This window comes from Heterocephalus glaber, unplaced genomic scaffold (genome assembly GCF_053883595.1).
Source record: "Heterocephalus glaber isolate CG9 unplaced genomic scaffold, H.glaber_assembly_v1.0 deba00001504, whole genome shotgun sequence".
Classification (NCBI taxonomy): Eukaryota; Metazoa; Chordata; class Mammalia; order Rodentia; family Bathyergidae; genus Heterocephalus; species Heterocephalus glaber.
In genome coordinates this window covers 48,263,631-48,551,988 of record NW_028258324.1, presented here as the reverse complement: position 1 = coordinate 48,551,988, position 288,358 = coordinate 48,263,631, and the positions used below count along the sequence as shown (strand labels likewise).

At 37.7% G+C, this 288,358-nt stretch overlaps 2 protein-coding genes, 2 long non-coding RNA genes, 1 other non-coding gene and 1 pseudogene across 13 annotated transcripts; 4 read left to right on the top strand and 2 right to left on the bottom strand.

Annotated features, from left to right (window-relative positions):
• Positions 1–7,719: 7,719 nt before the first annotated feature.
• Tmem212 (transmembrane protein 212) lies at positions 7,720–19,728 on the bottom strand. 5 transcript variants are annotated; one of them, XM_021241055.2, is made up of 3 exons: positions 19,508–19,691; positions 9,676–9,731; positions 7,720–8,683 (listed from the first exon to the last, which is right to left on the bottom strand). In XM_021241055.2, exons 1-3 carry the CDS (start codon positions 19,664–19,666, stop codon positions 8,200–8,202), a joined length of 699 nt encoding a protein of 232 aa, XP_021096714.2. In that variant the 5' UTR covers positions 19,667–19,691; the 3' UTR covers positions 7,720–8,199. The 5 variants fall into 5 exon arrangements, 1 of the variants encoding a protein (XP_021096714.2); XR_015440950.1 differs by lacking the exon at positions 7,720–8,683 and adding an exon at positions 13,416–13,616 and having other exon boundaries at positions 8,874–9,731; positions 19,661–19,728; XR_015440952.1 differs by lacking the exon at positions 7,720–8,683 and adding an exon at positions 13,416–13,573 and having other exon boundaries at positions 8,874–9,731; positions 19,508–19,658.
• Positions 19,729–52,107: 32,379 nt separating this feature from the next.
• Pld1 (phospholipase D1) lies at positions 52,108–272,199 on the top strand. Of its 5 annotated transcripts, none has more exons than XM_004834598.4 (27): positions 52,108–52,240; positions 142,935–143,125; positions 143,356–143,483; positions 145,362–145,507; positions 145,825–145,933; positions 147,277–147,342; positions 154,222–154,280; positions 154,993–155,085; positions 163,775–163,927; positions 166,425–166,574; positions 167,332–167,415; positions 175,146–175,227; positions 188,162–188,272; positions 191,840–192,040; positions 193,059–193,272; positions 193,836–193,949; positions 201,175–201,303; positions 202,034–202,152; positions 203,853–203,966; positions 214,176–214,286; positions 219,545–219,633; positions 232,152–232,265; positions 234,551–234,600; positions 247,699–247,833; positions 255,725–255,878; positions 267,033–267,150; positions 269,027–272,199. In XM_004834598.4, the coding sequence occupies exons 2-27, from the start codon at positions 142,951–142,953 to the stop codon at positions 269,249–269,251; spliced, it is 3,243 nt and encodes a 1,080-aa protein (XP_004834655.1). In that variant the 5' UTR covers positions 52,108–52,240; positions 142,935–142,950; the 3' UTR covers positions 269,252–272,199. The 5 variants fall into 5 exon arrangements, with proteins under 5 accessions (XP_004834655.1, XP_012927051.1, XP_021109844.1 ...); XM_013071586.3 differs by lacking the exon at positions 52,108–52,240 and adding an exon at positions 103,076–103,303; XM_013071597.3 differs by lacking the exon at positions 193,836–193,949.
• On the bottom strand, positions 201,937–207,110 carry LOC110348142 (uncharacterized). Its single transcript, XR_015440947.1, has 2 exons — positions 204,642–207,110; positions 201,937–202,203 (listed from the first exon to the last, which is right to left on the bottom strand). It is a non-coding gene; the product is annotated as an uncharacterized LOC110348142 (long non-coding RNA).
• LOC147825333 (uncharacterized) lies at positions 219,640–227,042 on the top strand. The gene is made up of 2 exons (XR_015440948.1): positions 219,640–221,884; positions 221,995–227,042. It is a non-coding gene; the product is annotated as an uncharacterized LOC147825333 (long non-coding RNA).
• On the top strand, positions 228,168–228,302 carry LOC147825332 (small nucleolar RNA SNORA21). The gene has a single exon (XR_015441188.1). It is a non-coding gene; the product is annotated as a small nucleolar RNA SNORA21 (small nucleolar RNA).
• A 5,111-nt stretch (positions 272,200–277,310) lies between the features above and the next one.
• LOC101698016 (protein O-linked-mannose beta-1,2-N-acetylglucosaminyltransferase 1 pseudogene) lies at positions 277,311–280,618 on the top strand (annotated as a pseudogene).
• Positions 280,619–288,358: the final 7,740 nt, after the last annotated feature.

Here is a 288,358-nt window from a genome sequence, read left to right as displayed (position 1 = left end):
ACTTTTTTTCTAAAAGAATTGTGTGTTCATGATAGTTTGATAAATAATACATTTATTAATACACTTACACACTCGAAACACTGTGGGAGATTGTGCTCAATATAGCTGAGGTTTCTGTGTGGTAGCAAAGGTTAGGCTTCCTGTGTACCTCCTGGGCTCAGGAAAGATTGTATTTATTAATATAGAACATCATGTCCCATTATGTCAACTATTCATCCTGGCTAATGAAACATGATCTGCCACCACTGTGGATTAATCCATGTCAAGTCACCCCAAAATGCCTAACAAAGAAGTACCACTTATTAAATTTATCTAGAACTTTTACATAAATCACTGCTTAATTTTATGCAGATGGAGAACTGAGTCTGTTCAGAAGTGTCACTAAGATACTTAGGCTAGGAAGAGAATTTTTTAAGGAAATAAAGTAAAATTCTGATTCTTAATTTTCATGGCAATGAGAATTTCTTGGAGTGTGTGTCAGGAAATGCACATTCTGTGCCTCCAAGCCTGGGTGTTCTGTCATAGTAGGGCTCAGGTGAGATTCTTATCTGATTTAAGAAGAATCCTAGATGGTTCTGATGTCATTGCCCCACTTTAAAAAATGCATTACAATTGTGCTGGGGCCTATACCTCCCAGAGAAGTCACACATTAAGAATTTGTGTCCTAAGCAACATGAGCAAAGGCAAGACTTTAAAGTTAGTGAACTTTGCCTCTGACCTCAGGTCATCTCTGTTTTCAATTCATTTTCTTCTTATATTTCCCCCCTGCTCCCATTCTATGTTAAACTTAGATGTCATGAGTGTCATGCATAAGAGGACAAACAGATGTCTAATGAACTAGCTCATACTGGGGAGCTGACTGCTAGTGCTTCAATGAGTGAACAGCTAGGCATGCATTCCTTTTAAAAAGTGATGCAGAGAATGTGGGATGTTCATCACAATGAAGAAACCTCAATACTAAACTTCCAGATGCCCTGGCAGTATAGCAGGATAGGTAATTGTGGTTTGCTTGGCTCAACTCTTCACAAACCTCCTTTAAAAATCAACTCTATTGTTAAGAATGTACAGGATTTCCATTGCAGACTTATGTAGTTGAAGAAGAAAGAATTGACCACAAAAGGCATCAAGAGTACCAAGTTCTTTTATTTCAGCTTTGTTGATTGGAGTGGACAGAATCAACCTAAAAAAAAAAAACCTGGCTAGCATCAAAATTTACCTGACCTTAATATGATACTAATCTGAATCAAAAGGCCAGCATGAGAGTTTTCAGTGGGAGGTATCTCTTTCTAAAGAAGGTGGACCATCCCCACAAAGGGTAGGCATTAGCAACAGAATTAAGAATTTAGAATTAGAGGTACCACCACTCCCAGTGCAGAAGAGGCTTCTGGGCTGCCAAACCACTGCTCCCAGTGCAGAGGAGGGTTCTGGGCTACAGTACCAAAGTTCCCAGCGCAGAAGAGATAAGCTGCACAGGTGCCAGCAGTGAACATCCCCCCCACTGGTCGACATGAGAAGACACAAAAACAAGCCTCAAAACCAGACTTCTAGATCACCTACAGCAACCTCAAAGGGAAATGAGTTGGAACACTCTCATAATCACCTGGACTCCCCGAACTAGCAACAAAAGAGGATCTGGAAAAAATGAAATCAGAACTAATTTCTCAAATAACAGCAGAGATTGTGCCCATAGCATAAGACATGATTAATAAATCTAGAGAGGAGTTGAGCAACATGATGGAATCCCAACATAGGAAACAAATGGAATCCATAAAACAGATGCAAACAGATTTCCAGGAGATTAAAACTCCATTGGAAGTCTGCACAGCAGAATGAGCCAATGTGAGGACAGAATTTCAGATACAGAAGATAAGATTGCAATTAGTAACCAGGAAAAGAAAAATTGCTTCAAAATTGTAAGGGACCATGAGAAATCAATCCAGCAGCTGCTAAACAATGAAAGAAGAATAACATAAGACTGATTGGAGTCAATGAAGAAACAGGAGAGAGTGCAGATGACATAAAAATACTGTTCATAGAAGTAATGGCAGAAAATTTCCCAAGCAGGGGAAAAGAACTTGACATACACATAAATGAGAAATATAGGACTCCAACTAGCCTTGATAAAAAAAATCTATGCATAGGCATATAATTGTTAAGATTCCAGAAACCCAACAGAAGAAAAAGTTCTACAAGCAGTTAGAGAAAAGAAACAAATCACATACAAAGGTAAGTCCATCAGAATCACAGCAGACTTCTAAACACAAACCATCAAGGCAAGAAGAGCTTGGAGTGAAGTATTTCAAGCCCTAAAAGAAAACAATCTGCAATTCAGATTGATGTACTCTGGAAAACAATCTTTCAAAATTGGTGGAGAAATAAGTTACTTTCATGGCAAAGAGCACCTTAGGAACTTCATGAATACCAAACCAGCACTCCAAAAAATTTTAGACAATATCCTAGGAAAAGACAATGAGGATCACGACCCCAGGAAACAGCAGAATGAATCTGTCAGGCATGAAGAGGAATTAAATGCAAAGGGAAAGGAACCAAAAAAAGAAAAAGTCATGACAATGATAAGTCAATACGTATCAGTAATAACCATCAATGTTAGTGGTCTCAATTCACCAATCAAAAGAAACAGACAGGCAGAATGAGACAAGAAGAAAGATCCAACAATATGCTGTATACAAGAAACACACTTAATTGAAACAGAAACTCATAGACTGAAAGTTAAAGGGTGGAAAACAATACTTCATGTGACAGGAACCCCCCAAAAAGCAGGAGTAGCTGTCCTCTTTGCAGATCAAGTGGATTTCAAACCAATACTAAGAGAGACAAAGAAGGACACTACATCCTTGTAAAGGGAACAATTCAAGAGGAAGAGATGACAATCATAAATATATATGCACCAAACACTAGTGTGCATAACTATATAAAACAAATACTAATGGGCATGAAAAGTCATATATGCACTAGTATAATAATAGTGGAGGACCTCAATACCCCACTGTCACAAATAGATAGATCAACTAGACTAAAAATAAGTAATGAAATAGTAGAAGTCAATCAAACTCTTGAACAAATGAACTTAACAGGTGTTTACAGAGTGTCCCACCCCACAAAATCAGAGTACACATTCTTTTCAGCTGCACACAGGGTGTTTTCCAAAATAGACCACATACTCACTCATAGAACATGTTTAAGTAAGTGCAAAGGAATTGAAGTTATCCCCTGTATGTTATCAGACCATAGTGCAATGAAATTGGAGATCCATAGCAAAAGAAACTGGAAAAATTTCATAAACACATGGAAATTGAACAACACACTTCTGAATAACCAATGGGTCACAGAGGAAATTAAAGAAGAAATCAGACAGGTCCTACAATTAAATGACAATGACAATACAACATTTCAGAATCTATGGGACACAATGAGAACAAGCTTACAAGGGAAATTCATAGCAGTGAATACTTATATTATGAAAACAGAGCAAGCTCAATTAAGCAACCTGATGCTGAACCTCAAGCTTCTAGAAAAAGAAGAGCAAGACAAACCCAAAGCTCACTCAAGGGAGGAGATTAGAAAGATCAGAGGAGAAATCAATGCAGTGGAGGTGAAGAGAACAATACAAAAAATCAATGAAGTCAAGAGTTGGTTCTTTGAAAGAATAAACAAAATCAACAAACCCTTAGCCAACCTTATAAGAAAAAGGAAAGAAAAGGCCCAAATCCATGCAATTATGAAAGAAAAGGGTGAAATTACAACAGACCCAGCAGAAATCCAGAGGATCATCAATACCTACTTCCAGAACCTACACACCAATAAGATGGAAAACACAGAAGAAATGGACAGATTCCTAGATATGTAGGAATTACCAAAGTTGAACGAAGAAGACCTAAAAATTCTAAACAACCCAATATCAATCAATGAAATTGAAAACATAATTAAAAACTTACCAACTAAGAAAAGCCCAGGTCCTGATGGCTACACTGCAGAATTCTACAAGACATTTAGAGAGGAACTACTGCCATTACTGTTTAAACTCTTCAATGAAATTGAAAGGGAAGCAATACTCCCAAATTCATTCTTGGAAGCAAGCATCACCTTGATCCCCAAAGCAGAGAAAGACCCAACTGAAAAAGAGAACTATGGGCCATTTTCACTAATGAACATAGATGCAAAAATCCTTAGTAAGATACTGGCAAATAGAATGCAGAAGATCATCAGGAAGATCATACATCCTGACCAAATAGTATTCATCCCAGGGATGTAGGGACAGTTCAACATACGCAAATCAATCAATGTAATACACTATATCAATAGAGCCAAGCACAAAAATCATACGATCAATAGATGCAGAAAAAGCATTTGACAAAAGCCAACATGCATTTATGATAAAAACCCTACAAAATACTGGAATAGATGGTCTCTACCTCAATCTAACAAAAGGCATCTATGAAAAAACAACAGCCAATGTCATACTAAATAGTCAATAAATGAAATCCTTTACTCTAAAATTAGAAACAAAACAAGGATATCCACTATCACCACTCCTGTTCAATATAGTTTTGAAAACATTAGCCATGGCAATTAGACAAGAGAAAGATACAAAATGAATACAGGTAGGAAATGAAGATGTCAAATTGGCATTATTTAAAAATGACATGGTACTCTATATAGAAGACCCCAAGAATGCCACCAAAACTCTTCTAGACTTCATAACCAAATTCAGTAGAGTAGCTGGATACAAGGTCAACAAACAAAAATCAATAGCTTTCCTCTACACAAACAACAGACTCACTAAGAGAGAAATAGGGCAAACAATTCCTTTCACAATAGCATCCAAAAAACTGAAATACCTAGGAATCAACCTAATGAAAGAAATCAAAGACCTCTTCTCTGAAAACTAGAGCACTCTGAAAAGAGAGATTGAAGATAATATCAGAAAATGGAAAGACATCCCTTGCTCCTGGGTAGGAAGGATCAACATAGTGAAAATGGCCATACTTCCAAAACTGCTATATAGATTCAATGCAATCCCAATTGAAATTCTAGCAGCATACTTCATGGACCTTGAGAAAACAATCCAACAATTCATTTGGAACAAGAAGAGACCCAGAATAGCAAAAGCAATTCTAGGTAACAGAGACATGGCAGGGAGTATCACAATCCCCAACTTGAAACTGTACTACAAAGCTACTATGATTAAAAACAGCATGGTACTGGCAAAGAAACAGACTGGAGGTCCAGTAGAACAGATTACAAGATGCAGAAACAATTCCAGACACACTCAGCCATCTCATCTTGGATAAAGGAGCCAAACACCCTCACTGGAGGAAAGATAGCCTCTTTAATAAATGGTGCTGGAAAAATTGGGTTTCAACTTACCAAAGATTACAATTAGACCTATATCTCTCACCAGGCACTAAACTAAAATAGAAATGGATTAAAGATCTAAATATTAAAATAGAAACACTGAATCAGCTGGAACAGAGGTTAGATAGAACTCTTGTCTTTGGTTCAGGAAAAGATTTTACAAACAAAACCTCAGTTACCCATGAACTAGCACAAACAATCAACAAGTGGGATCTCTTCTTATTAAAAAGCTTCTGCACAGCGAGAGAAACCACCAGCAGTGTGAAGAAACAGCCCAAAATGTGGGAAAAATTCTTCACCTGCTCTTCCTCAGAGAAAGGTCTACTATCTAGAATCTATGAAGAACTTAAAAAAATCAGACCTCCCAAATTTAAAGGCCCAGTGCAGAAATGGGCATCTGAAATGAACAGACATTTCTCAGTCAAAGAAGTAGAAATAGCAAATAAAGATATGAAAATATGTTCAACATCACTGGTCATTCATGTGATGCAAATGAAAACAACACTGAGATTTCACCTCACTCCAGAAAGAATGACTGTTATCATGAAATCAACCAATAACAAATGCTTCTGGGGCTGTGGGGAAAGAGGAACCCTGCTCCACTGCTGGTGGGAGTGTGGACGGGTGCAAGAACTGTGGAAATCAGTATGGAGATACCTCAAAGAACTAGGACTGGAAGTCCCATTTGACCCAGCTATTCCCCTGCTGCATATCTTCCCAAAAGAATTAAAAGAAGTGATATATGTGCACCCATGTTCATAGCAGCACAGTTTGTGATAGCTAAAACTTGGAAGCAGCCCAATTGCCCATCTACTGGAGACTGGATAAAGAAAATGTGGTTTTTAAAAAATAAAATGGAGTACTACTCAGCCACAAAAAATCAGAAATTAGAGACATTTATAGCTAAATGAATGTACTTTGAGGTGATACTCTTTTTTAGTATATGTCCTGCCAAAGTGAGCACTGAGGCCATACTCTAAAGTGAAATAAATAGGACACATGTGTAAATAGTGAATAGTTTCTCTGGTGTGAGAAACTGGAAGTGTAAATAAGGACTAAAAGTTATAATAGATAATGTGAAATAGGAAGAAAAGGGGCAAAGGGGAAAGGGAAGTGGGAGCGTTAGGGGAAAGGAATGCAAGGAATGGAATCAATATGAGAAACAGGAAAAATGGAAAGAAAGTCTTTGTAAATAGGGAGGGATGGAGGGGTTGAAGGGAGGCCAGAGGAAGGGGGAAAAATAAGAACTAAGTGAGATTATGTAAAGGTGCAAATTTCTAATGATGAATGTCATTATATTGTATACCTAAAATGCACCAATAAAATAAAATTTAAAAAAATTTTAAAAATTAAAAAAAAAAAGAATTTGGAATTAAAGGTCCTTGTGGCCTTCCACCAGAAATCCTGATCCAGTATTCCTGGGGCCAGAGCCTGCAGAAGGGGAAAGCTTGTAAGGTAGGTGACAAGGAGGGCCAAAATGAACCTGGCCTAATCAAGGGAAGCAATTCTAAGTTCTCAATATGGCCTTACTATTCATTAGCTCTGTGACTGTGGGTGGGTTAAATGAAATTTTTAGCCCCAGTAAATTGTGGAAGTACACTGACACATAGTAAGTGTTCTGTTCTTGATGTTGTTGTTGTTATTATTTTATGGTACTGGGAATTGAGCCCAGGGCCTTGCTCATGCTACACAAGTACTCTAGGTACTCTACCACTGCCTTACATCCCCATCTCTTTTTTATTTTGAGGCTCCTGGGCAATCTAAGTTGCCAGGTTAGCCTTGAATTTGTAATTCTTTCTACAACCTCTTTGACTGGGATTACAGATCTGCCCATCACACATAGCTCAGCACTTCTCATCGCCTCAGTATTATCATCTCTGTGTTATTGTTAGCCTTTCTGGAAAAAGTTAGAAAGTTCATCTTGATATTGGGATATATGAGTCTCTCTGTTTGTGTACAGGTAGAAATAGTAGGAGAATTTCCTCTATGTATTCCCTAGTCACAGCACAAGTATACATTCTGGAATTCATGGGATAAACACTAAATTAAGGTGTTTTCATCTAATTAATATTAAAAACATTAAGGATGCTGCCATATCAATTTCCACAAAATACTCTTAATATTTGTCTCAAATTTTACACTGTACAATTTAAACAGATAAAATGAAACAAACCATCAACTTTAATTCAATATTATAAACTTTAAATAACATGGCAAAGTATTATGTAAAAGTTTAGTTTTAAGATTCAAGGTTATTTTATCTTAACATATGTCTTATCAGTGAAAAATATTCTATATGCTTATGACCTCTCAAATTTAGAACAAGATAGAGGGATGCAAAATCAGTACTTATGGAAAGTTTAATATTTCCTACTTTATTTTTACTTCATTATTTTCAGCTTTATTGAGGAATGAAAAATTGACCGATAATATTGTATAAATTTAAGTTGTACAACATGGTGATTGAAATGTTTACCACAATCAGCCTAACTTATGTGTTTGTTACCTCACATGGTTATGTGTGTATGTTTGGTGAGAATCATTAAGATTTACTCTCTTAGCAGATTTTATGTACATAATATAGTCTCATTACCTATAGTCATGATGCTATACTTCAGATCCCCAGAACTTATTCATAATGTAATGGAAAGTTTACTCTTTTATCAAAGTTTCTCTATTCCCCGACACTCACTCCTAGCTTCTGGTGACAACATACTACTCTTTGATTCTATGAGTTTGACTTTTTTAAGATTCCACATGTAAATCACATCAATGAATTTGTATTTATTCATTCAAAAACAATTATTGAGCACCCATAATGTGTCAGTCATATAGTGACAAATATGAAAGGGAGAGAGGGAGAGAGAGAGAGAGACAGAGAGAGAGAGAGAGAGAGAGAGAGAGAGATTTCTGCATGAGACCTTCCATTCTGCTCTTTGCGATTGGTAAAGCTCCAGCTTCCCTTTGGTTGAAACTTACATTGATGTGTCCATTCAGGATTAGTCTTGCAGAAAACTTGATGAACACTGTCAGAGATGCACAGAACACAGCAAAGCTCAGGCACAAGTCAGTGGCTTGAAGCATCAGGTGGTATTCTTCATAGTGGAGTGGGTCCACACAAACCAATGGGAATTTTGCATATAGAAAAGGAAAGGCAACTGCATAACCAAGGTAATTGGTCCCTGCAACCCCTGAAAATGAGTAGAAGCAATAGTGGCCAAGAAGAACAGATTCCAACGCTACTGTGAAATGAAGCGGACATCCCATAATGCTCAGAATCACAAAGGTGAAACAAGCTTCCCACTGAAAATAAAGCAGAAACAAATTATTAATTTGGAGATGAGATGCTTCAAAGGTTTTTTAGCAATATGAAAAGAGATGCTGAGTATTAATCTCCTCTACTGGGAAAGGAAGGAGAAATGGATCTCTCTAAGCCCTGGTATTCTAGCTACCAGTCTGCAGTAGGTGAGAAAAACATGTCAGCCAATTGGAGTAAAAATGAAATCAATTCAATTTCTATCACATGTAGAGAACCAGTCTGGGTTAGGGAAAACAAAGATGAATAAACAAAATCTCTCCTCTCAGACTTTGCCATTCAGGGTGGATTCATGGTCCAATAGCACTAACAGATGTAGAGAGCCTGTCAGAAATGTAGACTCAGACCTTACCCAGACCTGGTGAATCAGAATCTGCATTTTACCAAGATTTTCTGTTGATTATGTACATATGTTGACATTTGATGGGAGTAAATTCTGGTCAGATAAGGTAGTTTTTCTTTTTCATGGGATTACTGGCTCTGTTTTGTTGAAATGAAAGATATTGTAGGTATTTCATCTTTTAGAGAAAGAGAGGTAACAGAGAGATGAGGAGAGCTCAGATTGAGAATTTGAGACTTAAAACTATATTATATTAAAGGGTGAGGATGTAGCTGAGTGGTACAGCAGGCATGACCACCTGGGTTCAATTCCCAACAGCATAAAACTAAATGAATAAACAAACAAAGGAAAGCAGAGAAACAGAGGAGATGCATTCTTTCACAATGAGATTCAGGAGCATTAACCTTAGCTCTGACTTCCTTAAGGGGAATAGTAAGCACAGGAACTTGTAGAAATTGTTTGGAGTAGACATCAGAAAAAAAAATCATTCATTTGAAACATAGTTTATTACTGAAATCCATCTTAGTAAGGCTCCCATTAGATCAAATTCCATTATAACTGGAAATCACATTCTCTATGTTTCATCCTAATTTAGTAGTGATTTGACCTTCAAACCCACGTTAGCAGTCTACTCCACGTCTTTTATCTTTGTGTCCACTGTTTGGAAGCCGATAGTAGAAGTACACCAGCTGTGATGGCCTGTGAAAAGAAAATGGGAAAATAATATCCACAATAGAAGGTATCTCTGGAGAGAGGTCAGTCTGTCTTACATTTTGACAACTTTATCATGAGCTAGAAGGAATAGTAAATGGCTAAGTGGATTTATGGCTCTGATCTCCTCTTCATCTGTGGAAGAAACTGTGATGACAATGAGGAAAATAAGCTATTAGTGTCATAAAGACAAAAGAAGAAGCAACATATATCACGTACAGGTACAAATTCCTTATAATGAATGTGATCATTATGTATATTTAAAATGTACCAATACATGTTTTGAAAAAAAGAAGACATGATTCATACAAGCTCGACGTTTGATTCTTTATGTTGCCTTTGCCATCACAATTATAACATCCACTGTTGGAAGGTGTCACCATAATAAAAGTTTGGCTTTATAGCCCTTGCCATATGTTCTAATTTGACTAATTATCTTTTTTCATCTTTCTCACAAATTTCTAAAATTGAAAATAGGAGGAACTGGAATAGAGACTATTACAGAACCCTGAAATCCCTCCCAGCAGTGGCATTTTCTTTTGCTAGATGCTTTCTTTTGAGATTCCACTGCCTTAGGTTGACAAAAGGATACAAATGCATGATCTCTGCTTCTCACATAGCAAAAATAATCATTAGAATGAATGAATGAATGATGTGGCATTTATTGTTCTGGGTGCAGAGGTGTGCAGCTTTTCAAAAGAGAGTTTTTCTTTTTAGTGACAATTGAAGGAAAAAGGCTCAAAGTGGAGAATGAAAATAGTTCACAAAGAGAGAATAGTGTCACAAGAATTGAGTAATAGATAATAAGCCCTTCCCCTCAAAAAAACGCCCCAGACATCTGAGCTCATCTTTGATTCAGCACCAGGTTTGACAAAGGAGATCTTGTAGCCATTGAATCTAGAAATTGCTTATTCTCAATCCATATGAATCATTTGGTCTTCATCAAGGAATGTTTTGAGGTTAAGAGAAAACACCAGGAAGAGATATTCCTAACATCAGATATTGAATATAAACAAGTCTAAAAACAGAATTTTTGGTTTCTGACAGAGAAATAAATAGGACTGTATGGACAGAATAGCCAAACTGAAGGAGGAAGAATCTGTGCTTTTACCAATATGGTTTTGTGGTGTGCTACTTTTGCAGCTCCAGGTTTGGCATATTTGTTGTTTAGAGACTTAACTTTTCTTTTTCGTGGCATATTTTATTTTGAATATTGGACTTAAAGAATTTGAGAGAAGGAAACACACACACACGCATATATGTGGACTCACACATGCATTCACACACTCTCACACAAAACTTCTCACGTAGCTGAGCCTGAAATTCCAGACTTGGCATGACTGTACCATAAAACTCCCATGGATTAAAACAGAACCATCTGTAATCAAAAGAGGTTCCTGGCTTGATTCTGCAAGAGGAAAGTTTCCAAGAGACCCTATGGTGGTTGAGCCAGCATAAATACTACAACAAACGAGGGATTAATAAGTGCAACTGTAACTGATGCTGCGAGGGAAGCCTGGGGCTGGTCTAGGCTCCCAGAGGCTTGGGCCTCAATTGACACATCACTCCTCTGTCATTAATCAGAGAGAAACATGGAAGCAAGATAAAAGCAACGGAGTCAGATTCACGCCCCTCTACTGGACAATATGGCTGACACTATCAGATGCTTGGATTCCAGGTTGCCTTAATTACTTTGGCATGAGCTGTTTCTTTCCTTTCAAAAGTTGAAAAATGCTGCAGAATTGTTGTTGCCTGTTATTTCTGTTGTAACTGTCAGCTTGAATTTTGCTTTGTTTACACAAAACTTTGAAAAAGATCTTTCACGGAGTAGGCTGAGTATGAACGCAGTTCAGTAATTTGTTATTCAGTCTGGGGATGGGATGGGGATGGGAGGGCAGCTCAGTAGCTTAGCACACACATCTTTACCAATGCCCCCCAGCACACATGGGAAAAAAGCGGAGTATTGGCCATCCTCTTCTCTTTCTTCCATTTCTTTTTGTAAATTTTATTTTTAGATAGGAAGCAGAAAATAATTAAAAAGAAAGAGATTTGATTGTTGGTGAAGAATAGAAAATTAGTGTTGAAAGGCATGTCACATCATAGTGAAGGCCTCAAAAATCAGGCTACCATGTCTGGATTTTGTTTGGGAACAATAAAGCAACACCAGAGGCTTTTGAAGAAGGAGCTAACCTGACTGCAAAAAAAGTATAAAAAGATGAGATGGATGTCCCAGGCATGCTGGACTGAAATGGACTGAGATCCCAAGATCTGGAGGCCCCTGGTCTTCATACTTTATTTTAAAACTTTACTTGTTGTAAAGAATATATCTTGTATTATGGCCTAGTTATAAATCTTTTTATATTTAGCAAAAATATACTTAACTTTGGTGTATGTGATGCCTTCAAATACTCTCTAGCCCATTCAATTCTATTCCTTGTAAATTCTGCTAGTTATCTAATAGGTTGGTTTTATAGTCCACTAACACAGTGGTCCCTAACATTTTATATACCAGGAAGAAGTTTCATGGAAGACAATTTATCCACCGACTGTGTGTGTGTGTGTGTGTGTGTGTGTGTGTGTATGAGATTATTCAAGTGCATTTCATTTAGTGTGCACTCTATTTTTGTTATTATGTTGTATTATATAATGAAATAATTACATAATGCAGAATCAATGGGAGCACTGAGCTTATTATCCTGCAGTTATACAGTCTCATCAGGGGGTAATGGGAGTCAGGGCACCTGAAATATATTGCTTGTATTCAGTTTACTCTAATCTCATTTGGTTGCTGTCACTGTAGAGAACCCTGATTCACAAAGATAGGATGTAGGATGTTGGGAAAGGAAGCAGACTTTCAGTGCTTCTGTGGCAATCTGAAAATTCTGCCTTGATGTGAATCCAGATTGTATGGAGATTTGAAGTTGTCTTAAATATACTTTTAAGGTCACTGTTATTTGAAATCTCAAGCAGTTGTTCCTCTTCTAGCACAGAAAAAAATGATTCACCTTGCTTATTCACAAATAGGTTGTGGATCCATTCCTTTCCAGTTTAGGGGTCTCTTGTGGCTGGGAAGCCATGCTCAAACTTTGAAAGCTGACATAGGTGATTATGCACCAGGTGTGAGAAAAAAAAGGTCCTGGCTCAGTCTTTTTCAGAATCCCTGCTAATGTTTGAAAAATGTCAAAAATCCCGATATTCACTCATTGCTCCCATTATTCCAGTTTGGCTTTGAACACAGCCACTTTATCTGCCAAATTGAACACAGTTGTAATTCTCCTCTGAGTGACAGACTGAATTTATTGAGCAAATTGAATGTGTTATATAAGCAAGTTTTGCAACCCATTCTGTGTAACTGAAAGTGCTCCCAGTGATGATGTTTTGTTCTAAAAACAAACAAACAAACAAAAAACAAACAAACCTCTGGAGCAGTGCTTATAACTCAAAAACTCTAGCCAGTGATCCAGCCTTAGAAAGCCATCTCATATCTGTGTATGAGGAGACATGTGCTTTGTGTTCATCTCCTCACAGTGCTTTGTGAACAAACATTAGTTAAGGGCATGCCCTTTAATGTGGTTGATAGTTTTAATCACATCATGCGAAACCTTGTTAAGTACAGGTGATACTTTTCAGTTGATAGCATTTCTCAACAAATGACACAGTGTGTAGACTTACATTCAGAAGTGCCCTCTTTGACCTGAGCAGGGAAACCAGATGGCTGTACAGTCATGGCAGCCACTCTGTCCACACATATATTGGCACAAAATAACCAATGCAGTTTTCTTAACACATAATCATTCCAGACTTGAATAGTTCTCTGGCTGTGGTGTTGGCTGGCAACAAAAGTGCACATAATATATCGTTAGGCACACCCTCCTGAAAATAGATCAGAGAAGCATTATTGCCTTGTTTTCAACATGATAGACTTGTCAACCTGGATTGTACAACACAGTGACTCATTGGTCTTCTCTAACATTTGAGCCTCAATAGCCTCTGCTATTTCATCAATTTGTCTAGTTTTGATGCTCATCAAAAGAGGAACATGTGTCATCTTTTTAACTGCAGCCTATCCTAAAAGTTCATGACAAAGCTTCTTAGCAGCAGGAAAGACCAACTCTTCACCAAATAGTAAAATATCTTTCAGCTTTAGCAATGCATTAGCCATGAAAAATAATGGTTTCAAATATGCAGACGTATTTGATGAATCGGTGGCCTTTTAATAATTGCTTCTGTTCTTCGTGTTCATGTTTTTTCTTTTTAAAAAAATTCCAAAGGCTTGTCCTTTCATGCAGGGTGCTTGGTCTCCACATGACAAAGCAGTTATGAAGGTTTCATTATTTTGTTGGATAGCCAGTTGCCACATATAGTAAAAAGTGGGCTTGGAGAATGTGAATCACCTATTGCCATAAACCTGCAATTTAAGTAGAACTCTTGGCCCCATAATTTAGGTAAGACTCTTGGTATTTATTTTAAATGTAGCTTTCTTTTTGTTGGCAGTCTGAAAGTCTTCTGCTGCCTCATCATTGGGGTCTTGTTCCCTTTATAAAGATGTTCTCCAATTATGTTTGTATTTTACTCATTTTGGCTAGGGTTAGCTTGTGGGCTTACTAAAAATTGTGACTGAGACAAGCATGCAGTATGGGAAGAGACACGATAGGCTTGGTAAACAAAATAATGGGCAGGCCATGCTCAGATTAAAATAAATGTTGAATTCTAACTTAAAGCTTGCCAGCAGAAGCAGCTTTACAAGAAAAATATATCAACTCATTTGGCACTCTGAAGCCTGCCACCAGTTGCAGCTTGTCAATTTCCATTCACTGATAGGATTTTGAGTTATTATGGTCAAACCTAGGTAGTCAAACCTCTCTGCTAATGTTCACCTGTATTTGTAGCTATTCTCCAGGACTAGCATCACCACCTCAGCTCCATCTCAAATCATCAGCCATTAGATTCTCATAAGAAGTGAGACCTAAATTCCTTGAATGTGCAGTTCACTGTAGGGCTCAAGCTCCTAGGAGAATCTAATGCTGTCACAATGCTGCCACTAATCTGATAGGTTGAGCTCAAGCAGAAATGTAAGTGATGAGGATCAGGTGTAACTATAGATGAAACTTGACTTGCTGCTTATCTGCTGCTCACCTTCTGCTGTGTGACCCACTTCCTAACAGGTCACAAACATGTACAAGTCCATGGCCCAGGCATTGGGGACCTCTGCACTCATGAATTGATTCCATTCGTTAGTTTGGCCATTAAAGTTATCTAGATATAAAATCTGAGCATAGGTAGGAAGTGACAAGAATGGGAAGGTTGTACAGTGAAAAGGAAGAAGAAATGCATAGTGATATATCTCACGGGAAAAAATAAAGCTCCAGGGGAGCTAATGGGAGTGGTCTGGTCTGGGGGTGGTCTAGTTAGGTCTTTGCTGCCCAAAGTGCAGTCCTGAAAATCGCAGCACAGGATTCAACTGTAACTCCTGAGACATGCAGACACTCAGGCTCACCCAAACCTATGGAATTAGGACCTGCATTTCGATAATATCCCTCAGTGATGTGCATGTATGGTACAGTTTGAGAAAGGTTAGTTTAAAGGAGAAGAATGAGTCAAAAGTCACCCCAGACTTTGAGTGAATGTGAAGTTAGAGCACAAAGAATGAATTTTGGTGACAGGTTATTTGTTTTTAGACAAGCTGACGATAAAGCAGCTTAGGCTAAGTGGAAAATTGGCCACTGAGGAAGATTCTTGGCTTGGCCAAACTGTAGTCAGGTTCCCGAACTTTCTATTTGGTCATCTGTGTACTTCCTTATAAAATCCTATTTTAGCAAGCACCCTGCTAAGTAAATTTAACAAGAATCCCCACCCTTGATATCTATGATTATTTTTGACTATATATTCTCAATATCTGTTTGCTTCTATCCACCATCTTCTAAGCAATGTTTGATCACCCTGGCCTGTCTTCAGCAAAAATTCTGGTAGAATGATTTAGCTAGAATATCCCCTTTATCCCTGAAGTTTCTTCTTAGTAATTTTCCATTCACTGACCCCACCCTGCCCCTTGGCCATAAATTCCTGCTTGCCTATCCCATATTTGGAATCCAACCAGTTCTATACTGAGGGTCCCCCGCCCTTTGCAATAGTACTGAATAAAATATGTTTTTTTCTGCTTTACCCACTATCCAGCTCTGGTTTTTCTTTGACACCACCTGGTAGTTGAGAGTAACTTGACTATTGAAGTTGTAAGAGACTTGAACAATCATGTCCTCAAACCCTTTCTCTAACAGCTAAGGAAACTGGGGCCTGCATGACTCAGTGGAGCCCTGACCTTTCCCCAAGTTCTTGTTTCCTTGCAGAGTTCTGAGTGCAGGTCACCACTGGCCAGGTCTCTGAGCTCTCTCGGCCTGGGTCCTGTGATCTAACTCACTGAGCTTCAGTGTCTTTCTTCATCAGAAGATGATCTTCAAGCCACATATTCTAGGATTAATAGGGTTCAGTCCTTAAAGTACCACAATCTCCTCACTGCATACTTTCTAGCAGCTGATGACTTTAAATAACCCAGCTCAGAAATTCTAGGAAAACTGCATGTCAAGTGGCTGTCAGAATGGAGTTAAGGGGAGTCTGTGGACCAATATTTGTGAAGTACTTAGAAAGCCTTGAGTAAAAGGCACTAAACAAATATAGGGTGCTCTGTCACATGTAAAAAATCTATCTCTTACCAGTCTCAAAAAATTTGGACGCATTTGCAAAAGGAAAGGTCAATATGATTGAAATGTACAAATTATCTTTTCACTAAATGAAGACATACTTGGCAAGCAGGTTAAGAAGTGATTGGCAAGGGAGGTTGTAGAATGAGGCAGAGAGTTCTGAAGCTGACCTGATCAGACAGAACTGTGGCTCAATAGGAAACTCATTAGGAAAAAAACAAAATCACATTGTTCAAAACTTAAACATCATCGAAAGAGTGAGCATTCTTACTGCTTTCTTTCTCATGAGCATTTTTTTCTGTTTTGATATAAATACCAACTTGACCTTCAATCCTTGCAATCTAATCAAGGTTTAACTGTATATGACATTCTGTAGCATCTGAAAAAACAGCATAGGCATAATTCACTCAACAATATTTATCAAATAATATTTATTTAAAATCTAGTATGTGGGCTGGGGATTTAGCTCAGTGGTTCTGCCGCCTGCCTCAAAAGTGGAAGATCCTGAGTTCGATCCCCGGTACCAAAAAACAAAAACAAAAAAAGTAAAATCTAGTATGTGACTCTCTGTTCCAGGTTCTGGAGACATAGCAGTAAGTTAAAAAAAAATCCCTTCCCTTGTATAATATATATTTAGAAGGGGAATGGAACCAAGAAATAATAAATAAGCTATGTAGAATCTTAGATGGGGATGGGACTATGGGAAAAATAGGGCAGAGTATGACAGATTGGGAATGCCAAGTGAGGGCAACAGGTTACAATAGTAAATAGGACAGTGTGAAAAGACCTCAGTGAAAGAGCGACATTTGATCAAGAATTGAAGCAGATTAGGGAGTGAGCCAAGTTCAGGAAGAGAATTCAGGCACATAGTGTGAAGGAAAAAGGTTCTGAGGCAGAAACACACCTTAGCAGGTTTGAAAACAACAGGCAGACAATATGAAGAGAGAGAAGTGAGCTAAGGGAAAAGTGGGGGGAGATGAGGTCCAGGAGGTGACAGGGTGGGGACTCAGGGAGTAGGACAGGAGAGTGAGGTGGGTGGCAAGGAATCAAGAACAGAGTTTGGACAGAGAACAGGGCCCAAATGAAAGGCATGGGATTAACTAGCATTTGAATACATCTTTAAAACTAGCAAGGCTCTTCATTGTGCTCTTCGTTCAAATTGGTTTCGTCCTCACTGAGCACCTTAGAGTTAGATAGTTTCTCATGTGACTTTTCTTCACCCGTATGATTCCCCATATTGCAGGTAAAGGCAATGAGCAACTGGTTGACTGGAGTTCTTGCTTTTGACTCCATATCAAGAACATTAAAGTTAGAACTTGAACACAGATTCACTTATCTAACTCCACCTTCCTGTGTTGCCACCTGTGAGCTTACAGTAGCCACCAAATAGCGGTGTGCTGGAGACACAGCCATCATTGCCCGGGCCAATTGGTAAAGTGGATGTTTGGCACAGAACAGACTTGCATTCAATCTATAATGTGAATCAAAGTCATCAATCTTTACTGAATGTTTTACAACAGACTTCAGGGATTACCAGAAAAGATGGAGAGTTGGACTATAATCAAGGTTTATTTAAAATTTGGGTCAGATTGAAAATTTTAAATCAATTAAATTAGAATAGGAAATGTTAGAATAGGTTTCACATAGACAACTAAGTATTGTTTGTGAAAATTTGTTTCACATATAGATATGAATGTATAGATATTATTTATCTAGAGAGAACTATGTAGATGTGTTCCTGTACATTCCAAGCTCTGATGGAAAATATTTTTCTTACCAACAAAAAATTTGGAAGTTGCTTGAATAAATGTAATCATACTTACTGTATTCTAGTAGAAGTTTAATATTTCTTTGAATGATTGTGTAGCTTTTGGTAGGTGTTGGGGAAAAGAGAGGAAGATTAAGATGGGATGACAGATATAAAATAGTAATTAAAAAAGAAAATATGAAAGAAATCTACCACCCAGAGATTCCAGTCTCCCTCCTACATCCTGTTTCCCAATCTGCACATCATCATTAAACCCCACTAGGCAGAATCCTGTAAGATCAGGATCTCATTGTATCCTCCACAGGAGCCCAAAACCATAAGAGCTATCAATGCATATGTATTTCATAAATAGACTAAAATTATACTCCTTTGGGTATTGCTTTTAGGTTCACAAAGTTTTAATTATTGAAACATTTAAGATGTTACCCCACCTAATAGTGGTCACATTTTAATAGAAATTTCCTTAAGATAAAAAAAAACCTGCAAAATCAAATCTTCCAGTTTCCAGTGGTGAATGTCAGATCATGGGAAATAATGAGAGGTGGATTTTTTAGGGGGATGAGCCTCCTCTGCAAATTCTCAGAAGTTGGGCTACCATACAAGCCACTTATTCCTAAGGCTGGATGTGCTCATTTCTTTGGTCAGAGGAGATGAAGTATCAGGCCAATGGTTTATCTGTGCAATCACCCAGTGAACACACACTGAGCATGTACTTAGCGCAGACACTATACTCGGCACACCTACACTTTCCTGGTAAACTGCAAAGTCAGTGAAATCAGTGCCTCACTTCCTGAATTATTTTCAGTTCAAACAGTTGCTGACAAAGATAAAGGTGGGAGAATAAAGATTTGGGCCTTGGGGTCATGAAGGTAGTTATACCTTATTGTTTCTAATGAAAGCAGAAATTTGAAATTTATTTTACTTTGTTTTCCATTTTTAAATTGTTTTCATTGCTTATGTCTTTTTCTTAATTCAAAAATCAAATTTGGAAAGACAGTTTTTAATTTGAGAATATCAAGATGATAGGATCAAAATAAAAAACTTTCTAAGAATTTCTTGAACAAAGTTTCATATATAATATACACAATATACATGTATACACAAAAGAACAATATTAAGAAAAGCTCTCTACTTAAGTACGACCAATAGAAATCCATGTTCTAAGGTAAATTCTGATATTCTACAGAATTTTGTCTTCTTCATACTGTTGGAATATTTTTAGAGGACGTATTATTCTGTTTCCCCTTTTGCCTCCCATCTTCCTTTATTCTCTCAATATATTTAATAAAATACATTCCTACCAAAGTTCCATTCCAGATGGGACAAGCAATCCACACACTCCATCCTGTGAACCAAAGCTTGTAAGAAAAGACAGGGAAGAAAGCAATAACTCCAGAAAATATACTGAGACTACCCAGAGTAGTGAGAATTTGGCCAGAAGTTTGATATAGGACCTTCATTTTTCGCTGTGACTTGTGTCCTTGGTCTCATAGATGTTTTGTTACCAAAACACAAGGCTATGATAGGCCTCAATAAACAGAAGTTTCTTGGAGACAGTAGCCATGACACATGTGGACTGTTGATCTACTTGGAAACAAGATTCTATTTGTTTCAACAAAGGCAAAATGTAATAACATAATCCTTGACATAAATTAGACACAATAAATTCTATTACTGGTTTATGATTTCTTGTTTTGGAGTTGATGCCTTGATTCCCTTCTTTCTGCCCTATCTTGGGGAGGGGAGTTGACCACTTCCTGGCTTAATCAGACTTAAAGGCCCGTTGACTGAGCTAATTGTTTCTCAGCTCAACCTGCCTAGTGGTTCCAGCATAAAGCTAACATCCTTTGTGCACAATAGATCCACATTCCCAGCACAATTTCCCACAAAGCAAAGTAAAAATAAGCACTTGGATCACTTTTCATTTCATTTAAATGATTTAAGGCAAAAATGAAGCATTCACCTCTTTTCAAAATTTAATTCCACTGTAATTATTTTTGATGAAGATTTCTGATATGGCTTCCTCCCCACATAGGCATAGGTTTTATTATGCAGTTCCACATTGTTTTCACAGACTGACTGCACCCTAGCTATTTTATTATTAATTCAATTTTCAAGAATAGTACAAAGATGGATGTATATAGTTGTAAAATACAATAAACTTTAAGAAGTAATTTATCAATTGAACAAAATACTCATCTCTATTCTTGAATCATCATTCTGCTTTGAGATGTTGGACTTATGTACAGTTAAGCAATTGTAAGTTATCTTAATTTTTAATGCATTTGAGAACAGAACACATTCTGAAGCTACCTGAATAATTTTTCTATTCAATAATAATAATACCCTCTTTCTTAAGTAAAATGATGAGATAAAATCTTGTGCATGGATATTTAATGGTTTATAATATGAATTTTGGGTCACATAAAGCTGGGATCTGATTCTAGTTCCACTTTCTGCCAGGATTGAGTTCTTAAAGAATGGCAAGTAACTTAACTTTTCTGGGTCTGTTTCTTCATATAGGAAAAGGGAATAAAATTAGTGTCTATCTCATAAGGTGGTCGGTTTGAGAGATTAAATGAACCAATATATATGTAAATGCTTAAACTGAGCTCAGCTCAACAAGTTCGGCAAGACACCCATTATTACATTGGGTCATTTTATCTTTATTTTGGCAAGGAACTAATCCACAGTCAGTACCATTGCTTCTTTCCATTATCTTATAAACTTTAAATCTGATTTTTCTTGATCAATTTGGTAAAATCTCTCCAAGGACCCTTCATGAGCAGTGGAAAGAAGATTCGTTCTGAGTCTTTGGTTTTTTCTTTCTGACTTTCTGTCTTTAATTAACCATTGAACAGGCTGACACAGATTTTGACACAGCTGCATTCCTGGATATGCGGAACCTAGGAAATTAGCTCAGGCTTTCTGGTATAGCTGCTGTTTCCCATCTCCTCTCCATACTGCAGGCTGTAGTCTCTCATTTTTTTTCTAACAACATTCTAGATACGTGGTATTCTGCCAGGGCACAGTCTTAGTGAGTCTTATGCATCCCCTAAATATATGACACCTTCAAATCCTAGAACTGGCACAGAGTAGACCCACATGGCAAGAAATATTGGTTGAACAAATTAATTAATAAGTTAGACTTCTCAGCAATACATTTAGGGACTCATGGAGCAGCACAAGTACAGATCTGATTGTGTTCACCACTGTCAATGCTAATGCTAGTTTGTTTCCTTGCTGCCAGGTGAAGGGGTCTGCAGTGAAGACAGTCTTGTTTGTGTTAGTATTTGGTTTGAGCTGTTTTGACTTTTCCCTTTACTTCTTATCTCAAGGTTATAGCTACATGGTATGTCAACATAGTGTGGGTCAGATCACTCTCTCCTGTTTGCACATTTGGAAAATAAAGACTGTTGAAATATTCATGTTACAGAGTACAAAGATGGCAAAGAAAGAGGATTTTTTTGTTTTAATTTTTGGGGACTTTTCAAGTGCCTGTAACTCTGATACTGTCAATGTACTTGTAACCCTGAATTTATTAGTGATTAGGTGTTGCCATTTAATACAACAGAGAGAAGGAACAGAGGAAGAACTAGAGATGGCTCTGTTTTCTCACAGGAAAATCCCATTCACTCTAATTTCATTACAGCATGAATACTTTCAGTGGGAGCAGCTACTGGGAAAGTAGAGACTGTGTAACTCCTGCTCCTTTCCATCAGCTACGTTTCTGTGTACTTAGTGGACCAGCAGCCAGCACAGCTGGAGGCCCCCTGGTTGGAGGGCCCTTGTCTCCTTTCACTCCTCTGTTTGGCACTAACTTACTGGAAGATGAATCTGTAAGTTCTCTTTGGAGGTAGGTGATGAGGTCAAAGTCTTTGCAGAGTTCACTGTTTTACCAACCCAGGGTACCCCAAGATCTTGGCCCTGGAAAGAGTAGTGTAAGGTCTGCAAAATTCTTCCACCCAGCTTTGCCATTAAAAACAAACAAACAAATCCAGGTCCTCCTGCCAGTAGTGATCAATCAACTGATCAAGGAAGGGGGCAACCTGAACTCCCAAAGCCGTGGGAGAATGTCAGGGATGCTGAGGGAGGGAAACTGATCTGGACATCCCTCTATTTCTTTAATATACATTTCTTCACACATGAGCCTTAAAAATAACAGATCTGAGGATGCTATAGTCTTGGGGTTTAAAAAGTTTTCAACTCCATGAAAAGGATTTATTTTAATCAAAAATAGATAAAGGAAGTAAGAAAAAATGGAGCTCTCGTAGGTAGGTAAAATAAATTTTTATGTTTGTAACTGCTTCAGATGACTGGGTTTGTTTGTTTTCATATTAGAAAGCACATGTAGTGGAAAGAACAAGAACTTTAGGGTCACAAAGACCTGGGTGTGATACTGAAGATCCCATCTGATATATTAAAGAAGTATAAAAAAAATTAGAAAAATTAATATTCAGCTAACGCCAGTACAGTAATCGATGCAGGCAGGGATCATCAATGAATGCTAAAAACACTGGCTGAACAGTCACCACCTTAGCCAGGTGATAAAACTTAACAGGATCCAATAATAGGACAAACTAATACCACTGCCTCTTGATATGATAAAATGCAAGTACATATATCACCTAGGTAGGAGTTTTTCCAAAGACGTTTAGCCTGAACCTAACCAAAAAGAAACAATTGGACAAATTTAGATGATAGACATTTTGCAAAGCAAGTCTGGACTTTTAAACATCCAAGTCATGAAAGATAATCAAATGGTTAGTGGGACAATTAGTAATTTTAAGTATGGAGTTTATATTAGATAATACTAGTGTGTCAATATTATATATTTGGGAGCTCAAATGGCATCATATTTATATAAGAAAATGTCCTATTGGTGAAATAGGTGATGTTAGTGTTCTTTATGATTCTTTCTGGTTTTCCTTAGTTTTAAAAATTTCAAGTTAAAAATTGAGAGAAAGGCCCTCAGGGGTAGAGTTCTTACCTTGCATGTGTGAGCCCCTGAGTTTGATTCCTAGCATAGTTAAAAACAAAAACAAAGAGGAAAACAAATTTAGATATATAACTGCATAAAATTAAAGACTTAAGTTTTACCCAGGCATATGGCCATGCTGGCTCAATAACCCTTAATGATATTGCTGAATGTGCATCTTGTTGTGGAACATGCAAAAGCTCCTCTGCCCCCTTCAGCCCAAGATGGGATCAGTGTGCCTAGGATGAGAGTGATGCAACAGGTGTACTAGGCTATAGGGGAAGGAGCGTCACACATAAAGACACAGTGGAATAGGGGCTGGAGATTTAGCTTAGTGGTTCCGCTGCCTGCCTCGCAAACAGAAGGACCCGAGTTTGATGCCCGGTACCCCCCCCCAAAAAAAAAGAAGACACAGTGGAATGTATATGTATATGTTGTCTATGTATACATTTATGTATATATTGTGTGCATATACTGCATATATTGTCTATGCATATATTCCAGTGTCCTTCCAAAGAGTTCAGTTTCTTAACTACATTAAAAACTTTTCCAATGCTTATTCATAACTCACATTTCTCTGCTTTTTACTAGCTATTCAACTTCAACTTTGAGTGAACCCTCTCTTCTCATTATGGCTTGGGGCTTAAGGAGAGCAAAGTTCAATTTTGATCATCCCTAAGTGGGAATTGTCAAATTTAAAGCCTTCCAATCTGAAAAATGTTTGGACCAAAATAAAGATTTGTGCATCCATTTGTACTTACCTAATTCAGATTGTACCTGCCTTTTGAATATCTGTCCCTCAAGTGCGTTTTGAAATCATCTGGAATTTATCAGAAGTTTTCCATGTTTTCACAGAACAGAAAAACTTAATTATGTCACTGGCAAACTTGCACAGCTTGCTGTGGCTCGCTTTCCCAGGCCATGCAGCTGCAAGAAAATTCTCGTATTGGCAGACTTATAGGCAGCCTCCTACAGGCTACTGTGGGTATTGTCTGTCTTTTGGAAAGGCCACTCCTATCTTGTTTCATCCTGGAGATAGAGGAGCCAGAGATAGAGCAGTGATTGTGACAGCTACTGTGATTGATTGGTTCTTTGGCCACCGAGGAGAAGGGATGAAACTAAGCAAACAGGAAGAGAGAAACAGTAGGGGTGTCTGGGGAAGAGTTGGAGAAAAGATGGAGAGGGAAGAAGGACAACAGGAGAGGACTCAGAACCGAGAGGAAAACAGTCCCAGAGCCAAAAACAGCTTCCTGCATCACTCACAGATCCAAAGCCTGAGAACAACTGTGCAGAGTCAATTCAGGGACAGAGGAGCGATGGAAGCTGTGGGCCATTCATGTACAGCTCACAGAAGATTTTTGTAGGAGGAGGAAAGGGAAATAAATAGAAGGAAAGGGAGAGAAACAGAATGAGAGAGAAGGTCTAAGTATCTGGAAACGTTCTCAGATTATCCTTATTCTCAAAATTGCTTTTAGGGAAAAACCTGTTAAGTCCTCTTAAACAGGAAATGTATGTTCATTTAATTCTTTCTCTTGACATTTTTGAAAAAGTAAAAAGCCACATTTTTCTGTGTGAAACTCATCACACTTTTTCGTCCAGCTGTACCAAGATAAAAGGCAAAAGAAAGGGAGGAGGGATGGGGAAGACATATTGCTAAAACCCTCAACAGCTGTCATCATCATTCCCATTTTTACAGATGATAAAACTGAGGTTCTTGAATGTTAAATAATGAAGGTGACACAATTAACAATGTCAAATCCTGGTTTTGGACTTAGGAATGCTTGACTACACAAATTGTAATTCATATTTTTCTCTACTGGATCAGTTTGTGGGTGTACTATATCTTTAAAATATATATATATATATATATATATATATATATATATGAAAAAGTTTCCTTGAAGCATACCAAAGTACAATGTGGAGGCTCCACTATGTAATTTCTCAGACTTCTTTTATCTCTAAGCTTCTATGACTTAAATCCCAAAAGAGAAAAATACCTGTGTGGCCAGATTGCCTACTCATAAGAAGCCTTTATATGTTAGATATGGTCTCTTTGAGGCTGAGATCATGTCATCAAATGTCTTCCTCTATCAGGAACAAGTAAAGGGCATATTGTAAGCACTGTGCGCACTGTGACTTGGCCACTTGAATCCGTGTGTGTGTGTATGTGTGTGTGGGGGTGGTGTGTGTGTGGTATTAGAGATTGAACCCAGGGCCTTTGCACCTTGCTACATCCTCAGCCCCTGAGAAACTAAAAATAAAAAGTTTGTTTTGAGACAATTTTCCCTAAATTGCTAAATTGCCCAGGCTAGGCTTGAACTTGTTACCCTTCTGCCTCAGTTTTCTAGAGTGCTGGGAATACAGTGTGTGTTACAATGCTTGGCTAGCCAATTGAATTCTTGCTTGAGAGATTTCACCCAGATTTTCACTAATGAGGCCTCACTTTTGATCCCTATGGAACATGAAGAAAAGATGGAAACTAGAGCCAGCAGCTACCAGTTAAATAAGTAACAGCCTGTAACAAATTGGTGATCTCATCCCTGCTCCTGTTGTCTGTGCCATAAACTAATCAACACTTGTTAACAAACATACCAGGCACCCAGATGGTCAATGGGTGAAATATCATACAATGGAATCCCTCTTCTTTCTCAGCTTCTTGAAAAGGGCCGGAAAGCTGAGAAAGACCCAGTGACATTGGTAGATCTGAAGTTCATGGTATAGACGGATGCAGAGATGAGAATTCAACAGACTCCAAGGGCAGATGGCTCAAAGGCAAATCCCTGTCCATTGGCCAAGACTTGGTAGAATGGATTCTAGAAACCAGTTCTGATTGATCAGTAAACAAAGTCCTTATTTTTAAAATAATAGGAGCTTCAATTTTCTATATATTTAACACAAACAGGGAAGCAACGTGAACACAGGGTGGTGCAAAGAGTCGGTTCATGCCCTCGTGCCATTCGCATCCCTGCTCCTAGATTCATCCTCACAGACCTTCTCTTATCGTGCTCTCTCCACCCTCTGCCTAGCTGAATTCTTCATGGCCTTATGGTTTTATCCTCAGGGCTCTTGACTTAATTTGTTTACTTTGTGTTTTCCCAAATGGAATGAAATTACCAAGAAGGTAAAGACTTTGTTTTATTTGTTTTATTCACCACTGCCTCCCATAGCCAAAAATAATGTCTGTAGTACATGCTTAGGAAGCATTACTGAATGAATGAACTAATGAATGAATGAAAACATGAATCGAGGCTACTATTTACTCCAATCACTAGAGTGCACAGACCCTTTGCTGTGAAAGCTGGCTCCTTGGGCCTCTCTTGAAAAATAGGGTCCCCTTTCAGCCCTCTTCTCCCCGAAATTCCACACCAAAACACAAGGGATTTCTTCCTGGTTAGTTCAGAGGGCTGTTAAACTGCACTCAAATATATGTGCATCATATGCAGATACAGGGGAGAGGTGCCCTAAAGTGACCCATGCCTGGGATTATCTTGGCTTGCTGTATTGGCACATGACACACTGCCACATGACTCTGTGTTAAATAGAGGAAGACACAAGGTCACAAACTAACCTCCTGGGAGTCCAGCAAGAACTTCCGTCTCTGGCAGAAATCTCTGACATGCAACTTTTTAATCCACTGGTAATGCTACTTTTTAAATCAGTTTAGTTCAGGATTATCTAACTTCATGGTTTTTCACTTGGCCTATGGTGTTCTGTATCTCTACACTTTCAAAGGGCTTATCTGCTTCATCTCAGTGCTTTCCATAGCTGATAAGTATTTTCCCCTAATCTGTAGAAAAGGGAAATAACAAAGATATTAACAATTTTAACTTCAGGGAATTTGGCTATGGAAACTCACGATCCTATTGTATTTCCATAGACAGACATATTGTGATCTTTTCTGAAATAGGAAAATTGATAAACTTAGTGCATTGTAATGATGTAAGGAACTGAGTAACATACTTTAAGCATCATGTTAAAATGATAGCGTATCAATGGTATCATTTTTGTATACAAAGGCTCACACTTTTTTTCTTTTCAGCAACCCAGAAATCTTGCCCTTTTCTCTTTTTGTTCTTTTTTTTTAGAGAGAGGCATGATAGGAGAAAAGGACCTTTGTGCAACTTAACATATCACACTGTTCCAGTACAAAAGCCTTTCCATTTCTTCCTTAAAATCCACAAAAAGCTAATTGACATAAAAGATAAATGCTGGGCCCAAGCAAGGCCATTCTATCTAATGTACAGATTTACTAAAAGCGAATGTGGGGCAATAGCAATGAAAAGCATATACTAATAACTCAATTGAAGAATCATAGACAGACATAGCCAGAAAAGACATTAGAGATCGGCCAATCCAAGCCTGTCCTTTCACATAGTAATTCCATAGTTAAAATACCTGGAGGAAAAACCATCCAATTGCCACATTAACTGAACCTTTAACAAGCCCGTTGTAACTGATTATCCCTCTGCTATATCTGTGTTTAGCACTAGGTGTTGCTATACTGCTATTTATAGACCAGCTTTTCTTTGATATGCTGTGGGAGCTTAACCTCCTAATTTGAGTTCCGTTTTGCAAACGCTGAGTTTCTACATTCTCAGCTAGGATATTGTATGGCACCTTGAACCAGTTTCCTTTAAATGATACAGGTATGACATACTTAATCCACTGCAGCAGAAACCCCAGAAAGAAATAATCAATACATGCTAGGAAAGGCTACTCCAAAGTTAAAATTTTCAAATCGTTCTAATTCAAATATTTACTTAAACCTTGTTTTTATATTATGTGCAATTCAAGGGGAATGACATTGTTGGTTGTGTGTTTCCTGGAACTGACTGCCTTCTACAAGGCCACAGATAAAGTTTGTTTACAGAAAAACAAAATATGAAAAAAAAAAAAAAAAGCTAAACACTGTTCTATTTGGGGTTTAATACTCCCACACATACCAAGTGGGAGAAAAGGACTACCTTCTAGAACTTTCCCCCTGGTCACAGAGGACAGAAATGCTTTTACCCCATCTAGTGACAGATGACTCACGACTTAGATTAGCTCAGTTGCTCCAAGTCTGAGTGCTAACATGTGTCAAGAAATGCAGAGTTTAGAAAGAAGGCAAATTTTCAATTTACCTTTAAGTTTTAAAGGATCAAAACTTTAGTGGCTAAGTATGAGTCCTTAACCTCATTACTTGGTTCCTTAAACTTGGATATACTTAGATAAATTTGGTATAAGCTCAGCATAGATGTTGAAGTTCCACAAGTTGCAAGTGCTATAAACACGTAAGGCTAAGTTTAAAATCATTCTGGATATATTTCACAAAACAGTGCCAAGAGTATTGTTGCTATACAAGTTTTTTCCCATTTCAGTTACCTATCAGCAATTATTTATAATATCAATGATTAGGCAATGAAACTAACCACAGTCCTAGGTTTTGTTGCTGTTGTTTTGTTTTTAGTGGTGCTGGGGATTGAACCAAGGGCCTCACACATGCTTAAGCACACAGTAGACTCAGGTCCCCTAGATTTTTGCAGAAAGAAAAGTGGAGGGGAAGCATCTTAATTAAAAAGAGCTAGAGTAAAAGCAAAAGCAACAGTTGGTGCAGAGTTAGCTGCTAGGTTCCACAATGAAAACACAAGAGGCTACTGAATTATATTTCTTCTAGTTTTTATAATTTTGGCCTCTGGGTGATAGATCTACATACTTGGCTGAAGTTTGACTTTAAAAAATGTTATTGTCCAGCTCTTTTCCTAGGAAATACACAACCCTTCTTTTCTGAAGATTCTATTCTTTATATCTTTTGAGGATAAAACTATGCTTTGTGGTTTTTATACCTATTCACTTAGGATATGTAAAAACTGAGTGAACTTTACACTTATTCCCAACTCTCTTTTTGAAGATGTTCACCTTTCTCCACTCCTCAAGGTTCAATGATAATGTAAAGTAGTGTTTTAAAAAAACACTTCTTTGGTTACTCTTCATATGAAAGATAGGCAACTTTTAAAAGGTGATGATAGTTTATAATCCTGATCTCTGTTTTCCTAAACTTGAGGTATGAGATGTTTAAGTGTGCAGTCAACTGTCTATTTTCTATAAGAACAGGATGGGAAGATTTTGAAAGAATCTATTTTGGAAATAAATGTTAATGAATAGCAAGGAGAGAAATGGAGCCAGAGGCACTGAGGAAGTTTGTACCATCTGTGACAAAGCATCTTCCACAAAGGAAAGGGATAAGGCATAGCAAGAACTATGAAAATGGACTCACCATTTACACACACGCAACCACACACAACCACACACAACCACACACATTCCTATACAAATTACCAAATCCTACTTTTGTTTTCTCCATGCTAAATTGATCAAAGTCATAAAAAATAATGCTGCATAGGTGTTTCTACTGTCATCTATTTTTTGGGGGGCGGGTACCGGGGATCGAACTTGGGACCTTGTGCTTGCAAGGCAGGCAGCAGAACCACTGAGCTAAATCCCCAGCCCCCAAAAATGTCTTTTTAAAATTTTTATTTATTTATTTTTATTTTTTGGTACCGGGGATTGAATTTAGGACCTTGCATTCATGAGGCAGGTGGTGGAACCACTGAGCTAAATTCCCGGCCCTCTACTGTCATCTAAATCTCTTTCATCCCTTTCTATCTCCCAAGCACATTTCATTTACATAATTCCAAAGAGATGAATATAAGTCCTGCTCTTGCTTAAAAACTACTTCAAATCTAGTTTAACATTTCCTATTTTTCAAGTTTGTTCCAAGACTGAGATGAAATATCTCTAACAACAGCAAAGTAAAAGCCAAATTCCCACACATTTCCCTCATTTCATGTTTTATCAGTGTTTCCTAACAATACATTTTGTAATTATTAAAATGGAAATGTGTTCTGCCTTACAAGGGCAAGGCTATGCACATTTTAACAGAAGTTGCAAGCTGCAGAAGACATCCATTTCAGGCCACATATTATTTACATATTTACATATTTTTCCCTACTTCTTTGATATAGGACAAAAAACTAGAAAACATAAAACCCAACTATGTGCATTTGGGGATCAATGCTAATCCCTGGCTTTATTTATTTGTTTGTTTATTGTGGTCCTGGCGATTGAACCCAGGGCTTCGTGCATGCTAGTGTTCTACCACTGACCTACATAACTATGCAAACCATGGAACTTTTGATGCCTACAGAAGGGTCAGAGTTGGCCTGACCTGAGGGCTGGGGATTGTGCATAGACATTCAGGTGTGATATTCACAACCAGACAACCCAGTGATGACAACAAATCATATGACCCCAAGGTTCTGGTAAAAAGCTTATTAAAGTACTAAGAATGTTTAATGACAAGCTCAGTCCACTGTAAAGAATTCATTTTGTGTGCTTATCTATAATAATAACAGTGACAATAAAAATTCTCAAAAAATTCTGCTTGTTTTCTTTGACCATCTTTGTTTTTTCTTTGTTTGTTTCTTACAGAGCTGGGATCTGAACCAAGGATTTATTGCATGCCTGCTAGGCAAATGTTCTACCACTGGGCTACATCGCCAGCCTGTTTTGTTCCTAAAGACAGATAAGTTCGTTAAGTGAAAGAAGTATTTACAGCATAGATTTAATAACATCTATGGAAAATGCAACTATTTTAAGTAGGCAAACCTCGCACTCTATTTCCTTAGAAGAGAGATTTCCAATTGTTTTTGTGCACTTGAGTGCACAAAGCCTTCTTTTAAATACTCACACTAAAGGCATTTTGGAGTAAGCAATCAGTAATTTCTCTGTAATCAAAGGTGGTGTTTGTAGTCAATGGTACTCCCAAGACACAGGAAAAGTTGCTACCATTTGTCATGTTTCCTCATGAGGAATGACACTGGAATACTCTCTTTGGAAATATGCTAGTGCTCTCTTAAGTTTCTGTTTGCTTTTTATTTTTTTCAAAATAGTTCAAAACACATGAGAGCACTGGTTCTGTGGGCTGCACCATTTTTCTCTGATTTCACCCTGCCTGTGGAACTGTGGGACTTTGTCCCAACTTTAACTTTCAGGGAAATGTCTCGTCTGCCTCAGGGAGTCTGCTTTTCCACAGCACAAGCTCCCACTCATTTCCCCAGCTGTCTCTGAACATCTTGTGCCCTCTGCCTTCCTCCAGCTGCTGGGGGTGTCTCCCCTAATGCTGCTGGGCCTTGGCAGATGGTCACAGTATGGTCTGGCCCATTATCTTTGGACCAAGGCCCTGGCCTTGACTCTCCTTCCTTGGGAGGTGCCTGCCCAGTCCCCCCTTGGGAGGCCCTGCAACCTCCTTAGCCTGTCTGAATGTGCAACAGTTTAGACTGGCCTGGGTCCCCCCAGTTGTATAAAGATTGGACCTATTACAGTCAGTCAGCCATCAACTACTTGCACTACTTGACAATACTACAGAAAAATAGGAGAGAGAGAGAGAGAGAGAGAGAGAGAGAGGAAGAAGAAGAAGAAGGAAGGAGAGGCAGAGGATGGGAAAGGAAAGGACTGGGAATAAAAATCCTAAAAGATACATGTTTCCCACCTGTAAGAAGTTTATTATTTACTTCATTATAACTGCAAATTTCATAATGTGTTGACTGAGCCAGAGACCATATCTGGAGGCCACCTTCAAGATTTTTGGCAAGCAGTCAGCCAACAGACATTAATTTGGCCAGCAAATTGGTTTTTTTTTTTAATAGGAGATGTCATTACAAGAAACACTTTCTCTTCCCAGGACCAAATACAAGTTCATGGTTTCAGCAAATGAAAGTAGGAAATCTCTTTTATTCATCAATCTCAAATTCAGTTGTGTCTTAGACTTCAGAAGAAAAGCACAGCTCTTTTAAAGTCCTTATGTAATTTTTTCCCCTACAAATACTCTCACTGAAGAGGATGTCACAAGTTAGGGAAACTGTACAAGGTCTCTAAAGCAGATCTGTGTACATAAACATATGAATGATAAGGGTACCCTGAGCCGTAGCATTGCTCCATTAGCACCAGGGAATGTTTCCGAAGTCCTCTGGGATGAGGCAGGCCTCCCCCATCCTCCCTCTCTCCACACAGTGCCGTGGCTCCAATAAGGGGACAAATATATAAGTAATACAGCTTATCATCTCATCAGAGAACATGGAAGTATGAGTGGCTTTGTCCCACATGCTGTTGTCTTATTATCAATGCTAACATCTCAGTAGATGTTGCAGGCTGGTCAAGCTCTTAGATGTCATTGAGTTTCCACTGAACTAAAGCTCTCAGGTCTTTCTTTGTATTAGTCTTGTTAAACAGTCATTTCCCATCTCACTTATACTGGTATATGTGGAATTGACTTGCCAAACTTTGTATACTTCCTATCGCTTAGCTTCTTGGTAAATTTAACCTACTTTGCAGTTCTATTAGAATCATTATGAATTTCATTTCTGGTATTGCCCACCAGTTTCTATCTGTAAACATAATCAGCCAAATTTTTTATTTCTGTCTAAGTTTTTAGATGGAGCTCTGTGGAAATTCACTAAAGGCATTGCTCCAAGTCCATATTCTTACTTTATTATGAACACTTTTTAGATATGCTTACACAGTTGATTTTGTTTCCACTCAATAAGGTAATGAGAAATACCATGTATATGTATTCTTCTTTACCAGCCCAGTAGCTTAATACATTTGGCATATGTATGGTAACTAATTCTGGGGAACTTTTGCTGGCTCATTGTGATTCTCCTTCTTATTAGAAACATTGTGACATTCATAAGTAGTTTTCTCTGTAAAAGTCATAAGCAATTCTTCATATATACTTTTTTTGGGTGAATAGGGTCTTTCTATGTTGCCCAGGTGGCCTTGAACTCCTGAGCTCAAGTGATCCTCCTGCCTCAGCCTTCTAAGTAGCTAGGACTACAAGTGTGTACCAACATCATGGCTTTGTAAATAAAATTTAAAAATAAAAATATAAACAAAATAAAAGCTACACAGAATCTCATCACCTACCACTGTACAATTGGTTTATTTCCCTTCATTTGCTTCCTCCTGGTGTTCTGGTTCCTCCTCATCCCCCCCCCCGCCCCCGCATAGAAATTCCCTCAACTCTTCACTCACTGCTTTCCCTTCTCCAAGCTCAAACATTGAGGGAATATAAGCCCAACAAAACTAGGAAAAGTAGGTGAGAAAAATTGGGGATTTAAGGTCAAAAGCTGCAGAATTAATTGTAAAATGCAAATGTGTTACATAGATGCTTGCAGAGTAACTTCATGAGAGCAGGTCAGAGGAAGTCATGGAAGGCTGAGGTGTAGACAGGGTTATCAGAGCCAGGGGCAGCTGATCCAGAGAACATGGCCTCAGCCAGTGCCTTCACCACCCATCGCCTGCACCCAGGGAGCTGTGTGACACCAAGTCCATGTTCAGGTGTTCTTGTTGGTGTGCCATTGGTGCCACCAGCCAGCAGAGCCAGCCAATCATCTAAGGCTAAGGCTTTGCACCACTCGACACAGGCCTCCTCTTCAGTGGTCCCACATAATATTTTAAGATAGAATGTTAGCTTCAAGTCCTCTCTGCATTGAATGAATCTGAAACTCAAGTAAAGTCATTGCCATCTCTCCTTTATGTATGTACACTGGGAGGTTCTTATGAGACTCTGCCAACACAGCTGCCTGGTTTCTACTGAAGTAGCTGCTGCCACCAATCCCACAGGCTGGAAATTCATGGAAGCCTTATTTAGCTGCCCTGTCAAGACTTCTCCCAAAAGCTCAATCTCTTCCACTGCTCTGGGTTTTGATGTCTTCACCTCTCCTGGTGTCTGGTGTCTGGCAGCTCAATGTCTGAGGATATACTAGAGGTAAGAGTGTAAATCATGAATTAAAAATTAAGATTTAAAATATAAAGCTTAAAAGCAGTTTGGACTGTGTTCTCAAACCACTTATCACCACCTCTAACTTTTGCTGTCCTCAGTTGTGGGAAGTATTTGGGATAAAAATATTGAGATCCTTTTCCTGTTATACCTGGAACTATCACTACATTCAGCAAAATTTGTCAGTCTCCTATTTATTCTATACCATAGTTTTACCCCTGAGCCCTTCCCTGAAAGCCTCTTCTTGTCTCATCCATCTTGTACCCTATGAGTCCATTGAACATGACTGTTGTATATGAACCCCAAATATGGATGTGCTGCAAATATTTTTCCTCAGGTTATTTTTTGTCCATTTAACTTAATGAGCCATCATATTGACAAGAAGAGTTTTTCTTAGTTTGACCCAGAAATTCTTGTGTGTTGCATGGAAATAAATTTATGCCAGAGGGCTATGAACACTTCAAGCCAATTAACCACCATCTTGCTACTAATTCCTGTTATCCTCAGCCAGGTCCTCACATGTATGTCATTCATTCTCTCAGGTGTTTGTATTTTGTCCCGACTTTCATCCATTCGAAATGTTAAGAAAAAAATGGACACTTTCTGTCAGGATTCTCTTAATTCCCATTTTACCCATCAGTTCTTCCTTGTGAGTTAGAATTAAATCCCCAAAATGGATTTCATCATTTCAGGAAGTTATGAGCAAGGAGAGTCAAGAATTTTACCAGAATATGACATCTAGGGGATATCGTCTGTCTTGCGTGTGGGCTACATTTTGCACACTATCTAGGTTCTTTAACTAGTCAGGTAATTTATAATTTAATACTGAAACAATTATTATTTCTTTGTCTTTCTCTTCTTTACCTCCATCCATTCTCTTTGGTGCACATACTCTGTACCAGTAAATGATTTCTCACTTTAGAGAGTTCAAGATTAACTTTTCTATTTTTTTTCTCCAAGAAGATTCAATTAATTCATTCAATTAATCCATTAATTCATTAATTAATTCATTGTTGTCTTCAATAGTTTTTATGGTTTAGATCTAAAATGCCCCTCAAAATTCTCGTGTTTGGAGGTGGGAGCCTTGTTGGAGGCAGTGGGTCACGGTAAGGGTGACCTGGAAAGATATATTCTTGTCCTAGACTCCTGGCCACCACGCAGTGAACATTTTTCCTCTGCCATGCCATCTCTGACTTGGATCCAGCTGGGCATAGGCTGAACCTACTGAAACCATGAGCCAAAACAAACCTCTCCTCCTTTAAGCTGCAGGTATCAGATATTTTGTTCCAGTCAGTGGAAAGTGACTAATATAATACTTAGATTATTGAAATCACTCACAAGCTTGCTAGAAGTGGCCTACCCCAGAACTTTGAAATTAGAATCTTTCTTTTTCCTTTGCAGTGCTACAAATAGAACCCAGAGCCTCATGCATATTAGGAAACTGCTCTGTCACTGAGCTACATCTCCAGCTCAGAATCCATATTTTAACAGGACCCACAGTTGACTTGCATGCATATCAAAATTTGAGAACCAACACTGCAGACAATAATTAGATGAAAATTGTTATATCTCTCAAATAAAAACATTCATTATAAGTAGTACAAACATCTGGCTCCTTTATTACATATAATGTGGTTTGTTGAGAATTTTGCATATTAAGAGATAATCTATTTTATTACAATTTATTTTATTTCTCCTTTATTTGTAGTTAGTATGTGGTGAATTTTTGAAATTATGAATTAATTCAGTTGTAAGATAATAAGGGAGATATTACAACAATAAAAATGGCATATTGCTCTGATAGGATTGAGGACTAGTATACACTATATAGAAAAGATGCACTGAAGGAGAAAAATATATAGATTTCCATAATAAAAACAATGTTTTATGTCAAAACTGTGTCAATGTAATCACTGATAGAACAGCTGCTTTAGTGGAAATAAAACTTGTGCTCTGGAGTAAGAATACAGAGATAGCTCCAAAAAATTTTTTTAACTGCTTTTATTTAAAGCAAGAAGCTGTTGCAACAAAGAAGTTGAAGCTAGAAGTGTACAAAATTAGGACAAGATTTCACTGATATAGGGTGATGGTTAAATTTAGGAGTTAACTTGCCTAGGGAAAAGGGATACAAATGTAGCTGGGAAAATAGTATTTTTGAGTATGCTTGCAAAGAAGTTTTTGAAGAGATTTGCTTTTGAATCTCCAGACTGAGTAAAGACTTGCTTTTACCAATTTGGCTGGACACCGTATAGTTCACTGAGGGCCTGTAAGGAAAAAAAAAAGGCAGAAAAAGCATGAATTCATTCTTTTTTGCTGGGAAATTCATCTTCTCCTGACCCTGGGCATGGCAATTCTTATTCCAAACCAACTGAAACTGGTATTGGTACTTATACCATTGCTCCCCTGGACCATCAACGTTCAGGCTTGGGCTGGAATGATTTCACCAGTTTTCTTAGGTCTCCCGTTGCAGACATAAGATCATGGGACTTCTCAGTCTCATACCTCACAATAAATCCCATATATATGAATCCTGTGTCAGTTCTGTATCTGTGTGCTTAGGGTGTGTAACTTAAGGAGGTCAAAATGTAAATCAAACAAATCAAACAGATTGTCCCATGAGAGAAATATATACATCTACACACACACACACACACACACACACTTTCCCCTTCTACTTTGCCCTTAGAAGGAATTTCTGGCACCTGAGATTGCCCTGAACTCATCTGAAGTTAAGTGTCTGGCAGATGCTGTTGTTTCATCCGGGATGTGAAGGGTGTTTTGACTGCCTTACAAACCAGCCAAAGGCATGAGTTTGAAAATGCAAGTTTAATGCAACAGATTGAACAAGTGTGAAAAACAATACCATCAAGAGCTTAGTGTGTGTCCGTCCATAGGATGACCTTTCTACTTAAAAATGAAAAATGATGCAGGGAGATGAAAATGTTTTGCAATCTCTTTGGCTATTAGCAAATGTTTGCCAAGAAAACACTTCCATGATTCTCTGGAGTCTTAAATGATTACAGACCATATGGGCAGGGATCCAAATGGTTCTTACCCTGGGAAGTTTCACTATTCTTACTATCATTACAGAAATCTTTGTAACAAGTATTTCTATTCATTTTAATTAAAAACATTTGCTGATATGACAAACATCACTTTCTTAATCGAAACTACTTAGGGAGTACAAAACTAAACAAATGTTTGTGGAAGCATTTTACATGGAAAATGCAAAGCATGCTAACATGTGCCAGAGTCTGAGGCAAGATGATTTTGAGACTAGAGGTATAATAACTGCTTTCAACCAGCCCTGCAGTCATGAACTAAATAGTCCTATTGGTTGTGTATTTAGGTAAAGGGTGAGGCACAGCTGGGTAGGAAAGGTAGTGTCTTAAATTTTGACATGGGAATATGTGTGGTATGTGACCTGGTCTAATAGTAGTAGGACTGAGTTCTGTGGGGTGAAATTGCAAGACCTCAAATTTATATTTTCATGAACTAGTAGAATATTATTTAGCTGAAATTTAAAAATGTAATAGTGATGTAACAAATTCGGCCCTACAGATGCCTTCACTAATCCTTCTCATGAACCTCATATTGTCAGGGTCTAACTAATGTCTTTTTTTTTTTTGGTACCTGGGATTGAACTCTGGTCCTTGCGCTCTAATGTCTTTATGAATAAGATTGTCTTTCATGAACATCCTCACACCAAAACATGCAGAATCTGATCACTCTTAACACCTCCATGACTATCACTTGAGCCCATCCTTGTTTGGACCATTACTTTGTTTTCATACTTTCACTATTGCCCTTATACATGCAATTCTCCACAAAGCAGTCAGCATAGTCCTTCTAAACAAAAGTTTAATTTTGGCATTCTTTTGCTTAAAGCTTGCCATGCTAATTAATATTGTATTTAAACCCCTTAACCTTTGGCACCTGTTCCTATCACATCCTGATTATTTCCTATCACTGCTTTTACTCTTCTCTATTGAACTTTTTCTCCATACTCTCCCTTTAGAATACCATACATAGCCCTTACACTTCGTAATGCTACTGTATTGATATTCTTTTGGAGGCTTCCTTTTCTTCTGCTTCATTGTTGCTTTATCAGAGAAGCTTTCTCTGCAATCTCCTCATCTTCACATGGAAGTCTTATCTTTTACTTTACCTTGCCTTGCATTTGTTTTTCTTAAATTCTTTTATTGAAACATTTTAGGTACACAACACAATTACATTTCTCATTGGGAACTTGTACCTTTACATGATGCATCTTGGTTCTTATTTTTTCCCCATACCTAGCCCTCCCTTAAACCCTCCACCCTTCCCTATTTACAAAGACTTTACTTCCATTTTTTCAATTTCTCATCATTTTTCCTTTCCCTTCTTTCCTTTCTCCTATCCCTCCCACTACCCCTACCCCTTTAGACCTTTTCTTCCTATTTTGCATTATCAATTATTCATTCTAATCATTGGTGCATTTTAGGGATACAATATAATGACATTCATCATTGGAAATTTGTACCTTTGCATAATATCTCTTGCTTCTTATTTATCACCCTTGCCCAGCCTTCCCTTCAACCACTCCATTCTTCCCTATTTACAAAGATTTTGTTCCTATTTTTCCATTTTCTCATATTAATTCCATTCCCTTCTTTCCTTTCCCCTACCCCACCAACTTCCCATTCCCATTTGCCCCTTTTCTTCCTATTTGACATTACTTATTATACATTTTAGTCCTTATTTACACTTTCAGTTTCTCACACCAGAGAAACTATTTGGTATTTATACATGTGTGTCCTATTTATTTCACTTAAGAGTATCACCTCAATGTGCATCCACTTAGCTATAAGTGTCTCTAGTTTCTCATTTTTTATGGCTGAGTAGTACTCCATTTTATAAAAAAACACATTTTCTTTATCCAGTCTCCAGTTGATGGGCATTTGGGCTGTTTCCAAGTTTTAGCTATCACAAACTGTGCGGCTATGAACATGGGTGCACACATATCACTGTGGTATGATTGTTGTTTTAATTCTTTGGGGAAGATCCCCAGTAGGGGAATAGTGGGGTCAAATGGGACATCCAGTCCTAGCTCTTTGAGGTATCTCCATACTGATTTCCACAGTGGTTGCACAAGTCTACACTCCTACCAGCAGAGCAACAGGGTTCCTCTTTCCCCACAGCCCTGCCAGCATTTGTTATTGGTTGATTTCATGATAGCAGCCATTCTTTCTGGAGTGAGGTGGAATCTCAGCTTGTTTTCATTTGCATCTCTCAAAGGACCAGTGATGTTGAACATTTTTTCATGTATTTATTTGCTATTTCTACTTCTTTGTCTGAGAAATGTCTGTTCATTTCAGATGCCCATTTTCGGATTGGGTCTTTAAATTTGGGAGGTTTGATCTTTTTAAGTTCTTTATAGGTTTGAGATAGTAGACCTTTGTCTGAGGAAAAGCAGGTGAAGATTTTTTCCCACATTGTGGGTTGTCTCTTCACACTGCTGGTGATTTCTCTTGCTGTACAGAAGCCTTTTAATAAGAAGAGATCCCACTTGTTGATTGTTTGTGCTAGTTCATGGGTAACTGAGGTTTTGTTCATAAAATCTTTTCCTACATCGATGTCTTCAAGAGTTCTACCTAACCTCTGTTCCAACTGGTTCAGAGTTTCTATTTTAATATTTAGATCTTTAATCCATTTTGATTTTAGTTTAGTGCATGGCGAGAGATATAGGTCTAGTTTTAATCTTTGGCAAGGTGAAGTCCAATTTTTCCAGCACCATTTATTAAAGAGGCTATCTTTCCTCCAGTGAGGGTGTTTGGCTCCTTTGTCAAAGATGAGATGGCTGAGTGTGTCTGGCGTTGTTTCTGCATCTTCTAATCTGTTCCAATGGTCCTCAGGTCTGTTTCTTTACCAGTATCATGCTGTTTTTATCACAGTAGCTTTGTAGTATAGTTGCAGGTTGGGGATTGTGATAGCCCCTGCCATGTCTCTGTTACCTAGAATTGCTTTTGCTATTCTGGGTCTCTTCTTGTTCCAAATGAAGTTTTGGACTGTTTTCTCGAGGCCTATGAAGTATGCTGGTGGGATCTCAATTGGAATCGCATTAAATCTATATAGCAGTTTTGGAAGTATGGCCATTTTCACTATATTAATCCTTCCTACCCAGGAGCAAGGGATGTCTGTCCATTTTCTGATACCATCTTCAATCTCTCTTTTCAGAGTGCCATAGTTTTCAGAGAAGAGGTCTTTGATTTCTTTTGTTAGGATGATTCCTAGGTATTTCAGTTTTTTGGATGCTATTGTGAATGGAATTGTTTGCCCTATTTCTCTCTCAGTGAGTCTGTCATTGGTGTAGAGGAAAGCTATTGATTTTTGTGTGTTGACCTTGTAACCAGCTACTTGACTGAATTTGGTTATTAAGTCTAGAAGACTTTTGGTGGAGTTCTCGGGGTCTTCTATATAGAGTATCATGTCATCTGCAAATAATGACAATTTGACTTCTTCATTACCTATCTTTATTCCTTTTATTTCTTTCTCTTGTCTAATTGCTGTGGCTAATATTTCCAGAACTATATTGAACAAGAGTGGTGATAGTGAACATCCTTCTCTTGTTCCTGATTTGAGTGTGAAGGATTTCAGTTTTTGACCATTTAGTATGATATTGGCTGTTGGTTTTTCATAGATGGCTTCTAACAGTTTGAGGTAGAGACCATCTATTCCAATTTTTTGTAGGGTTTTTATAATAAATGCATGTTGGATTTTGTCAAATGCTTTTTCTGCGTCTATGGAGATAATCATATGGTTTTGTCCTTGGCTCTATTGATATAGTGTATTACATTAATTGATTTTCATATATTGAACCATCCCTGCATCCCTGGGATGAATCCCACATGATCAGGGTGTATGATCTGCTTGATGATCTTCTGCATTCTCTTTGCCAGTATCTTATTAAGGATTTTTGCATCTGTGTTCATTAGTGAGATTGGCCTATAGTTCTCCTTTTCAGTTGGGTCTTTCTCTGCTTTGGGCATCAAAGTGATGCTTGCTTCCAGGAATGAATTTGGGAGTATCGCTTCCCTTTCAATTTCATTGAAGAGTTTAAACAGTAGTGGCAGCAGTTCCTCTCTAAATGTCTTGTAGAATTCAGCAGTGAAGCCATCAGGGCCCGGGCTTTTCTTAGTTGATAAGTTTTTAACTACATTTTCAATTTCATTGGTTGATATTGGGTTGTTTAGAACTTTTAGGTCTTCTTCATTCAACTTTGGTAATTCATACATATCTAGGAATCTGTCCATTTCTTCTGTGTTGTCCATCTTATTGGCGTATAGGTTCTGGAAGTAGGTATTGATGATCCTGTGGATTTCTGCTGGGTCTGTTGTAATGTCACCCTTTTCATTCCTAATTGCATGATTTGGGCCTTTTTTTTCCTTTTTCTGATAAGGTTGGCTAAGGGTTTGTCAATTTTGTTGATTCCTTTGAAGAATCAACTCTGACTTCATTAATTTTTTATATCATTCTCTTAGTCTCCATTGCATTGATTTCTCCTCTGATCTTTATAATTTTCTTCCTTGCATGAGCTTTGGGTTTGCCCTGCTCTTCTTTTTCTAGAAGCTTGAGGTTCAGCATCAGGTTGTTTAATTGGGCTCATTCTGTTTTCCTAATATGCATATTCACTGCTATGAATTTCCCTCGTAAGACTGCTTTCATTGTGTCCCATAGATTCCAATATGTGGTATTGTCATTGTCATTTAATTGAAGGAACTTTCTGATTTCTTCTTTAATTTCCTCTGTGACCCATTGGTTATTCAGAAGTGTGTTGTTCAATTTCCATGTGTTTATGAAATTTTTCCAGTTTCTTTTGCTATGGATCTCCAATTTCATTGCACTATGGTCTGATAACATACAGGAGATAACTTCAATTCCTTTGCACTTACTTAAACATGTTCTATGTGTGAGTATGTGGTCTATTTTTGAGAATGACCCATGTGTGGCTGAGAAGAATGTGTATTCTGATTTTGTGGGGTGGAAGACTCTGTAAACATCTATTAAGTTCATTTGTTCAAGAGTTCGATTGAGTTCTAGTATTTCATTACTTATTTTTAGTCTAGTTGATCTATCTATTTGCGACAGTAGGGTGTTGGGGTCCCCCACTACAATTGTATTAGTGCATATATGACTTTTCATGTCCGTTAGTATTTGTTTTATATAGTTGGGGGCACTAGTGTTTGGTGCATAGATATTTATGATTGTCATCTCTTCCTCTTGGATTCTTCCCTTTACAAGGATGTAGTGTCCTTCTTCATCTCTCTTAATCAGTGTTGGTTTGAAATCCACTTGATCTGCCAAGAGGATAGCTACTCCTGCTTTTTTTCGGGTTCCTGTCACATGGAGTATTGTTTTCCACCCTTTAACTTTCAGTCTATGAGTTTCCTTTTGATTTAAGTGTGTTTCTTGTATGCAGCATATTGTTGGATTTTGCTTCTTGACCCATTCTGCCAGTCTGTTTCTTTTGATTGGTGAATTGAGACCATTAACATTGATGGTTATAACTGAAACGTATTGACTTGTCATTGCCATGACTTTTTCTTTTTGTTGGGTTCTCCCCCTTTACATTTAATTTCTTGTCATGCCAGATGGGTTCATTCTGTTTTGCTTCCTGGAGTTGTGATCCTCAATGTCTGTTCCTAGGATATTGTGTAAAATTCTTTGGAGTGCTGGTTTGGTATTCATGAAGTTCCTAAGGTGCTCTTTGTCATGAAAGTATCTTATTTCTCTGTCAATTCTGAAAGATAGTTTTGCAGGGCACATCAATCTGGGTTGGAGGCTGTTTTCTTTTAGGGCTTGGAATATGTCACTCCAAGCTCTTCTTGCCTTGATGATTTGCATTGAGAAGTCTGGTGTGATTCTGATGGGCTTTCCTTTGTATGTGATTCATTTCTTTTCTCTAACTGCTTGTCGAACTTCATTCTTCTGTTGAGTTTCTGGAATCTTAACAATTATATGTCCATGTGTAGATTTTTTTTGATCAAGGCTATTTATTGCCCTGTATGCCTCACTTTTCTGTATGTCAAGTCCTTTTTCCCTGCTTGGGAAGTTTTCTGCCATTACTTCTGTGAAGAGTTTTTTTTAATGTCATCTGTACTCTGTCCTGTTTCTTCATTGACTTCAGTCAGTCTTATGTTACTCTTCTTTGCATTGTCTAGCAGCTGCTGGATTGATTTCTCATGTTCCCTTACAATTTTGAAGCAATTTTTCTTTTCCTGGTCACTAATTGCAATCTTATCTTCTATATCTGAAATTCTGTCCTCACATTGGCTCATTCTGCTGCGTAGACTTTCGATGAAGTTTTTAATCTCCTGGAAATCTATTGCATCTGTTTTATGGATTCCATTTGTTTCCTATGTTGGGATTCCATCATGTTCCTCAGCTCCTCTCTAGATTTATTAATCATGTCTAGTACTAGGAGCACAATTTCTCCTGTTATCGGAGAAATTATTTCGGATTTCATTTTTCCCAGATCCCCTTTTGTTGCCTGTTCAGTGGGTCCAGGTGGTTGAGTATCAGAGTGTTCTATCTCATTTCCCTTTGGGGTTGCTGTAGGTGATCTGGAAGTCTGGTTTTGAGACTTAGTTATGTGTTTTCTCATTTCGATTTGGGGGGGGCAGGGGGGGCTGCTTTTGGTGCCTGTGCAGCTTATGTCCTCTGAGCTGGGAGAGGTGGGACAGGGGCCAGGAGCGGTGGTAGGGAAGGTGGCCCAGTAGCCCCTTTCCCTGGGCCAGGTGTGGCGGGAGGGTTGGTGGCCGGGTAGCCCCTTCCTCTGGACCAGGAGCAGTGGGATGGTGGCTCAGAAGCCCCTTCTTCTGGGCCAGGAGAGGTGGGAGAGAAGGTGGCCCAAAAGCCCTTTCCTCTGGGCTGGGGATGGCAGGACCGATGGTGGCCCAAAGCCCTTTCCTCTGGGCTGGGAGCAGCAGGAGGGATGGTGGCCAGGAAGCCCCTTCCTCTGGGCTGTGCCTTCTATTTATTCATAGGAACATTGGCTGCGGACATATGTTATGTCTGTCTCACTTTAGAAAAGTAGGACTGTCATCTGTTTTGTTGGTCCAATATCCTCAGCTACTTAGACAGTATATGTAACATACTGGGGTTTCGTGAATGAATAAGTGAATACTTACATTTTATGTTAATTATAAGAGTTAATAATAGATCAACTTTGAAAAATTATTTAGTTTTTCATTATTTTGTATTCAGAGGCAGTACTCTCTTGAGCTCATTTTAACCACATAATTTATTGCTGGGGGGTATTATAGTTGATTTTATAGTTACTTTAATACAATTGTAGCAACCAACTGGCATATGACTGCATTGTTCTAAAAAATTATTCATCTTTACATGCCCTTTTTTCATGTTTTCTTTTTTAATAATCACATTAGTTTATACTAAATGTACAAATCCATAAAAGTACAATTCAAAAAGTATGTCCACATAGAAATGTAAGAAGATAAGTGAACAAAATGTCTTCATAAACTCCCAAATTCCCCAAAGTTGATTCAAGGGGCATGGAAATCAAAAGTCATACAGCTGAAGTATTCAAAAGAATAACAGAGGAGATTAAAAAAGCAGATTGGTAAGGTGCTTTGTAAGCTCAAAGAAGATACAACTAAACAGATAATGGACTTAATAAACAAAATGATTAGTGAGTTTACAGAAGACACTAATAAAAAGCTAGATGAACTCAATAAAATGATAAAAAAAATGCATGACAAGTTAGCAGTGAATTAGAGTCCATGAAAAGTTACTGAACAGAAATTTGGGAGATTAAAAATTCTATTGAAAGTATGGATAGCAGAAGTGACAAATGAGAGGTTACAGGGTCAGAATTAGAAGAGTGTTTCTGTCTAAGATCAATTAGTCAGAAATACCTTAAAAATAATAAGAGAACATAAAAATAGATGCAACAGTTGCTAGATGATGAAAAGTAGACTAATCTAAGATTAATTGGAATTAGTGAAAAATCAGAAGACTGTACAGTGTATAAAAATATCTTTACAGCTGCCCCCAGCCCAGAGGAGCAGAGGCCCCCAGCAGCAAGTAGCTGAGCCTTTTGGGCTGCTGTACCACTGCTCACAGCACAGAGGAGCAGAGCCACCTCCAATGCCAAAGAGGTGAGCCACGAGGGGCCCTAGCAGCACCCCCCACTGCATTGAAATGAGAAGACACATAAACAAATCTCAAAACCAGACTTCCAGATCACCTAAAGCAACCCAAAAGGGAAATGAGATGGAACAATCTGCTACTCAACCACCTGGACTCCCTGAACTGGCAACAAAAGAGGATGTGGTAAAAATGAAATCAGAAGTAATTTCTCAGATAACAGCAGAGATTGTGCCCATAGTGCAAAACATGATTAATAAATCTAGAGAGGATACAGATAAAAAAATAGAGGAGCTGAGGAACATGGTGGAATCCCAACATAGGAAACAAATGGAATCCATAAAACAGATGCAAACAGATTTCCAGGGGATTAAAAACTCCATTGAAAGCTTATGTAGCAGAATGAGCCAATATGAGGACAGAATTTTAGATATGGAAGATAAGATTGCAATTAGTGACCAGGAAAAGAAAAATTTCTTTAAAATAGTAAGGGACCATGAGAATTAAAAGAAACATACCACAGTGATATATGTGCACCCATGTTCATAGCAGCACAATTTTTAATAGTCAAAACTTGGAAGCAGCCCAAGTGCCAATCACCTGGGAACTGGATAAAGAAAATGTGTTTTTTTATAATATGGAGTACTACTCAGACATAAAAAATGAGAAATTAGAGATATTTATTGCTAAGTGGATGCACATTGAGGTGATACTCTTAAGTGAAATAAATAGGACACACGTGTAAATACCAAATAGTTTCTCTGGTGTGAGAAACTGAAAGTGTAAATAAGGACGAAAAGTACAATAGTTTATGTGAAATAGGAAGAAAAGGGGCAAAGGGGAATGGGAAGTGGGAGGGGTCAGAGAAAGGAAAGGAAGGAATGGAATCAATAAGAGAAACAGAAAAAATGGAAACAAAGTCTTTGTAAATAGGGAGGGATGGAGGGGTTGAAGGGAGGGTAGGGGAATGGGGAAAAAATAAGAACCAAGAGAGATTATGTAAAGGTGCAAATTTCCAATGATGAATGTCATTATATTGTATACCTAAAATGTACCAATAAAGTTAACAAAAGAAAATCTGTTTATAGAAATAATAGCAGAAAACTTTCTAAATATGGGAAAGAAATTTAACATGCAGACAAAAAAAGTGAGGCATATAGAACCTCAAATGGCCATTGTCAGAAAATATCCTCTCCACAGCACATCTCAGTCAAAATTCCAGAAGTCCAACACATGAATGGAATATTAAAAGCTGTTAGAAAAAAAGCAATAAATCATTTATAAAGGTAAAACCATTAGAATTACAGGAGGTTTCTCAACACAAACCTTAAAGCCCAGGAGAGCTTGGAGTGAAGTGTTTCAAGCTCTAAAAGAAAACAACTTTAAACCCAGACTGATATGTCCTGCAAAACTATCTTCCAAAATTTATGGAAAAAATAAGGCATTTATATAACAGGGTGCACCTTAGGAAACTCATGACCACCAAGCCAGTGCTCCAAAATATTTTCAAGAATATCCTAGAAAGAAGGCTGGGGATGTAGCTCAGTGGCACCACTCCTGTCTTGCAAATGCAAGGACCTGAGTTTGATTTCTGTTACCAAAAACAAAAAAAAAAGAGAATATCCTAGAAAGAGACAATGAAGCTAACAATGCCAAAAGGTCTAATAGAATAAAACATCAAGCAGGGTGAGCATTTAAGTAGAAGGGAAAAAACAAGGAGGAATCAGCAACAGGATAATAATATAATGACAGAAATAAGTGAAAACCTTTAAGCAGTAAGTCTCAAAGTGAATGGTCTCAGTTCTTCAATCAAAAGACACAGACTGATACAATGGATCAAGAAACAAAATCCAATGGTATGCTGCATGCAAGAAACACATTTAACTAAAAAAAATTCAGGCACTAAAAAAAAATCAAGGCATAGAAAACAATATTCAATGCAACAGGAACTTCAAAACAAGCAGGAGTAACTATCCTATTTTCAGACAAAGTGGACTTCAAGCCAAAATTGATCAGAAGAGGCAAAGAAGGTCATGACGTATTAGTTAAGGTAACAATTATACAGAAAGAGAGAACAGTTATGAACATATATGCACCTAACATTGTTGCTCCCATCTTCATAGAACAAGCACTACTGGACATAAAAGATCAGGTAAACATTAATACAATTAAAATGGAGGACCTCAGTACTCCACTGTCACAAATAGATCAACTAGATAAGAAATTAACAACAAAATGTCAGAGTTGAACTAAACTTTCCAACAAATGGCTTTAGTAGCTATCTATAGAGTGTTCCATCACTAACAAGAGGATATACATTCTTCTCAGCAGCACATGGAGTTTTATCCCCAAAAGGCCATATACTAGCCAATACAGCATGCTTAAGTAAATGCAAAAGAATTGAAACTATCCCATGCATATTATCTGATCATAGTGCAATGAAACTAGAAATGAGTGGCAAAAGAAACTACAGAAATTATGAAAACATATGGAGATTAGACAATACACTTTCGAATAATCAATGGATCACAGAAGAATTTGAGGGGGAAATTAGTTTTTAGAATCAAACAATAAGTTCTGCACAACATATCAGAACTTATGGGACACAGTGAAAACATTGTGGGAAGAGGGAAATTTATACCTGTGAATGCCTACATCAGAAAAGCAGAATGAGCTCAAATAACCTAATGATGTATCACAGGGTCCTAGAAAACAAGAGCAATCCAAATCCAAAGCTAGTACAGGGAGAGAAAAACTAGAGCAGAAATTAATGAAATTGAGACTAAAAACAATACAATCAATCAATGAATAGAAGAGCTGGTTCTTTGAAAGAATATACAAAATAGGCAAATTCTTAGCCAATCTTACAAATGGGAAAATTAAAGACACAAATCAATGCAATTACAAATGAAAAAGGTGAAACCACAATGGACACTTCCAAAATCCAGAAGATTATTAGCAATTACTTAAAAAACTTATACTCCAGTAAATTTGAGAATTCAGAGGAAATGGATAGATTCCTACATATGTATGAATCACCAAAACTGAACTAAGAATATTTAAAAACCCTAAATAATACAGTAACAGGCAATAAAATCAAAGCAATAATAAAAAACAAGAAAAGCCTAGGTTCCAAAGGATTCACTGGTGAATTCTACAAGAACTTTAGGGAAGTTCTAATGCCAATACTCTTCAAACTCTTCAATCAAATTGAAAGGGAAGGAGTACCCCCAAAGTCATTCCTGGAAGCTACAATTACTTTGATTCCAAAACCAGACAAGGATCCAGTCAAAAAAGAAACCTACAGGCCAACTCTTAATAAATATACACAGAAAAATCCTCAATAAGATACAAACAGAATGCAACAAGTCATCAAAAAGATCATATATCATGACCAAGCGGCTTCATTGCAAAGATGTAAGGATGGCTTAACATAAACACATCAATAAATGTAATTTATCCCATAAGTAGAAACAAGAACAAAAATCACATGATCATTCCAATAGATGCAGAAAAAGCCTTTGATAAAAGTCTACCAACAATTTGTGATAAAAACCCTGAAGAAAATAGAAATAGAAGAAGCTTATCCCATCCTGATAAAACTCATTTATGACAAATCTACTGCCAACATCATATTAAATGGTCATCAAAATCATCATCAAAAAATCAGATGATAACAAATGCTGGAGAGGCTGCCAGGCAAGGGGGGCGGGGAGGAAACTTTCTATAGTTTTGGTGGGAATATAAACCAGTACAACCAGTACAACCAGTATGAAGACTCCTCAAAAACTAAAGCTAGAAGTTCCATTTGACTCAGGTAGTCCCCTTCTGGGTATATTTCTAAAAGAGGTAAATATATCATATTACAGTGATGCACACATACCCATATTTATAGCAATACAACTCATAATAGCTAAAACTTGGAAGCAGTGTTATGTGTCCATCAGCAGATGAATGGATCATTATAAATGAAAATATGGTATTTATATACAATGGAATACTACTCTGTCATAAAGAAGGTTAAATTGGAGTAATCTGTAAGAAAATGAATGGACCTTGAGACCATGATATTAAGTGAAATAAATCAGACACACAACCTTAAATATTGTTTTTTTTCTTACATGAGAAACCCAAAATATAAATAAAGATCAAAATAAAAGATAATAGGAACTAGGGAGATACATCTTTTGCAAAAGAAAAGGAGACCAAGAAATAGAGAGAGGGGAGAGGGAAGAGAATGAAAAAAAGATGAGTTATGTATGTGTACCAACTCCCCATAAGGAATATGATCATTATGTACTGAAAACATGTACTAATAAAAACTAAAAACTAAAAAAAGTATGCATGCATTGAAAACACAGACATTTAAAGTCTAAGTCATTCGATATAAGGAATTGGATTCCTTTGGGCCTGTTGGATATGAAAAAGGTTTCACAGGGACTGGTTATGGGTGGCTGAGAAGGCTTCTTGGTATTGAAATTGGGGCAATAGGCATCATGTGTCACATGGTAGACAGCCCACAAACTGACTGTTAGTGGAACAAATTATGAAATACATGAATAGCTCCCAAGAAGAAAAAAGGATGTGGAGACATGATATCCCTATACCCACTGGCAATATTTGCTCTGTTCCTCATTCTGTCTTGAGATTTTTTCCTCTTGTCCACTGAAAATGTTCCTTCTTTTCTTTCTTTCTTCCTTTCTTTTCTTTCTTTCTTTCTTTCTTTCTTTCTTTCTTTCTTTCTTTCTTTCTTTCTTTCATTCTTACTTTCTTTCTTTTTTAATTGAACCTAACTACACTGTACTCAACTTTCATTCTGTCACTGTTATGGTGGCTAAAGTGATTTATATCACAGGATGATTGAGGATAAAATATCTTGTGTCTTTCCACTAACGTGTGCACTGATCAATTAACTTCATATCAGCCATTAAATGTTTGTAAATGAATGAATAAAATTAATGACTGTTAATCTGGTAGGCAGATTCAAGAGTGACAAAGACTATGTTAGTGAAAGTTTCTGGACACAAGCAATGAATGCAGATTCTCAGTACCTGAAGGAAAAAGGGCTACCATAGGTACGTAGAATTGACACAAAGTGGGGGAACAGCAGGACCCAAGAGGTGCCAAGAAGTTGAAATCAAACCAGGAAGTAGGAAATAGCCTCTGACTGGTCACCCGGGTGAGGGTGAGGCTGCTGCTGGCACTGCTACTGCCTCTACTCAGTGAGCCCAACCTCCAGCATCCTTAGCTCCCTCATTCTTCGAGGTGGGTCCACTATTTCTAGGGGGTTGCTGCTGGAAACTGCCCTCTTGCCAGGACAATGCCCATTAAGGAAGAGGTAATTCTCTATAAGAAAAGGGAACTTCCACAAAAGATGGTAGGTGGAAGCATCCCCAAATGAGCTGGATGATCTGAATGTCAGATGTAAAAGTTACCTGGAGAGACAATCTTGGGGAGTAACGTGGTATGTATATCTTATAGACAATTGCGTAGAAGTTCTGCAGTGCCATTCCTACTGAAAACATTGTTAGAAATGAATGAGAATAGTAATGGGCAAAAACAAGCAATGGATATGTATAGATCATTCTCTGTAAATGATGCAAATAATCAGTAGCATGAAAAATAGTGATTAGTAGTATTAATTATTTAAGAAAGGTTGATTAAAACATGAGTTAGATGGATCACATTTTCAAGTTGTAAGAGTGCAGTTACTTGAGTGCATAATACTTATCAAATCATCTGTGACTAATAATACTTGAGAAAGAAGGGAAGAGGGTATTTAGGCTTTCAGTAACATCCTTGTGGTAATCTTGGCAAACTCCTCTTAGGCAATACTCTGTTTGCGCAGAGGGCCACGTGTTTAATTGTAAAAACCCGCTAGTATCATAGGATTCAGAAGACATAAATTATTTCTGTCAACAGGGAAAGAGTGATGGCTGTGTGACTCTTCCATCATTAAGAAAAGATGTACTCAAGAGAGAAAAATGCAGTCTAGGGAGGGCCAAGAACTATAGGTTACAGGAAAACGGAGTTCCAGACTATAATTTCACCCCCTTTCCCGTTTTGGGGCTGAAATGTTATATTTTTCATTTCATGCAGTGTCTTGTGTGCAGTAAGACGTTATGTAACTCCTTGGCCAATCTGGGCTGTGTAACAGGCACTCAAGGCTTTAAAGTGCCCTGCATTATTGGAAGCTGGGTGTATGGCGGGGCCGGGGGGTGGTGGCATCGTTCCCCCCTGCTTTGGTGGGACGCGACATTGCGTAATGAGGTTAGAAATGGCCTATATTCAAAACCCCATTCCAAAAGGGTGGCTGTTCAAGCCACATGACAACTGGTTCTCTTTTTCTTATGACTGTACGAAGTAGGCTAAAAATGGCCAAATTGTTTGGAAAGTGCTAGGGGTGGAATGGGTACTTTTCCATTTGGAGAAATAGAATTGGGAATTACTCTTAATTTATTATTTCATTCTAAGATTTTTAGAGACATCAGGCACAAATTCCCATCTCCTGCTATCTCAGCTGGGTGACTTTGGGCTGGTTACTTCAGTATTCCGAGCCTCAGTTTGCTCACGCATAGATTGGCGATAACGCCTACCCTAGGGAATAGGGCTCAAAGATAACATCATCGAGGCTCCTAGTTCAGTATGCTACCTGGGGCCAGGTATTTCACCCTCTGATTCACTGTGTCCTTGCTTATAAGATACGTCAAGTCGTGACAACCAGCCCCGACAGATGGTTATGGGCAGAGCCCTCAGCACTGAGCTTGGGCACTTCATAAGGGCAGTAACACCAGGGAGCATTCCCCGCGTTGCTGTGGCTGAGTTAGGAAACTGAGAGAAGCGAGACCGGGCACCCCGGAACGGCACAGACGCAGAGGCCGAGCTGCGCGGAGTCCTCTGCCCGCCGCCGCCACCAGCCGGACCCGGCGCCGCCTCGCCCCACCCCTGCGCAGCCGGGCGAGTTCCGGGCGGCGGCCCCGCAGGCCTCCCTCAACCTCCTGAGCCTCTGGCCCGGCCCGCGGCGGGCGCGCAGTCCCGGGAGTCCGCTGCCACGACCGTGCAGGTGACTGCGCCCCTCGGCCGCAGGTAGGAACCGCGCGGGGCTGTGCGCTCCCGTGGGAGCGCGATTCCGCGGCCTGGGCCTCCGTCCCTCCTCCGTCCGGCCCCGAGCAGCTGGCCGCTCCCAGCCCGACTCTGACCGGATCTGAGCAGCTGCATCGGCGGCGAACTCCGGGCGGCCCGCGGGGGCTCCATTCCCGTGGAGCCCGCGCTGGCCGCTTCGGCGCGCGCTTTTGCCGAAGGGGCGGGCGGCTGCCTGGGGCGCAGGACTGCGCTGCTCCAGGCGGATGTGGGGGCTCCACTGAGGAATGCATCCCGGCCTCCCCAGTGAGCGAGTCTGTGTCTGAGGTCCTCTGGAGCGCCGTCAGTTCGGGGGTGCTGTGGTGTGACAGGGATGGCGGTCGCGATGGCACCAGCATCCCCGGCCAACCAGGAAGTGCTGCATTCCAAGGTTTACAGCCCAGCCAGCCCGAAGCTCGGTCCCGGGCGTGTGGCCACACAGCTGCTCGCTGCAGGGTCCAAGATGTGATGTGATGACTCCGAAGTGGGCCGAGGAGAACGGTGGTCTGGAGCAAGGCCAAGGGCCAAGGGCCAGGAGCAGGGCCTGTGTTAAGGGCCTTGTTCTTTTGGCTGGACTTAGGATAATCAGGAGTGCTGTCTTCCAACCCTTCCATAGGTTTGGGGATGCCCTTCAAACCTTGGTCAGGTGGACTCATACCTAGGCCACGCCTATGTTTGCTCCGTCTAATCTCAGATTATGGCCATCTTTACTTTCTTCAGGAAGCACTAAATGGAAGTGAATGCTTAAGGATCACAGGGGCTTGGGCGTTTGACCTTTAGTCTTCCTCTAGAGTAGGGACCTCTGTTCACTTATCTGCCAGGCCTGCCAATTCTAAGTTAGCTAACCCTTTGTTGGCCGCCAAGGGCCCTGGAGACTAGCTACCCAGAGACCTCTGAGGTATGCTAAATGTGTTAGTTTAATGGCAGTGCAGTGAAACCTTAGAGAAGGTAGACAATCTACACTTTGAATATTAACAGACACCACATTTACATTTTGCCTATTTGAGTAGGAATCTCAGTATTAAATGTTTTGAGACACACCCACAGGTGCCTCTGAACACAGCCTCTCAGTGTTGCTTGGGGACCTTTTAACTGACTGTATGCACTCCCAGACTGGCTTTTTAAGATCCAGCACAATTAACTTTCCATATAAAAATTGTAAGTGAGTAGCTGAAGGCTTTGAGGAAAATGTGTGCTTCCCATATTTGTACCTGATGTCAGAATATTTATACTCTGTAGTGCAGAATATTTACACTCTCCTTTACGTTTAGTGATTCATCTGTAACTAGGTAGTAGGGAATTCTGCTTCTTGGAAGTTGCCTAATTATATAGTGGGCTTCCTAATTTAAAATTATAGTTAAAAATTCATTTACTTTAATTTCTGCAAGGTTTTAAAAAATGTTTATTTTACTTTTTCTGTGGTGAAATACATATAGCATAAAATTTACCATCCTAAACCATTTTTAATTGTATTCTTAGTAGCATTAAAACTATTCATATTATGCTATCATCTCCACCATCTATCCACAAAAGTCTTTTTATCTTTCTTACAGGGTTTTAATATTTTAATAATAATTATATTGGGGGCTTTAATTTTTGTCACTAAGTAAGGGTTAAGCCTGTTCTAGCTTTAGAGAAATGCACTTTTAAGGAAGAGAGTAGAAAAGCCACAGCCACATGATGTTTAGTAAACTTTATCTCCTCTAATACGTTACTATTTGATGGCCAGTTTGGGAACTATTTAAATTTATATTTGAGGCTAGCTATTTATATGTGAGGTTTAGCTATCAAAAGATAGGAACAGGGAATAATTGTTAATAGTTCCTCCACTGAATAGCTAACAGCAACAATAGCAACACATCAGTTTTGTCTCCTTTAGCAGTGCAGTGGGGCCTATTTAAGTTATGATTGAACGCAGGTTGTGGTACCTCTTTAGCTAAGTAAAAGCAATTTTGATCAAGCCAGCTGCTGGACCTAGCAATTTCCTGTCCACCCTAGGTGTTTACTAAAGATCTATGCTGGAGGACCCAGCACATAAGATATGGCTCTTTAAACATGCAGTTAGGATGAGTCATTGTGTTCAGGAGAAAAGCTGTAGTGTGCAAGGCCTGGTTTTGTATTTACAATCCCTTAAGTGTCAGCACCACAAAATAAAATATACTTACAAGGGTGTGGCTCCAATTTGAGGCAGGGTTAAAATGAGAAATGTGTAACTTTAGCTTTCTATAAGCCTGTGACATTTGTGATTAGAAAAGGAATCATACAGATCATGTCTGACACTTCAGTGGGAATGAATTCCAGTGCATCAGTTCCCTACATTCTCAGTGCAGTGTAAAATCTGGACCCCAGATGTTTTAGTGCTGTGTTATTAAACAGCAGTGTGTGTTATGTAATTGCCTCATACTATCACAGGTTTTTTATTTTTCTGTTGTGAAACTTTCTTAATTTTTAAAACTCATTGAATAAACATTACAGTGATGAACTAAAATGAATTATTTATTTAATAAACAGTTGTATGGTGCTTACTTTGTGCCAGGCACTATTTAAGCATTTTACAAATATGAACGTTTAATGTTCAAAGCAACCCTGTGAAGTAGGTAATCTTATAAGCCCTGTTTTATAGGTGAGGCAGTTTGAGATCACACAACTAGCTCATGCCAGAGTGGGGATTCCACTGCAGGCAGCCTCATCCAGGACTTCTGTCTGACATTTCTCCCCTCTCTAGAAAAAGGCAGCCTGCAGCTGTGTTTCCCAGGACTATTGGAGGCTGAGACAGAAGGATCAAAAGTTTGAGCCCAGCCTTGGCAACTTAACAAAACCTTCTCAAAATTAAAACTAATAATAATAATAATTATAATAACAACAATAATAATAAAGGCTGGGGATGTGGGTCAGTGTGGCAGCCCTGGGTTCAATCTCCAGTACAAAGAGAGGGAGGGAGGAGAGAGAGAGAGAGAGAGAGAGAGAGGCACAATTTCATCTCTCTTTTTTCAGTTTGTGTTCTCATTTTGTCCTTGTCCTTAGGGATAAATAATTTGATATAGCTTCAATCGTAGTGCAGAGCAGCCAAGGGAGTCAAATTAGGGCATGGGTATGGATTTATGTTCGGAGGTGGGAAGCTATGTCTAGCCCTGGGACAGGGACTGGAAGACCCTTCTGCTAGACCTGGTTTTACAGTTGATGGTAAGATTGGGCAGGGATCCTGGGAAGGTTTGGGGAGACCCGGACACTATTTGCCAATAAGAGAGAAACACTTCAATATTTTAAAATTCGCTCTGACCACACTGGAGTTAATATGTTAAATAAGTTCCAGGTTATGTCAGAGGTGGGCTGAGCGGAAGCTGGAAGCTGACTCTGGGCCAGTGAGGGCTCCAGGATCCCAGCTTTCTTTCCCAGCTGCTGTTGCTTGACCTTGGGCTCCTCGCCATATGAGTGGAATATCTTCCTTTGTACTCAACCATGTTTTGAGCATTTTGGATCTAGAGTTTGACCTCTTTTGAAAGCCTGTTGATGCATAAAAGAAAACCAGCTTAAAGCAATGTAGAAATAAAAATAGTTTAGTTGGCTCTTTTTGTGTGCGGGGTACTTCTAAGGTCACAAACTTACGAACTCTATACTAAAACAGAAAGGTTAGCATTTGTTTTCAAAAATGCTTTCTTTCAAGGTAGACTTTTACCCACAATGTATTTGGAAGGAGGAGAACTGGAACTGTGGAGAAAAGGAAAGTGGTCGGAAGACAGGGGAGAAACAGCTGCAGAGGGCTGAAGGAGATCTCTAGACTTGGGGCTCAGTGTTGCTACCAAAGGGCGATGCCTCTGAAATATCAACAGCAATGGAAAATGATCTTTCTTCTGATTGATCTTGAAGTGATCTTAATGTTGTTTAAATGGTTGCTAATCAACACAGTTTGAGGGTGTTAAGATATAAGCAAGCTCTTAGTGGTGCTTGAGATCTTCTTAACCATCTAGTCTGGTTTATATCGCTTTTATTTGGGTGGATTTATGTGTAGTGTGGAATTACAATCATTGGACTTGCAATGGTTTTGTTTATTGGCCTGTCTTTGTGAGAGAAGGTAAAGTCCTTGAGGTCACAGACTCTGTTTTTGTCATTTTTGTAACTCCAGTATATAGTGGTATATAAGGGGAGCTGAATGAAAGGGTGCAATTAATGGGTGAAGGAAGATGGTGTGGTTAATTTTATTCAAGGTTTAGAAGACTTTTGTGGTTAGTGATTTACTTGTTTTATTTGTACTATTTAACTACTCATTCTTAAAAATAAGTGTATAGAGGGCCAGGGATTTATTTAGCTCAGTGGTTCCACTGCCTGCCTCACAAGCGCAAGGTCCCGAGTTCAATCCCCGGTACCAGAAAAAAAAAATTACAGATATAGAATTGACAGCTTGGCATTTTCTATTAGCAGCTCTACTCATTTTGTTGGCTGTTTTCTGCAGTGCTTTTTACTCATGTTCTGACACAGGTGTCCTGCCAATAAGGAAACTGAGTAGACAGGTTGAGATTGGGCAGAAAAACAATTCCAGATGTATGGGGCTGTGGTGGTATGCAGAAGCAGGGCCAAAAGTGGGAAATTTGATCAAAGGATCTAATTGTAGAAAACAATACATTGAAAAGACATTGTCTTTCAAATTTCACTTTTATTCCCGCTTTGAAACAAGAACGTATAAGGTAATGTTAGGTGTGGGTACAGGATTTAGGGATGAAGTATATTTTTGATCCTAACATCACAGTGATTATCAAAAATAGTTTTTAAAAAAGGTGAGGGGAGTGTGTTGGAAATCAGGTCAGAGTCCTATTATTCTGAGGGGGAAAAACTACCTGTTAGAAGATTGGAGATGGTAAATATCTTAAAGCTAGGCACATGGACTGAGCAAAGGCCCCAACTCTCACCTCAATCCCAGTCTCAACCCCAGATTTGCCACTGTCTTGGCTGAAAATGCAGCTAGCTGGGTGGACCTGTGACAAAGCAAACCATACCTTTGTGTCTTGTAAGGCACAGCTGTGTCCCCAGAAGTTCTCACTGGAAGGAATAATGGCCATGGGCCTCCACTAACGACCAGAGACCTTGGATTCAGATACTGAGGGCTCTGGCACCATATGACAGGTCACCTGATTCTGTGCCTCAATTTCCCCACCTGAATGGAGATGAAATAGTCTATCTCCTGTCTGTCTCACAGGATTCTTGTTGACAGCTGAAGGAAATAATGCCTGTGAAGCATTCAGCCAGGGTCATAGAAACGACACAATAAATGTTAGGTTTCCATCTTTCACACTCGGCCCCAAACTCAGCGGCAGCAACATTCATAAAGAAACAAATAAGCTGGAAATTAGTGCTAGGGTGGACAGGGAAGTGGGGCTCTACTTGTTAGAAATTGGTTTCTCACAGGAGAAATTGTTGAGTAAGAACGGGTTTCCCTAAGACCCCAGTGATTTGGGAGCAGTGAGAAGACTTCTGGCAACATACCTGGGTACTACCAGAGACAGAACTGTGTGCTTTTGATAATGATGACTTTAGGGTATGTATGTTGACATTAGCTGGAAAATATGATTTTTCTTGATTTATAAGCATAGCATAGCATTTAATTAGAGACACATGATTCATTACTCTTTACCAGTGGGTATACATAGAGAGATATGTTTTAAAAATATATTTAGAATTAAGAAGCAATGAGGTATACTTTTTTTTTGAATGGTGTGAATATTTAATTAATTTATTTATTTAATTTTAAATTTTTTTGCTTAAATTCTTTTATTGGTGCATTTTAGGTATACAATATGTTTACATTTATCATTGGGTGTTTGTACCTGTACATGATGTATCTTGTTTCTTATTTTTTCCCCATTACCTGTGCGCCCTTCCCCACCTCCACCCTTCCCTATTTACATAGATTTTGTTTCCATTTTTTCCTTTTCTCATAATTTTTCCTTTCCTTTCTTTCCTTTCCCCTTCCCCAGCAACTTCCCCTACCCCTTTGGACCTTTTCTTCCTATTTCACATTATCTATTATACCTTTTAGTCCTTATTTACACTTTGAGTTTCTCACACTACAGAAACTATTCGGTATTTACACATGTGTGTCCTGTTTATTTCACTTAAGTGTATGGCCTCAATATGCATCCATTTAGCTATAAATGTCTCTAGTTTCTCATTTTTTATGGCTGAGTAGTACTCCATTTTATAAAAAAACCCACATTTTCTTTATCCAGTCTCCAGTTGATGGGTACTTGGGCTGTTTCCAAGTTTTAGCTATTACGAACTGTGCCACTATAAACATGGGTGTACATATATCGCTGTGGTATAATTCTTTTAATTCTTTGGGGAAGATCCCCAGCAGTGGAATAGCTGGGTCAAATGGGACTTCCAGTCCTAATTCTTTGAGGTATCTCCATACTGATTTCCACAGTGGTTGCACCAGTCTACATTCCCACCAACAATGGAGAAGGGTTCCTTTCTCCCCACACCCCCGCCAGCATTTGTTGTTGGTTGATTTCTTGATAGCAGCCATTCTTTCTGGGGTGAGGTAGAATCTCAGTGTTGTTTTCATCTGCATCTCTTGAATGACCAGTGATGTTGAACCTTTTTTCATATATTTATTTGCTGCTTTTACAAGCTCAGTTTTTACTAGGTTGGAAAAATACCTTACTATTACTTTAGGTTCCACTACATAGGAGAAGGATATCACTGGCACTATCAGCTTTGTAGGATATATATGTACACATATGTGCCCAAATCACTGGAGGAAGTGTAGACTTTCAAGGACCTGCTCTAGTAATTTTCATCCTCCTGTTTTATGAAAATTGTGCTTACTATTCTCTATCCATACTTTTATGGAATCTTTCCCTACCCTCCCATTCCCTTCCTTTCTTCTTCCTTTCTCTCCCCTCCCTTCCCCTACTTTCCCCTTCCCTCCCTGCCCCTCTCTTCCTTCTCCCCTCCCATCTCCTCTCCTTTCATTTTTCCAATACTGGGGGCTGAACCCAAGGAGTGCTGAGGTATATCTCTGGTTCTTTTTATTTTATTTCAAGACATGGTCTTGCTATATTGCCCAAGCTGGCCTTGAACTCAAAATCCTCTTGTCTCAGCCTCCTAAGTACCTAGGATTATGGTCCCATGCCATCATGCCTGGTAAGAAACCTTTTTCTGAATGAGCTCTTCTGTGAAACCTAGGATGTAAAATACCAAAAATCAGGCTACTGTTGATATCTAAATGGGTCCAGAGGTCCCGCTGCTCCTGTCCACCTCCCTCCCTGCCCTGCATCCTGGCAGCTGGTGTTGAACCTTTGAAATGAATCTTCCAGCTCTTAGGAGCAGGTGCAGGGCTCCTGCTGATCCTTGTTGCAGTGAAGAGGAGAATAAGACCTGGATGGGGGAAAGGCAGCCAACTGTTTTTTAAAGAACAAAGTATTATTTATTCATCTTTGAAGTCAACAGATCTGAATGAAAACAAGAACAATTCTAATATTTTGTCACAGAATAGATTCGATATGATAATTTTGGAAGGAAACTTGGCAATATATTTAATATAGACAAACATTTTAATTAAGGGACTTTGTCTTCTGGAAATAATCCAAAAGAAATAAAACTGTGTAAAATGACATGTACATTGCAGCATTTAATAATGATTTTTAACAATATTTTTAAAGCTTTTACAACTGATGTGCTAGAACTGTCTCATATTGAGAGTTGATTTTTAAGTTTTCAGGAATTGTACGAGGTACTTATTAAAAATTAAAATTTCTGAAGTTTAGATTTTAAACTTACTTTAGAATATATTGGAAATAAAAGTAATAAATTTCAAACCCCATAGTTTACTAATTGCTATATTGCATTACTGTCATCTATGCTCTTAAAGTTACTTATATTTGTGGTTTTTGTGTAATGAAAATACTATAATTATGGCAGATGTCTTTCCAAACTGCATGTTCAAGTGATGTCATGTTGGTAGCTTGAAATTTGCCATGGTGGAAATGTCTACACCATGGAAATCAGCAAACACTACAGTTAGGGCTTCTCCTCCAGCTCCAGCTGGGTGTTAGGTGTTGTTTATTTAGTTTTTTAAAATTAATCTTATTGGTACAATTTTTAAAATTTTATTTTTTAACTTAATTTTATTGGTACATTTTAGGTATACAATATAATGACATTCATCATTGGAAATTTCCACCTTTACCTAATCTCTTTTGGTTCTTATTTTTTCCCCATTCCCCTACCTTCCCTTCAACCCCTCCATCCCTCCCTATTTACAAAGATTTTGTTTCCATTTTTTCTGTTTCTCATATTGATTCCATTCCCTTCTTTCCTTTCCCCTACCCCTCCAACTTCCCCTTCCCCTTTGCCCCTTTTCTTCCTATTTCACATTATCTATTATACCTTTTAGTCCTTATTTACACTTTCAGTTTCTCACACCAGAGAAACTATTCAGTATTTACACATGTGTGTCCTATTTATTTCACTTAAGATTATCACCTCAATGTGCATCCATTTAGCTATAAATGTCTCTAATTTCTCATTTTTTATGTCTGAGTAGTACTCCATAGTATAAAAAACCACATTTTCTTTATCCAGTCTCCAGTTGATGGGCATTTGGGCTGTTTCCAAGTTTTAGCTATTACAAACTGTGCTGCTATGAACAAGGGCACACATATATCACTGTGGTATGATTCTTTTAATTCTTTGGGGGAAGATACCCAGCAGGGGAATAGTGGGGTCAAATGGGACTTCCAGTCCTAGTTCTTTGAGGTATCTCCATACTGATTTCCACAGTGGTTGCACCAGTCTGCACTCCCACCAGCAGTGGAGCAGTGCTCCTCTTTCCACACATCCCTGACAGCGTTTGTTATTGGTTGATTTCATGATAGCAGCCATTCTTTCTAGGGTGAAGTGGAATTTCAGCATTGTTCTCATTTGCATCTCTCGAATGACCAGTAATGTTGAACATTTTTTTGTATGTTTATTTGCTATTTCTACTTCTTTGACCGAGAAATGTCTGTTCATTTCAGATGCCCATTTCTGGACTGGGCCTTTAAATTTGGGAGGTCCTCATAGATTCTAGATAGTAGACCTTTGTCTGAGAAACAGCAGGTGAAAATTTTTTCCCACATTGTAGGTTGTCCCTTCACACTGTTGGTGGTGTCTCTTGCTGTCCAGAAGCTTTTTAATAAGAAGAGATCCCACTTGTTGATTGTTTGTGCTAGTTCATAGGTAACTGAGGTTTTGTTCATAAAATCTTTTCCTAAACCAATGTCAAGAGTTCTACTTAAACTCTGTTCCAGCCAATTCAGTGTTTCTATTTTAATATTTGGATCTTTAATCCATTTCAATTTTAGTTTAGTGTCTGGTGAGAGATATAGGTCTAGTTGAAATCTTTGGCCAGTTGAAACCCAATTTTTCCAGCACCATTTATTAAAGAGGCTATCTTTCCTCTAGTGAGGGTGTTTGGCTCCTTTATTCAAGATGAGATGGCTGAGTATGTCTAGAGTTGTTTCTTCATCTTGTACTCTGTTCCACTGGTCCTCTGGTCTGTTTCTTTGCCAGTACCATGCTGTTTTTATCATAGTAGCTTTGTAGTATAGTTTCAAGTTGGGGATCGTGATACCCCCTGCCATTCTCTGTTACCTAGAATTGCTTTTGCTATTCTGGGTCTCTTCTTGTTCCAAATGAATTTTTGGATTGTTTTCTCAAGGTCCATGAAGTATGCTGCTGGGATCTCAATTGGAATTGCATTAAATCTATATAGCAGTTTTGGAAGTGTGGCCATTTTCACTATATTAATTCTTCCTACTCAGGAGCAGGGGATGTCTGTCCATTTTCTGATATCATCTTCAATCTCTCTTTTCAGAGTGCCATAGCTTTCAGAGAAGAGGTCTTTGATTTCTTTCATTAGGTTGATTCCTAGGTATTTCAGTTTTTTGGATGCTATTGTGAAAGGAATTATTTGCCCTATTTCTCTCTCAGTGAGTCTGTCATTGGTGTAGAGGAAAGCTATTGATTTTTGTGTGTTGACCTTGTAACCAGCTACTTGACTGAATTTGGTTAAGTCTAGAAGACTTTTGGTGGAATTCTTGGGGTCTTCTATATAGAGTATCATGTCATCTGCAAATAATGACAATTTGACTTCTTCATTTCCTATCTTTATTCCTTTTCTTTCTCTTGTCTAATTTCCGTGGCTAATGTTTCCAAAACTATATTGAACAAGAGTGGTGATAGTGGACATCCTTCTCTTGTTCCTGATTTTAGTGTGAAATATTTCAGTTTTTGACCATTTAGTATGATATTGGCTGTTGGTTTTTCATAGATGGCTTTTATCAGTTTGAGGTAGAGACCATCTATTCCAATTTTTTGTAGAGTTTTTATCGTAAATGCATGTTGGATTTTGTCAAATGCTTTTTCTGCGTCTATGGAGATAATCATATGGTTTTTGTCCTTGGCTCTATTGATAAAGTATATTCCATTGATTGATTTGCATATGTTGAACCATCTCTATATCCCTGGGATGAATCCCACTTGATCAGGGTGTATGATCTTCTGGATGATCTTCTGCATTGTATTTGCCAGTATCTTATTAAGGATTTTTGCATCTGTGTTCATTAGTGAGATTGGCCTATAGTTCTCCTTTTCAGTTGGGTCTTTCTCTGCTTTGGGCATCAAAGTGATGCTTGCTTCCAGGAATGAATTTGGGAGTATTGCTTCCTTTTCAATTTCATTGAAGAGTTGAAACAGTGGTGGCCATAGTTCCTCTCAAATTTCTCGTAGAATTCAACAGTGAAGTCATCAGACCCAGGTTTTTCTTAGTTGGTAAGGTTTTAATTACATTTTCAATTTCATTGGTTGATATTGGGTTGTTTAGAATTTTTAGGTCTTCTTTGTTCAACTTTGGTAATTCATACATATCTAGGAATCTGTCCAGTTCTTCTGTGTTTTCCACCTTATTGGCATATAGGTTCTTGAAGTAGGTATTGATGATCCTCTGGATTTCTGCTGGGTCTAATGAAATGACATCCTTTTCATTCCTAATTGCATGGATTTGGCCCTTTTCTTTCCTTTATCTGATAAAGTTGGCTAAAAGTTTGTCAATTTTGTTTATTCTTTCAAAGAACGAACTCTGCTTCATTGATTTTTTGGAAATGACACACTTTTTTTTGTTTTTGTTCCTGGGATGGAACTCAGGCCTTTGCACTTGGGAGGCAGGTGGTGGAACCACTGAGGTAAATCCACATTCATTGATTTTTTTGTTTTATCCTGTTAGTCTCCATTTCATTGATTTCTGCTCTGATCTTTATAAATTCCTCCCTTGTATGAGCTTCAGGTTTGTCCTGCTCTTCTTTTTCTAGAAGCTTGAGTTTCAGCATCAGGTTGTTTAATTGGGCTGGCTCTGTTTTCCTATTATGAGTATTCATTGCTATGTATTTCCCTTGTAAGACTGCTTTCATTGTGTCCCATAGATTCTGATAAGTTGTATTGTCATTGTCATTTAATTGAAGGAACTGTCTGATTTCTTCTTTAATTTTGTCGGTGACCCATTAGTTATTCAGAATTGTGTTGTTCAATTTCCTTGTGTTTATGAAATTTTTGTGGTTCCTTTTGCTATGGATCTCCAATTTCATCGCACTATGGTCTGATAATATAATATTGTATAATAATACAACTTTAATTCCTTTGCACTTACTTAAACATGTTCTATGAACTAGTATGTGGTCTGTTTTGGAGAACGACCCGTGTGCAGCTGAAAAGAATGTGTATTTTGATTTTGTGGAGTGGAAGACTCTGTAAACATTTGTTAAGTTCATTTTCTCAAGAGTTTGATTGAGTTCTAGTATTTTGTTGCTTATTTTTTGTCAAGCTGATGTATCTATTTGTGACAGTGGGGTGTTGAGGTCCCCCACTACTATTGTATTGGTGCTTATATGATTTTTCATGTCCGTTATTATTTGTTTTATATAGTTGGGCACACCAGTGTTTGGTGCATATATGTTTATGATTGTCATCTCTTCCTCTTGATTGTTCCCTTTACAAGGATATAGTGTCCTTCTTTGTCTCTCTTAATCAGTGTTGGTTTGAAATCCACTTGTTCTGCAAAGAGGATAGCTTCTCCTGCTTGTTTTGGGTTCCTGTTGCTGGAGTATTGTTTTCCACCTTTTAACTTTCAGTCTATGAGTTTCCTTTTGAGTTAAGTGTGTTTCTTGTATGCAGCATATTGTTGGATTTTGCTTCTTGACCCATTCTGCCAGTCTATTTCTTTTGATTGGTGAATTGAGACCATTTACATTGATGATTATAACTGATACATATTGACTTATCCTTGTCACAATTTTTTTCCTATTGTTGGATTCTCCCCCTTTGCATTTAACTTCTTGTCTTGCCTGATGGATTCATTCTACTGTGCTTCCTGGGGTTGTGATCCTTGTTTTCTTGTGCTAGGATATTGTGTAAAATTTTTGGAGTGCTGGTTTGGTATGCACGAAGTTCCTAAGGTGCTCTTCGTCATGAAATTATCTTATTTCTCCATCAATTTTGAAAGATAGTTTTGCAGGGTACGTCAATCTGGGTTGCAGGTGGTTTTCTTTTAGGGCTTGAAATATGTCACTCCAAACTCTTCTTGCCTTGATGGTTTGGATTGAGAAGTCTGGTGTGATTCTGATGGGCTTTCCTTTGTATGTGATTCATTTCTTTTCTCTAACTGCTTGTGGAATTTTGTTCTTCTGTTGGCTTTCTGGAATCTTAACTATTACATGCCTATATGTAGATTTTTTTTTGATCAAGGCTAGTTGGAGTCCTATATGCCTTACTTATCTGTATGTCAAGTTGTTTTCCCCTGCTTGAGAAGTTTTCTGCCATCACTTCTGTGAACAGTTTTTTCATGTTGTCTGCACTCGCTCGTGTTTCTTCATTGACTCCAATTAGTCTTATGTTATTCTTCCTTTCATTGTCTAGCAGCTGCTTGATTGATTTCTTGTGGCCCCTTAGTATTTTAAAGATATTTTCTTTTCCTGATTACTAATTGCACTCTTATCATCTACATCAAAATTCTGTCCTCACATTGGCTCATTCTGCTCCCTAAACTTTCAGTGGAGTTTTTAATCTTCTGGAAATCTGTTTGCATCTGTTTTATGGATTCCATTTGTTTCCTATGTTGGAATCCCATCATGTTCCTTAGCTCCTCTATTTTTTTTATCTGTATCCTCTCTAGATTTATTAATCATGTCTTGTACTATGGGCACAATCTCTGCTTTTATGTGAGAAATTATTTCTGATTTCACTTTTTCCAGATCTTCTTTTGTTGCCAGTTCAGGGAGTCCAGGTGGTTGAGTATCAGATTATCCTATCTTGTTTCCCTTTTGGGTTGCTTTAGGTGATCTGGAAGTCTGGTTTTGAGATTTGTTTATGTGTCTCCTCATTTCAGCTGGGGGTAGGGGTGGGTGGGAATGCTGCTGGCACCTATGTGACTCATCTCCTCAGTGCTGGGGGCAGTGGTAGGGCAGCCTGGAAGGTTAACCTTCTCTGAGCTGGGGGTAGCTCTGCTCCTTGGCGCTGGGGGTGGTTGTCCCGTGGCCTGGAAGTTTCCTTATTGGTACATTTTAGGTATAAATATGATATTTATCATTGGAAATTTGTACCTTTACATAATATATCTTGGTTCTTATTTTTTTCCTCACTCCCCTGCCCTCACTTCAATCCCTCCTCCCCTCCCTATTTACAAAGACTTTGTTTCCATTTTTTCTGTTTCTCATATTAATTCCATTCCTTTCTTTCCTTTCTTTTCCCCTACCCCTCCCACTTCCTCTTCCCCTTTGTCTCTTTTCTTCCTATTTCACATCATCTGTTATACCTTTTAGCCCTTATTGACACTTTCAGTTTCTCATACCAGAGAAACTTCTGTATTTACACGTGTGAGTCCTATTTATTTCACTTAAGAGTATCACCTCAATGTGTCTCTAATTTCTCATTATTTATGGCTGAGCAGTACTCCATTTTATTAAAAAAAATCCATTTTCTTTATCCAGTCTCCAGTTGATGGGCACTTGGGATGTTTCTAAGTATTAGCTATTGCAAACTATGCTGCAATGAACATGGGTGCGCATATATCGCTGTGGTATGATTCTTTTAGTTCTTTAGGGAAGATACACAGCAGGGGAATAGCTGGGTCAAAAATTGGACTTCCAATCCTAGTTCTTTGAGGTAACTCCATAATGATTTCCAGAGTGGTTGCTCCGGTCTACACTCCCAACCAACAGTAGAGCAGTATTCCTTTTTCCCCACATCCCTGCCAGTACTTGTTATTGGTTGATATCATGATAGCAGCCACTCTTTCTGGGGTAAGGTGGAATCTCAGCATTGTTTTCATTTCCATCTCCTGAGTGACCAGTGATATTGAACATTTTTCATATTTTTATTTGCTATTTCTTCTTCTTTGTGTGAGAAATGTTCATTTCAGATGCCCATTTTTGGATTGGGTCTTTAAATTTGGAAGGTCTGATTTTTTAAAGTTCCTTATATATTCTGGGTAGTAGACCTTTGTCTGATCAACTGCTGGTGAAAATTTTTCCCCACATTTTGAGTTGTCTCTTCACATTGTTGGTTGTTTCTCTTGCTTTGCAGAAGATTTTTAATAAGAAGAGATCCCCTTGTTTGTGCTAGTTCATGTGCAACTGGGTGTTAGACATTTGTTAGCACACCCCTTTGCTCATGTGGAACATTGGAGCTTTTCTACTTCCTCCTTCTCTCTCATCATGAGCAATGAGATTTGCCCAGTTCTTTTCTTTCAACTGTCATAGTAGTTTTGAATTTGGGGATGTGGTTGGGAGAAAGGGAATATACTTAGTTATGCAATGTTCTTGTCTCTCTTTTCTTGTTCTTGTACAGTTATGGCTAGTAGTATTATTTTAGATTTCAACTGCATTCATGTTAGCCCTTGATTCTGTTCTTTGGCGGAGATAGGTTTCTTCTGACCCTTGCCTTCCTCAGAAGAGCTTGCCCTCCTTCTGTCCCCAACAAAGTAGTTCTAGGATGTGGCTAAACAAGATAATCTGGGAATTTTGTAGAATATAGAGTCCCAGGACCCATGACATGCCTACTAAATTGAGATTATTGGGGGATGAGGCTCAAAATAGTGTTTTATAAGTTCCCTTGGGATTTTGGTGAGCACCCCATGTGGCTGCTCTGCCTCTCCTGTGGACTCTTTCTGCCTAGCCCTGACACCTGTGCATCTTGCTCACCATCAGGTCAGTTGGGCTGTTGGTTCCTGGCCACATTGCACAGTATCCTTGATGTTTGTTTGGAAGCAGATTCTGATGTTGTGAAACTTGGTACTCAGAGGCTGTTCTTTGCCCCATTATACATCATGCACCTGGGCTGATTCCCTGTGCTCAGGTCTATATTCCTCCCTAAGGAACCAGCTCCATGTAGCACAGGGAGACTAATGAGGTTGTCAGGTGTGCTGAGTTTTTTGTCTCATTCAACTTCTGTGTGACCTCATTAGAACTTGGTCTTCCTCTTGCTGAACACACCTACCTTGGTTCCATCTTTGGCCTTTGTGTTATACCTTTCTCTCTACCTGGAGAGCTGTTCTCTCAAGTTTTTACATAGCTTGCTTTTAATCATTTGAAAATGGTCACATGTGATCTCCTTGGAGATGTTTTCCCTGCCTTTTGAAAGCTTCCTCTTCTCTGTCTACATTGCTCTAACACCACAGGCTGTTCTAGCCTTTTTCAGGCTCTTTCCTTGCTAGCACTTACCAGCATATGAAATTCTGCATCGTGTCATGTTTTCTTGTTTACTGGGTTTTCTAGACAAGCACGTGAACTCCAAGAACATAGTGATGTGTCTGATTCATAGTAGGTATTCGTTAACTACTTGCTGCATCTTCGCTTCTCCAAACTATTCTACATATTTGATATTGGTATGAACCGTAGGTTCCTAAGCAATTCATCTGTTTTCCTAATTGTTCTTCTCTGGTTTCACAGATGTGACATGCCAGTGACTCATTACTGTGATACTACTGCAGTTTGAAACAAGTGCTACTCTCAACTGATGAGAAAGAAAATCTGTAGGTTCCAATGTGAATATCACCTTTCATTTTCAGGGAGCTTATGAGGACCTGATTCAGTTGCACCTATTTGTTCTGTGAGTGAGTAATCAGTGATGGAATGGATCAACCCCCACGTGAAAGTAATGTAAACTAAGTGTGATTAATTTGAGGAAACTATTTCTAACTTTCTTTTTTGAATTCCACCAGGAGTAGTATTTAGTGAGGTGGTAGGGGACAGGATAGCCTGTATCACTCTGTGAGACACGAGGAGGCCAGAAATACATGTTAGAGATATTTTTCCTGTCTCATCTCACCAGAAGATGTGGGGTGGTTTTGACTAGTGCTGAAGTAATTTCTGCAGAGCCATTGCCAGCAAGGTCACTAAATTGGCAGTGAAAGGCTTCCTTCTATATTTGCAGTAGTCTGAGTTTTTGGTGGCAGCAGAATGTTCAGCATTGGCTAGTGAGTCTAAGATGCAGTTCTGCATGTACTTAGCTTAATACCTAATGCAGTTATCTGAAGCAGCACTCAATTGTTCTGCAGAATCCTGCCAGGCCACCTGAAGTGAGTTGGTATTTTATAATCATAGTTTTTCTTGATTTTCAAATTGCTCTTCTTTTTTCAGCCACATACTATGGTCTCAATATTTATGTGAATTCATGTGTGAAATCCTCATCCTCAAGTACATAGTATTAGGAGGTAGGGGCTTTGAGTGGTGGATAGGTTATGGTGGCTTTGTTCTCATGAATGTAAATTGTGTCCTTGTAAAGGGGGACAGACTGAGCAGGACAATTGCAAATTCAAGCCCACCTTGGGCAATTTAGTGACTTGTCTCAAAATAGCCCGGCAAGCATGAGGTCCTGAGTTCCATCCCTGGTAGCAAAATAAAATAAAATAAAATATATAAATAAAAAGAAAAAAGAAAGGGTTGGATATGTAGCTCAGTGGGAGGTTTCAGGGTTCAATCCCCAGTACTGGAAAAAAAAAAGAAGGAAAAATAAAAGGGCCAGAGAGAAACCCTTCAGTACTTCTGCCATGTGAAGTTACAGCGAAAAAATGGTCCTCCACAGACACTAAATCTACTGAGACCTTAATCTTGGACTTCCTAGCCTCTAGAATTGTGAGAAATAAACTTCTGTTATTTATAAGCTACTCAGTCTAAGGTATTTTGTCATACCAGCCTATACTGGCAGGAGGTCTGGGACCACAAGGAATACAGAGAGTAGAATTCTGGAGCTTCCTTGAATTTCAACTAGGGCATCTAATTTAAAAAAATATACTTCTACATATTTTCTTTGTAAAAATCACTTATTTGCTTTAAGTTTGTAGAAAAGTTGCAAAGATCATGCAGAAAGTTCCCATGGGGTACCTAGTTTCCTCTATTACTAACATCTTACCTTGGTGTATGGTACATTTTGCTACAGTTAATAAACCGCTATTGATGCATTATCAAATAAAATCTATCCTTTATTCAGGTTTCCTTTGTTTTTCCCTAACATGCTTCCCTTGTTCAAGTACCCCATCCAATATACCACATTGCATTTAACAGTCATGTTCTTTTGGATCCTGTTGGATGTCATGGCTTTACAGATTGCTTTTGTTTTTGATGACCTTGACAGTTTTGAGGAGCACTGGTTAGATCTTTTGCAGAATGCTCCTGAATTGGGGATTTTATGTTTTTCTCATAATTAGGCTGGGATTATGAGGTTGGGGAAGAAAACCACAGAGGTAAAATACCTTCTCTATTTCATCATATCAAGAATAAATACAGGGCCGGGGATTTAGCTCAGTGGTTCCACCGCCTGCCTCATAAGTGCAAGGTCCTGAGTTTGATCCCTGGTACCAAAAATAAAAAAAGAGAAGAATAAATACAATCTGTATGACTTATCCGTGTTGGCATTGGCCTTGATCACTGGCTAGGGTAGTGTTTGTAAAGTTTCTTTATTGTAAAGTTACTTCCCCCTGCATCTACACTGTATTTTTTTGGGAGGAAGTCATATTTTTGAGATGGGGAGTTATATACTCCACCTTCTAGTGAGGAGAGTAGTTACAGAAATTGTTTGAAATTCTGCATGACAGATAAGTCTCTTCATCCTAATTTATTTATTTCATATCAATATGAACTCATAGACATTTATCTTATACTTTGGGTTATAATCTAGTGCTAACTTACTTATTTATATTTAAATTTTCAATGATTTTAAAATTTTGTGTTTAAATATATTAGAAAACTATTGTTCTATGTATTTATATTCCCTCCCCTCTTCTCTTTAAGTATCCTCTTTATTTATTTATTGGGAATAATGAAAAGCAAATTACCATTTAAGCTTTAACTAAGTTTTTCTTTATTTTCTGTAGGAGTTATTAAAAATATAAGTATTTATGCTGTTTTTTGGTGTGGCACTCAGTACTTTAAATTATTGCTGAGATAGCCATTTGAGAGATTTATAGCCATCTGTCTTCCCCAAATCCCTAGAAAGTTTAATAACATATAAAGAGTTAAGAATAATTTCTGACTTTTTTTCCTTCAAATTTTCTTTACGTAGGAAACTTCGGGGATTGGGAGCATAGCTCAGTGGTAGAGGACTAACCTAGCATGTGGGAAGCCTTGGGTTTGATCCTTAGCATTGAACAAAAAAGGTAGAAACTTTGAAAATATTGTTATAGGGACCCCTAAGTCAGCCTGCTGTGCTTTGTACAAAGGAATTTGACTTGTAATTTTTTTATCTAATAAAGAAAACAAATGAATTCTGTGTAAGCTTATATTTCACCTCTTTTTAAAGCATCTAAAAGTAAAACAGTAATCTGTTTATTGACTTAGCTTAACAGAGGGAAAATATTCTAAAAGTATATCATTCCTTTTGGTGCTCTTATAGATTTTCTTTTATATTTTCCTCTAAATTCCAGTGCTCATAAGAGTTCTTGTTTCTGTGCCAGTTTACAGACACAGAAACACTTCAAGGAATGGCTTTGGTTGCAGGAAAATCTCTCTTTTTTTACGAGTCATGGGCAGTTATCCTCTGAGATCAGATTACTGTGTCAGAGGGGTCAGAAAGATGCTCGTGAATTAGCTGTGGGTTGGCTTAGGTGTGGGTGTTTGGTGGCTTCCTCATGCAGCCTTCATGCTCTGGTGCCCAGAGCGGGCTCAGTCCTTCTCTAAAGAATGCAGCATGGCTGACCCCATAAATGGTCTATTTGGGTCTATGTATGGTTTAGTTCCCAGTAGGATCAAATAATATGTCCAGATTGGGCTTTAGGACCTGGTTGGACATGCCTGCAGAGTTTATTTATTTATTTATTTTATTTATTTTTAGTTTTTTGGTACCGGGGTTCAAACTTGGGTCCTTGAGCTTGCGCACAGGCGGTGAAACCACTGAGCTAAATCCCTGGCCTATGGAGAGTTTATTTTTGCATTCAGGTAATAAGGACTGTAATGTAGCTCAGTAATAGAGTTTGTGCTTTGCATGCTTGTGGCCCAGGTTTCAATCTCCGGCACCAAAACAACAACAACAACAACAACAACAACAACAACAAAACACAGAGCTAATCTGAAATATGTGGAAATGTCATTATTATGTTGAGTTATAATTAAGCATGAGTTAGCATGGAGGATAAACACTTCACACAATTAGCATTATTTTAACATACCAAAACGAAGCAAAGCATTCGAATCTTCTTTCTTTGCCTCTCTCTCTCTCTGTCTCTCTCTTTCTCCTATCAAACCTGTGTTCATGTTGACACTTTCCCCTGATTCCATTCAGAATTTATCTCTACTTATTACTTGTCAACTAAATCATAAGACCTTTACATGATGATTTCAAACAGCAGAATTTTCCTTATAGCATGATTTCTAGGGGCAAGAACTCAGGGAATCTGTGAAAATCATCCATACTTTTAAAATGACCATATGTTTAATTAGTAGGAATGATTACAATTTCACTTCTTTGTCATGACTCATAAACCAAGTGGTCTGGGACAAGGAGAGATAAGGGATGATCTCATTTGGCCTTGTGGGCCCTGTGCCCACGGACTCAGAGCTGATTGTGGAAGGAAGACATCACAGCTCCAGGTGAATGACCTCTATCCTGCTGGGATCTTTCGGGGTCTGGGCCCTATTTGCCTTAGAAGACAGGACTGGAAGAAATAGTTTTCTATAAAAAGCTTGATTTTCTTAAAAATGCAGACCTGTTGCTTAATGTTGTAAAACTGGATTTAGAGTCACTTGAGTAGAGGATATTTAAGTGGTTGCCATTCCTTGGGCACTCCCTTGTTATTTGGCTTTGTGTTGTATCTCTGCATCCTCAAGCATTTTAACCTGTCTGCTTTGATCTTGTCCACTGCACTGTCCTGCCATTGCTAATTTGCAATAGGGCAATCTGAAGTATTCCTGAGTGTGACCTGAATTCCCTGGCCTGGAAACGTTTTTTCAGCCCTTTAAAGTTTCTTTAGGTTTCACATTTCAAGGATTAATGATACTATCATTTTACACATGAGATCAGGAAAAATGGAAAATAGATTTGAAACTTGCCCACAGAGGACAGCCATCATTGAAACTCTAAGGAGAATGGCAATTAGGGAGTTATAAGCCTCCAAAAGATTCTAAAGATCACAGGAAAAAGAATAAATGCTCAAAAAATTTAGCCAACTTCAGTCAGTTTTAAATAGGAGACTCAGAAAAATGAGAAATTTAAAAATCTTATTTACATCAGTACATGCCAGATTTTGCCCCATTATTGTACACTGTAAAAATGTAAACTCAAAAGTTTTCGTAAAATCATATGTTTAAAAAGACAGTCTTCTAGGGTTGCCTCTGAAACCATTCTAGGAACATAATTTCCTTTTTTTTTTGGTACTAAGAATCAATCATAGGGCCTTACATATGCTAGACAAGCTCTCTACCACTCCAGTACACCCTCAGCCCTAGTTTACTTTTTAATAATGAATTCTGTGAGAAGTTTGAAGATCACAAACTCAGTGGCTGATTATTCTTGTTTTGGCAGGGTCTCTCCTTTTAGACAAGGCCATCTCTAAGTATGTCTTCTTGGTCAACTAAATCCGTCCTTTTGAAGTTGCTGATTGAAAATTATCTGATTTGTTAATTTTACAATTTGTCATTATCTAGTAATTGAAATGCATTGTTTTGCTCCATATTAGTGTTTATGCATATATTCTGCCCCAAATTCACTATTAGAAACTGTGGGCATACTGGAAAGAACCCTAGTTTGGTAGTGAAGATAACTAGAGCTCTGATTTTGGGTCTGCCACTTAATGTGACCCTGGGGAATCTGTGTTGGGAAATTCAGCCCTCATCTATTTCATGCCCTGCCCCTAGAGCTAGAGAAGAATTAACCTTAGTCTGGGCCACTGCCCTCTGGGGATTTACAGTCTGGTGCAGTGGTTTTCTCAGTCCTCAGTGCACCTGAATCCCCTACAGGACTCATCTGGACACAGACTGCTGGGCCTCACCCCCGCCTGTCTGATCCAACAAGTCTGGGCTGGGCAGGAAATTTGCATTTTTAACAACTTCCCAGATGATGCTGATGCTGCTAGTTTGGAGACTACAGTTTGAGAAGCACTGACCTAATGGCTTAGCTGACACATCAGTAACCACAATTCAAAGATTAAATGCTATGAAAAAAGTACAAGTAATATGCAGTGGGAAGCTGGGAGGGGAGAAGTGGGGTAAAAGATTTATGAACAGTTGGAGAGCTGAGAAGCCTGAATGGAAGAGAAGCTAATAAGCAGGATCAGAAGAGTGAAGAATAGAGTCTTGGCAGGTAGGATGTTTGGGGGATAGCAACCTCCTGCTGGGATGCAGAGTGCAGAATGTGTATGAGAGAGGAGATATTCTCTAGCTTAGGTAGAGTGTAGAGTTGATGTGGGGGAAGGAACAACTAGGAACAGATGGAATAAAGAATGAGAGCTAGAAATTTAAAGAAGTTCTTGGGTTTTGGGCTTTGCCAGCCAAGGAATAACATGAGCAGAAAACAGGCAGCTCTCGAATTGTGATAGATGGCTTGGGAAGAGAAAGTGCTTTCAGGAGACTAGTTAGGAATTATTGGGGCAATCTAATCCAGATGTGGGGATGGGCTGAAGAAGAGCAGGAAGGTGGTAAGGATGCAATTGTGTGAAACATCTGCAGCAGAGGCCACAGATTTTGTAGTTATTTGTTCCTTGGGATAAGGGTGAAGGAAGAGTCAAAGGAGATGAAAGATTCCATCTGAATTTTGGGGGAAAGAATGATGGTGGTATCTGGATCCTCTAGGGCAAATAAGTTGGATAAAGAAATGAGCTTCCTGGGCCCTTGGCTTCTTCAGGAGGGGACTGGACTAGATACACTTAAGGTGTCTTTTGAATGATTATCATCAGTGGTTTAAAGGTTGTTGATTGTCTGAAATGTTATGGAATAGAGTTGAACACAAAACAAATGGGCTATATCTAACATGTGCTTATATATCTGATTGGTTGATCCATGTTAATCATTAGCTCTAAAATATTTACATCTGCAAATAACCATCTTTTGGAGCTACTCTTTATTTTGTTTATAATTTTCTTAATATGTCGACTTGCTCTTCCTCCCATTGTGTGTACTATGAATGTTAACATTTTTGGGAAAAGTGTTCTACATATTTTTTTTAATGTAAGTATAGCAGACATTAAGCATCTCTTTGGATGTTTCTCACTCTTAATCATACCGTGCATTGGTATATTTTATACAACTGTTTCTTTTCTACTGGATCAAAAATACCTGTTTTTGCTTGTTTCATTTTGGTTTTGGTCCAGGTGTGGAGTCCAGGGCCTTGCACATGTTAAGCATGTGCTCTACCACTGGGCCACACCTTCAGTCCCTGTAAACTCCTTTTGAGAAAGAAACATGTCTTAACTCATAACGGCATTTGTCTTCCTTGTGAATACTTACAAAAAGTGGCCAGCAAATGTTTGAGCAGTTAGACTGAATCACTGAATGAAAGTAAGTTACTGTCTGATTCTTAGAAAGAGACAAAGTGTCTCAGGCAATAAAGAGTGGTAAGGAAAATGGAATTCTGTGCATCTTGGGAGGTAGAAAAAGGTTGCCTGTTTAATTCAGTAGACTCTCAGGACTAGATTAGAGATGGACAGTCCTGGGGCCAGAAGCAGAAGCTCATAAAAAGTGGTATAGTATTCAGTTCAGACCTAAGGTAGCCACTGTAACCCTTGGGCCAACTCTTTCTTCTCTGGGTCCTCCTTTGTAATATTGAGGTTGGAGAAAAATCACAAAATTTTATAATTTTCCAAACTCTATTTTGAGAAGAATTCCAAGCAGAGGGAATAGCATGAGCAAATCATGAGACATGGATGGGTAAGAGCGTGTGTGTTCTCTGTGACCATGTCATCAGGTTGACATACTGTGAAGCAGAGACAGAGCGCTGTTCCTCCAAGAGCAGGAACTTGTCTCTATGGATCACTGGCTGCTTGATTCCAAGGGATCTTCTGAGAGGCTTTGTGAAGTGCATCTCAGCACAGTTCACCTGGAGAGGAAAAGGGAGAGGCTTTTACCGTATTTCTAGTCTCCCAGAGATTAAAAGTGGCCTTGCTTCTGGGTTGTACATGTGTGACTGCCAGGGGGGATTGTGAAGCAGCCGCAGAGGAATCTAGGGGAGGGGGACCCTGCCAGGCTGAACTTGTGTGAAGCTAGTGGAACTGGCTGCCATCGCAATGCCAGGAACGAGAGGTAAAGTTGAGAGAATTTAAAGTCATGCATAAAGGAGGCCACAGCAGGGGACCATTGAGAAATTTTAAACATAGGAACATCTAATCAGAGTGACACAAAAGTAAACAATCAGCTTTCTAAAAAAATGTATGTGTGTGGACATCTCTACATATACATATTATAAATTTTACTGATATGAAGGATATATTACATTAATTTACAAGTCATAATAAAATATATAATATTCTTGTAAAAATCTATAATCGATTCTACAAGTTGATTTTTTTTTTTGGTACGGGGGATCGAACTCGGGACCTTGCGCTTGCAAGGCAGGCGCTGGAACCACTGAGCTAAATCCCCGGCTCTGATTCTACAAGTTTTTGTTGGTTTTTTTGAACTCATGTATCCATAGCCGGTCTATGGTTAATGAATGTTGAAAGAGAGTAGCTGTTTTCCTTTTCAGTGTGGTACAGGATGAAAGTGAATTAACAAAGGTATATCCCAGGACTTCACTTACTCGTGAAGCATCTTTTTTTATGATTCAGGTTGTACTAGATAGTCTTCTAGACTATCTTCTCAATCATTTTGTTTATTCACAATACGACTACTATAAGAGCTCCACATTTTATCCATCATTTTCTCATGCCTAAACAACCAACAAAACAAAAACCGATCTGTGGCTTACCATGTTTGTTAATTTGTGTGTGAAAAATCCTCTTTCATGGCCAATCAAGTTATGGGAAGTTGGGAAATGATGTGCAGTAGTACAACATTATACAGTATTTTCATGCAGATAAAATAGACATATGTGACCTTGACAGGATAGATATTTGTAGAATGTAGCAAACTAAAATTGAAGTAATAAATTTTGAGAATTTATTACCTTTGGGTTTAATATAAGTTATTTCATTTAGTTGTTAATCATTGCTAACAATCAATAGCTCTGAGCTAGCCCAGGACACTGCTAGTGTTATGTTTTTACAAGAACACTTCGGTAGCAATCTGTAGAAATGCTCTGAAGGGAAGTAGTCTGGAGGTAGGGAAAAGTAATTAAACTAGAGCTACAATAGGAGTAGAAAGTAGGATACTTAAGAAATGTTCTCAGACATTCTTTGCCAGCATAAGGACTCAAATGAAGTCAGGTTAATAGAGAGCATGCAGATTTCACTGGTTCACGTCCCCATGTCATTAGGTAGGACTTAATAAAGCCTTCCCCATATATTCTTCGTGATATCAGATGTGTTGAGATAGCTTACCTGTGTGTTCAGAGCCCTACCCCATTTACTTCCTGGTTTTTGACCATGGGCCAAAGGGCTTTGTGGGTGAGGCCTCCCCACCCACAGCTGGTTATTCCCCTGGAGGATGGGATTCATGCCCAGGAAGTCAGGTGTCAGAACTTGTCTTCACCAGTTTGTGAATCTGGGGGGAGGGGATCTAGAAAAAATGCTGGACCCTGAGGCGTACTCTGCAGATATGTCTCTGGCCCCCCTTGTCTCCAGGAGCCTGAAGTTTCTGGGTTTGTTTTCTGTGACTCACACGGCGAAGGGGAAAGACAGCCCTTCTCACTTCTTCCTGCAGCTACTTGCTGCTGTGGCCTCTGCAGGCTGGGGCTGGGGAGGTGGGGCACCAGCCTCTTCCCTCTCCTGTGAGCTCAGAGACTCCTGGGCAGAAGCTCCATCTCCCTTTGCTGATACGCTCAGGGAGATGGATGGGGAAGGGCCAGGATTCCCCACCCCAACAGCCCATCCATATTCCCAGGGTGTAAACATGTTGTTCTGGCTTGTAACAGGAATGGACTGTGGGAGGGTGGCCCATTGCAGCTAGTCAGGAAGGAGGATGGCATTGAGGTACAAAGCAGAGAGATTTAATCATATTCAGGGTTTTTTGGGTTGTTTTTGTTTTTTTGTTGGCTTTTTGAGACAGGGTATCGCTATGTAGTTCAAGCTGTCCTTGAACTCACTATATAGCTCAGGCTGGCCTTGAACTCACGGCAGTCCTCCTGCCTTGGGCTCCAGAGTGCTGGGATTACAGATGTGCACCACCACGCCCAACTCTCATGTTCAGTTTTGCACTTGATGAAATAATGTGGGTTGGACAGACAGTTCAGTGAGTCCTGGCAGCTAGGAGAAAGAGAACAGAGAAATGGTAGTGTTGGGAAAAGGAAAGCTGTGGGCCAATCTTTGAGTCCCTATTAGACTCCCTTCCCCAGGTTTACAGGACACACAGACTTAGAACCCTAAGGACACCGTACATAAGGGTAGGCATTGGGACAAGGAGCTCAGAACCCACCAGAGAAGAGTGTTGGGGGAGCTGTGAAAGGAAGGAAGCAGTGGGAACAAAGAAGCCCAAACACAACAATTGTGGCTCCTCCGGGGAAGAGGCGGCAGGGGGACCCACTGTGTTTATGTGTATGGCTTCCCAAGTTTATCTCTTCAGAGATATTCACCTCCCTTCCTCCCTCCGAAGAGGAATCAGATTCTCTGCAGTGGCGCCAATGGCTCAGGGTCAGGAAAACATCTGACACATCTGTACCATGGCAGAACTTTGATCCAGCCTTTTATAGTCAGTGTGAAGAGAAAAAAAGTTTCCTTGAAGCTGACGGTGTGGGAAGTGTCGACTTTTTCCTGTTTGATGTTTCTTGCTGCGTTTTCCATATTAATCACTTCATTTTCCTGTTGGTCATGGCCCTGAGATTTTTCCTCCCACCGTTGTCAGCTGCCTGGTGTGTCAGGCAGTTTTGTTCTGTGATTTAGCAGCACAATAGAGCTCAAGTTGGCAAGGTTGCTGCCCAAAGTGTATGTCGCGCTTGGTGGTTACGTTCATAAGCGTCCAGCAAGCCCAGGAAGACGAACTGCATAATAGGGTTTGAAGTGACCACGCAGTTTGCATTTAGCAAAAAATATACCGCAAGATGTTAAGGGTTGTTGGTCTGGCAGGAATTAGATGCTTCCAATATGAAAAGACAGAACCCATTTAAAGGGATAGTAGGGTTAATTTTCTACAGCACAAATCTGTTGAATAAGTAGATTTGGATGTAACCCACAGGCTTGCCACATGAAATTCTATTCCATGGGAATTAAAGTTTGTGGCTTTTGTGAAGGCATTTATTGTAGACTGTGAAAACTTTTCTCATCTTCTCTTGCCAAAGCATAGGTGCACGGAGGAGTAAGGATGGGCTTTTACTGTGGCTGTTTGTCTGCTCTAATCCTCTTAAACACTTAATGTATCCCTGTGTGCATAGCAGTGAAATGAAATATAGCTATTCCTCATAATGTAGCAACCAAGATGGAGAAGTCTGTTGCTAAAGGAATAGGAAAGCTAGAGAAAACTGGTTTTCTGTCCTGTAAGGTAGGAATTTTTTTTTTTTGCTGCAGGTATCTGACACCTACAGGTAGCGCAGGTAGTGTTTCACTTCTCATGGAAAGGCAGTCAGGAAGGGAGCAGAGAGCCGAGAGCAGGCAGGAGGGCTTCAGGCATCACCTGCCCTTCTGCAGCTCTCCAGTCTCATGTCTCCAGGCTGTGGCTCTTGTCCCAGGTGTGTGCAGCCTCATATTTAGGCTACGACAGTGGATGGAGGAAGAAAGCCATGCCACTTCCCTTTGAAGGACCATCTCCTCTTTCCAGCACTCCCACTTCCATGTCACTGGGCAGACCTTAGTTGCAGAAGTTGCCCCACCAGCTGGAGGTGTTGTATATTATTCACTCTACGTCGCTAAATTATTGTGCATCTCATTTGTTTGAAAAATTAATGAACTCACAGTCTTGTCCTTTCCTGACCATTACTGCAAGAAGTTGAAAGGGAGCCCTTGTAAGAATGAGAGTGTTTAGTGTCTCTGTGGACAACTCCAAGGCAGGAGGTCTTTCTCTGTCCCCTCAGGAGGAATACATAACTGTACTATCAGGAGTCAGCTAGGGTTTAACAGAGAGGCAGAATTAGTCACACATATGTATATAGGGTTTATTATCAGGAACTGGCTTACTCATCCATGGATCTGGCTAAGCAAATTTGCAAGCAGTCAGGGAGGAAGACCGGGTATCTCTGAGTTCAGGGAGGACTTATACCCTCATTTTGAAGGAATTTCAACTGATCACTTCAGTCCTGCCCACTATAATCTCATTTCTGATGAACATTAGCTGAGTAGAAACCTTATACCAGTATCTGCAAAAATCCCTATATAGCAGTACCAGATTAATATTTGACTGAAGAACCAGGTAAAGGTGTGTAAAGCATAGAATGGCTGCTGCCTGTTGTTTCTTTGCTCTGCCTTTGGGGGAGAAAGAATCCCTTGTAGCTGATCTGGACCGGATGTATAAGAAAAGGTGTCCTCAAAGATGTGAGTGGCCCATCACTTACTATTATCTAGTGGTGTCACATAGAGAGAGATACAGGGTTAAAAACAAATCACTGTTTCTTCATTTCTGGTATTTGCAGCAAGTAGGTGGATAATTATTGGCTAAGAGGAGAATCTTGTACTCATTGTACATTTTACTGTTCTTTTTCTACTTTGTTCTCCCTTTCTATTTATCAGAGATGATTAAGACTTTATTTTAGATTCTTTCATTAGGTGAGTAAATTAGAGTTTGGGGCTCATCAGCCATTGTGAGCTCATCAAAGTTAATAGAACTTAAATTTGCTTTAAAAACGAATGGAAAGACATCTACATTTTTAACAGCATGAATATTTTTTCTCATTTGTACCTTTTTTGTTTTCTGTATACAGAGATATTAATGGTATTTATTAAAGAAATCAAAGCAATGATAGCTTCTCGATTTAAACAAAAATTAGCATTGCAAATCTCTTTTTTACTGATAAGACCTGCACGCTCAATAATCTTTTATTAAAAAATTTCCTCCCCCCCCTTCTGTAATAATGGCTCTATTTAGGTAGAATTCACATGCCACAAAGTATATGAATTATACACTTGTTAGAGTGCATAGCTCAATGATGTTTAGTATACTCACAATATTGTGCATTGATCTAATTACAAGACCTCCATATCCTTTTATACTAAATGCAGGTTGAGTGTCCCTTATCTGAAATGCTTGGGACCAGAAGTATTTGGAAATTTTGGAATATGTGTATATACACAGTGAGATATCTTGGAGAGGGGACCCAAGTCTAAACACAAAATTCATTTATATTTATATTTCTTAGGCACCTCAAACACATAGGCTGAAGGTATATTTATACAATATTTGTAGTGTGCCTGTGTTTGATGCAATGAGTTTGGCTGTGGAGTTTTCTACTTGTGGCATCATGTCAGTGCTTAAAAAGTTTTGGACATTGGAGCATTTCAGATTTTGTTTGTTAAAATTAGGAATGTTTATCCTGTTATAGATGTGGATGTTTAAAAAAAATGAGTTTATAAAACTCAATCTTGTTCTCTCAGATTTAAATTCACTTGAAAACATAAATCCATAATTTTTTATAAGACAGAGTTGCAAATGTTTGTCTCAATTTTATGAGAATACACATAGGGCCTTTATTATGGAATTTCTATCACATTTGAGTAAACTCTTCCTTCAGATACAGTTCACAAGCAGAGCTTTCATTTGTTTGTTCAGCAATTACTTTTTGAGCTTTTTATTTGATCCAAGCTCAGGGTTAAGCACTGGCAGTCCGAGTCAAGTGAGATTTCTCAGAAACCTTGTGGTGGGTGGGAAGATTGGTAAAGCCATTCTGGTGTTCATGGTGCAGTCTTGACTGTACGGTTAGGAGGCATGAGGGTACAAGGAGCTAGCATGCTCTGGGTGTGGGATTCCATATTTATAGGTTTTCAAGATGGAAGTGACCACATTTATGAAAAAGATTCCAAGATTGCATTTCAATATTCCTTGAGAGAGCCAAGTCTTCTTGGGGGTTGGTAGCACAGCAGATAAGGGAGAAATTGCTAAGCTTTTCCGTGAAGTGGATGCAGATTCTGAGAAGGGCTGTGAATTTTTCTTCTAGCCAGCGATGACCTGAAGGGTTCCCACTGCAGTGGGGTTTGCATCCTCACTCCCTTCATATGTTTACTTCAGTATCCCCATCAGAGGTGCCCTACCTTACCACATATTTCAAGTAGAATTCTGTCTGGCTCTGTCATTTGGCTTTGCTTTCTGTGTTTTCTGGCTCTAATATGTAACACATATGTGTTTTGTTATTGTCTCTTTCCTCTTCCCCACCTGAACTGTGTTAAAATGCAAGCCCCATGAAAGCAGATGTTTTGTTTTGTTTACTATGCTCTTTGTAATACAGTATCTGACAGGCAGTAAGTTTAATACAGATTGGTTGCATGTATGAATGAAGCATTGGAAAAAAAAAAGTGCCAACTATAGAATTTTGTCTGTGTGACTCACTTTTGCAAGCAGGATTTTTTTCTTAATAAATACTCCAGAGCTTAGGTCTATATTTATTTGTGGAGGATATTGGGTGAGGCTGGTCTGTCAATGAAAAACGACAGACTGAATTTGTATCTTTTTTACCTTTTCTGTTCCTGAACTTCACTATGAAGCTGGACATACTGGGGATGCTGCTAATTGGCTTGATTTAAAATGGTGATTAGAAGCCAGGTTTCCTGGGAGCAGGGTTTGTCTGTCCAGTTTTGTATTCTCAGAACCAGAACAATGCATGGGACACCATAGGCAGCAAATAAACTTCCACTCCTCTTTCTCCATAACTGGTCTTGTTTCTCTTTTTGGAAAAATAAAACACAAACACACACACACACCCCAAAACCAAAAACAAACAAAACAAAAAACCCAAAACAAAACAACACAAAAAACAGGCCACAGAAATGAACTCCTTCAGCTCCCAAACACTCCCATCTACCCTAGTCTCTTATCTGTCCCAGACTTCTCAGAAGGTTTTTGGTGTGTATTTTTCTTTTATGGGCCTTTCTATGGGATCCTCCCACTTTCGGATATAAAACCATTTAATTGTTGCTAAATCTTTCCATGCAGGGTACAGAATGCCCTAATGTCTAGGCCTCCTCTTGGCCCAGCCTCCCTCTCAGTTTTCTTCCCTGCTTTGTTCAGAGTATTTGAAAGAGGCTCTATGGGCTTAGCTGAGTTTTACCCCCTTCTCTAGTCTCCTGCAGCTTCCCTGGAAGATCACTGATGGCCCAACATGGGTCTTTTTTCAGGGTTGAGCTGCTCCGCTCTTTGTCCCTGTTGAGCCCCAACCGTGTCATCCCCTTAACGTGAGCTGTGTGTCACACCATTTAGCTCTCACACACCTGGCCAACACCTGCTTGCTTGAGAAACGAGGCCCTTCCTACCTCTCTGTCCTCCTACTCCTCAGCTGGTTACTGAATCCTTCCTCAGTGTCTCTTTCCCATTCCCATTGTGGACACTGCCTAGGTGAGCTTTTATCTCATGGAGTCCTGCTCATTCTCTGCCTCCAGCTTCCTATGCTGAGCTTTCTGAACACACATTTGATGATTTTCTCCTACAGTTTAGATTCTTCTGTGCTGGGAGCACTGATGCCTGAGCAACTTAGAGAGACCCTGTTTCAAAGTTAAAAAAAAAGAATTAAAAGCCTGGGGATATAGCCTGGTTCAAAGGCCCTAGATTCACCTACTCCCAAGAAAGATCCTTCTCAGTAGGCTGCCATATACTTCTTCAGCCTAATTTCCAGCCGCCTCAATATGCATATCTGTATCCTGCCCTCCTCCTTCTCTCTCTCCCTCTCCTTCTAAAGACAGAACATGCCATGTGGTCTCCTGCTTTGGTGTCTTTGAATAGAATGCCTTTGGTCCCCTCTTGCCAATAGATAGAAGTGACCTATACCTGGCAGAGTCGGTCCTGCCCACCCATTTTCCCTGCATGCTGAAGCATTTCTGCTCCCCTCCATGTTTGCACAGCTTGTGTACACAGGATATTTCTGTTGGCCAGACCATGTAGACTGTCATTCCATGAGTTTGCCAGCTAAGAACAATGTGTTATTCATTTTTGAATCCTCAGTGCCAGTCAAATGCATAATAGATGTTCAGTAGATATTCAATAGGTGTTCAGTAGATATTGAAGTAAAGGAAAAGCACTCAAATATACTATCTAACTAAGAGATGCAAACCAACACCTCTAATGATGGCAGGGAACTTAAGCTCAAATAGACGATGAGAGCTGGTAACAGAACCATATAGACAAAGTGGTAGTAAATGGTCTTCTTTGTCTTAACCCGTCTTTGACAGTGATGCCTTTTTATAAATGTGGGGAACCGTAGGCAAACATGTCAAAGCTCCTTTGTCTAGGAATAAACTGGGTTTCATCATCATCTTAATAGTGCTTTTTGGAATTTTTGTTAAGGAGACATGAAGGTTATTTTTTTCAGGTTCATTGTTTTTTATCAGTACATGTTTGCAGTATGTGCATTTTGCAATCACCTTGGGAATGTGTACATGCATGTACATAAAATAGCTTGCTTCCTTTTTCTTTAATCCCTTCTTCATCCCTCCCTCTTCCTCTAATTTTCCTTTTTCCATTTACATTCTTATTGAAGTTATTAATTGTAGCTCATATTTATGATATTTAATGTTTACATTTATGGGAAGGGTCTAAGACATGAAGTTTTTAGAACAATTCAAAGAATATATAATGAAACATTGTTACATTGTTTTACATGTTGCCATATTGCCTATTGGATTTGTTTTTATTTAGGAAGCTGATAGCTGGGCTGTTAGAAAACCAGTAGCAAACTGTTGGGTTTATTGAAATCCTAACTGAATGAGTTGAGTTGTATGAAGAACCCAGGAATCTTATACACTAAGGAAAAATTCATCCCTACTGGGCCTGGCCTGGTTTGTTTAGCAGTTGGTAACCTGATAATCCTGTTTCTCTATCACTGGTCTCATCCGTTAATAATGTCCACAAACTGTTCAGCCTTCACAAAAAGAAACACAGATGTATTCAAAACACAAAAGTTCCCTTTGTTCTTGAAGCTGACAGTCACGATAGCTTTTAAAAATCATTTTCTTTCTGTTTTTAAAATGTCAAATTAATTCTCATATTATCTAAGTTTTATTAAATTATCAGAAAAAAATATTTCTTTTCCCAAATGATAATCCAGGGATAATGAACTTGCTGTTATGAAGGAGATGTTGGTTAACTTGGTTAGCATGGACCTTCCTTGTTTATACTTTTCCCTCCCCTACCCAATATCTGCCTTACCATGAATATTAACACTGGAAAGGTGGCCTTAATTTTCCTTTCTGAAAATAGTGATATCTAAATGAGTGGTAGCATATGCAAATGTATTTTAGAGTCCTTTTCTCTGGTGCACAAATCCATACCATTGTCTCTTAGTTTAAGCTCATGGTCAAGAGTTCTTTGCGTGTTGTACTTTGTACAGGCTCTTGCAGTGTGAGAGAAGCACTGACCACTTGGGGGGCGTATGTTAATGAAAAAAGTGGAAGTATTGTCAAGAGAAAATCATTTGCTCTCAAGGAGGAAGAGGGTTAAAAACTCAGTGCAGATAGTCCATTCTAATATTCTAATATAACAAAACCAGGAAGGAAGTTTGTGTTGAAGATTGTTATGGTTTATATATCTAAAATGTCCTCCAAAAAAAATGGAAATAAAGTCTTTGTAAATAGGGAAAGGTGGAGGGGGTGAAGGGAGGGCTAGGAATGGGGAAAAAATAAGAACCAAGATGCATTATGTAAAAGTACAATTCCCAATGAGAAATGTAATTGTGTTGTATACCTACAATGTACCAATAAAAGAATTTAATAAAAATAAAATAAAATAAAATAAAATAAAATAAAATGAAATGAAATGTCCTCCAAAGCCTTTTTCACTCATCAGTGGTGCTTTTGAAAGGTGTTTGGATTATGGGGGCTTATAGCTAACTTGCTGTTAGAAGGTAAAGCCTGGTTAGTAGAGGTGGGTCACTGGGGGTGTGGCCTGGAATATCTCCCTCCCTGTATCCACTCTTGATTGCTCTCTGCTTCCTGCTGCCAGGCCATGAGCTGTTTCTTCTCTGCTATGCCCCTCTGTCATGCTGCCCTGGTTTGGAGCTAGTGAACTATAGACAAAAACCTGTAGTTTATAAACTATTAGCCAAAATAAACCTCTTTTCTTTAATTTGCAGGTGTTGGGTATTGTGTTTCAGTGACAAAAAAATAACTAAGACAGATTCTGGTACCAGGAGTGGGCCATTGCTCTGATACTACCTGACCATGTGGTTCAGAAGCCTGTGGAACTGGCTTGTGGGAGGAGTTTGAAAAGCTTTGGAGATGCCATTTGGAGAAGCAGCCCTAGAATGCTGTAATATGAGCTGGATGGGAGTTATTGTTGAAGCTCAGAAGACCAGAATGCTGATGAAAGTGCAGCTGGTAAAGAACATGCTCAGGAACTTTCATTTAGGAACAAGGACTGCATTGGCAGCTGGACTCCAGGCCATGTGTGTTATGCTTTGACAAAAAATTTGTCTACATTTACTCCTGTCCTGAGGCTTTGAGGAAGGCTGAAGTTAAGAGCAGCAGACTCATTCATTTGGTAGAGGAAATTTCAAGGCAATCTGATATTAAAGCTGTGACATGGGCACTGTTGGGGGGCTTTTAGCCAGCTGTACCTTGAGACTCAAGATCAAAAGTACAGCTAAATGATTTTAAAAGTTTTCAGTTTGGCAAAAAAAAAAAAAAAAAGCTTCAATAACTTGGGTCCTGCAAAGATAAAGCAGATTAAAACTTGCTTGCTAAAAAGATTAACATTAAAAAAAGCGAAATACTTTATAACAGTCATCATATTATAGGGATGCCCATGTTTATAGAAGCATAATTCATAATAGCCAAATCTTGGAAGCAGGCTATATACCCATCAACAGATGAATGGATAAAGAAAATGTGATATATATCAGATATCTGAGGATAAACTTTAAGCATTCATAGGCGTACACCTTGAGACCATAATGTCAAGTGAAATTAAATCAGACACATAAGTTTAAATATCACATGGTTTCTTTTATATGAGAAACCCAAATTATGAATAAAGAGCAAAATAAAAGATAGAAAATAGGAAGTAGGGAGATCTTTTTCAAATGGGAAGAAGAATAAGAGATGAAGGAATGGGGAAGGGAAAGAAGAGAAAGGGGTACCAAAAAAAGCAATTGAAGAAAAAAATGAAATAGAGTTTTTGCAAATGGGAAGGGAACCAAGAATTGAAAGTGGCAGGGAGGGATGGAAGAGTAAAAGGATGAAAAAAGAATTAAGATGTGTTATATCCATTTATCAACTCCTCATAATAAATATAATCATTATGTACTGCAAACATATACTAATAAAAAATTTGTTTTAAAGCTTTAAAAAAAAGAAGGTAAACCCTGGTCGGAGGAGGTTAGTCACCAGAAGTGTGACCTGCAAGAATATAGCTCCCTCCTCCATCCTTGATTACTCTCTGCTTCCTGCTGCCATGCCATGAGCTGTTTCTCCTCTGTCATGCTGCATGCCTTGGAGCCAGTTAACCATAGACTAAAACTTCTATAAACTATGAGCCAAAATAAACCTCTCCTCTTTTAGTTTGCAGGTATTGGGTATTATGGCTTAGTGACAAAAAATAAACTAAGACACAGATAGATGACCATATCTCAGTGAAACCTGATTTCCTGCACAAAGCCAGTGAAACCTGGCCCAGGTGACTGTTAGTGGGTATTTCTACACAGGCAGGCTGCCTTGGGGACCTCAGAGGAGCCCAAGCAGAATGTGCAGTGATTGGGCAGCTTTCCCAGAATAGGTCCCACGTTTGTCTCATTCTGTGTTGGGTGCCTAGTGCTCTGCTGGAGATTTGTGACATATATATGGTATTTTTTCCTTCCTTCCTTCCTTCCTTCCTTCCTTCCTTCCTTCCTTCCTCCCTCCCTCCCTTCCTCCCTCCCTCCCTCCCTCCCTCCCTCCCTTCTTTTCTTTCTTTCCAGTACTGGGGATTAAACCCAGGGTCTTTTGACATCTAGGCAAGCACTATATCACCAAGGTACATTCCACATCCTCAGCCCTCCCTATCATGTTTTTTGTTTTGTTGTTTTTGTTTGGGTTCTGTCTTTTTTGAGACAGGGTCTTGCCAAGTTGGCCAGTCTGGTCTTGAATTTGTGATCTTTCTGCCTCAGCCTCAGTAAGCTGGGATTATAGATGTGTACTGTCATATCCTGCATAATATTTGTTTAATGAATGGTTGAATGGGTAAAGTAAATGGTATATAAAGAATCTAACAAGGAATAGGTGGACAGAGGCTGGAAGGTTTGAAGTGATGATGACCTATCAGTGAAGAGAGTTTGTTGGCATGAGATATCTGCCAGGCCTTGAATATATTGAAAAATATTTGGATCCTCCTCAATTTATAATGAGGTTATGTCCTGATGAAACCATTGTTAAGTGGACTATTGTTAAGTTGAAAATGCATTGAATACACCCAATGTACTGAACATCATAACTTAGCAACACGGAACATTGTAGAGTATTGGTGGTTGACTCTCATGTAGCTGAGAAGAGCAGTGACTTGTTGCTGCTACACTTATCATTAACCCAGGAAAAGATCAAAATTCAAAATGCATATTGCTTTCATATCACTGTAAAGTTGAAAAATTGTAATGTAATGTGAATCATGTGAATCAGAGACTATCTTTATTTGATTGACTAAAATGTTTGCATGAGAGATGAGCATTGGTCGGGATATTCCCGTGTTACCTTTTCTAGTTGAAATTTTGTTGTCTATACATACTGTATATAAAGGTTTGTTGATTTGTATTTTGAATAAGCAGTCAACACAGAATCCTCAAATACTACTCGGTTATAAATTGTGTAGGATGGTACCATGAAAGTTGTACTTTGAACTTCCCTGTTGTTTGTGCTTCTGTAGAATTCAAGTACTTGCTGGCTCTGGGCAGGCAGATTCTATGCCATAGCATTGATCTGCTCCCATTTTCCAGTGGACTCAGGTGTGACTACTCCTTGGTTCAGAAAGACAAGCTAGTACACCCTGGGTCTTCTTTGTCACAGACAGGGAAGAATTAACCCTATGCACTGCTTTAAATCAAGTTCACCAGGGATTAATGAAAACCAGAATAATAGTTTATTTGTTCTGAGAAATTGTCTTTTCTAAACAGTCTGGGATAACTTATTGGTGAGTAAGCAGTTATTCTATGAGGAAAATCTTCCATGAAACTACATTAAGGTCACAAGGCTGCCTGGAGAGTACAGAGCAGAATAAAGGAAACCCGATGGTCTTTATCCTAAATCACCGTTTATTTCCACCCTGGAAATTCAATTCCAGAAGCATTTACTGAGCGTCTTTTGCATGCAAAGGAAAGAAAGCTGGTAGTTACTGAACTCATTCTTTTATAGTAAGCACTGGGCGTAGTGCTTTTATACACTTGTGTTTACATGCTCCTTGCATTTAATCTCATTCAATGCATAAATCACTGGGGAGAGTAAAGGGCTGAAAAGAGAAGCTTCTGCATTTCAGTACCTCTTAGACTCCTGTTTCCAATATGGTGTCCACTTACCATGGGTGACTTTTGAACAACTGAAATGTACTCTAAGTGTAAAATACACTCAGAGTTTTAAGATTTTGTATAAAAGAAAGTAGTACATTTTACTGATAATTTTTATATGGGTTACAATATGAAATTCCATACTATTTCAGATTGAGTAGGTTAAATACAAATATCATTAAGGTTATTTTCACTTCTGTCTTCACTTCTGACTTTTAATATGACTGGTAGAAAACTTAAAATTACATATGTAGTTCATATTTGTGAGTGACAATGTGTTCTATTAGATAGCAATTTAATGGAGATAAGTTGTAAACATAAATTACTGAGATCTGGGCTCTCTTCCAACCTTATGATGGCACTTAAATTAGGATTAATTTTTGAAAAATAATTTGGCAACAGCTCACATAATAAAGTTTTCATCTCTATGCAATTTACCTCAATGTTAGAAGGAGAAATTTAACATAGTTATAACTAAGTTTGTTTTTAGCTTTTCCCTATGATTCCCTTATTTGCTTGGGTCATGGTATGGGTGCAGAAGAATGGTAAGGAGCTTGCTTTTAATAGTAGAAGGCTAGGTGAGGGAATCTGGACTTGTTTCTGAGTACTTACCGTGCCATTGAAAACATGGTGCCTGAAAATGGTTTCTTTACTTAGTACAGTGCCCAAACTGCACCCCCAAACCCACTTATTTATAGAAAAGTAGCACCACTTCAGTTAAACCTGAATACTGAGGTTTTAGTTTAGAAAAGACAACTCGTACATTAATATTCTTTGTCTTAAAAGAAAAATAAATACTATGTGTGCCATAGGTTTGCTACCACTGACCTAGTGTTATAGTTTATATCTAGATGTCCCCACAAAACCTAATGGGGTTATAGCTGAGCTTTTGGGAGGTGATTGGATCATGGGGGAGTGATACTTACCCTTGGATTAGTCCACTGATGAGTTTATAGCTAAATGTGGTGTTGGGAGTTGAAGCCTAGTTGGAGGAGGTGGGTCACTGGGGGCATGACATGGAAGGGTGTATCTCCCTCCTTCCTCCCTTGATCTCTTTCGCTGCTTCCTGCCTGCCATGCCATGAGCTGTTTCTTCTCTGCCATACCCCTCTGCATGCTGCCCTGCTTTGGAGCCAGCCAACTATGGACTGAAACCTCTGCAAACTGTGAGCTTTCCTCTTTTAAACTGTGAGTATGGGTCTTGGGTCTCAGCAAAGACCCCTAGTTATCAGTCCTTCTAAAAATCTGAATGTCTAAAAGAGAGCTGGTGTCTTTTTTTTCCCCTCCCAAGAGTGAGGTGACTTAGTGCGTAATTAAAAGAAAAAAATCTCGAAATAATTGCTTTGAGTCTAGTTTTTTTAGATCTTCCAAATCTAAATTAGTATTTATTTTGTTCCAAGTAGCAACATGTTCTACATAGTAGGAAGTATAAGGCACAGAGATGAGCTGAGTGAGACAAGAGGGCAAATTTTTCTCATGTAGCCAGTTTGATGAAATGTTTTAAAAGTTGCACCTTTTCTTTGTGTTTCATATTTCCCATACCATGAAAAAAATGCTTCTATGGATATTTCTTTTTAAGGTCAGTAATGCCCTTGGGTACACAAATTAGTACACAAATATTTCAGAGGCCTACACAGGATCATAGAGACTAGCAGTCCTAAAAGTGCTGGGGAGTGGTACAGCTAAGAGGTGGACTCAAGAGACAACTACCAAGAGACAATCCTAGCTCCTCCGTGTACCAACTTTCCTTCTTATTCTAATATCTCAAGAGCAACAGTTTCACCTCTAACCCTTTGACTCTGACACCTTTTTGCTTTCCATCTATGCTTGTGTAGTCTAAATTTTCCCTGTACTCACCATATATTCAGGCTCCATTGTTGTGATCATTCTACTTGCCTTTCTCCCCACTTCTATTTTAATCTTCCTGCAAAATCCAACCTTTTTAAAATTAGGGTTCTGCAGGTATAACTACAGTTTCCCCCAGTAAATGAGCACCCCTGGAAACCACTCACACACAGCTCTGATGACATTAAATTGCTCATCCTGCCCTCCATCCCCTCTTGTCCACTGACATTCTTGGGCCTCTCTGCTGAATTCCCTAGTAAATTCATTCTCTCATTCTCCCAAGTGATTATTTCCCACCTTTATCCCTTTCCTCAGACCTACAACAGACCCTCCTGTCTGTCAGCTAATGATCTTACTGGTTATATATATATTTGGGAAACTAAAAGTGGTTGGACAAGAGCTACTGAATCCTCCTACATCCACCTATCATTGTTTCCCCATCTCCTGTTCTGTGGACTCTGAGTTCTCTTGGATGAACTCTCTTTCACCTCTGTGCACCTGACCTGCTGCTCCTGCCTATTCAGAACTCTGTTTTCAGGCTCCTCCCACTAGCATCACCAATGTTCCTTTTTTCACTGGATCATTCTTGTTATTCAAACATTCTATAGTATCTCCCTTTGTTAAAGATACTTCTTTACACTATGTGCAGGGAAATAAGTCAGGCACAGAAAGATAAATGTAAGCATGTTCTTACTTACATATGGAAGCTAAAATGTTGAGCTGTTTGAAGCAGAATAGAATAGTGGTTTTCTGAGCCTGGGAAGGGTATGGGGGAGGAAGGATGGAGTGAAGGTTGTTAATAGGTACAGGGGGCAGTTGTATAGGACCTCTAATGTTATATAGCACAGAAGGATAACTATGGTTGACAGTGATTAATAGTGTAGTATTTCAAAAGAGCTAGGAGAGTGGATTTTGAGTGTTCCCAATACAAATTAATGACAAACTTTTGAAATGATGGCTATTTCAATTATCCTGATCTGATCATTATACATTGTACACGTGTGTTGAAATGCCACACTGTAACACATATTTATAATTCCTATATATCAACTAAAGATAAAACATATTTTAAAATACCTTCTTTATACCTTTGTTTCCTTCTACTTTACCTCATATCTCTGTTCCTTTTTAAAGCAAGTCTCTTTGAACAAGTTACTTGTTCTCACTTCTCAACTTCCTTATCTCACACCCTCTCCCACAAGATCATGAACATGATGAGAAATGAGAAAGTTGACCGATTTTAAAGTGAGTACTCACAAACCACTACCTTGACTCTACAATTAATGTTTTGCTTGATTGCTTTGGCACTCATTTTTGTCATCCATTCTCCATCCTTCTATCCTTTCATCAACACCTCTTATGTTTTGGATATGTTTTAAAGTAAGCTTCAGCCATCATTATCCTCACTTCTAACACTTCAGCGGTCATATTATTAATTTATGTTCAGTATTTGTTTATAGTTCTCTCTTTTGAAGTAAAATTTGTATACACAGAAATGGACAACTCTTAAGTGTATCATTTGGAGTTTTGATGAGTGCATGCACCACCTCTGCAACCCAAGCTTTCGTCAAGAACAGAACATGACCATTGTTGTGGAAAGTTCCCTCTGGGGTCTTCTCAATCACTCCTCATGCCACCATCCTATGTCCTTCCAGAGGCAACCACTGTTTTGAAAATTCCATGCCATCTATTGTTTTTTGCCTTTCTAAAAGATTATAAAAATTACAGGCTCACACCTATAATCTCAGCATTCTGGGAGGTCACACCAGGAGGACTGCAAATTCAAGCCCAGCTTGGGAAATTTAGCAATTTAGTGAGACCCTATTACAAATGAATGAATGAAGGAAGGAAGGAATAAATGAATGAACGAACAAGCACAAGAGATAATATGAAGGCCCTGAGTTCAATCCTTAGTACAGGGAGAAAAAGAATCATACAGTATGTCCCCTTTTGTGTCAGGCTTCCTTCACTCAGCATGATGTTTTGGGAATTCATGTCATATGTATCAGTTCCTGTCATGTATAATTCCTTTCTGTTGCTGGTTATCATTCCATTGTTTAACTACGCAATAATTTGTTTACTCATTTTTCTACTGATGGATACCTGAATTTTTTCCGATTTTTGGCTATCGTGCATAAATTTGCCATGAATAGATATAACTCTTTTTGTGGATATTTGTTTTCTTTTCTTTTGGTAAATACCTAGAAATGAAATTACTGAATTTGTAAGTTAAGTGTATGTTTAGTTTGTGAGAATCTGTGAGAACTTTTCTAACGTAGTTGTGGTTTTACACTTTGACCAACAGTGTCTGAGAGTTGTACTTGTTTGAAACATTCACATCTGATGGTCTTTTAATGCTTCTCCATTCTGATGGAGATAGAACAGTATTGCATTGCATTTCTTTTTAATTTTCCTGATGAATGTTAATATTGAGTACCTTTTTCATGTACTTATTATTAGTTTATCTTCCTTTGTGAACTGTCTGGTCAAACATATTCCTTTTTAAAATTGAATTATGGGCATTCATGACTATACATATCAGTCCTTTGTCACATCTACAATTTGCATATGTTTTTCCCAGGTTATGGCTTACCTTTCCATTTTCTTTTTTCTTTTTGGCAATGCTGAGGGTCAAACCCAGGACCTTATGCATGCATGCTCTACCACTGAACTACATCCTCAGCCTTTTCCATTTTCTTTTTTTTTTTGGTACTGGGCATCAAACTCGGGACCCTGTGCTTGCGAGGCAAGAGCCGGAACCACTGAGCTAAATCCCTGCCGCCTTTTTCATTTTCTTAATAATGTCTTTTGATAAGTAGAAATGGTTGATTTTGATAAAGTTTAATTTTTCTCCCTTATGTATATTGCTTTTTTGTGTTATATTTAAAATCTGTAGTTTTAGCTTTCATATTTAGGTCTATGATCCATCTAAAATTAATGTTTTTTTGTGTATGGTATGATGTCAGGGTTGAGATTTATTTAGTTTTGTCATATAGATATTGTTAGTTTGGCATCATTTGTTGAAGGCCTTTTCCTCTCATATTCTCTGTAACCTTCATGAAAATCACATGATTTTGCAAGTATGAATCTATTTTTAAGCTCTTTATCTTGTCTCATTAATCTATTTGTCAATCCTTTTCCACTATTTTGATGGCTTTAGACTTATTATGAGGTCTTGAACAAGTATACTTTTTTATGATTGGGTTGGCTATTTTAAGTCCTATGTTATACATTCATATACTTACATATCGGTGAGATTATACAGTGGTACCTTGGCTCATAAATGCTTACAGAAGTGTTTGGCAAAAGTTTGTTTTTGTACTCTTCATAGGGTGACGGACATAACTGCAGCCATCTTTCCTGCATGGACATGAACATGACATCTTTTCCAGAATTGTAGAGTGAATTAAGTTTGTGAACTGAGGTACCAGTGTAATTGGGGTCAGCTTGTGGAGAACAGACAAATAAACAATATTTAGTCTTTTAATCCATGAACATAGTATACTTTAATTTCTCTCTATGGTATCTTGCAGTCACAATCTCATTTGAACTCACTTTTGAGTTCAAATGAATTTGTGCCTAAAATTTTCCTAGAGCCATTGTTATTTAGGCTATCAGTGAGCTCCATATTTCTGTACCCAGTGTTCAGCTCTCTATCTTCCTCTTTCTCCATTTCCTCAGCTAGAATTGAATAATTGATGACTGAACCACTGAAGACATTTGTTCACCTGTGTCTTGTATCAGTGCTCTTCTAGTTTTCCTTCTATCTCAATAGAAGCTCATGTCTGGTGTCCTTTACTAGATCCTTCCCTTCTTGCTGATATTTAAATATTGGAGATTTCTCAGCTTCAGTCCTCAGCTCTCTTTCATCCACCCTTAGTCAGTTTCATGGTGAAAATATGTTATTTAAAACCAACCACCCCGTTTAAAGCCATCTGACTCTCAAATTTATATCTCAGTCTTGAATCCCAGAATTACATGCCATCTTCCTACTGATATTTATTTGGGTATCTAAAAGAGCTCTCAAACTTAACCTATTCAAAATGGCACTCTTGATTTGCCCCTAAAAATGACTGTTCCTCCTTACTCCTCAGGACCCACTGTGTTCTTTACCTTGATAACTGTACTTTGTTTAGGTACTGGGGATCGAACTCAGGAGCTTGTGCTTACAAGGTAGAGATGGTGCCACTGAGCTAAATCCCCCGCCCAATAACCACTTTTATCCCTATTGCTCATACGCCCATCTTAGAGTCTCCTGGACATCTCTCTTTTATTCTCTGCGTCACAACCCACATAAGAAAAATTTGTTTGCCCTTTCTTCCTAAAGTATCTCACACTTCACTGCTTACCATCATCCTCTCCCAGCTGGAATACTACAGTATTTCCCTAAGGCATCAGGTTTTTCTGTCTATTCTTTACCTTCACAATCTGAGTAATTTTTAAAAAATGTCATAGTGTTTTATTCCCCCGATTAAAACCTTTCAGAGTCTTTCTATTATATTTAGAAACAAACAAACAAAACAAAACCGCAGTGACGTTCAAGGCCTAATGTGATCAGACCTTCCTGCTCCTTCTCTGACTCCATCCTCTTCTCTTGCCTTTTCTCTCACAACACTCTTGTCGACACTGCTTTTTGTTGCTCTTGAACACATAGTGTTTGTTTAGGCCTCGGGGCCTTTTCTGTCTGCTTCTTCTGCCTGGAACCTTTCCCCTGATACATGTAATTACATGGCTCCTTGCCACACATCATTCAGTTCTCTGCTGAAAGTTGTCATCCCCCAAAAGCCTCTTCTGACCACCCTATCTGATGAATGTGCCACCTTCTCCCCTATTACTCTCTTCTGCTTCACTCTCCTCAGGCCCTTTCTCTGCTTTGGTTTTTTTCATGGCATTTAGCATTATTAGCTTATTTATTTATTTATTTATTTATTTAAAATATTTATAGTCTGTTTTCCCTAATGCTGTATCAGCTCCCTGGAGATAGAGGCTTTCTGCTTTTTGTCATGAATTCTAATAATGCATGCCCCATAATAAGTACTCAATAAATATATGTTGAATGAATGACTTTGGATAAGAAAACCTTTCTGGCACAAATTTCTTCAACTGAGAAATGGAGAAAATAATGGTATCTATGTCATAGGGCAGATGTGAATGTCAAGTATGATATTAGGTGTAAGATATTGCTGCAATAGTATTGGCTGTTTTGTGATTATCATTAAATAATGGAAATAAATTTCTTATAGTAAATCAAGACAAATGCCATATAACAGAATTTCTGTGTAATTTGCTTTATGCAGTGGTCAATTTCAGAGGTATAACTTGTGATCCACAGTTATTGACAACTTAGAGGAAATAAATATAAGCACAGATGGTCTCTGACTTAGGAGTATTTGACTTACAATTTTTTGACTTTATGATGGTGTGAAAGCTTACCCACTTTACTTTTTCATTGGCAGGACAGTATTAAATGAATTGCATGAGATATCAAGTACACTATTATAAATAGGCCTTTTGTTTGATGATTTCACCCAACTCTGGGCTAATGTTACATGATCTGAGCACCTTCAAGGTAGGCAAGGTTAAGTTATGATGTTCAGTATATAGGATGTGTTAAGTGCATTTTTGACTTTCAATATTTTCAATTTAACCACTGTATATCAGGATGTAACCCCATGGTAGGTCCAGGGGTATCTGTTATATGAAAAGTTAAATGTCATGGCATGTTTAAGTAGCCAATCCAGACAGCAACAGAGAAAACATTATAATTAGTTGTCTAGTGATTTGCTGCTGCTTATTGTGGATGTTGAGCAATTTTTAAAAACCTGGTCTGACAGACTTTGGAAGCACATGGGTCTGAGCTGCCCCTTGATATGGTAATGAGGAAGAGACACGAGTGGGGGGCGCAGTGGCACAAACCTAAAGGGGAAGAAGAACCAGGTGGTCTGAAAAATAGAATAAACTGGTTGTTGGGGAAGAATGGTCTTGTGAGGAAGTGGCGAGAGGAGTGCTAAGGAAACAGGATAGGGACTAGAGCAAGCTGTTTCAGCAAAGGGACCTGCTGGGGCAACGGGAAACCCCTCCTGACTTACACTGGGTAAGGAATGGAGGAAGGGCTTCTGGGTGATTAGGAAATAAGGTAAATCCCCCTGAGCTTACTGCTCCTAGTTCATACTGAGCCTCCTGACAGTGTGAGCCCTGGGTGACAAGCTTGCTTTGCACAGTGGCCGTGTGCGGTGCAGAGGCAGCAGCGGCTGCAGGGCCCAGCCTGTCTGTTCCTGAGACCAATTTGGAACTTTCTTTGTGCAAGAATTATTATTCTAGCTTTTAGGTGACTTTGACTAAAAGGTAAGTGACAGTTTTCACAGTGGCTCCCTATAAAAGAAAGAGAAAAGTGTAGAGAAACTTAGAAATTAAAGGTCAGTCAATAAATATAACTTACATTTTAGCAGTCATAATGACAAATGGTCTGGTTTTCATGAGAGTGTATTGCTTCAGACAAGGTATAGAAAACCAAGTTCTCATTATTGTGTAAAAGGAAATCATGCAATATATGGAAAGGGGCCAAAATAGTCTGTGATCTGGCCAAATTATTAAAAAATATTATCTAGTCAATATTGTGAAAAAATTTGTGTGAAATACCATTGTTTTAAGTTACAGTTATCTAAAAGGTGGCAGAACATGCACCATAAGCGTTTTGTAATTGCTAAGTTTAAAGATGTCATGTTTTGGAGGATTAGATTTCATAGCAATTTGTAATAAGGAAATATCCCTGTGAAAGGAAAAGAAGCAAAATAAAATATATAGGTACAAGCCGTGGCAGATGTTGCTGAATAGGGAATGAATAGGAAGACAATAGATGCCATTGTTGTTAAGACAGCTCTAGCAACACGTGTCACATATTAAATGAGTGACGGTTGCTGGACACAGAGAGAACAGAGAGCCATTGTGTCCACTCCTCTATTTAATGTCAAACTAATTGCTTAAGTGAAAGCTTCTGTTTTAGTTATAGACGGTGGAAAATTGAACAGTTGATATACTGTAAATCTTCTAATTTACCCTGGATCACCAATCGGAACTAAATAAAAGAGCTTTGAATGAAGAATCCAATTCAATTGTGAGCCTTGCCTGTGAAGAGAAGCCTGAAGGCAAGTGTGGTTCAGTCGTTTGGCTCTGGTCCTACTGTGCCTTACCCTACGGGTGAGGTCCTTCCTGGTGTGGTCTCAGGGCCCGGCTCTTCCTTGCTGTCCTCCTGTGCTCATGTCAAGAGTGGGTGACAGATGTCATGATGTGCCCGAGGCTGGCACAGTGCTGTCTTCGTAGAGGGTGTGTCTGCTGAGGACCAAGAGATGGAGAGGGTGCCTGGCTTCTCCCACTCTGGGTCACTGTGATGAGCTAATGAGCAAATACAGGTGAAGCATTTGTTTATGCAAATGAAACACTATTTTTATTATTTTAGAGGGTAGGGAAGAACACAGGTCAGAAGTCCTGGGTTTGAATCCTGAATTTGAATGCTAGTTTCATCTCATGCCGGGGTTCCCCTTTTCCGAATGCCATTTTTAACAGTCTCCCTGTTGCCTTTACACTCCTATCCTTGAATCAGATATTTTGCATATTTTGTGCATGGGGATCTCATTGACATTGTAATGATGCTAATGAATTCCTTAACAGAAGAACAATGTTGAGTACAAAAAATTGAATAGATTAAAATGCATATAATCACAAAGAGCACCTATTATACTGACATACAGTCATAAATATGCTAAGAAGCAAACATGTAATACTGGAATACACCTCTTGTTAAAAGGCATTACAAACCAAGATCTAGTGGCAATTCTTATAACTACTATAATTTTTGAAGTAAAGAGTGAAAATGATATTGAGGTATTTGAATAACTGTAATGTGATATGATAGTATCTTTGACTTCTGTTAGTGACAAGCCACAGAAATAACCAATTTTGTTGCCTGTGGTGGCCTTCATTTGTAATAGAAGAAAATGCTAAATTTCAGTTAGAGTTTAGTAAAAATAACAATAGACATTTCCCCACCTACATCTTGAATTCTAAGATTCTCCAAAGCTGTTGCCTTAAAACCTTAACCTTTCTTTCTGCACTGTGTATTCTCCAGGGCAAAGTCTGTGCCCCTTTTCTCCCAGCAGTGCCCCGCCCCACCAGCCTGTGCTTCCTAATGTGCATCTCCCACATTTGGGTGCGGGACTAGAGCTCAAGAGGCCTCTTGGGGCCTGCCAGGCCCGCCCTTGTTCACTGGGCCTCCAACACAGCCTGCCAAAGCCAAATGCCTCCCCCAGCCCAGCTCTTCTCCCTGAGATCCTTGCCCTGTGAGTGACACTAAAAAGCACTGTGCAGGGCTGCAGGCCCAAACCTGGCTCACAGAGAAGCTAGAGCAAGCTGCTCCAGGGTTACTGCACTGGCGTCCTTCGTGCAGTTGTGAGAGTGTACATTTGGGCATTGTAGAGCATCACGTGTGTCTGTTTTTCCCTTTATCTGGAACGTCTTCTGAATTTCTACTTCACCTGACAAGACCTAGTTTCTTCTCCTTATCTTTTCAACATGCTCCTCTGGTCACTCTCAGCCTTAGAATCTCTTGGTGATTTCTCTTTGCCCCCTTGATGTGACATTCCAGTGTTCTTGGCTTCCTCAGGGCATGTTCTTCTGAGGGCCCCCTGGCCTCACCACCTCTCTGAAGGTGATCACTTTTGCCTTTGTATACTTAGCACATACTCTCTGCATGGGGACATGTCACCTCCAGGTCTTGGTTTGATGGCCACTTTTCTGGAGAGCCTTCATGGGGACTGTTCACAGGACAGTCCTTGTCTACATATCTCCTCCCTCCCTGGCAGGGCTTTCCAAATCATCGAACTTGGGAGGACAAAGTCAGTAAAATACAGCTGCCCCTGGGTGTTCCAGAGACATTCATTCCAGATGTTGCTCTGATACCAAGAATCATGGGTACCAAGATCTACGGATGCTCAAGTCCTTATATAAAACATGTAGTGAAGCAAGCCAGGTGTGGTGGCACATGCCTATAATCCTAGCACTTGGGAGACTGAGGGAGGAGGATCATCACAAGTTCGAAGCCAGCCTAGACTACACAGTGAGTTCAAGGCCAGCCTGAGCTGGTCCTTGAGAAAGACCCTGTCTCAAAAAGAGACCCTAGTGAGGCCTTGTCTCAAAAAAATATATAGTGTTTGTCCATGACCTACACATATACACATCCTCCCAAATACTTTAAATTGTCTCTAGATTACTTATAATGCCTAATACAATGTAAATATTTATTACATAGCATTTACATTTGCTTTAAAACAACTATTATTCAGTATAATAACAATTATACTGTTGAACAATAATTGTTTGGAAGTAATGACAAAAAAGTTCTGTACATATTAAGAAAAGGCACTTTTTTCCTCTAATATTTTCCATTGGAGGTTGTTTGATTCCACAGATACTGTGCTGTGGACCAGATGTACATGATTGAAGTAGTGACTTGGGCTCTAATCCTGGCTCTGTGGTTAGCTGTATGACCTCGGTAGGGCACTCACCCTCAGACAACTTAGTTTTCTCATATGTAAACCTGGTATAATAATAGAGTGGTGATGTTTAGATGAGTCAGCACTTGTAAAGCACCATAGAACCATTCCTGCCTCATAGTAAAATCTTAAATAATACTTGTCCTTATTCTTTCTAGTTTTGTTCTAGTAAAGTGGCTTGGGCTTATTTGAAAGTAAGACACTATTACACTTTTATTTTTTGCTGGAGTTTTATTAAAGAGTATAGTATGATTTGGGGTCCAGTGTTTAACTGTGGTTCATCTTCATTGAAGTTGATATCAGATCTTGATTTTAGTAAATTTAATTTATGTGAGAAAAAGGAAATAATTTTGACAGAAAGATAAGAATTCCAGGGAATAAAGACTTTTAACACAATGATATAGACAATCCCACTAGTCTCTAGTAGAGTCAGAGATTTATTCATATATCTTCACCTTGGGGCTGGGGATTTAGCTCAGTGTTTCTGCTGCCTGCTTTGTAAGCACAAGGTCCCGAGTTCGATCTCGGTACCAAAAATAAATAAATACATATGTCTTCAACTTCAAAGATTGTGTTTACCTCACAGGAATATTTCCTGTAGTGATTTTGACAAAAGAGAAGTAATATTATCAAAGGATTTTCTTGGGAATGCAAATCCTCATATATGTTTGCAAACCAGATTCACATAAAAGAGATGGTTTTGAATTTAATTACTTTTCACTTTTCATGTCCTCTAGAAATATTCTACTTTTGTAGGAGAGACGTTTTTAATGAGTTTTAAGCACACATTGCATGTGACCTTAGTGTGTTCTTATAACTTATTCGTCTTTTTCTTCCAACATCAAAGTAGTAATATTTCTCTTGAGGTTTGTTCCGGTATTCTAGCCTTCTCTTAGTTTTACCAGCAGGTGGGGTCCTGGCTCCTTTTTAAGTCATCAGCCCATGAGGCTACTTTCCTTTCCTCTCTGCTTTGATAGTCACCTCCCACCTCCACTCAAAGCTATCCCCCTACACCTCATTTTAAAGTGACCCCACGAGACATTGTTGAGCCCTGACCTGGAGTCGGTAGAGAGGTGGGCAGGGTGGGTGTTACATGGATATATTCTCTGGGATTTTCATGACTAACATTGAGCTACTGTGCTAAAGGCTTATGTTTCATAGGTTTTGAGTAACTTGAATTTTACCAGAAATGTATATAAATCTATTTGGCAACAAATAAGTGAATAAGTTTTTTCTTGACATATTTGGTTCGATCTTATGGTTTAGAAAAAATTATAAAGTAAGGAAACCTGGACTATTATAATAAAATAGATCTATTTAAATAAAATAGAAAACATGGAAACAAGTCATTGGAATTTAAACTGTTCTTATGGCAAAAAATTAGCGTAAAATTGTATCTAATGTGAGTGTATTATATTAAAAAGCCAAGCATGGATTCTTATTCAAGCATGAATTCTTATTCTTTCCTAAGCAATGTTCTGGAACATTATTGACTATGCATAATATTTAACTGCCTTAAGGAAATTGTCAACTTCACTTTTTTAGAAGGAAAGCTACATTTAAATTGAAGGAAAACTACATTTACATTCCTTACTCTGAAACCATAGTGTATGATAATATTTTAGAATGATACTATTTCAAAAGGCAACTAAAAGATCCATTTAAAAAGATCATTTTTAATCTTAAATGTAAGTGATGAAACAGAATTGTGACTTTTTAAGATTTAAAGACACCAAATCAGGATTAGAAGTTAGAAGGTTCTTTCATAAAATTTCCTCTTGAATTTATATTAACTTTTCAATTTTGGTGGTTAATGACGTTTTAAGGTTATTTAATGTTATATAAAAGTCTGAAAGTAGTGGTAGTACATGAGTTTGATTCTCAGGAACAATAACTGCATATGTCTGTCTTGGGCAGTGTGACCGCAGTATGTTCCGCGACCCCCACCTCACTTGGGCGGCAATGTAAAAGTCATTTCATGGTCCTAACAAAGGGCTGACTGTATTCTCCTTGTTTAAAATGAATTAGTAACCTTAATACAGTGTCTGAGGGGAGAGAAGGGAGTGAGAGCTCTCTTTGTTTAGGTTTGTGTTATGGTTTTCTTGGGCAGCAAGTTCAAAAATGAAGTCTGAACCCTTAGCTCATTCTGTGTGTGGGTTGTATTTCTCACTGCAGTCTGTCTATTTAACATATAGGGAGTGGTTTCAAGTTCATTACTGAAGCTTATAGGCTGGAGTGCTTTGTGGGGTTGGCTCACTGAAGTTGCCTGTAGGGAGGAGGCCAAAACTGAGCTGGGAACAGGACGCCTTCCTCTGTTTATGTGGATTCTCAGGGTAATCAATCCCCTCCCCTCCCACCTCGACATCAGCTACTCTGGAGAAGAGTCTCATAGTTAAGGATTCTTTCTTTACCTTAATATGAAGCGACCGCTCTCACAGGGGCACCAGGTTAGTAAATAATATTTTGAACTTTCTGTTGCATTTGTCAGATTTTCTTTCTGTGCTCATGACAGGCAGGAGAGTGGTCATGTTGTTGGCATGTTCTTTCAGAAAATAACGTGAGTTCATTGATCCGATGGAGGTGGGGGTTGTAGTTCACCTTATAACATATACATTGTTTGACAGCCACACAAGTGGAAGCCAGAAGGAAAACACAGACTTGTATGTGTTGAATTTACAGTTCCAGAAGTTTGTATTTGCTTGTAAGCATTTTCAGTTCCTTTTTTGGAATTCCTTTCTTTGTATCCTCTCATTAAATCTTCTAGGTGAAACTATGATTTTATACCCAATTGGCTTAATTTTTTGAACATTAAGCAGCAGCATGCTGCACCCCAGTATGCCCTGTTCTGTCCAATCAACTTTGCTTACTTGTCTGATGTACAGGTGTCCCTTGGGCCTACTCCTTGTCGTTACAATGAATCAGAGTATCAATTTAATCTTCTGGAAAACTCGGTACTTTTCTTCAATGTCCCATAAAATACCTATGTAACAATCCATTCAGACAGAGTATACAGGTGGGTTGAGCAGAAAAAAAAATTCATTCTTCAGTATCACTATTTTTTTTCACAATAGACTCCTCAGAATAGATTACCTCATAAGAAAAAAACAACTGTAAAAATGGAGTGTGACTTGTAAAACATGAAAGTAATGTTAATAGTAATAAAGAAATTATGGCAGTAAAATTAAGTATCAAGAGAATATCTTTCTCAATCACATTAAACATCTAGAGAGCAATTTTGTCTTTGTTAATTTACCTCCAAAATAATCACATAAAGTTGTTCTGCAAGAGTGGTTCATTTTGGGGAAGTCTTAAAGTTTGCCACAGTTTATGAAATGTAACTTTTCTTGCTTTTATGTTGCTATAAGCATGCTTTGGTTCAAGTGAATGTACTAGTGTTTTAAAATATGCTAATATGCTTGTACTTTTGCTATTTTATTCTTTTTTTGTTTTTTCCCATTGGGAAATACAGTGCATCAGAAAGGGTCTGTTCTTTCATGTTCTCCTCAGTTTAAAAAAAAAAAAGCTTTGATATCATATGCCAAACTTTAAGGATCTCATTTTTTATCTGTGCTGATGCTCAAGTTGTAAAGTCATGACTGAATGCCATTTTAGGATTATAGAATTGTACTGTATACCTCTAAGAGAGCCATATAGTTATATTATCACCCCTGCCTCTGCAGAAATAGTAAATCCCTTAGGATATTTTAGTTTTTCAAAAAGTGCAAATATTTCTATATCTTTGCTATGCTTTGAATATATACCACCTGTATGCTATTACTGCATATATGTGTGCTATTATGTGTTATTATTATGTTATTAATTTAAATATTAAAGGAAGACACTTGTCAACCTGATTGTAGCTGCCTGATGATTTTAAAGAAAAATATTAAAATAGTTTACCCACTGATTATTAATGCTCAGTGAGTATGGGCAAAATCTTAAATAGCTCACACAAAGCTCATTTGTTTCCAGTAGCTCTCAGTTTCTGTGTTCCTATGTACTTCATAGCTTTCTCATCTAGAGATGGTAATGAAGCAGAATACTACTGATAAAATCAATGTGGCAAAAAATAGAATCAGAGGGAAACTCCCTATAAAACAGATTTTAAGGGTTTTCCCCAGAGAATATTAAAGTAAACTTTCTCTGAACACGTGGAGAAAAAAAAAGGCTAAACAGAAGCATGTTCAAGATCCATAAACTTAAGATAAAATGTCCAAGGGAAGCTAGGTTCTTCCCAGTTTAAGTTTGGAGCACACTGAGTGGCTTTTGGTATCATCTTGCTGGACTGGTTTAGCATCATTACATCTCTGTGTTTTGGCTCAAATGAAGCAGAAATGGACATTTTCCCATGCTATATGTCATTGAATTTCAAGCTGAGCTTTTAGCTGATAAACTTTTATTCTACATGCTTTCTTGTTGGCATTCAAATTGCTCTGGATGCTGCACGTATCTCAGACTATTTATGAACCTAGCCCATAACCCAGAGGTAGATGATGCCAGTTTTCTTTTAAAATGAATCTGAGTTTCAAACTTGCAGACAGATCCTTAGGCAAACTATTTCAACCTGAATTGGCCCACACCGGAACCCCTGGGAAAAGTGAATGGCAGTGGAAGTTAAGGACTCTGAGAAAAGAAATGAGTAACTGGGTGCAGCTGTGATATTAGAGGCGGGTTTTCTGACTGCTGAAACTTGAAAGATTTTTATCTGATCAGCTGGTTTTAGACACACCTCAGATCACTCCCATTTCCATTGTCTTGATCTTTATAGTACGCAGTTCCAGTTCAGGAGGTGTGGGCTCTTGGTGGCCTTGCCAGCTTCATTCTATGATTACAGTAACCCTGACTTCTCTGTGCCTGACCTCATGATTCTTTTCTATAATCCCACTCACTCAAGGTCTTGTGCTTATGCATCAGAAAGTGGAGGACAGTATGATGTTATCCACCCTGAAAGTGCACTGTTTTAGAATTGATGTAAATATTAACTTCCCAGAAGAATTGCAGAGGCTGAAGTCCCATTACATTCATGGAGCTCAATTGACTACGCCCTCCTGAGTTAATTGTTTCTTTCTAAAGAACCCAATGGAGTGGAAATAGTGGTCAGACCAGGAGTAGTAACATAGTGGTCATAACATGAGTAATAGCAAGCACTCGAGAAATTTCCTAGTGCAACCACTGTTTTAACCTATTACTTAACCTGTACACTAACCCTAAGGAATTGATTGCCTTTATTTCCTCTCTTTGCAGTTGAGGAGCTGTCCAAGCAAGGTTAAGTGGATTCATGTTAGGGCAGCTAGTACGTTGCAGTAACAGATTGTACCTTAGATGGGTGCAGTGGTAGGGGAAAAACTGATAGTTCTGCTTTTTATGAAAATATAATCTGATGTTTATTATTAATGAGAAGCAGCCCTGTAAATACTGACATCTGTGGTCTTCTTAGCAAAGGTCCTTCTGTTAACCCTCAGTCACCCAGTAAGGCATGTGCTCTGTGTCCTTTCTGGACTGGCCTGAGGGGTGAGCTTGTGCTCCGCTTTTCCACCTGTTCTGTTGATGAATAACCTGGTGACCAGTCCTGTGATACAGAGGTTGGTTATGGCCAGTAGATAAAACTAATGGTGACCAGTTCACCTGGAGAATAAGCCCCCTGCATGAAATACTGACTTCTGCTTACTAAAGCTAGTCTTGGAACTTTTGAGAGTTTTAAAGGTTAAAATAATAAAATCAGTAAAGCTAGGAGCTTGGACCTTCCTATTGTTTAGTTTTCATGTTCCCTTCATTCCAGCCTAGTATGACTGCCTGTGATAATCAAAACTCTGTTTTGTCAGTCCTAAGCACTTTTGGAAGTTTAGCAGAATATGAGAAATATATTTCCTTTAAAAACATTAATGTGCGTTTGAAAACTGATGGGCAAATAACTTCTGCTAGATTTGCTAACATTTGAAACACTTACGTGACAAATAAGTTTAGACAATAAATAATATAGCTCAGGTACAGTAAGGAGCTAAGTTAAATAAATAATAATAAAGGAAAGAAAAATAAATAAAAGAATAAAAACTATGATGAATCAGAAAGCACTTTATCTTGCCCAGATCAATAGAGGAAATCATAAAAGGGAAAGGTCAATAGATTTGAATTTTCTAGGTAAGATGTAAAAGTTTTAAATACAAAATGTTCATTGGAACATTATATTACCATTAAAAAGTTGGAAATCCCATGAAAAAGTTGGAAATTTTCTAGGTACAATGTGAAAGCTTTAAATACAGAAATGTTCATTAGAACGTTGTATTACCATTAAAAAGTTGGAAATACAAAATCCACTTGGGTGGATTTTCAGTGTGTCCAGATGTCTTCCTGACACTTGTTGGATCTAAAAGCAGTTGATGTATAAAAAGAACAAGTGAGCAACTAAGATTATCCATAGAAGAGATGATTTGACTACAATATTGGAGATGGAAGAAGCTTTAGAATAGTTGACCTCATTCTGTCCCTTTCTAATTTTATAGATGAAGTCACTGATGCCCAGAGAGATTGAATCCCCATGACTGCAGGTTCTAGTAGATTTTTTTAAAGCCTTTTGAGGGTCTCGGATTCCGCCCCCCCCCCCCGCTTCTCTTTATAATATTCCATTCTACCTACTTAACACATTTTAGTAAGAATCAATGAAATTAGATTTTCTTTTTATCCCAGGTTGGTGAAAATCATAAGAAGATACCATTCACCACTTACCTAATGGTATTTGAGAAGGGGGCAGATGGCTGATTACTTCTTCCAAACCTCTTCATTTCACAGCCATAGTTCTCATCCTCATTATTGTTTCAAGATTTCGTCCTTGAGTACTGGCTCATCTAATGTATATCTGGCTTCCTTGTTTATTCTGGAAGATAGCAGCACACAGAGTGACTAGAGAACACTTGATACTGAACCTTGGAAGCTATCTTTTGACATCTTTATTGATGTACAATTTACAATTTATAAAGTTATCCCCTTTAAAGTTTGTGATTCAGTAGTTCAGTATATTTACAGAATTGTTTGATCATTACCATAGTCCATGTTTTAAATGTTCTCATTACTCTAGGAAGAAACCCCCTTTTCTCTTCTTTTTTCTCCTAGCCCTAGGCAGCCATTATTCTACTTTCTGCCTGTCTAGATTTTCCCATTCTGAACATTTCATATGAGTAGAATCTATAAGTGAGAATCCTGGAAATCTAAATTTGATGGCCTGGTTATGAGTGGGCCACTTTTTCTCGATAGTGTCCTGATGGATGAGATTAGACTAAATAAACTAGTATTGACATCTGTTTTGTTGGTTGTCTTACTTTTGTCTTCTAGAGTTTACTTATTCAAAAAGTTTTAAAAACTTAATGTGAGATGACTATAGGCTATGATGCAAATTTTTGAGGTAGACTCCTACTTATTAATTGTGACCTTGAGCAAATTACTTGACTTCTCTAAGTCCCAATTTCCTTATCTATAAGATGGGAATGATAATGCTAGTACTTATTTTAGAGAGTTCTTATAAGAGTTAAATAAAATAATATATATATAAGGGCCACTTCAGTGTCTGATGCATTGTAAATGTTAAATGAATGTCAGTTATTATTTACTTATTGAAAAATAAACTGTTAAATTTTATTTCATTTTTTATGAGTTTATGTTCTACTAAGCATTAGAGGTGGCTTGCAAGAATATTTGTGTGTTATTAAACATACACACACACATACACACATATGCACACATAAAGGAATAAAACATTAAAACATCCCAGGGGCCAGGAATGATAGTATTAATAGAAAGATAGTATCAGAGAAAATATTAAATAATACTAATGATTGCTAACACTTATATAGCAGGTTTTCAGTGAACATTATTTCAGTGTCTTTCCTTGTGAGTTGAGGTAATGCAGCCAAATCAGAAAGGGGCAGATACAAGCAGATAAGAGCTGCAGGCCAGAAGGGACTTTTGCCAGATTCTAATCTACTCTTGTATCGTGGGAGATGGCAACTTGGCTGGAACTTGAAGCATTTCTTAATATGTACGGCTACTATTTATTTATATTGTGAATTTCTTTCCCTCAGTATTGGGGATCGAACTCAGGACCTTGCCCTTGGGAGGCAGGTGTAGCACCACTGAGCTAAACCCCTGGCCCCTATATTGTGAGCTCTTACCATAAGCTAACTAGAATAAGAATGCAAAATATGTTCAAAACTATGCAGTTAAGATGGAGCATGGCCACACAAGGCAACCAGTTTCTTTGTTAATAGTTCATTTTTACAAATGTTCTCACACATACTAAACTGAAACATATACTTTTCTAAGTGTCCCCACTCCTTGATCCTCACAATACTTTCTACATAGAGAAAAAATGTCTGACCGGATAGTCCCAGGTACTACAATTGTCATGGCCCGTACCCTACCTCGTTTTCTTTCCTAAACATGTTTATTGTTCTTTAGATTATATATTCCAACTCACCATTCTTGTTTCTTTTTTATTGGAATGGGCTTCCCATTCAGATATGCCCTGTGAACTCCTGAGCGGTCTTCAAGCTTCCTTTCCAACATGCCTGACGGGGGCAACCTTTTCCAGTTGCCAGATTGCGTACTTCTTCTTCTGGGTTCCTACCACACCTCTGTTCCTACTCAGAGCTCACTGTCACCCTCCCTAGGCTCTTTGTGCTCAAAACCCATCTTAGCACCTGACATGTGGAAACTGCTAAATGTAGTGGAGGAGAGAATATCGATTTCTTATTTGGATACCAAACTATATCTGGTTTTAGAGAGGCATCAGGTATGAGACATGCTTTTGGATACAAAATATCTAGGCAAAGCTTGATTAAGTGAAGGTGGAAGCTGATAACCAAAAAACCTTATGAATTTCCTTTCCCCCAAAGCAGCATCCTCTGGGAAAGAAGACTATAAGGTCTTCCATTTGGTTATTGTACCATTCATCTTCACTTGGTGAAAGTGTACATTAATATCCTGAAATAAGCAAGGTGCTTGTCTGTTGGGTAGGGTTAATACCTACTACCTTTGCTCAGAGAGGTTTAGGTAATGTAATTTTAACATTTTGACAGTGTGGCTGAGTAACAAGTTCACAGTAGACACTTTACCAGTGTTTGAATAAATGCTGATAAAGAGTCCAAAGTTATGCATGTGTTTTAATTTGAGACTAAAGCAGTTTTTCATGGAATATGGAGGGAGCCTTTTCTTTAAAGCTTGGATAAAGGATTAATTTAAGAAGAAGTATGTTACTGGAAAAACAAAGGAGTTTGTCTACGTCTAAAGGAAAGAACATGGCACTCACTAGCATTCTCTGTGCTTCATGAAAAGTAGTCCACACCTTAAATGGATCAATTAAGAACTCCACTAGAATGCTGTAGATGGAACGAGCCCAAGTCCTGGTGGTTTTATCTGGGAGTCTCAGAATTCAGGGTGTGCCTGCTCTGATTTTTTTTTTTGAGACACTGGGTACCCCAGGCTGGCCTTAAACTCATGGCAGTCCTCCTGCTTGGATGTGTCTACTCTGAGAGCTAGGTTTGACACATGTCCACTCTGTGGATCCTAGGAAATATTACCTCCTGACTCCTTGCCATTTGAGTTTGAATTTGCCAGTCTTCCCCTACTTACTTGAGTCTTTGGTGTCTGTATGAGTTGTTACAACACCAGACACCTCAGTAAATCCGTCATCTCCTTTCTTTTTGCTGATTTTGTGCTGGTGTGGACTCCCCAGATGTCTGTTCTGGAAGGTAAAAGAGTCAGGTGTGGAATTCTAAAGCTGAAGTAGATGCAAAGGTGCATATTCTGAGTCCAGGAAGGAGGCTCCTCTGGAGAACACACACACAAAGCAACGTGGATACTGCTGAGACCTCCTCTTTTAGAGAATGCTGCCTTTTCATTGCTGCATGGCTGAGTATGTTAGAAAGTTCTCCTTTTTGCTGAAATGACATGGGCCTCTGAAACGTATTGCTGTGTTCTGGTTTTATCCCCTGGAGCCACCGAGGAAATGTTTCTTACACCCCTAGGTCTTAGGGTGTTTAAGGCCTCTCACTTTTGTTCAGCCTAAAAACCCCCTAATTATTTCAACCATTTCTCATGCTAACATGATTTTCAGACTCTTCACTAACCTGATCCCTATTCTCTCACAATCTGGGGTTTGCCAAGATAGTTGCTATTCTGAGGTCCTCTGATTGGATACGGGGTTACAACTGCAGCCTGACTAGCAGGCTGGGACTGTCAGCAGGTTTCCTCAGAGGCTGCTTTTCATATAGCAAGTTTGGTATTACTATTGTGTTCCTTTGATTTGAAGACATCATTAATGGCAAGATACACTGTCAGCTAAAGTTCAACATTTTAAGCCAAGGAAAACCCCCATCATATCAAATGTAGACATAAAATGCAATATCAGAAAATATGCCAATGTCAGAAAACTTAAAACTTGTGTGTCCTGAAGGAAAGGAACAGAATTACCTCTTACAATAAAAAAAAATGGTATCTCAATTTTCCAGGTGAGGAAACCAAGATTTAAAGCATTCAAGTAACTTGCCACAGTCTGTACAAGGCAGAGCTGCATTCAGACCCCACCTGTCTGTGCCATGTGCTTCTGTCATTCCCGGAGCCCTCCCAAGTAGCCCTACAGTGCACAGGTCCCTGGGATTTCTCTCAAGGGCAACAGTCAGCAGGCAAATACCTCCCTTTACTTGAAATGCAGATGTCCACATTTGGTTCAGTTTTGTTTCTTTTGTTTGGCAGCGAACAAACAACTTTGTGTGTGCTCTTTTCTCAATATTTTATAAAGTGTGAGGTCAAAAAGTATTAATGTTTTTTGAGAATGGTATATCCATTAACAACGCCATCAGCAAGGCTTAGCACAACTGTTACCAGTTTTCAATACAATTTACTGGGGATCTAATTTGCACTGAGAACTTGGGTCTGTTGAGGAAACTCATGCATGTACTTCTCCCTCGGGCATTCTGGGGCCTGTGGGTTACCTGGTTAGTATTCCTTCCCTAGTTGGTATGTGCTTGTCAGCTCCTGTGGCCTCTGAATTTGGCTGTGAGTCTGACTTCTGGGGCCAAACTGCCCTAAACTTTGCTCTGCTTTCCACTTGTCTTTCAACTTTAAGTACACTTAACCTCCTTCTTGTACATTTATTGTGAAACTCTGGATTATTTGATCCAGTTTGCAGGTAATTTTTGAATCCAGAAGATGATTTGTGACAGTAACAGTAACAGTAACAGAAAAAGAGGGTTGAGAATTAAAAGCAGTTCTTTTTATAGTTCCATGGTAGTTGAGTGAAGGACATCTTGCAAACTTTCTAGGAGATACCTAGGTGATTAATTAACCAATCCATTCTAATTGTTCTAATTCTTTTAAGATGAATGCAAGGAAAGGGGCAGCAGGAAGTGTTAGCTTTAAGCATTAGTTGGAAGCGTTAAGGAAAAGAACTACCTAGTAGATTTCAAATGAAAAAAAAAAAAGATAATACTCAAAAAGACAAGAATTTCCTATCAGATGCTATGTCATTCCTTTAGCTGCAAAAAGTAGATCTATAACTAAGAAGAAATATGATTTATTTTATTGCTTAAAATGGGAATAAAGAAAAATGTTAAATATACTTATTACTTTCCACTAAGATCCCCTTTTATTTATATGAATGACTTTTATGGCTGAAGTTTTCAGGGTTTATGACAGTGCTTAAACAATGTATGAAATATTGAGCAAAGTGAGCTCCATCAGTTGCTTCCTTGAACTGACTCATGGTCCAACATGACTCAGATATTTTAAAAATTAATTTTATTGCTACATGTTTGACATATGTAGTGATCACATTCATTATAGGGAATTTGTACCTGTACATAATAAAATTTAATTCTTTGTTTTTTTCCCATTGCCCTCCTTTCACTTTAATCCTTTTCCCCCCTCATCCTTTATAAAGCTCTGTTTCTATTGTTTTCCTTCCATTCTTTTGAAAAATATCTATTCCCTTCCCTCCTGTTATGGCTTGTATTTAGATGTCCCCCTGAAGCCTCATGCAATCATATATGGGGCTTTTTCAGAGGTTGCTGGATCTAGAATGTGTGATACTGGCATTGATTCATGATGCAGTGCTAGCATCAAGGGCACTAAGATTAAGGGTATGTGTGCTACCTGCCTTCATTAGCCTGGATAAGATAGAAGGGATAGAAAGAGCTGTGGTCGACCTTGATTGCTTTGCTACCTTCTGCCCACCATGAACTGTTTCTCCTCTACCATACCACCTTGCTTTGGAGCCAGCTGATTATGGACTGAAACCTTTACAAACTGAGCTAAATAAACTTTTTCCCCTTTAACTTTGGGTTTCAGATATTTTATCTCAGCAAGAAGAGAAAAGTAACTAAAGCACTTCCCTTTCCCTCCCCTCTCTCTTATTTCCCTTCCCATTTGAACATTTTCTTCCTATTTCCCAATATCCATCCTTTATTGTGGTCCTTATTTACCCTTTATGTTTCTCACACATGAGAAACAATGCAATATTTAAACGTGTGTGTCTCATTTGTTTCACTTAAAATTATGTTCTCAAGTTTCATTCATTTTACCTAAAAATGTCTCAAGTTTATTTTCCTTTATGGTAGAGTAGTATTTTACTTCCTTTGTTAGATTGATTCCTAAGTATTTAATTTTTCTTGATACTATTGTGAAAGGTACTGTTTTCCTAATTTCTCTCTGAATTTGTTATTTGTGTACAAGAATGTTATTGATTTTTGAGTGTTGACTTTGTATCCTGTTATGCTACCAAATTTGGTTATTAAATCCAGGAGTCTTTTGGTGGAGTTTTTGGTGTCTTCTATGTAGACTATCATGTCATCTACAAATAATAATAATTTAACTTCTTTCTTTTCTAACTTTCTTCCTTTTATTTCTTTCTTTGTCTAATTGCTCTGGCTAATGTTTCCAAAACTGTATTGAACCGAAGTGGACATCCATGTCTTGTTCCTGATTATACACGGAAAGCTTTCAGTTTTTGATCATTGAGTATGATGTCGGTTGTTGGTTTGTCATAGATGGCTTTTATCAGATTGAGATAAAGACCTTCTATTCCAATTTTCTGTAGGATTTTTATCATGAATGTGTGTTAGACTTTGTCAAATGTGTTCTGTGCATCTACTGAGATGATAATATGGGTTTTGTCTTTGGTTCTGTTAATGTGATGTATTATATTTATTGACTTGTATATGCTGAACCATCCCTGCATCCCTGGGATGACTTGGTCATGGTATATAATCTTTTTGATGATTTGCTGCATTCTGTTCACCAGTATCTTATTGAAGATTGTTGCTTTTATGTTCATTAAGGAGATTGGCTTGTAGTTCTCTTTTTTGGTTGCGTCCTTCTCTGGTTTTGGTTTCAGGGTAATGCTTGCTTCTAGGAATGACTTTGGGAGTATTACTTCCCTTTAAATTTCATTAGAGTTTGGGGAGTAGTGGCATTAGATCTTCTCTAAATTTCTTGTAGAATTCAGCAGTGAATCCATCAGTACCTGGGATTTTCTTTGTTGATAGCTTTTTTTATTATTACTTCTTCAATTCATTGACTATTCGATTGTTTAAAGTTTTTATGTCTTCTTGATTCAGCTTTGGTAATTCATATGTATCTAGGAATCTATTCATTTCTTCTGAAGTTTTCATCTTATTTGAGTTTATGTTTTCAAAGTAGATACTAGTGATCTGCTGAATTTCTAAGGATCTGATGTGATTTCCTCTCCTTTCATTCCTAATTGCATTGATTTGGGTCTTTTCTTTCTTTTTTTTTGGCTAAAGTTGGCTATTTGTCTATTTTATTTACTCTTTCAAAGAACAAACTCTTCAATTCATTGATTCTTTATATTATTTTCTTTGTCTTAATTGCATTAATTTCCTTCCTTGTACAAACTTTGGGTTCTATTTTTCTAGAAGTTTGATGCTCAACATTAGGTTATTTATTTGAGCTCAGTTCATTTTTCTGATGTGGGAATTCACCATGATTAACTTTCCTTTTAGGACCGCTTTCATTGCATCCCATACGATCCTGTATGGTGTATTGACATTATCGTTCAATTGTAGAAACTGTCTAACTTCTTTAATTTCATCTGTGACCCATTGGTTGTTTAAAAGGGTACGGTTTAATTTCCATATGTTTATATAATTTTTGTTATTTATTTTAGCATTTATTTCCAGTTTCACTGTACTGTGATCTGATAATATGCATGGATTATTTCTATTCCCTTGCATTTACTTAAGCATGGTTTATAAGCTAGTAGGTGGTCTATTTTGGAGAAAGTTCCATGTGCTGCTTAGAAGAATGTGTATTCTGTTGTTGTTGCATGGAACACTCTGTAGATATATACTAAATTCATTTGTTCAAAAGTTTGGTTCAGCTCTGATATTTCTTTGTTGATTTTTTTGTCTCATTGATCTATTTGTGACAGTGGGGTATTGAGGTCCCCCATTACAATTGTATTAGTGTTTATCAGGCTTTTTATTTCTATTAGTATTTGTTTTATATAGTTGGGTGTGCCAGTATTTGATATATATATATATATATATATTTATGATTGTTATCTCTTTCTCTTGGATTGTTCCCTTAATAAGTATGTTGTGACCTTCTTTATCTCTTCTGATCAGTCTTGGCTTGAAATCCACTTTGTCTGCAAATAAAATAGCCAATCCTGCTTTTTTCTTGGTTCCTGTTTCATGGAGTATTATTTTTCATCTTTTGACTTTCGCTCCATGAATTTCTTTTGGAGTGAAATGTGTTTCTTGTATGCAACAGTATTGTTGGGTCTTGTATCTAGATCTATTCTGCCAATCTGTTTTGATTATTGAATTGAGACCACTCATATTGATTCTTATAGCTGATAGGTATTGACTTATCCTTGTCACTGTATTATTTTCCTGTTGTTGATTCCCTTTCTTTCCTTTCTATTTAGTTGGTTGCCTTGCCTTGTGGATTCATTGTATTTGGATTATTGTAGTTGTTGTCTTTGTTGTCTTTCTAGACTATTCTTCAGAACTATTTGGAGTGCTAGTTTAGTGGACATGAATTTCTTCAGTGTACTTTATCATGGAGGTATCTTATTTCTCCATCTGTTTTGAGAGATAATTTTACAGGGTACAATAATATGAGTTGGTGTTTGTTTTCTTCTAGGACTTGAAATACTTCACTTCAAGCTCCTCTTGACTTAATAGTTTGTGTTGGGAAGTCTGCTGTGATTCTGATGGGTTTTCCTTTATAGGTGATTTGTTTCTTTTCTCTAACAGCTTTTAACTTGTGTTGATTTTCTGGAATCTTGACTATTACATGCTTTATTGTAGTTTCTGATCATGACTAATTGGGGTTCTATATGCATCACTTATCTGAATGTCAAATTCGTTTCCCATGCTTGGGAAATTTTCTGCTGTTCCTTCTGCAAATAGGTTTTTTATGCCCTTTGTGTTGTTCTCTGAGTTTTCATTGATTCCAATTAATCTTATATTATTCTTCTTTCCATTGTCTAGCAGCTATTGGATCAATTTTTTTGTGCTCCCTTGCTGTTTTTAAGAAGTTTTTCATTTGGTGATCACCAAATACAACCCTGTCTTCTAGATCTGATATTCTGTCTCCACATTGGTTAGTTGTGCTGCATATGCTTTCAATAGAATTTTAAATCTCCTAGATATCTATTTGGATCTGTTTTATGACATCCAGTTCTTTTCTATGTTGGGCATTCATGGTTTCCCTAAGCTCCTCTACTTTTTAAAATCTGTATCTAGAGTGACTAAACATTTCCTTCATCATGGTCATCATCTCTTTAGTTATCTGTGTGATTATTTTGGTTTTGTTTTTGTCTAGGGACTTACCCATTTGATTTGTTACTTCTGCTGCTACCATTTCATAAAATTCAGCTAGGAGGCTGTTGATTTCTTTTACCTTGATGTCCTCTGGGCTTGCTTTGGGCAAATTGGGTATATTCTATTGCATCTAGCTTCTGTGTTTTCTCATTTTCTATTTTTTAAAAATTCATTTTCTGTGGTGAGGCTTGTAAGTTGCTTATGGTAGGTAGTTTTATTGCTAGTATCAAGACCTCTTTAAGTAATGATACTTTACAGAGCTGTCTTTTAGGCATACCTAACTATTGGCCTTTGAGTCTGTCCTAGCATCATACTTCTTCTGTTTATTATGGATGCAGTGTTTCAGCTTGTTTGGCCTAGCACCCAGTTCTCTGATACTGGGCTGTTGTGTTGTTTAGGGTCCCCAGACAATCTAAGTATTGGCGTACAAGGAGGCTCAACTGATCACAACAATGTCACGTTGGCTAACAATACAACCAGTAGCAACTATACCATCAAAGACAAACTGGAAAATGACAAACTGTAATAACTAATACTTTGTCACCTTTAACTCTAGGTACAAGATTTATAGTTATATAACAAAATCTAAGACAAATCAGACAATTATATACAGCAAATGCCCCCTTGATAGAGCAGTTTACCCTCTTTCACCATAAAGCAGTATTCAGCTGCAATAAGACATAGTTAACTACCTGTAGATTCATAATGGTAGGTGGTATGAGTATGGTAGTATGAAGAAAAAAGAGCAAAAGAAATAGATTGTGAAAAATAAAACAATGGTAGATGTGATGAATGTGGTAAGATTGATGTAGGAGGTCTTGTTAAGGAGTAAAGGGAGGTTAGTGGTATTAGATAACAGTAACAGAGATGATCAGCTAGGAGAAGGATGACTAGGGAGTGAAGATTAAAGGAAAAGAAAATAAGAAAAATTACTAAGAGAACAAGTTGAAAAAGGGAAAGTGAGAAAAGAATGGGGAGAGAGAGAGAAAGTAAAAGGAGGGCCTATTCAAATAAATAAATCAAAGTAATATTAAAGGAAAGGAAAGAAAATAGGTGGTAAAACTCCCAATTCCATCAAAAGAAAAAAAATAGTGACAAGTGAAAAACTTGCCAATAATGGAGGAGAAGAGAGAGAGAGAGAGAGAGAGAGAGAGAGAGAGAGAGAGAGAGAGAGAGAGAGAGAGAGAGAGAGAGAAAGTTCCTTTGTATTTCCAGAGGAGTGTTTTCTTCCCAGGTCAGTAGTCCTTAATCTACAAGTCACATTCCTCTTTGCCCCTCTTGATAGTCTGTGAGTTTATGTGGAGGTTACTCAGTTCAAGGGGGCCTCTCTCCCTATCCCGCTGTTTGTGGCACCTGTTCCAGCTGAGTAACCAGACTGGAGAAGGTGTGGGTCCTTTTTTCCTAGGTTCTTGTTACGGATTCCTTCTGGTTGGGAATCAGTGCTGGCTACGCAATGTATTTTCCAGTGTCTGTGGGGCAGGCTCCCAATACGTGGAGGCTCCTGTGGGCTCTCAGATGTGACTGTCAGTCCTGTGGATGCTCAGAGGAGAAACAAAGGGACTAATGTGGGCAGATTTCTATAAGCCCTGTGAAGGCCCACAGCACTGGGTGGTGTCTCATGGGTCCGGGGTACTGGGCAGAATAGGCAGCCATTAACTGTTGCTGCTTAACCAGGTAGAGGACTAGCCTTTTGTGTGAGAAAGGGACTGTGTCTGGGGCTCTGGCTGAATGCAGGGTGGATACTGCTATGCCCAGGGTGCTTGGAATTCCACCCTGTAAACCCCAGTTGCCTGGGGACTGGTGTCAGATGTGAGACAGACTGGCAGATTTAGGATTGGAGCAGGGCAGTGCGAACTCAGTGTAGGCTCAAGTGAGCCCAGGGTATATTTGTGTTTGAGCAAGTGATCTCTGAGAATGAAAATTAGAGGGCAGATTTTCATGTTGTTATCAGTGTGACTATTTTGCTTGGACATCTGGAAGTGAGTGATATCAAAGGACAGGCATAATTAGTTTTTATTTAGGTAGATCACATTTGAAGGCATACACTTGCCTTCCATTTTTGGCATCTACCTTTTAAAGGTATTTCAAAAGGACTCTGTCTTTTCATGAACTAACTTGTTTTTCCAATAGAGACTAAAAAACTTGTACCCTCCTTCTTTTCTGACAATGACCCAGCACAAACATGTGTGCCTTTCAGGAGCTGGGTATTTCTGCTTTTTATCCATCTTTTGTACCTTTCTTTGGAACCTCTCTTGCAAAAGAAATGATCACTGACTCAGATTTCCTTCTTTCTTTATCTAACTATTTTTTCATTATTGAAACTTGTATGCTTTTTCTAAATTTAACGGCAGTTCTCTTTGTAATACATACTTTTGTAAGTTTTTGAAAGACACTGGTTTGGGGAAAACTCCCTCAGTGTGACTTTCGTGTTTGTGAAAACCTAATTATCTCCCTGAGCAGAGTCTTTAAACAGTGGAAGTAAAAGCAATATTCAGTGTAGACATTGACAAATTGTTTTATTTAAGTGTTGCACCAGTGTCTTTTCCCCGTATTTTTTTGGTAATAAGTAGTACTTTGTCTGTTTTTGTTAGAGGGAATGTAAAATGATTTTTGATGCTGGTTCTTTTTCTTTTTTTTTTTATTAAATTCTTTTACTGGTACATTGTAGGTATACAACACAATTACATTTCTCATTGGGAATTGTACCTTTACATAATGCATCTTCGTTCTTATTTTTTCCCCATTCCTAGCCCTCCCTTCATGCCCTCCACACTTCCCTATTTACAAAGACTTTTTTTCCATTTTTTCCATTTCTCATCATTTTTCCTTTCCCTTCTTTCCTTTCTCCTGCCCCTCCCACTATCCCTACCCCTTTGGACCTTTTCTTCCTATTTTACATTATCGATTATTCATTCTAATCATTGGTACATTTTAGGTATACAATATAATAACATTCATCATTGGAAATTTGCACCTTTACATAGTCTCTCTTGGTTCTTATTTTTCACCCTTGCCCAGCTCTCCCTTCAATGCCTCCAGCCCTCCCTATTTACAAAGATTTTGTTCCTATTTTTCCGTTTTCTCATATTAATCCCATTCCCTTCTATCCTTTCCTCTAGCCCTCCCACTTTCTTCACCTTTGCCCCTTTTCTTCCTATTTCACATTACCTATTATACATTTAGTCCTTATTTACACTTTCAATTTCTCACACCAGAGAAACTATTCAGTATTTATTCATGTGTGTCCTATTTATTTCACTTAAGAGTATCACCTCAATGTCCATCCACTTAGCTATAAATGTCTCTAATTTCTCATTTTTTATGGCTGAGTAGTACTCCATTTTATTAAAAAACCACATTTTCTTTATCCAGTCTCGTGTTGATGGGCATTTGGGCTGTTTCCAAGTTTTAGCTATTACAAACTGCGCTGCTATGAACATGGGTGCACATATATCACTGTGGTATGATTCTTTTAATTCTTTGGGGAAGATCCCCAGCAGTGGAATAGCGGGGTCAAATGGGACTTCCAGTCCTAGTTCTTTGAGGTATCTCCATACTGATTTCCATAGTGGTTGCATCAGTCTACACTCCCACCAGCAGTGGAGCAGGGTTCCTCTTTCCCCACAGCCCCACCAGCATTGGTTATTGGTTGATTTCATGATAGCAGCCATTCTTTCTGGGGTGAGGTAGAATCTCAGTGTTGTTTTCATTTGCATCTCTTGAATGACCAGCGATGTTGAGCATTTTTTCATGTATTTATTTGCTATTTCTACTTCTTTGTGTGAGAAATGTCTGTTCATTTCACATGCCCATTTTCGGATTGGGTCTTTAAATTTGGGAGGTCTGATCTTTTTAAGTTCTTTATAGATTCAAGATAGTAGACCTTTGTCTGAGGAAGAGCAGGTGAAGATTTTTTCCCACATTGTGGGTTGTCTTTTCACACTACTGGTGGTTTCTCTTGCTGTGCAGAAGCCTTTTAATAAGAAGAGATCCCACTTGTTGATAGTTTGTGCTAGTTCATGAGCAACTGAGGTTTTGTTCATAAAATCTTTTCCTACACTGATGTCTTCAAGGGTTCTACCTAACCTCTGTTCCAACTGGTTCAGCATTTCTATTTTAATCTTTAGATCTTTAATCCATTTTGATTTTAGTTTAGTACATGGTGAGAGATACAAGTCTAGTTTTAATCTTTGGCAAGTTGAAGCCCAATTTTTCCAGCACCATTTATTATAGAGGCTATCTTTCCTCCAGTGAGGGTGTTTGGCTCCTTTATCAAAGATGAGATGGCTGAGTGGGTCTGGCGTTGTTTCTGCTTCTTCTAATTTGTTCCACTGGTCTTCAGGTCTGTTTCTTTGCCAGTACCATGATGTTTTTATCATAGTAGTTTTGCAGGTTGGGGATTGTGATACCCCCTGCCATGTCTCTGTTACCTAGAATTGCTTTTGCTATTCTGGGTCTCCTCTTGTTCCAAATGAATTTTTGGATTGTTTTCTCGAGGTCTATGAAGCATGCTGCTGGGATCTCAATTGGAATTGCATTAAATCTATATAGCAGTTTTGGAAATATGGCCATTTTCATTATATTAAAACTTCCTACCCAGGAGCAGGGGATGTCTGTCCATTTTCTGATATCATCTTCAATCTCTCTTTTCAGAGTGCCATAGTTTTCAGAGAAGAGGTCTTTGATTTGTTTTGTTAGGATGATTCCTAGGTATTTCAGTTTTTTGGATGCTATTGTGAAAGGAATTATTTGCCCTATTTTTCTCTCAGTGAGTCTGTCATTTGTGTAGAGGAAAGCTATTCACTTTTGTGTGTTGACCTTGTAACTGATGCTGGTTATTTTTCTATAGGATCAAGAAAAATTATCTGATCTTTAAAATATTAATATATGCTTATTGATTTTATAACTCTGCTTATTTAAAAAACTATTGGGATGTAATTCACAAATCATAAAAGGACACTTAAAGTGTACAATTGAATGGTTTTTAGTATATCAACAGAGTGGTGTTTGCAGATTTTTTCAAGCCCTTTTTTCTCTTTGATTACTGTGTATGCATAAGTCCCCCTGCTTTGTGGCTTTCTGTTAATTTTATATTAGTGCTACTTTAATGATGAACCAAAAGTCTTATCAGCTGTGTCCATGTATTATTAATCTGGCATTTGTTTTATTACTCTTCCAGTTCTTTTTTCCCCTGAAACCTCATACTCCACACACATCCACTTTAGCTTGTTTACCTTAAATATTGCATTGTGTCTCATATGTGACAAAGCGAACTCTGATTAAGTCATTACTTTACACAGCTGAAACTCACCTGGAAGTCACTGTTCCATATCATAACTTTGTGAGAAGAAAGAGCTGCTTTTGTATTTAGCAGAGGATCTTTTTATGTGTGTGAATGAACACCATTGTTTAGCTGAGTAGTAAAAATATAACCAACTGGAAGTGATGTTCATTATCTTACATTTTGGGCAGCTCAAACTTATTTTTACTCAAAGCTTTTGCCCTAGATCCCCAGCATCAAGACTACCCTGGGAAGAAAGGCATTAAGGATAAAGTCTAAGTGCCCTAATAGCGCTCGCCTTCTACCCTATACCCACAGACACTACATTTTTTTCCATTTCCTAAAACTTGCCATGGTTATAGACATAAACTATAGTGATCACATAGAAGAGATATTTAGAGTTTGGCAGGACTTATTAATTGATTAGATACAGAGAGTTAGGTAAGAGCATTGCTAAGAATGAATCCCAAGATTCCGGTTTATGCAGATGGGTAGATGACTTTTCTAATTTATTCAGGAAGGAAACACAGGAAGAGGAAATATTTTGAGTTTAGAAGATGAAGAAATGTCTTTTGAACATATTGAGATCATCTATGGGATCACCCAGTGTGAAAGTTCACAGGCACCTGGGCCTATGGGTCTGAAGCTCAGAAAGGAGAACAAGAGTTGGAAACAGTTGCTGAAAGCCCAGTAGACACTAGTAGTTAGCAATACAGTGATGACTTCTGTTTTCCAGAAAGCTTCTAGTTTTCTGGAGGATACAGAGTTCCAGTGGAAAGAAATGGACTCAGTGTCAGAATCACCTGGGAACTGTAAAGAACCAAGATATATTTTAACCATAGAGTAGAAGAGGTGACCCTGAGAAGTGCATAGAGCCAGAAACAATGATCCCAGGATCCTGAAGAATATTAATATGTAAGTATTAAGCACATGAATAACAGCTTCAAAGAAGGCTCCATTTCCATGACCCAAGGGGGATGAGGAAAACTAGATGTGTGGGGAAACACAAAAGCCAAGGGAAGAGACTCTAAGAATGACAGAGCCAAGGCTTGTGCAACAGAAGGTTAAGTGAGAGAAGAATGAGGAAGTGGTTTATAGATTGATTTCATAGCAGGAAGGTGGATATGGACTTCTGAGAAAGCTGTTTGTTGGAGGGTAGATATGGAGGCCAGTTATAAAGGGTTGAAGAATGAGGTGGGAGTGATGAGATAGAAAGATCAAATAGATAATTTTTTTAGGAAGTTGACCTTGAAAGGGAGTGAAAGAAACAGCTGGAGAGGCCCATAGATAGGTACCAGTCTACAGGGAAGTGCTTTTTTCCTCCAGCCAATGTAGAAGCCTTGAGTAGGGACCAAGAAGGCAGATGGTTGGATTGGGTCAGGATTGAATTTTTCCAGATGGTTGTAACAGAAAAAGATGCAAGTGGAGGTTTTGGGCAAGAGAGGTTTTAGATTGATAGACCACACACTCTCAGCTGGATGAACAGGAGTGTGAGGCCTAGGAGGGGCTGGTGGGGAGTTAACAGCTTGTGGGAGGTACAGAAGTTGCTGGGTATAGTTTGCAGTGGTTCCTAAAAATGTTGCCTGCACAGTTGTCCCACTAGATAGGATTGTGATTTCCTGGTTTTAATAATGAGTGAGCAGTAGGGCAGACCTATGGCCATTTTGTTAATAAGTGCTGAATTTGAGATGTTTTACAGGCTTTGGGAAGAAAAATATCACATCACTGATACTCCTGTCTTGGCTGTATTTTTTTCTTTTTTAGTTTTACCTCTTCAGTTAAAACTAACCGGTGTCCATTTATGTTCATTCTAATATGTAGTTTTGCTAAATGAAAGACGAGAAGGCTGGTTTCCAGATACCAGGTTTTGATGAAGAGGATTTATAGGGAATTATACACAGAGGGGAATAGCTTCCAGAGAATGGAGAAAGCAGCAAACATGAAGGGTCACAATTTGAGTCTCAGGTCTGCTAGTTACAAAGTGTAACCTTAGTCATTTTTAGTCATTACTTCTTCAGATGAAAAGAGAGTTAAAATATAATACTGTTTGCTCTGTATGATTATTAGGAAAGTTAAAAAAAGATGTGTACATAAAAATGATTTGTGAGCTAGAAAGCATTATGCACATATTCTCTGTTGTGCCCATACTGTGAGCTCTTTTTGGTCTTATTAATATCCATTTATTCCTTGTCCTGGACACAGTGACTTAAGGTGCTTTTGACCCCCAAGGATGTCATAGAAGAGAAATATGCCAAGAATATCCTGGGGAGCCTTAGTGTCATGCATAGGAGTACTGTTTCTTGAGCAAGGGCAAAACTAAGGTCTTTCCCAGTAAGCTGCCTGTCCACACCCACTGAGTGGAGTCTGGCAGCAGCTCAGATCAAAGTGGTTTATCCTGCCCATCTGGTTGTTTTTCTAACACATTGTGGATATGGCTCAAAGCCGCAATATATGGAAAGAATCTTATGAAACAGACAGGCATGGACAAGTAAGGTGCATTGAGTTCTAGATTTGCCTCTGATTTCTCTGTGTGATACTGGGCATCTGTCTTCATAGTGAATTGAAGAGTTGGGTGAAATGAATGCCAGATCACCAAGTATGCCAGATGTTACTACTGATCAAGGATGAATCCATTGGTTTTCTCAGTCTAAAGATTGTATTCTCAGTTCTTACCTGTATCTACCACCAGACGTATGTGCCGTAGCCCACTGATTGTATAATTCTCTTTCCTCATTTAATTCATTTCTTCTAAACAAATGCAGTGAAAATTAGGCAGACCAGACTTGATTGTCTTCAGAGATGGCAAAGAGCTTGAAGCCTATGCAGTGTAGGGTGAGAAGACCTGGAAGTTGTGTTCAGGCTCAGAGAAGAAAATGGATGTGATCACCCAGCAACGTCTGCCATGGGAGTAGAACTGGGGAATCTGGACACAAGTTCCACTCATTGTCATTCTGGGTTCCCAAGGAGCTCACACCTCAGTAAGAGTGAAAGAGCTATGAACAGTTAACTTCGATTTGACAAAAAAATGCAGAGATGTGCCGAGTTATTTTCCATACTTTGTTTGGCATTGAAAAACCATCATCAGGTGTTATTTATTTTTTTACCTTACTGTCAGTGATTAAGGACTGATACGTATTTCCCATTAATGATACTGACAGTTAACAGTTACAATACTGTGTGTTGAGACCTTACTTTGTGTCTAGTACTGTTAAGTAATTTATATGCAATATTCCACCATCCTTTGAGGTAGGATTGTCCTAGATGAAAGAACAGCCTCAGAGAAGTTAACTAATGTAAGTAAAGCAAAAGGTTACTATCTACATGACTCATAAGTGGTAGAGCCAGGACTCAGAGCCCAAGCTCTTAGCCCAGGTAATCATGAAAGTCTGTACACTGGTATAAACCTAAGGATGGATTGGAGGCTGAGAGGAGGGATTTTGTTATAAACTCAGTAGACTCAAAGTTTTCATCTAAGTTTTAATTGACTAGTTTTTTTTTTTATTCAGCAAAGAGTGCTTATGAAGTACATCTGTGGGGATGATCCAGCTTCCTGTCTCAAAAAGTTTATGGAGGAGATGAGGCCATGCCCCACATCCTCAGCTGAGACACAAATGCCACCAAAACCTTACAAGCCATGTGGTGCAAATCTTAGGGAAATGTTACTTCTAGTTTTGGGCAATGAATGGGGAAGAACCAGAAAATTTGGAGTAAGAGAGTTTGGAAAGTATCAACAGCCAGAAAGATGTAGGAGAAGGGATAAAGTGACAGGAGAAGGTGCCTGAGTAGGGGCAAGACCAAGGACCACATAGATGGTTTAATCAATAATTATAAATCAAAAATCAAACTCTTAGGTAATCACTATTCAGGTCACGAACAGCTGTGTCAGCCAGAACAGGAGCCCACCCATCCTACACACTCAGCCCTAGCCCTCTGGACCCCCAAAGTAATCACTATCTGTGGGTTTCCTTATCATTGTCACCTGAGTGTGCATCTCTAGACAACTAGTTTAATCTTGCCTGTTTTACTATTATTTTTATTTTATATGAATTTTGAGCCACTTTTAATCTACAAGTTCCTTTGTATTCTTTTTTATTTATTATTGTTGTTGTTGTTGTTGTTGTTGTTATTATTAGCTTTTTTGGGGAAAGGGTCTTGCTTTGTAGTCCAGTCTGCCCCTGAACTCAACTGAGTAGCCCAGGCTGTCCTCAAACTCATAGCAATCCTCCTGTCTCAGCCTCCAGAATGCTGGGATTATAGGCATGTGCCACCATACCCAGCTTTATTATTATTATTTTTGTTGACTTTTAGAGTTCTTCAGTATGGGTTTTGCTGATTGGATTCATGACACAGTTCAATGTGTCCTTCTGTCCCCTGTATTTCCTGAACATTGGTAGCTGGATTCAGTGGCCTCACAGACCTGGGCTTCATTCTCAGAACCAGTTTGTCTTGATAGTGGAGAATGAATAGGACTTCAGTAGGAGGTTCAGCTATGAAGGCATATTGAAGCCAGCTCAGAAATTACCTCAAATGCCTTAGTGCCAAGATTGGGCAATGGTTTAGCCACTTATATACACGTATGTGCATGCATGTGCTTGTATGTATGTGTGTGTGTGTGTGTGTGTGTGTGTGTGTGTACAAGATGGGGAGGCAACTTTCTAGGTGTTTGAGCCAAGGAACAGTATTTTCAGGCTGGCTTTTCACCCTCGTGGTTGTATAGGAGGTACTATTGGTCATAATTTTAAAGCTGCTACTGAATGAGTGTAAAATCTTAAAATAATGTATAGATGATTGTTGTCTTAGTTACTTGTTTCTCATTGCTGAGACAAAATACCTGACACCCAAAGTTAAAGGAGGAAAGGTTTACTTAGTTCACAGTTTGTAGAGGTTTCAGCTCATAGTTGGCTGGCTCCAGGCGGAGGAGCATGGCAGAGGGGCATCCAAAAGAGAAACAGTTCATGGCAGGCAGAAGGCAGCAAAGTATTGAAGAAGCCAAGTAGCAAGCTGTAAGCAACAAACAATAAACAAGGACAATAGCAGCCCTCTTTTTGTGTCTTGTATTTTATCCAGACTACCTGGTCATAGGGTGGGTAGCACTCACATCCATGATCCCGGCATCACATAGCCTAAATCCAGTCACCTTCGAAGAGTCCCACTTATGACCCCATGAGGCTTTGGGGAACATCTAGATGCAAGCCATAACAGCTGCTTTTCATTTCATATAGCATTACAGTAATATAAGACTGGTGAGAATTTCCTATAAATGCTTTGTAACCAAAACTATATAACAGTAAGTTCATAATAGAAATGCTTTTGTGAGCAGCATTTTAAATCTTTTAGGCCTAGGGGGAAACATAAAGGTCTTAAACTGAAATATGTAAAAGGAACAAATCTAAGAAAACAGTCTGTAAAAAGAGAGGGTGATTTGTACCTATTTTACTTCAGGAAATTTAAAAAATGCTTATTGTTTTTCTAAATGGTTGATTAAACAATTATGATCACCAATAAAATTTAAGGCAGTGATTGCTTTAATATTATTTTTGAGAGTATTAAGGAACTTCTTGACTTCATTGTTCACATTGCTTCCTTTTTAAAAAGACCACTTTACAGTAATAGTAGCTAGAACATAGCACTTACTTTGGGCCAGGTATTACTTTTATTGTTTATATAAGTTAACTAAAATAATCTTCATAACAATACAATAAGGTATGCAGTATTACCTTCTCCCTCTTTACAGATCTGGACACTGAGGCATAGAGAGGTTCACTTGTTGTGGCTTACATAGCTGCAAGGGATAGAACAGAGATTCAGTCCTAGGTGGCTGTACCTCCCTATTGTATTCCTCAACTAGAATCCAGTGGCAGCTGGGGCCAATGGCACAAGTGTTAGCTATATCAGCCTGCAATATCTATTTGCCTTATTTCACTAGGACTCATGGCCCCACTGCATACTATAACCAGATGACTTGGCACAGTACCCATCTCCTCTGCAAGGCTCTGTTTACTGACCTCCATCGTAGAGGTGACAATAAAGCCTCCTTTATAGGATATTCTGCAATTGAAATGTGATCAAGGACATGAGACTGTAATAAAAAAGTAAAATGACAAGTGTTGGTTATAATGCTAATCCTAATTATTATTTTCTGTACTTATATATTTTGAGGAAATTTGTAAAATAAGCTTCTTATATTTGAAATATTTGGACTCAGAATAAAGAGACAGATTAATCTGAATTGTTAGATTACCTGGTGCAAAGGAGAGAAAATATTTCAAGTGGGTATGTTAAGGCTTTCTTGTTTTAAAAGCTTTATTAAAGCAATGTAGTAGCTCTTGCAGGAAAGAAAAAGTAAATATGGCTTCAGTTTTGATGGCTGTTTTCTTCTTACCTGTGAGCTCACTACCATTGAGAGTGGGTACTCTAACAGATAAGAACCACACAGCATCAAGCCATACCTGGAAGACTGGTTTAGTTCTCTTGCACTAGGCTAAGTTTGCTTTCAGTCTCTATGGGACCATTTAATCTCATTTTTTTAAAAAATCAATGTATATTAGTTTTATAGATTAATGCTTTTCATTTTGGTAGATTCATACATGCATAAAACATACTTTGATCATTCTCATCCTTCCCGGCCCCTCTTGTATGCATATAATATATTTTGATCGTTTTCCTCCCTCTTCTCCCTCTTGTTCCCTTTTTGTCTCTAATAGCCTCTGTCCTCTCCTTCCCTCACTCTCCTCTCACAACCCTCCCCTTCTCTCTTCTCCTTGCCCCCTCTCTCTGGGTTTCTTTATCATTTTATTACCTGAGTGTTTTGTCGCTAGACAAGTAGTTTAATCTTACCTGTTTTATTATTATTTTTATGAGAGAAAACACGTTTTTTTCTGTGTTTGGCTTATTTCACTTAACAAGATGATCTCCAGCTCCATCCATTTTCTCAAACATGACATGATTTTGTTTTTCTTTACAACTGAGTAGTCCTCCACTGTGCATATATATACCATATTTCCTTCAGCTACTCATCTCATGATGGACACTTAGACTGATTCCATAGCTTACTATTGTAAACTGGGCTGCAGGGCACATTTAGCCTCATCTCTTTAGTGGATGTTGAACATATTCCCAACTATAACCGACATTTATATGTGCTAATTGCTGATTGTAAGGGAAACCAGGTTTTGGTCTGCTAAAAAATATTATTGTATTTCAGCTGTCCAGTTTCATTTATTTTGAATCATGTTTCAGTGCCTATTTGAATGTACATCTTTTTATACCCCTATGGGGAAGATTTTTGTGAAAACACTTAATGGAAGAATTGCTGGATGTAGCTTCTGCTGTCTTTAAATTTACTGGATGTGACTGAATTGTTATAAACATGAAATTGTTTTTTAAAAGGTTATTTCAATTCACATTCTTACTGGTTGTGTGTGAGGCCCTATTTACTTATTGATGCCATGTAACTTTGACTTCCAAAAAGTTGCCCAGTTCAATGGATGGGAAATGATATATCACTGTTGTCTCAGTATAGGTTCCCTGATTAGTGGAAAGGTTGAACATGTTTAAAGGCTGTTGTCAATTTAGAAGAAATCTATGAATTGCTAATATAAACCCCAAGCCTATTTTCTATTGTGTTTTGGATCTTTTTCTTATGGATTTATAGTTTTTTGTACATTCTACTTATGTCTTCTCCCAATCAGGGCTTCTGGCTTAATTTTTTTGTTGTTTGATTTTGTCATTTGTCTAATAGAAAAATGAAACTTAGAATAGTTACATTTATTAGCTTTTCCTTTATGGGTTGTTCTTTTATGTCATACTAACACTTCTGTCTCTCCTAAGAAGATTCTTTTACATTTTATTTCAAAGAGCTAAAATTTTGTTATTCACAATTAGATCTTTAATCTTACAAACATTTGGTTTTTACAGTTAGGACTATAGTCTTATGCAAATTCTGAGGGAGGGAACTAATTTCATTATACATTTACTCATAAATTGCCAATGGTTTTCACATCGTTTATTGAAAAATCTCTTTTTTCCCACTAATTATTTTCATGCCACTTCTGTTGTAAACAAAGAACTCATATTTGCATAGATTTGTTTTGGGTCTCTATTTGGTTCCCAGTTGTTATTTTACAACTTAAATTTCTCCAGGTTTATAATAAATGTTGATCTACATGATAGAACATGTCTTATCTGATTATTCTTGTAATTTCTGTTATGAATTGTAGGATCATATTGTCAAGTTCTGTGGGAAATTCTCTGGAATTTGAATAAGTAGATTAGTTTGGTAATAAACAGCTGTTACTCATTTAGTACCTTATTTATTGAGCTTTAAGTCATTTCCCCATCTTATGACTTCCATTTATTTTTAATGAGATGTTAATGGTTCTCCTAAACATATGAAGTTATTTTTCCCTGGCTGCTTTTAAGATCCTTTTCTTTATACTTCAGGAGCTTGACTTTAATGTACTGAGGTGTAATTTCCTTTGTATTTGTTCCTGTTTGGAACTTACTAGGCTTCTTGAATTTGTAATTGTTTTTCTTTCACCAAATTTGGTGACTTTCTGGCCATTATGTCTTCAAATATTTTTTCCTTCCCCCATTTTCTCTATACCTTGTCCTTATGGGATTCAAATTATATCTATGTCAGATTATATGTTATACCTATATAATTTTATATATCTATAAGTAAATAATTATAGAATATATACCATCATATATTAATATGTTTAATTGATACTTAATATAATCAGTATATAATTACATAATTAATTAATATAATTATACCATTATATATATGTAGTGCTGCCGGGTTCAAATCCAAGGCCTCCCTAGTTCCCACTCTCTTCTTTTTTATTTTTATTTTTTGGTACCGGGGATTGAAGTTGGGTCCTTGCGCTTGCGCAGCAGGCGGCGAAACCACTGAGCTAAATCCCCGGCCCACTCTCTTCATTTTTTAGAAAGCTATTCCTCTCTGTTCTTAAATTACATACTTTCTATTGGTCTATCTTCAAGATTACTGGCTTTTTTTAAATCATTGCTATTGGGCTTTTAGGCAGTACATTTTAGCTTTTTTCCAGTGAGATTGTGTACTTATTCATTCATGAAAAACAATTTTCTTGTTTCCTTGAGCATTATTATAATAGTTACTTTAAAATCTTAGCTAATTTCAATGTCTTGTGATTAGCTTCCAATGATAGTTTCAGTCTTCAAAGTGAGTTACATTTTTCTTTCTTCTATGTCTTAAGAATTTTAAGTGGCCCTGTAACTGGTATATTGTAGAGTCCCTGGATTCAGTTACATTTCCTTCAAGAGTTGTCTTTGTTTCTAAAGAAGTCATTTACTTGCCTGGACTCAAACTTCTCATTCTGCCTCTCCTGTGGAGGGAATCAATAGTAATATCAGCAAAGTTCATTTGAGAACTAGCTGAGGTATCTTTGGAAAGTACCCTGTGCCTACATGTTTCAAGAGTCAGCCTATGTGGAATCAGAGGCTCCCCTCTGTGACTGTTTTTTTTTTCCTAGTATTTTTGACGTCATTTTTCAGCTCCTCTGATTGCTGTGAAGTTTGTTCTTTGGTTCTTTTTGTATGAGTTTTAGCCACCCAAGTCAGCATGGTCTGAGGCTAGTTCATAGACAAAAAAATGCCATTTCTTCCACCTGTAGAGTCCTTGCTAGTTACTGATTGATTTAAGTTGTTCTTCAGGCAGTTATGTTTTATGTTTTTTCTAGAATTTATAGTTATTATCTGTGGTATGGTTGGTCTAGGAGCTATGCTTGAGATCGTTAAAGCCAGAAGTTGTGTTCCTGGATAATTCTTATGTAAAGATTTGTCTTTTGTAGTTAACACAGTTCTCTGTGGTTTCTTCCCAGGGCTGCTATGTATTTTTTTTTAGTCTATACAGGGTAACTCCTTGAAGCTCTAGTGTTTTTCTGGGAGTTTGCTTCTATGCCCCTGGCTCCCAATATTGTCTTGGGATCACATCTTCTAACAGTCATGTGAAAAACAAAACTGTGATCCCAAACCAAAACCTCTTTGGACCTCTCCAGCTTCAGTTCCAGTGTGCTCACCTGACTTACTTTGGTCCTTAATTCTTGGACTCTAGAGAGTTTCCTTCATTATTGTTTTTTGTGAATGCCACTACCACTGCTGTTTTCCTAGACTGAAAGTTTTCTTAAAATAGCTATAATTTATTCAGTGCTTCTGTGTGTGAAGAGGAAAGGGGGTGTGATTAACTCAATTCATTTTGTTGCCAAAATCCTGTAGCAGTGTTTTCTATAGTGGACAACATGAAGCCATCACCAGCATCCAACCCTTGCTGCTAGCTCCTGTGCTAAGAGGCAGTTGATTATGGAATGGATGCATGGACTTCGGGCAGTGGGCTTAATAGCTTTTAGAATACCTGGGGGTATAGGAGCAATTGACCTTATTTTAGCATCTAGTGTAGCCCAAGCTCTATTTTACACACTAGGAAGCTGAAATTTGGAGTGATGTTAGTAACTTATCTCAGCCTTAAAGAGAGTCAGATTTCAAGTTGTTTGACTAAAAAGTCACATATGTTCCATGATAGTATGCAGCTAATTGGCCCTTGAGCATGTCTGGAGGTGATTACACATGCATATTTGCCAGCTTCATTCTTCTCATAGGTTAAATTCAGGAGTTACTGCAAATACTCCCTGTGCTGCCTACACTCACACTAACAAAGGTTGTTTGCTCTTTCCTTTGGAGGGAAGTGAAAGAATCATAGATTTTAGATACCAGGGAAGAATTTTAGTGATAAAGAAAGTCTACATGAGAGAATGGAAGCTTTGCTAGCTAAATGGGGCAGCCACTGTAAGCAGCAATACCAGTTTTAAGAAAAACAGTGATAGTAAAGATGATGAAATTAAAACTCTTGAATGTTTATAGTTCCTTGATCATATATGTTCTTACCAAAAGTAACATCGTGTTCAATAAAAAGTTTTAATATTCTGAGTCACTGGAAGAACATTTTTCTTGGAGTCATTTTAATACAGATGAATCCTATTGAGGGAAAATATTTACCTTGCCTACATGTTACTCATTCACCGAATCATTAGGGTCTCAGTTTGCCTTAGTGAGAACAATGTTTATCTCACCTTTCTTAGAGAATTTGTGAATCAGAATAATGTGTGTTCTTACATAAGCTCATCAGCAGTTAACATCCTCTCCTGAGTCACAATGTGTGGATATTTTATGCTTGTTATAAAAATTGAATATTCATTAACATCCAAGAATATGATTTTGAAGTCTGATCATAGTTTTTTCCTTATCAATTGTTTCATAAAGAATTTTCCTTTTGGAATTCTTATCAGTTGAAGCCAGTCAGTGGTTGTACAAAGTTTCTCACTCACACCTGATAAATTTATTAACAAGCTTTGAAATTAGAAGGAGCCCTCCATGTTTTCTCTTCGAATATATGTTTATATTTGGATTGTCATTAATAAAAGTGAGAAAAAGTCTCCTTAGATAAGTCTTGTCTCAAAATCCTTATTTAAGTACTTGTGGCATTTGGTTTCATCTTTTGGGTAGAATACTTAGAGTGCGTGTGCGTGTGTGTGTGTGTGTGTGTGTGTGTGTTTGTGTGTGTGTGTGTTTCTGACATTTAGTGATGCTTAGCCGGAATTTTTCTTATAGTAATGTATCTATTATCAAGCTCTAAACACAGACAACTGTATATTCATGTAAAGTAGATATCTCTCTGTGCCCTTAGTTTCCTCGCCTATAAAAAGGAGAAAAGACCAGAGGCCATTGCATAAGTCTGTTGTCAGAATAAACTGAAGGAATACATGCAGAGTGGCTGGATCCCTGCCTGGCACATCATAAGCATGATGCAAATTTCCTTTGTGTTGCTACTGTAGCTTCAACATAACATGAATTTCTGTAGGAGGCAAGCTGGTTCTGTAGAAAAAAACATGGGCTTTGGAATCCTGGTGCCACACTATGCTAGCCCATTTTCTGTGTACAGTCTAAGCTAAGGTTGTGGAGTGGGTGGGCTTTAGCAGTGAGAGGTGCAGGTGGAGAGGAAGGGAATAAAAGGAGGTGACACATTGCCCGGTTGGCCACAACATCCCAAGAAAAGCAGCCAGTTGCTCAGCCACTGGATGCTCTATCAGATGGGCTGTGTGACAGCAGTGTCTTCAGTGCAGTCAGAGTGAGAAGGAGACAGGAGAGGCACACATCTGCCCACAACTTAACTTATCCCATTCACACAGGTTCTGTGACTTGGTTCCCTGTGCTGCCCCTGCTAGCCCCCAACTCCTGAGGAAGTGAGAGTCTATGCCTCTGGTGTAGCCCTTCCTCCAAATCCAGAACACTCAGGATGAGCCAGAGCCTCTGAGGGGCTAGTTAAAAATAAGGGAAGTGCAGGTGCTGTTGCTGGCCGTGGAGGCCGTGCTAAAGCCCTGCCCTCACCTGGGAAAGCCTAAGAGGGCTGATGTCATTAGAAGAGGTGAGAGCAATAGTGACAGGGATCTCCATGAGCAGAGGCCAGTGAGGCAGGAGGGACTGAGCACATTAGGTGGCCCTCACGCAGGGACACCCCCCCCCCAACCGTGCAGCCCAGGAGCACTACTGTGGTCACATCCTAGGCTCTAAATGAAATTACTGTGAGGATTAGAAGTGATACACACAATATGTGTATGTATCATTCAGTGGTTGGCCCAGAGTAAACACTCAGTGAATGACAGATGGTATATTCCTAACCACCAGTATTTTCCTCTAACATTTGTGTTTGACTCTGGAAACAAAGTCTGAATTCAGAGACAGGACTGATATGGACCAGAAGCAGATGGTACTTCTGTAAAAAGGGCGATATTAAAATCTAGGAGGTATCAAAGGAAATGATTAAGAAAGCTCACGCCATATAACATACCTCTGAGATATTTTTAAAAGGCTGACTAAGGAAGTCAACGGATTTGAGAGAAATTGTGTGAATCAAGAGAGGATGTTCATTCTAAGAATATGTGAGCTAAATCCTAATTCAGCACTGGTCTATGGCATAGCTCTCTGGAAGGTTGTCTCTCCTGCAAACAGTGACGCCTCATGGGACTGATCTGTCATAAAGCTGCCCTGGTTTCATGGGTTAGTTTTAAAATGACTGAGGGATTTTTATCAGAATTATGATAGTACCATACTGGACTAGTCAAGATTCACCAATGACAGGATTATGGAAATTTTAAAAACTACGTAAACATCTTGCTTTATACCATAGTAGGTCTGTTTTTGTGTTTAGCAAGGGAAAAAAAAGAACACAGCTGCCAGCTCCTGCTCTGTGGGCACTACAAGTCCAGATTACTTCCACCGCCATCTCCAAATTTAACACCTCAGGGAGAAAAGCACTGTCCTTTATAGGCCAAATGGAGGGTTTCCTATGAAAGCAGGAGAGTAGGACAAGTAAGTGGAAGATTGCTGGGGCCTGGGGTCCTGTGATCAGAGTAGATGTGGAGCTCCGAAGGCAGCAGTGTTAGGGAGTCAGACTTCTGCCCTGAGAACTGCAGATGCAATAGCAAGTGAGGCTCACAGGATATGGGCAGGAGAGGGTTTATTGATTCCACATCACAGCATCTCTCCTTTTCTTGGCCTGAGTGCAAGTAGAAGTCAGAGGTGGACACGCTGATGGTATTCAGGTCAGCCAGAGCTGGCTGTCACCTCAGTCATCCTGTCCCATTATCTGTGAAGTGGGAGTAGGGTGGTACCTCCTCATGAAGTTCTCATCAGGAGTACTTGGAATGGTGCATGAAAACCCTCTGCAAAAGCCTAGCTCTCTAATCTCTGACAGCAGTTCACTGTTTTAGCTGTAAATGCTTCAGCAGCAGATCTGTTTCTTTCATGTTATATCCTCATCAGGGCTTTTCTCCACCAGAAGGCATTTATATTTGAGATTACCTGTGTTGTATGAAGGAAACAGTATGTGCTTGTGTCATACACTGAGTAGTCTGCAGTTGACAGGTTTCTCAGTGGGCAGCTGATGGATTAAGTACTTAATAAATATTTGCTGAGTAGGTTCTCATTCAGTTGTCGGTGGTAAATGATCATGGCACTAACCTTCTGTTTTCATTTAAATGTAAAATTTCCCTTAAAGACTCATATAGTAAAGACTTAATTCCCAATGCAGAAATGTTCAGAGGTGAGGCCTAGAGAGATGATTGGATGTGGAGGGTGCTAATAGCTGAATGGGTTATTAGGAAGTGGGACCCAGTGGAAGAAAACATGCGCTTTGGAATCCTGATGCTAATACTATGCTAGCCCGTTTTTTATTACAGCCTGAGCCAAGGTTGTGTGGTAGGCCTTACTGGGAGAGTTACAATTCCAGAGCATGCTTATTTTGTCTCCAGCCCCTTTCTCTTTCTCTGGTTCTTTTCCTTTCTACTTCCCAACTGCCATGAGGTGAGCAGTTTTGCACCCTTCTGCCATGATGCTTAGCCTCACCTCAGGTGTACAGCAATGGAACCAGCTGACCATGGACTGAAACCTCTGAAACTGTGAGCCAGAATAAATCTTTCTTCCATTAAATCGACTTTCCCAAGTATTTTGTCACGTGACAAAAAGCTGATGAATGCACCTTCCTTTTCCAGGACTGTCTTCATCTCCTGAGGGAGATGAGGGAACAAGTGTGCACGTCAGAACATAACTACAGCTCAATGGACAGGGATTCTTAACCTAAGGTCATGAGAGAACACTCACAGACATATACAAATATGTGCAAAATGCTGTCTGTGAACAGATGTTGATTTTTTTCTGGGATGATAGGTTTTGGCAAAGTAACAAAAGGGACTGGACTCTAAAGGAAGCAGGACCCACCATAGTGGAAAAAGTGAACACAGTTGTGTAAGTATAAAGGAAGACTTGCACAACCCAAGGGGAGAAGAGTGGGCAGAGAGAGAGAGAGGTGTGGAATGAAAAGGAAAGGCAGCAGGATCTGACTGGTTAGTGTTGTCTACAGTTGGGTTCACAGAGAAAGACTTAGTAGTGTCTCTGCAATTTGTGTCGAATAGTTCAGAAATTGCAAGACTAGGTGAGTGGGAGAACCTCATTCTTACAGTAGCACAGCCAGAAAGAAAGCGGCTAGGTGGTTTGTTAGTTTTGGGAGCCAGATAATAATGAAAGGCAGCATAGTACCTAGCATGCCAGCCCTGAAAAATACTGAAATGAAAGATTATTTTTTCAGGGGTCATTTTTAAATTGAGCTAAAGGTAATACTAGCAACTAGATTACCTTTGCCTGTTGGTGTGTAGAGATGATTTCATCTTCTCCTCATAGCATCCTAAGACAGGAAACCTCACTAGCACTAATTCTGGTTCATGGAGGGGACCCAGACCCTCTGGAGCAAGTAGCTTGAAGGTTACACTGTTAGTAAAGCCCAAATAATCGAAGTCCTCTGACCTTTCCCCTACACGACTAATGTTTAATTTTCTGACCAAAGTGCCCTCCACTAATATTTGTGGAAGTGATTTTTTTTTTTAATTCAAAGATCCAAGAGTACATGAGAAGATTTTTTTTAAAAAATGTGTTTTCTCAAAATATACTGTCTGGAAAGCAAATTATAGTAATACCATTTACTTTATTCAAAGTCAGATAATCTAGAAAAATACTTATCTAATATTTACTATATCATTAGAGATTGAACTTAGTACATAAATTCATGTTTGTGATTTTTGTACTTTAGGCAATATCAAGTTTGTTCCAAGAAAATAATTTCTATATAATAGGTTTTGGAAGGGTTATATGGTATGGATCTTTTAATCAGTTTCATACAATGAATAGGAAAATATATAGGAAATGAATAGGAAATATATAGGAGTGAATAGGAGAACAAGAAATCATCATTAATTATTTTGACTTAATTAAATTAATTAATTTTGCAGTGCTGGGGATTGAACATATGGCCTTGTGCATGTGAGACAAGTGCTCTACAACTGAGCTATATCCCCAGTTTGATTTTAAAGGGTCTAATTATAGTTAATGATATATTCATAGATTATATAACTTTTGGCTTAGAAACTGATTGTGTTTAATTCTCTCTATAAGTACAAATAACATATAAGAAAAAGTATGGGAGAACTTTGCATATTATTTAGAAAGAGAAGCAAGAAGTAAGTCACAATTATCTTCAAAGAATGAATGCTGGGATTTTGTTGTTGTTATTGTTCCTTTTTTTTTTTAAAGAACATATAACTTAAGGAGTCAATGTCTCCCAGTAACTTCCTGTACCTCCAGTCTCATTGCCAGTTTATTAAGTAGAGAGACTTTGGAATTTTATCAACCAGGGTCAGACCCAACACTCTCACCACCCACCCCTGTGTCCCTGAGCATACTTCTTACTTTGTCTAAGCTTCTCATTAAAAAGTGGTTAATGGGGCTGGGGACTTAGCTCAGTGGTTCCAGCGCTTGCCTCACAAGCTCAAGGTCCCGAGTTTGATCCCCAGTCCAAAAAAAACACTAAAATGTGGTTAACAGTAAAATTTAGCTTCTAAGACTTTGCAAGGACTGAATGAGATCATGTGGTTTATCTCTTTGTATAGTGTCTGGCATCTAATACATATTCAGCAAACATTAGCTAATGTTAATATTTACTTTAATATCAATTATAGTTGATAACATTGTTCCTGTTATTTTGGCTAAGGGAATGTTTATATATTTATTATCCTAAAAGGAAAATAACTGCTTCTCTTTGATGTTTATTCTGCTTCTTAATCTTGTTGAAGACACATCAGAAGAAGATGCTAGATTTTTAAAATTTCATCACTGAATAACTGGAAGTCATTAAATATTCCCTGTAAAGACTTTAACTCTAATATTCACAACCAGGAAAAAAAGAACCCAACCCTCATTTACCAAAGTAAGCAGAAGTAAAACACAGCTGCTCTTATCTTTTCATGGGCACTGTCTCCTCTTGGTACGGAAAGAGATAATGATCTTGCAATAATTTTATAAGGAGGTAACAAAATGAATTACACTATCTCAAGTGTAACACTGGGAGCCTTATCTCACTGCTGCTTAGCATAGGCTGTAGCTGGGCAACTGCTCACTGCCCCCACCCCAGGGTAGATTATTGTAGGTGAAAGAGAACATTGACTAATTGTTGCAGAAATCTCAGAAAGAAATACACAGAGACACAGAATTCGAATAAAATAATAAAATTTCTTCTCGCGGGTGGACAGGAATGCCAGAAACCAGTCTGGTCAATATCCGTGCCCCTTTTTTTCAGCATTTCCCTTTTTATAACCTTTTCAGTCATTATCTCATCCCTAGTGGTCTTTGATATGTAAATACAATTCCAGTTCCTATTTACAAGTCACAGACACAAGATAGACCATATACATTGTAAATTCACCCTGGCATGGTAGCTTTGTTAGGTTAATGAAGTTACTGGTTATAGAGTCAGATAATCCTCACCTTAAACAAGGAGTTACAGAAAAAGCAAATCTTAAAAGAACACATTGCTTATTTTGCTTCTACAACTACCTTAATATTCAATCTATTAAGTTATCTAAAACTTTTCCATATCATAGTGAGTAAAGATTTGACAACATAGAAGCATAGATAGCCTTGTGGCTTGGTATTCAGGAATTGTACCAGTAGTGCAATTGTTGGATAAAAATTCAACATAGAACAGTATGAAGTACTCAGGTGAAGATAGTGATGGATAAATCACTTGGTCCATTTTCCGTTGTTAAGTGGGGAAGTCTTCCCAAATGCATGCACAAATCTGCAGACCCTTTGGGTCTACTGAACTTTCATGTAATCTTACTTCATTAAACATAAGAATTCAGGAAGCTGTCAGGATATGTCGTTTCCATCATTCTAATGACTGTAGGTTTAATATGACCCTTTTTAAGGTATGGGAACTAAAATAGAGGATATCTCTTGTCACAAAACATAAGTAAACTTTATATTAAAGATTACATTGATAGATGTTTGAGAGCATAAAATAAAATCAATTATTATGAACCTTTGTAACCAAGTTCTTAAGATTTTAGAGCCAGTCAGATCTGCTTTAAAAAGTCAACCTTGAGGTGGTGTGTAATTCAGTGGTAGAGCACTTGCTTAGCATGCTTGAGGCCATGGGTTCAATCCCCAGCACCTCCCCCATCTCCAATCAATTTTGACACAAGTTGAGTGATCTTGGGCAGATTATTTTAACTAAATCTTGCAGAGTAATCATACCCATGAAGTAGGGTCTTTTTTGAGTATAAACATAATTGTGCAAAAATTATGCTTAGTCTGTAATAAATGTTTGATGATAAGGGATAAGATGCTTTTATCATCAAGGCTTTTATCATTTGTTTCTTTTCTAACTTTTCCACAGGTTTCCCACAAGTTACTATGCTTTTTTTCTCTCTATCTGAAGTAAGGTATTTATTTTAGCTTAATCCAGTGACTCTATACTGTTTATCCCAATTAAATATTACAATGTGTAGTCTCTGTGTACCCTGAAATTAACATGCATTTTTAATGTTAGCCCTTTGTTCAAAGGAAGGTCATTTGGAGTAACCCTTATTTTTCTTCACTATGCAGAGAAAGTTGGCAAAGTTAACGGTTGAGTCTGTTTTATCGATTAAAAATACCTAAAATCTTTAAATATTAGCAAGTGACAATGATATGATTTCTGACTTATTTTTCCTTGTCTCCTTCACTCTGAACTTTTCATTACCTTATATTTTAAATAAAGCCAAATGTGGCTCATTGTTGGGATCTACTAAATGTTTCTTTGTTGAATTAAGAGAAAAGGAAATAATTATTTTACTTGTGGCCAGCAATAGCAGCTCCTTAGTAGAGACTGAATAGACCTTAAATAATAATCCAGGTTAGAAAACATTCTGCCCCTACTTCTCATATTCAAATGCAAAACTACTTGTATTAATTTCTTGGGATAGAGGAAGGAATAAATAATTCAATTATAAGGGAGGCCGAACAATTTCATGGCACCTTTTATCTATAATTAGTGTTTTATTGTGAAGGGACCCTAGAAATGAAATGGCTCGATCCCTGATCCCTGATCCCTTTAAGTGAGAGATGAGGAAACCAAGGTCTTGAGAGTTGAAATGACTTTGTCCTGTGGAGACTGAGCTACAGGAAGAACTTCATTTGCAGTTCTTTTCAATACAATCAGCTTTATACAGGAGTCCTTGTATATATTAACACTTCTCTCTATTCAAGGCCACTTACAGAGCTTAAAAAAAAAAAGACACCATGATAGTGACTATGGTTGAGAACATTGGCTTTTGAGTCAGGGAAGCCTGGATTGAAATGTCTGCTCTGCCACTTATTAGTTATGTGTCCTTGGACAGGTTGTCTGAAGGCTCGGTTAAGTTATCAGATGCCTGTGCCTTAGTTTCCTTACCTAAAAAGAGGGGATGGCAAACTCTTGTCATCTTCAAAATGGAAACAGGAAACCTTCATAGATTTATTATTAATTATCAATGTAATAATGATATAAACAATTATCACCAGCCAGATAAATACTAAGCAAACAGTATCCATTAACTATTATTATAATACAAATTAGAAATGAGAGAGAAGTTGAAAGGAAGAGATATGACCAAAGATAGTCCTATATTTTGTTAATAGCAGGCTATAAAATTGTCTTCAAGCTTCTTTATAGTGAATATGGAAAAAGAAACATTATAGATCGCACAGTTCACAGGTAGCTTATATATGAATTATACATGCATATATGGCTAAAGCAGAACCAGTGTTCTTCACCCTTATCTTTGAATTTGCAAGCAAGTTCTTTCTACAAAGCAGTGTATACATTTTAGAGACTTGTGGGGTTGTGATAAAAGCTGTCTGAGCTTGCTTGAGGTTCTTAGCACTTCCATGTGAGCATCAACCTTCTTGATAGCGTCTGTAGGAAAGAGCCTTGCTTAGTGCTTTCCTCTTAGTACATTCCATTTTCAGTAAGCTTAAGACCTTGAATGATATCAGGGATGAACTTGGAATTCTTTGGCTATTTCTCTCACCCATGTCAGGAGCACCTTTGTCACAGGGACAAGCCTTCTTCATCTTTACATTTTCTTTCATTGCGTCTCACACATGGATACATAGTTAATGTTTTTGATTTGCAGTAATAAATGAGCATGTGCAGAAGAATTACTGGTATGAGAGACTTTACATTTTGGACCTAGTCATAACAGAGAGATTATTTTTACATCAGGCAATATAGACTTTTCATGCAGCTCAGATGACAGTCCTTAAGGATTAAATCTCAGTATTTTAAATGAAAAATAAAATCTATATGAACTCTTCTTCCCTGGGTACTGATGTGCAACGACTTGTGTTATTAAATGTCAGAATGAAATAGAACTGGTTTTCTTTCAAAAAAGTAGGAAAGTATAATTCTAGCACCTCAAGTATCTTTAGGAACAGGTATATTAATCAAAGTCATGGCCAACACCTCATATCTCAAAGAGGTAATAAACTCTTTGCATGGGATGTCACCTACAGAGAAAATGTAGAAAGATTTGCTATCATTAAAATGTTCCTAAATTTGCCAATTTAGATATATGAAATATAATTTTTCTTTAAGAAACAGTGAAAGCTGCTTATTTTATATAACATTTTCTCTTTCCATGTGTTTATTACAGTAAACAAGCAATTTCTTTTCTCTGAATCAGCGTTCCCAAATCAATCTCCTTTAAATCTATCCTAATTTATCTAAGCTCACAAAATTTGATGAGAAAAATGTTGGCATTTCTTCAATGTGATGTTTCTTTTTCTTTCTTGTTTACAGCTAAATATTTTACTTCATTTTAATTTACAGGCTAGGAATCCTTTAAATGTTAAGCAGGAAAATCAATTGAAATGTTGTTGTTGGGGATAAGTAGGGTTCACATGGAGCTAGGTGACTTGTTTTTAGATGCTGTTTCTAAGCCTAGATTCACATTGTGTGATAGGGTTTTACTAGGTCAAATGATGCATCAATGTAACCCTTTTCTTCTTCCTCAGCCCCACTGCTTTTACCATGTCCAAAGTTAACATGTCATTGAAAAATGAGTCAAGAGTAAATACCTCTGCACTGCAGAAAATTGCTGCCGACATGAGCAATTTGATAGAAAATCTGGACACACGAGAGCTCCATTTTGAAGGAGAGGAGGTGGAATATGATGTGTTTCCTGGTGACCCCAAGGCTCAAGAAGGTAAAGACTGATGATGTGAGGGAGGAAGAGCTTGTCAGTATGGTTGCAGAGCACAATTTGAAAAAGCAGCAAATGATTTGTCCTCATTAATAACATAACACTGGGCTGAGATGAGCTTCTAAGAGGCTTACTCATTTTAATAATTATGACTCTTGAAAGGATGCCTATAGAAGGCAAGTCACACCACTGTCACACATTGGAATAACCTTATTTACTTATTTATTTTGTAGTGTGTATCCCTTTCTCTGCTATTTATAACACTCAAGGATTTAAGGAGCCTAATATACAGACGTATCTCTCCGGCTGTCCAATAAAAGCACAAGTTCTGGAAGTGGAGCGTTTCACATCTACATCAAGGGTCAGAGCTCTTATGGACTCATCTTTTTTTGGTCAATGTGTATGAATTAATACTTTGACTTCTATTTTCCTTCCTCCTAGTTAGAATCATGTTTTTATGTTTTTGTTTTTTATTTGTCACTTCCAAGTCCTCATCATCTCTCAGGATTTTGCTTCCTTCTCTTTTAATCTTTATTCTCATACTCCTCTTTCCCCCTTGCAGAACAATGTTTTTTTAATGGCATTTATGGCAATTTATTAACTAAATAAATTGCAGAATGCCTCTCCTCACTTTCCTTTCTCTCCAATTTTCTTCTCATTTGTATTCTTGGGACTTATGTATTTTAACTAGAATGCTGAGTCAAAGTCAGCTGACTCTTAAAAGAAAATAAAAATGCCAGGATGCAGGAGTGGCCAGTGCTATTACCCAAGAGCCCCCCCTGAGAGGATTCTCCTAGCTAACACTGCCTCTCTGATTATTTCCTGGAAACCTGTCCTTTGGTCCTCATGAACATGTTTTCGTTGAACACAGAAAAAGCTTAGAGTAAATGTCTTTAGCAAGCAAAGCTGAGCCCTTTGAAAGGGAAAGCTGGGGGTGGTTGAACTGTGTTTGATCTGTGACTTCCTGGATTTTGCAGCTTTTAAGTCAGGCAGGCAAGGAAAGGTGTCAGTGAAGGTGGCCCTTGTCCATCAGGTTAAGTGCAAGCAAAGGCAGGGTAAGGCTGTCACTGGATCCTGCTTCAGAGAAGGGAGAGAATAATACTTGGCCATGGGCAGACTTTCCTCTTCCTCTCTCCTCGTGCCCTGAGAGGTGACAGTGCTGGTTCTGCTGAGTTCTCTGTCCTAGTCTGTGCTGACTCTCACTTCACACCCACCTTGGTGTCCAGCTTTTGGTTTAGGCTTTTCCTAGGAGTGGGGCCCATGTCTCCCTGATGAACTGCTGAGCATCTCTAAGATGACCATTGCCTCATATTGCCTGGCAACTTTTAGATTGAGAGACAGTTATAGGTAGGAGTTAAATGTATACACTCTAGAGCCAGACTACATGTTTTAATTCCTGTGTTTGCTTTGTGATCTTGAGCAAGCTACCTAATCTCTGTCTCATTTTGCTCATCCAAGCAATGAGTATCATAGTGCTTGCCTTGTGTATTTGTTACAAGGATTTAATGATAACAATAGTATATATACACACAAGTATATTCTGAATATTCACCAGTGCATCAGCTTTCTCCACACACTCTTCCTGAACACTGGTGTGGCCTCAGGGCAGGGATGTGGTATAGATGAGCCTGAACTTTGGAACATGTTTCAGAAGGAAGAGAGAAAGCATTCATGCCATTTGTGGAAGGCCAAAGGGCTAAGATGGTGCTCCTGCCTTCCATTATCTCCTGCTTCTCTCCCACCTCTGTCAACTACCTGTTCACTGCTTAAACGTGCAGACTAGGCTGCTCAGAGCTAATTAGGGCCTTTGTTCATTTTCTTTATCACCTGCTTTCTGGTTTCCAGTGTGTGTGTGTGTGTGTGTGTGTGTGTGTGTGTGCACACATGTGCATGTACGCATACATGTGTTGAAGGAACAAGATTTATAGGAGTTTGTCTTTGATTTGATTCAAAGTTTTGTTATATATAATTTATCAGATGAAAGTTTAAGAGAATATTTTGTAATCAGGTTTTGAAAAATAGTTGGCTTAAGGGCTGGGGACTTAGCTCAGTGGCACTGTGCCTGTCTCACAAGCACAAGGTCCTGAGATAGATCCCTGGTACCAAAAAAAATTGCTTAAGTACTTAAATAGAATATGTAGTCTGAACTTGAGTATATGTCCATTAATTAGATATGGTTAATTGAAATCTTTTGTATTTTTTAGTCTATGATATTAATGATTTTTATTTATCACTATAGGTGCCAAGTATCAATCTATACACTATTGAATTAACACATGGGGAATTTAAATGGCAAGTTAAGAGGAAATTCAAGCACTTTCAAGAATTTCACAGAGAACTGCTCAAGTACAAAGCCTTTATCCGCATCCCCATTCCCACTAAAAGGTAACCTTTTCAGAATGAATATAAGGTTATCCTAGTATTCAAGTTGGATAGAAAATGTATTTTGTTCACTTTGTAGGCTATCTAGTCAATTGTTGGTAGACATTTCTGATTAAATAAGCTCTTTGAAAAATGAGCCATCTCTAAAAGGAACAAGCTGTAATATGTACATGTAACCACTCCCCAAGATGATTGTAAACTGCATGAATTGCAAACATACTAATAAAACACAAAAAAGCCATCTCATGTAAGATATGAGAGTTATAGTCAAAGACTAATCTAATGAATGATTGCATTGCGTATGTGTGTCTGTGTTTTAGGCACACATTTAGAAGACAAAATGTCAAAGGGGAAGCGCCTCGAGAAATGCCCAGTTTGCCCAGTTCACATGAAAATAGGATTCAAGAAGAACAGTTCTATGGAAGAAGGGTAAGTTTTTTCCCTACTGTTGTTTTGAACATAATTTTGTTGCACTGTGAAACTATGGCATCTAATGATTGGTAAAGGGGGATCTGGCTGCAATTTCTCTCACCCGCTGATTGGTGGCCATAGTTGGTTCAGTTTCTCTGGAGCTAGTAAGACATCCCCTTCCCCCTGAAGCCACTTCCCCAAACCACGAAGAGGGTACATGGTCCCAGAAGAGGAAGAGTATTCATAGGCATTATGTTACCAAGAGGCTAGCCTTCCAGCTCTATGGGCTGGCTTTTGTCAAAGCCTGAGCATATTGTGAAATTTGAAATCTATGCTTTTAAAGCCATATATTTTCATCTATTTGCTTTTGTATTTGTGGTAACTTGTTCAAAATATATGTAAAATCACATTCCTATGCTATAGGGCCATTAAGGTCTGAGAAGCATAGGAGCACAGATGTGCTTGGGCAGGAAACTCAAGACGAGGGACATTTCTTCCTGGTCTACTTTGGGGTGGCAGATGCCTTTTTTATTATGATATTAATAAGCAATTCATTCATTTCTCTCATTTCTGTTTGATAATCTGAAAGTTTTGTGTCCCAAAAGGAAGATTTGATTTTTCCTTTGTAGTTGTCATTTTGTTTAAAATCTTTTCAGGGATCTGGACTAAATATTTTCCAAGACACTGGACATATGAAATTATCCAGTTTTGGCTTAGTGTGTGCACATATCTGAGTCCAACTGAAGATGATTATAGCTATTAACCCTTAGGGCTTCAGTGAAAAGGTGCTGAATTTTGTGTCATGGTCAATATGCTTAAACTATAGTGCTCTACTGCCCAAGCCTTTATCCCTACTTCCCCATACAACATACACCATCTAACATATTTACAATCAGGGTAAATTTTACTAGATAGTCTTTTTCCTTTAAAAACCTCCCCCGCTTTTTTTTCCTTGAAAGCTGTTTAAAAATTGTGATGTATATTCCAGTAAATTAAATATTGGAACTGAAAAAACACAGGTTTTTTTGTAAAACCAATACATACATTAAATTACCTACTATATACAATTCCTGTTCTAATAGCTATCAAAAGTTAAAAACATATAGCTCAGGCCTTCTCAGCAATGTGTAAAAGCCTAAGTATGTGGAAAGTGAAATAGCAAGAAGAAAGTTAAATAATAATTCAAGAGAACTATAGAAATAATAGCTTCATGCTATTTAGGATTCTCTTCTACTGATAATATTACTAAACAGCTGAATAACTTATAGAAGTTAATATGAAATGATCTCATTATTGTCACTGTTTACATTCTTCTATAAATATGACCTATTAACTCTTACCTAAAATTATTTGCATTACAGAAACAACTGGAAGATTACCTGACAAAGATACTAAAAATGCCCATGTATAAAAACTATCATGCCACAGTAAGTACTATTCAGTAATCTAAATTTTGAAATAATTTATAAAGTGGGGACTTGTGAGTTAAATTTCCGATAATTTTAACTTAAAGGCTTTTTTCCATGTGTACCTTATACCTTGAATTAAAATATTTTAATAAATACAAAATTGATTTGATAGCAAGGACTCAATTTATGGTGATATGCACTTAAAAAAATACTAAATCTAAATTAATATGCCAATAACAACAGATTTAAAGCAAATTTAAATGCTACTATCCGCCAGATTATCTAGAAATCAACTCTTTTCTCCCATTAGGCTTCTAGAATAATGCCAAAAACCCTTTCTAGCTCCACAGAAAAATTTTTGAGTAGCAGTTTAGCAGAGTTGAATACTCCAAGATTATACAGAGTAGACTTCCCCTGCCATCTGATTGGCTTATCTTCTCATCTGAAGGTGAGAAGCATGGGAAAAGCTAGGGAAAGAAAAAAAGCTCTTGAGAAATCCAAGGAAACAGAGAAGGGTGGTGGGCTTAGAAGCAGTCACAGATTTAGCTTGGGAGGGAGGTAGGAGGAAGTGGGCTTCACAGTGTCAGTGAACGAGCTTGGCCCTCATAGAGCCCCTTGAAGTGTGTGTGTGTGTGTGTGTGTGTGTGTGTGTGTGTGTGTGTGTGTGTGTGTGTTAGGGTGGAGATTTAGAAGATTAGCTTTCAGTCTGGATACCTGAGACTGTCTGGATTGTTATATTCATATCTGCATATGTATAAACTTGCTGTACATATGTACATACATATGTGATGCATATGCAAAATTTAAGGCACAGTGTGACTTGGCCTTTAGTTTAGAGAACTCCATCACACAAACATGTGAACAGAAGAGGGAAGCCCTCTGTGTATGTAAGAGCGGAAGCAGAAGTGCTGGGCTCCACTGAATTTCTCAGTGGCAGGAGCCACTCTTGTACTGGCTGCTGCCAGGTAATTTGGATCCTGGTCCAAATACACACCCACTAGGTCTCCTGCACACACCACCAGCCCAAATCAGGCCATGCCCCACCTCTTGCAGCTGCTTGCATTGTGATGTTCCATGGACTTTAAGTAGCTCTATGGCTTCATAATCCTGGAGAAGCATTTTTTTCAGGAAAGCCAGCAATTTGGGTTCCACTAGTGGATCTCAAGAGAAGCAAGATGAGAGGGGTCTTGTCTTTTTCTAGGACTCAGAACACATAACAAATGAGGAGACTCTGCTGCTGTTGCTAGAAATGCTGCCACTTTTTGTGTTGTTTGACATCAGACCAGCTTTTCTCTTTAATGGAGAATTATTTAAATGGGTATTAATACCCACAAGCAATAATCTTCCATTTCTCTTGCTTTTCTGCCTGCCTGCAAGTTTACTTATACTATTTCTTCTGGCTTTAGGACAGCACTTGGTGAGTTCAGTCTTCTCTTTCCATGTACACCATGACACTTTAGCTTCTTATGTAAAGAATGTTTACATTTTTAACTGTTCATTTTAATTACTTTTCCAGTCATAAAAATATTTTCAACATTATGCCGTATTGCATTTAGAAATCCCATTGTGCTTCATAATCATTTCTCTTGGAGGTGAAAACTTAGCAATTTAGTGAATATGTTACCACTATCCCCCTACCCATCTTGTTTCTGGTTGTTACTGAGATCATTCCTTCCAACAATTGAATTCTCTAAAATAATTCAAGCATAGGAGGCAACTTGATATACATTCATTCTCGAATGTTATTTTCCTCGTATACTAAATTTAATCTGGCCTAAACACTAGGAAATTAAATAGGCACCCATTGAATTTCCTTCAGTAATAGTGGAGAATATTTTAAAAATACAACTGCAAAAAGCATAGTAACAGTTATTTTTACATATATGATACATTTATAGTTTAGGAGTATAAAACAAATCTATTTGAAATCAACTCAGGTCTTTAAACTGGTAAAATCATGGTGTGGTCAGTGGACATGTCCTTAATTATACAAGTGTCCAGATCTGTATTTGGAGTCTGTAATTTTGGTAAATAATTCAGGTGATTTTTATCATTAGGAGAATTTGAGAACTAAAATAAAATGCTATGGTCAGCCTAGTAACATCTTGGTGAATTTGGACTACTTAAAAAAAGTACAGAAAGATTTATTATTATGTAGTAGGATTTACCCAGAAGAACTGAGTCAGTACTTCAAAGGACTGGCTCCTTTTTCTTTTTTAAAAAATTAATTTTATTGGTACATTTTAGATATACATAGTAATAGCATTTATCATATGGGATTTGTACATGTACATGATATAGCTTGATTCTTCTTGTTTTTCCCAATCCCTTCCCCTCCCTTCAACCCCTGTTCCTCTACTTATTTACAAAAGCTTTGTTTCCAGTTTTTCCTTCTATTCTCTTTTTTTCCTTTATTTTTTTAAATGGCTTTTGAAATTAGTCCTAGACAGTTCTTCCTTCTTCCTTTTATATAGCGGATGGTTGGGTTTGCACTCAGACAGCAATCTTTTCTTCCAGGATTATGAGAACTACCTTTGTTTAATTTCCTTTTTTCTTCCTGGTAGTTCTGATAAACAGAACATCCCAGTGTATAATTGAGCCAGTATCAGAGATTATTGGTAATTCACTTTTCTTGCTTTCAATCTTTTCTTGTAAAATTGGCATACATATATTTCACCTTTTCTCTAGGGATAAATATGCTTTTAAAAAGTGATATCAAACCTAGTTGCACAATAACATGCAAAAAAATATCCAACAGGAATTCCTATTGTGTTCTGAAATTATATGAGTGCTAGCTGTACTACAGAACCCACTGAGCTTTTTAATTAGTAAATGGAAAATGCTTATTTTCCATGGAATTAAAAGGAAGAGGAATAAAAAACATAAATGTACCTTTTTTTTCTTCTTTAAGATTAAAATCTAAACATTGAGCAAAATATACAGTTTCCAAGAGAAGGCCCTAAACCAGTAGGACCACATCTTAATCCTAACTTGAAGCAAACCATTTAAATCTGTGACTCAGATTCCTTATCTTCAAGATAATGATTAACTTGAAATCTTGGATAAAACACCCCACAGATCAATAATATTGACTTTACCCTTCCCTCGTTTGGTAGACTGAATCACTTTAACCTGAGAGAAAGAGTAGGTAAGAAATAAAGCTGCACACAGAAGTTCCATTTCCATTCCAAACAGAGAAAACTGTGTGAGTTGAACAGCTGCATTGACACATAGAGTTTGGAGGGACCATAGGCCTTGGTGCAACCTGCCATTTCCTCTGTAGTTGGATGTCTTTCCATCCCCTGTAGACATGATAGCTATTCTACCTGGAAGGGGACCCTTTCTCCAGGATTCTCGCCTTCTTCCCAGCCTCACTCCCAGGGGATGGCCCCACCCAAAGCTGTTTTCCTGTCTACTTGTTTCCCACTTGGCCTCTCACTTGAATTTTTACTGCTTGAGGAATGAAAGGGGCCCCTGAAATCTCCTTTCTCTTATAATACAAAGATGAGTAGAAAGTGCCCTGTGGATGTGCTTGCCAAATAATGTCTAGGCCTTGTTACTAGCCTTAGAATTCGTTGCTTGTCTCTTCTCATGGCAACTCTTTTTTGCTTTCCTGTTTCTCTAACTTTCTGAAGCACCCAGTTAAGTCACACTGGAGTTTTCTACTTGGGACCACTTTCTGCCTAGTGCCAAAAATATTATTTAATTGCATTTTTCACAACTTCTTTTATTAAAACAAAAAGATATTGATTAGAACTTTACTCAGCCATATGGAATGGAATATTGTTAGATTAAATTGATCTTTGAATTCTTATTTCTGAAAATCACTTTTTCAAAAGGAGAATGGGATTCTTATCACTGAAGATGCACTAAGAAATTTGGACAGTATAATCTCTGTTAAAATTTACATTTTGTTAGTTAAGTTTGCTCTCTGTTGACCTTGACACATTGGCTTTCAATTTATAAATCTGTATTAGGATGTTTATTGCCAGAGAGTTTTTCCCCATCTCTCTAATGGTACTGGTTCCTCCTTGAAATTTCTCTTTGGTCAAACTTTCCTCAGCCATTAAAATAAATTTTATGTTAATGTGTAAGATAATTTTGTACATTAGTAATATAGATTTTTATTTACATAAAATTCTTTATACTTAACAATTATATTCTAAAGTTATAATTTCTAAATTATTTCAGAGAATGTTTATATGTATATTATCAATTATTTGATATGAACTACAGTGTATATGAATAAGAAAACATCTAGGTTTTAGTCATGTGGTTTCCTTGATTTTTGTTTTCACTTCTTATTCTTCCATTCAATTGTTCTTGACTTTAAATAAATTTAGTGCTTTTCTTCATTTGTAAACCCGGATTGACATTATCTGTCTGGTTTCTAAAGATAAAATGAGAAGTTCTGGCTTAGGGTTTTAAAACATTTGGATTCTATGGTTGACAGTCTGAATGTCACTTCTAATAACCTGTGGGTTACTACATTTCCAATTAGAAAGTTCTTCCGCATATCAGATAAAAATGCATGCTGTTGAATCAGTGTTTTATATAAGAAATGAAATTTAAAGACCTTGACTTTTAAAAGCCTTAGTTTAAAAAGTGCCTTGTGAAGATATGTTTAATTTGGGATTTTAAAAAGTTATTTAAGACCTTTAGAATTTTAAAAACCTGCTTTCTGCAAATGACCCCAAGAAAAGAAAGAAATGCAAGCATTTAATTGAACTTCACAAGAATTGACAGCTGTTATTTTTTGTTACAAGGTTAATATTACATATTTTCAATCCCATATTAAATTTTCAAGGAAGACTGTATGTTTCATTCTGTTAATCCCAGTCACGAGTAGATCAAGTGCCGCTTGATCACCCTCCTGCCCCTCCTCTGTAACTTTTTAACTACTTTCACATGTACCTGGTACAGGTCTTCCTACAGAACTTTGTCCTATGTCTAATCTCCCCTGTCTGCTTCTGGATGCTGGGAGGATATCTTTTATATCCTTGATTTTTTTCTGTTGAGGTTACTGTTGACATGTTGTAAGGTCACTGACAGGTGTACTGTTGGGTGCTTAAAAAATAAAGAGTGGGTTAGGAACATTGTTAAGTCTAATTCTAGATCTTTCAAGAATTATTGGGAGTAAAACCCCTGCATATTAAACATTACCTAAGTATTCAAACTTTTTTTTGGATATTTGCAATACTACTGAATATATTCACTGTGTGGTATTGGTGCATATACATATTCCATCTTGATCCTTTTTAATTTCCCTTCCTTTCCTTTCCCCTCTCCCCCCCATTTGCAGATTTCCACAAAGTTTATCACCCTCTTTTCTACTATCTTTCTTTTATTTTAAAATTTACATTATATAGACTTTGGGATTCTCATGTAAGAGAAACCGTGCAATATTTAACCTTCTGTGTTTAATTTATTTCCCTTAGCATTACAGACTCGAGGTACATCCATTTTCCAACATGTGACTCAGACTTGTCCATCTTTGTGCCTGACTTGTACTCCATTATGTACATGTACCACATTTTCTTTATCCATTCATCTGTTGATGGGCATGTAGGCTGCTCATACTCTTGATGTTTTTTTTTTACTCTGTACTGTCACATTTTCATCTAGTTCTCACCTCACTAGGTGGAACTCAATTTGAGTGAGAGAAATGTTAGTTTTTTGTTGTTGTTTGTTTGTTTGTTTGTTTGTTTTTGGTACCAGAGATCCAACTTGGGACCTTGTGCTTGCGAGGCAGGCAGCAGCACCACTGAGCCAAATCCCCGGCCAGAGAAATGTTGATGATATTTTGCCTTTGCTGCTTAATTTTGCAGATACTGACTTTGTCTGACTTGAAACTGATTCTATCTCTTGCTAATTATGTTATCTTGGAAAACTTAACTTCTCTAGACTAAGAGTTTGTAAGCTATAGCTCATGGAACAAATTAAGCTCACTGCCTATTTTTGTATGTTCTTTGAGCTAAGAATATATTTTTAAGTGATTGAAAAAATTGAGAATGATAATTTTGTGACACATGAAAATTATGTTTATTTTTCATAATCACAAACAAAGTTTTATTCAACATAGCCACACATTCATTTATATGTTATCTATGACTGCTTCCATACTACCTTGGGAGAGTTGAGGGTTTACAACAGAGAGACTATGGCCCACTAAGCAGAAAATATTTACTTTGGCTCTTTGCAAAAGAAAGAAACAAACTTTGCTTACTCCTGCTATAAGCCTCGGTTTTCTCTTCTGTACCTACTTCAAAGAGGTTTGACATAATGCATAAAAAATGCTTAACACAATGTTAGCCATAATTATTCTTATTCTAATTGTTATAAGTTTTAATCTCTTTGTACTTTCTACAGTGAGGTGGCCCTGAAGTTCTCTTCCTTTTCAACTAATTAAAAAAATTCTTCCTGTGAATGCCTGACATTCCCTAATCCCTCTGCAACCTGCTTGGCCATGTGATTTTCCCTTACCTCCTTCATCTGATTTCCTATACATCTGTCAACTTCTTAAGCAATCTCCCCTCTCCTTTATCTCTCATCTCCACGTGCCTAAAGTCAGTTTGTCTTCTAGAACTTGACACTAATGTCAATCCCTTCATGCATTCTTTTATTACTTTGTGTACACCATGCCATGCAACCCTCTTCCGCAACAATAGAAAGGAACACAAAACAATATTGGGAGTAAACTCACTATCCATGACCTACTCAAATATTTTGTCTCTTTATCCTAGTGCAGATGGTACTTTCTTGGTTGGGTTTTAATTGTGTACTTCTAATTAGTACACTCTCAGGGTAATACCATTATTTTTGGTCTGTGTATATTGCACAAATTTATTTTCCTTTCCATATTTTTTCTGTCTAAAGTGTTTTTAAATTTCTTTTCAGACAGAATTCCTTGATATAAGCCAGTTATCTTTCATCCGTGATTTGGGACCAAAGGGCCTGTAAGTTCCAATGTTGGATCTTTATAGAGAAGTGTAAAAACTTGATGAGCATTAACATTTGATATTAGTGGCATGCCATGGTGATGGAGCACCCCTAACTTTACTGGTAGCTTTTCTCTCCACTTGACTCAGAGGTTATCTACTTACGTGAAGCAAAGTATCTCCTGTAATAAACAATGGTGGCAGCTGCCCTGCTGTCTTTCTTATGTGCTGACAGCACAGATTCCTTCTACCGAAATGGTGGGAGTGTCCAATATTCATAGCAAGTGTGTGGTGGGCAAATGCACAAAAAAATCAAATATTTAGGGCCTTTTCTTCTAATCACTTAAGAAAATTAGCTGCTTATAACTCATTTTGATAACTTTTTAAATGCTATATAAGAGAAATGTATAAATAGATGGAAATTTACTCAATGATTATATTCCTTCGCAATATTGTATTAAAGCTTGATTATATAAAGGGCTTAACTTTTTAATTTTAGGTTTTTTTCCCCCTGGTACCTGGGATTGAATTCAAGACCTTGTGCTTGCCAGGAAGGCACAGCACCACTGACCTACTTCCTGGGCCCCAATTTTAGTTCTTTAGGAGCATTGTTTCAATTTTTTTTCTTTTGTCATGTGAGAATGAGATGTTTTATTTGGCCCCAGGTTGTGAGGCTGAAGAAGCTAAGTGTGAATTTGAAGATGATGGATTAATTTGGTGTCTTTTTCAGAGAAGGCATGATCATGAAAAGATCCGGGGGACACAGAATACCAGGTTTGAATTGCTGTGGTCAGGGGAGAGCCTGCTACAGATGGTCAAAAAGGTAGGAGTTAGGAAGTTTGTATGTTTGTTTTAATAAAGTAGGTGCTTGGGAAAATATTTACATAGAGGCTTCAAATAATAAATCCTTTGAAAGCCACAGGAGAGCAAATTTTAAATCATGTTTTAAAACCCAAGTTCTAGCATCCATTTAAATATTTTATTCAAAATGGGACTAGAGGCTGAGTATACAAATTATGTACATGAAGACCCAGTGGAGGGTGTGCCTCTGTGGTAGAGCATGTGCATAGCACGTGCAGGGTCCCCGGGCTCAATACTCAACACCAAAACCAAAACAAACCCACAACTGAATGGACATAAGGCTCAGAAAGGGATCAGCCAAACATGTACAAATGGCCAATAAGCATATGAAAAGATGTTCATCATCACTAGTCATTAGGGAAATAGAAATCAAATCCACACTAAGATACAATTTCACACCCTCTAGGATGGCTGTAACAAAAAGATGGACAATAACAAAAATTGGCAAAGGTGTAGAGAAATTAGAGCCATTGTACATTGCTGGTGGACATGTAAAATGGTACAGCCACTTTGTAAAACAAAGCTCTTACAGTGTTCAGCCTAGAGTTATCATATGCCCTAGCAATTTCTCTCCTAGGAAACTGAAAAATATACTAAAAACCCTGAAAAAAATGGACACCAAAACTTGTCCATAACAGCATTATTCATAATAGCTAAAAAAATAGGAAGAACTTGATAGTAGTGATGGTTATACAGTTTGTGCGTATGGTACAAACAAGATTCTGTGCTTTTTAAGGATGAGTTTTATGGTACATGGATTGTATCAGAATAAATTTTTTTTTAAGAGTAGGAAAAATTTGATAGAAAGATAGTTTCTAAGAGAGACAGAAGGGGGACCGGAAAGTGGGTTGCCTGCCCACCCCAACTTTTGAAGATGTTTTATATAGCAAAGCCATGTAGTGAGGCAGGTGCAAAGTGGGACAAAACTAAAAGACCCAATGGAAATTTACAAGGTGGGCATGAGGTGGGACAAAACCATGACCAACCAATATGGCTACAAGTATAGTTACCAGGTAATATTGATTAAATTGGGGTCAAATGAGGGAGCAAGTCACATAGCAAACATACAAGGATTTTCAGTAAGGGTGGGTCAGGGATATTTCCTGGAAAGCCTGGGTTAAGACCTTGGCCCCCCACCCAGGTGATTGATACCTATTTAGAATATCAGTCACTGCTATTCATCCTACATGTTTGTGGGAGTTTCTCTCCTTTTACAATGCTGGTCTTCAGTGAATGTGTCTTTACTGTCCTTCATGTTGGCTCCTCATGGGCTGGCCCTGTCTAACTGCCTACAAGATATCTAGTTAACTTACCTATCTGCAATATTCCCCCCTCTGAAGAAGTACCTTTAACTGCTGTGAGGGGCAAAGGACAACCACCGTTCTGGCTACTCCTAGCTGAAAGAGGGTGGTAGTTGTGATCCACTGTCAGAGTTACTCTACAGAGGGTCTATCTAAAGGCCTTTGATAGGTTCCAGGCATTGTCATCTTGGTGGCCATACAGCTTTGAGTCTGGAGGAGACAAAGCCAAAGAAACAGTTAAGAATACATGGGCCAAATTATAAGGTCAGGAGAATTGCTATGAATATAGCCGACAAGGGTTTCCACCAGGAAGAACTAGTAATAGCCTTCCACAAAGTGGATAAAGACTGTCCAGGGGACTTCAGAATCCAACCTAGAAGTCGTATTGTATAGTTTGGCAGTTATGAGTTGTTTACAAGGTCAATCTGGTGGATCTCGGTAAAAGAATTCTAGCACATTTGTCCTTGGTTCCATTTGTATGACTGCTTGGAGTTTGGCAGCCTCTAGGCAAGAGTAAACAAAACTTTTAAGAAATTAAAGCATGCATAAACTAAGCATGAGCACACTAGAATTAAAGGGGAGGTTGGGGAGAAAGTCACACTTAGAAATTTAAAGAGTGATTGTAATCTGCTGTCTCTTAGATTCTTTTATTGATAAAAGTTATGTATAAGTCTGATACTTTGTCATAAATCTCTCTAGTTTTAGCTGTAAGAAGAGACAATTTGAAGAACAAATCTCGCTTAAGAAATTTAAAACTCTAGCTGAACTCTTATAGATATTACCATAGTTTTTTTCCTAATGATCCATAACTGTGTATCAGTATAAAATTTAAAGGGAATGATGTACTATACATGCTTCAGTGTGGATGAACCTTGAAATTATCATAAGTGAAAAAGCTAGATGCAAAGAAACCACATATTACATAATTTCTTCATCTCTGGAGAGCAAATTAAATAAAGAGCATCCAGGAACTGAAGGGAGTTTCTTTTCCTAATTTAATCCTCCTAATGAGTATGGGATTTCTTTATGGAATAATAGAAATATTCTGGAGTTAGATATTAGTTGCAGTTTTGTAACTTTTCACAAGTATTTAAAAACAACTAAATTGTACACTTTAAAAGAATAAAAAGAAAAAATTTGGAAGACTTCAGGGATGATAATTTTAGATTATATTTGTGAAAAATGTGTTTTATGGTAAGTGTGAGATAGGGAACTTTATTTTTTTATTTTTTTATTTTTTTTTAACTTTATCTTGTCTTATGTCCCAACCAACTGAAGATTCCTTGAGGAGCAGAATTCTCTCCTGAGTTTAATTTGTGTCTTCCCAAGTTTTAGACAGAACACACAAAAACTGTTGTAATAATAATGTACCAGGATTTTAAAAAACTGCTAAAACATTATTAATAAATTAGATATACATATATATTTTATGTTATATTGCTCGACTTGAAAATGATAAATGAGTTCTCTTGTAAATAAGGAATTAAGCTATGTGTGTATTCAAAATATATAAAAGTAATACAGGATCTACTTTTAAACATGTTTATTTAAAATATGCTATTGCCAAAAAAAAAAAAAAAAGCCCTCACTAAAACCTCACTAAGCTGGGCTGTTACTTTATGAGTTTTGGAAGAATAGAAAAAAATTACAATGAAAAAATCAGAAGATTAAACTGAAGAAAATGGAAAATTTCTGTTATAAAAAACTTACTAAAATATAAAGGGAAATTTATACTAGAAAAGATATTTGCTTTCAAATAAACTTCTCTCTACCCTATAAAAACTTGGGGCATATGTAACGTCGCAGAAAACCCAGAGACTCCCACTTGAGATGTCTCTCTCATGCCACAGTGCACAGCACCCTGGGGAAGACTCAGACCCAAGCCAAGCGGGAAGAGAAGAAGGACCTGCTGCTTCTGCTGGGGCTCCTCACCCTGCACCAGCCTCTCCTGGGGGCTGGCTTTCTAGCCCTTGGAACTTTAGGTGGATTCCTTCTAACCATTCCTCCTTAGTCATTAACTTGCATAAGTCAGCTGGTACGTGTTGCCTAGAGCATTTCAGACTTCAGCTTTAAGCACCGGTGATTGTTTGACTAAAGATTCTCATAGCCCTCCTGCTTGTGCAGAGTAGATGGGAGATGTCAGCAGCCCTCTTGCAGCTACTGACTCCTGCCAGCTCCCCTTTGGGGTGTGATGATCTTGCAGCATGTTCTAGCGCTGTCTCCTAGAGCTCCCAGCTGGCCCGCAGCCTGGCTGTCCATTGTAAAGTGCAGGCAACACATCCACAAGGGCTTCCTTCCTTCCTTCCTCCCTCCCTGTCCTTCCCTCTGAAGCTTCCCTTCCTGGCACCACCGCCTAATAAGCTCCTTTCTAAACTGCTTTACGGACTTATGTCCTGGTTTTAGAGCTTACACCTGTGGTGACTCAACCTAAGGCAGCTACTCTTTCAGTCATTTATGAAGTGCCTCATGTCTACCAGCTTGTGTTCTGTCCTGTGTGAAGAGAAGCTCCTGCCCTCATGGAGCTCTGTTTGAGAGAAATGAAGGCAATAACTAAGTCAACAAGTAATGACAGTGGTGTAAATTCAAGTAGTGAAAAGCTGTAGAGGAAAACCAAGGCAATGGTACAGTGAGGGATTTGGGAACCAGAATGGGTGGCTTTAGCTGGAGGAGTCTGGGAGCACCTTGAGAAGCTGGCTTTTGAGGTGTGACCTCTACAAAAATGAAGCTAGGAAAGATGGGGAAAGAGTTCGTTATATAAAAGAAAATGTGCTTCCTCTTTTAAAAAAATTTTTGGATTAAATCATGTTTCAGCCAGGACAATCTAAAAAGATATGATCTTCCCTGGAATGAAATGTGTCCTTATTATAAATTGTGCAGGTCTTTCTGTGAAGATTAAAGCCTAGTCCCATGTTAATATTTTCTGAGTCAAATTGAGGGATTTAAAGTATCAGACTTCATATATAGATGATAAAGTATAACTGACAAAATTAGTTTGCAGAGTTTCTCACAGTCGAAGTCTATTGATTGGTGTATAAGTGGGAGTTACTTTTAAAGGTGACTTTCATTTACAACCCTCTTTTATTAGGTACCCATAAAAAGCATTTTGATATTTTTTTTATCTTATATTGACAAGGTAAGGCAAACAGGGCAGTTAAATTTTAAATCATTTCTCGTAGTGGCCTCTTTGCAGGGGCAAGTAGAAAGAAAAGACAAACACAGGAAGCATTTCTTCCAACAACGCAAAACATGTACTTAAGGAGCACGTTTATTTTATTTTATTTATTTATTTTTCTTTTGGTACTGGGGATCAAACTCGACCTCACGCTTGCGTGGCAGGCAGCAGCACCACTGAGCTAAATCCCCAGCCCATTAGGAGCATGTTTATTGAGCAAAATCTTTGCACTTGGTAGACATTAAGTTTATCATCTCAGATAATGTCTTAAGAGAAAGAGTTGTGTAGATGTTAAGCAATAAATTTACCATTTACATTGCTGGACTATGACCTATTCCAAGAATTAAGATTTTTAGACAGTAATAGTATTTAAATGGTTTCATTCATGTTCTGGGGATATTTTCATGTAAGATTCAGTTAGGATAGTTGCTCTGCCTGAACACTTGCTCTGGGCTGCTAGAAGATTATTCCAGGCCCTGGACAGACAGGGTGTACATAACATCCACATTCCTTACACTCAAGTATCCTATTTCCTAGTTTGGGAGACAGATCATATGCAGGCAGATGAATACTTGGAGGTGTGCTGTGAAGAAGGTTGGAGCAGCATAGCATGTTGGAGTGCAGCAGGGGTTGGGGACAGCTCTTTCAGGTCAAACAGCCTTGCTGTGGAGGTGTGTTTAAACAGAGGTCTGACTGACAAGAAGAGACTCTCTCTGGGGGCATCTGGAAGAAACATTTTCTGCACAGAAGAGCACATGTAGAAGCTCAAAAAACAAAACAAAACAAAACCCCCACAAATTTGTCAAAAAGCACAGTTAGACCAGCATGGTGAGAAAGAGGAAAGAGATGAGTCTGAGAAGGAGAAGCAGAGCTGGAATTGGAGCTCACATAGGCTGACCTGGGGGCAGGTGCTTCATCCCTTCTTGATGCATATCCTCCTGTTGAAGAAAAGCAAATCTATGGAAGGGGTGGGAGTGGGGGTTCAGAGGACTTTAAGGATGGCACTATTAAGAAGAGCTTTTAGTAAGGGTGTTTTGCCTGGTATCTAATGACTGTTAAGAATTCCCCATCATTGACAAATAGAAACCATTCAATTTTGCATTGTTTCCAAACTCCAGGTGACAATGCTAAGCAGTTCTGTATTTCTAGGCTGTCACACCTTGGAGGAGCAAGGGAAGAACTATACACTTAGGATACAATATGAATGGCCCCCCTAGAGTTGAGCAGTGACCTGGCCCTGCAATATTCAGAGCCATCTCATTGTTGAAGGAGACTGCAGTCCACAGGAGTCTTTGTGATGTAGAGATAAGTGCCCTATTCCTGCAGCAAAATGCAGCCTTCTCTGGAGTCTCTTTAGCCGGAATCTTGAGCAGGGCACACCTGCTCAATGGCATGTAGTGACTTCTAGCTAAAGACATATTGGGCAGCCCTTGGCCTTTGTGGTTATGCCACAAATGTTTGCACTTCAGAGCATTTCTCAGGTTTGTTTTCTACTGCAGTGGTGGAAGTTTGGTATATCTGGAAATGACGCATACCATCATCATCCCACATTGCCCATTTCTTTGGTATGGCGTTCTGGCCAGAGCTGGCTCTGATGTTATTCATATATTCTTGACAGACAGGCAGGCAAGTCATGAGTCCAGGACATGTGACAGATTCTCAAATTGTCAGCTCTGCCAGCTGTGGTTTTCAAAGCCCGTTGCCCTTTCCTGATCACAACGTAGCACACTAGTGCCAGATAACTGTGCTTGTGCCATGCTGTCTGCTCTCTAGCTTATATCCCAAGCCACAGGAAAGAAGAAACTTTGATAGACACGTGATCTACTAGTGTCTTTTAACCTTAACCAAGTCTTCTCAATAGGCAGCTGGGTGAGTCTGAACTAATAACTCAGTCTCATCAGAATCATGAGGTATCCTTTGGTATCGTGGCCTTGGTGTTTATACTGAATGTTATCAAGTTTCTTATAAAATGTATAATATCTGCGTTCACTAAAAATTGTTATTGAGAATATTATCCATTATATTTTTCAGTTGCCTTATTTTAGGTCCCCAGGAAGAAACTTTCTTTGGCATTTGGTTTTGTTCATACCTCTTTATTTCTTTTATTTATTCATTTGACAAGAAAAACCAGGAAGCTCTGGCCCATTTTGGTGTGCCATCTCTCTAATTATATTAACCTTTGTGGTTAGTTATTGCATTCTGTGCCCTTGATGGTTTTTCTTCTATTAACTATATCATATGTCCTTCATTGTAAATTATCCACCGAGTCCTCTTTTATTGGGCAGGATTCAGCCTATCTCTTTAAAGACAATTGAATGAAACAGAACTATCCACATTGGATCCAGATTATAGAGACACTAAAGCATAATGTTGTTAGCAATGTCTGTAAATATTTTTCATAGATTTATTTTAACTGCTGAGTTCCTATGCTACCTGTACATATTACTTAATTTATAAACAGGTGTTGTAACCTTGCCGGTTCCACTCAGGTAGGATCACCTATGTGCTTTACTTTGCCTGATATATGATATTATGGTCATTATTACTTTATTGAGTTACTACCTGATTCATCTGATCACTATACAGTTACAGGCAAATATGTATACACTGTATACAAATATGTATGCTCTGGACCATAATAGTTATATTTATGTGAGGTGTAATAAAAAATAAAGTGCTTAAATTTAAAAATTTGAGTACAGTGAAAAATACATTGCCATTAATTCCCCTCAAGATACATGTTATATTGCAGCATAATAGTTATATTTATAGATGTATCCACTTCAAATTTATTCCATCTCGTCTCTCCTGGTCTTCTCATTGTCAGTTATCTAAATCAATACTACACAGGATGTGGTCCTAGCATGGCCATCACCTGTGAGTTTGCTAAAAATATAGATCAGGTCCTGCCCTACTGAATTGGAATCTGCATTTTATCAGGATCTTTGGGGAGCTGTGTATGCACACTAATCTGTGAGAAGAGCTGATCTGTATTACTGCAGTAGCTTGCTAACCTTCCACACCACATCACTCTTTGTCTTCATAATTTTTTCTAAAACATAGGTCCAAGGATATTTTTGTTCTGTTGCCTTGCAAGGGCATGAGGAGTCCTTTATTTAACAATTGCCTTGTTGGGTATGGTAGTATGCCCCTGTAATCCCAGCACTGGGGAGACTGAGGCAGGAGAATTGCTGTGAATTGAGGCCAGCCTGGGCTACTTAGTGAGTTCAAGGTCAGCCTGAGCTACATAATGAGATTCTGTCTTAGAACAAAACAAAACAATTACTTTGATATTTTTGTTAAAAACCACACTCTCAGGCGGTTGGAATGGATCCCGAGTGGGGCCCAGTGATCAGTTCTTTTTAACAAGTATCACAAGAGATTTTCTGATCATTGGGCAAGCTTAGGAAACACTGGTTTCGTGATACAAAATCAGCCTTCTTGCTTTCAAACTCAACTCAGTGTGCCCTTTGCCCATTTTCTCACACATATCCCTGAAGCTCTGGCCCTCCACAGTTTCCCCAGCACATGCAGCATTTCCATACTTAGTGCTTTTACTGTCTTGTCCCTTCCTGTGGGGTGTGCCCCTGGATCCTCGCCCACTCTGGGCTCTAATTGTTGGGACCCTTCCTGCCTCACTGCAACACCCTCTCTTTAAGACAGTTCCACGGCCTCATCCTTTTAGCAAGGACTGAGGACTCCCTCTTCTTTGCACCTATTATTTTTTGCTTCTCTTTTCTAGTACCTTTCCCATTTAGCCTCAAATTATCATTGTTTGTGTTCCTATTAGCCTAGCAGGCTCCTCTGAGAACGTGGTTCCATGTCTGACTTATCTTTGCTATTTCCTCCTGTACCCTAACTCTCAGCTTATTCTGTTCTCCCAACAACTGGATGTCCTTTGTACATCCTACCAGTGCCAGCCACCAATATCAAGGACATTCTTACAGGTTTTGCCTTTCATGTTTAAAGAGCTATTGAATTATTTTTAATTGCTTGGTGCTAATAATTCTTAGGAAAAACATAATAGGGTTTGTGTTTTGTTTTGCTTCAGAGTGATTTGAAAAAAATAACTCCATGTAAAATATGAAAGTATATCTACTGTCTACTAGAAAGTTTACTTAGATTTGTTGTAATAATTTATTCTTTGGGTTTCAAAAGTTCTTATTACCTTTTTACAGGTGGTTAGTAGTGAAAGATTCCTTTTTATTATATATGAAACCAGACAGTGGTGCTATTGCCTTCGTTCTGCTGGTAGATAAAGAATTTAGAATTAAGGTGGGGAAGAAAGACACAGAAACGAAATATGGACTTCGAATTGATAATCTTTCAAGGTAAAGATAATCTTTCAAGCTGCAAATACTTAAAAAGTATTTCTACCAGAATTTCTTAACAATTTTTTTCTCTCAACCCTGAGAAAGAAATAAAATTGCCTAAATAATAGGAAATTGTTATTTGGAGTTTATCAATCAGAAGTTATAAAACCTTTTCCTATGTAGATTTTTAAGAAGCATATCCTTTATGCAACAGAATAAGAATAAATGATCCAATATGTGGATATATGTCTATTATAATAGAATTTCATTACTCAGTTTACCAAACTGTTAAAGAGTGATATTTTACATCTAAAAAATAATAAAACTTTATAAATCAATATCCTTTAATAAATAAAAGACCTGAAAAGTTATTTGATTTTTAAAAATTCTATCTACACATATGTTTTTAAAGAAAAATATCTTGAAGAGATACTTAAGTCTACATTTATTATAGATTTTATTAGTGAGTTTATGTGTTGATATGCATGACTCTGGAATATAATTATACCATATATATATAAAAATACATGTGTGTATAGATATACATATTTATCCCTACATAGTTCACCTTTATGTATATGAATATATGTACATTTCTTTCTTCACAGTTACCAACATAGGTATGCATATCCCTACTAATACACTTTGGTGCATGTATGTGCATATGTGTGCATGTGATGGTGTAAGCAGGTGCTGAGCTTCCTGTTATTCTCTGAAAAAGAAATGGCCAGGATTGTTGTTGGAAATACCATAGCACTGCCATTCACTCTTCTTCCTAGCACTGTTTTCCATAGCATCAGAGAAGTCAGGCCACAGTTCTCATTGGTCCCTGTAACAGTGATATTATTGGCCTCCTTGTCTCCATTCCCAGCCCTCGCTTAATGTGCACCATTGCCAAATGAATCTGTTCAAATCCAGGTTTCACCAGCCTCTTCCCTGGCATATGTGCTGCTCATCATCTTTTTATCAAATAAGCCCAAATTCTCCATTTATAATTTAAGGCCCTTTATCTCTTTGCCTTTGTAGTCCCATGTTCTCTTTACTGCTCTTCTCTTTACTACGTTTTTTCTCAACTCTTCGTCTTTGTTCTTCCTATTTTGAGTGGTTACCACCACACATAAGCACACTCTGACAAGGCCTGTGCGTGTCCCTTGTCTCTCCCAGACTCTTCCTGGCTTCTGCGTGTCTGTCGCTTATCTTCCCACAGAATCTTCTTCTCATAACTGGTTTGCAGAGTCATTTTAAACTCAAATTCAGTAGTATTTGCATGACAGGTCTAACGCAGGCATTCTGTGTCCTCTTGCTCTTTCCCCCAGAAACTGTATCTGCTTTGCACACCTGATCTAGGATGCCTCTCCTCTCCCAGCCCCTCTGTGTCTTACCACCTTGTCTCTGCATTAGAGCAAGATCAGCATTAACGTCTTTAGAGTATGGCATCCATCATGTGGTGGAAAGAAGTTTGAACATCCCTAATCTTTAAAAATAATTATTTCAGAGTTTGTGAACACAGGCCCTTTCTTGCTTTATGACGATTGTTCCATATCCCCCAGAAATAGAACCTCCTCCTCACTCAGTCCCCTTGTGTTGGTGTGGTGGTAGATTTCTGCCTAAATGCTGCCTCCAACACCTTGTTCTGCTTTGCATTTCATATTATCTCTTAGTGGAAATCACCAGTTCTATTACTTGACATCAAAAAAACTTTCTGTAATCCTGAACTTTTTCCAGCATAAATAAATCTCTAATAATTTAGGATAGTTTAGTCATTGGGACAAAAAAGTTGAATGCAAACTGGGTTATACCAGACAGAACTAATCAAGTATTCTGAGCTATCTAATTGTGAGGCACAAACTACATCACTAAGACACATTTCCTGTCTTTTCCCAGTTCTCTCATCTATTCATCTGCTCCATCTGCTGACTGGTCTCATAGTGGCTAGTTGGCTGCCTCCTACCCTTCAGATTCAGGGGCAGGAAGTCTTCCTGGCATTCCTGAGTAAGTCCTCAAATTTGCTCTCTTGCAGAGAATTGGCTCACACACTTATGCAGGAATCAACTGCTGGGATCAGGGGAATGAAATATTCCACTTTGCTTACCTTTGGTGGACTCAGAAAAGGAAAGGGATGACTCTCCTAAAACATAGTCAAGACGACATTTCCAGAAGCCAAGCGAGTTAACACCAGACAGCACAGCTCTCTGACATTTGAATCTTCCACCTCTTGCATGAGCCTTCTCCTAGCCTAGCACAACTCTGAGTCCATAATAAGTACCTGGATATGTGTTTGCATGAGTGACTGAGTGAAAAAGTAGCCTGAAGATTTCTTTTTTTTTGTATATTGAATATTTTCAGAAATTCTACCAAGATTTTTAGCAGCCTGTATTTTTTATGTTCTTTCCCTAACTTTCAATTTATGTTTGTTATAGTAATAAATAAAATAGAGCACATTTAATCTATAAATTTGTTTCAAGAGACAGAACAGAGAGTAGTTTTTACCTTTTGCTTTTTTCTTTTCTGAAAGGACACTTATTTTAAAATGCAACAGCTACAGACATGCTCGGTGGTGGGGAGGAGCTATAGAAGATTTCATCCAGAAATATGGCGCCAACTTTCTCAAGGACCATCGATTTGGGTCATATGCTGCTATCCAGGACAGCACTTTAGCTAAATGGTAAGCTCTTTTTTTGCTCTGTGACATCAAAGTATTCATAGCATCTAATTGTATAATGCTTGCAGTTCACCTAGACTCAACTTTCAAAACTGTAGAAAGAGATTATGCGTTATATTTAACAAGGTCCTGTCTTTCTGAGGCCCTTGAAGGATTACCTGATTAATAGATTAGGTTTTCAATTTTTACAAGGTTTTTCCCAGCGACCTTAGCTACCTTCAGACCTGAAAGTTTGATTTTTCAACCTAACTTCATACATATCTTTAGTGAGGCAAATGGAAAGTTTATCCAAATCATTAGCCATAATTTATGAAAAAGCATTGACTTACTAGAATTTCTTTTAAATAAAATCATGCTATTTTTAAAAATTATTATTTTTTTAAATCAATGTATTTTTCTTCCTATGATTGGGATTCAGTCTGATTTTAGGCTCAGATGAAAAACCACATGTGAATTTCACATGATATGGGAATTCATCTGTCCCTGTGTGATAACATAGCTCAATGAATTTATTGCACTCTGGACAGAGAGGAATCAGGAATCAGAAATCTGTGGGCTTCCTGCCCTTCCTAGGTAGCAGATGGAAGGTCATATTTTAATCTTTGTTTTCCATTTACACAAAGTAAACCGGTGGTGAGATAGAGACTCTAGGCAGGGCCATCCATATTCGCCTTTACCATAGGATAAATTTATTTTTCTTTTTTGTCTTGTTTCATAAAACAAAAACAAAAAATAGGAATAAAAGACCCTTGTCTTTCAGGTACGTTAATGCCAAAGGATATTTTGAAGATGTGGCAAATGCAATGGAAGAGGCAAAAGAAGAGATTTTTATCACAGATTGGTGGTTAGTACTTATCCAGGAGACTTTTGTCCAGAGGTTTCTGTGTTTATAAATGTACCACAGTATAATGCAGCACATTTAGAAATTGGGTGTTAATGAAAACCAGCACTACCCAAGGATGATTTGGCCAAAGTGTCAATCAATTAACTGATAGTCATTAACAAACCTTAGCCTCCAAATATATTCGTAATGTTTTTAGCCTGGAAATTTTGTTTTTGTCTTTCCATTTGGAAATAAACACTCAAGTATTCATTTTAGTGAAGATTATGCTGCAGTGCAAGTATGATTGTAGAAGTAATGGCCCCTCATCCCCCTTGGGTATCTTTTCTTAACTTGACATGGCTATCAGTAGGTCCAGTAAACATGCTTCTTCTGAATTGTCCCTTGGCTGTTGAAATAGTTCCATTTGCCTGCTACTGTTAAAAATGCCCTCTGTAATGACTAGGCCTAGCCAGCTCTTCTGGACATATATCAGGCTTCAACTTTCTGACCCTCTTTAAAAATGCCCATGGGAGTAATGATGCTTATTAAGCCCACTGGAAATCTCATATCTAAAATTCATGAACTCTTGGGAAATTTTGCTCTTGGAGTAGGTATAGGCTTTGTAATCTGACTCCAATTTCAACTGCCTGTCTACCTGTACCGCTAAAACCCATCACAGATGCCAGCTTTGGCTATAATGGAAATGAAAATGTCTAAAATATGTTTCCCTTCTAGGTAGGAATTTAGTTGGCTGAAATGGCCCTTATAAAAATTTTGTCTATCTTATTTCCTTCCAAATGGTACCTGATATAGGAAGTGTAAAACTATCACCATAATTTATTTCCTTTTCATTCTCGATTTTGGGAGCAGTGGAGGGCAGTAGGAGTATGAACCCATCTTCTACTGTTTTACCCAAGTTATGTAACAGTTTGTGATTCTAGAGCCTGCTTTCTCAATCTTGAGGTTATTGATATTTTGGATCAGCTAATTCTTTATTGCAAATGACTGTCCTGCATATTGTACGACATTGAGCAGTATCGTGCCTTCTGCGCACTAAATGCCAGTAACAAGTTCCCAGTTATAACAATAAAAATGTCTGTAAACATTTCCAAATATCTCTTGGCTGGATCAGCAGAGGAGTGGGGGTGGGGCTGGGGGTTGATGTCTCTTTTGGTTGAGAATCATCCATCTAATCAACAGATAAGGCCTGTAATGGTCATTATGCTCATGTCTGCAGAGTAGCTTAATCCTAGTCCAACTTTAAATAAGTTGCCAAAAAGGAAAAATGTCTCATACTTAGAAGATTTCTTTTAGTTGAGTATGATGAGAATAAATTCAAGCTTAATATAGCACTATATTTTAAAAATATTTCTGAAAGTTTGTCTAAGATATAAGAGAGAGGAAAAAGTTTTTCCATTGAACCCATATTTTTCTTTTCTTTTTTCTTTTTCCCCTTCCTCCCTCTTTCTCTCTCTCCTTTTCTTCTTTCCTTCTTTCCTTGATGCTGGGGATCTAACCCCAGACCTATGGCAAACACTTTACCACTGAGCTACATGCCAAGCCCTCATAGTTTCATGCTTTATGCAAGAAAACACTATCTCATTTGAAGGTTCTGAACACTAAAATACAGGCTCTTGTTGAAACAGCTAAAGAGAACACTGAGTCTTTTCTACTTTCAGCAAGAGAGTGAATCAGGATGATGTTTCTCTTTCATAACTGTATTAAGATAACATCTTATTACAACATGCACTTTGAAATAAGACCCCCATAGTAGCTTCCTTCATGAAAAATAGAGGAAGTTCTTGGTTTTATCTAAAAAGTATGCAGTAGTATTTCATTGTGGTTTTCATTTTTTATCAGCAACTTTGTGATAAGCAGATTTTCATGTGCATTTTGGACATTTAAAAACTTTTTTTGGAAACGTGTTCAAATCTTTTTCCTTCTTTGTGGTACTGGGGATTGAACCGAGGGTTTTTCTTCTTTTTTTTAAGTTGTTTGTCTTCTTGGTTGTATAGACTCTAGTTAAAGTAGTTGCTCCATTTCATTCTAGCCTTCATGGTTTCTGGTGAGAAATGTTCAGTCACTTGAATCATTGTTCTCCCATGAGTAATGTGTTATTTTTCTTTTGAGTGCTTTTAATATTCTTCCTTTGTCTTTGATTTTCAGTAGTTTGGTTTTAATATTTGGGTTTATCCTGTTTGGGGTACTCTGAGCTCGAATCTATAGTTTTACATCTTTTGCCAAATTGGAGAAATTCTCGCCATATTTATTTTGGTACTTCTTTTTCTTTTTTTGTATTCCTCTTCTAAGTTTTCAATGACACAAGTATCTTTTTGGTATTATTGCACAATCTTTGAGGCTCTATTTTTGTAAAATATTTTCTCTCCTTGTTGTTCAGATTATATAATTTCTTTTTAGTTCTCTTCAAGTTTACTGTTTTGTTCCCCCTGTAATGTCCATTCTAGCTTTGTGCTTATCCAGTGATACTTTGATATATTTTTGTTGTAATTTTAGTTTTCATTTGGTTCTCTTTATATCTTCCATTTCTTTGGTGAGACTTTCTGCCTTTTCATTTCTTTCAAGAGTGTTGCCCTATTTATTCCAATATCCATGTCATCATGCTGTTACCACCTGTTAATTATCTTTTCCACGCAAGTTGAGATTTTTCTGGTTCTTAGTGTGCCCAGTAATTTTTTTATTCTAGAAAAATTTTATAAGATTCTGAGTTTTGTTAAAATCTTATGGAAAATATTGTTATTTTTGTTTGAGCAGGGAATTGATTCATTTGGGTTTAGAAAGAAAGTTCCATCCAGCTTTCCTGGGTGTGGTTTTAATGTCAGTTTTGTTTGTAAAGTTTTTGTAGTGCCATTCAAATTGGTGCCATATGTGTGCCACCTGGTGGCTAGTCTGGGACTTGAGTGGTCTGTCCTTAGTTCCATTCTCAAATGCTTTAGTATGCTGCTTAGGGTCAAATCTATGTGCATGGACAGCTGATGAGAGACAGGAGATTATAAACAACTTTATGGATTGCTTTCCTAAGCTCCTCTCTTTCCATGAGCTCCAAACTACTTTCGAGTTTCCTGAAGATTCCCTTTTTCAGTGAGTAGCTGGAAAGGTGTTTATTCACCTTGTTCTGCCGCATGGTTTCTGTGGTAGCACCCATGTATGGAGTCAAATCTTAGGTCTTATATCTGCCTCTAGGCATCAAAGCTCTTCCATCTGGAGAGGGCCCTGGCCCACACACATACAGAATTATCTGTGCTGTGGGCTCTGCTGCAACACCTCTCACTGCAGATAGTCCCTTTCTTTTTTGTCAATCCTGACCTAGACAACTTCTTGAGTTCTCTCTGTGCTAACCTCCTTTTAGGTTTCCTCTCCAGTCTGAGAAAACAAAGGGGAAAAACTAGGAAATTTACCATTGGTTATGTAGTAATTAAAATTCTATTTTTCTTCTTCAATATTAAGCCCCTGAATTCAAGAACACTACATATTTATTTACTATTTATTCGTGTGTTTATTAGATCTTATTTAATTCCTCCCAGAATTGTTTTGTACTTTTCTGTGTGGAGGTCTTATACAAATTTGTTAAGTTTGTCACTAAGTACTACATGTTTTTTGATGTTCTAACACATGGTATTTTAAAATTCATTTTCTAATTATTCACTGAGAGCAAGAAAGAACTAGAAATACAACTGATATTTGTGTATTGCCCTTGTATCTTGTGACCAGGCTAAATTAACTTCATAGTGCTAGCTTATATTGTGTAGATTTCTTTAGGATTTCTCTCCGTACATAACTATGTGCTCCATGAATAAAGAAGATCCAACTTCTTTTCAAATTGATATGCTTTGTATTTTATTCTCTTGCTTTATTACATTGGCTAGGATCATCAGTAAAATGTTGAATAGAAGTGGTAGAATGGTCTCCATGCTTCATTCCCATTAAACACATATAAATGTGTGTGATATTAGAGAAATATTTTTATAGGTTCTCTTTACTGAGTAAATCCATTTCTGTTTATAATTTAAGATTTTTTTATTGTGAACAGATTTTGGGTATTGTAAATTTTTTCTGCATTTTTTGAACAGATGCTTCTTTTGAAATCTCTCCTCCTCCTCTTCTTTCTTCTCTTCTTATTCTCCTCCTTTCTTTTCATCTTTTCCTTTTTCTCTCTCTTCTAACCTCTTAATTTGTGACATATATATTGATTGATTTTAAACTTTTAAACCAACTCTACATCCCCAAAGTAACCCTGGGATAAACTGATGGGTTTTTTTATACAAACTTTCACTTTTTTGAAATTAAGTTTATTGATACATTTTAGGTATACAATATGATGACATTCATCATTGGGAATTTGTACCTTTCCATGGTATGTCTTGGTTCTTATTTTTTTTCCCCATTTCTGTGCCCTCCTTTCAACCCCTCCACCTTTCCCTATTTAAATAGGGACAAACTTTTCACTTTTATGATCATAGAGATGTTGTTTTGTAGTTTTTGTTTCTTGCATTGTCATTGTTTGGTTTGATATCAAGATAATGCTGGCTTCATTGAATGACTTAGTAAATATTCTTTCTTCCTTTGTCTTCTGAAACAGTTTGAGTAGTACTGACATTTCTTCCTTATACATTTAACAAACTTCAACTGTCAAGTTGTCTGGGTCCGAGGTTTTCATTATGAAAAAGTTTAAATTATGAGCTCAATTTTTTCCTAAGTATAAAGGTAGTCAGAGTTTTTATTTTTTTTGTTTCCATTTTAGGAACTTATTTTTCAATGAATTTGTCTATTTTATCTACATTATTGTAAAATATCAGCATGAAATTTTTATATTATTCCCTTACCCATTTAATGTTATTTTAATGTCGGTGGACCTCATAGTGATTTCATTTTTTCATACTATTATGATATGCTTTTTTCTTTTTTGAAAAAAAAACTTGCTAGAAGTTTACCATTTTTTTTGATATTTCAAAAGGTCAGTTTTTCATTTAATTTTCTCTTGTTTTTCAATTTTATATTTTATTGAATTCTACTTTTATCCTTATTATTGTTTTCTTTCTTCTCACTTTGAGTGTAATTTGCTCTTTTTCTGTCTTAAAATGGGAACTATGACCATTGATTTTAAAGTTTTTCTTATATAAATATTCAAAACCATAACCTACCTTAAAATATTTTAAGTAGTACATTTACTGAAAGGTACATTTTAATGTCTCTGAAATCAGAATGCGTCCTATATTCAACAACATCTTACAGTTGTAATTGTCATTTTTTGTTAGTAAAAATTACATACTACCGTAGTGATGTAGCTTATCATCATTGGTGTCTGAGGTTCAATGAAATGCCATATTATTCCATTCTTTTGAATCTTGCTTATCTAATAATTACTGAATAAAGATTCTGATGGAAAGATACCTGATGAGTCATAGCTGCTTTCTTCTTGTATATGGCCATTACTTATGCTTTGGTTATAGTTTGAATATCTCTTTTATCATCTTATGAATTATCCTCAAAATTGAGTGCTCTTTGAGAGCTATCTTAAGATTCTTCAAAGTATTTATGAGGTGTGGTAAAAATATGGTGAATATTTAAAATTAAAAAGTTTATTATAATAAAAATTACATTGTCATTAATCCCCCTCAATATACTACTATTAACCCTAATCCTAACTCCCCCTCACTTCAAACACACTTATCCCATAATTTTTACTACTTTCTGAAGCAGCTCTGAAGTCTTTTTTCACGCATGTCGTCAGTTGTACTGTCTTGTATGCCTCAATGTACTGAGTTGATTCAAAACATTTACCTTTTGTGATCATTTTGATTTTGGGGTAGAGCCAGAGGTGCATGATGCCAGATCTGATGAATAAAGTGGATGAGGACACACAGTAATGTTTGTATGAGCCTGCTTTTCCATTGGATGGTACTTGGCAACCGCATTTATTACGTTTTCGATAATTCTTCTTAGAGACACAAAAGAAGACTTCCAGAACTGCTTCAGAAAGTGGCAAGAATGATGGGATAAGTGGATTCAAAGCTTGGGGAAGTATTTTGAAGGGGGATTAATGTGTGTTTTACTTTTAAACAAAGTAAATATTCACTGTATATTTTGATTGTTCCTCATAGTAGAATGCTCTCCATCCAGGATAAACAACATTTGGAGGTTAAATAAAAAAGGACTTGGTTGTGACATATATGTGACCCCCAAACCAAAGGTCACTTCAGGGATTTTTAAAAAGTTACCAATATATCTATACTATTGGACATCTCTCTTCTTCAGTGAGCTAGCAGTGTACAGCACTGTGCTTTTCTCCTTAAAACAGCCCTCTTTGTAATCTTCTCTGATATTTTTTTTTTGCTTAAATTCTTTTATTGGTACATTTTAGGTATACAATATGCTTACATTTATCATTGGGTGCTTGTACCTGTACATGATGTATCTTGGTTCTTATTTTTTCCCCATTCCCTATCCTCCCTTCTGATTAATTACTGTGTGGTGTTTTTTTTTTTAACTTGGACTCAGATTATCTTTAAGCCTGTTTCCCACTATAAATTAAATATGTAAGCGCTTATTCTGTGCATGCTTTTCTGTTTCCTTTTGGGCCTTATCCAGTGTGTGCTTCCTTTAGAATGTATCTTTGCATTTTTTTAACTGAATGAATTAGAGCATAAAATGATTTCTTCTTGTCTCTTTAGCTCCTTCAAATGCCATTGTTTTCATTTGCTTAGAGGACTCCTTGGCAGGGTGTTCCAATCCAGAATTCTGTGAGGCTTTAATCTTTGCACAATCTCTCCCTGCTCCTCAAGGCTTAGAATTCAGGGAAGAAAAAGTTTTGTTCTGTTTTGTTTTTTCCTGGTTGTTTGTTTTTTCCTCCTGACATGGGAGTTACATTAAATACATATTTAACGTACATCTTGACTTTAAAGCTGTCCCAAGGGGAAATGTACTCCACTGCACTCTGAGCAGCCTTGTAACACTACTCAGTGCGAGGAGCCAGCCAGGGGTCCTGTCTGGAACTGGGAGATGTTCAGTGTACCTTGCCCCTACCTGCTCAGAAAGCCCCAGGCTCCCATGGGCATTGTTACTGGTGCAGAAAGTCAGTGTGCAAGTGTGTCATTTAAAGTGCCTTTGGCTTATAGTAACAGAAAGCTCAGTTGAGGAGGGCTTAAACACTGAGGTCTTACTCATCTCAGTTAATGAGAAATTCTCAAGTTGGGCAGTGCTAGGGTTGGTGAAGTGATCAAATGATTTTAGGCTTCTGTCAATATGGCAATCTCTTCCTAAGCATCATGCCCCATAGAGCATCCAGCCTAAAGCCAGAAGAGTGGGAACAGGGCTTTCTCTGTGTGTGTGTGTGTGTGTGTGTGTGTGTGTGTGTGTGTGTGTGGTGTTCCAACAAAGAGGAAAATCTTTCTCGGTAACCTGATGTACCACTTCATGTATTTCATTGTCCAGGAAAACTAGTATTATGAATATTCAGATATTATACTGAGAGGTAGGCTTTCATGGCAAGGAAGAACAGGATGAAGATTGGCTGTTGGATAAGTGATCAACTATTTACATGTATATCAGTGTGCATATTAACATAAAAGAAGAATTAAGATAGAGTTTTTATATGGATAGTTTCTTTCTCCTATATGAAGTTGTAATTTGGACTCATAGCAAAACCAGCTACAGTGCAATATGATGATAGTATTTGAGCTAAAATTGCCCCTGTGTCCTGTGATTTCTTTGAAATCTTGATTTTATGATTTCAGGTTGAGTCCAGAAATTTTCCTTAAACGCCCCGTGGTTGAAGGAAATCGTTGGAGATTGGACTGCATTCTTAAACGAAAAGCAGTATGTATTTTCTCAACAAATGTTATAAATTTTTAAATGTTTATTGCCTCGGAATTGCCTTTTCTTTTTCAAATCTCTTTGTATATACTAAGAAGTCTTCATTTTAGAGTTTGACAAAAAAAGTAGTAGTTATGGTTTTCCATTCATTTGATTCTGTTTTTTTCCTTTTCCTTTTGAGTGCATAAATATTTGAGCCTAATTCACAGCATGAATTATATTAGCAACTCTAATTTTTGTTTGTTAGTTATGGCCAGTTGATTTTATAGGCAGTAAAACTGTAACATTTCATCATTGAATAATAAATGATGAAATGAAACATACCACTTTATTTTGTTCATTATTCTCTTGTTTAAACAGAAGACAAAGGCATCTGGAGACTGGTCTCAGTCAGATGCAGCCAACCTGATGTTGAAGAATATCAGAGAGGGAGGACAGTAAGAACTGGTGGTGTTTGGTTGAAGTTTTAGAACAACACATAGTAAAAATTTGAAACGTTTCTTATGCAACTGTCCCTGTAGATTCTGGGTTAGCATTGGGTATACACTTTTTGTTATAAAACATAAGTAATTGAAGTGGTGTAGGCTAACCAATGACTAAGTTCATATTGCTAATTAATTCTATATATGTAATGGATCTTCAACCAAATTAAGTGAAATTGGAGTTTTTCATTAATGATGTCCAAATTAGAGAGTAGTAACATTTTTTGCTATGTTTGAAACCATCTTAATCTTTCAAAAATATTATTAAATATTTTACCTACCACATTTGTGGATCTTAGGTAATTATAGGTTAGCATTTCCATTTCCCATATTTTAATTCATTTCTTCTTTCTGTCCTCTATATCCTACTAGCCCGTTCCCCACTCACTTTTCCTTCTTTCTTTTAGCGTCTTTTCCTCATGCGTCTGTGTTAGGATTTCAACCAATATCTATAGATAGTCAGATCCCTCTGCTAATACTGAGGGCAAAAGAAGTTGATAATCTTTATTTCAGACCTATGCTCTGCCAAATAGCATCATTTTGATGAATAGTCCAATTTGTTCCATTTACAAAATTGGAAATTCTAATCCTGAAAAGCATTTCCCGCATATTCCTTAAACAATTCAGTATGTAGTTCCTGAGCATGTCCTTTGAGGCAAATGCTACATGGATCACCAAGGATACCACAGTAAATAGGATTCCAGGTCTGCTCACAGAAGGCTTGCTGAAAGACTCATGTATTAAGCTGTAACATATCCTTACCAATTTCCTTTCTGTGTATTGAATGGGCTATGACTTTCCTCATGTTTTTCTCTGTGAAATGGTATCTTTTCCATTTCTCCTTAAGATTCCATTTTAGTAATTTTTTTTAACTTTGTGTGGCTATCTTCACTCATAATATGGAATCGTCACCTCATAGTATTTTTAATACATCACTGTTTTAAGTTTCAGTCTACATGTATTTCTTGAATGCCAACTACTGTATGTGCAAGGCCTTGGCTAATCACGTGGGTGTGTGCATAAATAAAAGCTATAATTCCTGAGCTGATGGTACTTAAAAATCTATACACATCAACTGTGGACAGAGTGCCCAGATTCAAAGACAGAAGGAAGAGCACTGAGCAGATCCAGCCGGGAGTCCTTTGTAGCTTCACGGATGGAAAGCATTTAGGATATGCAAACATTTTTCAAAGGGGAGGAAAGAATTTCTAGGTGTAGTAAATGCTGAAGAAGTAGGATTGAGGCTCTGCCAATCACTGTAAACTGACAAGGTTGGCCACACATGAGTGTGAGCATGGACTCGGGCTGGGAAGGTTGATGGTAGCTAGGATGTGTGGGGATTAGGGAGCCAGGCATGTGTTTATCTACTGCCCTCAGTGCACACATACAGGCGCCTTTTGTGTCATCAGTGTGGCTTCTCTTCACTGTTATTGCCATACGCTCTGGTGAGGTTCATGGTGAATGTCAGGACCAAGCAAACATTATTGCTTGATAATGTTGTTTCCTTTCCAGTTCATCCATTTTCTGAAGCTTGTAGTTTTAAAATTATGTGTAATGATTTTTTAAAAATTTCCTAAGGAAATAGCAATACCATTAAAGATTAATGTCTCAGTGGTACATTTAGTGGAATGCTGTCCCTTAATCTCAATGCACCATATTCTTACTTTGGTCATAAATTTTTAACACTTAAATAATTCCAATTTGACATTTTATATGCATATGAACATTGCTTTGCATAAATAATTTAGTTTTTGAAAGCCACATACTAGCTTCACAAAGTATGTGGTTGAAACATAATATTTATTTTTGCATTAATGAATCCCAGAGGTCTGCAAGGTTGATTAAAATGAATGGCTTTTTTCTGAATGGTTGTACAGATTTTTTTTGAGAGGAATTTAGAAAGTGTCTCTGCCTTATAACCAACATGTAGGCAAACGTTTTTTCTAATGGCTATTTCTTAAGAAAGAATACAATATTTTGTTTCTCTGGTGATAACTATGTTGATGCTTTCCTGTTTCTTTGGCATTCTGACATGCAGTGGGTATCACTGGTTAAAATAGTGTATGACAATATTGAGAGGCAGATTGCTTACAATGCAAAGAAATCAGCATCCTGGGAATTTCCATAGCTCTGCATTTGCTCCACTAAGAGATGATTAGATAAGTTGTATGCTTGTTGGTAACTATACCCCTGTACCCTGATTGTGTGTGTTTTAACCTTAGAAATATGTGATATCTCTTATGGGGCTTACAGTAAAAGAATCTCTAGGTGCAGTAACCTGGAGACTTACAGAGAAGGGTTTTCTAAGATGAATTTGCCTTCAGGTTGGTTTATTTCTCTCTTGAACCACAAGGCATGTGCAGAACTGTAGCAGTGATCATTAAGAGGAAAATATGTCTATGTCTGAGAAATGAGAGTCACATCTCTGCCCAGAAAACCAATGGAATCTTATCAAAGCAGTAGGTTAGGATAGCTTCCAGGGAGGAGAAGGTGTCTTTAACCTTTAAAACCATGCTTTAAACAAAATTAGTTTTTAAAAAGGGAACATGAACATTTGTGCTCCTATATCTCAATGCTTTTTGCCTTTAAATGGTGACAATACAATTTATTTTTATACTTTATTTTTCATTTTATTAATATATAAGAAAATATTTGGAAATAATCAAATTAGTGATTACCCTGGGGTGAGAGTATATAAGTTATCTTCAGACAGTGAACAAACTTGGCTGCATTTAGAAAATATTTAGACCATACCTCATTGAATAATCAAAAAACAAGCTGAATAAGAAACAAAGTCTCCTTGATTTCCATTATAATTTTCTAAAACTTGTCATTGTCTTCACATATATTTTGAACATGTAACTAAAGGTCCTACAAATTCCTACTGTTTACCATGTTGTGTCTGATCTACTTGGTGAGAAACTAATTAGAAGACAGAAGTTTCCACTTCTGAAATTCATGATTCATGAAGTTTATTCTCTGGAATCTTTGGATTGGTTGGTTCAGCAGAGATGGAAAATATGGCATTGCAGAGTCACCTCCAGAACTTCTATCTTCCTATTTCCCATATGAACATGTTCCTTCATCTTCACCAAGCAAAATGTCCTTTCCTCTAGGGTCACCTAAAGGCATTAGTAGAATATGGGATGTTTTAAAAATATACTTTTTAAATTACAAAATTAATATCAGCCCCTTTTGGATTAAATTTGTCATTGATTTACACAAATATTTCCTACTTAAAAAGAAATAAAATGCACTATTACAACAAAGCAAATGTCTTTGCTTGCAAGGAATAATTTTTCTTTACCCTTTCCAGAGTTTATGGTAGTTTTGTAATACTGTGACCAAAAGAAAAGGAAATTATTTCTTTATTTTCACAGAAATTTTATCATTAGTTAACTTTGTTTTAGCTATAGGTGTAAATAAATAATTGTAAAACACATTAAAATGACTTTTTAATATTTATTTCCTTATTGGTCGTTTGTATTTAAGATGAAAAAGAATTAACAGTCTCTACCTTATTTCCTTTAGAGTTAATATTTAAATGAGAAAAGACAGTGTAGAAAAAATGTCAGGTATTAATCAATGGAGAGTAGTAATGTAATCTGTTAGTGCTAGCATCTCTATAACTTCAGAAGTCCATTAGTTATGCAGGTAAATGGAAAACTGCAGGATTCAGGCCAAGTTCCTAATTTTCAACTACTGCCCTTTGTGAGTAATAATGTCTTAAGCCTAAGAAGCAGAATTTCATTCATTCAAAACAAATGAACCATGATGAAAGATGTCAAGTGTAATGTTCTATAATTTAGGCTGAAATTTGGGCTTAAGATTTGTATTGTGTTTTATAATGGGAGACTATGGGGAGAGTAGCTATTATTCAGGTCTGAATCTTAAAATACTCAAATAGCAAAACAGATCTGCACATTAAAGGAGAAAAATAAGATAATCTTCAGGTTTTTCTTTAGAGTCCCCTATGAGTAGTTCATTCTAGAGCACTCACTGGCCAGACCATCAGACATAAATCTGTACATTTCTAATTTGTACTTCCACCTCCTTTTTTATTCAGTTATTCTTACATACTGAATTATAACAGTTGTATAATTATAATAGGCAATAAATGAGTTCCAAAGCCCAGCTGTTAACTGGAAAAGTAGAATTTCATTTATCTTCCTTTTGATTCTATTTTTCTTTTCAGAACAAGAGTGAGACTTGTAGTACTCAAATCTCCCTAATGTACACTGGAATGTAAATCTAGTGCCCCTCAAAAATGTATACACTTTCAGACATTACTAACATCAGGAGATAGGATATGAATATTTTATAATTCATAGTCTTTTTTTTTGTACCAGGAATTCAACTCAGGACCTTGCACTTGCCAGGCAGGCACCATACTACTGAGCTACATCCCTGGCCCAGGAGATGAGTATTTTAAAGTGATGTGGATTCCAGGGCCAAAACATGTTTCTTACTTTAGACAGAACAATATTGGGGAACTGTATATTTGTTCCAAGATTTTATAACCTGTAATTCACTACCTAAAAATGTTAGCTCCTGTTATATTTCACATTGCATAGCATTGCAAAAACATCAGTTCTTATGTATGAGTTCAACCCAATTGTAAGACTTCTTAAGGTTTTGATTCAAATTTCCATGAATAATGTCTAATTGCCATGGATTATTAATTTATTTTTATTTATTTATTTAGTTCTTTTACTGGTACATTTTAGTTATACAGTTCGTTTACATTTATCATTGGGTGTTTGTACCTGTACATGATATATCTTGGTTCTTATTTTTTTCCCCATTACCTGTGTGCCCTTCACCCCCTCCGCCCTTCCCTATTTACATAGATTTCATTTCCATTTTTTTTTCTTTTCTCATAGTTTTTCCTTTCCCTCTTTTTCTTTCCCCTTCCCCTCCCTTCACTCCTTCCTCTTTGGACCGTTTTTCCTACTTCAAATTATCAATTATTCATTTTAATCATTTTAACCCTTGTTTACACTATCAGTTTCTCACACTAGAGAAACTATTCAGTATTTACACATGTGTGTCCTATTTATTTCACTTAAGAGGATGGCCTCAATATGCATCCATTTAGCTATAAATGACTCTAGTTTTTCATTCTTTATGGCTGAGTAGTACTCCATTTTATTAAAAAACCACATTTTCTTTATCCAGTTTCCAGTGGATGGGCACTTGAGCTGCTTCCAAGCTTTAGCTATTACAAACTGTGCCGCTATGAACATGGGTGCACATATATCACTATGGTATGATTCTTTTAATTCTTTTGTGAAGATACTCAGCAGAGGAATAGCTGGGTCAAATGGGACCTCTAGTCCTAGTTCTTTGAGATATCTCCATACTGACTTCCACAGTGGTTGCACCAGTCTGCACTCCCACCAACAATGGAGAAGGGTTCCTTTCTCCTCACAACCCCACCAGCATTTGTTATTGGTTGATTTCTTGATAACAGCCATTCTTTCTGGGGTGAGGTGGAATCTCAATGTTGTTTGCATCTGCATTTCTCAAATGACGAGTGATGTTGAACATTTTTTCATATATTTGTTTGCTGCTTTTACTTCTTTGAGAAATGTCTGTTCATTTCAGATGCCCATTTTTGAACTGGGTCTTTGAATTTGGGGGGTCTGATTTTTTTCAGTTCTTTATATATTCTAGATAGTAGTCCTTTGTCTGAGGTACAGCTGCTAAAATTTTTTTCCCGTATTGTAGGTTGTCTGTCAGTTCTGTTGGTGGTTTCTTTTGCAGTGCAGAAGATTTTTAATAAGATGAGATCCCAGTTGTTGATTCTTTGTGCTAGTTCCTGTGCTGCTGAGGTTTTGTTCATCAAGTCTTTTCCTATGCCAATGTCTTCAAGAGTTCTACCTAACTTATCTTCCGGCAAGTTTAGTGTTTCTGTCTTAATATTTAAATCTTTAATCCACTTCAATCTTAGTTTAGTGCATGGTGATAGGTATGGGTCTAGTTTTAATCTTTGGCAAGTTGAAATCCAGTTTTTCCAACACCATTTATTAAACAGGCTAACTTTCCTCCAATGATGGTGGTTGGCTCCTTTGTCAAAGATGAGGTGGCTGAGCATTTCTGGAGTTGTTTCTGCATCTTCTAATCTATTCCACTGATACTCAGGTCTGTTCCTTTGCCAGTACCATGCTGATTTTATCACAGTAGCTTTGTAGTATAGTTTCAAGTTGGGGATTGTGTTACCCCCAGCCATGTCTTTGTTGCTTAGAATTGCTTTAGCTATTCTAGGTGTCTTATGGTTCCAAATGAATTTTTGGATTGTTTTTTCTAGTTCTGTGAAGTATATTGTTGGAATTTCAATTGGCATTGCATTGAATCTATATAGTAGTTTTGGAAGTATGGCCATTTTTACTATATTGGTTCTTCCTACCCAGGAGCAAGGAATGTCTTTCCATTTTCTTGTATCCTCTTTGATCTCTTTTTTCAGAGTACTGTAGTTTTCAGTGTAGAGGTCTTTTGCTTCCTTTGTTAGATTGATTCCTAGATATTTCATTTTTGAGGGATGCTATTGTAAAAGGAATTGTTTCCCTAATTTCTCAGTGAATCTGATATTTGTGGACAAGAAGGCTATTGTTTTTTGAGTGTTTACCTTATATTCTGCTACTCTACTGAATCTGTCAATTAAGTCTAGAAGTCTTCTTGAGGAGTTTTTTGGGTCTTCTATGTAAAGTATCATATCATCAGCAAATAATGACAGTTTAACTTCTTCTCTTCCTATCTTTATTCCTTTTATTTCTTTCTCTTTTCTAATTGCTGTGGCTAATGTTTCCAGAACTATATTGAACAGGAATGGTGATAGTGGGCATCCTTGTCTTGTTCCTGATTTTAGCGTGAAAGTTTTCAGTTTTTGACCATTTAGTATGATGTTGGCTGTTGGTTTTTCATAGATAGCCTTAATGAGGTGAAGATAAAGACTTTCTGTTCCAATTTTCTGTAGGGTTTTTATGATGAATGGGTGCTGGATTTTGTTGAATGCTTTTTCTGCATCTATTGAGATGATCATATGGTTTTTGTCCTTGACTCTGTTAATATGGTGTATTACATTTATTGATTTATGGATGTTGAACCATCCTTGCATCCCTGGGATAAATCCGACTTGGTCAGGGTGTATGATCTTCTTGATGACCCTCTGTATTCTGTTTGCCAGTATCTTGTTGAGAATTTTTGCATCTATGTTCATTAGGGAGATTGACCTGTAGTTCTCTTTTTTGGTTGGGTCTTTCCCTGGTTTTGGAATCAAAGTAACACTTGCTTCCAGGAATGAATTTGGAAGTATTGCTTCCCTTTCAATTTCCTTGATGAGTTTAAGGAGTAATGGCAATAGTTCTTCTTTAAATGTCTTGTAAAATTCAGCAGTGAAGCCATCCGGACCTGGGCTTTTCTTTGTTGGTAAATATTTTATTACATTTTCAATTTCATTCATTGTAATTGGGGTGTTTAGAATTTCTTTATCTTCTTCATTTAACTTTGACAATTCATATGTATCTAGGAATCTGTCCATTTCTTCTGTGTTTTCCATTTTATTGGAGTAGAGGTTCTCGAAGTAGGTATTGATGATCCTCTGGATTTCTGTTGGATCTGTTTTGGCTTCACCTTTTTCATTCTTAATTGCATGTATTTGTGCCTTTTCTTTCCTTTTTTTGATAAGGTTGGCTAAAGGTTTATCAATTTTATTTATTCTTTCATAAAACCAACTCTTTGATTCATTGATTTTTTTGTATTGTTCTCTTAGTCTCCATTGCATTGATTTCTGCCCTGATCTTTATAATTTCCTCTCTTGTACCAGCTTTGAATTCATTATGCTCTTCTCTTTCTAGGAGCTTGAGATTCTGCATTAGGTTATTTATCTGAGTTTTCTCTGTTTTCCTAATATGGGCATTCACTGCTATGAATTTCCCACATAGAACTGCCTTCATTGTGTCCTATAGATTCCTGTATGTTGTACTGGCATTTTCATTTACTTGTAGAAACTATTTAATTTCTTCTGTGACCCATTGGTTGTTCAAGAGGGTGTCAGTTTCCATGTGTTTGTTGGGTTTTTGCGGTTTCTTATGTTATTAATCTCCAATTTTATTGCACTATGGTCTGATAATATACAGGGGGTAACTTCAGTTCTTTTACATTTACTTAGACATGTCCTATGAGCTAGCATGTGGTCTATTTTGGGGAATGACCTGTGTGCAGCCAAAAAGAATGTGTATTCCGATTTTATGAGGTAGAACACTGTAAACATCTATTAAGTCCATTTGTTCAGTAGCTTGGTTCAGTTCTAGAATTTCCTTGTTAACTTTTTGTCTAGATGATCTGTCTATTTGTGATAGTGGGGTATGGAAGTCCCCCACTACAATTGTATTAGTGTTCATTTGGTTTTTCATGTCTATTAATATTTGTTTTGTATAGTTGGGGGCATTCGTATTTGGTGCATAAATATTTAGGATTGTCATGTGTTCCTCTTGGATTGCTCCCTTCACAAGGATGTAGTGACCCTCTTTGTCTCTCTTAATTAGTTTTGGTTTGAAATCTACTTTGTCTACAAATAAGATTGCTACCCCTGCTTTCTTCTGAGTTCCTGTGGCATGGAGAACTGTTTCCTATCCTTTTACTTTCAGTCTTTGAGTTTCTTTTTGAGTTAGGTGTGTTTCTTGTATACAGCATATTGCTGGGTTTTGCTTCTTAATCCATTCTGTCAGTCTATTTCTTTTGATTGGTGAATTGAGGCCATTAACAATGAGGGTTTTAATTGATAGATATTGATTTATCCTTGTCAGGATGTTTTACTTTTGTTGGTTCTTTCATTTCTTATTTTTTCCTCCTTTCTCTTTAGTATCTTACCTTGCCTGGTGGCTTCCCTCTCTTGGGCCTCATGGAGTTGTGACCTTCATTGCTTTTTTCTAGGCTATTGTTTAGAATTGCTTGTAGCACTGGTTTGATGTTCATGAAATTTCTCAGGTGTTCTTTGTCATGAAAGTATCTAATTTCCCCATCAATTTTGAGAGATAATTTTGCAGGATACATCAGTCTAGGTTGGAAGTTATTTTCTTTTAGGGCTGGAAATACTTCACTCCAGGCTGTCCTTGATTTGAGGGTTTGTGTTGAGAAGTCTGCCATGATTCTGATGGGCTTTCCTTTGTAGGTGATTTGTTTCTTTGCTCTAACTGCCTGTAGGATTTTTTTTTCTGTTGGGTTTCTGGGATCTTGACTATTATATGTCTAGATGTAGATTTTTTTGATCATGGCTAGTTGGAGTTCTGTATGCCTCACTTATCTGTATGTCCAATTCTCTACCTCTGTCTGGGAAGTTTTCCACTATTACTTCTGTGAACTGTTTTTTTATGTCAAATGTGCTTTCTCCTGTTTTTTCATGGACTCCTATCGGTCTTATGTTATTCTTCTTTGCATCGTCTAGCAGTTGTTGGATAGATTTCTCATGTTTCCTTACTATTTTTAAGAAATCTCTATTTTCATGGTCTGTAACCACGATCCTGTCTTCTATATCTGATATTATATCTTCAGATGCCCTTAATCTGCTGTGGATACTTTCAGTGGAGTTTTTGATCTCCTGAATATCTGTTTGAATCTGTTTCATGGATTCCATTTCTTTCTTATGTTGGGCAATCATGGTTTCCATTTCTTTCTTATGCTGGGTATTCATGGCTTCCAGCATGTTTCTGAGCTCATCTGTTTTTTATCTGTTTCTGTTCTAGATCCTCTAATCATGTCTTTTACTCTGCTCACCATCTCTGTAGATATCTGGGAGATTATTTCTGCTTTGAATTTTTCTAGAGCCTCATTCATCTGTTTTGTTACTTCCTGTGCTATTAGTTCAGGGTATCCAGGTGGTTGGTTATGGGGCTTTTCCATCCCAGGATTTATCCTTGGTGAGGTGGAAGTTCGAGTTTGTGCCTTGCTTAAATGTCTTCTCATTTTTGTTTTTGGTACTGTCCTTGGTTTAATTCCTGGGTTGATAGTTTAAAATTGCTTATTGTAGGTATTTTTGTTGCTTGTAATTAGAACCCTTATGGAATGATTGCTTCTCAGAGGTGTCTTCCAGATATAGCTGGTCTTTAAGTTTTGAGTCTCTAATGACTCTAAAGCTATTTCATTTTCCTTATACTAGGAAGGTTGATTGACTAGATCAATAACAACACCTTAGCCCAAGTGATACAATCAGCAACACCATTGCATCAAGTACATCTTCAAAAATGACATTTTGTGGTAGTTATTAATCTATCACCTTTAGCTGTGTGAATTAAATCAACATTGAGGACCAACCCAACATATACTGAATAAACTCTTCAATATAACAACTTTACCCTTTGGGATAGGGAGTTAGAAGGGGTTGGGGAGGGAGGGACAGATGGGAAGAAGGATAGGGGAAGGTTAGCAATGTGGTCAGAGGACACAGTTGAGAAGGAAAAAGAGAATAATAGGAAAATAAAGAACACCGAATGAGAACCAAAACAGGGACAAAAAGGGAAGATGAACACTGTGGGAGAACAAGAGGGAGAGAAAGGAAAGAGAAAAGAAAGAAGAAAAGAAAAGAAAAAAGAAGAGAAAAACAAATATTTGCAAAGAGTAGGAAAAAAATTAAAGATAAGAGGAGCAAAAGAAAAAAGAGAAAAAAATACTAATAATACTAATTTTGGGAATAAAAATAACACTGTAGATGAAGGGCCTCTTTCAGGGTATGTCTCTGCTGTCACAATAGACAGCGTGGGTAGCAGTGTGCAGATATGTCAATGAGTCTCAGCAAGCTAGTCGCAGACCCGTGAGATTCAGGTAGATTTCTGGCTGCAAGCCCCAAGTTGAGCTCCCTTTCCTCCTGTAGGGTTGAACTCTGCAGAGTTGTATTGCAGGTTCCAGCTGCCCTTCCCCTGAAGATAGTCCTGGTCCTGATGGGAGGTGAAGATGACTCCAACTTACCCAGTACAGTGGTCTGGTGGTCCAGTGTCCTCTGCATCTTGGTAGTGTGGAACCAGGTGGCTGTACAGAGAAGAGGCCAGAGGAGCGGGGTGGGGGGTGGGATGTCCAATGGATTGCTGCCGAGGCGCGGGCTGATTTGGCATGTTCCACATGACTCGCCAGATTATTAATTTAAACTGTAACTACATTATCTTTATTATTATAGTTTGTTAGATATAGCTGCATCTCTAATACTCTAGACAGTATTATGGAAAAAATTCTTGATTTTAATCATTAGGATATTAAATGCTTAGAGATAATTTGGATAGATAATCTGGTATGTGTGCAATATGTTTCCAAATGCTTTCAGAGCTACTGGGCAAAGAGAATGCAAACTTAAATAGCGCAAACTATGGAGCACTACTGAAAATACAAAACAAAAAGTGAAAAAGTGAGACATGAAGTAGAAGTAGATAAGATTGGCATCCCTGGGGAAAATGAATCCTGCACTACATACTGGAGCAGTCCATATGAGTATATAGGGAGGAGAGGAGAGTTCAGGTGGGAGGCAACTTCATTTAGGCCAAAAACCTGTTACCAATCAGAACTAGAATAGAAAATTCTAGAGCTTTTCTGTACTACTAGTTGTTGGACATCTTTTTGGTGACTAATATTAGTAATAATATTTTGTAGCACGTTAGCATTTACCAAACATTTTTCACTTACTTTGATACAGTTCAGTGGGTCAAAACAGCCTTGTCTATTTTCTTTTAGATCCTAGGTCTAAAGCTGGATCATTGTTAATTGGTGTTTCCATTTTATACTAAGTTCTCACTAAAACTCAGATTCTGAATGTTAGAGAAGCTTACTTCTAAAGAAGTCCTTTCACCAGGGAATAGATATTAGTCATCTAATTTTGAGTTAAAAAGATGAACCTGGATTCATCTTTAAAAATTAAGAAATGTTTTTTCCACTTAAATAATTTTTTTCAATGAAGAAAAATTCTGTGAAAAGTGCCCCTGAGATATTTACAAAATATTTAGCATAAGATATTGCATCAAAGTTCTCATCACTGTTGCTCCAGCTAACTGAGGTATACTATCAGTAAATAAACGAAAAACCCTAGCGATGTCACATGATCCAGGTGAAAACTTCCTCAATGACAAGTGTTTTGAAATGTTAAGAATTGTGAGACAGCTGGACACTTTCAGTAGTGAAGGTTACCATTTCAGCATTCTAGATCTGTGTAACCAAATACTGATGACCTTCTCTTGATATAAGTTGACTGAAGAATGGAAGGGAGATAAATTTTTCTTTTTTTGTATTTGTTTTGTTTATATATTGTATATTTGTTTTAATACAGTCATCTGTCACCTCTTTGTATTGCCTCTTTATTCAATGTCTTATTTTACCTGTGTGTAGAGGACAGAAAGCACAACGCAGAGAAAGGAGGAGGAAAGGGAAACCATAACCCTCCAGAAACTCATCTCTCCATATGTTTTCTCTTATGATAGCAACAAGGGGTGCAGATCTTCATAATGCTCTACAAAGAGGTGGAGCTCGCCCTGGGAATCAACAGTGAATATAGCAAGCGGACTTTAGTGCGGCTGCACCCTAACATCAAGGTATCCACGTTCATCCTGGTGACCAGTGTTTCTTTATTATTTTGCAGGAGTCTTTCAGATGTTGCTTTGGGCAGTCAAAATCTATAGACTTCATATATATATATATATATATATATATATATATATATATATATTTTTTTTTTTTTTTTTTTAAACCAGGGATTGAACTCAGATCCTTGCACTTGCAAGGCCTAATGTGTATTTTAATTAAACAGCACTGAGCCCTCAAAAATAAAACAAAATATTATATTTTCTTTCTTATTTTTTTTTTTTTTTTTGGACCAGAGATTGAACTCGGGTCCTTGTGCTTGCAAGGCAGGTACTAGAACCACTAAGCTAAAACCCCAGGCTGGTATTATATTTTCTTGCACTCCTTACATTGATGGGGGCCAGCATATATCATTTTTGTGTTTTTCTGGCCCCAATTGAAAGTGATAGTTTAGCCAAGAACATGCTCTTTATAGTTGTTTTAATATTCAAGAGCCCTGTCAAGTTGCAGACTTCTCATTAAGATTATGTTGGAACCACTTAAATATGATGTGCCTATGAAATCCCCTGATCAAAGCAGTAAAGAGATCTCCTGCAGGATTCAAAATGCTTTTTATGGATTTTTGGGGGGAGGATGGCTAGTACCCAGTGTAAAATACTGATAAAATAGCTGGATGTGGCAGTGCAGACCTGTAATTTCAGCACTCTGTGAGGTGAAAGCAGGAGGACTTCAAGTTTCAGCCCAGCCTAGGCAACTTAGCAAGCCTCTATCTCAAAAATGAAGAGCAAAAACATTGGAGACAATCTGAAAAAGGTCTTCGAAATTTCACCAAAACCCTGAAGCCTGTCAAGAAATATCACCTTACCTCAGGCCGGGGATTTAGCTCAGTGGTTCCGGCACCTGCCTCACAAGCACAAGGTCCCGAGTTCGATCCCCGGTACCAAAAAAAACAAAACGAGAAATATCACCCCTTCATTGAGATATATCATAACTTAATGAATTAATAAATCTCCAGCAGGCTTAAATATATAATTATGTATTTAATTTGATTGAAAATTTCTCCCAGAGAATGAATTGAGTTGAATTATTTCTAAACATTGTTCATTCACCAGATTGCTATCCAGTACTGACTGAAGATGTGATATTGTGACATCAACAACTGAAAGCTACAAGGGCAGAGCTGCTAAAGAGGCAGTTTCTGTATGCTGTTGGATTAACTCAGTATAAATTCAAATTCAAATTCCTAAATTAGGATGTTAAATGTAACCATTCCATTTACCACCATAAAGAAGCACACCATAAAGAAATAACTATGGAATATTCACAAAAAGAAATGAAATTGGAATTTAAACATTTCACTACAAAAAAATCAACCAAACACAAAGTAGACACTAGTGCAAGGAATGAGGGGCAGAAAAGTCATAATACATATAGAAATCTAAGAGCTAAATGACAGAAGCCCCATTTTATCAACAAATATTTTGAAATGTAAATGAATCGTACTGCCCAATCAAGAGACAAAGATTACCAGAATGGATTTAAAAAAAAAAACACAATCCAGCATGTGGTATGTGCAAGAGACTCATTCTAGATACAAAGACACAAATAGTTTGAAAGAGAAAGATTGAAAAGGATATGCAAAGAGTAACCAAAAGAGAGCCAAAGGTGCTAAACTAAAAACAGACAAAATGGGCTTTTAAATATAAAAAAAGTTACAAGAGACTAAAGACATTATATATTAATAAAATTTCAATACCACAAGAAGACACAAAGTTTATAATCATTTTTAAATAAGAGACTAAATAAAATATATGAAGAAAAAGGGAACTGGAGGGAGAGAAAGACAATTCTACAATAATAGTTGGAGGCATCAATACCTGACTTTGTAATGGATAGAACAACCAGAAAGAAGATAAGTAAGGAACTGGAGGACATAAAACCAGTAACCAGCTAGATCTAATGGACATAGGCAGAACTCCCTTCCCAACAGCAACAGTACGAACATTCTTCTCACATGGGAAATAGAATACTTTGGGACTCAGGATATTTTCCAGGAGAGATCATCTGTTAGACTATGAGTGGTCTTAATGGATTTTAATTGGCAGATATTATACAATCATTTTCCTAACCATATCAGCATGAACGTAGAATTAATAACAGAAGGAAAACTAGAAAATTCATACAATGTGTAGAAATTGAAAACATGCTATTGAACAAGTAGGAAATCACAGAATTTACCCTGAGAAACAAATGAAAGTAAAACAACATATCGTTATGAGATGCAGCAAAAACAGTATATAGGGGGATTTATAGTTATGAATGCCTTAATAAAAGCAGAAGAAAAATCTCAAAAACAAATACTTTATAACTTAGAGAACTAGAAAAAGAAGAACAAGCTAAACCTGAAGCTAATATGAGGAAGGAAATAAAGAGCAGAGATAAATAAGATAGAGAACATAAAATAATACAGAAAAGCAACTAAACCAAAAGTTTGTTCTTTGAGATCAACAAAACTGACAAATCTTTAGCTAAATGCACAAGAAAATAGGAGAAAAATACTCAAATTACTAAGTCAGAAATGAAAGTGGGGACATTACTACCCATCTTCCAGAAATACAGAGGATTTTGAAAGATTACTATAAAGAGTTGTATAAATTGGATAACCTAGATGAAATGGACAAAATCTTAGAAACACAAAACTTACCGGAACTAAACTATGAAGAAAAATAAAATCTAAATAGATCTGTAAGCAGTAAGGAGATTGATCAGTAATCAGAAATCTCCCAAAAGAGAAAAGCATTAGATCCAATGGTTTCACTAATGAATTCTATTGAAATTTTAAAGAAAATCAAAACACCAATTCTTCCAAAATTTTTCCAAAAATTGAAGAAAAAGAAAGACCAACTCATTACCCTGATACCACCAAATTATACACTTAAAAATGATTATGGTGCGAAGTTTTATGTTACATGTATTTTATCACAATAAAAAATATATTTGTTAGAGTTTTTGGACTCTTTTTACTCAGATTGGGAGCCTTAGGAAATTCTGTTTCAAGGAAACACAGATTAATTTCTCTAAATAGCTTTGAAAAAAAAGAGTGGTTAAAATAGCTATATATGTATAACCAGGTGTTCCAACTCAGAGGCTGCCAAAGCATCAATATAATTCATTAAATTTTTTTCTATATATGGATGTTGGTTAAATATTTTTAGAGTTATTTTTAAAATACCAAATAAAACATAATCTTTTAGGTGGGAAAGGAAAGCAACTAGCCATCAAGTTGAGTTTTTATCTAATGTGTAGCCAGATTTCAAGCTTTAGCATTTATGGCAGCTGTTCCAAAATATGGTATTTGATCCGGGGGCTGAAAAAGTAGATAGGAGTTATCTTCTGCTAACTTTGATACTAAGAATAAAATCTGAAGTTTGGAGGATTTTCTTTGGTGTACATGTAGCAAAGTTTGGTATTTGAATTGTAAAAAATGCTTTTCAAGGACCAAGCAGACCTATTTTATTGGGACATGAAGGACATCTGAAAAGCATATTACATATATGTGGGTTTTCTTCCTTCTCAAGGTGATGAGGCACCCAGATCATGTGTCGTCCAGTGTTTATTTATGGGCTCATCATGAGAAACTTGTCATCATCGATCAATCAGTGGCCTTTGTGGGTGGGATTGACCTGGCCTATGGAAGGTGGGATGACAATGAACACAGACTCACAGATGTGGGAAGTGTGAAGCGGGTCATTTCAGGACCATCTCTGGGTTCTCTCACGGTAAGTCAGTTCTGCTTTTATGGGACTGCATACAATGAACATGATTTTCCTAAGTTTGTGTTAATAGCATGACTGAATGATTAACAGGTGGCATCTCCCTCAAGGGGACAGAAGATTGAATTAAACCTCAGATAGACTTTTTTATACCAGCCTCACCACCTAGCTAGCATGTGACTTAGCATCTCCCAGTCTCAGTTTCTTCTCATAAGAAGAGAGAGCAGATTCAATAGAGTTTGTTGTCTCAGACTCAGCTTCTTGATTTTCCATTTAAATTAAAGATTTATTTCCTACTTGGAAACAAAGTTCATAAAAATGTGTGACAATCAAAATTTAGGTTAAAAGACAATGGAAAGTTGTATTAAAATAGCTGCTGGGGAAAGGGATGTAGCTCAGTGGTAGAGCACATCCTAGGCAAGATTTTTTAGAATTTCCCTAATTAAAGACACACAAGAACAGAACAGATCACTCTGGGATCATTCAGAGGGAATTCCATTTGAGCAGAAAGTTAATAACATCTTAAAGTACCTGTCAAATCAAGAGATGCTAAAATATTTATATGTCTGTATCCATTTTTTTTATAATTTCAACTCTTTGGCTACCAAAATGTCACTGCACTTATTAAAGTTTTTGATGGACTGCATCTTATTTAGTGCTGGATTTTTTGGGGGGAAAATAGTAAGTTAGTGAATAGATAAGAGGGAGAATGATTAACAAAAGAATTTTAATGTTTATCCACAAAAGTAGTTTGGTAGCTCGACAGTATCTTAATTGTATTTGAGATGAAAGGGTAATTGGAATGAAATTTCAAGAATTTGGCCTCCTGAAGGAGGAACATCAGTGCTATGGTAGTGTTTAACCAGCTCCTAGGAATCCATCACCACACTGTGCCTGACCTCAGACCTTCCTGAATGTCTGCTGCGGGCTCCACCATTGGCAAACTGCACCCTTTTCTACTTGAATTAAAGGAGCTAATTGAAGAATATCTTAAGTAGTGTTTTTTTTTAATTATTTTTTTCAGGCTGCAGTCACAGAGTCTATGGAATCCTTAAGCCTCAAAAATAAACATGAATCTAATAAAAATATTCCCAGCCCGAAGAGTCCTGATGATACAGACTCAAAACTGAAAGGCTTAGGAAAGCCACGAAAGTTGTCCAAACTTAACCTCTACCGGCAGCTCCACTGGCACCACCTGCACAGTATGGACAGCCTCAGCAGCCTGGAAAGCAGCTCCAGTGAGTCACCTCTTTGGCAGGGACCTTCTAGATACCCTGTGTCCCTCTCCAGCCAGCCACAGCGTGCCTGTTTCAATATCAGTCTTTCTGTATGTGTCAAATGAACAAGGCGGAAAGGTTGCTGCATCATCCCATTCAGTACCCTGCCACCTCTTGGCTTGCTTGACTAATTTTTAAACAGATGCATTGTTTTATTCACACAAAGTAGTCATATCAACCACTATTCTTACTTTTGATGGTGGCAGAATGACTGCAGGTTTCTAAAACATGCAAAGCTAGTAAGGCAGAAGAAAAGTACTTAGATGTACTTTATAAATTTTTCTTAGAAGAAAGTTCATTCTCTTCCCATCCAGAAGTATGTCAAGCTTATATCCTCAAACATCAGATCTTATAAATTCACTATTCTTTGCAAATCTTCCTGACAGCCTTGCAATTTTGTATTTTACAGGAATTTATGACTGTACTTTTAACCTTGCTAATTTCCAAAATGATTACGATTTGCAGTTAAGAAAACTTACTATATATATTTCTTTGTAAAAAGAAGAACTCTCAATTTTCTCCAGGTTATGTTAATCATTATAGAAGTCATCAGAATTTAATCCATGGTTTAAAACCCCACTTGAAACTCTTTCGCCCTTCCAGTGAGTCTGAGCAGGGACTCACTAGACCCAGCACCGGTAAGTGACCTGTGAGTGGCAGAACCCCTTCAGGCTGAAGCTTTCTTCGCAATGTCTGCTGCATGGGCACAGTGAATGTGTTTCTAGATTGGCTTTCTGTTTACAGAATTCTCAGGCACGTGTATTATGGAGAACTTGCTTTGTGCAAAGCACAAGATCCCTATGCCTCGAGGACCTAAAATTTACCTTGTAATTGACTGCACGGCATGCGCAGTGCTCTAGTGTCCTGCAAGTTGTGTTGGAGATGGGTTGTCTTCCTTTATGATGATTTAGAAGGACTTTTTGAGTAGGCCACTACTCAAGTCAGATCACTAAGTCAGATCTGGAAGTCAATTGATTGGGGTAGGTGGGGATAGTATGATGTTGCAGCGAAGGAAATGAGTTGAGCAACACTGCTGGGAGGGGAAAAGAAAACATCTTAGCTATTAGTGGAAAATACATTATTTAATTAAGATGCAGTTTTTGCTCTAAGACTAGGAAGATGGATGTGGTCACATTTGGAGTTCCAAACAAAGTTGAGAAGTTGGAACTTTTTAAAATGCTGAAAACCAGCTAGACATAGTGGTGAATGCTCATAATCCCTGCCCTGTGGGAAGCTGATACAGGAGGATCCAAGCGGGCCCCCAGCCTGGGCAATTTAGTGATTTAGTGAGACCTTGTCTCAAAATTAAAAATGGGCTGGGGATGTCGCTCAATGTGAAGGCCTTGCCTTGAATCCCCAGTACCAAGAAAAAAATTGAAACCCCTTGAAATGGAGGTATCATGCTATACATACGAATGTTTAGAAATTGTAATCTGATAACCTTTTGTAAGAAGAATCAGATGCTAGAGGAATGAATTAATCAGGGCCTAAATTATGATGGTGGGGGTGAAGAAGGATTTGGCAATTGATCCAATATAAGGACAAGCAATAATCAAAATAAATAACAATAGGGCTGGGGATTTAGCTCAGTGGTTTCATTGCCTGCTGCACAAGGGCAAGAACCCAAGTTCCATCTTTATTCTGCAAGACTCTGTCTGTCACTGCTCTCAGTATGTGCAGTGCTTACTAGTGATATTACTAACTCCTTTTTACAGGTGAAGAAACTCAGAGATGATAAGCAACTTGCCTGAATACATTCTGGTTTACCAGGCTCTCAGTGCTCAGGATTCAGAGTTATGATTTAACAGAAATGAATTTTTTTACATCATGACCTTTCAGGTAGAATTCCAAGGGCAGGGTTCTCTGTACTGTTCATGAGATGAGGATGTTAGCTCCCAGATAGCACGCCTCCATTGAGTCACCTGTGACTACACTAGCGCCAAGGTACCTGATACATTGAGCTGCACTTTGAACAGTGAGTGTCTCCCAGCATTCTTTAGTTTAGGTTCCCAGCATTAAAAAAAATACAATAATTAACTGTGTAATGAACAAAAGCTCTAACATAACTTTTAAATAAATTTGTATTTTTAAAATCATAACAATGTTCATAAACATTTTTAAGTGGAAAACATATACAGGAAGATGTTTCATTTCTATCTTAGAGTACAGCTAGTCCTTGATAGATTTGAGGATGTCTCCCAGTAATTCCTGTACTTGACAGAGCTTCAGAATCCTGAGAACCAGAAGTCCCCTGCACAGTTCAAAGGGCCAAGTCGGGGTGGGGGAGGTACGCAGCTGCAAATATTAAAGGTAAAGAGTTGGGAACAGGTCCAAGGAGTGCCTTGTAACCTTGGTGTGTGGCTTTGGTCCTTTAAAAATGAAGTTAAAAATGAGATGGATAAGTGAGGCTGTGGAACCATGAGAGGGTCTGAATTATGACTGTCGCTAACAATAGGATTGGAAGTGAATGGAAAAGATGTGAGTCAGGTTCTGAGTACGTTAAGTAACTCAGGCCAGACTCAGGCTGAGGAAGTGATTTCTGTAGTGGTGATCTGAGGATCCAGATATGTTCGGTTTCTGTTGTTGATAGACGGCATCTTGGCATCCATTCACAATCCATTCATCAATAAACTGGATGTGTGTCTAGTGAAGCATTTTTATTTAGAGAAAAAGAGAAAGCAAACAACCTAAATGCCAGAGTAGAAAAATGGGAAAGAACATAGTGAATGGTGTGTCCCTTTGATGAAATCATGCAAATCATTGGAACTTTAACTGGGGATACATAATAAATGTCTAAGATTTATGTTTATTAGGTACGTATTGAGGACCTGAAATATGTCCTATGTTCTAGGTACCAGGGATATAGTGCATAACAGACCAATAGAGTTAACGAATTGAAGCGTAAAGATGGGAATTGTGTATACAAATACATTGACAACCACATTGTATTAGGTGGTGATAATTATCATGAAGCACAACAAAGTATAAGAGGAAAAGCAGAGGGTAGAGTTACCGTTTTATATAGGGTGATCACAGAATGCTGTCCTAATTTGGTGACTTTTCAGCAGAGTTCAAAAGCAAGAGAAGAATGAGGATAAGAGGCTGTCTGGGAGAGGTGTCCCAGACAGAAGGAATAGAAAGTGCAAAGATCCTGATGCAGCAGGAAGATTGGTATGTTTCAGGAACGCGGCTGTGGTGAGATGGGCTCTGGGTGAATGTTAGGAAAAGATGGAGAGGTGCTGTAAGAACTTTGGCTCCCTTGAAGGTCACTAGGTGTTTTTGAGCAAAGATAGACATGATCTGACTTTGTCTTCTATAGGATCATTCTTCAGAGTAGACAAGGTGGCAGATAGTGACAGGAAAGGTATTTGGGGCATTTACCAGTGCCCCAGATGGGGAATGAGTCAGGTGGACAGGTGTCTAGATCTTTAGACCCACTGGAAAAGTGGAGTTTCCGTGAGCTGAACTGGAAGGCTGTGTGAGGAGCAAAGGAAGATGCTAATGTGAGGATGCTACCGCTATATCACATGTGCCCCTGGAAGAGGTGAGGCGAAGACGTTAAATGATGGTAACTTGTTGGGAAGATAGGACACTGGTGATTTTTCTCTTTTCCATATTGCTTCCATTGTTTCTTATTATGAGTAATAATTTACAGATAAAGAAAGGCAAAAGGGTAGTTGAATCCTCCCAGAGCAGTACTTCCCAAATTCCATTCCCTGGACCCTGAAATTTGTCAAAGGCTCTGCAGAGGGCACTGTGTAGATGTTGCCTTTGTACCCCCACCCCCTACACACTTCAACTGGAACCTGCTTCAACCAGAACAGTCTCATCTGTAATTTGTTTCATATATTGTGTTTTCTTGTAAGATTGACATTGCTTTTACCATGTGCTTAAAAAGAGGTTGAATTTCACTCTTACATTCAGAAACTATTTGCTGATCTTTTTGTTGTAAGGAATATGAAATAGATGAGGGGGAAAATTGTTTTTGAAACTTAGTTGAGATCTGTTTTTCAAATTTGCATATGTAATCAGAGGGATAATGAATAGTAAGGTAAGCTGTTTCTACGCTCTGCTCTCTGGGATGCAGTGTAAGAAATGTATAAGATTCACTTGGTGCTACCAAAGAGCTTATTATCTAATAGAAATATAGTTTAAAATACTGGTAAGTTTTAAAATTCAGAAATTAGTTCCTTGGTAATTCTTCAAAGGTCTGTACCCCTACTATAGGAGGCATTTGTGAAATCTTTCCCACAGATACAACACAGCTTTATAAACCCTTATCCACAATTCCAAAATCCAAAACTTTAAAAAACAAAAGATTTTTTAAAAATTGAGGACCTGTACTGGAACTGGCCTTGAATATAGATACAGATTCAGTAGGTTGAGAGTAAGAAGGGAGAAAAAAAGGCATTTCAGGGAAATGTTATATCTTAAGGCACAATTATGGGAACACCAAGTGTGTTTATGTCAAAACTTCAGACCTGAGTATGAATACATAGAGATCTGTAATCTTTTATGCAGAATCAGATGTACTTTAGAAATTGGAAGGCTCTAAGTTTTAGAAATACAATGCCTATAACTTTTTTTATATTATGCTTCCAGCAGGGTCCAGGAAATACCCAGACTATAAGCAAAACTAAGTACAATCAACAAAAATAAATAATTTCTTATCAATTCAAGCCAGATTTTGCTAACAAATGGGCTATGAAAAAAATTGGATTTTCAGAATTTTGGAGGTTTGAAATTGTGGTTAAGAATTAAACAATTTGTGTGGATTGGGCTGGTGGGGTATAGCTATGCCAATTTATGGAGGCCTTGCAAGTCTGGCTGAGACTTTGCCGAATCCACTAAATGTTGGAGAATCCCCAGGATGGGAGGTTAAAGGTAAAGTTTTATGAGGGCTGCACAGAGACAAAGGGAATCCAACTAGGTTGTGCCAATGACTCAAGACTGAAATGAATAGGAGAAACTTTTTCCAAAAGAAGAGCCAGCAGAATTCCAGTATGGTTTGGGAAGTGGTGGTGGGAAGGGAGTGAGGAAGACGGTGAGGAAGAGAAGAGGGAAGATGACTGGGAGGCTGGAGCCTGAGTAACTATGAACAGAATGCAGAGACTTCAAGGGAGGACTTCACGTGGTAGGGATGCTTATGATTTCAGTGTTAGATTTATTTATTTATTTATTTAGGTACCAGGGATTGAACTTGAGACCTTGCACTTTCGAGGCAGGCAGTGGAACCACTGAGCTAAATCCCCAGCCCTGTTAGATGTGATTTTAAAGTTCTGGTGGAACGGCTGGGGAAATCATGTCCACTGAGACATTGGAAATGATTGCAGATTTGATGCTCAAAAGAGAAGCCAGGCCTAGAGGTGCATGTTTAGGAATCATACAGAAAAAGACAGGAGAAACTCAAGGGAAACAGTGTCTGTGAGCAGGAAGCAGGCAGGGAGGAGAAGGGTAGGTTGGAGAAGTGAGAGAGGAGTGAAGCTTAGTGAGCCAGAGGTGAAGAATAAGGAGGAGGACATGGCAAGACCCAAAGACACAGGGCAAGAGCAGAAGACATCCTTGTCATAATCTTGAGCAGCAGAATCTGGGCTTATGATAGAGAAGGATGTGAAAAACTGGCATGACAAAACCCAAAGACAGGGTAGATGCAGTTGTGAAGTGGTTTGGAAGCCAGATACAGCCTAATGAGAGCCTGGCAGATCAACGCTGCTGGTGCTGGAAGCCCTGTGAGCTACTGCAGATGCCCATTGAGCCCTGAACAGCAAGTGCAGTAACTGGGGAGTATTTAGTGCTCTTGGCTTAATAGTTCATTTGTTCTGAAGAGGACTATCACTTATTTGGAATAATTTATGTCTTGACTAGAAACAAAAACAAATTTGAATTATAAGCAGTTGAATTCCGTAAGTACCAAGACAATTTTCTGAGACCTGGAATTTGCTTTGCTTTTTTTTTTTTCCTCCTTATGATAAGTAGTTGTTAGGTTAAAAACAAATTAAGTTTTAAACAAGTGTGTGAGTGTTTATATACAACCTTAGCTTATTTTATCAATCAATGAAAGCAAATTATATATGTTTTAAAATTTGCAGTTTGGAATATTTTTATCTCAATTTTTTGTTCCCCTCCCTCCTTTTTTCTTTTAATAATGTACTATTCTTACTATAAAGAGCCTAATGGTGAGCAAACAGACTTACCAGTGGTTTTGCCTCTCAGTCTTATAGAACAGGAAAATAAATCACTGGAAGAAGTCAGAAGTCTATTTTTAACATTAGTTATGTTAACTTTGGCAATTTGTCTTTTCTATAGAAAATTTCAATAACCTTTGGCCGGATAATTGTTCACCTCTAGATATAACAGTTGTGTGTAGTGATCACATAAAAATTTTGTTCTGCAATATTTATTAATTGCCTCCTGGATGTTAGTAGCCATGCCAGGCAGTGAAGGATACGGTCCCCCCTGCAGAGGAGTGAGTAGATTCCTGCAGGGCAGAAGGGGCATTTCAGAGACATTCGGGGTACACTTCCTGTTGGGATGGCAGCAGGGCTGGTGACCACAGGGATGAAGGTCACTTGAGGGGAGGTGACAGATAAGGTGGCTCTTGATGGCTGTCCAGGAAATCAGGCTAAAAGGAGGGAAGACTATTCCAGGCAAAAGGAATAATGTGCAAACTGCACATAGGCAAAGCAGATCAAGCCTGTCCAAATACCATGGAAAATGGGATATTCTGGGGCCTGGGGTCAGGTGGAAGGAAAAAAAGGACCAGAAAGATTGGCACTAGATTGGGAAGAGCTCTCTATGTACTCTTAAGTCCTCAGGACTCGAACCTCCTGTAGGCTATAGGTGATCCTAGAAGGCTTCTAAGCAACAAGTTTGCATTCTATAAAGACGGTTCTGGGAGAGTGTGGTGGTGGTGACAGCAGAACAAGCAGCCCATATCTCTCGCTGGCTAATTTAAGCAGTACCATTTATTCATTCAACAGTGTTTTTGCATTCCATGTCTATCTGGAGGGTGCCTCTTGTGTGCCAAGTGCTGTATTTGTGATTTGTAGTTCTGCTAGTCATCCTGCTTTGTTGTCTTGATGGTAAACATATCCCCTAAACTTAGGAACTGTTTAACTCAAAGTATTTACCTTTAAGTAAAATGGACTCATAAAGCTCTTTGTGAAATGCTACAGTGCATTGCTGCTTTTGTGCCTCAATCATAAGCTTCTGTCTGTTGTTATTTTTTTTATGAGTGTCCTTTGTGATTTTAGAAATATAGAACATCAGGAGACTAAAAGATCTTAATTGTTTCATAGGCCAAATTCTTCCTTTTACACAGTAGGGATTTCTGACCCAAAAAGGTAAAGCCTTATGTCATCTAGGTACTTAATTCCATGCTAGATCCAGGAGTGTCTGTAAATATGAGGCTCCTTTGAGATGCAGAAGACAAGAATTACATTTTAACTATGCGCCCCATTGGTGAGGAAGGAGAGGAGGCCTGAATTCTTTCTTGCCTAGTATCTTGCGTTTCTCCACCCTCACTTCACTTTGTTCTCTCATAGTCCCACTTCCTGAGTTCTTTATTCATTTACCCTTGTGGTCTCTGGTGGTGAGAACAAGCTGTTCAACTCCCTGAGAATGTTAAATTTCATTGGCAAATGATGAACCAGGGTATGGCCCGACTGGCTACTAAAAATAAACCTGTGGGAGTTTTAAAGCCTTGTCAGGTCATGCCCTCCAATCAGGTGGACACATGCTGCCCTAGTTATGTCATAAGGAAAGTTAGGACATGTTTAGGTGTTCCCATCAGTGTGAGGTGAGCCCCTGTCCCTGGGGTCCACCTGGCCCACAGCCTCTGAGTGGGTCTTGCTGCATTCACAGATACTGGCTCCATCCGCAGCTTACAGACTGGCGTGGGAGAGCTGCATGGGGAGACCAGATTCTGGCATGGGAAGGATTACTGCAACTTTGTCTTCAAAGACTGGGTTCAGCTGGATAAACCTTTTGCTGGTAAGTGTGATGGGAGTGGTAGTGGGTTTTAGTTTCTCTTTTATCTTAGAGCATCTCAACAAGTATGCATGTGCAAGATCTAAATGCCTTTTGTTTTGCTTTGTTTTGTCTTTGTTTAGCTTTGAATATTTGGTAAAATTTAGAAACATGGTATATTTATATATTTAAGGACTTTTCTTTATAGTTACAAATAGAGAAGTACATGAAATGGAGCCAACCTATCATAAATCTCTAGGTTTTATAGAGGCCTATTTTAGGTAATAATCTGTAATACTCCAAGAGATGGCAGCCTTCCTTTCATCTTCTTTTATGCTTTTTCTGTTTATATTCCAGCAGTAAACTGGCATATTTTCAGATTACTGTGCTTGTTGGTTTAAGAGGAAGTAGCCAGGGCACTGCATATGTAGCCTGCTATTATTTGAAAAGGATAAAAAAGAAAAATATATAAATCATGCAGCTTTAGATAATTTGTACCAACTTACATCTTGCCTTGCCTAGTGATGAATAGAGTAAAAAGGAAACGTGCTGCAGGAGGTATTTGGGGACTGTGTTCCTCAACATGAAGTCTGTGTTCCCCCTTTTTATAAAGGTGTTCTACCCAAGCCAAGAAATAGGCACATACAGCAGGCTTTATTAACAGGTTTCCTTTTACCTATCATAGTTAGGGTCAGAGTGCCTCTGTCCCCAGCACAGACATGAATGATGGATCCTTGCTGGGTGCCCCGGGCAGATTTCATTGACAGGTACTCTACCCCCCGGATGCCCTGGCACGACATTGCCTCTGTAGTCCACGGGAAGGCAGCTCGAGATGTGGCGCGTCACTTCATCCAGCGATGGAACTTCACAAAGGTACTGAATGTTGTCGTGACTCGGTCTGTGAGAGGAGAGGCAAGCCTAGTCCTAGGAGAAACGCAGAGAGTTAGCAAGAAGGGGCTGCTGTGGCCATAGCTGTGGTACCATCTGCTGTTGGGTGCACTGTGATTAGAGTGCCTAGGCCTCTTGGCATTTAAAAAAAAAAGAAAATGTTCTCGAACTTTCACACCAAGGACAATTCAAGTGCAGAGGGAACAGATACTTCTATCAGGGCCTGTGTTTTTGATTTTTTTAACATCTTGGACTCCTAGTATTGATGAAGCATTTACTGAGTTGGGCTCAGTAGCCACGTAGAGGGTTGCGTTAGTGGGCAGGAGTCTTGATTAGATGACAGGGCTTAACTGTAGGCCCTTGCAGTCCTGTAATTGCACTGGGTTCATTCTCTTACAGGATTTTACAGGTTGGTTCTGAGCGAGTCAAGCAACATTACGCAGACCATGTTTCTTTTCTCAGAATGGTGTCCTTGGTGGTGCCTTCATTGCTGTAAGAACTTGTGCAAACATTCACAAGTTCAGTACACAGCATATAGTGCTGTGAAGGATCCACTTTACTTGTTTGCAATGATGAGGCATTATTCCTCCTGGTAATTTGAGCAATGAAATTAATTCCATCTACAGCTTAAAGCCTCTCTTTACTTATCATTCACATCAATATAAAATTTAGTGGAAGCTCTAAGGAAATATTTTAAACAAAAATTTAGAGGGGATTAATGGGTAAACAAAGTAATATTACTTTTAACCTACTGTACTGTACTGTCAAAGATTAAAAACACTGCTAGTAACCAGTTGGACTTTCTTTTGTACTGGGGATTGAGCCCCGGGCCTTTGCACTGAGCTATATCCCCAGCCCGTTTTCAACATGTTTTAAATTTTGAGATGAGGGCCTACAAAGTCACTAAGTCACCAGGGCTCCAAACTTGCAATCCTCTTGCCTGAGCCTGCGAGAGTGCTGGAATTAAACACATGTGCCACCACTCCTAGCTTGCTTTGGGTGTTTTTAGTATGCTTATTCCCTATTCTGGGAAGGGAAATTGGTCAAACACCAATAAGTTTTCTCTGCAATCTTTGATCCAAAAATATTTCCCCATGTTTAAGCTAAAGAAATAATCTAATAAGATAATTTATTTTGATGCAGCTTCTAATAACTCAGGTAAAATTAGGCATAGGTAAAATACTCACTGAGAGGAATTTGCTAAATGAATTATGCTTCTTCATACTATTTGATTATGAATTTGTTAAAAATAATGCAGTGCTGTGCTCCCATGAAAAAGTGTTTATGAAGTACAGCCAGGTGCAGTGGCACACACTTGTAAACTCAGCTACTCAGGAAGCTGAGGCAGGACGGTCACAAGTTGGAGGCCAGCCAGCGCGGCTTAGTGAGACCTTGTCTAAAAGTGAGATTTTTTCAGAAGTGCTGAGTTGCAGCTCAGGGCTGTTTGAGCTCAATCTCCAGTACAAAAATTAATGCTTACATTGACTCCTTCTTTGTAACTATAAAATAATATATGCTTACTATAAAAGTTAAAAGAAGGCAATATGAGAAATAAAAAACAACATAAATAGTATACTGCTTTTCAATTAGAAATGTCCATTGATTTTTTTTTCTAATCATAAAGCAGGGAAGAATGGGCCTCTTTTCTCATTTGAATCTTTTTCATTTGCTTTTTAAAATTTTAGATTATGAAACCAAAATATCGGTCCCTTTCTTATCCTTTTCTGCTTCCAAAGTCTCAAATCACAGCCCATGAGCTGAGATACCAAGTGCCTGGGGCTGTCCACGCTAGTGTACAGGTAAGCCTGGCTTTTCTTGTTCATAAAGTGCTACTAGGTAACATTCCTATTATTGGACTAAATGTCTATTATGTTGGCTTCAGGTTTTTCAATAAGGACTTTTGCAAAGCAAACCTGAGTGGACCTTTTTGGAAATTAGTATTACATTTCCTGTGTTAGATTCAGTTCACCCTCTTTCTAAAGCATATTTATACATATACTATGTATAGTGAAGCATGTATAATAGTATATGTATAAATGGAAACAATCAGGAATGAACATATGAGCTCATCAGAAGAAGCCATTTGATCTATTCCCATCTCTAACATGACACCCAGGATGCAGAAAAGGTGAAGGAAGAGAGACTTTGTGGAGTATCCATCTGCCTTACCAGGGCAGCAGGATGAGAAGACATAAGTGAGGACTTTACCAGTAAGGAGTGGAAAATGCATGTATACTTAACTCTAGACCTGTACTGATCCTAAGAATACACTATCCTCAGTAATACATTTCAACAGATATTTAATTAACATCATTTAACTTCAATACGTTGACCACCTTTTCAATTTTATTGTAACTTCAGATCTTAAATTCTCTTATTTTCCCAATACTGGCATTCTTATTCTAACACAAAAACCTTTTCCCTCCCTCATACAGAATAAAATCAAATAGTTCATAAAATATTCATCAACTTACGTGTAAAAACATATTATCTGTGCCTCCAAATATAAATCAGTTATCTTTTTAAAGGTAAAGAACTTAAGTCCACTCTGATCATGTCCGAGGCAGACTGCTGAATCTTTACCTAAACAATGCTTTTCTCATTCTGTCCCCTAATGATCTCAGGACACTGGAACTGTAGTTGGTAAAGGAGCAGATTGGGTAACACTGAACTACAGTAGTACTTCAAGCTCCACCTCTATCAGTAACTAACTGGGTGGCCCAAGATAAACCTCCAAGCCCCCACTGGATCTTATTTGTAGTTTGAGATTGTTGGACAGGATGCAGTAAAATTTTGTGGTTCTATTAAACAAATTCCTATTACTTTAATAGAACTGCTAAAAGGCATTTGGTTAATTAAAAACTAAAATTAGATTGAACTAGATCAAGCTTCCCAATTGCAAAGTTTCAGCCATGTTCCTGGTGCATAAGCAGAATCAGCTACTATTTGTCATGTTGCTAGGATCACCTTAGAAAGAATAAAACAGCCATTCCTTGACTGTAGCTTTCTCTGAGGACATGTATGTATTGACTCAATCTACAAACCCAATTGATTTAAAAGAGCATTTACCAAGGCACACTCACTCATTAATTCACTCATTGATTTAGCAACTTATATTTGCTTAATGCCCTGTGTTTGCACTGTAAAGTCTTCAAAGCAAGCTTGGGTACTGAGCAGGCAGACAGAAAAGCAGTTCTCTGCCCCTGGAAACTTGGTTGGGGAGAAAAAGCTGTGATGTTAATTCAGTTAATAGTGCAAGATAAGGTGTCTGAAAGTATGAATCAGTACACCATGAAAGTTTGGCAAACAGGAGGAACAGTCTGGGTATCCCCTCTAAGGAATAAAAGCTTCTTAGCAGAGGACAAAGAATTAACTATGCCAAACCATTTGTTCTTGGAGAGCAGATAATAAAGTTAGATAGCATAGGCCACATGGAGTGCTGGCTTCATCAACTTAGACCTGGTCCTGGAGCATTAATGAATTTTAGAACTTTTTTTTTTAATCTAGGAAAAAACATGATATATGAATGTTTTATGAATTTTAACCTAATTTTCTTAAGGTAATCAAACAAAACCCAAGGACAATTAGGACTATCTTCATAAAATATTTGTCCGTAGGTGTCAGTTTAGGGGTAGAGTTTCCTAAACTGAGTTTTGCCTATAAAATGCTTTCCATGGACAAATAAATTTTTGCAGATTTCTTTAATATAGGATGTCTTCATACCTTTGTTATGCTAATGTATTTTGAAACCACTAAGAAGCAACACAGTGGGAACATTTCCCAAGTTTATTTGACCAAAGATCTCTCATTTTATTTCTTCTTGTCTGTTTCTCTCTGAACAAACACTTTGGGATTTAAAGTTTATACATATGGAAGAACTTATTAGACTGGAGATGAAATGAAAGCAAGGGACAGGGAAAAATGTTGTTAAAGTTATTCTGCTATTCACTGAAGCCCTACAGTAGAAATGAAAGGAAGGAACAGATAATGAAATATTTTTGAGGGAAGATATAAGGGACATGATGACTACAACATGGCCAAAAATTAGGGGTAAAGGGGGTAGTGAATACTAATTAGTTTAATGTCACTGATGATGTCTCCAGAAAAGAATTACACATGTGTCATGACTGATTGACCAGGACGGTAACTGAGGTCACGAAGGACTCCGGCAGCCCCTGTGGTGGGTCTGTTCTGGGTGATATAAACTTTGCAGCTTGATAGTAGCTATAATAAAGTACCTAACAGTGTTGCTAGGCAGTGCTTCTGGAAACACAGGAAAATCATTCAGTTAGTTATAATAAAATACATTCTCTTAAAAGAATCATACCACAGCAATGTGCACCCATGTTTATAGTGGCACAGTTCGTAATAGCTAAAGCTTGGAAACAGCCCAAGTGCCCATCAACTAGAAACTGGATAAAGAAGATGTGGTTTTTTTAATAAAATGGAGTACTACTCAGCCATAAAGAACGAGAAACTAGAGACATTTATAGCTAAATGGATGCATATTGAGGCCATCCTCTTAAGTAAAATAAATAGGACACACATGTGTAAATACCAAATAGTTTCTCTAGTGTGAGAAACTGAAAGTATAAATAAGGATCAAAATGATTAAAATGAATAATTGATAATTTGAAATAGGAAGAAAAAGTCCAAAGGGATAGGGAAAGTGGGAGAGGAAGGGTAAAGGAAAGAAAGGAAAGGAAAAATTATGAGAAAAGAAAAAAATGGAAACAAAGTCTATGTAAATAGGGAAGGGTGGAGGGGGTGAAGGAAGCATAGGGAATGGGGAAAAAATAAGAACCAAGACACATCATGTACAGGTACAAGCACCCAATGATAAATGTAAATGTATTGTGTACCTAGAATATACCAATAAAAGAATTTAAGCAAAAAATTAATAATAAAATACATTCTAAAACCACAGCAGATGGCCTCAGGGATTAATTTCCACTCTTTGATCCTCCTATATTTTATCTGAAAGCTTTATGATTGATGTGAATCATATCCGTAGTCCCTTCAGATATTTAAAATGAAGCTTTTCATTCAGCATCTTTAATAAATGTGGTATCATTATAAGTATTAATTACCTTCTATTTAGTCTTGCTGATATAGTTAGGGTCCCTGATAAAATAAAACACTCCTCAGTTATACCCCTTAATTTTTGAAGTAGTTATATTTATAACTAAGTAGAAATAGGAGCCACTGGTTAGAATGTGTACCTTGATAATTAAACTTTTTTTCTGTAGACCCTTGAGAGAGAAAACGAAGATATTGAAGTAAATTAAAACATCATACATTTGTTTAGCTCCATGTCACTGCTAAGACAAATACTACAGAGTGGTAAATGAGAAAATATGACATCATTGATGAATTCTCACATTCTAAGATTTTAATTTCTTTTTATCCCTTTGGTCCTTGAAATCTGATGTGTGTGTGTGTGTATTTTTTTTTTTTTTTTTTTGGTTCTGGGGATCAAACTTGGGACCTTGTGCTTGCGAGGCAGGCAGCAGAACCACTGAGCTAAATCCCTGGCCCAAAGTCTGATATTTTTACAGTTGACTTTTTATCATCTAAGTCCCTAAAGTAAAATATACCTACAGACCGGCTAGAGTGAAGGCCATGATAAGCGGAATGAGCTGCTCACTTTTGGAAGCCACATTCAGTTCCAGAACTCTGCCCGTGTAGGGTTGGAACGTCTTATCTCCCCAGGCCACTCTAAAGACAGATATCTAGTTTTTTATTTATAAATTTGTATTCTTCTGCTTAGGGAACCTCATCCCCAAGTTAAAAAGTGTTAGACATAGCAAAATTTGGACCTCTACTAGTTTTTAGGAGTTTTGGAATAACTTTAATTTTGAAAACAGTGAACGCAGCCAGGAAGTACATCTTTTTGGAGATAGGAAAGTCTGAGAGGACCAGAAACTTAAACAAAACAAAACAAAACTGTACCCTGCTGTGTTTCTCCTTTTGTGACAACATCTGACCCCACTGTTGCTTCACTTTCTTCATTGTTCATTGGCTCTTAACATTTATCTTGTCACAGACATTGAAATGTATAGTTCCTAGAAGGCGAGAACAGTAGCCTTAGCCAATCTCTAGTTTTCCAAAGAATCCAGAAGGGGCAAGGAGATGGGCCCCTCCTTATGTTTGGGCTACTTCATTTTTAAAGGGTTAATCATTACATTTGCAAAACTTCAACTTTCTTAGCTGTCTTAAGATCCATAATCAAATGATTGTTAGGCACTCAGTTGAAAAGTTTAATGAAATTAATCTTTCAGTGTATTGTTTTTAAACATGATTGTTTCATAACAATTTAGTGCTTGAGTATGAAGAACCAATATGATGTATGAATTAAGAGGTAGGATCTAATTAGGATGTGTTAAAATCCCAGCTCTCCTACATATTAGCTAGCAGTGAAGCCTTTTGAAAATGACTTCACTTCTGCATACGTTTCCCTCATCTGTAAAGCAGGGGTAGTTTCAGTGTCTGCTCCATCAGCTGGAATGATGGGTAGTGATGAATAAATAAATTAATGCCTGCAAAGCACTTAGCAGAGTGGAGCAGTTTGTGTTCTATCAGTATTGGCTCTTTTAGACATTTCCTAGTGTTTCAGAAGTTTGCAACAAAGGATGACATTTCTCTGGAAGGGTCACCAAGGCTAGTTCTGGATAAAAATACTTATACCATATATTTATTGAAATGAAGAAAAAGGACATTTGACACGATAAAGTAAATAGTAGATAATATTCATGTCATTCTTTCACCTGCAGAAGGGACCTAATTATTTAATCTTTGACTATGAAAACACTGGGCACACCCTTTCACAGTAGGGTAGACAGCCAGTCAGGGAGAGAGGGACTGTGTCTGTCAGAATGAATGCTTGTCCCCACCAACACAGATAGCCTCTTCTGAAAAAGTCATTCAGACCGGGAGGTGACTTTGGCAGCTTTCACCAACACTTTAAAAATAATCTGGCATTGCCCTTAGTGCTGGGCATTCTCAGAAGCCTGCCAAGAGCACTCAGAGAAGATACAACAGGAACAGGCCTGCCTAGAGGAGGAAGTGGGAGAGGCAATTCTGAAACTGCTTATACACGGGTGTATAAAGAGAAAACTAGGTTCCTGAATGCTCTCATTGCCATTTCTGATGCATTGCCTAGCATTTGATACATTTTTGACCCTTCAGAGGTTGTGACTGATCTGCGATATGAACTCTTAATGTAGTATTTTCAACTGGCACCTCTACAGGGTTAAGGGAAAAGAAAATGGATAATGCTATGTCAGCATCAATGTGGAATCAATACATGAGAACAATCCTTTTTATTAAATTGGGCAGCTTATGGTAGGATCATCCCTTAGACAATTTTTTTGGTACCAGGAATAGAACTCAGGGCCTCACACTTGCCAGGCAGGTGCTACACCACTGAGCTACATTCCAGGCTCCCTTAGACAATTGCAGTAAGAATCCCTACCTATATTGAGAAAAATAATTCCACTTGTCTCATGTCTTCCATGCTGTCTATCTGAAAGGGAGAAAGGGAGGGAAAAAGAAAAAAGAGGACAAGAAAATTTACAGGCAAGTAAATGACATCTGAATTATACTACTGGAAAACATCCAAATGATACTCCAGAGGATGTTTGAAAGGACACCAGTGTGCTTTACAGTGCAGATTGGTGTGAGAGAGTAAGGTAGATAGGTGAGATGAAGGGAAACCACTGCTCTCCTTTTCATGGTTTCTTATTGTGAGAGCTTTTTCCTCTTGTGAGCCAGGTCTTCAGGCAGCAGCAGATTTGTGAGTGTTAATCTGGGTCTTGGCTGGCGGAAGCCAATGTTGAACAGGAAGCTTTTACTTTGTGTCTAGCACTGTGCCAAGCTTTTTGTGGCTTATCTAATTTATTTTCATCAGCTTATAAACTGCACTTTATTCCCCCTACACTTATTTTTACAGATGAGAAAACTAAAGCTTTGAGAGGTTAGCATGAGTATAAAGTGGTAGGGATGAGACTCCATTCCAAGCAGTCTGTTTTCAGCACCTCACATATCTGTTAGAGGTGATGGTTGTTTCCAGTAGGTCAGACCTGGCAGTGTTGTAACCACCAAGGTTCCAGAAAGACAGTTGCACTTCAGCTTTGCCTTTTGATATCTCCTGTTGCTTACCTCTCTATCTTCCTGCCTCTCAACAGCCCCCAACTAGATATTTTTTCTTAGGACTTCTCTCCCCTAAAGTCTCATTTTCCAAAAGCTATCTTTACTTTCTTTCCTTCAGCCAAAAGATTAATTTCTTCTTCTGATTCAGGCAAAGGATTACCATAAGTGAATAAACTGCACATTGTGACACAAGTGGCTGACCCTCAACTAAAAAAAAAAGCGGTTGTTAAAAGAAAGAGCTTGATAGGATGAGCCACATTCCGTGAGTCAGTTTCTCAGTCTTATTCCCTGCTGTTTTCTTCTATCGTCTAGAAAGAATAAAGCCTTACAAACTGAGCCCTTCCTTATCTCCTCAACGCATATCACTTGGGAGCTGCTACACAGATGGCAGCCTGTGCTTGAGGGACATAGAGAAAGCGCTTTTGTCCCAAACAGTCTTTGTTCGTATGGACTTGGAAACTTAGGGGAACAAAAGGAATTAAGATATTTGCTGAATTTATAGGGAATAAAAGCATTGTGGTGAGAGAAAAGAAAGAAACTGGGGACAAAATCTAAAAAACTTTTGAAAGTTTTCCTTCAAGGAGAAATTTCTTTCAGCCTATATGTTTGACTTGGTTCCATCCTATGTCAGAGGATTAGGACTTATGGTTAAAAGAAGGCCATATTTTAAATTTAAAAATGGGACGGAGTACAAAGGAAAATGACTGGTCCTGGTTAAATACTGACACTACACCATAAAATCATAAACATGCCATTTTCATAACTTTAAAACTGTATATTCAAATGAGGTTTGAAAAGTGTGGGTTGTATGTGAGTCCCAGGACATGTGGAACAATGATAAGCCACATTTATTCATATGGAGGGAGGAGTCTGAGGCTTGTCTCAGACTTAAACCAGTTACACTGGTTTAAAACAGAAACACAAGACAAGTTGGTCAGGTCAGTGAAGAAAAAAGAAAAGAGTGACTCTTAAGTTGAAAAAAAAATAGAGAAGTCAATCCAAATGTCTTTGACTTTTTGGAATATTGACAAAAATGTCCTAGATCTTGCAATGAAGGTAATTTTTACACAACTTTCGAATTATAGAATGGTTCAAGAGTATAGAGAGACCATTGAAACTTCTATTCAGACTTTGTTATTTCTGCCTGATGAACAATAATGCGGTTCTTTAAAGATGATCTAAAAATCAAGATATTTTCTCACTCTGGATCTTTTATTAACTTAAGTTTTCCTTATGAGCTTTCTTCTGTGATATTTGACTATTCATGTTCAAGGGTAAATTTTCCAATTTCATTGCACATATTCATCTGATAACAATTAACTAAAATGGTTAGAAGGGAGGTATTTTGTAGTAATTATAAAATACTGAGTAAATAAACATTATAGAGGGTGGCACAATCAGTGATTTTGTACTATGTGTTAGCTATTTTTCTCATTGCTGAGACAAAATACCCACCACCCAAAGTTAAAGGAGGAAAGGTTTATTTTGGCTCACAGTTTGTAGAGATTTCAGTCCATAGATAGTTGGCTCCAAAATAGGGTGGCATGACAGAGGAAAAACAGTCCATGGCAAAGCAGGGTAGGCAGAAGACATCTAGTAGCAAGCAACAGCAGCAGCAGAAGCAGCCTGTCTCCCCTTTTTATCCCTTCCAAGCTACCCTCCTTTTGGGTGGTGCCACCCACACCCAGGATAGGCCTTCATTAATCATAACATCACACATTTAAACCCAGTATCACATCCTTACTCCCAATATCACACACCCTAGATCCAGCCACCTCCAAAAAGGCCCACCTATAATTACATGAGGCTTGGGGGGGACATCTAGATATAAGCCATAACAAACCACTTCTGAAATCCTCTTTCTAGAACGACTAAAATACAAGTACTGGTTTTGCATTTCAGTAGTCTTGTAGATGCAATTTCTAAAAGTTATTAATTAGAGTAACAATTTGATCGGAACTTTTATGTATAACAGACATAAAATTGATTATGTATTGAATCACTTTGAATATTCCTAATAAGCATGGGACTGTTCCTTACACTTTTAATTTCAGTTGACCTCATGAATTTCAGCATTCATTTCAAATCAGAAATAGAAAGTGTATTGTGATAGTGATGGTTTAAGAAATGTCAATTGTTTAAGGAATGTCAATAAGTACTTATTGAGGACTTGCTATATGCTAATATCATACTGCAACACTGAAGAATGCTGGGGAAAAAAAGACAACTGATGGTTGCTTAGTGTTGAGAAAGTCATGCAAAGCCTTCTATGTCCTCCAATCCACAGCGATAGTCTACTCTGCCACATCTCTGATGTGATCTGCCACTGCTCCTCTAATGCCAATGCATCCTCTAATGCTGATAGTAATAACACCTGCACCCTACTTACCAGCTGCTAGATCTCTGGCTATACACTTCACAGTAATTCATTTCATCCTCTGCGATACAAAGTAGATACTCTATTTTATAAAACAGAAATATGATGCAAAAACCGAAAAAGAAATGTGTTCAACACATTGTATTCAACAGTTCAACAGTCAAAATTAAGATAGGCTTTGAACACAGGCAATCCTGTTCAGAAGTAGTGTATTTAGACTATATTCACGTATCTGAACTAGAAGCTCTTGCTGTCCAGGTGAGAGCAGGTGAGTCTTGGAACAGAGTTGTGGTATGAATGATAAGAAAGAGGTGAATCTGATAAATGATCTAAAGAATAAATAGAACCAGATATGCAATTTGATATGGACATTGAAGAGAGGCTTGCCAAAGAGCCCCCTAAAGTCACACTAACTTTAAAGACTGATAAAATGATGGCATGCCTCTGGACAACAGGGTATTTGAATTGGGACACTGTTTAGGGGAAGTGGTTATGAGCCTCATTGTGATCTGTTTAATTTAAGGTGAGGAGATCAACTCCAAATTGATTGGTATGACACACAGATGTGGTAAAATGGTAAAAACAGACAGTATAGCATGGTGGTCAAAGTTATGGAATGGTAAGAGGCAAACTCAAGCTCCTGTGATAATATGTGTTATTTCACTAATCTGAGCTTCTTACCTATTCTTGAGTTTCTGTTATAATCACCCTGAGGAAAATTTAGAGTTAATGTAACATGCCTGTGATCAGATAGTTAATTAAAGGTTGTATCCAGATTACATAGCTAAAAATATTGTATTTTAGAGTGTATTAATTTGATTAACATCTAAATTTGGGGAAAAGGAATAATTAATTATTAAGTCAGAGGTTGGACGATCATAGCACATGGCCCACAGGAGGACACTTTTGAGAGTGACAATGGGTGCTACTAATAAATGCACCAAAATCCCTTCTGTGCAATTGTGGGACTGTCATAGGAAAAGTACAAATGATTATATAACTTGTAGCCACCAGAAGCAATACTTCAGAAATACTCTTTGTAGGGGCCAGGGATTTAGCTCAGTGGTTTCGCTGCCTGCTGCGCAAGCGCAAGGACCCGAGTTCGATCACCGGTACCGAAAAAAAAAAAAAAAAAAAGAAAGAAAGAAAGAAAAAAAAGAAATACTCTTTGTAGAAACACAAATTTCAGTTTCTAATTTTTAATAAAAATAATCCTGGGCGGAAGAAGGTATATTTAGGATGTGCTTTCCAGCTGGGCACCTTCCTTAAAGACTGTGTAATAAGAACCAGTTCCCATCTCACCTCTTCCCCGCTAATAATGTCCTCCCACTAACTGTCACTTGGTCCACATATAACAATTAAACTGCTACAATCAATCAGTTGCTTAAAAGAAAAAAAAAAGAGTGACTTCATCGCACAAATGTATCTAGTGTTGTCTTCAGTCTCTAATGTCTGCTTATTGCTGATTGCTGCATTACAGTTGCTCCGTTCTGCTGCTGATTGGTCTGCTGGTATAAAGTACCATGAGGAATCTATCCACAGTGCTTACACCTATGTGATAGAGAACAGCAAGCACTATATTTATATTGAAGTAAGTACTGCTCATATAAATTTTTAGGGAACTTACTTCCCATAAATATCACAGAGAGACTGTACAGTCTCCAATTCAAGACCTGCCATAATTTTAAGTATGTAATGAACAATAAGTGTATGTTGAAGCAATGAATGAGTGCTGGAGAACTGCTGATTCATTTCACTTGAGTTTTTACCTCCGCAACATATGCCAAATTCACTCTGCATTGTCATTAACTCAAGACTATAATGAGAGTCTTCTAAATCCTTGCCATTAAAATGTATCAACTGACTATAATATTATTCGCCAGAAATACCCCAACATGATTTGATTTTGGCTTTGATTTTGATTTGGCTTGGGTGAGAGGGTTTTGATTTGGCTTGAGTGGGAGGGTTTGAGTGTGAGGTGTGCTATTTCAGGACAGTGCACATAAGCAAGTAAATTGCTGAAGCAGAGGCCACTGGATGTCACTAGTTTGGGGATAGTTGGAGTAGGGAGAGTGCATGGGAAATTTTGTGCTACAGGTGCACTGTTGTGGGTGTATAATACCCACATTTATTTTTAGAATATTTCTATTGATGAATTATTAATTTTAATTCTATGAATTTTACTGTATTAAACAATGAATATTTAACAGGAAAAATATTTTTTGAACTATTGAATTTTTAATATTTATTGAATTTATAAGCTTCAAAATTTTCAACATCTACTGTTTTTTGGTGTACAAAAACAACAAAATAAATTCCTATATGAACTACAATGAAAATTCCAATAGAACTCTGCAACAAAAATAATCTTTACTTCAATTATCACACCTAAGGCTGTCTTCAGACATGTCAGTAGCATGTTTCATACACACGTATCGCTTACACTGACAGCATATGTGTTTTGCTTTCCTGGCCTTTTTGTAGGACATACTTGACATCTTGCTGGTCTTGCTGTTTTGAGAGGAGGTTCTTATTATATTATATAATGTATAGTTAACAAGAACATAAAATATCAATAAAATAAAGTATTAAATTTTTAATATGTATGGTCTGTTTAGAAATAAACATTAACGTTTTCACATCACTGTAAATGCTTACAAAACCTAAAAGATAACATCAGAAATTAATTCCTATATGAGCTACAATCAAAATAGTAAATGCTTACAAAACTTAAAAGATAACATCAGAAATTAATTCCTAAATGAACTACAATCAAAATACCAATAGAACTCTACAACAAAAATAATCTTTGCACACTGACAGCACATGTACTTAGCTTTACTTTCCTGTGTGGCAGGCCATTCTTGTCACCTCTCTTGTCTTCCTCTTTTGTCAGGAGTTTCTTACTCTACTGTACAAGATACACTTAGGAGGAAAATAGGATATCAATAAAATAAAACAAATTTGTAATGAGTACTTAGAATAGACATCAACATTTTCACATCAGCTGTTTTCTTGCTTACAAAACCTAAAAGATAACATCAGCAGTAAAAACCTATGTGAACTACAAAGTAAATACAAACAAGACTACCACAGAAATAATCTTTGCTTCAACTGCTACACCTAAGGCAGTCTTCACACACGACAACTGCATGTTCCATGCACAAGTATAGCTTACACTGATAGCACATAACTTTTCTTTTCTTGTCCTCTTTTGTAGGGCACAATTGACATCTTTTTGGTTTTCTTGTTGTCATAGTAGGTCTTTGTGATGTTGCACTTGCTGGTTTACCTATTAGCTCACCAGTGTGCTCCACAATTTTTTTACATGGTTCCCTGGGTGGAAACATTTTGTTCTTCTTCTGCTATAAATGATCTCTTATGAGTTCCAATCCTGATCCGCTAAGAAAATTTCTTTGTGATATTTTGTACAGTTATTTTTTGTGTAAATTATCAAACTATTTATGCCACACATGTTTAGGATCTAGCAAAGCACAACCATCGGCCAATGCTTTGTGTTTTGAGTGACATTGTAGTGCTGCTAACTCATCAATAGCATCTACTCTGCCTTTGGTACTCCCTTCCTTCCCCTTTGTTCAACTGTAAATGCCACACCACCCTAATATATTACCTAAAGCTACAGTGACCACAAAACGCTGCAAGATGTTCACCAGTAGTCATTTATTCAGATGGTATGTAAATTGCCTGACCTTTTGAAACAAAACTCTCAAACAATAAGCAGATAGCAGTCAAATTATAAGTTCTTTTTTTTTCTTGGTGAATGAATTTGAAAGAAACCAAATCTCAGTGTCATTATTATTATACAAACCTGAAGCCACACCTATAAGTCTTTGACATTCGTAAGTCTTTTACATTACTGTGATTACCATGAGAAATCCCTGCTAAATACAGCAGATGTATGAATGCTTTCAGTTCTGCTAGTGAAATGTCATAATAAACATTTTTGAGTATGGCTATTGGTGCATACAGAATATTTTACTTGTATTTCATCATTTGTGTATTTCACAACATCTGTAGCTTTTTGTCTGTTACACTTTCCAACATTGAATGACAGTGCTGGCATTCTGTCCAATAGATTTCACCCCTGCCAAGATCCTCAAAATATATTTTCAGACATAGTTCTAACTGGATTGCTCCATTTGATTGCATGACCAATTTGCACCATTTTGACTAGTCAAATATGTACTATCATTGCTACTTTCTTCATTATCTAAATCAGGGAAGTATTCATTCCTGTGTCTGTATAAACCGATTCTGGCTCCGTTTCACTGTCACAAGAACTTTGAGTCACATGGCCAATGTCATCATCTGTGCATGAGTCACTTGATGATTCATTTTTGACCTCCAAAACTTGCAAGTCTGGTTTTTCATATGCCATTGTACTGAATTGGGCTACTTCTACCAGCAAAATCAAAAGAAAATGTTTTTTAAAAACAAATCCTAAATGCACACTTGTTGCTGCTTTGGAGCTCCTGTACACACCTTGCCATTCATCTGCTAAGAAGGTGAATGCACAGGTGGGGTTCCTGCTGTCACCACACCCAGATGCTGTGAGCCACGCCCACATTCCATTATGGTAAAGTGCATGTTTACATAAAAGAATGGTGTGGTGTATCCCCCCCCCCCCGCCCCAGCCTGTGATGCTCAGGTAAAACTGTTAGACTGAGCATTATGTGGGTAAAAATCCTGGTTTGACACTTTTGCACAGATGCACACACCTTGCTGTTCATTGTACCAAGTGAGTAAACACAAAGATTGCTTCCCATCTCTCCCAGGAGCAGCTACTGAGATGAACAGCTGGCTACTATTATGCTAAAGTACAAATTTACAGTAGAAAAGTATGGAATCGGTTTTTGTAACCCAATGTTGTGCCCTATGGTTGAGTCACCTTCTACAATCCTGTGTGGACTACATTTCATTATAAAGTAGTTTTTTTTCCTGATCCTAGAGTTTGTGTCCAGAGTATATGAGAAAATCTGAGAACATTTTTTAAAGTTTAATTTGGGAACTTTAATTGCACTTCAAAGTGGATATAAAAATAGCTCAGAATACTTGGAAAACCCTGAGAAAATAAAAAATCACAGTAGTGGAAAAAAATAAGTCAGAGCATATCTCCCTTCTTTATTCTAGCTCTTCTTTCCCATCCAATAAAACAGTGTTTGGCGGGGAAATGGATTAGCTTGGAAAAACTACTCTAGCCATATCTCCTTCCCTTGGAATCCTGTTTCACCCTGAAACCCTCAATGCAGTGACAGTTCATTAAAGGCAGACAGCAAAGAATTGGAGCTTTATTTGTCATCCCTGAAGAAAAAGAAAGCTAAATGAAAATATTACCAAGCTAAATGCAATGTGATATACTGGTTGGGAGCTTGCAAAACATAGAACATTAGTGGAGAAATTAGTGAACTCTGCATAAAGTCTAGTATTTAGTGATACTATTAGTATTATTAACTTTGACAATTATACCATAGTAAAGTAAGGTTTTAAGGCTGACTCACCTATTATCCAGAGTCATTTTGCTTTATTTCTTTTTACTAGTATTAATATCAACTTTTCTTATAAATATGAGCATAGCATTAAATAAGGTCAAGAATGGCAAGTACATACATCTGGCCATAGACATAGCCCTAACAGACACTCCTCTGGGCAGGTTAGGTTATCAACATACACTCTACATCTCAAAAAAAAAAAAAAAAGAAGTAAAGGAAATGATATGTGTCCAGTCTGTGCTTAGAACTACTGAGGAACATAAAGCTTCTTTATAATATGAATTCAGGGTGGGAGGAGCAACATGGTTTGGCTGCCACTGAAATTTCAATTTTTTGATGCTCAAAGGCAAACTACAATCTTAAACGAGTTTCTGCACAATGTCTTCCTATAAGTTTGTGTTCCGGAGGTATTTTGCAGATTTGTATACTTAAGTGAAAAAGTTGTTCAATGATAATGCTGCAAAAGGATGATACTCATATTTTGAGTTATTGTTTATATATCTTGGCACCTCAAGGTGATTAGCAAATACTACTTTGAGGTGATTGTCCTTCAAAATTAAAGATGTATTATAACAATCTGCAATCTATTTGAACACATAGTATTTATGATATTTATCCTGATTTTTAACATTCTTTTATGCAGCAACAAAAGTTTTATACCATTATGATAATGTCATTGCTGGTTTTCTCGTATCAGTTTTAAAGAATTTTATAGACTCATAAATAGAAGTCTTAGAGAAAAAATATTTTTTTCCATTTTATTAGTTTACTTATATATGCAGCATACTTACAAAAGGGTTTTGAAACTACTTAAATTAGAAGCTCAGGGATAATCTGAGTCCCAAACAAAGGAGACAAAGTAAAAGCAGACATAAAGATATAATGGAGAAAGGATGGAAAGTAGACCAGGTCTCTGCCATCTACCTTGCTAAAAAGTAAACTTAGCATGGGACATATGCCAATAGTAGAAGTTTTAATCATAAGCATTTCCACAATGTGTGAATCTGAAAAAACCCTAATTTTAGAATGTTCTTAGCAGTCTAAGAATGTAACTTAGAACTTCTCAACTTATAATAATAATGTGGCCTTCTACTTGACCAGGATGCAAAAACTGATCAGTTATCTAAACATGCTTGAGACCCGAGTCAGATGAGGCCTTTTTATTCTGTGTACTTATTTTATTCTTATACTTTCCTGGTGTGATTTCAGTAGTAAGAACATGGCTGCTGTGTGAACCTTTAAAAAAAAAATCAATGTAGCTTTTGCTACTTAACATATTTTCCTTATACTAAGGAAAGTTTATATACTGCTAAGAATAACTTTCTGATTTTTTTCTCAGAACCAATTTTTTATAAGCTGTGCTGATGACAAAGTTGTGTTCAATAAGGTGGGTGATGCTATTACTCAGAGGATCCTGAAAGCTCACAGGTAAAGTTTTCGGCATTTCAGTGAGTACAATTTTGGGCAAAGTTGTTGCTCCACATGTTCTCGTGTTTACTACTAAATTGGATTTTGGATGCTCATTTTTAAAGTACTGTTATTTCCTAACAGCCTTTAATGTGAATAAGCCAGCAGTCGGTTATTGATTCTTTTAATCTGAGTCAAATTTTAAGAACTTTTGAGTCCATTTTGGTGGGAATCTGAATTCTTTCAGGGAACAGTCAGTTTTTTCTGTCCAGTCTGTTTCCCACACATGAGGTTTGTGGTTTGATTGATTTAATGTTAGACAGTGAGTTCATTTTTAAACAAAGCAAAACAGACATAATATTTTTCCATGGGTTATATTTAAATGCTTATTTGCGTCTGTCATTTCTTTAGCTCATAAGATTATTTTAAAAGTTTTATTGTGATAGAATCCTCATATTATATAATTCACCCATTTAAATGATACAATTCAGTGATTTTTAGTATATTTACAGTTGTACAGTCATCACCTAATTAATTTTAGAACATTTTCATCACCCCAGAAAGAAATCTCATACCCATTAATAGTCATTACCCAATTCCTCCATCGCCCCTGGTAACTGCTAATCTACTTTCTTTTTCTGTGGATTTGTCTAGTCTGGAATTTCATAAAAACAAAATAATTAATTATTTGGTGTTTTATGACTGACTTGTTTCACTTAGCATACTGTTCTCAGGGTTCATCTGTGTTAGAGTATGTGTCAGTATTTCATTCCTTTTTACTGCCAGATAATATTTCATTATATGTATATACCACATTTTATTTCATCACCATTCATTATCAGTTGGTAGACATTTGGGTTTTTCCCACTTTTTGGCTATTTTGAATTATGTTGTTATGAACATGCTGTAGTAGTTTTTTGTTTGTTGTTGGGTTTTTTGTTTGTTTGTTTTTGTAGTGCTGGAGATTGAACCATACATACTAGGCAAGTGCTGTACCAGTCAGCTATATCCTCAGCCCTCTGTACTAATTTTTATGCAGACATATTTTTATTTATCTTGAGGTAAAATTGCTAGGCTTTACAGTAACTCTCTATTTGACATTTTAAGGAACTCTGAGACTATCTTCCAAGGCAGCTATGCTCTCATACATTCCCACAGCATGTGAGAGCTCTAATTTCTCTATACCATTGTCCACATTTATTGTTAGCTTTTTTACATTCGAATCACCCTAGTAGGCATGAAATAGTATCTCATTGTAGATTCAATTAGCATTTCTCTATTGTCCAATGATATTAAGCATCTTTTCACTCGATTATTGAGCACTTATATATCATCTTTGGAGAAATGTCTATTCAAATCTCTTGCCCATTTTAGCATTGAGTTGTCTTTTGATTGCTGTATTGGAAAGGTTTTTTTGATATGTTCTAAACCCATGTTCCATATCAGATATATGGTTTGCAAATAGTTTTTCTCAGTGAGTGGGTTTATTTTTTACTGTCCTGATGATGTTCTCTGAAACATAAAAGTTTTTAATATTGATAAAGTCCAATTTATGTTTTTTTATTTTATCACTTGGGCATTTGGTGTCCTAGCTAAGAAACTACCATTTGCTCCAAGACCATGAAGACTTTTGCCAGTTTTCGTCTAAGAATTTTTTGCTCTTATATGTCATTGACTTATTTTGAATTATATTTTTGTGTATGATGTGAGTTACGGATCAATCTTCATTCTTTGGCATGTGTAATAGAGTGTCCCAGCACTATTTGTTGATGATTCTTTCCTAGGTGAATTGTCCTGGCACCTGAGACTATTTATTTTTATGGCTTATTTCATTTCTATGTAGAAGTTGCAAACTGAGCAAACAAAACTATTATATTTCATTATTTAAAGTCACTGCATGCAGTGAAAAATGCCAAGTAAATGCACATTTGGGGATTAAAGCATTTTTTTTTTTACCTTTCAATGTCTTTAATTTTAATCTTTCTTTCACATAATATGTGAGGAATTTCAAACTTAAAGATGTAAGAATATCAATATGTTATGTGATTTACAGTATTTTAGGTGGTTCACATTATCTTATTAATTTCTTGTAACTACTCAGGAAAGTAGATCACACAGTAGTAGTTCTTGTTATATTGTTGTTACTGTCTCCATTTTCAGCTTTAAAAAATGACTACTATGACTTTTTAGGTCACTAGCAGCAAGAGGCAAAAACATCTTTGAGCCTCTGCCTTTGAACTTTTGACCCAATCTCCCCCATCCCCAATGCCATGTAAGTCCATTTCACAGATGGTTAGGGTTAAAGATTAATTGGAGTTCTCTCAGGCTTAGGCAAATGAGTTATACCTTTGCTATTCCCTTTTTCCTTTGGCCAATCTTTAGGTATCAGCTGCCCCCAACAAGTGAGGATGACCTTGAGAGAGGCAGGTCCTTTTGGCCTATGAAGGACAAAAGCTGGAGAAGCCTTTTATTGTGGCCAAGGATACCAGAAGCTGGGGGGTGCCTGTCTTGATCCTGCTGTACTGAGATGTAGGCAGCGTAGGACAGCATGTACATCTCAGAGGATGAATGGTGGAACTCACCCTTGATTGCACATCCAAGTCACCACCGGGCCTTTACAAAGTGGCAGGCATTGATTCAACTCCAAGGTTCCAGGTCAGAATTTCCTGACATGGGCCCAGGCACTTGATTATTTTTATGCTCTCAGGGTAACTCCAGGGCTCAGGTAAGACAGCTTAGTACTCGTTTGGAATAGCACACATGACCATAAATGGTAATGGTGGTCTGTGCTTTTACGCGTAACCTTTATCCTTTGCCTTCATAGAAACTTTCTTTTGAAAAGAAAGTCATCATAGGATCTATTTCTGAAGTGATTTTAAAAGAGCCTGTTTACAGTTAAACATATGTGTACACACAGAAATTCCTTGCATCCTTGCCAGTCTCCCAGTTCTGGGGTAATTTAGGTTTCATTGATAAAATTGCATTATCTTTTTGTCAGCTCTTGCATTTCATTGATGCAAGTGTGCCTGCTTTATTTATGAAGAGCATTTGACAAAAAAGAGAAGTACTTTTTTATGTGTGAAATTGAAGTAAGTCACAGGAATACGTGGACAAATGAGTTCATAACACTGAGCAGTGAATTGTGGATTTTGGAACTGACCATTTAATAAATAGAGTAGGATGAACTTGAACTTCACTCATCCTGTCTAACACATGGCTTAACAAGTACCTGTAAGATTTGTTTATAAGTGGATGGGAGCCTGAAAGAATACTTTTTTTTTCACCGTATCAATTTGTCTTTAAAAGCTGGACTTTTAAAATCTTGAAATCGTAGCATTTCAGGGCTTCAAAGGACTCTAAGATATTTCCTGATTGAACATTTCCCAGTGATCCTGTGAGCTGCTTCTGAAAGTCGTGATAAGAGTATGGTCAGACACTGTCTGTCACAGACCATATCTCCTGCTTGTAGATTCATAGGACGCATCCCACACTCTGGCGATTTCAAGGTTACTTTGTAGAAAATGGAAAATGAATCCATCAAATTTCAAATTAACTGTGTCATTGAGCACTGACCTCTCAGTAGTTTTGTTTTCTTTGATAGTCCTATGCATATCACACATTTCCAATTTCAGCAGATACACAAATGTATCCTGGAAGAAAACATATTTCCTTGTTTTGCCTTTCTCTGCATCTACATATTATTATTCCTGTCTTATGTTAATTGCAACTGTAACTTTTTTTTCACTTAAAGGCTTGAAGTCTGTGAGCTTATATTCCGAGGCAAGGTCAAAACAGAGTTAGAAAGCTCATTTTGCAGGCTGCCAGTAATAGAATGTCTCCCTTTCACTAATTAGGGGCCACAATGACCCATCCTCAGCAGGATCCTCTTCCTTCATAGGCTTCTCTATTTTGTGCTCTTCTGAAACTCAGAACTTCCCTGCCAATGTCACATTCTTACCAACAAGTATAATTTTGGCTGTTGTAAAAAGAATAGACTTCAGCATAAAGCAGATGGAGGAAAATGACAATCTGCAGTTGGCCAGGCCTGACCAGGGAACGCAGGCCCTTTTCCAGGCCCCTCCTACTCCAGAGAGATCTGAGTCTTTAAATTGCCAACTCCCTCAACTGGACCACGTCTTTATTTTTCTGCCAGTGCTGGAATCCAGCCTCACACCAGTTCCCTAAGCAATTTTCTCTGCTCTCTTCCATTCGTCCTCCTTCCTTCTCAACAGCCATAATTCTTTACAGAAACAAATTTTTGCAAAGACTTGGTGTTCTGATCCATGACCTAGAGCCTCAGACTCATGTTTATCCTGCACTGAACTAAGAGTAGCTGGCAGAATCACTACAGAAAATAACATGTCTGTTCTAATAAGTAAAACTGTCTTGGAGTTGAGGCCAGCTTCTAACCCACTGGAGACCTGTCTTTGATGGCTCAAATGTGACCAGAAGTCAGGAAGAAAAATCATACTACATTGTCTAAAGTTGACTGTTCGTTACTATGTTTGAATAAACCAAAATATAGAATAGTCCTGCTGATCTGGGTAGAAGCATGTTAAAACACTGTGAGACATAAGCAAATGATTTCCGAAGATTATCTCAGATCTTTGCTAATGGGAATAACATGGATATTTTTGCCTTGTTGGAAAGTTGGAAAGTAAGATAGTATATTTCACATGATTATCACCAAAAATGTTGACACATACAATGAAAACAGGTAGTTGACTTAATATCTGTGTTTAGCATTAAACTGCATTTAAAAATATATACTATTATACTGCATGAAAAATATGCAGTTTTAAAAATTATTCTACCCCCTCATAATTCCTATAACTGTGGAATAATTACCATCTGCCCATAACGGGGTGGGATGGGAAATATTCCATTGGAAAATCTGAATTATTGTGAGAGCAGATGTCTGGAGACCTGGGCTCTCTCCACATCTGTTATCCACAGGTATGGAACCCTTTGAGTATATCAGTTTGCTTTTCTAACACCATTTCTTCACTAACAAAGAAAATAATAATATCATCAATGTGACAGTAATTGTATATCCAGTTAATGTAAGAAATTATTATAGCATTTCCAAGATATTCATCATTTGGAATTATACCACACACCATAGATGCAAGCAAAGATGAAAAAATGTGGCATCCAAATCAGAATTAATAGTCATGCCAGAAACAGAAAGGTTTTAATTAAAGAGATGTTTAAACATTCTTTATTTTAAAACTATTGGATGGTTACTGTAGAATAAGAACAACTTGCTCGGGTTTCTTGCCACTGGGTCTCATGCAGGTCTAGGCACATTATTGGAACATTGCTCCTACTGGAAACTATAGCAGTGCCTCCTCGGAATGAATTTTTGGATTTCACATTATTGATTTGATAACACACTTTCCAAAATAATAAAGGAAAAGAAATCTTGAAGTATAATGTGAGTTCAGTTCAATTTTATTTTGTCTTAATTTTAGGCTTTTTGTACTTTGTTTCTTTTGAAATGTATATAAGCTTTCTAACTGAAATCTCTGGTTGTTGAATGAATGCAAATGTTATCAAATACTTCTTTGAGTCTGTCCATATAATAGATGCTTTTCATGCATTACTTCATTCAATTTTGAATGAATGGGGTTGAATGCATAATTTTTCCAATTACAGAAATGATGAAGGCCAAGTGAAGTTCAGTAACATACCAAAATCATATATCCATTGATGGGGACTAGATTTCAAACAGTGTTTTCAGGACTTCAGGTTTTGCTTTTTACCGCTAAGGTACAAAGCTTTCCTTGTTTCTAAGGAGGTATAACTTTTCTAATGTTAAGCTTCCCAGAAATCAGTGGCTGATATCTTACTTTAAAATTTAAAAATGAGATAGATGTTTTATTTTTAAAGCAATTGACAGATAAAATTTTCTTAGGTTTAAAGAATATCTGTATCCTATAATTTCAAACCTAGCTGAAGAGGCACATGGGGCATGTTACAGAAGCACCATAATAAGGAAATTTTAAACTAAAGCCATAATAAAAAGTAAAAAACATTTTAACTATGCCAATTGCAAGCTTCACATTTTTTTTCTTGTGGAGTAGCTTCCAAATTACATAAAATTCCTGGAGAAGAGGTTACATTGGGGCACAGATCACAATAGGTTGTAGCCAGATAACTTTTGATTTAGATCATTTGATAGCTTTTTTCTATTCCAGAAATTATATAAATGGTCATTTCAGCAGATTGAAGGTGTAAAATTTAGCACAGGGCAGGGCTAGAAATCATTTCCAGAGAAAAAAGAAGGGAGGAAAAGGGAGAGGGAGAGAGAGAGAGAGAGGAGAGAATGATAAAAGCTGGGTCAAACAGGAAAAGTTTAATAAGAGCTTTGTAGAATCTTATTTGAGACCACTAAGGGATACGCCTGCCAAAGGTTATCAAGTCCAGGGCAAAGTCTAAATCAAACATGCTGGGCTAACCCAGCATTCCCTACATTCTTACATTTGAAAACATGCCATTTTCAATAGAAAAATAATTAGAAGAATTCTTTGTGTGTTTGTGCACAATATATAAATGTCATTGTCTATAAAATCAGACACATAATAGTTCCTGTGTATTAAATAGGGCCAACATTTCTAGTGGACCAGCAATTATTGTAGCCAGCTCCCTCTGGTGCAGATGAGAAAACTGAAACCCAGAAAGATTTATTGCATTTTAAAAGATTTGCCAAACAAAATAAAAAGGATTATGTCCCAAAGCACCAAGACACTACAGAACCAAATCCATGGAACTGATACCACCATGGCATAAATTTTTTTTTCACAAAACCCCCACTAAACCCCAACCACAATTATTCTCATTTCTTTTTTTTTCTCATTTCTGACAGTATTCATTTCTGGACAATCTATAACAATAAAAGGATTCATAGCAGTTCTTGAAGTTTATAGTAGTGAAATATGACCTGTAAATCTCAAATTCTCAAAAAATAATGTGTCTTATCACTAGAGAAAACATTGAGCTTCCATGGGGCTTTCTTACAGATCCCGCCCCAGTTGTGGGTGGACCCCCCATAGGAGGACAGAAGGGGGGTAGGAGGAGGGGCCCTGCAGGAGACAAGAAGAAGGGCGTAGAGGCCTCTCGCAACAAGGACCCCTCTACGCAGGGAACTGATACTCTGCACTTAAAAATGCAAGCAGCATCTCAGCAATCAAAAAACTCACACTCTAACCACCCTAAAGTCACCTTTTAAAAACTTTGTTATTTACCTTTTCATTCATGTTTATATATATAATCCTTCTATTTTCTATTGAATTGTCACTTTTTCCCCCTATAACTTAATTGAATTTTTAGTTCAAGTCCAATAGAAGGAAATGTAGTTTAGGGATTTCTTGATAAATTCAGAAATTTGGCCAAATTCAGTGGTTTCTCATTATTTTGGTTGTGTCTTCCATCAGTCAAGTGCTACATCCCCAGCCTTGGTATGGACACTGTAGGGCCATGGATCTTTGGAAGGGGCTCACGGATTTTAGCACCTTGGCTTGTTCATGTGGACTCCAGCCTTGTCCTTTCAATGTTGCCTTCCTGCCCTTTCTCCTGGTGCTACCACACCATGGGGGTGGCTGGACCACACTCTCCAAGTACTCTGAGGACTACCTGGACACAGGCCCAGCTCGTCATGGCTCTCATAGCTGCATGTTAAAAGGGAGTGAGGTCTGTCCTGTTTTTTCTGGAAATCTGCTTGCATAAAAAAAAATCCCTACATTGTTTCCTGCTTACTTTGTTATGCTCCTACCTCAGCTCAGAGCATCTCACTCTAGTTTCTTAAATCTAAAAGGTTGATATCTTTCATAAGGTGCCACCCCAGGAGCAATACCTACTTTAGGGCATCAAGCACAGTATGGGGGACATTAACACATTTGAAGGAGAAATACTTCAATATTTCTTACTGTCAGCTACCACATTTGTATTGTCATTTAATGACATCTTTGCATTGGGCCCTTTTTTTTATTGGCACCAGAAGTATTTTGCTGCCAAGTTATTACTTTGGTCATTTTTAGTGACTGCAAGATGGTCATTCCATTAGGTGGCTATAATGTACTTTAGTTAATCATCCTTCTTTTACTGGACATTTATGTCAGATTTTTAGCTTTCAAACATAGCATTGCCATAAGAGTTAATGAATTTTGAAAGAAAGGCTAATTTTAACAAGAAGCTTGAGAATGTAGTTTTATAAAGTTTTTCTGAATGCAAGTGGATGAGGTGATCGCCTATCTGTCGGGTAGTTACTTATCGCCCACCAGCTCATAACTTGCTTTTAATGCCGTGAATAATTTTGCACATTAGGGACTCAGGCTCTTCCCATAATCTCATTGCTGCCATTTGCACAGTCCCAGTGCCATGAGGATGCAGTGTTTCAGGAGGGGACTAGAACCTCTACAGCTCTGACTGCATGCTTGAATCAAGGAGACAGATTAGATGTGTCCGACACAGTCTTTGGCTTACATTCAACTTCAATCTTATAGCTTGAAATTCCAGAGCCCTTTCTCAATTTCAGTGAAAAGTCCAAGTAATTCCTCTTTTTAGAAGCACTCGTGGGTCTTTTGGTAATGACCCACTGAGCCATCAAGAAGGGGCAGAGTGAAAATGTCACTTTTGGGTAAAGTGACAGCATGTTGTGTTGCTTTGCTCTGATTGGTGGTATGACAGGGTAAGTTGTGCAAGGTAAGGTGCTAAACAATTTAAAATTTCCTTCCTTTAAGAGGAGGATCAAGTGCATGATAAAATAGCAAAGGCCTTGATATGGAGATAAGAGAGTCCAAAAAACAAGAAAATGTGAATAATATTTTGATTCTTACAAACTAAAGATTGTGAGAGTGTTTTATAAGATTTTTATAGGCATATCTCAACATCCTACATATGAGATCTCCGTTTTTAAAAAAATCAACTTTATTGGTACATTTTAGGTGTACATTATGATCACATTCATCATTAGGAATTTGTACCTGTACATGATATATCTTAATTCTTGTTTCTTCCCATTCCCCTTCCCTCCCTTCTACCTCTCCACCCCTCCCTGTTTACCAAAGCTTTGTTTCATTTTTTCCCTTCTTTTCTCATATTTTTTCTTTCCCTTCTTTCCTTTCCCTCTCCCATCCCACTTCTTCCCCTTTGCCCCTTTTCTTCCTATTTCACATTATCTACTATACATTTTGGTCCTTATTTACACTTTCAGTTTCTCACACCAGAGAGACAATTCAGTATTTACACGTGTGTGTCCTATTTATTTCACTTGAGTATGGCCTTGATATGCATACATCTAGCTATAAATGTCTCTAGTTTTTCATTCTTTATGGCTGAGAGATCTCTGTTTTTGAAGTCACTTTTGCTTTTAAAAAACACAAGGATGAAATAGAATCATCTCCCCAATATTGCGTCTCAGAGATTGAGCTTTCAGGTCAACAACACCACTGCTAAGATTTTTCGAAAACAATGTGACAAATGGCTTATGTGGTTCAGCATATATATCAAAGTAGTTATTTGAAAATAACAAAATATCAGAAACAAAGCCCATCAATAAAGAAATGGTTTAAATACTTAGGTACAGATAGATGTGTGGTGGATCCTAGGTCCCTATTGTAAGTAACTATGTTCTGATGCAGAAAGAGTTTTGAGAAACGTTTACAATACTATAAAATAGTAGAAGGAAAGAATACACACACACACACACACACACACTCTTAGAATTTCACAAACTACTTCTAAAAGAACATGAAAATAACTGACAAGAACTGCACTCAGGAGGGGATTCAGGGCTTAAGACAAAAGAGTGAAAGAATTTTTTCACCATATCATCTTCTGCCTCTTAAATGTTATACTGTGAGCATATGGTACCCACTGGAAAGTATGATTTATTTGGTAGATCCTCAAAATGCTAAACAAAGAGTAACCGTAAGACTCAATAATCCCATTTCTGAATATACACCAAAATGAACTGAAAACTAGGACTCATAGACTGTAAGCCAAGGACAGTAGCATTATTCACAACGCCAGAAAGGGAAAATAACCTAAGTGCCCATGAACAGATGAATGTGGTATATACATAGCACAGAATATTATTCAGACATAAAAAGGAAAAGAATTTGGAGACATGCCACCACATGGATGAACCTTGAGGATGTTATGCTAAGTAAAATAAGTCATACACAAAAGGAAAATTTGCATGATTCTACCTATATGAAAAATTTAGAATAGGGAAATCATAAAGACAGAAAGTAGATTAGAGGTTTCCATGGGCTTTGGGAAGGGGAAATGAGATAGTTTTCATTTAATAGTCACAGAACTTCTGTTTGGGATGATGGAAAAGTTTTAGAAATAGTAGTGATGGTTGCACAACTTCATGAATGCAATTGATGGCCCAGAATATATACTTAAAAATGGATTAAATGGCAAGCTTTTGTTTTGTTTTATTATTGTTGTTGTTTTATGAGACAGGGTGTTGCTAAATTGCCCGGCTGGCCTCAAACTTGCTACTCTTCCTCAGTCCCCTGAGGGCTGGGATCACAGGCAGAGCCCCTACACCCCCACACCTGGCTATCTTTCAGCCTCAATAAAAATTCAAACAAAATGTAATTTAAAGGAAAACTTATGCGGACCCTAACCTCTTCTCTACAGAGGCCTCCCCAGAAATGAACGTCCTTCTCACCTGACCCCGCACTCCCAAAGCAAGCTTTGTGCACAAGGGTCCTCTACTGGGCACTACTCAAAATAGAAAGCTTTGTGGATGCTCTTCCTGCATTTCGGAGGCGCTCATTCCATAGCAGTACCTGGGCAGCAGACGTGGCTCTCACGAGCATGTAAAGCAGAGAGGGGGCCGGATAGGCTTCCGGGCATGTGCAGTGGGTGCACAGGCATGAATACCCCAGCTCTGACTGGTCCTCCCTCCGGGGAGGCTGAAGGGAAGGAGGAGCCTCTAACGGTGGAGTGCCCTCTAGGCTGAGAGCTGATGGGCCATGCTCTTTAGTAGGGAGAAGCCCTCTGAACTGGGGGCCTTCTTCCCCATCACTGGTGTGAGGGTGTGGGTATGGGAGGATTAAACTGAATGGAAAAAGATTCCGGAAAGGCAGATGAGGCCAAGTGGTGTCAATTCCTAAATGTCCAGTGTAACTCATTTGATCTTTAAACTGGCTGTAGGAAAATAGCTCTGGTATTCTTTTCTATTCTTTTTCATTATGCCATTTACTATTTACGGATTGTGCATTTCATCCTTATCAAGCGGATAACTTGGACAGTTTACAATTTTTGGTTTTCTTTCCAACTCAAACTGTGTTTGCCATCTAGTGATTAATACATGCCATTACAACAACCTACTTAAAATTACTTGTTTTTCTGGCTCACAGCCTCTAAATCCCTTCCCGCTGACAGCCACTTCCACCCTTAACTTCACATTCTGCCCACACCCTGATATACATGTGGATGGCCAGTGTCATCAGGAATGAGATGGGAACCTTCACAGTCATAGTGACATTCCCATGAAAGAAAAAAATATGCTGGGGCTGGGGATTTAGCTCAGTGGTTTCACCACCTGCCCTGCAAGTGCAGGGACCCAAGTTTGATTTCTGGTACCAAAAAAAAAAAACCAGAAAGAAAAAATATGTTGAGCTTAGTAAATAAGTATTATGAAAAGTTTAAGTAGGATCAGACTTGAAAATTAAACAGTAAGTGAGTATGTCTTATAAGTGGAGACATGGACCTTAACAGTGCAGAGGTTCATTTCAGTGGTACTAATTAAAACATAATTATTCGTATTTCTGAGTTTCTGGGTGCATGTCAAAATAGAGCTGACATTTTCTTCTTTTATTGTTACATCATTAAGCAGAGTCCTTTTCCTTCAAAAGATGTCATTAATCAGTTGGGAGGGTGGGCCAAGTAATATTGTATTACCTGGGTAGGGAATTTAAAACTAAACATCAGTCACTGAATTCTTAAAGAGCCTTGGGAAACATTTTGGAGCTGAAACCTGAGAATTCCTAAACATTAACTCCTATGCTGGAAAAGACGCTGAATCCAATGTGTCTTTTTAGCCCTGAGGTCAGGGCTGTGGGAATGTATTTACTCAGCAGTTAGAAACTGAAGGCCTGCTACTTGCCAGGCTGTGAGCTAGGTACTGCTGATATAGCGTTATGCATCTGGATATTATGATAACATCTTTTTCGAAACTGTTATAACCCCCTTCCCCCATTTCATGAGGTCTAAGGAAGGCTTTCTTACTCTGAATGTTATCTTACAAAGGGTATGCCGAAGAGAGAAAGTGAGTACAGTTCCCACTTTGCTGCCAAGTTGAGTGTATTGTTCGAGTTATGAATTGATAGCCTGGATACAGCTTCTGGCCTCCAGTCGCTCAGCACCCCCCAAGCACTGACGGGAGAGAGTGTTTTGTGGGAACCATTCACTCCATCTCTAAAGCCGTGTGAACTGCTTGGCTGTCATTTTAACTGGCGCTTTGTCTTTCTTATTTTTGGTTTTGTTTTGATGAGTTTCTGTGCATCTGACTTTTACAGGGAAGGAAAGCGATACCGGGTCTATGTTGTGATACCACTTCTGCCGGGATTCGAAGGAGACATTTCAACTGGAGGAGGAAATGCTCTGCAGGCCATAATGCACTTCAACTACAGGTGCCAAAATGCAAAATAGTCTATTTTGACCTTTCATTCAGTTATGCACAGATCTCGGGAAGGGACTGGCAATGTTTCTACGCATCTGTTCAGTGGAGCATTGCACAAAGGTTCACTATTTTACTTTGAAATTTTACCCTGTTTACTAATTGATAAAGTTCAAATGGAGCCTAAAATCATAAATAATGGACTTAAGATACACAGCAAGTATAAAAGAACCAAAATATTAGTTGTTTTATATATTCATTGCTTGTCATACATATGTAATATTGATTAAAGATCATCTTTCAGTCACTAAATAGTAACTGAGCTTTCCATATTCTTTTCATTAGCTAGAATTAAATGCCTAAAATAGTATGAGTTGAGTGCATTTTATTATGATTCTTTAGGTAGCAGCCTCAAACAAGGTTGGCAATATTAACTTTTGTTAGGAAACGAAAATTCCTAACTCCTAGAATTCTAATTCGATTTCTCTATTACATCTTTGTTAAAATTCTAGAAAAAGTTGTGAGCCCTGTGCTGGGTGTTTTAAAAACTCAAGTTACGTATTCACTCAGAAAGACACACTTAGGTCCCCCTGAGCTTCAAGCCATGTGATGAGGTGAGAGGTGCCTGCCAGGTGAGCAGTACAGCAGGTGACAGAAAGGCACCCCCAGACTTGTCCTTGGTCACTTACTGGGAAGAGAAGGGAAGCAGAGAGGCGAGTGTGTATGCCTGGTCATGCAGAGTCCACTCCGGTTACAAGCTCTGCCCCGAGACAGAAGAGCCCGTGCAGGATCCCACTCCTCGTAAGTCAGGGCAAAGACCAGACCAGGAGAGTTGCTTTCACTTGCTCTTGTTTTCTCAAGCCATCTGTCATTTCTTACTTTTCTAATCAAACCTTTTTGAGAGGTGGAAGGGAGGTTATACGACCTTACACAGCACCCTGCATTTGTAAATCAGAGAAGGGCTCAGGGGGTTGGTCCAGTTAGAGTGGGGCTTAGGTGCCCTCCTGCTTGGACTGCTCCCCAGCAGTGGCCCGGGAGGGTTTGGGAGGTTCTGAAGGCACAGTTGAGTCACCATAGGGGTGGGATTGTTTTTTTCAGCACTGGAATTGAACCCAGGGCCTTCACATTTAGCTAAATTTCTAGCCCTTTTTATTTACTATTGGGATATGGGATCTCTCTAAGTCACTAAGTTACCTGGGCTGGGCTCACACTTGCAACCTTCCTGCCTCAGCCTTTCAGAGTGCTGAGATTATAGGCATGCCAGGTTTTGGAATTTTTTTTTTAATCCCCTTGCTTCTGACTGACTTTTCAAGCTTGTATCTGTCTATCTCCCAGGGTTTCAAGTAATCATTTTACTTGTTTGTTTTTGGTAGGGTATGAGAAAACTTTAACTGTGCTTTGGTCTATATGCTTGGATTGAAGATTTGCCCATTTCTAAAGTTATCTGCTTCACAACATGACACATAAAACTTTTCAAGTATTTAAGTCCACTGACATAATGTTTAACTGGATTTTACTTGCTTCATTTGCCATTGTAATATTATTTTTGGAATACTGTCAATTGTAATTATTTCCTATGACTGTTTTCTTGAGTTTGAACCAGTTGAATGAAATACATGTTTGGCTTTTGTTTAGCAACCCAAACTATAACCTTTTATTATGCAAAAACATCTCTATTTTCTGGCATCATCTTTAGTTTTTCAGTGTTTCCCAGACATAACTGGATTTTTAATTACTTTCATAGAGCAAGCAGATGGAACATAGAATTTTTTTTCAGTCTTATAATTTATCAACTATTATGTGTTGAGAAACAAAATCAGCAGAATCATGACCCTGTGCTTTTCATTTTTAAGGGGGTATGCTGACTATAGAGACAACCTAATGTAATTGTTTCCTTGATTTCTAAGTTACTCTGCTAAGGGTTTGCCCTTTTCACCTTGGAAAGCAACATGATCCTGGAAGTATTCTTGTCTGTTGAGGCATTTTAAATTTATCTTTGCTGTCACCAGATTTTGTAAAAAGGAAAGTTCATTCATAACCCATCCTTTAAAAATTACTCTTTCTGAACTCTACCATCAATTTCATAACTTTTCCATCTATTCCCTTTAAAACAACTACTTTGTTCTGCTAGTTACATAAGTGATATTCATGTAATTTTCTTGCTTTTTAAAATATGCATACCATCTTCTCATAGAAGCACTTGCTCTGTGTTTGCTGTGATAGAATTATATGCACAGTTATTGCAGTTGGAACTGGTTGTTTTGAAACCTGCATAATTATTTGTTTACATACTTTCAGAACCATGTGCAGGGGAGAAAATTCCATCCTCGAACAGTTAAAACCAAAACGTAAGTAACTGTATTTCTTTTCCTCCATGACTGTTTTTTATTATGAAAGTGAAACACCAATAATCATTGTTTTCACATTGTGATTATAGAACTATTCACAGAAGATTCCCTACGAAAATTATCTACTGAAATAAAATGTTAATTCTCATTAAATTGCCCAAACCAATGTTTGGATGAAGACACAAAGACTTAGGGTACATAGGTAATAAAACAAAAAATGACTATAATTTTTATTTATTTGTTTATATTTATAAAAATAGCTTTAATAATAACTAATATTTGTAAGGCTATTCACAAAGACTGTACATGTGTATTCCCTGCCTGTTCTCCTCTGGGGCCACTCCTGCTTTAAAGATGCCACTGGTTATTGGCCTCCTTTGTATGCAGAAGCTCCAGGATTCTCGCAACACTTTCTTGTATCTGATGAAGAAAACCCATTACAGAACCATTTAGCACCACTGACATTCAACTCACTTTGGAGAGTATTTTCCTAAAGGTAGATAAATAAAGGGGGGGGGCACAGTAATACCTTTGCCTTCTCCGCTGTTCATACTTTTCAAAGTCACAGTCTCAAATGTCCTAATTGATCCTCCTACATAGATTCTAACACAAGCAATAACTTCAGCTTTACTTATCTATGCCTCCTGGGACTAACTCTAAGTCTAGCATGGAGAAGTTGCTTGATAATAAGTAATAAGTACAAAACTTTAATAAGTAATAAGTGCAATAACTACAAAATGTTCCATAGAACTAAGCTGGAATCAGAACCAGCTTGTTTGATTTCCAGATCAGGTTGGGTCTTGATTATAAAAACCTGGACAGCCACATGAAAAAGACTAGATTTTATCCAGAAGACACGAAGTTGGTGGAAGTCTCTCAGCCCTGGAGTGGCTTGGCTAAAGTGGCATTTATATGAAGCTTCAGTCCTTGCTGGTAAACAGGGTAAAGAAGGACTGGTGGCACACAAGAGATAGTGGAGTGCTGGTTGTGGAAAGGGGGGTCCTGTGAAGGAAGGCTGGAGTCCTGTAGGAGCAGGAGGGTAAAGGAGTATTGCATAATTCTAAGAGCTTCAATCCCACTGAACTGGGAGAGTACAGCTTCCCTGAGGAGATCTGGAGAAACTGAAGGAGCCATCATAATCATGTGATGCCATGTGATACGACCCTCAGATATATAAATACCTCAGTTGGCTTTGAAGAGAGGTTTTATTCTGGCATCTTCTAAATGGGGTGCACTGAACGATGTGTCAGAAGGTTGGGAGAAAATATTAGACTTTCTGAGTATGCATAGTTTTAATTTAAAGTTAAGGAGTTTGGACATCAATAACAGCAGCACAGAAATCTCCAAAAATATACTCCTACCTAAAAGGCAACAAAAACATTAACAAAAATTACCAAAGTCAACTTTTCATATGCTAGAAAGTAATCAAAGGCTCATAACAATCCAAAAAGTGTTTAGTAAAGACAAACAACTGAATTTTGGTAAAAACAGCAAGCTTGCAGCATTTTTACTTCCCATATACTCATTTCCATGTACTCATTTCCATATACTCTTTCTATATACTCCCTCTTTTCAGCTCCACAATAGTCTTCAAACCCAACAGCTCCTCAGTCACTGTAAATTTAGGTGCATCAGAGGGAGGAGGATAGTAGAGCCTCCCACCCCACCCCATCCCTAACAGTGCTCAGAATATTGTCATTATTTGACCTGTCTGGCAGTTACTTTTACACCTCCATTCAAGGGACATGTATTTGTTTCACCTGGTTGGGCTTGCTCAATGCAAGCCTTTTACCCATATGTGTAAAACGCAATCAGCAACAATAACTTAACATCACAGGTGCCTAAGGTAGCAATAAGAGTTGAGGAAATAAGAAGTTGACCAATTCACTTAAAAGGAAAACCAAAGGAAGAATCTCATAGTTGGCATTAGAAGTTCTAACATATTCCTAAGACTCTAAAAGGCTGTAGGTATGTAGAGGGCTATGTGACTGCCCAAGGCTATGCCCACACTTAGGAAAGACTTGTAAAGGCTATAAACTCTCACTTCGGGCTGACTTGGAGCTCAATGTAAGCAGAAAGTAAAGCTTAAGGCAGAATTATGCGCTGCACCCCAACACACACATGCCCTCAGTAAAGTATAAGAACTCATTTGTTACAGGAATTTAAGAAATTATATAAAGTATATTATCTGGCTAAAATTAAATGAAATTATAAATAACAAAAGATAATTTTGGTAATTCACACATAAGTGGCAATCAAACAACGTACTTCTAAATAACCAAATAATCAAAGAAGATACTGCAAAGGACAGTGGAAAATATTTTGAGATGAATGAAGATGAAAACAATATATCAAAACTTATAGGACATAGTTAAAGCAATGCTTAAAGGGAAATTTATAGCTATATATATTTATATTAAAAAAAGAAAAATCTCAAAGCAATAACCTAACCATACATCTTAAGGAAATAAAAAAAGAAGAGCAAACTAAACCCAAAGAAAGGAAGTGAAAGGAACAGTGGAGATTGAAGAGAAAATTAATTGAGAAAATAGAAAAACAATAGGGAATGTCAGTGAAACCAAAAGTTGGTTCTTTGAGAAAATCAATAAAATTGACAAATCTTTAGTCCCAGTAAAAAGTTTTCCTAAGTAAAAAATAGAGACAACTCAAAATCAGGAAATAAGGACCAGTAGATTGCACAAAAATAAAAAGGATAAGAGAATACTGTGAACAGTTGTATGTCGAACAAAATATATGGAAAAATTCCTATAAAGATACTTTTGTAAGGGTTCTCCAGAGAAACATAATTAAGAGGAGAAAAAGAGGGAGAGGAGGGAGGAAGGGAGGAGAGAGTGGGTGGAGGATGAGGAGAAGGAGAAAGAGGAAGGAAGAAGGAAAAGGAATGATTGATTTATTATGAGCCAAGGGATCACATGATTATAGGGGTTAAGAACTCCTACGATCTTTGGCCTTTGAGCTGCAGTTTCCCAAAATCCAGTGATATAATTTGGGTCCAAGTCTGGATGCCTCAGAAACGGGAGCCAATAGTATAATAAATTTCAGTTAAAGGACAGCAGAAGGACAGTATCTTAGTCAAAGCAGGCAGGCGGTATGCAAAAGGGGTGAGTTCCACCTTCATCTGCCTTTTGTTCTATTCAGGACCACACTGGATTGATGATGCCCATCAACACTGAGAAGGGCCACCTGGTTTAATGAGCCCTCCAACTCAAATGTTAATTTCATCTGGAAATCTACTTACAGACACATCAAGAATAATGTTTGATCTGGGCACTCCTTGGCCCAATCGAGTTGATAAGTAGAATTAATTACTACAGAAACAAAATGTTAACACTGATCCTAGAAGGAATTGAATCTCTGAAGTGACCTGGAACAAGTAAAGAGATTGACTTTGCAGTCAACATATTTCTATAAAGAAAATTCTAGGCCTATATGGCTTTGCTGGTTACTTCAACCATCCACAAAACAATCACCACCAATTCTTCATAGCCTTTTTCCCCAAAAATAAAGGAGGAGGGACTATTTCCCAACTCATTTTAGAAGGCCAGTATTATCCTGATATCCAATAAAAGTCATTATAAGAAGGGTCACAAACCAGTATTCTATATAAAATAAGCAAAATTACTCAGTGAAATATTGCCAAACTGAATCAAACAATGTAAAAAATTATGAATCCTGACCAAATGGAAGTCATCCTAAGAAAGTATAGTTGAGGGCCAGGGATTTAGCTCAGTGGTGCCACCACCTGCCTTGCAAATGCAAGTCCCTGAGTCCCCAGTACCAAAAAAAAAGTGTAGTTGATTTAACTTCCTAAAGTCAATCATTGTAGTTCACCGTGTTAATAGAGGACAAATACCACACATAATTACCTCATTAGACATAGAAACAGCAGTTGGCAAAATTCAAAATCGTTCATGATGAAAGAAAAATGAAAAAAATTCTGCAAACTGGAAATAAATGTGAACTTCTTCAGTCTCATAAAGGCACCTGTAGATATTGTCAGCTGGCATCATACTTAACTTTTTCATCCCTTTTCCCTCCTTCCCCAACCCTCTCCCTCCATCTCTTGATCCTCTTTCCCTTTGAAAAAGATCTATTTCCCTACTTCCTATTATTTATCTTTTATTTTACTCTTTATTAATACTTTGGATTTCTCATGTAAGAGGTTTTAGCCAAGGTACTTGGGCAAGAAATATATATTTTTTAAAGGGTGGGTGATGAAAAGGAGGAGCAAAACTCTCTTTTCATGAATCACAGAATCTTGTGAACAGAGAATTCTAAAGAATTCACACATACATACATACACAGACATGATTAAATAGGTAGCTACGTTTCAAGATACAAAATCAATATACAAAAAATCATTTTAGTATTCCATTAGTAAATAAGCTGAAAATTAAATTAAGAAAGCAGCTCCATTTATAATCACATCAAAAGAACAAAATACTTAGGAATAAATTTTAACAAAAGTAATAAAAGACTTGTACACTGAAAATTAAACAGAAAATGTTATTGAAAGAAATTAAGAAAGATTTAAATAGAAGTTCTGTGTTGGTAGACTTGAAGACTTAACATTTTTAAGATGGCAGTGTTCTCCAAATTCATTTATGGATTTCAACACAATCCCTGTCAAAATCCCCACTGCCTTTTTTGCAGAAATTGACAAGATAATCCTAAAATTCATGTGGAATTTCAAGGTGTTTAACATAGCCAAAAAATCTTGAATAAGAAGCACAAATTTAAAAACTCACTCTTCTGGTTTCAAAACTTATTATAAGCCCAGAAAGTAATGAAGTGTGTTACTGGTAGAAGGTCAGACATATAGATCAATAGAATACAATCAATAATTCAGAAACCCTTTTGATTATCATCAATTGGATTTCAGTAATGATACCAAGACAATTCAATAGTGAAAGAATAATCTTTAGAACAAGTGGTGCAGAGCAAATGGAAATCCACATGCAAGAAAAAAGTTGAACCTCTACCTTATACCATATATATAAATTAATTCAAGATGGATCAAAGACCTAAATGTAAAAGTTAAAACTTCACATCTCTTAAAGGAAAACAGGCACAAGTCATTGTGACCTTGGTTAAGCAAGGGTTTGTTAAATTTTACATCAAAACTATAATAAAGCATATAAAAATACAGTAGATAAAGTGGATTTAATTAACCAAAAAACTTTTGTGTCCTGAAGAACACAATCAAGAAAACAAAATAACTCACAGAATGAAAATGCTTGCAAATCATATATAGGATGAGGGATAGTATCTAGAACATATAAAGAACTCTTATAATTCACTAACAAAAATAAAAAATAATTTAGTTTAATCATGGAAAAAGAGTATGCATAGACATTTTTTCCAAAGAAGATATGCAAGTGGCCAATAAGCACATGAAGAAATACTCAATACCATTAGACATTACCAAAATTCAAATCAGAACCACACAGAGATCCATCTTTACACCTTCCCACCCACACATGGCCAAAATAATAAGTATCAACAAAGATGTGGAATTGCAGACATCTCATACATGGCTGTTGGAGTGCAAAATGGTACAGTGTCTTTGGAAAACATTTTGTTGGAGTTTGAACCCCGGGCCTTGCACATACTAGGCAAGTCCTCTACTACTGAGCTACATCCCCAACCTTGAATTGTACACTTTAAAAGGGTGAAATTTATGACTTAAGATTTTTGGTAAAATGTACAAATATTATAAAGTTTTAAGTGATCTGGAAGCTTTAAAAATAATGACTTACACTTTGATTACACGTATATATCTATAAATACACACATATTGATGTTATGTAAATTTTCACCAATTGTTTCCTTAACCTATAAATCTTTTACATCACCAATACTGTAAAAAAATACTTTCCACATGTTGTAGCTCAGTATATCCAGGACAGAATATTGACTAGAGAAGTATTTCTGTTTCTGTTTTCTAATGGTTTAAAGTGCAGTGACAGTGGGTGAGTCGAGCTGTAAAAGATATTCTGATAAGACAAAATTGGGAAAGCCACTCAGTGCTGGCTGGCACTGGCTTGTAAAAATGCAAAATAGGTTATAGGAGAATAAAACATCAAAACAACCTTATTATTTAGTTTCTCAGCTGTAAAAATCTTCTGGTCTTACTATAAAGCATTTTTTCTTTGGCTCTGGACCCTTTTGCTGCCTTTGCCATTCAGGGAAAATAAATTGAATTTTAACACAAGAAGTAATTTCAACGGTAAGCCTGCTTGTAAAAAGATTTCCAAGTATACTGGGAACAATTCAAAATAAAACATCTAAGTGGGGGAAATGTTTGTGTTCTAAATACAGAGAGAAAAGATTAATTATATAATGTCCCTTTCTGAAGTACAAGGTTGTATTGTTGGCTTTGTTTCTGTTACTATTCAGTGGGTTTTAAAGACATGAACTGCTAGCCTCTAATTGGATACAGAAATATAGTTCTCTACTGTTTTAATTATTTAGAATAACAAAACTGCTGCTGTGAATGTTAAAATCCCTGGAAAGAAATCCAGCAGTTATTCGCGTGTAATTATCTGATACTCCAACCTTGGGAAATTTAAAGCCTAGTTGAAAGCATTTGTTTACTATTTAATAATTTTTATGAATTATAGCACTTTAACAGTTAAGTTAGCATAATTTAATATAAAGGGCAGAGGTATTCAATCAGGATTAAAAATGTACATATACCAAGTGGTACCAAGTTTTTAAGTAACAAAAGCCTGTAATAACTCTTGATATTCTTTCACAAAATTTCCTTACAAATATTGAGTTTATTGTATTGAAATGTTCTTTTCAAGGCACACATGCAGTAGTGTTAATAACAGATACATCCTACAATCTGTATAGGTCTACAGATTCTCAAACACTTCTGTGACATAATTTGGAAACATCCTCTGATACTTATCCATCTATAACTTCATATTAATGATTGTATATAGCCTTGGCTTGCTTTATTTTTTAAAGGCACTTTTTTTTCCAAGTTTGTATATCTTCAAAACATAAATTGACATCACCAACTTTGTCCTTATTACATGTAGAGCCAGTTTTCATCATGGAGTATAGTTCTGGCCAAAATGTATTCTCAATTCACATTTGCTCTTTCCAGATAGAGTTCATAGTGGCTCATTCACATTATGCGCCCATTGCCACCCTGTGATTCACCTACTTTCTGGCTATGAACTATGACCTTTCTTTTAGAGCCTATTAACTGGCTTTCCTTCTGAAAGCCACTTTTCACAAAGAAATAATGTTCTTACCACTTTATGAAGCTTCTACATGGGCGAAGATGAGTGGGAAATGGGTGTGGGCTGTCAACTAGTCAGAATTGCTGATCTTTGAAAAAAAGCTTCAATTTTGAAATAATTTCAGACTTGCAGAACAGATTCCAGAACTGCCAGAAACCATTCATTCTGATTTATCAAATGTTAACATTTTACTTTCTTGGATTGATTCTTTCTCAGTAGAGATAGGTGTTGGTTGTTTTAAATTTTTTGTTTTTTGTTGTTGTTTGATCTGAACCATTTTGGAATAGGTTACAGCCATAATGCTCATTTATCCCTAAATAAATTTGTATGTTTCTGAGAAAAAGAATTCTCTTAAGCAGCTGTAATTCATTAATCAAAATAAATGAAATTAACATTGATATATCTAGTTAATATACAACATTGATAAATCTAGTTAACAGATCTTATTGAAATTTTGCAGACTTGCTAATGTCCTATACAACAAAGAAGAAAAAAGTTTATTTTTTATTCTGGTGCAGGATTCAATTCAAAATTATGTGTGGCATTTGGTTGTCTTATATCTTTACCTTCCTTTAATCTTAAATGATCCTTCTATAGTTTTGTTTTTGTGAGAAGGGCAAAGCTTTGGTGATTAAAGAATTCAGGACAGTTATTATGTTGAATATTCCTCAATTTGGGTATATCGGTTGATTCCTGATGATAAGATTCAGGTTACACATTTTTGTTTTTGTTTTTGGCCCAGAATATCTCAGAAGTGATATGTTCTAAAGAAAGGCAACATGTCAGGGGAACATGATTCCAGTTTGTTCCGTTTCTGCTTGTGTTCTCTTTGATCACTTATTGAGGGCAGTTTTTGCCAGAGTTCTCCATCCCAGTTATTGTTTTCTCTTTGTTCTTAGTATTTTGTTAGAAAACACTTTGAGTCTATATAAATATCTTGCTTCTCACTAAGCATTTGCCTGCTGCTTTTAGTATATACTAATAATTCTTCCCTGATTCTGTTATTTACCACATGTTGACTTCCTAATCCCATTTCTTTTGTATTTATTATTTTCTTTTAAAGTAATTAGTTGGAATTCTACTCTAAGGAAAAATTTCCCTTCTCCATTTATTTATTTATTCATTTGTATCAGTATGGGCTTATAAGTTCTAATTTTATTGAGTAGGTTATGATTTTGATGTTCAGCTTGCCCAAGTTTGAGGGCTTTGTGTCTTTTGACTTGTGTCTTCAGCTCTTGGTTTTTACTGGTGCAAACAAGGTGCTCCAGATTTGTGCCTTCTCAGTACTGGTCCTGGAGTCAGCCTTTTCTCCAAGGAATCTTAGGTTCTTTTAATAAAAATGGTATTTAGAAACCAAAATGTATTGCTATTATAATACCACTATTTTAGGTCCTTTTTATATGCATACATGTCTTCTTTCCTTCCTTCCTTCCTTCTTTCCTTCATCCCTTCCTCCCTCCTTCCCTAGATAATAGTATTATTATATCAATGTTAATTTTACAGTGGTACCTCAGTTCACAAACTTAATTTGTTCTACGGTTTTGGCAAAGATGGCCATGTTTGTGTTTGTGTGGCAAAGATGGCCATGGTTATGTTTGTCACCCAATGCAGAGTTTGCAAACAAAAGCAAAATTTTGCCAAATGCCTCTGATTGTAAACCAAATTGTTTACAAACAAAAGTATTTGTGAACCAAGGCACCAGTATAGTACTTATTTTGATAACTGAATTCCTTCCATATTGATACCTCCAGTTCCAATCCCACCCCGTAAATTACATCTAGCCATCCTTCTATTTTTATAACTCCTTTCTCTTTTAGTGAGAAACGTGGCTCCCATTATCCACAGCATATTTACATATTTCCTCTATCTTAGAATATACAGAAAGTAGTTTTACAATTATTACCCTATACTGCTATGAAAAATCCACTTAATATAATCCAATATTTATTTATAGCTATTTTTATCTTAAGACTAATGTCTGTGAGCAAAAATACAGTTAGATTCATTTGCTTCAGTTTGTATTCTATTTTAGATTTTTCCTCTATTTTTCTTTTGAATATGTGAAATATGCTTTTAATAGTCAAAAGTATACAAAAAACATGTTAAATGCCACTCCTCTATACTTTCAGTTTCTATCCCACCCTGTTCCCACCCATTCCCAATGGTAACCAAGTTTATCAGTTGCTAGATTAATCTTGTCTTTCTTTTTGAATAGATGAGAAGATACATGTATATTGCCTTATTTTTCCTGATTTCTTTCACAAAAATAGCACACCACACATTCTCTTGTCACTTTGCTTTTTTTCATTTAACAATCTGTCCTGGAAATCTCTCCATGCCAGTTTGTAGAGATCTTCATTCCTTTATACCTCTGCAGAGTCTTCAGATTGCAATTCATTCCATCCCTCTGCTCTGTATGGGCATTTAGGTTATTTTCAATTACAAACAATGACATGCTTCCAGTGTCAGAATCAGACAACGAGTAACACTGTGTATATGTGTTCTTGTCTATTGGACGTGTATATTCAGGGTGTTCAGAACAGGCTTGTCCCATGTTTTATTTATTTATTTATTTTTCCATTCTCTTTCTGGAGTTCCTTCGTGAACACATCTATGTTTTATTTTTAATAAAATAAGACAATATCTCATAGGTAAGAAATGGTTTCTGAATTTAATTTGCATTTTGATCATTGTAAGGATGAATCTTTACAAGTGAATATTTTGTGTATGAATTATCTATTCATGTTTGTTGCTTATCAATTTTTTCCCTTCAGTTTTAAGAATCCTTTATATATTATAAAGAATTTATAATTAATGAACTCTTAACACTTTATCTGTGATATATATTACAAATACTTTCTCCCAGTTTGTGTTTTGCATTTAGTTTTTTCTGTTGTTTAGCGTCATGACAATGTGTTGTTTTTAAAATCTAGTCAACTTTATCGATCTTTTATTACCTCTGGAGAGTTACAAAGACTTTTCTACATTTGGGTTATAGAGGAATTGACTCTCATTTTCTTATAAGACTTCGCTGAGTTCTTTTGCTTATATTTCTATCTCTGATCTATTTGGAGTTTATTCCTGATAGAATTCTTGGCATTTTACTTTTTTCAAGTGGATATACAATTACACTAGCACCTTTTATTTTACAGTCCTTGTCCTACTTACTTGAGTAGACCTTAATCATATACAAAACCTTCATATGTACTTTGGTCTGTTTTTGGACTTTCTGTTCTAGTAACTGGCTTATCTGTTTATGTCCCAGTTCTGCACTGTTTTACTTATACAGACTTTATAGCATGTATTAATATCTGATAGGGCTAATACCTCTTCATAATTTTTCTTTCCAAATTTCCTAGTTATTCCTGCATGTTTATTTTTTTCATATGAACTATTATATCAGGTTATCTAATTACATAAAAACTTGTTGGTATTTTTATTGGGATCACATTACATTTAGAAATTAACCTAGGGAAAGTTATACCTTTTTAATGTTGTTCTGTCCCTGAACAAAGGATGTCTTTCTGTTTGTCTACACTTGTGTCTTGTGTTTTAAATTTTTCTTTATAAACTTTTGCACATATTGTTAAGTTGAAACATTTTATCTTAGTTGCCAATATAAATGGGGTTCTATCTGTGTTTCTATAAGTGATTATTGTTCATATATATGAAGGATATTAATTTCTATATGTGAATTTATATCCTGTTATATTTAATTTTTATTATTTGAGATATTTTATTATTGATTTTTCAGATTGCTTTCATAGTGTCTGCAAATGGAGGTGGTTTTACTTCTTGTATGATTTCTTAATAATTGTATTGACTCCTGCATCCAAGATAAAATTAATTATATTGATAACATATACATGAATATTATAAATACATAGCATAAACATTTAAAGCATATTAACTATTCATAATTTCCTATTTTCTTTAATGTTTTATGAGGAATAGATGCATAATTGTGTCAAGAGCTTTTCAGCATTTATTGAGACAATCATAGGATTTCCCTCCCTAAATTGGTCAATAGGATGTTTTATATTAATGCTAGCAGGACTAGCACCTCTGGAATGCATTTTACTTGATCATGGTGTATTGTTTTCTTAATGTATATTACTAATCTTAAATCCATCAATACCAAAGCTCTATGGAAGTGTTGTTCAAAGACAGTATCCTCTGAGGCACTTACTAAATGATTTCTGCTGAATCAGAATTCTGAGCAATGTCACAGGAATCTGCTTCTAACGAGTCCCACAGAGATGGTCCTTCTGCATGCTGAGAACCGCTGGCTTACTAATTATTCAATGGGGATGAGAAATTATTACAAAAAATATTTCAGCAAAGAGTTTCCTCCATGGTTTCTTTAAAATGCTACTTTGGGTCTTAAAATATTAAATTCTAGGTGATCAGCTGGCTATAGATTGTACAAAGAACTTAAAGTCTGAAATCTTATCTGCCTCTTGATATTCATCCAATGATCCATTTATTTCTTCAACTCTTAAAGCACTATGCAAGAAGGAAAATACCAAGATATGTAAGACCAGTTCCTGTACTGTTGTAGGAAAAATGAAGGATTATGGAAATATTGATAAATATTAGCCATTGCAGTAGAAATATTTTCCAGGAATTTTAGGGTCATGAGGGGCTTCAAAGAAGAAATCCTCCTCTCTTCTGGACCTTAGAAGACTAAAGAAGCAGTGATGCTTTGGGCAAAGCATTTTCCCAATGTAATATTAACACTCAGTGAAAGATAATGATTTGCAAAAATATCATTTACATACAACTTTTAAGAAATTGCTCTCTACACATGATGCACTAGTACATCAGCACATCAACTCATGAAACACAGCTATCTAAGATTACTTACATACATAAGGGAAAGTTGATCTGTCAGTGGAGAAATCTCTGTAACCTATGAATGAATTCTTTTGAATATGTTAAAATTTATTAGAAACCCTGAATGACATCAATAGTAAAATAGAAAACATCAATAATAAATGGAAACTTTAGTAAATGGAACATGAATTACCACTGATTTTATTAGTATGCTTCAGCTTCTCTTAAAGAAAAAACAGATTTATACCCTCTATTAGAATTTGTGACGGTTTGGTTCCAGTCTCTTTATTCTTAGTATTAGACTGCTTATCCGGGACAACTGCTATGTGGAAGAGAGACTATAAAATCTTATATTAACATTCATCCTAGGGTAATAATTATGGGTTGGCTTGATATGGAATGCATTTGTTACCCCATGAATGACTCGCTCATGAGAAATGAGAGTGCAAGATTTTTAAGTGCAATATTGGTACCCCTTGTTCTGAAAAAATTCCCCCCAAGTCAAGTGTAGTAAGGATTCTTTCATTTACTACTTTTAAAGCTCTAGTAGTGGGAGAGTTTTTAAATTACCAACATGTATATTTATCCAAAGTCCATTTAACTGGTGCTTGGTAATGAACGTGCTACAGATTATGCTTGCTTTAGGGGTTCTGGGCATGCACCTTGTAGCAGGTGTCAACTGAGATGGATGCAAGTGTCACACTGAAATCTTAGCTTATCTATTCTGCTTTAACCAGCTTTAGCCATTACTTTGCAGTAGTTACTTACCAAATCATTTTTTAAGGACCATATTTGAATGTATATTTGGATTGTCTCAGCAATGGGAAGAGAGAAAGCCCTTCAGTAGGATTTTTTTGAAAAATGTATAGGCATCCACATTAATCTGAAGATAGTTAAGTAGTTCCTGGATGAAAACAATAAAATTTAATGTGTCTTTGTTGAGCATGATTATATTAATTTTAGTAATTTCTTTTTTAATTTACAGTTGGTAATCAGTGGATAAATTACATTTCATTCTGTGGTCTTAGAACACATGCAGAGCTTGAAGGAAACCTAGTCACTGAACTTATCTATGTCCACAGCAAGTTGTTAATTGCTGATGATAACACTGTTATTATTGGTAAGTATATGGTCTGTGATTGTGCTCCTTGCCAGTTGACTTATCCATGCCCAAATCTTTCTTGTTTATTCTGCCCATGTTTTCTTTGCAGTTGAAAGAGTTAACATAATATCTAAAGAATTTCTGAAGCAACCACTTTCCCTTGTATCCTTTCTAATCTGTTTTTATCCATAAAAAAATCTTAAGATACAGAGGGGTGAAATTGACTTGTTGCAAATTCAAAAGGCAGTGGTTTAACCCAGCAATCTTGCAATTTGCCTGATCTTATTCATTCTTTATTGATAAATAGTATAAATAATATTATTTGATATTCTTATTTTGAATCCCAGTGCCTAGATTTCTGGAATTGAAAGGGAAAAAATATGGAGGGAAAGTGTCATAAAAAAAGTACCTTCTGTTAATCTGTATGTGTTTACAATACATCTGTCCAGCCATCATCAGAGATCTGAAGTTATTTAAAAGCCAAAGTCCTTCTATTAACATATTGCTACCTGTATGCTTACCATTATTTTTCCTAATGTCTGTGTTTTGAGTGTCGTTAACCAAGGTGCAAAGCAAGTCAACTTTGTTGGTATGTACAGGGCTGAGAAGCAGGTCCTGTATTAATGATAGGATGAACCCTACACTAAAGTTCATAGTTTTTTCTTATCAAGGACACACAGTGGATTTCTCCAAAGACCCCTCCCCACTGATAGATTCAGAAGTTACTGTTTTTGCATACTATCCATATTAGATGCAGTTGGCCAGACAGATGGATTTTCATCTTCATTCTCTTTTAGTATCATGTTACATGTACATGGGAAGGTAAGGATGAGAAAGAGTTAATAACCAGCCAGATAAATGAATTGACGAGGGTGGAGGTGTGTTACTCTGAGATAGGATATGTCCCACCATTGAGGATTCTGCTCATCTGTTTTAAATAAAATTCAGTTTCTTAGCTACAATAAGATAATTCCCTAGTCTTTAAGAAATTAAATGTCACTAAGTGTTTTGAATTTTTTTGGCAGTTACTATACATTTTCTATCTCTATCCTCCATGGAACAAAGAAAAAAATTTAATATCTAGGAATAGACTGTCTTACCTGGAATGTGATTTGAAAAAATAGTTCTGAAGCCAGAGAATATATAGACCACAGTGTGTGTGTGTGTGTGTGTGTGTGTGTGTGTGTGTGTGTGTGTATGTGTGTGTTTTGTGTATGTGTTGGAGGGTTGGATAGATTGATTCTTTCACTATTTGTACAGGGTATTTAAGAAAAACATCTTGTTCTTCCATCTGTTGCTGTATAGGGATTGTAGCTCTTTCCCCCTCTTTCTTTAATACCTAAGGTTTCTCTGATTTCCCCTCAGCTATTCTGGCCTTGTTCTTCAAAAGCCAACCTTAGAATATTTTTATATTAAATTTGGCAATAACAGCAGGAAGGGAAAAATATTGATGTTTGCTGAAATGGAAAAATAAACAAAGCCAAGTAAAATTCAACTGATCTCTTCAGGAAGATTTCAGAGCTCTTGAAGTAAAAATTGACAGATGTAAATATTTTCCTTTGAAAAGTCACTTTGACTTTCAGCCTTCTTTATATAAAGTATAAATGCAAATTAGTACTCAGTAACAGACCTAAGAGTTAAATAGGTTTTTTGAGGTTTTTAATTGATTTATCTTCTAGAGCAGTCTTTGAGCCCTTGAAGTTTACAGTTTATTTAGGCTGGCAATAATTGATCAATTTTGCTTAGAATTTATATTCACTCTTGAAACCAAAGATGTGGCCATGGGATTATGAGGAGGTCTTGCTTGTTGCCCTCAGAGGATGGGTTTCTTTTTTCCTTCCCTAAAAGCATTGTGGCATAAAGAATAGATTTCTCCCCAGGACAAATCCAAAAGTTCTTTTATTCATTTTATCTCAGTGGAAACTCTCTCATTTGTTGTTTCTGTACATGTCAGCCCTGTTCAAGTTCATGCTACAGAGAATATTTATAATTCTCAAAGAAAAGCTTAAGAAGTTAGGTTGGGAATATTTTATAGATTTTAAACACGTATTTAAAAATGTAAAGGAGGTTAAAGTAACTAGTGATTAATTTTTTAAGATGGCAAACTTACATCAGAATTATTGAATAGCCAACACAAGAAAAATGACTAATTTTATTTCTCTTCATTTGTTTTCCTCATGAGCAAAGATTTTATTTTATTTTATTGTATTCTTTTAAGTTTTTTTCTGATTAGTTTATTGGTACATTTTAAGTATACAACACAATTATTTGGGATCTTGTACTTTTACATGATGTATCTTGGTTCTTATTTTTTTCCCCATTCCCCTGCCCTCCCTTCACCCCCTCCTCCCTTCCCTATTTACAAAGACTTTCTTTCCATGTTTTTCCTTTTCTCGTATTTTTTCTTTTCCCTTCTTTCCTTTCCCCTAACCCTCCTACTTCCTCTACTCCTTTAGACATTGTCTTCCTATTTCACAAAGCAAAGATTTTATTTATTTATTTATTTTTGGTACCGGGGATCGAACTTGGGACCTTGTACCTACGATGCAGGTGGCAGAACCACTGAGCTAAATCCCCAGCCCCAAAGGTTTATTTTTTTCTACATCAAAGATCTCTTGTGTATATTTTTTATTACCTATAGACTTGGGTAGTCCGGCTGGTCTTGAGATCTCAGACAAAATCCACTTTACTCATCCACTTTTATTTTGGCACATAAAGTAACATTTTTGTGCTCTCTTAACCAAAACAAGACTCTCTTTGAAGTAGAATTTAAGGCTATTCTGTTGATGAAATGAAATGATTGTTTTTTAGTTTGCACTAATTCACTTCAAAGCACAGATGGGTTATGCAAAACACAAATAAAACAGCAAAGTTCTCTTCACAGTGCTCAAGGCTAGAGCAAAAGCAACCATTTCTTCCCCTTAACATCAGAAGGTTGGGATGGTTCTTGCAGAATTGCAGCTGGAAGAAATGATTGCCAAGTGTGGGCAGGTGGGGATACTATGTGTAGGTTGTGAATATTCATATTTGAAGAGCAGGTTGAAGAGTGGCATGTGAGGGCCTGTAGTTCAAGGGCTGCCCCAGTGAAGAGGGATTAACTAATTTTTCAAAGATCTAGTCCTGTGTGTTTTATTCCTGCTATGTTAGAATCACCTAGGGATCTTTAAAATGTCTGCAGTGTACTTTAAAATGGATCAAAACTCCCCAAATATCAAAATAATGGATTGATGATGGACATAGGGACACAGCATATACAAAGCCTGCTTTCTACTTCCAACGGTGTTTATCTAATTGGGCTGGTTCCATGTCCAGGCATTGTGGGGCGGGGGCCTGTTTTAATTTTTGGGTTCAGTATTTTTTTTAAATTTCCTAGGTGCATGTCAATGTGTAGTTAGAGCTGGGAATCCCGGATATGGAGGCACTGGGAACACAAGAGGGTGGACACTACAGAGTAGCCCATTTGGGCTCAACAGAGAAAGCAGTTTTCCTTTAAAACAACTGAAAACAGAGCATAGTTGATGTGTTACTTTTCTATTACTGCTGTAACAAATGGCCAGAAGCTTAGTGGCTTAAGAGAACTCCAATTTATGATGTGACATGTCTGTAGATTAGAAGTCCAAGGTGAGTCTAAAATCAGGTGTCAGCAGGATTGGTGCATTCCTTTCTGGTGGTTATAGAAAAGAATACATTTCCTGGCCTTTTGCAGCTTCTAGATGCTGCCCATACTCCTTGTCTCCTGCCCTACTTCCTCCATCTTTGAAGCTGCCAAGGTTGCATTTCTGGGAATTCCCAGAAGTCTCAGCCCATCCATTTATAAGCATGTCTTCCTATGAGTCCTCCTAACTTCTAAGGGCTCTTGTGACTATATTGAACTCACCTGGACCATCACCCTATTTTAAGGTCAGCTCATTAGCAATCTTACCTCAATATATAGCCTTAATTCCCCTTTGCCGTGTAACCTAACATTTTCACAGGTTTCAAGAATTAGAAACTAGACATCTTTGGAGGTATTATTCTTTCTACTATGAATTCACAATTTCTTCAATTTCTTTTTTTTTTTTTTTTGTCTTTTTTATGTTTTTGGTACCAGGGATGGAACTCAGGACCTTGCTCTTATGAGGCAGGTGCGGTGCCACTGAGCTAAAGTCCCAGCTTGAATTCACAATTTCTTAAACAAGACACAAGAAAAAGCACATACCACAAAGCAAAAGATGAGTAAATCCAACTACATTAAAATTTAGAATTTTATTTATTAAAAGTTTTATAAAGAGAATAAAAAAAATCACAAACTGAAAGTATGTATTTACAACACATTTAATATTCAGAACTCATGAAGAACCCCTAAAAGGAAATAAGGAAAAACAAACATCCAAAAAAAATATGAAAGGACAAAGGAATTTTATAGAAACTGTACCAAAGAGAAAATAACCATATGAAGAGTCATAAACATATGAAAAGATGTTCATACTCATTAATATAATAGCTACATGGGCTAAGGATTTAGCTCAGTGGTTCCACCGCCTGCCTTGCAAGCGCAAACACCCGAGTTCGATCCCCAGTACCAAAAAAATATATATATAATAGCTACATAAATGACAATTTTTTGAATTACCAGAGTGGAAAAAATTAAAAGTTGGGCAATCTAAGTATTGGCAAGATAGTAGAGAAATAGGAGCTCCCATTCACTGCTGGAAGGAACATAAGTTGGAAACCACTTTGGAAAATATCCTGGCATTATCTAGTGAAGTCACACACCCTGCAATTCAGCACCCCACTCCTACATACAGAGCTTAGGTAAATCCTCATGTGTGTGTATCAAGAAACCAATACACAACTACCTGGTGCAGAATTGTGCACTAGTGCAAAGCTCTGGAAGCAAGCCAAACATCCATCAATAGTAAATGAATAAATAAATCCCTGGTGTGCTCGTTCAAGAAAAATAAATGCATTACAATTATGTACAGATAAATCCCACAGACATAACACTGAATGAGAAAAGCAAATTTCAAAAGGTTATTTGTTGTATGTATGATTCCATTATATAAATTAAAACAAGTCAAAAGTAAAGTACTTTTTGTTTAGGAAAACATGGAGAACATGATGACAACAAAGATCAACATCAGGTCTCCCAGTCAGAGAGGGAAGGCCAGGCAGGGAAGGTTCTGGGAGGCTTCTGGGAAGTGGTGGTGTTCTCAGCCTGGGTGATGAACTCAGTGACACCTACTTTACTGTTGCTTAAGTTGCACATATGTTTTCATATATTCCTTTGTATTTTGATTTTTAAAAAATTTTAAGTTTTCTGATAGTAGACTCAGAAAAGAACATTTTCTAAACATTAAGTGACTTCAAACTGATCAAGGCAACATCCTAATACAAATAAGGGATTATAGTTGCCATAAAAATAATACATGAATTCAGGGCATATTTGTTATGAAACAATTCACACACTAAGAACAAGTAGAGAGCAAAAAGTCAGAAGTCTTACTGTCCTCCATCTCTGTACCACCTTTACCAGTTCAGTGTGCATCTTTCTAGACCTTTTGCTCACTCCTCTTCTGTGTGTTACATAGAAATGAGCGCATGCCCAAATACAGTATCTCCTGTTCTGCATTTATTTTCAGAATGCAGGAATATTTAACCATAGAGTAGAGATAGCACTTACATCCATCCATATCTCATTGTCAGTATCACATTTATTAAGCTCCTCTAAAATATTTTCCCCCTGTTAATCCACTCATCTACCTAATATAGTTGAGATCAGTGCTCTGAATAACTCCAGATCAACTCTTCAAGTACAAGAACCAAACCTTATCTCTAACAATTCCAGCTCACAATGTCGGGAATGTACTTCTATCCCTGGGAGTGTGGGGGCCCACTGTGTTGGGAGGAGACTTGGGGACCAGTGTGTGTGTGGGGGAAGGAGGGAGAGCTTTTCTAGGCTGGCTCACATCCCTGTTTCCTGACAGCGAATAGAGCAGTGATGTCCCATTCCAGTCACCCCAGCCCAAGAACAGCCTCTGCCCGAGACAGGAGGATGGTAAAGTCCTAAAGTAGCACAGTGCAGACTTTATTCCTAGTGTCCTTATAATTTGCACACCCGCATGAGGTAGGAGGGGGGGTAGTTAAACAAACCAGAGAGGAGGCATTGATGCAAAGGCTACATTGGAGTAAATTCTCCCTTCCTATGGCATTGGGCTCTGGTAGCTATTCTAGGTTTCTGATAAAAATGCTAATAATAACATTTGTAGAGCAGCTTATAGATCAGTGAGTGCTTTCACCCCTACAAGGTCCATATCATTGTCTCGGTTTATGAAAGCTCAAGTAAAAGCTGAAAAAGATTAAAGGACTTGCCGAATTGTTTCTCTGGTCAATTGTCAAGCTCAAAAATATGGTTGCAGATTTCATAACTTCATGGAAATGTAAGTCTATGAATAAGGGATGATTTGCTACTTATGTGCCTGAATGTTTTAAAGATTTCTGTCTTATAGTACTTAAATAGCACCCCCAAATTTCTACAGGGCGCTCGATATTTTGTCACTCAGGGATACCGCTCACATCCATAGTCAGCAGCTCCACGCCAGTACTCTGGTAGGTGGCAGCTAAGTCCCTTGAGGGAAGGGCAGCTTTCTCCCATGCACAAAAGCCTACCAGTTGGGTCAGGGCAGGGCTAATGTCACCTTACTGCTCTGGCTACCCAGTCACGGGGGCCTGAGAGTGTTAAGCCAGACCCTTCTGCTCCACATTTGCAGAGGCAGCAGAGCATGGCAGCTAGGCCAAGAGAACGAAAAAGTCAGCAGAGCCCCGTCTGTAGTTTGTAGGACACCTCAAGGATTCAAAAGCATGGACCTGCAGCAATTAATGCAGAAAGTGTGATGGGGTTTCTGAACTCACAGAGGAGGACTGCAGAAAGCTCAGGTTGAACTAATATGAAAAGATTTGCCCTTCACATGTGAAAGTCAACATTCTCGGCTCATTTGGATTTAAAAATAGAATGGAGGGAAGCTGATACAGAAGCTGTTGGTATGCCGCACAAATGCAGCAAAGAGTGGAAAGTCCATAGCACTAGTGGCACAGCCTGCATTTAAGATTAGACTGGGTGGTTGTGAGGGCACACTTGGGTTTTAACATTCATAATTATATGACTATGAGTTAAAGTCTGTGCAGAATCTGATTATTAACTCTAAAAGCAAAGCCATCTTCTGTACTGAACTGGTTAGTATGTCTTTCTTCTTGAAGTATTTCATGGTTGTATCAATTGGAGTCATTTGAGCCACATATAGAAAGCTCAACTAGGGCTGGGGATTTAGCTCAGTGGCACTGCACCTGCCTTGCAAGCACAAGGTCCTGAATTCAATCCCTGGTACCAAAAAAAAGAGCATGTGAAACAATACAGAAAATGTATTATTTCATATAACAGAAAATTATAAGGTTGACTAAGGATCCAGAGCCTTTCTTTCAGTTCTCCGTCTTCAGTTTGTCTATTTGTCCCCTCATGCTTGCAAAATGGCTGCAACTGCTCCCAGAATTATGCCCTCCTCCAACCTGTCAACTCAAAATCCAAAGGCTGAAAAAGACAGCATTTGTCTCTTCTGTTGCTTTATACAAGGAAGAAAAACTTTCTCAGAACCCCCCCCCAAAGACTTTTCTTCATGTTGCATTGGCTATAACTACACCAGACACCAATTCCTAAGCCAGTCAGTGGTAGAAATAATGAAATTACCATAGCTACCTTAGAGTGATCAAGTTTTGCCCTGGGTTAGGGACAGTCCCACCTCCCTAAAGCACAGCTTACCTTGATATCTTGAACAAAATTCGAGTTTTATCAGCAAGGGAGAATGGAGTGTGGAGGACAACGAGCAGAGTCTGCCTCAACAGGATGGTTGTTCAGTTTTACTGTTTCTCTTTATAGGCTCTGCCAACATAAACGACCGAAGCATGCTGGGGAAGCGTGACAGTGAAATGGCTGTCATTGTACAGGACACAGAGATGATCCCATCAGTAATGGATGGACAAGAGTACCAGGCTGGCCTGTTTGCCCAAGGACTGCGGCTACAGTGCTTCAGGTTGGCCCTCCAAAGCTATGTGCACACTCTTACACACTTACTGGGGCCCCTCTTGCCATTAGCAGTGTCCTGCCAGATTCTTTTTCATCTAAAATAGTGTCTCACAGAGCAGAGGGTGTACACTAGTGTGTGCAGTGCCTTTACACAGTATGCAAACATTATTTTTTTTACTTTAATAGTCTTATTTTTATGAGTAATAGGACAAAATAGCATTTTAAATAAATTAATGGATTTAGGGCAAGACCAAGTCAAAGCATGTGGGACCTAGTTAAGTTTTTAAAGTAAGTTCCTTTTAAAAAAATTCAAATGGTTCAGTAATATTAAGATATAATAAAAATCAATAAAAGTGTATTCTAGTGATTACCACTGTCAGATTTAAACCTGGAATCTTCAGTACTGAGGCTTAGGATGACACCAGATATGAGATTTGAACAAATCTATGGTCAAACAGAGAGACTGCTGGGTTAAAAAGCCAAAGCTGTGGGCCCCTACATGAGTCTTTCATTTCATTGAGTGCTGCTGAGAACACAGCGAGGCTGATCTCGGACTGACCCCGGCTCCAGCAGAATGATTCTTCTTGAACCTTCTAGATCATGCCTGTCTCTCCTCTGCTGGCTACTGTCCATTGGCTTCTCTTCTCACAAGTAAATGAGCAAGTAAGGAAGGCCCTTGTAAACACACTCATCTCCCCACTGTCTGTGGGGCACCCTAACTACTCTCACAGCCCTAGGCCTTCTCACAAAGTCCACCTTTTTATGCTTCTCATACTAAGCTTCCATGATGCTGCTTCATTATGGGTCTACAGTGGGATGCAGCAAGTGTCCCTGATGTAGTTTAGGGGTGTGCTTCATTCCATTTGGGGAAGGGCACTCACTACAGCATCGTCGCTCTAATCCTTGATGGTTGATGGTCCATTTTGGAAACTGGCTCATTTGTAGAGGTGCACACTGAGCACCTCCCACCCTGCAGATGTGCGGCCATTCCCTTGTTCCTGGCAGTCCAAACTCTGGCTTCCCAGGCCAAGATGAGCTTGGAGTCCAGAGACTTTCCCTCTCTGCTCTCTGCTCCAAGAACTCAAACCATCGCTCAAAACCTGTCAAGAACTTCTAACAACTTTTATTGCTTTATTCATTGATATTTCAATAAAATGCTAATGTTAATTTGTTTTGTATAGCAGGGAGAATTTAAAATTAGTATCGTGCTAATCAACCCACTGATTGCCTACTGCAGCATATAAAAGGAAGCAACTATTTGCTTTTGTAAGCTGAAAATATATGTCATATCTTTTCAGTTCTGTGAGAACTTAAAGTGGTAGACTTCCTTTTAACTTTTTAAATGTATAATAATTATAGAGGGAGGGGGTTCTGGTGGATAACGCTTTTTTTAATTTGCTTTTGCAGTACTAGGGATTGAACACAGGGGCTTATGCTTGCTAGGCAAACACTGTGTCACTGAGGTAAATCCCCAGTCCTTTTTGATTTTTTATTTTAAAAAAGGATCTTGCCGAATTGCCCAATCTGGCCTCAAACTTGTAGTCCTCCTGCCTCAGCCTTCTGAGTAGCTGGGATTACAGGCATACTCCATTACACTTGTTTACAACACATTTTTATTATAGAAATTTGGCAAATACAGAAAACCAATAAGACAATTAAATTCTTGGGCCAGGGATTTAGCTCAGTGTTTCCAGCGCCTGCCTCGCAAGAGCAAGGACCTGAGTTCAATTCCCGATACCAAAAAAAAAAAGAAAAGAAAAAAAAGAAAATTAAATTCATCTGTAATTTCCCCACCTAGTCTTAATAATTTTTAAAATTCATTCATCTAAAAATTAAACATATTTGTGGGTACCATGTGATGTTTTGATGTGTGTATTCATTGTGTAATGTTCAAATCAGATTAAGTATCTCTGTCTCCTCAACATTTATCATATTTGTGGTGGAAACACAAAGGAAAAATCTTTTCTTCTAGCTTCTTTGAAATACATAGTACTTATCATTACCTATACTCACCCTACCAAGCAATAGCAGAGCAGAACTGTTTCTCTTATTGAGCTATACCTTATGATAGTACCCAATGACCCATTGCTTCATCCCTACCCTCTTACTGTCCCCAGCCTCTGGTGATCACCATTCAACTTCCATGACATCAACTTATTTATATTTTGATACGAGTGAGATCACGTAGTACTCATCTCTCAGAGCTTGGATTATTTCACTTACCGTAATGACCTACAGTTCCATCTGTGTTGTCACAAATAACAGCATTTCATCCTTTTTGATGACCAAATAGGACTCTGTTATGCATATGTACTACATTTTATTTATCCATTCATTCGTCAGTTGATGGACACTTAAGTGTTTCCTTTTATTGGATATTGTGAATAGTGCTACAATAAATATGTGAGTACAGATGTCTCTTTGACATAATTGCGAGATCAAATGATAGTGCTACTTTTAATTGTTTAAGGTACTTCCATAGTATTTTCTCTAATGGCTATACTAATTTACATTGTTGCCAATAGTGTGAGGGTTCCCTTAGTCCATATCCTGCTAATGTGCTAACAATTTTAACTTTTTTTTTTTTGGTACCTGGCTTCGAACTCAGGACCTTGCTCTTGCAAGTCAGGCGTGGTGCCACTGAGCTAAATCCCTCGCCCTAATTTTAACATTTAATGTATATCATTCCACTTTTTTCTGTACATATATAGTAATATATTGCATTTCTTTTACTGAAATAACAGAATCTTGTAGGTTTACAATATTATTTAAATAGTGTTACACACATTTTTCTGTATCAGTTAAGTATGCTTATATAACACTTTAATAGCTACATCATATTTCGCTGTATGTGTATGCCGTAATTTCTTTAACAAATGCCTAATACCTCACTTTTGGCACATTATTTTGCTGATATAAAAATGGGAATATTGTTTCCTTTGTCATATATAGAAGCTTCCTTTGTCACCTAATTTATAATATACTAGCAATATTTTAGAGGGTTTATTCTTTCTGTTTTTAATAAATTCTGTCATGTTAGTTACTCTTTGCCAATTTGTTGCAGTTCAAATGAAATGTCATTATTCTAATTTGCATTTTTAGGGTTTTTAAGAAATGTGTTTATTAGTTATGAGTAATTGTTCTTTTGTGAATTACCTAGCCTATTCACGTCCTTTGCTCAGTATGTTGGGATGTTTAACTTTCAGTTAATGACTTATGAGTACTTTAAATATTTTATTTAGGATGCTCTATATGTTTATATGTAAATATGGTTGATCAATTTTCTTTTAATCTTATTTAATAGAGTATTTGGAGGAAATTTGTCAAGTATTATTAACCAAATCTATCAGTTTTTGTTTCCCCCCTTTTTCCTTTATACTTAGTATAGCTTCCTCAGCTCATGATGACACATTTACTTGTATTTTTTCTAATACAGTACTTGTTTGATTTTACCTTTGCATTTAACATGTACAGTTTATTTTAATGTTAGAAATGAGTTAGAGGGTCTAAATATTTTTCTCTAACTAACCAACTGATCCAGAGCATATCATACAATAGTAGTCTTTACCTGTCTACTCTGAAATGCTTCTTTTCGATACATGGAACTGCCATATGCTGAGTTCCTCCAGTCTCTATTATGTTATACTGAAAGTGTTTACTTGCATATCAATGTGGTAGCGTTTTCATTATTGTGGCTGAGCATTTTAATACTACTTTTTGCCATGCTACTTCCTCAAATTAGTACCTTTTCCAAACAATATTTTTAAATATTCATTCTTCCCTATGAACTTCAGATTTATTTACTCAAGTTCTCTCAAATCATTATTAGTTATTTTTAAAGTTAGGATTGTAGCTGATTTATAGATCAGTATAAAAGTACTTGACATCTTTATAACACTGAGTCACCCGACTGAAGAAGAAGGTCTGAGCTTCAATTGACTCAAATTTTTGTTCTTCAGTAAAGTGCCAAGGTTTTCATTATATGGGGGCTATTCTTCAGTAAGACACTCAGTTTCTTTTTTCTTTTATGCTGATCCTTTATGTTTCCGGAGAATTTCATTTCTAGGTGCTTTATTTTTCCTGATAAATTTCACACTGCCTTAAAGAGGCAGTTGTTTTTCAACAATTATTTTCCCTTTACCCCAATGGCAAACACAGATAATACATTAAAAAGCACCACAGAAACCTCATGTCAATTTTAGCTTCTCTTTATTACAAAATATTCCCAAAGATAACTATTGTGGCCTAGAGCACAGCCATTTTCTTACTTAAAAAATGCAGCTTCAATCCATTTTCCATCTGGGCTATTTCTGAATAGAAATCAAGAGACACATTTAATGTGAAATCAATTCTGAATGGAGCCAGGATCAACAACCAGGGTACTATACTGTCACAAACTGTGAGCCGAACTGTTCATTAAGGCCTGTAAGATTATCCAAACTTTTCTGATATAAGCATCACTCAACAGAAACCATTATACATGCAAGTAGAGCTCAGAATTATTTAAACTGATAGACATGAAGAATAGGAAGAACAGAAATAGTTTTCTACCATTTTTCTACCTTCCTACTTTGTGTGATACATAAACAACTAAATATTAAATAAGTGACATTATACACATCAACATCTAATCAAAGTAGCTTTCCCTCAAACCTTAGTCCTCAAAAAAATATCTATAGGACTTCATAATATCTTTAGTATGCATTTTCATATAATTTTTTGTAATTAAAAACTGACAGGGAAAATAATTTGTTGCTAAATGTTGACTGTTATGGACTTACTACAATTGCTTTTCTACAAAAAGTCTCAAACTGATAACTTGGTGGAAACATCACCTCATCTTTTTTTTCTAATTTGAAAGCAAAGTCAAAGAAATACTCTTTTGCTCAGTTTTCAGCAGCTTAGACCTGACCCAAGTCAAAGGTGTTCATATAATTAACTTATTGCCATAATCTACACTGTCCTTCAAATTTGGTACAGTAAAATTTTGCTTTGGGTCTCCATTGGCAGATAGCATCTATATCCAAACATTATTCCTTGAATTCTTAAATTAAAAAAAAAGTTATTCCTATATAGTCTGAAGGAGGAATTATTTAAAGTTAGAGAAGGCATTTTCAGAGGTTATAAAAATCAAGAATCCTAGTACACCCATGGTTCCAGCCCCACTGAAGAATTTTGTATACCAGAAAAATGTGTGGATTAAAATTAAAATGAGCCGCCCTTCATCCCATAAAATTGGCTGTGATTTTTCATGAGCTGATAATGTTGGAGGGAACTGGGAAGAAATGCCTCGTAGAGAGCATATGGTTTAGTCCACCCTTTTTGGAATAAATGTGCATATTCTTTGACCCACAAGTCTTAATTCTAGAATTTTTCATAATGAAATAATCATGGAAATTCAAAAAACATTATATGTGATGAGTAAATTATGTTCCTTGTTGCACTGTTCATAATAAAGAAAAATTGGAAACCTTGCAAATGTTCATAATAAAATAATTGGTTACCTAAATTGCACATGCTTGGAAACTTTGCAGTCATTAAAAAATAATAATGTAAATCTAGATTTACTTAAATATAAAGAGAATAACAGTATACTGATATCCATATTATTAAACCCAGTGGTTAATTTTTAATCTTAATTTGACAGTTCCCCTTGACAGACTTCTCTGTGCAGTCACAGGATGCCACATCCTTCGTCTCTTCTTCAGTCTTGAGGGCTGCTCCTCTCCCCTCCTAGTGAGGTATACTAGGTCCTTTTCTCTTTATATTCACTCCTCTTGTGAACCCAGTAAAGAACATATGGTTTTACGGGCACGTATTGCCAGCCAGGCCTTCGCACCCAAAGTCCAGATCCACTTGACCAACTGCCTACTCACCATTGCTACTTGGATGTTTAATAGATGTCTCAGTGGGATCAAAATTGAATTCCTGGTCTCCTCCCACAAACTGGCTACACCCACAGCATTCCCTGTCTTAGCCAATGGCAGCTACACTCTTCCAGTGCTCAAGACAGAAATTTGTCAATCATCCTTGATTCCTGACTTTTTTTCACACCTTTCTCTGTCTTCACCTTCGTTGCCACCCAGGCCAGAACCACCATCCTAGCTCATCTAGATCACCGCAGTGGCTCCTAACTGGTCTCCATCTTTTAAACCTTGTTTTTACAGTTTGTTCTCAATATACTAACTACATTTTTTTTTTTGGGTACCGGAGATCGAACTCGGGTCCTTGCACTTGCGCAGCAGGCGACAAAACCACTGAGCTAAATCCTCAGCCCTCCAACTACATTTTAATATCTCAGTTAGATTCTGTTGTCCTCTGGCCAGTGTCTATGGTGAGTCTACATTTCACTCTGTAAAAACTCAGGTCTTTATAAAGCTTATTTTCCATTGCTTTTTTCAGGTAACACAGGCCTTTTTGCTCTTCTTTGAACCTACAAGGTGTGCAAGAAATGTGCTTTGTACTCCATTTGCATTTTAACTCAATTATTAGTATGTCTTCAAACTTTAGTTTTCTGTCTACAAAATGTGAGCCATCTTCCTTCCCTTCCTACCTCACAGGGAAAGGTGGTAGTGCTTTTTAATCCTACAGCCTTCCATAAGACCAAGAGTCATTGTACTTTTCAATTATGACCTCTAAAACTTGACTTGGTTTGTCTGATCATTTCTTGTTTTTTCTAGTCTTCTGTTGAGCTATGATTTATTCAGACAATATCTGGTATGTGACCTCTTTTATGCCAGGCACTCTGAGGATATGAGTAGCTAGGTCAAGGTCTTGTAAAGAATTTGCATTCTAGAAGTTAGAGATGGGCCTGTTAAAAACAAACAAGACTGCCTAAAAAGTGGCAGTTCTCTAATAAAACTGAAACATATATGAAGTATATGAAAAAATGTTGAAAATGCCTATTATTGATGGAGAGATAGGAGAACTGGAAGTATAAAAAGTTTTATAGAGCTGATCTTGCACTGAATCATAAAAATTGGTAGGTGGAGTAAGGTAAACATGCAGAGGAAGGAAAATTCTCCCTGACAACACCCAACTTATGCTCTGAAAGTGTATCCTCTGTTTATGGCAGTTGTAATTAATTCCTTTCAGGAATGATTATTTTTTCATTTTTGGTCTCACTCATCAACTTTAACTACCCAAAGGAGCTTCATATTTTTCAAGAGTTAAGCATAGTTCTTGGTTTAAGAGAGGGCAGTGGGGATGGAAGGAGGGAAGGAAGGAAGGAAGGAAGGAAGAGAAGGAGAGAGGGAAAGAAGGGAGAGAGGGAGGGAGGATCATGATTAAGAGCACAGGTTTGGCCCTAGTCGTGGACCTAGCTCTAACACTTAACCAACTGTATGACCTTGAACAAGATTTTTCACCTCTCTGTGCTTCACTTCCTTTATCTGTAAAGTGAAAAAGTTGATTTTTCATAGAGTTCATGAAAATTTAGTGAGACAGTTTTTGGAAAGGGCTTGGCACGTTTTCTGTCACATGTCCCCGTCCCCCCCCATTAAGTTTTGGTACATTTTAGATATAAAATACAGTTATATACATCATTGGGATCTTGTACCATTACATGAGTATCTTGGTTCTTATTTTTTTTCCCCTTCTCCTGCCCTCCCTTCATCCCCTCTACCCTTCCCTATTTGCAAAGATTTTGTTTCCATTTTTTTTCCTTTTCTCATACTTTTTCTTTTCCCTTCTTTCCTTTCTCCTACCCCTCCCACTTCCCCTGCTCTTTTAGACCTTTAATTCCTATTACACAATATCAATTATACATTTTAAAAATTAAAATATCAAGACCTAGGAGACATTACCACAGATTTTACTGAATTTAAAAGGATATAGAAAGCATATTTCAAAAATCTGTTTGGAAATAAATTTGACAACTTCTAAGAAGTACCTTGGAAGACAAATTAATGAAACTAACTCTGGAGTAAATATAAAATTTGAATAGCACCTATTAAAGAAAGGATATTCCTAGCTTGAAAACCTCCTATATGACAACAACAGGCTTGTATACATTCTAACTGATAAATTATATCAAACAATTAAAGCAGAAAAAAGAAGGAACACTCCTCCCCTCATTTTAGGAATTCAACATTGTGCTAATCCTAAAACTGGATAAAGATAACAGAAGAAAAATGTATGAACATAGATAGAAATTTGTTTAACAAAACAAACTATTAGAAGTCAGATCTGGCAGGATGTAGAAAGTGGTTTTATTATAGAGATGGCAGTGTTGGTTCAGCATTGGAAGATCCACCCCCAAAATCATCATTTTAACAGAAGAAAGGAAAAAGCCATATGATCCTGTCACTAGTTGGAGAAAAAGTATTGGACTAAATTCCACAGCTGTTCATGGTAAGAGCTATCAGGAGACTAGAAGTAGAACAGAAACTTCTCAACAGATTAAAGACATGTACTCCATACTTCCAGTGAGAACGCCTTATATGAATGGAAAAGATATAATGCTTTCTCCCTAAGGTGGGGAACAAGGGCAGATATGCTTACTCTTCATCTGTCCATTAAACTTTGAAAGCTAGGCCCAAACCAAAATAGTCTGGCAATAAAATGACACAATTAGGATAGGATTGGCAAGGTAGAAGCAAACTCTTTATATGTAGATGAAATGATCATCTACAGAGAAAATACTAAGAAATCTCTAGGAGCCCCTAGAATTTGTATTTGAATTTAATAGGATTAGAAAACACAAGGTATATATAAAAATTCAGGTCTGTGTATATTTGCTATAAATGATGAATTGGATATTGAAATTTAAAAGTTATGTAGGAGTACAAAGGATCTAGAAAAGTAAAGAGAAAAGAAAACAAACAAAAAAAAACAGTGTTAGAAGACATTTAGTACCTAATTTTAAGACTTCTTCTAAAGCTACAGTAATCAAGGCAGTGTTGGTATAAGGAAAGACATATAGATCAGTGGAATAAAACAGAGAATCTAGAAATAGAATCACACATATATGGTCCTCTGAGTTTTGAAAGATTATTTAACATTAGCCTTTTATAGAATATAAACTCAATTCAAGACCCAAGGAAAAGATAGTGTTTTCAGCAAATGGCACTAGAACACCTGGTATCTGTATATAAAAAATTAACCTCAATGCTTTATTTCCATACATAAAAATAACTTGAAGGGATCTATGAACCTAAATAAGAAAGCCTAAAAGTATAAAACTTTAAGAAGAAATTATAAGGGAAAATGTTTATGAATTTAGAGTAAGCAAGAACTACCTAGGATACAAAAAACATGATGCAAAAAAGAAAAAAATTGATAAATGAGATTCCATCAAAATTTAGAACTTTCAATGACATCATTAAAATGAAAAGTAGTCCTTAAACAGACCCTATTTACAATGCATATAACCTATGACCAGAATATATAAAGAACTCTCACAGCTCATTAATAGAGAACCCAATTAAAAAGTAGACATAAGAAGATAATAAATAGCCAGTACAGCACAAGGAAAGATGTGCAACTCTAGAATCAGAAAAATACTAATCAGTACAATAACAAGATTGAATTATACACTCATTAGGGAGATGAAGTTAAAAGTTTTAAATGCCTTGTCATGACTTTTTCTTTTTGGTGGATTCTCCCCCTTTGGGTTTAATTTGTCACGCCCAGTGGATTCATTCTGCTGGGCTTCCTGGGGTTGTGATACTCATTGTCTTTTCCTAGGATATTGTCTAAAATTTTTTGGAGTGCTGATTTGGTATTCGTGAAGTTCCTGAGGTGCTCTTTATCATGAAAGTATCTTATTTCTCCATCAATTTTGAAAGATAGTTTTGCAGGGTACATCAATCTTGGTTGGAGGCTGTTTTCCTTTAGGGCTTGAAATACATCACTCCAAGCTCTTCTTGCCTTGAGGGTTTGCATTGAGAAGTCTGCTGTGATTCTGATGGGCTTTCCTTTGTATGTGATTTGTTCCTTTTCTCTCACTGCTTGTAGAATTTTGTTCTTCTGTTGGATTTCTGGAATCCTAACTATTATATACCTATGTGTAGATTTTTTTTGATCAAGGCTAGCTGGAGTTCTATAGGCCTCACTTATCTCTATGTGAAGTTCTTTTCCCTTGCTTGGTAAGTTTTGTGCCATCACTTCTGAGAACAGTTTTTTTTATGTCATCTGCACTCTCTCCTCTTTCTTCATTGATTCCAATCAGTCTTATGTTATTCTTCTTCGCATCATCTAGCAGCTGCTGGATTGATTTCTCATATTCCCTTACAATTTTAAAGCAATTTTTCTTTTCCTGGTCACTAATTGCAATCTTATCTTCTATATCTGAAATTCTATCCTTACATTGGTTCATTCTGCTGCGCAGACTTTCGATGGAGTTTTTAATCTCCTGGAAATCTGTTTGCATCTGCTTTATGGGTTCCATTTGTTTCCTATGTTGGGATTCCATCATGTTCCTCAGATCCTCTATTTTTTTATCTCTGCCCTCTCTAGATTTATTAATCATGTCTTGCACTGTGAGCAAAATCTTTGCTGTTATCTGAGTAATTATTTCTGATGTCATTTTTCCCAGATCCTCTTTTGTTGCCAGTTCAGAGAGTCTAGGTGGTTGAGTATCAGATTGTTCCATCTTGTTTCCCTTTGGGGTTGCTGTAGGTGATCCAGAAATCTGTTTTTGAGGCTTGTTTACATGTCTTCTCATTTCCACGGGGGGTGGGGGTGCTTCTGGCACCCGTGCAGCTCACTTTCTCTGTCCTAGGAGCATGGAATGGCAGCGGGGGAGCCTCCTCCTGGGCACTGGGACTGGCTCAGCTTCTCTGCCCTAGGAGCATGGAATGGTGGCGGGGGAGCCTCCTCCCGGGCGCTGGGACTGGTACATGTTTTGAGTGCTGATACTATCTTCCAAGGTTTTGACAACCTTAGGCTAATTATAAGGATACTCTTAGAAGAAAATTAAGATACTTTTGGTAACAGTTAAACATCAAAGAAATAGCTCTTAATTTTTGTTTTGTTTTGCTACTTAGGTTAGATGAATAGATAGAAGGAAGATAGATAACAGTTAGTTTTAATGGTTTTTTATTTTTTAAAAAATTTATTTCTATGGTTGAATTCTGAATTACTGTTACCATAAGAAACAAAACAATCAGCAAACTTCTTTATCTCAGTTACTCAATTTGGAGGGTACTTTGTATTTCAGGATTGTCCTTGGCTACCTTTCTGACCCAAGTGAGGACCTTCAGGATCCAGTGAGTGACAAATTTTTCAAGGAGGTGTGGGTTTCAACAGCAGCTCGAAATGCTACAATTTATGATAAGGTAAGATTTGCTTTTTCCTAACCCTACCCTTTTTTATTGAATTTCCTCACAAAAAGCACATCATGACTTCTGCATTTTATTGACATATGAGTACCTGATACTCATATATTCTTAATGAATATAAAAGAAACAGTGTGCTCCCAGGTTGTAAAAATACTTCTTTGCAAACATTAAAAAGCAAAGATCAAAAAGCATCATGGATTATAGTATAAAAGAGGTTTTTGTGACATCCTGTCTTCTCATCTGTCATGGTTAGGGATCTCACCACAGGCATTCTTAGCACATGGTTATCCTGCCTTTGAACACTTTTAGTGACAAAGGCAGGTGGGATCCAAACATGAGTCAGACCTGGGATCAACCCAGCTCACTCAGTAGCTAGTGATAAAATTTTATGTATAGTGACTTGGCTTTCTGAGCCTTCCTTCCCCCCCTGCAAACTGAGAGGGATATTCACTAGAGTGGTTATGAAAATATAAGTAATCTCTTAAATGTATTTAGCACACCAATGCATACTATTGCAATAGTATTCTTCCTAATGATGACTTTTTAAATAATGAGACCTGTCCTGTTTTGGATGGCTCTAATTTTAGAAAATTGTTTTAAGCCCAGCATCGATGCATTGATGTAGCAAAAGCATCTCCTGGTAAGTTCTATCCATTGTATGATAAGGAATGTGCAAGAGGGGCCAGGGATTTAGCTCAGTGGTTTCGCTGCCTGCTGCGCAAGCACAAGGACCTTAATTTTATTCCCTGTACCAAAACCAAAACAAAACAAAACAAAAAAAGAATGTGCAAGAGTTAACCATCGTGTGATAGTGAAACAGTTACTTCATGAAGTAGCCACCTTCCCATCATGGAAAATATTCAGGCTGAGATTAGTTGATCATCTCTGAGAAGATGGGATAAAAGTATGTTTGTCTTCCTACTTCCAGAGTCCTTTCCATCATGGAGACTTCAATTTTTATTGATAAAACATGACAGTTATTTACATTGCCTTACTTCATATTGAGGACTCAAGGCCATGATCAAATAGGTCGTATGTATGGAGTCTTTTAAAATATAATTTTACAAATACACTACACAGCCTTACTTGGGGTCTGAATGGAGGTAGTGATAAAAGCCCGTTTGAAGATAATAGGATGAATCTGAACATGAATCCTATCTTAAGAAAATGTCTAATATATGAGAATGGTATTGTGATTATATAGGCTCATATCTTTATTCTTAATAAATACATGCTGAAATACAGAGATGAAGTTTTATGTCCAAAACTCATTTTGAATCAGCAAAGTGTTACATTAGGAATTGTAGCACTAAAGTAGCAATTGCAACACTAAATAAAGGTACAGATGTGAACATCTTTCAACGTGAAAAGTTAGAGAAAATATAATAATGCAAATTTTCTCTTAGACCAAAACCTCCAGTGAAATTTGGGGATGATTATTATCCAAAAAAGTAAGCTTAATATAGGGTAACATCAGTGAAATTCTATGCCTGTGACTTGATTTTATTCTTCAGCTAATGACCTATGTAGATGAGATGTAAGGATCTAGCTGTGACTTTTTTCAGTGGAACCAAATCTAGCAGTCATGTTGTTGTTGTTGTTGTTGTTGTTGTTGTTGTTGTTGTTTTGGTAGCGGGGATCGAATTCGGGACCTTGCACTAGCCAGGCAGGCAGTGGGACCATTAAGCTAAATCCCCGGCCTTTAGCAGTCATTTTGTGGCAAGTAAGAGCAGCAACTGTTAAGTCTCTGCTTTGACATAAAATAATGTGTTTCATAAAACAAAATTGCCTATTGGAATGAAATTTTTAAAAATAAAAGTCATATGCTTTCTCTTAAACTAATCACTCAAGTTCCAATTTGTGTTTTAATCAGGTGTTCCGATGCCTTCCCAATGATGAAGTACACAATTTAATGCAGTTGAGAGACTTCATAAACAAGCCCATATTAGCAAAGGAAGATCCCATCAGAGCTGAGGAGGAACTAAAAAAGATCCGTGGATTCTTGGTGCAATTCCCCTTTTACTTCTTGTCTGAAGAAAGCCTGCTGCCTTCTGTTGGAACCAAAGAAGCCATAGTGCCCACAGAGGTTTGGACTTAAGAGATATACGTGACTGCAGCACAAAGACTTCTCCCTTGAAGCCCACAATGCATGCAGTGACTTCCGGGGCACCTCACAGCCAAATCCAGTCCAATGTACTCTCAGGTCCAACACATGGACCCTTTGGAGTGACTGCAAAAGGCTGTGATCATACTGATGTAAGGACACTGAGCATCACCAAGACTATATAATTTCTCCTGCCTATCCTTGTAGAAGGGGACTGCATTCTTCTTGGTAGCATTGACCTCAACATCTTAAAACATAGCCAGATTCCGTGGTATATACCAAAATCCATTTCCTTTGCTAATAAGAATTTATGTGTAACTGTGATCCAGGTTGCCAAAAGTTCCTTCATCTTCTCTGACCTCCAATTATGCAGCCACTGCATAACTTGCCCTCATCATTTATTCCATACAGCACTGCTTGAGATACCCTTTATTGCTAGAAGATATTCTGGGGCTGCCTCGACTTTCCTCCAGGTTACAGGGCTGCTCTTGCCCATCTGGTCCTGTAATAGTTGTGGTCACCCAACCAAGGATGTGGTCATTATTTCTTTTCAGTCACTATAGGGACAGGACAGACTTTAGTCTACTCAGCAGCCAGTGCTCTGATAACGTTAATGCTGTATCTTGACACCACAGAGCAACAGGAAAGAATTAAATTCCAGTACTGAAGGAGAGATTTCACTTTGCCCCCTAAAGCACTGCCAAGATGTGTCCTTCTAATAGAGACCAACTGATAAAATTTGAAAACATGCATAGAATATTTGAGTATTTGATTACACAGCACACAGATAAAACTTAGATGGAGCATACATCCTTCAGAAACCTCCAGTGTCAGTGGGAATCTGAACCTGATAAGATTCCTTATAGTCCTGTGAAATTTTTATCATCCCTGATTGATTGGAATTTGAATTTCTTCATTTCATAGTCAAAGAAGTCATTGCAATTTGCCTTTCAAGAGAATCAAAGGTTTCATAATTCCTGACAAGTTAATAAATCTAACTTTATCTGACAGTCACTATGTTATCATGTTTAAGAAAAAATGATTATAAAATATATGCTGTTTTGCTTGCATTATTAAATATAATTAATATTCCACCAGGGCTTCCAAAGAAGCTAGAGTATAGCCTGAAGAGCTTATACCCTTATAGCCTGAAGAGCTAGAGCGGGTTCCCAAGAGGCCTGTGAGCGATAAACAGAGTACAAGTACAGAGATTATGCACACGGACAGGTCGCTGGGACAGAATCCCCTTGGGGTTTCTCAAAGCAAGCACTCAATCTCTATTTTCATGAAGTAATATGCAGGCCAGAAAAAAGACCACAGAGTCAGTGATACCTACTAGTAGAAGAGATAGTGTCACACTTGAGAGGATTTCACAGCTAGAGAAATGAGGTGAAATTTTCTAAGTAGCTCTGAGTAGTTTTTATTAGTAAATAACTTATTTTTAATATGGCTGAAGATGGTAAAATGACTTAATTACTTAGCTGTTGTAAATGAGACATTTTATGTTGATGAAAATTTAGATTGGACTTTGAGGTCTTGAGTGTATGTGGAATACCTAAAGGATTCTTTTATTTTATTTAAAAATATTTTGCAAACCTTAGAACAATGAACAAACTGACCCTTGGTTTTGTGCAAATTGTTCTTATAAAAACATGAAAAATAAAAGAGCCTAAAAGGACCCTTTCCCTTAATAAGTCATTTAATCCAATCCCTCCCCATTTTATAGATGAGGAAACTGAGGCTCATATTGGATGAAGGTCTGCCTTAAACCCACAATATGTAGATGGCAGAACTGAGACTAGCAAAATTGCTGCGGTCTGTTGTTGGCCTCTCCACTTCACCATAGCCCAAACATGAGGATGTGCAGGAAATAAATTGTAGACAGGTTACCTTTAGGCTGTTTTGAATCCTGCCTGTCTCTGCCTAATAGGATGGAAGGGCCACAAGGCAGGGATTTCACTGTGTATTGTTCATAGTGTGACCCCAGATGGCTCACAGGAGATTCAGTGTCTGTGGAATGAATACAGAGGAGGAGAGGGCTAATGAAAAGAAAAGTTTGCTGAGCCTCAGGCCAGAAATCTTACTGTTGGTTTCTCTTGCAAGTTTTTCTACTTCTTAGAGGCAAGATTCTTATCTGCAAAAAAAAACAACAAAGTTGATGTGGAGGGATCTTATAGAAAATTCAAAGCAATAATTTTTTCTTATGCAGTAGCAGTTTACAAAGTGCAACATTCTGCAAGAATTGCATGGAATGTGGGCATGAGATGTACTTATGACCTAATTACCTATCATGTCTGGACCCCATTAATACCTACTGGAAGTTCAAATGATGTATCTTAACATCGAAATGTCTGATAACTTTAGAATATGTCATGTAAAAACTTGAAAAATTATTATAAATTGTTCAACATTTCAAACTGACTATAATCTTTTAAAATACCTATAAATGCTATACCTGACATTCTGTAAATATCTGTAATTATTTTTGTTTCTAAGAAGGAAAAATTCTATTATTACAATAAATGAAGGGTAGAAAGTGGTAATGGCCTGGGAGAGTTATTCATTAGAGGAGATCGAAGGACTAGCAGTTCTAGCATAATTATGTGTTCAGATCAGGGGTCAGGCCATGACTCAGCCTTCTGTGGGAAGGAAGTTCTTAATTTTTAGCTGTAACACATCACAGAGGGGTGTGGAAAGCCAATCATTAGATAATCCTGTGGCATATTGTGAAACAAAACCCTGTTTCAAAATATCTTCGGAAGAAAATTTTGTCTGTAGGCACTCAGAATATGGACAGCTAATTTCTTATGTAAGAACTTGGTGATTGTGTCATGACTGAACAGTCTTAGATGGCAGCAGCAAACCGAGAAATCATTTCGCAGATGTGAGACAAAGAACAGATTTTTATGTATATATAATAAAGAACCTGTACTTCTTTCTTATCTCCTTATTTTTTATTCTTTCCACTTCTACTTCTAATCAGAGCAGCTCCTTATTTTGTACAAACTATTTTAGAGAACAAGAAAAAAATTTTCCTGAAAAAAAAAAATAGGCCTCACATTAGCGTGTTCAGCTGCCATTCGAGATACTATAGACTGAGTGGCTTAAATAGCAAAAATTAATTTTCCTAATTGTGGAAGTAGGAAGTCTGAGACCAGGGTGCCCACATGGTCCATTTCTAACAAACTCTTTGCTGTTTCTTCATGTAAAGCCACTAATCCCTTATGAGGGGCCCAACCTCATGACATAGAACTAGGCTCATAGCTTCCTCTCTATGGTAGAGATTTTGCAAATTAAAATTGGCTTCCACTTTTTTTTGTGAATAAAGTTTTATTAGAACATAGCCATACTCACTCATAACCATATACCCCACATATCTTAAAATATTTACTATCATTAAGAGAAATCTTTCTGATCCTTCTTCTAGAGAATATTCAAACAGAGCACCATTAACAAACAAATTCAGGCAAATTTTAATTTCCTCCATCAGTAGGGTTGTCAAGTCTCCCTATCCCAGGGCCCAAAATTCTACAATCTGTTTACACCAAGACCATAGCTAAGTCCTTTCAGGAATGAAAATCACATGGCTTCTGGTACTGGAAAGATGTGGTCAGCTTCTCCAGCTGAACATTCATAAACACAAATGGTTAGAAATGTCTGTAACTAAAGTGTTATGTAAATGAAGATGGAGAAGCCTGAGTGTTCATATTCAGAACGAGAATTGTGAAATCAAGAAGCTTTGTTTCCCTGAGTTTTCCTTCTGTGAAGTGTTGGAAATGGTACATGTATTCTTTCTTTGCTTCACAATCACTGCTTTCTACACCTGGTCCTTTAGCTGCTTTTCTTTTTTAAAATATAAACATTCATTAACTGAGCAATTAAAATTGTGAAATCAGCAGTCTCCCTTTTTTTGAAAATGATCCCTCATTGTGCATGTGGGGTTTTTGGAACCAGTGTGCTCTGTGACTGAGATGGAGACACCACTGTATGCCTCTGGCATCCTCCTGTACACAAATTAATAGTGTTCTCCACCTCCCAGGGCTCCTCCCACAGGTGCAGTGCAATGACACAGTGACCAAGCAAATTTCTTCTAAAAGACTGATATGGCATTCAATAAGCACATAGTGAGCAAGGCCCTGTTGTAGTGCTGGAGATACATCAGTGAACATGTCAGTCCAGGTTTCCCACCTTTGTGGTGCTAGAATTTTAGCTAATGGACAGGATTCCCATTCACAAAATGACCTGACATATAAGGCAGCTGGATGCAAGTGTGGGAATTCTCCCATGCTGGAGCGAACAGCAAATCCTAGAGTATGATAAACACTGTTCTCTGAGGACACTGGAGTAGGAACCAAGGAAGAACATTACCACTATTGGTAACTAATAATAATAACAGCTACTCTTACTGGCTTTGTTAGACACAGCCTCCTCTAAAGACTTCACATTTGAGTTCTTTAAACAGCTCTACAGCTCGCTCTCTGCAGCTCAGATAGCCAAACATGCTCTGATGCTCACTGGCTGATCTTGCCTAAAACTCAGCCCTGCCAGCTGCCAGCAATGGGATCTTCCTGAGCAGATGAACCTCTCTGAGGTCTTCAAGCCCATGATAACGAGGCCATGAGAAACCTAAGTAAAAGCGTAATGCCTGGCATATAGCAGGTGCTTTCTACCAAATCAGTGCTGGCTGCAGCAGTTTCCTTTCATTTACTCTCTGAAAGTGAGTTAGGGCATCTTGAATGAGGACAATAAACACACACACACACACACACACACACACACACACACACACACACACACACACACACACACACACACACACACACACACACAGAGCCTACAGCCTAGCTGAGATTTCACAATTCCAAAAAAGGATCACTATGGTTTGAGTGTCCCTTCCTAAACTTATGGTGACATTTAATTTCCATTGTAACAATGTTAACAATATTGATTTAATTTCCATTGTAAGAGGTTGGATCTTTAAGAGGTGTTGGGTTACCAGGTCTCGGCCAGCATGAGTGGATTAATTCTGTTATCTCAGGAGTGGGTTAGGAATGGACTCCTAATAGGAAGGAAGAATTCAGCCTGATTTTCTCTTCCTGCTGCCAGTGTGTCTGCTTTCCCTTCCACCATGTTATGCTACAGCCAGTCACTCACCATAAGCCAGCATTGTGGTTTTGGACTTCCCAGCCTCCAGAACTGAGTCAATAATTCATTTCTATTGTTTATAAATTATCCAATCTGTAGTTTCTGTTTCTAGCAGCAGAAAACAAGGCAGTAATCAAATGATAGTAATTTACAGATGGAGGTTATAAGCAGGAAAGGACAAATAATGGTGTCGTGGGAGAAGATACAGTGGACCCTCAAGTTACAACCAGGCTGATATACAAACAACTTGGGTTAATTAGATTAATGGAAGATTCATCTGCCTCTTGTTATCTATAGCATGTGCCCAGGTAAACATCCAGATCTCAGATGTATTGACTTTTGACCAACTTGAGTTACAACCAGCCCTCAGGAACCGATAGAGGTCATAAGTCAAGGGTCCACTGTACTGGATGTTTTTGTCTACATTCTTATTATCCTTCCATTGTTGGTTTCCCATACCAGAGAAATTAGCCAAAAATCTAAACTGATGCCTCACAAGCCTAAGAGACAGAATAAATTTGTGAAATACCTTTATTTGGAGAATGGGAGTTTCTGTTATTTTAAGCATTGTTACCCAGCGCAAAGTTTGTAAGTTTGAAGCTCACAGGCTGCATCTAGCACATAAGCATATTCGCTCAGACCACACAATGTTGTTTAGCATTGTAAATTAGTTGCCAAATATAAAAATTGGTGGATTTTACATAAAATTTTGATTTTCTGACTTTTATGAAGAATATCTAGGAGCATCAATTCCTATTCCAGATTCACATTCCTATTCCCTTTCACATGGGCATGGGCTGTCCAGGTCACTGCAGTCTCCACCTTTCCCTGATGGGAGCCGGGCTTGTGACTTGCTTTAATCAGTGGAATATGGCAGCAGTGACATACAACTTCGAAACCTGGGCCCCAAGAGAACTGCAACTTTTACCCCTACCCTCTTAGAATCCCACTATCGTGTGAGGATGAGAGGCCATCTAGAGAGAGGAGCAGACAGTGGCCAGCACCAATTGTCAGACATGGGAGCGAGCCCACACTGAGTCATCCAGGTCTAGTCAAACTGCCAAGTAAACTTGCTGACCCTCGGAATACGAGCAAATACAATTGTCATTTTCTTAAGCCACCAAGTTTTGGAATGGTTTGTGGCACAGCAGTAGATCATTGTTAGAATCAAGCTTCTTTGAAGTCTCCCAGTTTTACTTTTGCACATTCTAATTCCTCCGTGACCTTTTGTCCTCTGGCTCCTAGACACTCCACCTGGACTAACCTAGTTATGTTTTTTACACTTCTTATTAACATACAACATACTTATAGAAAGAGCATATATTATAAATATATAGCTTGATAATTTTCACAAGATTCGTCAACACATACAATCAGCACCCAAATCAAGAAAAATAAAAACACAAAAAAACTGAAAAAACACTTCAGCCCTCACCTCTTGAGCTTTCCTGACTTCTTGCAACAGATTATTAGTTTAACTGTTTTTGTACTTCACTGTTTCTTCCGACAAAGACACATTCAGTATTTTAACACACTAGACCAGTGGTGGCAAACCTATGGCATGCATGCCACAGTGGGCTGTCTGTATCACTGAAAGCTCTAAAAGATTCACCATCACTACACTAAACATATATGAAGCTTCCTGGCTTTCCGGATCACTGGTAGATTTTTATAATCATTATAGATTCCCCTTTCTCCATTTCACCTCTAGGTTCTGAGTTAATCCTCCCATTTCATTCTACACAATGCCACGAAAAACCCAATGACTCTTGGGGCTTCACTGCTATCTATGTGCCCACCTATAGCTCAGAGGTCTCTCCTAAGCTCTAGACACATATCTGGGCATTAGATATCTCCACTTTCTTGTCCATGTGCCACTCAGCAACATAGCCTATCAAAAATGACACCCATCATCTATGTTCTCTTCCTGCCACCACATAGTTGCTCCCAAATGCTCCTCTTGCTCTTCTCCATATTAGGCAACAATCCCACTATCCACCAACTGCCAACTGCAAAACAATCATCATCCTGACTTCTCCTTTCTCTCACTTTCTCCCTCTAATCAGTCATCAAGTCCATCATCAATCAATGCCACTGTCTAAATGTCTCCCACATCCTTCACGTATCTTTTTTCCAAAGGCCACTTCCTACTTCACCTCATTCACCATCACCTTATCTGGACTAACCAGTCTAATTGTCAAGTTTGTTCCCTCCCAAATCCATTTGTTGCAGTCAGAGACAATTTTTTTTTATGCAAACCTTCCCTCTTTTCCAGTTTAAGTACCTTTAAAAGATTGTTTATAGGCCACAGTCCTAATAAGGTTTTACAAGGTTCTTTACAGTCTGGCCCTTCCTTAGCCCTACAGCTGAATCTCTCCCATCTGCCACTCTTCCTATGTGCAATACTCAATTTTCCGTGTCCATTCCTTTGCCTTAGGCTTTCACAAAGGCTTTTTTTTCCTGCTGAAAAGCCTTTAACCTCCCCAAGTGTCATTGCTTTCTGGGTACCTTCCCAGAAAGCTGTATTCTCATGGCATTCCCATACCATGTATAGTGCCTGCTAAAGTAAACCCTGAGCAGGCATGACAGCTGGATTATGTATTAGATTACCCCCAGTAACTAATACATTCCATACATACCAGATACATGATGGATAGTTGGTGGAGGAAATGAGTAAATGTGGAAAAAATGGGGGGAGGGCAGTAGGGGAGATTGTTGAGTACTTGCCAAGAGGGAGCAAGAATAGATGTGATAGGGCTGGGAATTTAGCTCAGTGGTTTCGCCGCCTGCTGCGCAAGCACAAGGACCCAAGTTTGATCCCCAGTACCAAAAAAATAAATAAATAAAAATTAAAGAATAGATGTGATTGTATTGTAGCATTGTTTGAGCTAGAAAGACCAAATCTGAACTGACTATGGAAAGAAAAAAAAACACACAGGGGTTGTGAACCATGAAAAGTCATTCTCAGCCAGCTTCTCAGGCATTAGAGCAACCAGCAAGATGTTGGGCAAGTGAGATTCTGTGCCTACTGCATGAGTTTTATATCTTGTTCTGTTACTATAGAGTTGGAAAGGAGTGAAAGAACTGGAGGGAGGAAAACATTGTGGGCTATTGAAGAAAAAAGTTGGGTTTTAACCACTTTGGAATTTAATTATCTGTGTCTAGTGTTTTATTTGGGTGCCTCCAAAGCAAATCCTAAAACAATAACTTGAGTGAAGGTAGTTTTATTAGAATTCAATCCATAGAAGCACATGGGAGAGAGAATGAGTAAAGCCAAACAAGGACTGGCCATGCCAGTAGGAACCATAGTGCTGGAGGATGAGGCCAGGGACCAGAACCAAGGTATCCATGTTACTGTCCTCAACCATCCCACAGGCCATGTGATGGCAAAGCACGTATTTGGCACATACCCAGCTCATGAGGTTTTGGCCATGGTGCTATTCCTCAACATGACGGGTCCCAGCCAAGTGCTCATCTGTACTGTCAAGGATGAGGGCTTCTTCTACCTCAAAGACTTGGTGGCCAAGATTCTGTTGAGGAAGTTGGACAGCTAGGCCAGTGCTGCCCTGGGCTGGAGGGATACCTGGGCCTTCCTTGGATGGAAAGAATGTCCTGTCCTTGGGAGGAAACATTGTAAGTTGCCTCTCTTATCCTCCAAGGGAGACCCAATTCTGCCAAAGACATATGTGCCCCTGATCTTGGTTGAAGAAGCAGACATAGAGCTGAACTGCTGCTGCTGGTATTTCTGCAGCAAAGTCAAGGGCTAAAGGAATGTATGCAGCTACAAAATACTCACACCCATCAAGTTCAGTCCTGATCCACTCCCAGACAATAAGGTCCTCACTGTATCTGTAGCTCTCATTGCAACAAATCAACCCAATTACCCATACAGTATGCTGCACTTTCTGCTCTCAGCTCAGGGGGTGCCTCTACAGATAATAAGTTTTCATTGATGGTTACTATAAGAAATCAGTGGACATGGTGGCATTATTTGGTCTGGGGGCATCCAGCCTACAGCATGAAGAAAGCTTGCATGTCTGAACACTACAAAGTCAGTCTTACTGCCTCTTTCAATCTGTTTTCAAATGCCAAATTTACTGTGGTTCTGTAAGAGGACCTGGGAACTGCTGTGGTTTTTTTTCCAGCTTCCTGAGCCAATCCATTCTCCTGCTGAAGGAGGATGACAGCCTGTACTGCATCTCTTCCTGGAATGACCAGCAATGTGAACATGCGGTTGAAGACCAAGCACTATAGTACTATGTAAAGACCAAGTCTGGGCTGGGCTGGGTGCTTAGAAAATCCTTACCCAAGGAGGATCTTGAGCCAAAGTGGCCCACACCTGAAAAGCTCTGGGACTAGGATATATGGATACTGTTGCTCAAATAACATCTGAGCCAAGAGTGCATCATCCCACATGTCTCCCAGTCCTATCTCTTTGACATTGTGGACCTCAACATAAGTGACTATTTCCACCTATTTCCATTGAACCTACTTCAAGAAGCACAAGTTCTACCCAGTTCCATGTGTCCAGCTCCAAAATGTAGACAGTTTGAAGAGAGATGTTTATGAAGTAGATATTCACAGGCTACTCAGGAAAGCCAAAGTTCTGGACCACACCAAGTCCCCTTGTGAAGATTCCTTTCTGCTGGATACTGAGGGCCACATCTACATGGCTTTCACTGAAACAGAAAAGGATGATGATTTCACCACTTGGACCCAGCTTCCCCAGTGCCTTCATACCTGGGGCCTGGATGTGTGTGGCAACCACTGGGGCCTATGGAGATTATTTCTGGAGAAGAGTCACTTCCTGATAGTGGGGTCCCAGCCTCCCACTATTCAGTGAAGAAACCACCATCAGTCATCCCAATTTTCCAGGATTCTGAAGGGCTAGGTACTGTGTACCCCAGGCAGATTAGCCCTTCAACTCATCCTGTAGGATTTTGTAGGTGCTAGTAGGGGCTGGAGCTGGGCCTTGTTTGCTTTTAATATGAGATTTAATTAGCAACTCTAAGGGGAGGACTCCTCTGATTCAAAACCCCTGTTTCTGAGTTTAAGGTCTATATATTTACTTCCATGTTGGAGAAGAGCAGGAGAATACCTGGGAATCTTTGGATCCCTGGGCAGCTAATCTTGCCCTTTGTATATATAACCTCTCCTTCCAAGCCTGGTTCAGAATCTAATCTATTTATTGACTGTGCTGAGGGCCTTAGAAATAGAACAACCTGGAGAGCCTCCATTCATTCCTTTCTGAGGTAGGATGCTTCCCTGAGGGTGAGGCTGACTCCTACTCAGGAAATTACTGTGCCCAACTGATGGACAGGTACAGCTGGAGTTCATGCGCTGATACAGACTCACTCAGAGGCATTTAGACACTGGATCAAGCCTCCTCTCACCCTTCTCTTTGTCAAGATTTCCAAAGATGAGTAAGGTAGTCATTTATTTAAAAAGAAAAAAAAAAAAGAACAAGTTATCAAGCCAGGTGTGGTGGTGCATGTCTGTAATTCCAGCCCTTGGGAGGTTGAGGAGGGAGGATCACAAGTTCCAGCCCAGCCCATTCAATTTAATAACTTATTAGTACTTGTCTCAAATAAAAATTAAAAAGGCCAGGGATGTAGTATGGCGTGAAGGCCCTGAGTTCAATCCTCAATACTGCAGAAAACCAAACCAAACCAAAACAACCAAACAAAAAACACAGCAAGTTATCAGTAATGGCAACAGGATTCAACACCATGGGATCTCTGGGGGGTTGAAGACCATACAAGTGAAGTGTTAAATCCCCATCATTTCTGAAGTTTCCTTGCATACCTGGTTCAGAAAGAAGGGATAGAGAAGCAGAGTGGAGTCTATCAAAGGCAAACCTGCCAACACAAGGGAAATTGCCCTCTGTGGGCACAGGTGAATGAAGGTTTATGTAGCTGGGCATCGACAGCACTGGGTAGAGCCAGCCTTTAATTTATGATAATAGTTCAGCCATTATGGAAAGCATGGTGGTTCCTCAAAAAATTAAAGAACTACCATATAATCTAGCAATCCCACTTCTGGGTATACTTTATATACAAGGAAATGAAATCAGTATGCCAAACAGATATTTATACTTCTGTGTTTATTACAACATTACTCAAAAATAGCTGAAATATGAAAGCAACCTAAGTATACATTAACAGAGGATTAAAACAAATGTGGTATATCATATATATGTATATACATACACATGTGTGCGTGCGTGTGTGTGTATGTGTGTGTCTGTGTGTGATCAGCTTTCCCACTGCTGGGACAGAAACACCCAGTGTCCATGTACACTTTGGAGAGGTATATTTGGATCATGATTTCCGAAGTTTCAGTCTATGATTTCAGTCCACGGTTTTCAGTCCAAGGGTTTCAGTGCATGGCCATTTGGCTCTAAGGCAGAAACATCATGGTGGAAGGATATGGCAGAGGAGAGCTGTGCAGCTCATGGCATCCAGGAAGCAGAGAGCAGGGGAAGAAGCAGAGAGGAAGGGGCCAGGGACCAGACATTATACCCAAGTTCACACCTTCATGACCCACCCAGACACATTCAAAAATATGGTTTACTGATCTTTCTGGCATCTCTCAAATCAGTTAAGATTAACCATCTATACAGACACACACATACACACACACACACACAAACACACTTTCTTGTTGCTGAGACACAATACCCAACACCCACAACTTAAAGGAGGAAAGGTTTATTTCAGCTCACAGTTTGCAGTTTTCAATCCATAGTCGTCTGGCTCCAAGGCAGGGCAGCATGGCAGGGGGGCAAGTCAAAGGAGGGTTGCTCTTGACATGGCAGACAGGAAGCAGAGATAGATCAAGGGAGGAGGGACAGAGAGATCCTTCCAGGTCACACCCCCAGTGGCCCACCTCCTCTGACCAGGCTTCACCTGCCAGCAGCACATTTAGCTATAAGCTCATGAGTGGATTAATCTCCCAATGATCCAATCACCTCCCCAAAGCCTCACCTGTGATGGGGTGAGGTTTTGGGGAGACATCTAGATGTAAACCATAACCCATACACACACAATGGAATATTATTCTGCCATAATAACGAATAAAATTCTGCCAATAATCCTGGAGAATATTATGCTTAGTGAAATAAGCCAGACACTGAAAGACAAATACTGCATTATCTTATGATATTTATATCTGAAATCTAAAAATGTTTAACTCATAGAAGCAGAGATTAGAAAAGTGTTTACCTGGACCTGAGTATGGAAGAAATGGAGAAATGTTTGTCAAAGAGTAAAATCTTTCATTGTAAGATGAGTAAGATTTGAGATCTAATGTACAATGTGGTGACTATAGTTAATAATACTGTATTATGTATGTGAAATTTAGTAAGAGCATAGATCTGAAATGTTCTTGTCACACACACAAAAATAACTATGAAATGATGTATGTGTTAATTAGTTTGTTGATAATAATTCAACAATGTATGTGTATATCAAATCATCACACTGCATAGCTTGAATATATAAAGTTTTTATTTGTCAATTATACCTCCATAAAGCTGGGAGGAAATTCAAGAGTTAGTAATTCCTGTACTCTAGAAATGTATAGTTTACCTGGAGGATTTTCTAACATTTTTCATACTCCCTACTGAGCTTATCCCAATGCTGAACATATTGTTCAGGGCATGCAAAAATTGAATTGAAATGTTGCTCTCTCTACTCTCTTTCTCCATGGCTTCCTGTGCTTATGATACGTGAGGCTCATCGGGACAATCCATAAAACTTGGAGAAGAACCCCCAAAATAAAAGGTATTTTTATATTAGACTGCTGCAATAAGAAATGGGTTGCTAACTCTTTCTTTGGTATTTATAAAGTCTCAATCATTTATTTTTTAAATAAAGTTGTGATAATGGAAGTAAATGTCAGGTCGGATCTCATTTGAAAGATTATGGAAAATAAAAATTGAATAGTTTTTCCCATGATATTTGGCTATTCACTTTCTAAACAATAGACAAAAGGGCTGGTTTAGAATTATACCAGATAACTCAGTAGGCAAACACTTGGTGGCTTATGAGAAACAACAAAAGAAGTCCTTGGAAATAAAGACATACTATTTTCTGAGGCTTTTTTCATAACCTTTCTTCATTCACAAGAAACTTAATGCAATGTATTTCATAGATAAAGATGCAGTGACCCCATGGTGGAAGCCAAAATCAGGAAGTTCTTGAGGGGGTAGCTGCAATCTCCCTCTCCCCACTCCAGTAATTATAAGTTTTTACAGCGAGAACAACAACCCCTATTCTGAACACAGACTCCTCTTTGTTTTGAAACCGGTCTGGGGTGTCATTGGATGTTACATTTCTCCTTCGTTATCACTCCTTCATATATCCCTCTTTCCAATATGTGGATTTATTTTTCCAGCCTTTTTTTCTTTTAGTTTTGGACCTCTAATGCAAAGGACTGAGTTAATACCATTCCTCAATTCAAGGTTTATTAAGATCCCTTCTTTTGCTTAATTTATTTACTTTAAAAAGTTTTTACTTTATTTTTACCTTCATACCCAAATCATCTTCTCCTCCTTGCCATAAATAAGCACTTTAGTGAACTTTTATGCATATCTTTTCATTTAAATGTTTTTGAAAAACATGTATTTGTTGTTTTGTAAATTTTTATTTACATGAATATGTTGCATGCTGTTTCTGACAAAGTACTATTTTAAAATCCAACCATACTGAAGTATACAAGTCTAACCTCTTAGATTAAATCATTGTGTTCAGTGTTATCAAAAACTGACACCTTTATCTCTAGCTACCCACCACCACAAACATGCTTCAGTGAAAATTCTTATACTGCACCACAGTACTGCTTGAAAGACAACAAGGCAACAGTGGTCCAAGAGCGAGCCAAGCAGAAGGTCTTTCATGATCTAGACTGAGGAGTCATGAATCATGATCATCACATCCTACTGGTTATCCGTCACCATATTCAGTGGAAAAGGACAAGAACAGCAGAAGGAAGGAGTGTGGGAGTCTTCTTGGGCTAGCTACCCCACAAGTTGGCCATTATGTCCTTTTTCCCTCCAGATATCTTGTTTTCCCAGTAGATGTTTCTTTTTTCTCTATTGTTTGCATGAGTTGATTTTTTTTTTTTTTTGGCATAGTAACTCTGCTTCCCAAGAGATGTACATTATCTTCCTGTGCTAACAAAACCTCTAAAGCCTTTTGTCTTTGTACTCACACTGAGTTCTATTATAAGAATTATCAAATAGTTAAGAAATGCTTTCACAAAAAGTGAAATCATGATAGATTCCCGATACTTGGAAAAGATACCCATCATACTCAAGGCTCTGAATTTCATTTAAGTTGTGGCATTGTTTTCTTAAAACAACCTCAACTCTTCTTTCCATTGTTGTAAACAGTATGATTTATTCCACTTGATTTCATTTTCTAGAGTGTATTTTCAAATACTGTATATATTTGTGAGATATTTGGCCTCTTCTTTAGAAGTCAAAAAGAGATATAAAAAGAGAGACGCATCATCTTTGATACTTTCATAGGTCAGAAGACCTATGACAGAGTTGACAACAGAAGTGGTTTCTAAAAGTAATGTTTTTTTTTTAACAAATAGAAAACGGTCATTTTAATAGGTCTGGAATGATACTGTATGAAAAAGCAAAAGTGGTAATTATATTTTTTGTTTTTGCTAGTCAGTGGCACTTGGGTATTTCACAAACAAAGACATTGATGCAGGTCAAATAATAGAGATACTATGTGTAGCCCAATATTCATTTTTCTTTAGAAAAAAATTAAAAACATGTAAACTTATCCCTGCATTTTTAGTTGGTTGAAGCAAACGTGCCATTCAGTGTATGTCCACCCATTGACATTCAAAGTAGGTCATATATGAGCACTGAGAGTCAGAGGGGAAAGTCACTGATGCAGTGTTTCTCCTATGATGTCAGCCAGAGAAACAAATTATTAACTGAAGATCCCACCTGGATTTGCATAATTGCCTCAGTTAAACAGAAGCAGGTTAGTACAACATAATTTTTACTGTGGCTACTCATTTCTTTTATTTTGGGGAGTCCAATGTATTTGAGAGCCTCAAAGAGAGACTCATCTTATGCTAAAATAAGCACATAAGGGATCACTAACAGCTTCCTATGGGAAACCTGCTACCTTGGGCACTTTTCTCATTGCTGAGACAAAATACTAGACACAAGAATTTAAAGAAGAAAAGGTTTACTTTGCCTCACAGTTGGTAAAGGTTTTAGTTCATAGTTGGCTAGCTCCAAGGCAGGGTGGCATGGCAGAGGAGAAATAGTTCATGGCAGGCACAAGGCAGCAAAAGCATCAAGCAAAGACAGCAGCCCTCTTTCTGTCCCTTATATCCTACCCAGGCTACTTCCACATAGCAAGGTTGCCCCACACCCAAGGTGGGCCTTCCCATTGTCTACAACTAGAACTATGCCAAACCAATGGGTGGATTAATTTAGTAATCACACACCCTTAATCCCAGCATCACACACTCTAGATCCAGGCCCCTCTGAAAAGCCCCACCTATGACAGTATGAGGATTTGAGGGAACATCTAGATTAAAGGCATAACACCTGCCTCTAGGTAAGCATGGGGCACACTGACAACCTATACTGATTGAGACAGAGAGACATAAGCCAAGGAGCTGCCAATTTAACGCCCTTCATGGGTGGTACCAAAGCCATTTAACCTCATGGCGACTATGTAAATTTTTTCCCCTTGCTTAATCTTTCCAGAGATGAGTAGTTAGGAAGAAAAGTTTGGAGGGATCAGAGACAGAGATACTAACTGAACATTCTAGGCCAAACTTCTAATTTTACTGTGGAAGGAGCTAGGCCAGGACATGTGGTAGGGAATATATGAGTCAATGAGTTAAAGTGCTCTGAAGATGGTAAAGGCCCATTTAATAGACAGCCCATGCACTCATCTTTCTGTGATTGTAACAAATACCTGAAAATACCTGAGGAAAGGTTTATTTTGGTTCACAATTTTGGAGGTTTCACTCCATAATCTGTTGGCCCCATTGCTTTTGGGCCAGTGGTAGGCAATGAACAGCAGGAGAACATGGCAGAGCAAGCAGCTCAATTCCTCATGGATGGGAAGCAAAGAGGGAGGAAAAGGAGAGATCAGAGTCCAAATATTCCCTTCAAAGGCATGTCCCAGTGACCTAACTTCCTTCCAGTTGGCCTCACCTCCCAAAGGTTCTCCTATCTCCTTTTAACACATGAGCCTTTGGGGTTTATTCAAGATCCAAACTATAGATCCAGGTACTGGCCCTAGAAATTATTTCAGGATGTCTGCCATGGCTTTGTGCACCAAACCCAAGCACTTGGAATTTTCCCATATATATACACACACATGATACTTTTCATTTGACACCTTAGTCATCTCTACTATGATTTGCTGATGTGGTCTAAAGTGATGTCCAACTTTTAAAAATATGTACAACCCTTACAATCTTTTTTTAATTATCAATTATTTAACAAAGGTCTGCAATGCCCCAAGCATCATTCTAAGGCCTAAGGATGCAGTAGTGGTCAAATCGGACCAGCAAAACAACAACAACAACAACAATAAAACAAAAGCAAAAATCCAGACCAACATTTGAACTCTTGTCTGCAGAGTGAAAGGAGATAGACAATAGGCAAGTAAAAGCAGAATATAACTTCAAGTCAGGCATGGCGGCATATGGCTGCAGTCCCAGCTACTTGGGAGCCAGAGGCAAGAGGATGATTTGAACCCAGTAGATTGAGATTAGCTTAGGCAAGATAGCAGGACCCCCCCACCCCCATCTAAAAAAGGAAATAGTGGAAGATAATTTCAGGTGGTAGAAAGCCCCAGAAGGAAGACCAATGTTCTTGTAAGATATTAGTTAGAGTGCATGAGGAGAGCCTCTCTGAGGAAGTGGGATTTCAGAGAGATGCGATTAAAGTTCATACCAATTGGCTTTCAGGAAAGGAAATTGTCCTGAATGATCGGAGTAGGCTCTATTCAATCAGGTGAATGGTTTTACAAGATGTACTGAGGCTTCTCTTCAGGAAAGAAATTCTGCTTCCAGATAGAAGCTTCCCCCCATCCCACAGGGCTCTGGACTGCTGTTCCTGATGGGTGGTCCTATAGATTTCAGACTTTTCTTGCTAGAGCTCTCAGTTGCATAAAACAATCTCTTCGTTGCATAAACCACAGTTGTATAAACCAATCTTTTATTCCTTGCAATTAATCTCCTACCAATTCTCTTTAATCAATAGGAAGAAAGAAGGAAAGAAGAAACCACATACAGCGATTACTTCAAAAGAGAGAATTTACTTTAAAGATCGACTAAACAGTCAATGGAGGACTGAAAGGGCAGAAAGAGTGTGGAGCACAGATGTAACATAAAGACAGTATCCACAGAAAGCAGCAAGGACCTGTGGGGCTGGAGGAACAGCTGAAAGATGGGATTGTTATGTATTGGAAGCTTGAAAGAGAGGACCCACAAAGGTGGGATCCAGACTTCTGAGGAGGTGGGACACTACTGCTGGTGAGAGGAACTCTGAAGGGAGTTGATGAAGCCTTTCTTCATGAAAGCGCAGTAATTTACCCTTTTCTTACAAGGAATGTCCTAGCATGTCCCAGACCACTGCACTTAAAAAGTTCACAGCTGTGGCAAGATCCTGGATCTTAGTATGGGCTTTTTCATACCCTCTTGGAACATATGTGTCTTACCACGACATCTAGAGAACTTGTCATTTTCTGTTAACCATATTTGGTTAACTTATGATTAATATAGTGCAATGCAATGATATTCTGCCAATATAAAAATAAATCACTCTTTTGGACTATATTGTATCCAGGAGGCCAGGACAAGAAAGTGAAGTGTCTACAGTCCTTGAGCAAATCAAAGCCACTTTTCATCCACTACCCTGTTGGCAATTGAATAGGAATGTATTCACCAACCAATAGCTGCACCCAAATTCAGAAGATGTGCTAATCAGACCCAGTAAAAATGGCACATCTGGCACAGCTGTGACTGGGAGCATAATTTAGATAAGTTTATTGAGAACCACCATAGTGTTTTAAATTATAATTATTCAATCATATTAATCATACAAATTAATTGGATTCATTGCGACATTTCCATGTATGTATATATAGTGCTCTGATCATATCTACCCTCCTTAGTCTCTTCTCTTGTCCTCCCCTCTCTTTTCCTCTTTCTAGTTCCTTCCCACCTCCTCATTTGTGCTATCTTTGCAGGTCATCTTTTTTGTGTTGGTTTGATTCCAAATATGAGAGAAAACATGCAGTATGTATGTTTTCATCTGGCTAATTTTACTTAACATTTTCCTGAAAATGACATGAATTCATTTTTTTATGGCTGAATAAAACCCCATTGTGTGTATATAGCATCTTTTTATTTATTTTCTGTTGAAAAGCACCTAGGCTGATTCCATATCTTGTCTATCATGAATAGTGACACAACAAACATGAGTATGTAGGCATCTCTTTTATATGCTGACTTCATTTCCTTCAAGTATAAGAAATAGTATTGTTAGATGCTATGTAAGTCTATTTTTAGCTTTTGAGGAAATTCCATATGGTTATTCTTTCTAGTGGCTGCACTAATTTGCGTAGTTACCAATAATGTAGAAGGATTCCTTTTACTCCACTTTTTTTTCATATTTGAAGTACATACAGTGAGCTGCATGAAACACACAAATGTTAAAAGTACTTCCTGGTGAATACTAACCTATGTGTATACCATGAAGTCACTGGCCGGGGGAAGTTTGGGTCATTTCCAGCACTATTGTAGGTGCTCTATTCCCCATCACACTCCTCCTCCCAGATAACCACTATTGTAACTTTTATCACCATTGATTAGTTTTATACTTCATACATTATTTGGTTTCTTTTGCTTCAGATCATATCAATGAAATTCATCCATGCTGTTGCATGGAGCAGGGCA

Bases quoted from the DNA above. Each gene is read 5' to 3' on its own strand.
- Tmem212 (XM_021241055.2), bottom strand. From the start codon at position 19,666: ATGAAGGTCCTATATCAAACTTCTGGCCAAATTCTCACTACTCTGGGT. The intron at 9,732-19,507 runs GTAGGAATGTAT...TTCTTTTCACAG, and splicing joins CCATCTGGAATGGAACTTTG to GCCATCACAGCTGGTGTACT. The intron at 8,684-9,675 runs AAAGACGTGGAG...TCTGCTTTATTT, and splicing joins AAACAGTGGACACAAAGATA to TCAGTGGGAAGCTTGTTTCA.
- Pld1 (XM_004834598.4), top strand. From the start codon at position 142,951: ATGTCCAAAGTTAACATGTCATTGAAAAATGAGTCAAGAGTAAATACC. The intron at 167,416-175,145 runs GTTAGTACTTAT...TTATGATTTCAG, and splicing joins ATTTTTATCACAGATTGGTG to GTTGAGTCCAGAAATTTTCC. The intron at 247,834-255,724 runs GTAAGTATATGG...TTCTCTTTATAG, and splicing joins TGATAACACTGTTATTATTG to GCTCTGCCAACATAAACGAC.